Consider the following 218,930-nt stretch of genomic DNA (forward strand, 5'->3'; position numbering starts at 1 on the left):
AGAGAGAGAGAGAGAGAGAGAGAGAGAGAGAGAGAGAGAGAGAAGGTCGAAAACAGCAGGTCCAGGACAAGGTAGCACATCTGGTGAACAGGTCAGGGTTCCATAGTCGCAGGCAGAACAGTTGAAACTGGAGCAAACAGCATGACAAGGTAGCATGACGGTGAACAGGTCAGGGTTCCATAGCCACAGGCAAAACATTTGATTTCCCACAGTGGTAGCCAACGAAGGATAAACCAGGACAACATACCATGTCTTCCATTCCCACTTGCTTCAAAGCCTGGCGACCCCTATGAGACAGAGCTAGATTGATGCTTCTTCCCTTGACTGTTTTGGCTTGGCGGATATCTGGTCAGGATCAGAGATAGACAGAAATGTCAAACATTCAGGAATTATGAGACTCAAATCTAACGTACACAAGCACCTTCTAATCACAGTTTATTCGCACGTGCACAGGATGTAAATGGTACAGTGAAATTCTTACTTGCAAGCTCTCCTCAAAAGTACAGTACACTTTATCAAAAATATTCACAAATAAGTCATAAAAAGTCATAAAAAGAGTGGTTTTGGAAATATATATATAATAAAAATATACAGTATAATCTATGAATTGTGCTAAAGTGAATAGTGAATAGTGACCTGGTTGAGCTGCTTGTCAATCCAAATGTAGTATATCTGCATCTGGTGAATGCTTTTGAAACCAGTGTCATATATCATATGCCAATGGTAATAACTTATTTTGAAACTAAAATGTATGTTTAGATTGCTGTGTGATAGCTACCAAGACAAAGCCATTGTGCTTTGTTAGGAATATTGTAATGACCAATGACTGCACGCAGTGCACACTTCCCAAAATAAATGCAGACTGCTTTGTAGCTATTCAAAATCAGAGAAACCCCTTAATGTGGCATAATCAAGTGTTTACCTTCTCGAGATTCAAAGACCTCTACTTGAAAACCTCTTTTTGCAAAGTAGCAGGCATTCAAGGCGCCGACCTGAGAGAGAGAGTTGAATGAGTCTGTTAAAGGCTTGCATATTTTTGCATTAGTTTATGGTGGAGGCAGCATCAATTGTTATCGCTTGTGATAAAAATGGAAATGGATTAAAAATATACACGGTTACTGCAAAGCGATATCCGAGGAAGAGATCAATACAAGTGTCAATTACTGGTAGGCTTTACTCCTCTTTACAGGGTGTTTCTCTAAAGGCCTACTAGGAAAAGTATAACCAATGGTACTACTGGTTGTTTACAACCTCAATGCTGTTAGCTATGTTATTCAGTCATGCATTTTACACTATCTATTAGGAGTGAATCTGCAGTGTAGCAAATTGACAAAGTCAAAAGTTGTCCTATAACCCCAAGAAATGAACGGTTCTGAATGAGTATCACAAAATATAAATCAATAGATTTTAGAAATAGATACATAGTTTATGTTGTGCTAAGCTTTTCATACCAGCATATATCAGCAGACTGACAGTCCCTTTTAATTTACATTGACATTATCCACTTAAACGTTTACTTCTTACCAAACCACCTCCCACCACAGCCACCACTTTCTTCTTGCTGATTGATTTGTTGTCATTGGTTGAATAATCCATTGTAGTTTATGTCGTTGTGCTGGAGTCTCGCAGAGTCCGTTTTGTCTTTTAGTGTTCTGAAATTAATTTGTGCATTAGCCAATGAAATTCTGACGTTTTTTATCGGGGACGGCCAGGGTTTTGACGGAGGAGCGACCCCGGAACGCGTTGCGGCTTCTCTTTTCCTCACAATGCAAACAAAACAGAGAGATAGTTCAGAGTTGAGGAATTTCCCATAAACAGAGAAACAGCAAGATAACAAGAGCCGCCGGATTACATACATTTTACTAACGGCTGTGTGAATGATCTGATAGGGGATATTGTTGTCATATAAAATCACTTACATTTAAAAAAAAAAATGACTGTGCTCCAGAATCGCTAATCAAAGTTGTGCAACAAAATAACAGGTCCATAACAATGCCTATGGACATTGGGGGAAATTACACATTTACTCTGAAATTCAACAATTGGATGCTGGTTTACTTTAAATTGCTCATACTATACCACCGGGATTGATCAACATGGGTCTCTTGTTCCCTCGACTGGCCATGTAAGCATAAAGCACCCACCCACACATTTCAAGCACCCACACATTTCTTTAACCCAGTTGTATGGGTTAAAGAAAATTAATTATTTTACTTAGGGATAAAAAAAAAAGAAGATAAATTACAATAGGCCATTGGTTTTCAAACCTCTCCTCGGGGACCCTTAGAGCAGGGATGGGCAACTCCAGTCCTCAGGGGCCTGAATGTTGGACAACAACCACCCGAGCCACTGCCTGTTCACACCACTACCATCCAGAAGGCGAGGTCAGTACAGGTTCATCAAAGCTGGGACTGAGAGACTGAAAAACAGCAATCATTAACCCAGAGAGGCTGCTGCCTACATTGAGACCCAATCACTGACCACTTTAATAAATGGATCACTAGTCACTTTAAACAACGCCACTTTAAATAATGCCACTTTAATAATGTTTACACATATGTATTTTCATATGTATTTACTGTATTTTATACTATCTATTGCCGCTCGGCCATCGCTCATCCATATATTTATATGTACATATTCTCATTCACCCCTTTAGATTTGTGTGTATTAGGTAGTTGTAAGGGAAATTGCTAGACTACTTGTTAGATATTACTGCACTGTCTGAACTAGAAGCACAAGCATTTCGCTACACTCGCATTAACATCTGCTGACCATGTGTATGTGACAAATATCATTTGATTTGATTTGTGTCACACTTTRCCCCCAGCCCCAGCTAACACACCTGATTCCAATAATAAACTATTTATGATCTTCCGTTTACAATGCAATTACTGTAGTTTAATCAGCTGTGCTAGGAATGGGAAAAAAGTGTGACACCACTCCGGCCCCACAGAACGACGTAATTTAGCTTTATTCCACCGTAGGTTTTTCAGACCACTAAACTAGAGTGAGATTCCATTTCTAGGATTCAGACGTACAGTAGTAGCCTAGCCTACACACTTCACTGGAAAAGATGAACTGTCTGCTCTACTGTCAAATTCTACTATAGCCTATTTTTTAAACCTCACTCCGGGTTAAATCGCATAAACCAAAATACTTTAAATAGCTTTTCTATTTACTTAAAATAGCTTACATGAAATAGCTTATCAAAATACTTGAAATAGCTTATCTATTTACTAATGTGGTACAGTCTGCGGCCATTTAGTAAGATGGTTACCAATGCCCCCAGGGACCTAATCTAGCTGCCGCTTTCAAAGAGCGGGACACTAACCCGGACACTTATAATAAATCCCGCTATGCACTCAGGCGAAACACAAAACAGGCAAAACGTCAGTACAGGACTAAGACTGAATCCTACTACATTTGCTCTGACATTTGTTGGATGTGGCAGGGCTTTCAAACTATCACGGATTACAAAGGGAAACCCAGTCGTGAGCTTCCCAGTGACGCAAGCCTACCAGACGAGCTAAATGCCTTCTATGCTCGCTTCGAGGCAAGCAACACTGAACCATGCGTAAGAGCACCAGCTTTTCCAGATGACTGTGTGATCATGCTCTCCATAGCCGATGTGAGTAATGTCTTTAAGTAGGTTAACATTCACAAGGCCACAGTGCCAGACGGACTACCAGGACACGTACTTAGAGAATGCGCCGACCAGCTGGCAAGTGTCTTCACTGACATTTTCGACCTCCCTGACCCAGTCTGTAATACCTACATGCTTCAAGCAGACCACCATAGTCCCTGTGCCCAAGAACGCCAAGGTAACCTGTGTAAATGAGTAGGGCCCCGTAGCACTCACATCTGTAGCCATGAAATYCTTTGAAAGGCTGGTCATGGCTCACATCAACATCATCATCCCAGACACCGTTGGACCACTCCAATTCGCATGCCGCCCCAATAGATCCATAGATGACGCAATCCCTATTATTCCACACTACCCTTTCCCACTTGGACAAAAGGAACACCTACGTGAGAATGCTGTTCATTGACTACTTGTAAGGACCGACGCTGGAGAAGAGAAGCAGGTACGGGGAGTCAAACATTTAATTGGAACAGACATGGAACAAGACAGGAATAGCGTCAGCACACGGGTATACAAAGACATAAGACAATCAATGCTGAAGCGGGGAACAGAGCGGGGGGAACAGACAGATATAGGGGAGGTAATGACAGAGGTGATTGAGTCCAGGTGAGTCCAATAATCGCTGATACGCGTGACGGGGGAAGGCAGGTCTGCGTAATGATGGTGGCAGGAGTGCGTAATGCTGGGGACCATCATTACGCGCATCTGGCATTCATCATTACACGCACCTGCGCTTCATCATTAAGCACACCTGGACTCCATTACTTCACTCATTACCTCCCCTTTATCTGGCACTCCCTTAGGTTCTTTCCCCAGGCAGTACTGTTTCTGTTTGTCATGTCTAGACGCTACTCCTATGTTGTATTGTAATGGAATATTAATATTATAAACCAATGTCTGTGTTCGTGCAGCTGGCTGACCGTACAAATCCTCACAATCAGTAGCTGTAATTTGACAGTACACCCAGACCTTGTTTTGAGAACAAACAAAAGATATCTCAGTTTCAAGGTCTCAGTGTCACGCCCTGAACTTAGAGATCATTTTTATGTCTCTATTTTGGTTGGTCAGGGCGTGAGTTGGGGTGGGCATTCTATGTTGTGTTCTATGTTGTCTAGTTCTATGTGTTTGGCCGGGTGTGGTTCTCAATCAGAGGCAGCTGTCTGTCGTTGTCTCTGATTGAGAACCATACTTAGGTAGCCTTTTCCCACCTGTGGTTTGAGGGTGTTGTTTTCTGTGTTGTGTGTTTTCACCATACAGAACTGTTTCGTTTGTTCGTTCGTGCTCTTTGTTATTTTGTTCAGTGTTCAGTTGATTTGTTAAAATACAAATTATGGACACTTACCACGCTGCGTATTGATCCGATCCTTCCTCATCTTCCCAGGACGAGAATCGTTACACTCAGCTCAAGAGAAGAAGCCCTGTGACGTGTTGATCTGTCACATGTTTATGAAACAGTACTGGTCGGTCGTCACAATGAATGAAACAAAACGGTAATGATTAATGAATTATGCAAATATAACTTGCCTGTGTATAGCCATATATAAGACAACTGCTGGGTCTGCCCAGGCAGAGCTCCTGATTGACATGTGTACTATGGTGCCTTGAATTGGTTGGAACCTCTCGAGCGCGCTGACAATGAACAATGATTAATTTAAGATTGTCTTTGAGTGTCCCTGTGTAAGAATTTCCATGACAGTGTCGTTCCATGTTCTTTGTTATATTAACCTTTACAGCCCAGGGGTTCCGCCCCCCACATTCCACTGAAAAGGCAGCGCGCGAAATTCAAATTTTTTTTTTTTTGAAATATTTAACTTTCACACATTAAAAGTCAATACAGCAAATGAAAGATAAACATCTTGTGAATCCAGCCAACATGTCCGATTTTTAATGTTTTACAGCGAAAACACCACGTATATTTATGTTAGCTCACCACCAAATACAAAAAAGCACAGACATTTCTTTCACAGCACAGGTAGCTTGCACAAAACCCCCAAATAGAGATAGAATTAGTCACTAACCAAGAACAACTTCATCAGATGACAGTCTTATAACATGTTATACAATAAATCTATGTTTTGTTCGAAAAATTTGCATATTTCAGGTATAAATCATAGTTTTACATTGCAGCTACAATCACAAATATCACCAAAGCAGCTAGAACAATTACAGAGAGCAACGTGAAATACCTAAATACTCATCATAAAACATTTATGAAAAATACATGGTGTACAGCAAATGAAAAACAAACATCTTGTGAATCCAGCCAATATTCAGATTTTTTAAGTGTTTTACAGCACAAACACAATATAGCATTATATTAGCTTCTACAATAGCCAACCACACACCGCATTCATTCCACCGCAAAGGTAGCGTAGCGAAAAAACCAGCAAATATATAAATTTATTCACTAACCTTGACAAACTTCATCAGATGACAGTCCTATAACATCATATTACACAATACATATATGTTTTGTTCGAAAATGTGCATATTTAGCGGTACAAATCGTGGTTTACAATGTGAATACGTAGTCAAAATGCACAAAATTGTCCGGAGAAATCTTGGAGAGTCACCTAATCTAATCAAATAACTCATCATAAACTTTACTAAAAAATACATGTTGTACAGCAAATAAAAGATACACTAGTTCTTAATGCAACCGCTGTGTTAGATTTTTAAAAAAATAACTTTAGTACGACATACAGCTTACGTTATAGCGAGACAGCGCCCAAAATCAGGGCGGAAAATATTACTAAACATTTTCAACAGAAATACGAAATAACATCATAAATGGTTCTACTTTTGATGAGCTTCCATCAGAATGTTGTACAAGTTGTCCTTTGTCCAGAATAATCGTTGTTTGGTTGTAGAATGTCCTCTTCTCCTGTCGAATTAGCAACCAAAGCTAGCCATGTGGCGCAAACGTGCCCAACTTCACATAACGCAAGAAAAGAAAATGCCAAAATCGCAATAAACGCTCAATAAACTGATATAACTCGGTTTATAATAACTACTTTTATGATGTTTTTAACACATATATCAAATAAAATCAGAGCCGGAGATATCTAACATCTATACCGAAAGCTTTCAGAACGCAATCTGGGGTCCCTTCTCGCGCCTTCCAAGACAATGAAAATTCTGGTCACGTCATTCCAAAATTCTCTTGTTCGGCCTCAGATCAAGCTAGACACCCCATTCTACCTCTCACTGCCTATTGACATCTAGTGGAAGGTATGCAGTGCATGTAGAGCCATAGATTTCAGGCAAATTAATAGGAAGGCCCTGGAACAGATTTTTCACTTCCTGACAGGAAGTTTGCTGCAAATGAGTTCTGTTTCCTCACAAGATATAATTCAAACGGTTTTAGAAACTAGAGAGTGTTTTCTATCCAATAGTAATAATAATATGCATATTGTACTAGCAAGAATTGAGTACGAGGCCGTTTAAATTTGGCATGATTTTTTCCGAAAGTGAAAATAGCACCCCCCTATCACAAAGAAGTTTTAAACAAACCACCTGTTTCTCGACTCCCAGCGTCTACGTTATATGATTAATCATATTTAATTTAATTTTAAATCTGTGGGACTCCATATCTAAATCTTTTCAGGGTACCTAAATCAACCTCAATGCTAAATTTGGTGTGCTCATCTCAAAATAGGTCTTCTGAACTGTAAAATTGTATTCTTCTCYGGTCCAACTTTTCGGGTCCAAAAAGTTGGACCCTCAATGAGCCAGAGGGCAATCAGACCCGGCCCGAATGGCCCGGATCTTTACAAACAGTGGTTCCCACATTTTTTATAGTCCCATACCCTTTCAAACATTCAACCTCCAGCTGCGTACCCCCTCTAGCACCAGGGTCAGCGCACTCTCAAATATAGTTTTTTACCATCATTGTAAGCCTGCCACACACACACACACTATACAATACATTTATTAAACAGAAGGATGAGTGTGAGTTTTTGTCACAACCCGGCTCATGGTAAGTGACAAAGAGCTCTTATAGGACCAGGGCACAAATAATAACATAATAATAACCAATAACCACTTTTGCTCTTTATTTAGCCATCTTACATATAAACACTTCCCTCTGCAACTGGATCCTGGACTTCCTGACGGGCCGCCCCCAGGTGGTGAGGGTAGGTAGCAACACATCTGGAGCCCCCCAGGGGTGCGTGCTCAGTCCCCTCCTGTACTCCCTGTTCACCCACAACTGCATGGCCAGGCATGACTCCAACACCATCATTAAGTTTGCAGACGACACAACAGTGGTAGGCCTGATCACCGACAACGACGAGACAGCCTATAGGGAGGAAGTCAGAGACCTGGCCGTGTGGTGCCAGAATAACAACCTGTCCCCTCAACGTAACCAAGACAAAGGAGATGATTGTGGACTACAGGAAAAGGAGGACCAAGCACACCCCCATTCTGTTCCAAATTCTAAAGTGACAGTTCAGTGTGCTAAGGATATTGAAAATTCATCAATAACTGCATTGGGAATGACTTAGCTAGTCTCATTGCATACAAGCACCACTGCTCCACTGAATGGAGAGTCTTTATTCTAGCTACCACTGTATACAGGTATATGTAATATTTATTATTTGTTTTAGTGTCATTTATGTGCGATGAACTGATGCTAGATGGGCACATTAGGAAAGAAGTGGATTCATCCAAACAGGCTGATTAATCGACTTTCTGATCTAAACATGACACATCCATGAAAACCATACTTGTCCACATGTTGTATGTGTTGTACTTTAAATGAATAGTATTTTAGTAAATACCCCTGATATTAAATCAATTACACAATTCATTACCAATTACGTGAATCTCTGGCGTCGATGGCATTTGTCTATTACAACATGGTGCCGTGACGGCAAAGACAGTACAGTAGGAACACAGATAGAACAATGAGACAGATATTTCACCGGATTTATAAATGTGAAGCATCCACTTGGCGTTTCCTCTCACTACCAAATATGCCCGGCAGTGGGAGAAGATGGAACTAGATCGATTTTGGTCAACATTCTGCATTCTTTTCTCATCGATGAAACATTTTATCTCAAAACAGTTTTCTCTTCCCAAAACTAAAATCTGTTATGAACTGAGTGGATTAAGTTTTGTAGACTTTACCCTTTGCAAACGTTTAGAAATTTGCGTTGCTTAGGAGTGCAAAGGTGAATTGAGTTATTGCACACACGCACTTCACAGAGGAGGTGTTCCCTAACGGAAAAATGCAGACGCATGCTAGAACACACCAATAGGATCCCGCTAGCTCGTGCTTGGCTCTTCCCACCACCTTGCTTGTTCTGCCCACTATGACTCATTTGTTCCCATTGGCAACGACAGGCTGTGGTCTATCTTGGTTTAGTTATACAAATCTTTGGTAGGAAGACACTAAAACTGCTTCTCCAATAGAAATCCCCGATTACACCTGTAGGCAATGGCATGGCGATGTTGGCTAGCAAAGCTCATGCGTAGAAACCTGACAAAGTGATATTAGGATATATAAGTTATCCTGTACAAGCTTTGTGCCGAATACATTACATTGTTACAGGTGTCAAGCTTATGGGCATGTGGCAGCAGTGTGTAGGAGTGAGGTTCCTAGATGTGAGACGTGTGCAGAAGGGCATGAGACAAAGGAATGTGTAGCATTGGGGAAAGTTGTGGTATGTGTTAATTGTTGGGGTGCCCATGTGGCTGGGGATCAGAAATGTCCTGTGCGAGAGAGGCAGGTTGAGGTTTCCAGGGTTAGAGTAGTGCAGAAGTTCTCATGTGTTGAGTTAGTGAAGAAAGTAGAGGAAGATGGGTCAAGGGGGAGGGATCCTGAGAGGAGTGGTGTGAGTAGTAGATCTGTACCAGTACAGAGGGATAGGCCAACAAGTGATATATGCTTCAGTAAGATTGGATTTTTAGCATTTATAGCAATGGTTATAAACTGTACTGCAGGGAAGTAATGTAAGTAGGAGAAAATGTAGGTTGTGGTGGCAGCTGCAGAGAGGTATTTGGTTTTGCGAGACTTGACATCAGAAGGGTTACAGGGTGTCTTAAGTGGCAGTGTCCCTTCCTTTCAGGTTGTTGGCCTGAGGTAGGACTAAATAGATTTAAATAGTGGAGTAGGTTGCTGTTATTTCTATTTTTTTGTGAGTGTTAGAATATGGTAGGGTATTTGTTTATTTATGTGTTTTTTTCAAGCAAAGTACTCCAGTCTAGTAGGTGGCAGTAATGCAACATTTCTTGGATGCCAACCGCCGTTAAAACCTATCGAAGAAGAAGTTCTCCCTGATTTTGTCTATCTGAAGTATGCTGCAATGTTTTAGCCGACCGGCCCAGTTATTAACGAGACAGCTTCTGGTTGCGGGGAATAGTTTGTACTTTAATCAACATTTTAAGTGAGTGTTAAATGTCAGATACTATCCACTTTAAAATATCTAATGAAATTAGCAAATAATTAACCAGCTAACTGTAACGTTATTTAGCCACACAATGACAGCAGTAGCTAGCGCGTTCTGACTAAGCATTAGCAGAATAGCATTTATAGCTAGCTACGTAACACAAGGTAGCAAATAATCTTTAATAGTTAGCTAACCAAGGAAAGATCTATGCACTTAATTTATAACCAGCCAGTATAGCTACCTCACCTGGGTGTACCAGCTACGCACAAATCCTAGATAGCTAGCCTAGGAATCATGCTAGCCAGTTAATGAGATTAATCTCTTCTGGCGTCACCCGGCTATCCCAGTGCGGCTAATTTGCAAACTCAAACCAGCCTAAAAATACACTCGTGCTTTGAACAAATTAAAGCAGTTAGTTATATTGTAACAAAGTATCTTAGCTTGTATTAAACCAGTAGCTAGCTATTATAGCTAATATGATTTGTTTACATGGTGTACAGAGCCGTTTAACGGTAAATTGTTAATTTATTGAGGAGTGTGGTTAGTAACATTAATCCATGTGTTTGCTGTTTTCATAGTGGACTGGGTGATACACCCAGATATTTAAACCTTATTTCCAGGTCAACCTATTCAATTCTGCATATCTGCCTGTTCAATGTATTTGTAAAAACTGTTGACTGAATGCTGGCGTCTGCTCAGCCTATGAAGGGCAGTCAGTCCTCCACCTTGATTGAAGGCACTGTTTAAATATGACACTTCAGTTTGGGAAGTCCATCCACATTGCATCACTCAGAATGCTCGCCAATATACATTCCCCCCCATGTTAAAAAAAATAATAATTGTGACGTCCACCTGTCTGTAGATTGCTTGTCTAGTCAAATTCTAAATAGTGGGTAGAATAATAACAAGATTATTCCCTGTGCTGTACAGGCTTGTCGTCTCTGCCCCTCAGAATGACAGACCCTGCCATGAAGAGGGTGGTCAGTGAGATCGTCCGCTCTCCAGAGGACAAACGGGTCTACAGGGGTCTAGAGTTCACCAATGGCCTGAAGGCCGTGCTCATCAGTGACCCCACCACAGACAAGTCCTCAGCAGGGCTGGACGTCAACATAGGTGCAGTATTCACCACCTCTAGTCGAGGCTCCAGGCAGTCTCCCAGCCCTATTCTTAACACCAGGACCCCTGGTCTCCCTCTTTCATTATTTTTCCACAGGTGTCTCCACCCCTCTCTCCTCATCCCATAGCAAACCCTATCTCTCCTTAAATGTTACCTCTCTTTCTGTATCTTTATTTATTTGCTTCAACCCCCGTTCACATTTTACACGAATACCAGAGACAATGTTATGCTTCCATTTCTCTTTTTCACTCCTAGTTTATTTCCCACAGGTCCACATTGAAGATTATCCTTTTATGGCAGTCTCTTTCTGCCTCTGTTTTTGTCCCTTAATTTAAAAACATGCTCCGGGTACTATTTTTTATTAGTATTTTTTAAACCTCCCATACGTGCATAATCTATGAGCAGAATTACTGTTTTACCTCAATTAGCCACGAAATCCCTAGTTTGAAAGCGACTTTTCTTGAAGCTGTGCCGTACCATTTTCCCTAAATTTCCTGCAACATGGGCCAGCTCTCTACCAATTCAAGTTCTCGCCAACGAGCTTTAGCCCCTCGCATTTGAGTGACAGCTAGCAAGAGACCTGCCCAGCGTTAGCCAATGAGGTTGCAGTTCGGGCCCAATGGCTAAGTGMACACAGCAGAGAGAGCGCAATGACGTGCACATATGTGAGACAGTACACAATTTTCACGGACCACTTTTGGCTCGTGTGTGCTACTTTCAGAACTACTGGTTAAAAAGTAAACAAAAGTACCACAGAATCTCTTTAACAGGATTTGAACTATGCCAGCCTGAAAGCTTGAATCCTTTAGTGTCTTTGTGATTAAAAACAGCATCTCTCCAGTGTTATGGCTGCCAGCAGCTTCACATCAATTGACTTTGTTTTACTTTATGCGCAGCAGTGTGTGGAAGCAAATAAACATACTAATTATCTGTTCGACACTTATGTCTGCAACCTCAGGTTCTTTGTCGGACCCAGGGAACATATCAGGCATTGCCCACTTCTGCGAACACATGCTGTTCTTGGGCACAGAGAAGTACCCCAAGGAGAATGAGTACAGCCAGTTTCTCAGTGAGCATGCTGGCAGCTCCAATGCCTTCACCAGCGGAGAGCACACCAACTACTACTTTGACGTATCCCACGAGCACCTGGAGGGAGCACTGGACAGGTGGGTGAACCAACATGCTCGCCGTTCATTAGGGCACAATGTAGAATTTGTCTTTGCAACATGGACTTATTGGACAACAAGTGTTTCTTATTGGACAAGTTCAGCTAGCCCTTCCCCTTTTGTTTCCTTTCTTCCGTCAGGTGCTTTTTGAATATGACCCAGGTTATGTCATAGAAATTCTCCCATGACTCATTTTGACAGCTTGGATGTYCCACTGTAACCCGATTAGGCTGTGAAATATTATGTTTTTCCTCATGACTATCCAATTTATGTTGCTGTAAAATCCCTCCCAAACTGGACTGGCCTCTAGTTGGCAGAGAAGTGGTGTAAAATACGTTTTCTTTACATACTCAACTGAGCCGTCTGTTGTTTTTCGATGTTGAATAATGAACTACTCGGGTTCTATAGAGCCACATGATGTGTGTAGACTAAGTGGGTGTTCTCTAAATATTAATATGAGATCCATCCCCTGGGTCTACCTGAGGTGCGTTCAGTTTGCTTGAACTTGTGCAATGTTGCGCAACGGTTTGTACCGAACAACACGTTTCCCCAAAAACGTTCCTGTACGTTCTTGAACGGACTTTGAGGTATGTTTGCGCGGGTGTGGCGCGGTGTGGCTGTAGCAAAGAGTGACGACGTATTTAAACGGCCGTGGTAATGCTGTCAGCGTTCTACAACCCAACCCCCTCCCAGTTTTTCAATTGGTTGGTCAGTGCAGCACCGTTTCCGTTCAATTGAACGTTCCAGAACGTAAAAACGTACTGAACACAGCACAGGCGTTAATCCCAGAGAGCCACCAGGACACGAGTCTCCAGTTACCTGTCCCAGTGTCAATTTCACCCCTACCAGTACCTGAGACCTCAAGGATGGAATTGGTTTCTTTAGCTCTCACATCTTAACTAGGCGTGGGTAAGTTGGAAGGGTTACTGTTAGCATACAAACCATTGGATGGGGAAGCTTCAGGTTTAGTAAGGGTCCCCGTCTTGAATGATGAGGCCTTTTTAGAACACCCGCCTTTAATCAGTCCATAAAGACCACTGTGTGTTGCCTAAATGATGTGTTTTGGATGGAGTACGAGTGTATCCTCTAGCTGTCGATTTGGGTTAAGCTTACCCACTTTGTAATAATATTGCCTAGGAAGCACCTGTTCAAGCCTCATAGTTTCTCATCCTAATAGTTCCATAGTGCTGCTGGTAATGCATGAAAACCATCTGGACAGCAATTCATTTCATTATTTATTAGGCTTTCTCTTTTCAAACACTCATGAACGTAATGGAACACTGGAGTCTGTGATCTGGGTTTTGGAAGCCATTTTTAAATCCATATCATGAACCTTCATAGAATAGTGCTACAAATGAAGGATGGTTGTTGAAAATAGGTGTACGGGGCTACCATAATAGTTTTTACAGGTGTATAAGGCCGTTTGAATATATAATTGGACAACTTGCTTGTGTGACATCTCAGATTTCTGTTTCATCCAGCTACGTATGTTGACAATCTGTAGCTGCAGGCTGTGCAAAGCCTCGCTGCGGATGGCATTTACTTTGGCCAGTTCACTTAATTGCAGTCATTCTGCTCTGCATGGCAGTTGATCTTGCTCAGTGCCATTCAGATAGCTTTGCGTACAGGTCTGCCAAATGTCACTGCTGTCTATTGAGTCTGCAGACGAAAAGTATACATCTGAATTCAGACAGTGGGATTTTACTGTAGTCAAAAACTTCTGGTCTGGAACCATAAATAGCGCACACACACACACCTAATACACCTTTTGCACAGTCATCACCTGAAGGCCTTCACCAGAACAATCAAGTTAATTTTCAAAAGACATTCATCCAATGACCCCAGTGTTCTAATCTAAATAGCCTGTTCTGCTGTTTTTGCTTAGTATGCATGTTAACTTGTTAAATTAATGTCTTGTCTTGTATGTATCTAGGTTTGCTCAGTTCTTCCTGTGCCCGTTGTTTGACGAGAGCTGTAAGGACCGTGAGGTGAACGCTGTGGACTCCGAGCATGAGAAGAACCTGATGAATGATGCCTGGAGGCTGTTCCAGCTGGAGAAGGCCACTGGCAACCCCAACCACCCGTTCAGCAAATTTGGGACCGGTAAAAACCTCATGCCACCTTACATACTATAGATAGGGGGTCAACCCAACCCAGCATGTATCAACCCACGGTCATGTTCGTTAGGCACAAAACGGAATACAACAAAACTGAAACAGGACTGAAAATGGAGGGACTACCAGGACTTCCTTTTCCGTTGCAAAACATTTAGGTACAATTTTCCCGTTATGAACATGACCCAGCAGTCCTGTTTAAAACAACTAAATTCCTCTCAGCCTTTAATGTGCTGACTCTTTCTCTCACTCTAATTGTGTTCTCATATGATTAGACTTAGAGCTGTTCCCAGCCCAGAAGAGCCAGCTGGTGGCAGTGTTGAGTTATATAAGCTTTATTTTCTGCTAATAACGGAAACTGGATCAGCTCGGGCCAAAACACTCAATAATAAGCGAATGTCGGAGACAAACACGGTCATGACAGCCTTCACAAAAACATCAAATTCTTAGAAATGCTTAAAGGGACACTTCACCACAAATACATTTTCACATGTATACATTATGGTGCTGGAGATTATTAATCTTTTGGCTATAAAGTGGTGAAGGGCCCATTTAACAGTTTAAATCGCGTCAGATGTTCTAGATGTTGTGTGGCTCTGTTATTTGTTTTAGCATAGGGAAATGCCCACCAGCTAGCCTGCCACAGATGAAGTGCTAGATTTGGGCTGTGGTTGTGTAGGCTAATTAGTAAAGTGCTAGCCCATAGAGGACAGAATCAGCATCACTGTTGGGATTAATTTCGTTCGCCCATTGGTTTTCTTAGAACAAGCTTGTTTTCCTTATAAGTGGATGTATTCTCCCTCCCACTGTGGACTGTTTCATAAAGTCCTCTTTGATGATGACTATTCTGGCGTTTTATTGATTTGTTGCTTTGATGTCCTCATTTTTGCCACTGACAGTTATTTTTTTTTTTCAACACATCATATGACGATAAAGACCCTAGTCTTTTGTCCAGTTAGATCAAGCACTCACTGCATTGTACATATATTACAAAAACATTAATGGATGCGTTGACTAGCTGTTTAAAAATGAGATCTGGTTGATTTTTCAGGTAACAAGTTGACTCTGGAGACCAGGCCATCCAAGGATGGGATCAACATCCGCCAGGAGCTCCTGAAGTTCCATTCCACCTACTACTCCTCCAACCTCATGGGACTGTGTGTGCTGGGAAGAGGTAAGGGTGTGTGTGTGTGTGTATGGTGTTAGCCGGTGTGTGCGTGCACGCGCCAACGTCCACATATGTAACAATCAACAGTGGTGTAAAGTACTTCGGTGAAAATACTTGAAAGTACTACTTAAGTAATTTTTTGGGGTATCTGTACTTTACTTTACTATTTAACTTTTACTTTTACTTCACTACATTCCTAAAGAAAATTATGTACTTTTTACTCCATACTTTTCCCCTGACACCCAAAAGTACTCGTTACATTTTGAATGCTTAGCAGGACAGGAAAATTGTTCAATTCACACACTTATCAAGAGAACATCTCTAGTCATCCCTACTGTCTCTGATCTGGCGGACTCACTAAACACATGCTTCATTTGTAAATTATGTTTGCGTGTTGGAGCATACCCCTGGCTATCCGTAAATAGAAAATGGTTTGTTTAATATAAGGAATTTGAAATGATTTACACTTTTACTTTCGATACTTAAGTATATTTTTGAAATTATATTTACTTTTGATACTTAAGTATATTTAAAACCAAATACTTTTAGACTTTTACTCAAGTAGGATTTTACTGGGTGACTTTCACTTTTACTTGAGTCCTTTTCTATTAAGTTATCTTTACTTTTACTCAAGTATTACAATTGGATACTTTTTTCCACCACTGACAGAGTTGCTGCTTGGATCAGAGATCTTAATCTGGTTTAGATGGAGGAAATAACCTGTCAGCTATACAGAGCTAAAAGCTCTCACATCCTCTCGTAGGTCACACTAAAGGCTAGGAAGTGCTTTTCTAAACACTCCTCTCCTGTAACTGTCTGGGACTGAGCCCCCAAAACACTCAGCCAAGTGCTGCAGTCATCTGTTTGCTCAGCTGTCCAGAGGCATACGAAGTTTGAACTAAAACTTCCAACTAAAAGTATGGGTCTTATATCACTTATTATTGTGGGGGCTATAGTGCCTACCTAGCTCAAATTCTAGACGTTAAAATTAAAACGAGACTATAGCAAAGGCAGTGTAGTACGAAGATTATTTTATTTTTTATTTCACCTTTAATTAACCAGGTAGGCTAGTTGAGAACAAGTTCTCATTTACAACTGCGACCTGGCCAAGAATACACTTAACAGTATAGCTTCCGTCCCTCTCCTCGCCCCTACCTGGGCTCGAACCAGGGACCCTCTGCACACATCGACAACAGCCACCCTCGAAGCATCGTTACCCATCGCTCCACAAAAGCCGTGGCCCTTGCAGAGCAAGGGGAACAACTACTTCAAGGTCTCAGTGACGTCACCGATTTGAAACGCTATTAGCGCGTACACCGCCATCAAGCTAGCCATTTCACATCGGTTACATAAAGGAAAGCAGTTCGACACATACAACAACACAGAGTTACACATGGAATAAACAAACATGCAGTCAATAATACAGTAGAAAAAAATCTATATACAGTGTGTGCAAATGAGGTAAGATTAGGGGGGTTAAGGCAATAAATAGGCCACGGTGGCGAAGTAATTACAATATACCAATTAAACACTGGAGTGATTGATTGTGCAGAAGATGGGCAGAAACTGCTTCCCTAATGGAAATCCCAGATCCTGCTTGTAGGCAATGTCATGGTGACGTTGTCGCAGAAACAGATCATCGGATCTAACGGTCGTCTCGCAGCGAACTGTGCATGTGCCGCCGTCAAATCAAAAGCACTCCTTCGATATGAAGTTGTTTTTGTCGAAAATGAAAACGTCTCTTTCAGAAGGATGGAGAAATAACATGTTCATCTACTTAAGACATTGGCTCGACTCTAGGTTGTGCTTTTATATTTCAAGAAAATGAACAACTAAGGAAGAATGTTTCACTTCTCATTCAGGACCAGACCAAATCTGAACCACTTATAGGCGTCTATGATTGGAGAAAATATAGGCTGGACCGGAGTTAGCTGTTCTACGAGTGGTCTGAGGCAGTCGGTAAATCACTTTTTTTTTTTCAAGGTCAGCTTTAGTAACAATAGTTTTGGGAAACAGCTCTGAGATTTAACAAAGCGCCCATGAAGGTTCTAATGATGAACTTAGCCATAAGATGATTTTGGGAAACCAGGCCCTGGACAATAAATTGTGACAAAACACATCCATTTAAATATACACTGCTCAAAAAAATAAAGGGAACACTTAAACAACACAATGTAACTCCAAGTCAATCACACTTCTGTGAAATCAAACTGTCCACTTAGGAAGCAACACTGATTGACAATAAATTTCACATGCTGTTGTGCAAATGGAATAGACAAAAGGTGGAAATTATAGGCAATTAGCAAGACACCCCCAAAAAAGGAGTGATTCTGCAGGTGGTGACCACAGACAACTTCTCAGTTCCTATGCTTCCTGGCTGATGTTTGGTCACTTTTGAATGCTGGCGGTGCTCTCACTCTAGTGGTAGCATGAGACGGAGTCTACAACCCACACAAGTGGCTCAGGTAGTGCAGTTCATCCAGGATGGCACATCAATGCGAGCTGTGGCAAAAAGGTTGCTGTGTCTGTCAGCGTAGTGTCCAGAGCATGGAGGCGCTACCAGGAGACAGGCCAGTACATCAGGAGACGTGGAGGAGGCCGTAGGAGGGCAACAACCCAGCAGCAGGACCGCTACCTCCGCCTTGTGCAAGGAGGTGCACTGCCAGACCCTGCAAAATGACCTCCAGCAGGCCACAAATGTGCATGTGTCTGCTCAAACGGTCAGAAACAGACTCCATGAGGGTGGTATGAGGGCCCGACGTCCACAGGTGGGGTTGTGCTTACAGCCCAGCACCGTGCAGGACGTTTGGCATTTGCCAGAGAACACCAAGATTGGCAAATTCGCCACTGGCGCCCTGTGCTCTTCACAGATGAAAGCAGGTTCACACTGAGCACATGAGCACATGTGACAGACGTGACAGAGTCTGGAGACGCTGTGGAGAATGTTCTGCTGCCTCAACATCCTCCAGCATGACCGGTTTGGCGGTGGGTCAGTCATGGTGTGGGTGGCATTTCTTTGTGGGGCCGCACAGCCCTCCATATGCTCGCCAGAGGTAGACTGAATGCCATTAGGTACCGAGATGAGATCCTCAGACCCCTTGTGAGACCATATGCTGACATATGCACATTTGTGGCCTGCTGGAGGTCATTTTGCAGGGCTCTGGCAGTGCACCTCCTTGCACAAAGGCGGAGGTAGCGGTCCTGCTGCTGGGTTGTTGCCCTCCTACGGCCTCCTCCACGTCTCCTGATGTACTGGCCTGTCTCCTGGTAGCGCCCCATGCTCTGGACACTACGCTGACAGACACAGCAAACCTTTTTGCCACAGCTCGCATTAGTGTGCCATCCTGGATGAACTGCACTACCTGAGCCACTTGTGTGGGTTGTATACTCCCGTCTCATGCTACCACTAGAGTGAGAGCACCGCCAGCATTCAAAAGTGACCAAAACATCAGCCAGGAAGCATAGGAACTGAGAAGTTGTCTGTGGTCACCACCTGCAGAATCACTCCTTTTTTGGGGGTGTCTTGCTAATTGCCTATAATTTCCACCTTTTGTCTATTCCATTTGCACAACAGCATGTGAAATTTATTGTCAATCAGTGTTGCTTCCTAAGTGGACAGTTTGATTTCATAGAAGTGTGATTGACTTGGAGTTACATTGTGTTGTTTAAGTGTTCCCTTTATTTTTTTGAGCAGTGTATATATTTTTAAGTGAAAATGACATTTTTTGAGGACACTTTTTGCATGTGGATATGTTGTATAATCACCTTACGGTGAGAGGTAGGCATTGGTCTGAAGCCGGAAAGGATTCAAACCTTCTCAAACAGCCTAATTTATATTCTTTAGAGGAATAATGGACTTTACAGTGTCCTGCTATTAAAAATAATGTGTGTATGTATGTACATGTGTATATCTATGTACGTACGCACATATATGTGTATATCTATGTACGTACGTACGCACACATATGTACATATATGTGTATATGTATGTACGTACGTACATACGTACGTACGCACACGTATGTGTGTGTGTGTGTGTGTAGATATAGTATGTGTTTTTAGATATAGGCCAATTGTAAATGTGTATTGTAGCGTCACCTTTATTGCAAAAATATTTAGAAATATACAACTTTAAGCTACATTCATTTGACGGAGGTAATGAACTGCCCATTGATCAGCACAGCAATTGATTAAACAGGATCATGTTTGCAAAACAAGTGTTTCTGAGCTTATGTCAATATTATACAGGTAAGCTAACGATTACAGAAATGAGGAATGGAGGGAGACAGGCTCTATAGACCTCTATATATGTGTGACTGTCCAACACACCACCACCTGTTGTTATGTTGGGCACCTACTGACCCCAAAAATATGTTATGAAATATTTTTTTCTCAATGACATGTACTGCTAAAAAGATTTAAGGAAGTACAGGCAGGCACCACATTACCACAAGACAAACGCCTCAATCAATCATGTTGGTCTTATAAGTATAAAAGCAAAGCTTGCTTTCATATAATTTAAAAACAGCTTGAAAAAGGTAGAATGGAATTAGTGTGGCGTTTGTGCGAAGAATCCAATACTTGAACTTGTATGCTGTACAAATCACATTATTGTGGAAGCACCTCCTCTAAGAATATGAATTAGGCTGTTTGAGAAGGTTTAAATCCTAAGTAAACCTGCCTACACATTGTTTCAAGTACAATACCAACACAGCTACTGTAGTAGGTCAAAGCTGTGTGCTGGAAAACCTTGGTAGAGCATGGGTGGAGTAGGCGTTGTGGAGCTCGTGAATTTCCTTTKTTGTTCGGCATCAGACCACTGCCTACTTCTTCCAAACAAAAAACTTTGGTTCCCCCTAAGTGCACTTTTTGTTTTTTCCCCCCTAGCACTACACATCTGATTCAAATCATCAAAGCTTGGTTATTTGAATCAGCTGTGCTAGGCCAAAAAACCAAATGAGTTTGGGAAACCCTGCCTTCGAATGTAATACCGTACATTTCAGTCTAAGCAGGGATCAGGACCAAAGAGAATAATTGATATAAGGACGTCTACTTTTACAGTTGCAGTTAATTTCCCCTTTAATACTGTGTCCCCACCAGCCCCAGTAAAAAAAATCCCGAATAACCCTTGTTCACCTTTCCAATTCTGTGAGCCACAGACGAGCCATGATCCAACGAGTCACTGGGGATACAGTAGGCTGTGTCACTGGTGTGTTCATTACCAGTTGAAATGGTCCCATTTAGTGACACCATGTCCTCTATAGTGAAATGAAATGGGCTTGCACTTGGCAGCTGGGTTTACAATGGCATGACTTCATGAATGGCTTTCACAGCTACACGGTTGATACTGTCTGGGCACATTTTGCTAGCATTATTGACCGCTCTTGTTACTGTACAATATTCCAAACCTAACTTACAGGATGGAAACAGTGCTTCATGTACATGCAATTAAATGCTACATAACAGTTATAGTATACAGTTGAAGTCGGAAGTTTACATACACTTAGGTTGGAGTCATTCAAACTCGTTTTTCAACTACTACAAAATTGTCTTGTTAACAAACTATAGTTTTGGCAAGTTGGTTAGGACATCTACTTTGTGCATGACACAAGTAATCTTTCCAACAATTGTTTACAGACAGATAATTTCACTTATAATTCACTGTATCACAATTCCAGTGGGTCAGAAGTTTACATACACTACGTTGACTGTGCATTTAAACAGCTTGGAAAATTCCAGAAAATGTCATGGCTTTATAAACTTCTGATAGGCTAATTGACATAATTTCAGTCAATTTGAGGTTTACCTGTGGATGTATTTTAAGGCCTACCTTCAAACTCGGTGCCTCTTTGCTTGACATCATGGGAAAATCAAAAGAAATCAGCCAAGACCTCAGAAAAAAAACTGGAGACCTCCACAAGTCTGGTTCATCCTTGGGAGCGATTTCCAAACGCCTGAAGGTACCACCTTCATCTGTACAAACAATAGTACGCAAGTATAAACACCATAGGACCACGCAGCCGTCATACTGCTCAGGAAGGAGACGTGTTCTGTCTCCTAGAGATGAACGTACTTTGGTGCGAAAAGTGCAAATCAATCCCAAGACAACAGCAAAGGACCTGGTGAAGATGCTGGAGGAAACAGGTACAAAGTATCAATATCCACAGTAAAACGAGTCCTGTATCGACATAACCTGAAAGGCCGCTCAGCAAGGAAGAAGCCACTGCTCCAAAACCGCCATAAAAAAAGCCAGACTACGGTTTGCAACTGCACAGGTGGCCAAAAATCATATTTCTTAGAGAAATGTCCTCTGGTCTGATGAAACAAAAATAGAACTGTTTGGCCATAATGACCATCGTTATGTTTGGAGGAAAAAGGGGGAGCATTGCTAGCCGAAGAACACCATGCCAACCGTGAAGCACGGGCGTGGCAGCATCATGTTGTGGGGGTGCTTTGCTGCAGGATGGACTAGTGCACTTCACAAAATAGATGGCATCATGAGGCACGAAAATTATGTGGATATATTGAAGCAACTTCTCAAGACATCAGTCAGGAAGTTAAAGCTTGGTCGCAAATGGGTCTTCCAAATGGACAATGACCCCAAGCATACTTCCAAAGTTGTGGCAAAATGGCTTAAGGACAACAAAGTCAAGGTATTGGAGTTGCCATCACAAAGCCCTGGAAGAAAATTTGTGGGCAGAATTGAAAAAGCATGTGCGAGCAAAGAGGCCTACAAACCTGACTCAGTTACACCAGCTCTGTCAGGAGGAATGGGCCAAAATACACCCAACTTATTGTGGGAAGCTTGTGGAAGGCCACCTGAAACATTTGACCCAAGCTAAACAATTTAAAGGCAATGCTACCAAATACTAATTGAGTGTATGTAAACTTCTGACCCACTAGGAATGTGATGAAAGAAATAAAAGCTGTAATTAATCATTCTCTCTACTATTATTCTGACATTTCACATTATTAAAATAAAGTGGTGATCCTAACTGACCTAAAACGGGGAATTTTTACTAGGATTAAATGTCAGGAATTGTGAAACTGAGTTTTAATGTATTTGGCTAAGGTGTATGTAAACTTCCGACTGTAAGTGTATTTGAAGTGTTTTGTCATTTGAATGGTTTGAGTATGAATCCAGGAAGATTGAGTATCTTAATAAATGAAACTAATCTCGCCCTTTTTCTCATTCACACAGAGTCATTAGATGAGCTCACCACCATGGTGGTCAAGCTGTTTGGCGAAGTGGAGAACAAGAATGTGCCTATCCCCGAGTTCCCCAACCACCCCTTCCAGGAGGAGCACCTCAGGGTGAGCTCCTTAGTTTCTCCCTCCAAGACACAAATAAATATATGGATACACAATCAAATACATCATCCCATGGAAAAGTTGTGCTACTGAGGTACTTTTCGTTGTCTCAATTCAAATATCTCATCCCTAATTTTCCTTCATAGCAATTCTACAAAGTGGTGCCTATCAAGGACATTAGGAACCTGTATGTGACGTTCCCTATCCCAGACCTGCAGAAGTACTACAAGTCCAACCCAGGCCACTACCTGGGCCACCTGATAGGCCACGAGGGCCCAGGGAGCCTGCTGTCTGAGCTCAAATCCAAAGGGTAGCCAAAGGGGCTATTGATAAAGAGAATCTCCGTTTAAGATTTAGGGCTTGATAGAATGGTAGAAACCCGCCACCTCTGGTCTCTTGGACCTCCACACACTACGGGAGGGCAGCTCCTTCTCAGCCCAGTCAAAGCCCTTCTCGGTCCTGGCAACCCAATGTTGGAACCAGCTTCCTTCTGAAGCAAGGACAGAAGAGTCCTTGCCCATCTTCTGAAAATGGCTGAAACCCTACTTTTTCTTAAATAATCTCACAGAAAGTGGGACAACCTTTTTATGAACTATACTCACACTTGATTTAAAAAACACAATTGTTTCTTGTACTGACTTTGCTGAATGGTACTTTATTTGTTTTGTGTGTGGGGGGGGGGGGGGTGTACTTACATGACAGATATGTGGTTGTCCCACTTAGAGATCTTAAGATGAATGCAGTAACTATAAGTCGCTATGGATAAGACTCTCTGCTATATGAATAAAATGTAGAAATATGTAACAGTCTAATTAATCAAGGGTTTATACTGACCGTTCATGCTGTAGAAGTGTTTGTATTTGAATTGATCATGAGAGCTATGCCCTTTATTCTTGTGCAGGCTGGGTAAACACGCTGGTCGGAGGCCAGAAAGAGGGCGCTAAAGGCTTCATGTTCTTCATCATCAATGTGGACCTGACAGAGGAGGGACTCTGTAAGCATTAGGATCTCAGGGATTGTGTTTGGTTTTGTTCATGTGTATGTGCCCACACCCTCATGCTGTCTGTGTGTGGTGTACAGTGCATTCGGAAAGTATTCAGAACTCTGACTTTTTCCACATTTTGCTACATTCCAGCCTTGTTCTGAAATGGATTAAATAAATAAATACATCTACACACAATACCCCATAATGACGAAGCGAAAACAGGTATTTAGACATTTTCGCAAACCTTATTTACATATGTATTCAGCCCCTTTGCTATGAGACTCGAAATTGAGCTCAGGTGCATCCTTTTCTATTGATCATCCTTGAGATGTTTCTACAACTTGATTGGAGTCCACCTGTGGTAAATTCAATTGATTGGACATGATTTGGAAAGGCACACGCCTGTCTATATAAGGTCCCACAGTTGACAGTGCATATCAGAGCAGAAGAGATTGAAGGAATTGTCGGTAGAGATCTGAGACGACAGGATTGTCGAGACACAACTGTGTCCCCAAGAACACAGTTTGGAACCACCAAGACTCTTCCTAGAGCTYGCTGCTTGGCCAAACTGAGCAGTCGGGGGAGAAGGGTCTTGGTCACCATCTCTACGGTGAAGTATGGTGGTGGCAGCATCATGTTGTGGGGATGTTTTTCAGCGGCAGGTACTGGGAGACCTAGTCAGGATCGAGGGAAAGATGAACGGAGGAAAGTACGGAGATCCTCAAAGAAAACCTGCCCCAGAGCGCTCAGGACATCAGACTGGGGCATGGGTTCAACTTTCAACAGGACAATGACAGACAGCAGACAGCCAAGACAGCGCAGGAGTGGCTTCGGAACAAGTCTCAATGTCCTTGAGTGGCCCAGCCAGAGCATGGACTTGAACCCGATAGAACATTTCTGAAGAGACCTGAAAATAGCTGTACAGCAACACTCCCCATCCAACCTGACAGAGCTTGAGAGAATCTGCAGAGACGAATGAGAGAAACTCCCCAAATACAAGTATGTACCATCATACCCATGAAGACTCGGCTGTAGTCAGTGCCAAAGGCGCTTCAACAAAGTACTGAGTAAAGGGTCTGAATACTTATGTAAATGTGATATTTCATTTCTTTTTTTTTATATATATACATTTGCAAAAATTTCTAAAAACCTGTTTTTGCTTTGTCATTATGGGGTATTGTGTGTAGATTGATGAAGGGGAAAAACAATTTAGTAGGATGAATATGTATGAACTTTCCAATTTGTAAGTCGCTCTGGATAAGAGCGTCTGCTAAATGACTTAAATGTAAATGTAAATGTAGTACATTTTAGAATAAGTCTAATGTAACGATGTGGGAAAAGTCAAGGGGTCTGAATACTTTCCGTATGCACAACCGAATGCACTGTATGCACAACCACGTGCACTGAAGTGTCATTTTGTTTCTGTAGTGCACGTGGATGACATCATCTTCCACATGTTCCAGTACATCCAGAAGCTGCGCATGAAGGGGCCTCAGGAGTGGGTTTTCATGGAGTGCAAGGTAAGTGGATGGAGTGCACTGTAGTACCACTCACTTCTAGTCTCTGAGCTCTGGCTAGTTTCAGAGTGGCAGGTAGCCACTCTGAAACAATCAGTCAACTATTTATGTATAGTCCTTTTCACACAACCTTAAAGTCAGGACCAAGACCAAGAAACAGACTCAACTCGTCTTTTTGTTGGCCTCATAGTTAAACCTCTGGTGTATTTAACAGTACACATGGATTACATCTGAATTGTCTCATTGTGTTGCTCAATCCTCTGTTGTATGTAATATGCTTTATTTGCATGTGATTGACATGTGATTGACATGTGTCTCTCCTCCGCAGGACCTAAACACAGTGGCCTTCAGGTTCAAGGACAAGGAGCGGCCCCGTGGCTACACCTCCAAAGTGTCTGGATTACTGCACGTAGGTGGTGCTCTCTCCATTTCTTAAGGTCATCTCCACTGTGATGCACTGCAGCTCTGTTTGATGACGATGATGTCATCAGACTGCCTTGTCTACCAGTCTCTTATTTTGTGGGTAAAGATTCAGCAGACTCAGCCCCAGTCTAAATTAAACTGACATTCCTGCTAGAGTCAAAATATTACTATGTTATCAAGGCAGTCATAGAGGGTAGGATGTCCAGTGTATTTTGGTCTGTTGGTTTTCATTCCTGTGTGTGCTTATCTTTTTTTTGGTGTGAAATAAGCAGAGCACTAGTTCTGTATTACTGTGTTCCAGTGAACTGTGTTCCCCTGCAGGTGTTAGTCAAATGCCTCCCCCATTGTTAGCCCCTAAACGTTTTTTTTTTTTGTCCTTTGTTTTGCAGTACTACCCTCTGGAGGAGATCCTAGCAGCAGAGTACCTACTGGAGGACTTCAGGCCAGACCTGATAGAGATGGTGCTAGACAAGCTGAGGCCAGAATACGTCAGGTTAGTTCCAGCTCTTCCCCAGGCCACTAACAGTGTTTGCTCTGCTCTCCTATACCCTTTTCACACTATCATGCCGACCCGAACGACACTTTACTGGCTTGTTTTTATTCTATTTTCACATTCTTCTTTCCAGCATAGTTTSAGCGACTGTGGCGGATGTATAATCAAACCAGCGCAGTCCAGATTGGCTCAGCTCGGTCAGTTTGGCTCAGTAGTGTTGCAAGGGTACCAGCGCTCCACTCAACTAAGAATACACGCCTATGAGACTTCTGTTTTGAAGTGCATTTTGATAAACATATTTGTAATGTCCTTGAAAAAGACTACATCCAGAAACTATTACATTTTTTAAAAACATTTTAATTATTTAACTCGGCAGGTCAGTTAGGAACAAATTCGTATTTACAATGACGGCCTACACCGGCCAAACCCGGATGACGCTGGGCCAATTGTGCGCCACCCTATGGGCCGGTTGTGATACAGCCTGGAATCGAACCATGGTGTCTATAGTGACACCTATCGCAATGAGATGCAGTGCCTTAGGGTCTCCCGAGTGGCACAGCAGTCCAGCTACACTATATATACAAAAGTATGTGGACAACCCTTCAAATTATTGGATTAGGCTATTTCAGCCACACCCGTTGCTGACAGGTATATAAAATCGAGCACACAGCCATGCAACCTCCATAGCTAATCTGGGTTTGGTTACATGCCGAATGCACAGTGCCAACAGTGAAGTTTGGTGGAGGAGGTATAATGGTCTAGGGCTGTTTTTCATGGTTCGGTCTAGGCCCCTTAGTTCCAGTTAAGGGAAATCTTAATCGTACAGCATACAATGACATTCTAGACGATTCTGTGCTTCCAACTTTGTGGCAACAGTTTGGGGAAGGCCCTTTCCTGTTTCAGCATTACAATGCCCTCGTGCGCAAAGCGAGGTCCATACAGAAATGGTTTGTCGAGATCAGTATGGAAGAACTTGACTGGCCTGCACAGAGCCCTGACCTCGACCCCATCGAACACCTTTGGGATGAATTGGAACGCCGACTGCGAGTCAGGCCTAATTGCCCAAAATCAGTGCCAGACCTCACTAATGCTCATGTGGCTGAATGGATGCAAGTCCCCACAGCAATGTTCCAACATTGCATTCGGAAAGTATTCAGACCACTTGACTTTTTCCACATTTTGTTACGGTACAGCCTTATTTAAAAATGTATTTAAAAAAGTGTCTCAATCTACACACAATACCCCATAATGACAAAGGAAAAAAATATATAAAAAAATATCCCTACTCAGCCCACTCCCAGACAGTCCTAGCTAAATTCTTGCTTGAGAAATTGCTCTTTGCTAAGATTTMTTTTTTTTTTTGACCATTGTTAAAACAAAATCACAGTAAGGTACTTAATTGTTACCCTGAAATGATTTCATATTGAGATTGAAATCGCCGCATTGGACGTTTAACATTCACCTAAACCTCACACTGTTGAATTAAGAGAACTTTAAGAAACTGTTGAACCTGAATCAATGGGGTGCTCAATAACACATTCTGCAGTATTACTCCCACTACAGTCACTACTGCTCTACTTCAGTCACTACTATTGGCATCCTACAAATAGAACACTGATATAGAAAGGGCTATGGAAGGCACTCGAGTGATGTCATAAGGGCGATATACAAATCTTCCGTAGGCTGCTCAGGGAAAATGGAGTGTGTCTGACTCTAAAACGATCTGACAAGGGGGTTTATAAATGCTAATATTGAGACCTGTTTCTGTCCATCCTCTCACTGCAGAGTCGCGGTTGTCTCAAAGTCGTTTGAAGGGCAGACAGACAAGACTGAGGAATGGTATGGGACCCACTACAAACAGGAGCCCATCTCTGAGGAAGTCATCAAGGTGAGACTGAAATGATATATAATGATATAAAAAAATATATAAAAAAAGATCACTTTTACATAAGTATTCAGACCCTTTACTCGGTACTTTGTTGAGATTACAGCCTCGAGTATTCTTGGGTATGACACTACAAGCTTGGCACACCTGTATTTGGGGAGTTTCTCCCATTCCTCTCTGCAGATCCTCTCAAGCTCTGTCAGGTTTGATGGAGTGTTGCTGCACAGCTATTTGCAGATCTCTGCAGAGATGTTCGATCAGGTTCAAGTCCGGGCCCTGGCTGGGTCACTAAAGGACATTCAGAGACTTGTCGCCGAAGCCACTCCTGCATTGTCTTGGCCCCAGTCTGAGGTCCTGGGCACTCTGGAGCGGATTTTCATTATGATCTCTCTGTACTTTGCTCCATTCATCTTTCCCTTGATCCTGACTAGTCTCCCAGTCCTTGCTGCTGAAAAACATCCCCGCAGCATGATGCTGCCACCACCATTCTTCACCGTAGGGATGGTGCCAGGTTTCCTCCAGACGAGACGCTTGGCATTCAGGCCAAAGTGTTCAAATCTTGGTTTCACCATGGTCTGAGAGTCTTTAGGTACCTTTTGACAAACTCCAAGCAGGCTTTCATGTGCCTTTTATTGAGGAATGGTTTCTGTCTGGCCACTCTACCATGAAGGCCTGATTGTCTTTCTCGAAGGTTCTCCCAGCTCCACAGAGGCGCTCTAGAGCTCTGTCAGAGTGACCATCGGGTTCTTGGTCACCTCCCTGACCAAGGCCCTTCTCCTCCGATTGCTCAGTTTGGCCGGGCGGCCAGCTCTAGGAAGAGTCTTGGTGGTTCCAAACTTCTTCCATTTAAGAATGATGGAGACCTTCAATGCCACAAATGTTTTGATACCCTTCCCCAGATCTGTGCCTCAACACAATCCAGTCTCGGAGCTCTACGGACAATTCCTTCGACCTCATGGCTTGGTTTTTTCTCTGACATGCACTGTCATCTGTGGGACCTTATATAGACAGGTGTGTGAAATCGTGTCCAATCAATTGAATTTACCACAAGTGGACTCCAAGTTATASAAACATCTCAAGGATGATCAATGGAAACAGAATGCGCCTGAGCTCAATTTCAAGTCTCATAGCAAAGAGTCTGAATACTTATGTTGAGGTATTTGCAAACATTTCTAAACCTGTTTTTGCTTTGTCGTTATGGGGTATTGTGTGTAGATTGCTGAGGATCAGTTTCTTTAAATCAATATTAGAATAAGGCTGTAACGTAACAAAATGTGAAGAAAGTCAAAGGGTCTGAATACTTTCCGAGGGCACTGTATCTAACTACAGCCAACACAACAGTCTGGATGTTTAAAAAAAAATAATCTGGATGATTTTTTTATTTTTAAGAATCAGCCTTGTTATCCAGATTTTCATGCCTTTCAGGAGTTTTTTTTTTTTAAATCAAAAAGGAGCTTATGTGGTGGTTATGGTAGGGGTTGTGGCAATGGGTGTGGTCGTCCCTTCGGCGCGGCTGAATTTTAAAGGTGTCATCTTGACAGTGTGGACACACTTTTGCATTTTRCCGCTAATTTCCTTTAATTCTACAGTTTGCCATTGAGCTGAGATTTTGCCGTTTTAAAGCTAATTTCCTGCAATTTCCTGAATTTTTCCCACCCATGGCTAATGCAGTGTTTTTTTGTTCAAACATAATAACAAAATCAATACTGATAAATTCCAAAAACAATGAATTTTCAATTCTCCATGACTGTCTAGCTTTTATTTGTGATTGAGAAATAACAAAGATTATATTATAAAACAAATATAAAGGCCCATTGTCTCTTTACGTACTTTATATCTGGTTTTAGCCGTAAAGTTTACACTGAGTGTTTTTCCATCCTGGAATATGTATTAGATTTATATATATWTTTTTTTACACTGTTTGGACATGGGTGACCCGGAAAAATGCTTAGGTGGCCCGCCCAAGGATTTCAATGGCAGAAAAATCCCTGCTTTTATACCGCCCTTGTACCGTATCGCGGTAGACTGCATTACTTGCATAGCACACAGAGGGGCGCTATACTTTTTTTATACCCCTAAAAGCCCAATGTGCTTCTTACCAAAATGCTAACAAAGTACTAGAGAATTCCGATAGCGGATTCTAGCTAAATGCTGAAGAACAAACCAATTACAAAGACAGACAATCCAGCTCATTAAGTTAGTTATACAAGTATCTCAGAAGGCTACTCAGTTTGCTGCACATACGAAACAAATATTAGATATGAAATATTAGACATGCGCATAAAAAAATCTGATTCAGGAGAGAGTTAATGATTCAGGACAGATAATATTCTCTGCTGTTAAGAATCTATTGATCTTGCTAGCTAGCCACTTAGCTAAGTTAAACCAAATGCACAGCTGGAGAGTATGTAGCACYTTTTAGACCAGGGATAATCAACTAGATTCAGCCGAGGGATGAGTTCATTCTTGAACAGATGGTCAGGGGGACGGGACATAGTTACAAATCATTTGTAGACTGGAAATTGACCGCAAGAAGCCCGAACAGTTAAAATATTTGACAAAAATATAATCATTTCAAACCTTGCTTACATTTGTATGAGATCACAAACTGTACATCTTTCTATTGTACGTGGGAATAGTCTGGAACAGATTTCCAAAATGTAAATAACTTGGAGCTGATTTGTTGGTGTWRWWAYWRTWATGTACAAAAATTAATAAAACATTTTTGCTTAACATTTAGTAGTTAATTATATAACTTGATCACCTCATTGTACAACAGTGAATCATGAGACTTGCTCCATTTGTGCTCTTTGACCCAGTCACGTTTTGTTTACAATCAGATGCTTCGGGCAACTACAACAAGCTTTATAAATCCATTTTGAATTCAATCACTTTTTGAATGCACCCCTTTTGATTTGAACGAAACCTTCAATACATGTTTTTGCCCATTGTAGAAGTCCTCAGAAAGTGACTTTTTGGACCAGAATGCCAAAACATTCAAGATATAACATTTATAAAAGATTCTCAAAGTTGACCTGTATTTTGCACACTCCACCATACCATGAGACATCCGTGTCTTCATCACTGGTAAAGGTTGAGATATCATTTATCATTAAATGTATCATTTAAAAGCTTACAAACGGGTTGTCAAACTATATATTCTTTTACACCTTAAACGTAAATGATCAAAAATCGCGTCGAGACAGATTTTTTTTCATATTTGCATATGTTGTAGTTTAGACCCTATTCTACATCTGAGGTGTTTGTGTTGTACCCAACCATCAGTTGAGACATGCTCTTGAATACAGGGTTGGTGTCATGTTTTGGCTGATAAATGTACTCAAATTGAAATTTCAACTTTCAAATGGTACCACAAAGATGGTTGAAGGTCTACACATCAGTGAATGTTGACATGAATGGGATTATGTTTTAAATTAGTGTCAATCCTCCATAGGAATCCTATAATATAGATAATAAAATAGACATGAACACCATCTTTGTTAGTAATTAGAAGTTAAAAGGTCAATTTCAATGGTATACCAGCTAAACTGAAGTTGTCTGAAGGGATAGGTCCATTATATTTCTATGATTTGAATTGACACCCACCCTGTATTCAAGAGCATGTTGTTTCTCAACCGATAGCGGGCATAACACAAAAACCCGTAAGCTTTTAATGATATCAAACTCAACCTAACTATATTTTCAGGTGATGAGGACATCAATGTCTCATGGTATGGTGGGGTATACAAAATCTGTCAACTTTGAGTACCTTTATCACCTGAATGTTTTGGTATTCAGGTTAAAAAATATATAACTTTCTGACCACTTCTTCCATGGCCAGACATGTATGACATTTAAATCAAAAGGGATGCTGTCAAAAAGTGATTCAATTATAATGGATTTACCCTATAATGAAAAATAATGTGACTGTTTAAATGAAGAACGCAATCTGCTTTCTTGTAACCTGTAGCTATTCACTTAAAAGTAGCTAAGTAAAAAAAGTTTTAATAAATGGTTTTGACAGTATTGTGATTCATGCCATGGGTATTTCAAAATCTGGTATACTGCCAAACCCTAGTGTGTAGTTTGCCGCTGGACATAGTTGATCCTGTGTCATGTAGAATCTGCCATGGACAGTTCGTCTGAGTTGCGTCATCTATAGTTTATTGGCTGTAGTTGGATAGATGTGTAGAAGCCTTTAGTCATGTATCAATACATTCCCTACCCAACCCATAACTTAGCAAGGAGGACTAGCTAAATTGCCTGTGTTTCAGAAATGGGGAAACGCTGACCTCAATGGCAAGTTCAAGCTGCCCATGAAGAACGAGTTCATTCCCACCAGCTTTGAGATCTACCCTCTGGAGAAGGACTCTCCCTCCGCTCCCACTCTAATCAAGGTAAGCCTCGCTCTGGATAAGAGCATCTGCTAATTGACTCAAATGTAAAATGGCGGGGTGTTGCGTTAACAAACTATTTTTACTTCGTTCACCAAGCAGCTAGACAGAACTGAAAGCGTTAGCTGCATGTTTCAAGTGTCTGAATTTGTTCATAAGCTTTCATATGATAATGAGGAAACGGGTGTCAGGATTGAGATGTGAAGTATTTAGTACTGTTGTTGTCAAGGTGTTCTGATCAGAGGATGTACGTGGTAACTACTGCTGACAGGTTGGAATCTCTTTTGAGCTATTAGCTTCAGTATTATAGTACATTGTTGACTGCGGTTCACAACCCAACAAAGTTCATAAGCAATTGTAGAGATTTAATCTACCTCCTTCAAAACGAGTATATGAAGATATCAGGCTGTAGTACTTTTTGCATGCCCTTTCTCCTCATTGGAATCTGTTGCTAATGTAATCATGCATTTTTTTCCCTTCTAGGACACCGCTATGAGCAAGGTGTGGTTCAAGCAGGATGACAAGTTTTTCCTACCAAAGGCATGCCTGAACTTTGAGTTCTTCAGGTTGGTAGACAAACCACAGCCCATGTTCAAGTTTATGAGAGGATGATGTGATACATKTTTTGTATTATTTTCCTCATACTCATACTATTGTAGTTATAGGACTCAAGTACTGCTATTTGAAATCGTATTAGGAAGGACCACATGGGAACTCACTTGTCCTGCTGATCCTTTCCCTTGAATTAATCAATCAATGTATAAGCAACATTCCTACTTTTTGTTTTTCAAGGACAGTGATTTGGAGAGATGTCTAGCTGTGTTGTAGCTAACAGTTGATTCATCACTGCCATTTTTTCCCTACAGCCCGTTTGCTTATGTGGACCCAATACATTGTAACATGGCCTATTTGTACCTGGAGCTCCTCAAGGACTCCCTCAACGAGTATGCATATGCAGCCGAGCTCGCCGGCTTGAGCTATGACCTCCAAAATACCATCTATGGGATGTATGTAAGTATCCAAATTTCCCATCGCCCTCACGCTGCCACGATCCCAAACCCATCATCGGTTCCTCCCTCGTGCATTCTCAACCTGGGCCTTCGTATCAGCCCTGGCTGCATCATCCTCTTCATCTTTCCTTTCTCCCTCCGTCGAAACCGCCTCGTCGGAAAACGCTAGACTTGACAGTTGTTTGTTTCCCATTCATGGTGGCACTGTTTGGGTATGAACTTAAATAGCCATTTGGTACAGTCCTCTGTGAGACAGAGACAGACAGTATTTTTCTTTAAAAAAATTGTAGCTGTAGAATTACCTAGCATTTAGTGGCAAAGTACTCCATCCCTCCTTGGTGGACAGAAAAGCTGGTTGCGAGGCTGCATATACATACTCCTCTTAATCAATTTTCTCACCCTGCTCTGTCTTTTTGACAACGTTATCCCACCTCCCCTACCAAAAATGTTTATTAAATTTTTTTTTGTCACTACCTATACTCCGACCCCCTACACTGCAACATGACTTATCTGTTTCTCAGGTTATTGAAGGATGATTTAAGAGTATACATATGCAGCCAGCCTTGCCGGGCTGGTCTATGGCAGCCTCAGGGAAGAATGCTATCCTCGTAAGTTCAGCATCCGTCTGTCAGCACCCCTAACAGCTAGGGGAACGAGGGAGGGCCCATCTTTTAATTTTAACCTTTATTTAACTAGGCAAGTCCAGTTAAGAACAAATTCTTATTTACCCATCTTGAGGTTCTAAGTGTGGAAGACTGTCTTTTCCGTCTATCTACGTCATTTGTTTCTGTGTGTTAGTTTGTCTGTAGGAAGATGGGGAGGTCCTAGATGCCCCCTTCCTATGTTCTGTCCGTTTATGTAGCGACTTGTGGTTTCACTGCAAGGATGGCCAAATGTAGTCTTCAAGGAATGCCGTTTAAGTGATATGAAGTTGAAGATCAACTATGAATTTATCCAATACTTATCTGACAACAGGGTAAGTTCAACTGATCAGGTCTGGATTAAAATATGAACTATAATATCAGCAGACTGCCCGTCTTGGAGGACACGTTTAGCCCCGTTGATTTCACTGAATCACACCGAAAACACACCCCATCTAATACACCTAGATAGAACTTCATACATTCGCTCAAATTTAGTGTTAATTTATCTTTGGCATCGATTTTGAAATTCTCTGTGCGGTCAATGTCAGAACAGTATGTGTCTCCACAAGTCCTAAAGGAATAAAGCCGAAAACACTGCTTATCCTTTGAAAAATGTATAGGTACTGTAAATTCTGCTGACTCATGATTCCAATAGCAGGTTACAGACTGGAGCTGGCATTGTACGTATAGCTAATAGTGTTTGCAAGCTCCTTTGAATTTGTCCTGGAAAAACTTCATATCGCTTAGTATTGGAATTAGGTTTTGCTTAGTTTTTGTTTAATGGAGAATCGAGATGCCCAATGATGCTTGTCTTCTCTCTCACACACTCTGCTCCTTTTTAACTTTGGTTTGTGGTGGTTTGGTTTCACTCTTTAAATGGACCGCAAACATCCAAGCTAGGCCTACCTCTGTGAAACAGTGGCTTGTGTGCAGAAGGAAGCCTAGTACTAGTCATGAGGATATTTTGCCTGCTTGTTAAGTTATTTACCACTTATCTGATACCAAGGTCATAAATAAGAGACTACCTAAGACTTAGATTATACATTTTAAAGGCTAATCCCTCGTGGGTTGATGCTACATACTTTGGAAATTATGCTTTGAATTCTCCAGTCCGGCCAATCACACATACCTAGCTAATTTTATGACGTTTTTTCCCCCATTATATTAAGGTTTTAAGAGCTTTACCAGTAATAGAGTTGCGTCGGTACAAACTAACTGGGGACTCATCAAGGGTAATGATGTTGGAAGAGATTTACAGTTAACTGGTGTCAGTATGTGTGTGTCAGCGAGAACGAGAAAGGGGAGGTAGAGGGTGATTGCGAGAGCGAAACACTGTAGCCTGAGGGTATTTCCGATTCATGAAGGGGCCCGAATGTTTGGATGATATTGCAGAGCTTCATATAACCTTGACTGGGCTCTGCCTATGCACGGTGTGGTTGGTTTGGTAAATTTACACGCATACACACACTACTCACTGCATCACTTATTGTTAGTTGGTCACAGAACTCGATGAATAAGGGGTAATGCATTTGCAGTTGATGGTAATCAGCAATGCTTGCTTTGTAGAGTTGAGTAGTTGGCTACAGACCCATAATATGTCCATTGCAGTGGCAGCAATGCAGGGTTGGCATCCTGTGCTAACGGGCTAGTGTGATGTCACAGTCATTAGCGTGGATGCTAGCGCGGTCAGTGAAAGTCACAGCAGAGGAACCTTCGTGGCCCAGCCTGCCTCCCTCTGCTGTGTGTGGGTGACGGGTCATTTCACAGACTGTACTCAGGACTCAGCCAGCACTCCGTGTCCTCTTTGACAAGTAGTGGTTGACATTACGCTGAGTGGAGTCATTGTCCTAGAGGAAGGGCCAGGGCAGGAGGAGAGTTTTGGGGAGGTTGGTCTAAAACACTACTTCCTTTAGTTTCCCTAACCGATGGGGCTGTTTATTCATCTGCACACATTTTACTGTTCTTTCCTACAGGCTCTATGCCACATCAAGATATGCTCACCTTTTTTTCTCTCGCGCTCTTCCTTCCATCTGCTTCCCACAGCTCTCAGTGAAGGGCTACAATGACAAGCAGCACATCCTGCTGAAGAAGATCATTGAAAAGATGGCCGCYTTTGAGATTGATGAGAAACGCTTTGACATCATCAAGGAAGCGGTAAGTTGAGCCCCGCCGCCCAGTTTAAAACTACTCAGGCTATGAAATCAGAACGGATCGAAGCTGATGTTGGTTTTTGACTGTTTGATTCTGATATTGTGTTTGACCCCATGGCGCACACAAACTACCCTTGTATTGTGTTTGGCCCCTGATATGATTGGGCTGAACGTTGACCCCTTTATTGCCCTTTGACCGCTCCTCCAGTATATGAGGTCACTGAACAACTTRAGGGCGGAGCAACCCCATCAGCATGCCATGTACTACCTACGTCTGCTGATGACAGAGGTGGCCTGGACCAAAGACGAGCTCAAGGAGGCTCTGGACGGTGAGCCGTTCTCTCTCTATCTCCACACCACACACCCACCCACACACACACGGGAACGCGTACATACTCTTCTCTTCCTATCTCTCCTCCACTCTCATTTGAATGCTGAGCCAGTTTGAGCTCCTCCATGAGCTGCAGTCATTTCTCTGCAGTGAAAATCTCACCGTAGGAAGAGGAGCAGATGTACTGTCTGTACGTTCAGTACATTATGCGTTCGCAATGTCCTGTGTAACACTTCAGGCCGTGTTCACCTTGGGGAAAAGACTGCATTTCTGTCTTGTTTTCATTATTACCTCAAACTTGTCCCTATTTCACCTGCCTAGTGCTAGGGCTGTGACAATATCAGTATCGCAATATTTTTTTKCATGTCAAAAATAAAAACACGAAGCAGACCAAACTCTTTGTTTCTTGAAAAAAAACCTGCCCTAGGTAAAATATTGTGTGTGATGGATGGCTTGGAAAATAAATCATTGTGACTCTGGGTGACAAAATAACTGGTCACTTTAATAATGTTTACATACTGTTTTACAGTTTTACTGTATTGTAGCCAAGTCCATCCTACTCAACTATTGCTGTACATATACTATTCTATCCATGTATTCTTCAGATATACTATATATTCAATCCACATACTGTCCATGGTGTCTATACATCACATACAGTACCAGTCAAAAGTTAGGACAGACCTACTCTTCAAGGGTTTTTCTTTAGTTTGACTATTTTCTACATTGTAGAATAATAGTGAAGACATCGCAACTATGAAATAACACATATGGAATCATGTAGTAACCAAAAGAGAGTTAAACAAATCAAAATATATTTTATATTCTTGAAAGTAGCCACCCTTGATGACAGCTTTGCACACTCTTGGCATTCTCTCAACCAGCTTCATGAGGAATTATTTTGCAAAACAGTCTTGAAGGAGTTCCCACATATGCTGAGCACTTGTTGGCTGATTTTCCTTCACTCTGCGGTCCAACTCATCTCAAACCATCTCAATTGGGTTAAGGTCAGGTGATTGTGGAGGCCAGGTCATCTGATGCAGCACTCCATCACTCTCCTTGGTCAAATAGCCCTTACACAGCCTGGCGGTGTGTTGGGTCATTGTCCTGTTGAAAAACAAATGACAGTCCCACCAAGCGCAAACCAGATTATTTCTCTTTTGCCAAGATCATCCATCAAGTTGAGGGAGCGTGCAATTGGCATGCTGACTGCAGGAATGCCCACCAGAGCTGTTGCCAGAGAATTGAATGTTCATTTCTCTACCATAGAATTTGGTAGAGAATTTGGCAGTACGTCCAACCGGCCTCACAACCGCAGACCACGTGTAACCACACCAGACCAGGACCTCCATATCTGGCTTCTTCACCTGCGGGATTGTCTGAGACCAGCCACCTGGACAGCTGATGAAACTGAGGATTATTTCTGTCTGTAAGAAAGCCCTTTTGTGGGGGAAAACTCTCAGCCGTTCTGATTGGCTGGGCCTGGCTCCCCAGTGGGTGGGCCTATGCGCCCCTGCCCAGTCATGTGAAATCCATAGATTAGGGCCTAAAGCATTTATTTCAATTGACTGATTTCCTTATATGAACAATAACTCTGTAAATTATTGCATGTTGCGTTCATATTTTTGTTCAGTGTACATGTATTTATATTCTGGACTTGCCTATTATTTCTATATTTCGTAATTACATTTTTTTACTTTTTAAATTTGTGTGTGTTAGGTATTACTGCACTGTTGGAGCTAGGAACACAAGCACTTCGCTACACCCACAATAACATCTGCTAAACATGTGTATGCGACAAATAAAATCTGATGTTTGTTTCTAACATTAGGGCTGTTTTCCTAAAGAAGTTAAATCCGCGTAGTGTTTACTAACAAGTATCGCGATACTGGTATCTTCCCAGCTCTACCTAGTGCCTATGTTTTTAGTTAGTGTCCTTGTTGTCCTTCTCTGGGTCTCCAGACTTTCACAGATCCCTGTACCTGGTTTTTAGACCAGCTACTGCTGTGTGTGACCCCTTCCCTACTATCCTCCCACCCTTCCCCAGTCACTCTTCCCTGGCTGCTCATCCACCACCTCTCACCACTATCTGAATGAATCTGGGTCAGACACCTACGCGAAGAGGAAAGTGTGTTGTTTTTGTGTCTGCATGTCTCCACGTTTGGGTGAGTGTGTACTTACATTTCTGCTCGCGCTAGCTCTGTGATTGATTCCTCCAGTCTGAATCTGTCTTCCAGATGTCACTCTCCCCCGCCTCAAGGCCTTCATACCTCAACTATTGTCACGGTTACACATCGAGACCCTTCTCCATGGCAACATCACCAAGGAGGTGAGTTTGAAGTTACCTTCCAGTGGACAGACTTCGTTTGTAAATGGCAGCCACACACACACACACACACAGACACACACAGCAAGACGTTTGATGTATGGAATGTGGATATGTTCTATAATTGCTTATACGGTTAGCCTCTCCTCTCCCATATAGGTTTTAAGTGGAATGCTTTTATCTGTCCACTAGCAGTGTCACAGAAGGTGAACACACTGTCGAGGCCTGATAAGATCCTCCGATCAAATGACACTTTATAAAAGATCCCAGCCACCGACGAACAGTCTCCCTTATGTCTGGTAATGATGCCCAGTAGAGGGATGTCACAGTCTAGTGGAGAGGGAATTGGATGCACCAGCGGGGGCAATGGTCCATTTCATCACCATAGAGACTCACCGTGCACTGCAGGACTCCTATTACCTTAGATAGAGCTTTTACTGCGTGGACAGAATATTATAGCAGTGTTCCGATTCAGTCGAAGGACCTATAGATATGTATCTGCTATGGAAAGGAGGTATCTTGACACATTTAAAAGGTGGATTACAACACCGATTTGTCATTTGCACCTCTCACTTTGATCTCTCGATCTCTCTTTTCTCCAGTCTGCTCTAGACATGATGCAGATGGTCGAGGACACGCTTATGAATCAAGCCCACACCAAGCCCCTCCTACCAAGCCAGTTGATTCGCTACAGGGAGGTGCAGGTGCCAGATGGTAGGCCAAGTGCACTGCCCATCACTCCCTTCACCCTCATGTAACTTCCAGTCATGCCTGTCCCCATTGTGACCATGCTGAAGGTTTCTTACCCAACAGTCTGGCCTATGTCAGGACCTGTGCTTGTGTAACACCTCTGTGTTAATGCTCCTCCAATGTCCAAGGGAGAAAGTCTCACTTACAAAGGGGAAACAGACATCACTAGGCAATACAATACACACACTTTTTCTTAACCTCTTACACAAACGCACACAGAACCACAGCACAACAACACACACACACATTGCCTGTGCCACTCTTTTCTTAATGACATTAAGTAACTTGAGCACAGAGGAGAGGAAAATCATGGCTGTCTGGGCCTCCTGGAAACATCCTGGATCATTTTCTGGGCCTGGATCCAGTCGGCCAGCCAGCCTGGAACTGAAGCAGGAGTCGGACAGAGGGCTTGAAAACACAAACTGAACTAACCTTTGGACGGAGCAGGATTTGGAGATGGCGGCGCCGGAGGGTAGGGCTGCCGTCTTATCGGCTCTTAACCAACAATGCTATTTTGTTTGCTTTTTCACGTTGTTCGTAACTTGTTTTGTACATAATGTTGCTGCTATTGTCCCTTATGACTGAAAAGAGCTTCTGGACATCAGAACTGAGATTACTCACCTCAAACTGGACGAGTTCTTCTTCAATGAGTCGGACGCGAGGGATATACTATGGACACCCGACCAGGTCCAGATCCCCGTGATTCGTTGGGAAAGGAAACGTAGGTTTCGCGGAAAGAGATCAGGATGCCTTGCGAGGATCAGGCGATGAGTGGCTAATCTGCCCTTGCCTTCCGTTCTGCTAGCTAACGTTCAATCACTGGAAAATAAATGGGACGAACTGAAAGCACGTATATCCTACCAACGGGACATTAAAAACTGTAATATCTTATGTTTCACCGAGTCGTGGCAGAACGATGACATTAAGAACATACAGCTGGCGGGTTATACACTCTATCGGCAGGACAGAACAGCAGCCTCTGGTAAGGGCCTATGCATTTATGTAAACAACAGCTGGTGCACGATATCTAAGGAAGTCTCAAGGTTTAGCTCGCCTGAGGTAGAGTATCTCATGATAAGCTGAAGACCACACTATCTACTCAGAGTCTACATACCACCACAGACTGTTGCTGGCACTAAAACCGCACTCGATGAGCCGTATTCCAGGAAAACGCTCATCCAGAGGTGGCGCTCCTAGTGGCCGGTGACTCTAATGCAGGGAAACTTAAATCGGTTTCACCAAATTTCTATCAGCATGTTAAATGTGCAACCAAAGGGAAAACATTTCTAGACCACCTTTACTCCACACACAGAGGTGCGTACAAAGTTGTCCTTTGCCCTCCATTTGGCAAATCTGATTCCTGCTTATAAGAAAAAATYTATGCAGGAAGCACCAGTGACTCTGTCTATAAAAAAGTGGTCAGATAAAGCAGATGCTAAACTACAGGACTGTTTTGCTAGCACAGACTGGAATATGTTCCGGGATTCTTCCGATGGCATTGAGGAGTACACCACATCAGTCACTGGCTTTATCAATAAGTGCATCGAGGACGTCGTGCCCACAGTGACTGTATGTACATACCCCAACCAGAAGCCATGGATTACAGGCAACATACGCACTGAGCTAAAGGGTAGAGCTGCCGCTTTCAAGGAGTGGGACTCTAACCCGGAAGCTTATGAGAAATCCCGCTATGTCCTCCGACGAACCATCAAACAGGCAAAGCGTCAATACAAGATAGAATTGTACTACACCGGCTCCGATGCTTGTCGGATGTGGCAGGGCTTGCAAACTATTACAGACTACAAAGGGAAGCACAGCCGAGAGCTGCCCAGTGACACAAGCCTACCAGACAAGCTAAATAACTTCTATGCTGGCTTCGAGGCAAGTAACACTGAAACATGCATGAGAGCATCAGCTGTTCRGGACAACTGTGTGATCACTCTCTCCACAGCCGATGTGAGAACATGTAGGACGTGTACTCCGAGCATGCACTGACCAACTGGCAAGTGTCTTTACTGACATTTTCAACCTCTCCCTGTCTGAGTCTGTAATAGCAACATGTTTCAAGCAGAACACCATAGTCCCTGTGCCCAAGAACACTAAGGTATCCTGCCTAAATGACCACCAACCCATAGCACTCACGTCTGTAGCCATGAAGTGCTTTGAAAGGCTGGTCATGGCTCACATCAACACCATTATCCCAGAAACCCTAGACCCACTCCAATTTGCATACCACCCCAACAGATCCACAGACGATGCAATCTCTATTGCACTCTACTCTGCCCTTTCCCACCTGGACAAAAGGAACACCTATGTGAGAATGCTATTCATTGACTACAGCTCAGCGTTCAACACCATTGTGCCCTCAAAGCTCATCACTAAGCTCAGGACCCTGGGATTAAACACCTCTCTCTACAACTGGATCCTGGACGTCCTGATGGGCCGCCCCCAGGTGGTAAGGGTAGGCGACAACACATCTGCCACGCTAATCCTCACCAGGGGTGCGTGCTCAGTCCCCACTTGTACTCCCTGTTCACTCAGGACTGCACGGCCAGGCACGACTCCAACACCATCAAGTTTTCCGATGACACAACAGTGGTAGGCCTGATCACTGACAACCATGAGACAGCCTATAGGGAGGAGGTCGGAGACCTGACCGTGTGGTTCAAGGACAACAACCTCTCCCTCAACGTGATCAAGACAAAGGAGAGGAATGTGGACTACAGGAAAGGAGGACCGAGCACGCACCCATTCTCATCGACGGGGATGTAGTGGAGCACGTTGAGAGCTTCAAGTTCCTTGGCGTCCACATCACCAACAAACGAACATGGTCCAAGCACACCAAGACAGTCGTGAGGAGAGCAAGACAAAACCTATTCCCCCTCAGGAGACTGAAAAGATTTGGCATGAGTCCTCAGATCCTCAAAAGGTTCTACAGCTGCACCGTCGACAGCATCCTGACGGGTTGCATCACTGCCTGGTATGGAAACTACTCGGCCTCCGACCGCAAGGCACTACAGGGGGTAGTGCATATGGCCCAGTGCATCACCGGGGCCAAGCTTCCAGCCATCCAGGACCTCTATACCAGGCGGTGTCAGAGGAAGGCCCTAAAAAGAGTCCAGCCACCCTAGTCATAGACTTTTCTCTCTGCTACTGCACGGCATGCAGTACCGGAGCGCCAAGTCTAGGTCCAAGAGGCTTCTAAACAGCTTCTACCCCCAAGCCATAAGACTCCTGAACAGCTAGTCAAATGGCTACCCAGACTTTTGCATTGTTCCCCCGTCCCTTTTGCATTTCACTGTATTCGGCGCATGTGACAAATCAATTTGATTTGATTTATAGCTTCCCAACAAAAAAGCTTAACATACACTTTTACAGACACATACTTAAACTGCTTACTTCATCTTCACTCGCACACTTTTTGCATTCCGAGGAGAACTGTTGACACATCATTCATCATAGAAAAGGATATGCATAAGTAACCTGCTGCATCTTTCCTCATTCAAAATCTACTTGATCATTTAGGACTCAAATATAGGCGAGTCGATATCCAAATGAAATCAACACATCCCGGGGGGGTTTTTGCGCATCACTCCCCCCCCCCCCCCCAAAAAAAAAAAAAAAAGTGCCAAAGAAAAGCTTTTAACACGCCTGTTCACAGCCACTCAGCAAAAAGTGTGATGTTGGCTTAGTCTCTCCTGTCTGGAGACTGGAGAGTGTCACCACTGTCCTCTAGCTGAACTCTGTATATAACGTTCCTGTATTATGCTTTTTAAATCTATCTATTCAAACACGTTCTTTAGTAATTGTATATTTACAGTTAAGCCGGTGGTGCATCAACTGGCTAGGTTGTTTAGGGCTGGTTGCTTATTCCTAAATTCATTTTTTAAGTATCAATGTTTGCTGAGTTGCACCTCTGCAGCATTATACAGTATTTGGATAAGCTGTTTGAGGCCCATGCCTTCTGTATTGCATGGTTAGTAAATGTTTGTGTGTGTGTTGAAGATTGTGATGCCACAGTATGTGTATAAACCCTGGGTCATATACATTCAGTGGCCAATTTATTAGCTACATCAATCTGTACCCGGTCTGACCCCCCCTTTGCCTCCAGAACAGTCTGAATTCTTCTAGGAGTGGACACATTGCTCATTTGGCCTAATGTGTGCCAGGAAATCATTCCCTACACCATTACGCCACCAGGCAGGATGGGGCCATGGACTCATGCTGCTTATGCCAAATCCTGACTCTGCCATCAGCATGACTCGAGGAACTCGGATTTGTTGGCCCAGTCGACATTTTTCCACTCAATTGTGTTGGTGATTGCGTGCCTGCTGGACTCCCTTCCTCTTGTTTTTAGCTGATATGAGTGGAACCCGGTGTGGTCGTCTGCTGCAATAGCCCATCCGTGACAAGGACTGACTAGTTATGCATTCCGAGATGCCGTTCTGCACACCACTGTACTGCGTCGTTATTTGCCTGTTTGTGGCCGCTGACTGAATGTTTTTTGTTTGTCGCACCATTCTTGGTAAACCCTAGACTGTCATGTGTGAAAAGCCCAGGAGGCCGGTCGTTTCTGAGATACTGGACCCGGCGTGCCTGGCACCGTCAACCATACCACGCTCAAAGTCGCTTAGATCACACGTTTTGCCCATTCTAACATTCAATCATACAGTAACTGGATGCCTGTCTGCCTGCTTTATTTAGCAAGCCATGGCCACGTGACTTACTCTCTGCAGGAGAAAAACATTTTTGTGAACGGGGTGGTGTACCTAATAAACTGTCCACTGAGTGTATTTGTTAGGCACCAAATGGACTGAAACAGGGATGTACTACCTGGACTTGTCCAATAAGAAACTCTCTTGTCCCCCCCCCCCCTGCAAAACATTTTGAAACCTTTTCCATTATGTGCCCTAATGACTACGACCCTGCTGTCTGTGCCTTCCAGGTGGCTGGTATGTGTACCAGCAGAGGAATGAGGTGCACAACAACTGTGGCATAGAGATCTACTACCAGACAGACATGCAGACAACCCACGACAACATGCTGCTGGAGCTCTTCTGCCAGATCATCTCTGAGCCTTGCTTCAACACACTGCGCACCAAGGAACAGTTGGGTAAGACCACACACTCAAGTGGAGACTGGTACCTTGTAAAGTACTCAAACACAGTTGAACTCAAAACCCTGCAGTGAAAAGGGGACAGTAGACTGCGTGCAGTTAAACATAAACACTTTCCAGAATTTACAGTGAATTGTTTGACTTTCACTCTCCTCAGGGTACATAGTGTTTAGCGGTCCGCGGCGCGCTAACGGGGTCCAGGGCCTGCGCTTCATCATCCAGTCGGAGAAGGCCCCCCACTACCTGGAGAGCCGGGTGGAGGCGTTCCTAAAAGCCATGGAGATGTCTGTGGAGGAAATGAACGACGAGGCCTTCCAGAAACACATCCAGGCCCTGGCCATCCGCCGCCTGGACAAGCCCAAGAAGCTGGCCGCCGAGTGCGCCAAGTACTGGGGGGAGATCATCTCTCAGCAGTACAACTTCGACAGAGGTGAGCATGTGCAGACACAATGAGCAACACGCACATACACACCTCGTCCTTTACCTGGGCTGGAGGCCTAAGAGCTTTTTACAAGTGATATCTGTGGGGAGGTTGCGGAGTTAGTGTCAACTAAATGGGTATTCCTCCTGATCCTCATAACTGCTAGGAGACCTTGTTATATGAATAGGTGTTTTGAATGAAATATGCATGTATTTATATTTACATTTTTATATTGACATTCTGGAGGATCCCCGAGGGAAAGAAAGGTTGTTTTCGCTGCAGAAATTAGCAACGATTAGGCCCCAGAATAAACTCCTGGAGCACACCTCGCCCAAGCAGCGATCTCCTGAGTGCTGTTATGGATTGTAATGGGCTGATTTGCTGGTAATCTGCCGTAAACCTCGATCCAGAACTCTTAGTAGGGAGAAGTGATGAAAACCATGTTCTCATTGTTAGAGGGAAGCAGGAAGACAGGGCAGCAACCGTCAACACTAATGTCATGATAGAAAGTGGAGCATTGTACAGTAGGGGTGGCTGGTGACCCTGTAGGGCCTTGGTCACCAACCGGTCGATCACTGTCAATCTTCAAGGCATTGCTAGTCACAACATTCCTGTAGAAAAGCCCACGATAAATGCTTGCACTCCTTTTATTTAAAGAAAATTGTGTTGCGCAGTTGGCGGTAGGTGCACTTGATTCAGAAGCCCTGCGCACCGGTCGGTATTTTTGAACATTTTCACAGAGTTTGTCTCCGCCTACCCGGTAAATCGGAAGATCTGTGGCTAAATCGAGTGCTTCTACTGCTCAAATCACCGTGCCTACAGCGTCCAGCAAAGTTTGATACTAGCCTACATGAGATTTCTTAACTTTTAAAAACCATGATCGGAGAGAGACTGTCAAAGAATATAGCAAAGAGCTGCTGTTTTTTTGAGTGAGTACATGATTAAGTTTTAGTTTTTATTCCACACTATTCTAAAACACGCTTCTCCGTACTACCACTCGCGCTGCAGCCGCAAGTGTATCGATAGCCCTGCGTTTTTATTATTACTAGCAGCTCGTCGTGTCTATTTTAAAATGTAGGAATATTTCACTTTCTCTGGTCATAGGAACAACATGAATTTGTGCATGACTGCGGCAGATATTGTGCGACTCGAGTTTCGCCATCAGGTGGAAGACGGTCCACTCTCTCTGGTTAGTCTCAGTGGAAGAAAGGAAGGAGAGAGCAGGTACCGTGAGAGGCTGACCCTCTGCTGCTCTTTCCCTCCCTCGCCGAGACTAATGCCGTGTTCAAAACAACTGCTAACTTTAGACATCTCCAACTTCAGTGCGTTCAAGACAACTGGGAACTCTGTAAAAAAATGAGATCCGACTCTGGATTTTTTTGGGGAACGGTCATCCAACTCATGGTCATTTTAAGTCTGAAACTCATCTTTCGAGAGCTCTGACCTGAAGATCACTGACGTCATGATTTTACCTTGTTTTTTCCCCGAGTTCCCAGTTGTCTTGAAAGCACATGACCATCAGATGCAGGAACCATCAGTCCAGTAAAATAAAAAAGCAAATTATTAGCAAATTATTTAAATTTATGCTCAGCTGCGCCTCACAAGTGCTACACCAACTGATCGAGTTTGTCATCAAAGCTTGAGTTTTGAAATATACACTGAACAAAAATATGAACGCAACAATTTCAAAGATATTACTGAGTTAGTTCATATCAGGAAATCAGTCAACTGAAATAAATTCATTAGGCCCTAATCAATTGTTTCCACATGACTGGGAATACAGGTATGCATCTGTTGGTCACAGATAACTTTAAAAAAAAATGTGGGTGCGTGGATGAGAACCAGTCAGTATCTGGTGTGACCACCATTTGCATCATGACATCTCTTTTGCGTAGTTTGTTCAGTATAAAATGGTTTGAGAAGGTTTGAGAATATTGTCAGGCCAGGCATATAGCCAATATGCTGTGATAATGTATTAGGCCTACTGCACAAACATAATTTCTGCAGAACTGTTTTTATTTGGTTAAATTTAAGTAATGTTGAAAACAAATGAGCGGTAGATCCGGCTTTTTGACTACGAAAGTGAAATTACTAGGGACCTCATTATCACAATACTTAGGTGACGATACGATATGTATTGCAATTCGATACTGTGATTTTAGTGCGATTTCGATGTTCCAAACATATTGCTCACTATATGTCTGCTGCAGAGTGACGAGAGAGCCATGAGAAAAGAAAAGATGGAGAACAAGCTATGAAGGAAAAATACTGGAATTTTGGTGCAGGTACAGCCAACTAGCGCAAAAAATATTGCGGGATATCTCAAATCATCAACCGTTAGTCCAAAGTGTTTCCTGTTGTTTTCTAGATAACATTGAAGTGGCCTATCTGAAGACGTTGACGAAAGAAAACGTCATGCAGTTCTACCGGGTGAGTATAGTAGCTGCTCATCCATCTTCTGCATTCCGGTGTGTTCAATCTGTCCTCCCTGAAAGATGGCACCTTGTTTAATTTAGAACCCTCCACCACTCTTATCCACGTCCTGGTTCTATTCATAGCTGTGGAGGTTACACTGACACGGTATGCTGTGCTCACAGAATATCCACTCCTTAGAGGAGGAAGGGGAGGACCATCCTCAGTGAATTTCATACAAAAAAAAACAATTTGAAAAGTTATCCTTTTTAGATCAAACTATACTAAATATATTCACGCCACCAAATAATTGATTAAAAGGCACTGTTTTGCAATGAAGGTCTACAGTAGCCTCAACAGCACTCTGTAGGACAGCATCATGCCATGGTGTAGCCAGAGGACAGCTAGCTTCCGTCGTCCTCTGGGTACATTGACTTCATTATAAAACCTTGGAAGCTCATGGTTCTCACCCCCTTCTATAGACTTACACAGTAATTACGACAACTTCTGGAGGACGTCCTCCAACCTATCAGAGCTCTTGCAGCATGAACTGACATGTTGTCCACCCAATCAAAGAATCAGATAATGAATCTAGTACTGAACGCATAAGCTACAGCTAGCTAGCACTGCAGTGCATAAAATGTTAGTTGACTCAGAGAAAGACAATAGTAGAACTGTGGAACTAATTAATTTCCTCAAATGAATGAGAAGCAAGAGAGCTATATTTCTCTTTCACTTAGCTAGCAAATGCAGCTAGCTAGTTTAGTTAGCCTACTTAGTATCCCTCTGTTTGAGCAGGGTGTTTATGTTAGCTAGCTGGCTATGACTATCCAACACAACACTGGAACTCTTCCAAGTCAAGGTAAGCTTTTGGTTTTACTTATTTATTGCCACCGGGGCCCGCCGATGTAAGTTCTAAACTTCTTACTGACTCACTGTATCGGGGCGGCAGGTAGCCTAGTGGTTAGAGCGTTGGGCCAGTAACTGAAAGATTGCTGGATCAAATCGCCAAGCTGACAAGGTAAAAATCTGTCGTTCTGACCCAGAGCAAGTCACTTAACCCAATGCAACCTTGGCTGCTATGAAAGTGAACTGTGTTTACGTGTGATCAGTGGTGTATTCATTCTGCCGATTCTGTGGAAAACAGTTTCTTAAGCGGAAGCAAGCGGAACGAAACGGGGATAAACATACATGGATTTGTCCAATAGAAACTCTCGTTTGCAACTGTTAAACTAATGATTACACCCTAGATCAGCTAGATGCAGGCAAGAGTGTGCAAGACGGTATTGAATGTGTTACCTAAATTTTTTTCTCTCGACCTCTCGATATGTTGTAGCAACCTCATGATGGGTATAGGGAAATTGAGTATCATGTAGTAGCCTAAACCTATCACTTTTACATTGAACTGGGTGAATGTAATATGAATGACAGTCATCCAATACGCTGTAATAGAAATAAGGCCATGCTCTGACTGCCACTGATCCATAACAAGGGGGTGCGTCACCGTCAGGGTGGTGTTTCAAGAGGATAAGGGGACCAAGGATACCGAAGCAATGAAAGACTTCCCATATTTCTACCTCAGCAGAAGCAACACAGGCCCCATGCAGAATATTTTCATTGTGTAAAACATTTCACCATATCCCCCCCTTTCCACAGATTTATGACTGTGGAATCCACTTTGTTTCCGATGTAGAAGACTGGAAACTTTCTTCACCCCAATATAATAAATTTTTCGCAGACAGTGACCTTAACAGAGGCTTCAATTAAATTCTGTCTCTTCTCTCGGTGTCTCTATCTAACTCTTGTCTCTCTCTCTGTAGGATCTGTTGGCTGTGGATGCACCCAAGAGGCACAAAGTGTCTGTGCATGTCCTGTCTAGGGAGATGGACTCCTGTGAGTACTATACAAGTGATGGAGAGTTTTTGGCGGGATAGAAGTTTAGTTGTTTGTCAGTGTGAATGTGTTGCTTTGACTGTTTATAACAGTTGTTTAAATGTCTCTGTTCTTTGTTTAGGCCCAGTCGTGGGAGAGTTCCCTGCCCAGAATGACGTCAACCTGGTCCCTGCCCCCTCCTTGCCACAGGTAATGTAGTCACCCTTTTATAATACAGGAGGAGTGTGTGTCTGTGATAGAGAATTGGAAGAATTATGTGACTTTTTGGGTGATGTGTGTGTTAACGTCTGTAATATACTGACCTGTCCATCTGTGTACAGCCTACGTTGGTGCAGGACATGACTGAGTTCAAGAGGAGCCTTCCCCTCTTTCCCCTGGCCAAGCCCCACATCAACTTCATGGCTGCCAAACTGTGAGAACCGGGCAGAGCAGCCTGGGAGCACTGTGGTGGGGGGTGCCCTGCTCTGTCCCTCTACTCCCCCCCCCCCGAGGCGACAGGAGTCAGGAGAACACACTCATCTGACTAAGCCTGCATGTGTGTATGTTTGTGTATCTGTGTGTGTGGTAGTAGAGGTACTTGGAAATGTGTTTGATTCCCACAACTTGGCTGTGGATCTCATCATAGCTCCGTGTAAGAGTGGAGGTCACACAGTTTTAGTCTCATGGAAAACCCCACCAACACACATTCCCAACAATGTATAGAATGTTGAAGCAGGGCTCCTATTATAGAGGAATAGTAATAACTTAAAGAACCACAAGGCCGGGAACCCTGTAAACCAGTACAAGTACCCCTTGACACGTTATAATGGAAGTGTTTTTAGTTGATTTAGCCACAAGGACATGCTGCTGTGGTGAGAGTAAACTGTTGGTTAATGATGATTATGTGAAGCTTTTGAGGTTAGCTCTGCAAAGGGTGCACGTAATATCCTTTTATACACGCCGGACACGTACTTCTTTCTCTCTTATGTACTTGTGTGACGCATCAAGGCACAGTGACAACTCCCTGAATTGTTATCACAAAGACTGTGTTTAAGTAAGATGAATGTGCAACACACTATTTTGGACACCATTTCAGTTGATCAGCCTTATGGAAACGATTCTGTTTTAATCCATGATGTACAGGTTTTGAGATCTGACTCTATTTATTTTTTAAACTGGTAAAATGTCAGGGCCCATTTGGTGGAGAGGTGTCCATGAAGCTTTTCTTTTGAACTAGTGTTCTGTAGGGTTGTATTATCCAAGCATCATCTCAGGGTCCCTCTAATCTTTTGCTTTTTGCTTTTATTTGAGATTGAAGAAAAATAAACATATTTAAATGTCTGTCATTTATGTTAATTACTTGTTTGGAGTTATACATTTTTCTTTTTATAGCTTTTATGCTTGTTAATATTTTAATCTAAATTGTGTTTGACTAGTGATTTATTGCATAGGTCCCCCCCCCATCTTTCTCCATTTGAGACTAAGCTTGTACCTTTTAAACGGGGGGGGTGGTCTACTACCAATCTGGAGCAATAGAGATACAACTCTATGGCTGGATACACGTATCACAGCAGTGTCTGTGGACTTTGACAGTCAACCAACTGCACTTTGTCTCWGTGGGTCAGACTTGGATCAGGGGGGGTCATTGCAATTCTAAAGATGCTATCCTTCAGAAAAACAAAGGACTGTTAGAGAATGTCTGGTGGGGTAAACAGATTTTGTCTTTTCTCAGGACACCCTTTAACATAATCATATTTTGTCTGAAAGGTTTCAATAGAGGCCTATGTATGGAGGGTGAAGGTGTAGTCAGGCCTGTGTTTCTCAATATGCACTTCTCACTAAGCAATAAACTGGGGAACCTGAGAGTAGTGTGGCTTTAAACACACTAATGGCCTCTGTACTGTTATGTAGAAGTGGGGGACACTGCATTCTTGAGTCCTTGCTCTCATCCAGCCTAAAAATGGACACTGAAAGGTGGAACTGCCATGTGATGCATGGATAGTACTCATGTCAGTGCCTATACCATGGCTTAGTCTCTCAGGTGATAACAAGCCTTGTGAAGTCAAACCATCGCTGGCACCACAACCACTCTTTGATACAGCAAATGTCYTCTCCCATATCAACTAACGTTAATGTAATGTGTTTTACCACTAGGTAGAAACTGGCATTTCTTATGGATTTATGTTCAAACTGAACCCAAAGGTGTTTTTTCTACAGGAAGTACAGCTGTATACTGACATATACCGAACATTCCCTTGAATTCCACTGGTTTGGGTTCAGTGCTTAGCAGTGTTCACCCTACAATGGTAGGGACCAATAATTGACCTGCAGTCAGTGTTCCTTTGGTAGGAATAACAGTCTCTTGCAACTAGTAGTCATTGCTTGCTAATGTAATGTATTTAGGGAGTAACAAACCAGTTTATCCTCAATAGTTTCCATAAGTAATCCGTATCCACTCGAATGGGAATAACTGCACGTTCATTTTGCGAAACTGGGTTGCATTCATTAGGCACCAAACTGACAACCTGAACTTGTCTGATAAATGCTTGTTTTGATATGGTGTGCCCTACTGAATACCAGCCAGATCAAATGGAGGTTCAGTGAGACTGTCAGTGGACACTGCTGTAAATTGGCTGGTTGAGTTACTGCAGACATGTTCAGGGCTCAGTAATGCATGAGTTTATTTCCTCCTGTGTTTATCTAATAAATCACTGTATACTGGAACAAATAGTTGTCTGTTATTAAAAATGTTAACACAGGATTTGTATCCCAGATATAGCTGCCTCCGAAGAGCGCACACTACTAGTATTACAAAATTATATAATCAACRGAAAGTGTTATCTTTCAGCAATATACTATGAAATGTGGTTCCTTCAAGCTGTTTTACAGCCATAGTAGCTCCTTGTTCATGTCTATGGAATTTGGATTGAATCTGTCCTACAGTGTGCATCTGGACCTTAGAATAAACTCAACACATCCACTTCAAGGTTAGAAAAAATACATTTATAATTGACCATGAAACTATAAAATCTACTTCAAAGTCACCCTTTTGGCATAATACATTTTCTTTACAGTGAATTTAAAAGCTGAGATTACATCCATCTACCATGCTAAATTAATATTCTAGTGGTTGGTTTATGGCATGCCTTTTTCACACCATTAGATTTCTTAAGGAGTGGGGTAGTTCCACTCACATTTTTTGTTTATTAGACAAGATAGATGGCGAGTTGCTACAAATAGCAGTGGACCAGATTCAAACCCATGGTGTATGTGTTCCGGAGACAGCAGCTTACCCCACCTGTATACTGGTTCTATATAGTTGTAACCCATTCTGTGACTGCCTTGAGGCAAATGCAAGGAATTATTTGTGGCAAATCATGTGATTTGGGTTAAAAGATACGAGTCAATCACGCCTTCATTCAATAGACAGCTTGCACATCGAATTCGCTCTCATCCCATGAGTTGAAGACATCTGTGCATTTCATAAGAAAAATAATTGAAGTGAGCTGTAGGGTTATAGATGCATGAAAAAAAATCTCTTACAGAGTAACTAAATCTACCAACAGAATTAATGGGAACACTTCGAGGCATAAGAGTAAAAAACACCCTCAAAGGTTTCATCCGATGCAGAAGTGAAATATGTACAATCACACTTTCATGAGGTTTGTACTATGCTTCTAAAATAGATGAATGATGCCTATGCATTTTCACCAACGGAAACATGAGTGGCAACAATGTCTGAAGGGAGCATGTAAGATCTTCCTTCAAATAATCATCTCTTAGTGATAAAGATACTTTATTCTTATTTCTCTGAAAACACAGGAAAGCAATATTCCTCATTAAACCCTTCACATTGGCAAACAGAATTTCCAAAATTATTTATAAAACTTTCCTGCCTAATAATTACACCTGTCCCAGATTTCTTAAAATAAGCAAGCACTGGTTATGTAAAAAAAAATATACTGCAATGCGGCAGTCACAAAAACACAAGTCACATTCCTGTGTGCAATATGCATGAGTGTGTGTGTGCGCGCGCATGTCTGTATAAGTCTACGTGTTTTAAAAACGCAATAGGTCATACAGCACAAATGTCAGCAGCATAGGACAAGGACTCCGCTGAGAGCAGAAACAGAATGTGAGGTGAGGCGAGGCTGCTCGGAGGGGTACAAGAGGTAGGGGGCACCAATGATCCCTGTGTCTGTCAGACAGTATTCCTGCTCAGAGTTCACTGTTCCGCTCCATCCACTCCCCCTGTGTGTCAGTGTGTCTGTCTGTCTGTCCAGGCCTCCTCTGCCTCGGGGAAGTTGAGGATCTTGCGGTGGGCTTGCCTCTGGTACTGCTGCTGTTTGAAGTACACCTTAAACGCTCCCTTGACGGCCACAAATGCAATCCCACCCTGCAGACAGGACACAAAGAACAAAAGGTCAGGGTGGGGGATGATGGGAGTCTTGAGGCCCGTGGGCATCCTAGAGCAAAACAAGTATGTGTTTGTGAGTCTCTCACCATTCCACAAAGGGGTCGTATTAGTGTGTAGTCCAAACTGTTCGGACGCTACAGACAAGTCCCAAGATGCTTCGGAGAGTCGTAGAGCCAAACGGAGAACACAATCGTGTTCGTGAGGTGTCATAACAGTTTGAAGATTTTGTGAAGACCGATTTTCATGATGTCTCATGGTCTGACAAACACCGCTCTAGCTCTGTCACCTTTCACCACAGATGCGGAAGTGCGACACAGGCGGATGCAGTGGATTGAGATACATCTCTAGCTTAAACTGGCGGGGATTTTTATTTATTTATGCTAATTCGATTTCTGCAAGTGCACAGACATCAACCGTAGGAGGTTAAAGGGAACCTGATTGTGTGGGGCAGAGGAAACGGAATGTCCAGAAGGGGAAGCGCAGGTCAGATAACAGACAAGCCCTACCACTTTGGTTACTTGGCTGTAAGCGCACTCTCAGGTGTGTGTGTCTAAAACAAGGGTATTCAACTGGGGGTGCTGCAGGGGGTCCGTAAAAATATAAAACGCAACATTCAAAGATTTTACTGAGTTACATTTCATATAAGGAAATCAGTCAATTGAAATGAATTAATTAGGCCCTAATCCATGGATTTCACATGCATGGGCAGGGGAGCAGCCATGGGTGGGCCTGGGAAGGCATTGGCCCACCCACTGGGGAGCCAGGGCCAGTCAATCAGATTGAGTTTTTCCACACAAAAGGGCTTTATTACAGACAGAAATACTCCTCAGCACCCCCACCCCCCCAGACGATCCAACAAGGGGTAAAAGCCGGATGTGGAAGTCCTAGGCTGGCGTGGTTACACGTGGTCTGCGGTTGTGAGGCCGGTTGGACGTACTGCAAAATTCTCTAAAACGACGTTGGAGACAGCTTAGAGAAATTAACATTCAATTATCTGGCAACAGCTCTGGTGGTCATTCCTGCGGTCAGCATGCCAATTGCACACTCCCTCAAAACGTGGGACATCTGTGGCATTGTGTTGTGTGACAAAACTGAACATTTTAGAGTGGCCTGTTATTGTCCCCAGCACAAGGTGCACATATGTAATAATCATGCTGTTTAATCAGCTTCTTGATATGTCACACCTGTTAGGTGGATGGATTATTTTGGCAAAGAATAAATGCTCACTAACAGGGATGTAAAGAAATTTGTGCACAACATTTCGGGGATTTTTTTTATTTCAGCTCATGAAACATGGGACCAACTCTTTACATGTTGGACCCATTCATATATTTTTATTCAGTGTATATAAAAAGTTATTTTTGGTAAGAATATTGCTAGCAACAGAATAAACTAATTTTGAATTACATACCTACAGTAGAAGAGGAGAATATAATTTCTAATGATGTCAACTTCATTTCTAATATTGAGCAAATTACACTCATTGGACGCAAATCAACTTTGAGAAAGCACCCGTGGATAGSCTATCAGTATGGCAATTCCCGCTGGCTGCTGGTAAGCTTTCTTGACTTGGACACACATTTTTGCCAACACATGGCTAACCTTTGTTTAACAAGCTAAACAGCTGCTCTTAGCAAAAATGTGTTTGGAGTTCCCTTTCTAGTTAATAGGCTGTGTTACAGTTTACACTTCCTCTTCCAATTATAATGTGGGGACATCTGCCAAATCTATGCATTTTAAAATGTCCATTACTTCTCCTTGCCATTATCATTCACGTGATAAGATGTGGGAAAAACTTTTTTTGCTYACGTATGATGGGGGTCCCTGTCTCGCCGGTTTGCATTGGAGGGGGTCCCTCGGCAAGTAAAGGTTGAAGACCCCTGGTCTAAAATCATGAGTTCTAGAATAAAACTAGGGGAGTTCCCCTTGGCTGAGGAATAGTTACCTCTCAGAATGGGCCAGAAGGAGGGAGGAGATAGTATAGGTACAGTGCATTCGGAAAGTATTCAGACCCCTCGACTTTTTCCACATTTCGTTACGTTACAGCCTTATTAAAAAATTGATACACAACCCCCCCCTCATCAATCTACACACAATACCCCATAATAACAAAAACAGGTGTATTTTTTTTGGCAAATGTATTAAAAATAAAAAGCTGAAATATCACATTTACATAAGTGTTCAGACCCTTTACTCAGTACTTTGTTGAAGCACCTTTGGCAGCGATTACAGCCTCGAATCTTCTTGGGTATGACGCTACAAGCTAGGCATACCTGTATTTGGAAAGACTAGCAGAAACCCCAGAGATGTTCGATCGGGTTCAAGTCCGGGCTCTGGCTGGGCCACTCAAGGACATTGAGACTTGTCCCGAAGCCACTCCTGCGTTGTCTTGGCTTTGTGCTTAGGGCCCCAGTCTGAGGTCCTGAGTGCTCTGGAGCAGGTTTTCATCAAGGGTCTATCTGTACTTTGCTCCATTAATCTTTCCCTCGATCCTGACTAGTCTCCCAGTGCCTGCCGCTGAAAAACATCCTCCACAGCATGATGCTGCCACCACCATTCTTCACCGTAGGGATGGTGCCAGGTTTCCTTCAGACATGACGCTTGGCATTCAAGCCAAAGTGTTCAATCTTGATTTCATCAGACCTGAGAATTTTGTTTCTCATGGTATGGCCACTCTACCATAAAGCCCTGATTGGTGGAGTGCTGCAGAGATGGTTGTCCTTCTGGAAGGTTCTCCCATCTCCACGAGGAACTCTGGAGCTCTGTCAGAGTGACCATCGGGTTCTCTTGGTCACCTCCCTCACCAAGGCCCTTCTCCCCCGATTGCTCAGTTTGGCCAGCTCTAGGAAAAGTCTTGGGGGTTCCAAACTTCTTCCATTTAACAATGATAGAGGCCACTGTGTTCTTGGGGACCTTCAATGCTGCAGACAATTTTTGGTACCCTTCCCCAGATCTGTGCCTCGACACAATCCTGTCTCGGAGCTCTACGGACAATTCCTTCGACCTCATGGCTTGGTTTTTTCTCTGACATGCACGGTGGACAGGTGTGTATGCCTTTCCAAATCATGTAAGATCAATTGAATTTACCATAAGTGGACTCCAATCAAGTTGTAGAAACATCTCAAGGATGATCAATGGAAACAGAATGCACCTGAGCTCAATAGCAAAGTGTCTGAATACTTATGTAAATAAGATTCGTTTTTTTATAAATGTGAGAAAAACTATTTTAATAACCTCTTGTTTTCGTTTTGTCATTATGGGGTATTGTGTGTAGATTGATGAGGTCAATGTTTTATTTAATACATTTTAGAATAAGGCTGTAACGTAACAAAATGTGAAAAAAGCAAGGGGTCTGAATACTTTCCGAATGCACTGTATAGCCATTGCAAAAACCCTGCAACCACTAAATAGGGGGAATATGTGTTCAAGACTACAATGGCCCAAACCCAGGCCCACAGTCTGTCTTTGTGTATGACTGACATGACACAGAGGTTTGTTTTTGTTACCCACCAGGATGGTCCTCTGCAGGTTGGAGTTGACGCTGCTGAACATGAGCTTGCCTACGATGGTGGCGATGGTGGGAAAGACCAGGGCGCCACATAGGATTCTGGTGGCTGACACGTGGTCCGCCAAGGGGCTGGCCTCCGCCGGGATACGAGGCACTGGACACCCAATCCCTGAGAGAGACCAAGAGGGGGCAGGGTAAGGATGGGGTTTGGTGCATTGTGGGTGTTGATGTTGAGCCAATACATATTCACACAGCTAGATATGCCGCACAATACACACAAAAGCACATTCATCAATTGATGAGAAGGGGGAGGGGAAAGCATGCCAGCCAGTGAGTAATACAGTATATGCATCAGTCTGTACCAGTTTGAGTTGGTATCTTTAGTTCGGGCAGCCGACTGGGGTAGAGGAGTACACAAGCTTTTGCCCAGCAAGCTGAGCCTGGAGAGAGAAAAGGTTGTCGGTTTCTCCCCGCATCAATCACTACCTTCATGAGATCAGTGGGAACCCCCCCCCCTCTACTGGACCTACACACCACCACCACCAACGGACGGACCACCTCGTAGCGCTCTTTTATCCCCAACAAACACTGCGCACACCCTGGGAAAGCCACCGTGTTCACACTAAATAAATGAGCAGACATTTTTCATGCGCACAAAAAGCTTATTTCTCAATGTTGTGCACAAAATTGATTTACAGTCTATCACAGGTAGCATCATCTATCAAGATCTTTATCACCCACTCTTCATCACACACACACACACACACACACACACACACACACACACAATGAATAAGCTTAACTCCAGCCATTTTAGTATAACTGGTGTTGCGGAACGTTGGGCACCCCTACCAATGTGTCCTTTCTGACCTGGGAAGATGCTGTTGAGGATCTGCAGCTTGTTGGAATACTTCCTCCAGAAGCGCAGCACGTAGTCCTCCCAGCGGATCATCTTCCCCAGGATCAGCATGACGGGGATGGTGGGCAGGCCGATGAGCAGGAACAAGGGGTCTGCCCGCTCCATCACGTCCAGGCCCTCCTTATGGCCCACCACCTGGGCACAGGGACAGAGGGGACACCATGGTCAAGATTGATAGATTAACGATAAGAGTGCGTCCGAAATGGCAACCTTATGTAATGCACTGCCATTTCAAAAAGCAGCCGTAATCTGTAAATAAACACAGCCGTGTGTGTTTTTATTTTTGTTTCTTGTTATTGTCTCACCTGCATGACAGTGYCGGCCCCGTAGGTGACAGCAGTCCAGTAAATGGAGCCCACCATGATGCCAGCGGCGGTGAAGGGACAGGCCTTGGAGATTAGCCGGTCCGCCAGGTCTAGCACATACACCACCGGCCCTGGAGGGATACAGACAGATAGTGTCTGTTACCGATTGTAAAAACAGGGTTGGGAAGGGTGTTGTCCTCTCTGTGGCCTGGGTCATATTCATTAGGGCACACCGTAGTGTCGGTTTTCAATCACGGGCCATTTGTGTTATTTCGGTTCTGTTTTTACAGTGAAAAAGGGCAAAACAGAGCCTGTCTAGAACTCTACAAATAGCTCATGCTGAGGTGGAGTAAAGTAGAGTCCCTAACAGACGGCAGTTTGTGATTGTCTCTCCAGCAGGGGTCATAAGATGACTGCTCTCCTGGTGGTACTGTAGAATGCTTAGTGTACCAGGGGTGTCAGTCATTCCATGGATGCCCTAGTGTCTGCTGTTTTTTTCTTTCAATTAAGACCTAGACTAGGGAATCCCAAACGTTTACACTCCGGCCCCCCTTCAAGCATTGGGGAACATCCCGCTCCCCCCCTACACGCACGTCCATTTCTATGGGCACAAGCACTGTTCACACCCTTCTTGTTGGCAGAGAGAACATTTTGCAGGTTTAAAGCTTATTTCCTGCAATTCTACACATTTTGTCACGGGGAGCAGAGAACATTTGCCGTTTTAAAGCTAATTWTGTCGCAATTCTATACATTTTGCAATGTCTCATGTGTATTCGTGTGATATTTGATAGATTTTGTTGTAATGTTTGAAGCTATGGCCTCAATTTTTTTTTTTAGCTGACATGGGTTAGTTGATCTGAACATTTCTAACAAGTTATAATAGCTCTCTAAAAAGGTATGTAATGACTGACATGACAGGAGGAAAACTGATGCACTACCCAATTTTGAAATTGCGCGCCCCAGTTTGGCCGCCACTGACCGAGACAACCAGGTGAGGAGAGCGCCTTACTAAATCACTGACCTGAATTCATCAATCAAGTACCAGGGAGGAGTGCAAACACTCGACCCTCTGTGGAATGAATTTGACACCTGTGGCATACACCATCCACCCTACTCGCTGACCCTAACCCGTGTCCTAAATACAATGAACGTAGCCCTACTTGAAGTACAAATGAGAAAGTGATGTCTTCAGCAATGAGGAAAAACACATAATACACATACGCTACATGGTCAAAGGTATGTGGACGCCTGCTCGTCCAACATCTCATTCCAAATATCATTGGGCATTAATATGGAGTTTGCTGCCCTTTGCTGCTATAACAGCCTCCACCCTTCTGGGAAGGTTTCCACTAGATGTTGGAACATTGCTGCTGGGACTTGCTTCCATTCAGGCACAAGAGCATTAGTGGTGAGCTCGGGCACTGATGTTGGGCAATTAGGCCTGGCTGGCAGTTGGCGTTCCAATTTATTACAATGGTGTTCGATGGGGTTGAGGCCAGGGCTCTGTGCAGGCCAGTCAAGTTCTTCCACACCGATCTGAACAAACCATTTCTGTATGGACCTCGCTTTGTGCATGGGGGCATTGTCATGTTGAAACAGGAAAGGGCCTTCCCCGAACTGTTGCCACAAGGTGGGAAGCACAGAATAATCTAGAATGTATGCTGTACGATTAAGATTTCCCTTCACTGGAACTAAAGATGCCTAGCCTAAACCATGAAAAACAGCCTCACACCATTATTCCTCCTCCACTAAACTTCACAGTTGGCACTATGCATTCGGGCAGGTAGCATTCTCCTGGCATTCGCCAAATCCAGAWTTGTCCGTCGGACTGCCAGATGGTGAAGCGTGATTCATCACTCCGAGAATGCGAGTCCAATGGCGGTGAGCTTTACACCACTCCAGCCAACACTTGGCATTGCACATGGTGATCTTAGGCTTGTATGTGGCTGCTCAGCCATGGAAACCCATGAAATGAAGCTCCCGACGAACAGTTCTTGTGCTGACGTTGCTTCCAGAAGCAGTTAGGAACTCTGTAGTGAGTGTTGCAATCGAGGAAAGATGATTTTTTACACGCTTCAGCACTCAGTGGTCCCATTCTGTGTCCACTTCCCGACTGAGCCGGTGTTGCTCCAAGACATTTCCACTTCACAACAACAGCAGTTACAGTTGACCGGGGCAGCTCTAGCAAGGCAGACATTTGGAAAGGTGGCATCCTATGGACGATGCCACATTGAAAGTCACTGAGCTCTTGAGTAAGGCCATTATACTGCCAGTGTTTGTCTATGGAGATTGCATGGCTATGTGCTCGATTTTATACACCTGTAAGCAACGGGTGTGACTGAAATAGCCGATTCCACTAATGTGAAGGGGTACTTTTGACCATGTAGTGTAGATACATGTAGGCACGCACATAGGCCACAATCGTGAGATATTCAACGAGTAAGTTAACTTCAGCAGTGAGGAAAAGCACACAGAATAAACAAAAGAAAAAAACACACCGTTGTGAGACATTCTTAAAGTACAATGAGTAATGTGATTTCAGCAACGCGGAAACGCTCAAAAGAATGAGCTTCCTTTATTCAGCATTCCTGTTGTGCTCAGAGCAAAAGCATGTGAAGTATTGCGTTTGACTGGAAAACATTTGCGCTAGAATGTGTAGCGAAAGAGGATCAGGCAGAGGAGAGAAATGGATTGTTATTTAGATGAAGGCTGCCAATTTTAACATGGCTGTGGAACACCTTCACAATGTTAGAGGGAGACCATGTGTGTGAACCTGGATCTAATTAATCTCTCTGTCATAAGAACAGGCCTGTATCAATGCTATAAGAACAGGCCTGTGTCCAAGATCAGATTAGGCAGCCACTCTGTGTCATATATAGTAGCCTACCCCATATGACCCCTTATCAGACAGTCAAGTAATAGCTATGACCTCCATCTAACCTTTTTCTTCCTCCTCCTCCTCCTCCTCCTCCTCTCTCGCATTCCAGAGCAATCAGGGGAAATCATTCAATATTTACCGGAACGGGAGGCAACCTGCTTTACAGGAGACCAGTGGAGGACACTAAAGGGAGAGAGGGGTCCAGGACATCAGGTCTCTTTGATGTGAAGGATTGTCCTCATCGATGGCTATGCTGAGCTGTCTTTTTACATTTTTTTTTAAAAGTAGGCGACATGCCCGAAGTGTCACTTGGAAGACTTTAACGCTGCGTCATTGTTTGAGAAGGGTTGGATTCATTTCTATTGCAACATCATTTGAAAACCTAAAGTAGAAGTTAAATGATTATGTGTCTGAATTGCCCGGCCGAGGCAACAGCATCAGTTTGACGTTGAATGTGGAATGTTTTAGTGATCCTCAACGAGGCCAATGAGCTGATTATGTGGCACTACTTGGCACTGTTGCCATGGCACCTGTAGCAGAGCCCATCCCCCTCTGCTGGAGCAGAACCACTGGTCATATCCAACTCAGACTTGTCTCCCTAGGCAGACAGGTTGGCTCCCACATGAACAATGTTCACGTGCTGTTGCCCAAGGTCTGGGAATTCAGAGACACCAAATCAGTATACAGACACTGTCCACTACTCTTGCAGGGTTTCTTCTGCATAGAAAAGTCTTGGGCGGGCCACCTTAGTGTTTTTTCAGTGCCGCCTATGTCCAAAGAGTAAAAAATAAACATATATATATATATATATATATATATGGTCGTTTTAAGTTCACACTGTAAATGTCCATCCACCCAAAAAATACAAATAATTGTGTGTGATATATATATATATATATATAAAAAACTAAACAAAAAAAACTGAAATATTACATTTACATAATTATTCAGATTCTTTACTCAGTACTCATGTCTTCTTGGGTATGACACTACAAGCTTGGCACACCTTTATTTGMGGAGTTTCTCCAATTCTTCTCTGCAAATCCTCTCAAGCTCTGTCAGGATGTATGGGGAGRGTCGCTGCACAGCTATTATCATGTCTCTCCAAAGATGTTCGATCGGGTTCAAGTCCYGGCTCTGGCTGGGCCACAAAGACATTCAGAGACTTGTCCCGAAGCAATTACTGCATTGTCTTGGCTGTGTGCTTAGGGTCATTGTCCTGTTGGAAGGTGAACCTTCACCCCAGTCTGAGGTCCTGAGCACTCTGGAGCAGGTTTTGTACTTTTCTCCATTCATCTTTGCCTCGATCCTGACTAGTCTCGCCATCCTTGCTGCTGAAAAACATCCACACAGCATGTTGTTTCCACCACAATGCTTCACAGTAGGGTTTGGTGCCAGGTTTCGTAGGGTTTGGTGCTAGACGTGATGCTTGGCATTCAAGCCAAAGAGTTCAATCTTGGTTTCATCAGACCAGAGAATCTTGTTTCTTATGGTCTGAGAGTCTTTAGGTGTCTTTTGGCAAACTCCAAGCGGGTTTTCATGTGCCTTTTACTGAAGAGTGTTTTCCATCTGGCCACTCTACCATAAAGCCCTGATTGGTTTGAGTGCTGCAGAGATTGGAGAACCTTCCAGAAGGACAACCATCTCCACAGAGGAACTCTGGAGCTCTGTCAGAGACCATCGGGTTTTGGGTCATCTCCCTGACCAAGGCCCTTCTTCCCCCAATTGCTCAGTTTGGCCGGGCAGCTAGCTCTAGGAAGAGTCTTGGTGGTTCCAAACTTCTTCCATTTAACAATGATGGATGCCACTGTGTTCTTGGGGACCTTCAATGCTGCAGACATTTTTTGGTACCCTTCCCCAGATCTGAGCCTCGATAAAATCCTGTCTCAAAGCTCTACGGGCAATTCCTTCGGCCTCATGGCTTGGTTTCTGCTCTGACATGCACTGTCAACTGTGGGACCTTACATAGGCAGGGCCAAGAAACTCGACCAATGGACATTAGACCGGTGGAAATCTGTCCTTTGGTCTGATGAGTCCATATTTGAGATTTTTGGTTCCAACCGCCGTGTCTTTGTGAGACGCAGAGTAGGTGAACAGATGATCTCCGCATGTTTGGTTCCCACCATGAAGTATGGAGGAGGTGTGATGGTGCTTTGCTGGTGACACTGTCTGATTTATTTAGAATTCAAAGCACACAACCAGCATGGTTACCACTGAATTCTGTAGAGATACGCCATCCCATCTGGTTTGCGCTTAGTGGGACTATTATTTGTTTTTCAACAGGACAATGAACCAACACACCTCCAGGCTGTGTAAGGACTCTTTGACCAAGAAGGAGTGCTGCATCAGATAACCTGGCATCCACAATCACCTGACCTCAACCCAATTGAGATGGTTTTGGATGAGTTGGACAGCAGAGTGAAGGAAAAGCAGCCAACAAGTACTCAGCATATGTGGGAACTCCTTCAAGACTGTTGGAAAAGCATTCCAGGTGAAGCTGGTTGAGAGAATGCCAAGAGTGTGCAAAGCTGTCAAGGCAAAGGGCGGCTACTTTCAAGAATCTAAAATCTTTGTGCATGAGATAGAAATAATGCAGTGCTACTCGAGTTTCAGTGTCAGTGGAGGAAAGAGGAGGAAGAAATACCTTATTAACATAAGTATTCAGACACTTTGCTATGAGACTCAAAATGGAGCTCAGGTGCATCCTGTTTCCATTGATCATCCTTGAGATGTTTCTACAAGTTGGAGTCCACCTGTCGTAATTCAATTGATTGGAAATTATTTGGAAAGGCACACACCTGTCTATATAAAGGTCCCACAGTTGACAGTGCATGTCAGAGCAAAAACCAAGCCATGAGGTCAAAGGAATTGTCCGTAGAGCGCCGAGACAGGATTGTGTTGAGGCACAGATCTGGGGAAGGGTACCAAAAAATGTCTGCAGCATTGAAGGTCCCCAAGAACACAGTGGCCTCCATCCTTCTTAAATGGAGGAAGTTTGAAACCACCTTCCAGAAGTACAACCATCTCTGCAGCACTCTACCATTTTAGGCCTTTATAGTAGTGGCCAGACGAAAGCCACTCCTCAGTAAAAGGCATATGACAGCCCGCTTGGTGTTTGCCAAAAGGCACCTAAAGGACTCTCAGATTCTCTGGTCTGATGAAACCAAGATTGAACTCTTTGGCCTGAATGCCAAGTGTCACGTCTGGAGGAAACCTGTTGTTGTGGGGATGTTTTTCAGTGGCAAGGACTGGGAGACTAGGGAAAGATGAACGGAGCAAAGTACAGAGAGATCCTTGATGAAAACCTGCTCCAGTGCGCTCAGGACCTCAGACTGGGGAGAAGGTTCACCTTCTGACAGAACAATGACCCTAAGCACACAGCCAACGCAGGAGAGACCTGAAAATAACTGTGCAGCGATGCTGCCCATCCAACCTGACAGAGCTCGAGAGGATCTGCAGAGAATAAATGGGAGAAACTCCCCAAATACAGGTGTGCCAAGTTGGTAGCGTCATACCCAAGAAGAGACTCAAGGCTGTAAACGCTGCCAAAGGTGCTTCAACAAAGTACTGAGTAAAGGGCCTGAATACTTATGTAAATGTGATATGTTTTTATTTTTAATACATTTGCTTTGTCACTATGGGGTAGTGTGTGTAGATTGATGAGGGGAAAAAAATTTGAATACATTTTAAAAGGCTGTAAAGTAAGAAAATGTGGAAAAAGTCATGGGGTCTGAATACTTTCTGAATGCATGTTTAATAAAAAATAAAAAAATGTGCCGAACAACATTGCATTCACTGGCAGGACAATTCAAGCAAAGTCAATATGTGGCAATAATGTATTGGCCTATAGCTTACTGCACAAACATCATTGCAACAGTACTCCATTTCATTGGTTAACGTTGAATAGGCTTACGTTTTTCAAGTCATGTTACAGAAAAATKTGAGCGGTAGATCTCGGCTTGCATTTTGACTCCGTGATCTTAACTCAGAAAAGGTTGGTGACCACTGTTCTAGAGTTTTCCCTGTTAACACTATCAACGTTTCCCTTTACTGTGGCAATTGGGACGAATCAATGCAATACTAGCTYCTTTCAATGCAACATACAGAAACAAAACTAACTACGCAAGAGATTMTGTTGCAGGCAGAATGCTTTGGAGTAGGATTCTATTGCATTGACACGCACTACTCAGCCCATACTTTACAGACCGGTGTGGCATTAACAATCAGAGCTGCAGTTGGCCTGTATGCAAATATACCATAGCCATATATGGATCTGTGCCACTTACTTTTTACTGGACTGTGTTTACAGCATGAGCGGTCGTGAGTAGATGCGCTTGTTTTGAGATCAAAGCGAGAGCTGCATGTAGCCACATGTGCACCATTTGTTCACATCCTTTGCTAGTTAGTGAGTTATTAGCCCAGTTATAGATCATTTGTAGTCAGCAATAAGCAACAATTGGCCCAGCGTCGTCCAGGTTAAGGGAAGGTTTGGCCGGCCGGGATGTCCTTGTCCCGTCGCACTCTAGCGCATGCACGTTGACATGGTCGCCAGTTGGCCGGTGTTTCCTCCCGACACATTGGTGCGGCTGGCTTCCGGGTTAAGCGAGCAGTGTGTCAAGGAGCAGTGCGGCTTGGCAGTGTCGTATTTCGGAGGACGCATGGCTAACGACCTTGGCCTCTCCCGAGTCTGTACGGGAGTTGCAGCGATGGGACAAGACTGGATATCACAAAACTGAGGAGAAAAAGGGGTAATTTAAAAAATAAAATAATAATAAATGAAAAGTTAGTCAAGCCATGCATGTTTTTTTCTTTCTTTCAAAAGTCTCATTGAACACTACACAATGGCTGATACTGTAGGCTGAATGACAGAACAGCTATTTCCATGTTAAAATGTTTTCTCCATAGCCTACTTGGCCACTGTTTAAACTTAAAGCAGGTACAGCCTCCGTGTCCACAGCAAACGTTCGCTGGAAGTTGCACAGAATTTTCACAATGTTCAAGTTGGCGCTCAGCAGAGCTGAAACTTGCTCAGTGCCCCCCAAAATGTGAGATTACATTGGTGGTGACCACAACTGGTCAAATAATCCAGCAATGCCCACTGGCTAAAACGCCAGTGACTTAATATTTGCATTGAATGCCTATAGTGACGCTGCCATTTTTGGAGAAAGCCATGAAATCAGGTCTCAAATGTAGGAACAATGGTGCAGCAGACTTTTCAACTGGCTACAGAGACCTGAAGGAACAATGGAAGGGTGACGTGTCACCTCAAAGCTTCCAAAAGGCACAACGGGGAACAAACACTTCATTTCTTAAAGTAGTTAAACACATTGGCCTCCTGCATCCTGTCAGTTCAGCCACTTTCCAGGGTTGTGCTTTAGTGCACTTATGTTTGCCAACCAGATTGATCTCGTGCCTCTTCAACACATTAATCTGGGCATATTTTGATGACAGCGTCGGAATCCCTTCCGCTTTGTCCCTGCCTAAGCATTATGCCATCCACAGCCAGAGGGAACTGGGTCACACTTAATGGCTATTGGCAAAAAGGAAAGCGAAGCAATTCATTTCAGCGCTTGGTAGCAAATTCCTAATTAACATAATTAAAAGAGAGTGGATGGGATCGAGAGAAACTGCATCCCACTTTCTCACTGGCGGGCAGGCATGTTGGCACACTGTTCCAACCCACTTTTTTTTACCCTCTCACAGAAGAGCCAGCAAGGACACGCCGTCCCTCATTTTACACCACCGGCCAAATCAGATTGATAGCGTGGGTGGAAATCATCAGTTGCTGAGGTAAAAAAAATAAAAAATAAAAAACACTCTACCTAACTTACCATACGAGTGCCACGGCTAACTGCCCTTTCCTACTAGAAATCCCAGAGTTTACAGCCCAAAACTAGCAGAGAAAACCCTGACACAAGTGGTGTGCTACAGAACACATCCACCACGGTGTAAATCCAGCAATGTGATGCCGCACTAACCTGAGGCCCGGCCCTGAGAGTAGGAACATGAGTAATGCCCGTCAGGCTAACAAATGAGCTGGGATCAGTAGAGCGCAACGACAAAATAACTACACGCCAGCAGATTACCACCCAGCACCCATCTCTTCAGCTCGGCCTTTATTACGCCAATTGAAAGTTGTCCTCTAATGTCTGTGAGCTGCGAAAGTGCCATGTTTCTGAGGCTGATTAAAGTCACCGAAACACCCTTAAAAGCCATTCCCAACTGATGGAGAACACATTTTTTCCCCTTTCTAAAAGTTGACTTCTACTTTTAGCGCAGTCAGATGGGTGACTATAAATCCAGACACAGAAGCTGTTAAGTCCCGTGTCTGTCTGTTGGCCTATGCCACAGTGATCAAGCCCAGAACACAGACGAGCACTTTACATTAGAAGACTGTAGGAAGGAGCCAGCAACATAGCGCTGTTGTTTTTGTGTTCAATTGAGTGCAGCACTGTGCTTACTTCAAACTATAATGCACATGTTTATGTATCCTAAGCATACAAATGAAGACAACAGACATCCTATTAAACTAATCCTAAGTAATTCTATGAAGGCAGCCGTGTTCACCTAAAAAAAAAAGTAGGAGGAAGCCCCCGGGTGAGGTGCGGTGATGTAGCCTAGCACTTAAACGCACAGAGGAACCTAGGTAAAGCTCTACGGCACAAGTTGCGAAACAAGATGTGCTAAAATCGGACTTAACTAATCAATTAAACACTACTGACAATCCCAGAGAGACCCACTGAGGCACACTATCCTCGGGTGTCCATCGAGTCTGCCTGAGCAGAATACTGTGTTGAGTTCAGTTGGGAAAGACATTTGGTGACATCACGACCTCTGGAAGCCGTGTCATAATGTGGCTGCTGAAGTCTAATGATGCCACGGGTGAAGTTACATAAAATGTCAGAGTGTCGTGGAGCGCATGTCTATTGACTTGCAGACAATGAAACAAATTATCGGTTGAAAAAAGACTCTTTGTATCTCTTCAAGGTAAAGTCAAGAAACCTGAAATCAAAAGAGAATTTTGGATTGAGTAGTGCATTTTGTTTGCCAACAATACTTTGACATGAAGGCGCCAAAGTCGAGTGTTTGTCGCGCACGCCAGTTTCTAAAACAATTTAACTTGTTAACAGTGTTTCTACCGTGTTTAAAGCTGCCCATTTAAAAGTACATCCTCTAGTAATGTGAAATATATTAGAATGATCAAAGTTTTGGTAGAGTATAATCACAGCATTTAACCTATCTCACGCTGCTTCCTTGTTGAAGCGAGGCAAATTAGTCCACTTGTCATCAAGGAACATTTATTGGTTGACGGGAATAACCAAAGTGATTCATTATTGCAGGGGTGAATTACTTCATGAATGTGTATCGTGACTTAAAGTTGAAGTTATGGCACAAGTTATTGAAGTGTGCGTGTTTATGTAAAACCGTTGTTTATGATGTTATATTTATATATCTATGGGAAATTACACATTTATGGTAGAAATGTGTTTTGGGGCTATCGTGATGGAACATTCCTAGCTGAAGGGAGTTCCTGGGAAGAGTACGTAGGTACTCAGTTGGCTTTTGCCTGGGGGAGAGCAGGCTGGGCAGGTAACATGTTGGCTAGAGTAGAGTTATACCGGAGTTTTGTCATAGGCAATAGTTTATACTGAGAATATGTTTGATTTATTCAAGTCTTTGTCAATGTCCTGTTTGTTATTTTCTGTACAAAGTTTATTGGCTAATTAGTCCTGCACCTGTTAATATTGTAAATAAAAGCCTCTAAAGAGAGGTGAGCACCAGAACATTCTGTCTGTCAACTCACTGTCCGATCCGCTGCGTCGGGAACTGCTTTCACAAAGAGGAAAGCAATTTTTCGGAGCGTTTCCAGTCCCCAGGGCAGGCAGGGTATTACAGAGGAGAATGGGGAGTCGCCGGGCAGATGGCTGCTCCAGGTGGTAGGATGGCAGCGTCAGTGTGCTGCTGATTCATTGGGTGCTGTGGCGCTGTCTGTGCCGTCGGCTATTTCTCGGGCCTGGGTTTTTAGTGATTTATCAGCTGCAGTGGCGGGCAACCCCGGTCTCCTCTCCGGCCGTTGGTTGATGAGCTGCTCTCCTCATACCGTGGCCTAATTTCCTTCTCTCCCTCCCACTCTCTCTACACCTCTGTCTGAACACAGGGGTAGGCAAAGGAAGCATGCCTAGGGGAGCAGGCAGACTGGTACACTTCACTGACTGGGCCTCTCCTCTTTACTCGTGCCATCTCTCATCGTTTCCCCATCTACCAACCATCCCATCCCCATGTTGTCCCCGTTCTCTGCCTCCTACACAWCCCGGTGGGTGTCTACCTCAGTGACCTTCTCCAAGCACCAGAGACTGTCTCTTCCTCTCCCCGTCCCTCACACCTGGGTGATGACCAGTAGATTAGTCTGGGCCTTGGCAGATGGCGTAAATAAAAATGCCCATCTGTATGCTCCCCGGCCTTCTGCGGGAAGTTGTCATGCCCGTGTCGGGAAAGTCTCCGAAAGCTTTCAGAGGACGTTCACGCGCTGTTAAATCGAAGTTAACATAAGCCCCTATGAGCCGGTGTACACGACTCAATAAACGATGAGTGATCGAGGCCTAAGCCTACTACTTAATTCTACGAAGGACGTTATCGTCCAACAGATTAGGGCAAAATTGAAGGCCCTGTACAAATAACCCATTGCCTCATGACCCCTCATCTAATCACTGTTACTGCCTGGAAAAAACACTGGGGTATTCAAAAGAAAAAGGAACACAAACAAAACTTATGGAGGATGTGTGTGTAGGGGAACTGATGAACTTGATAAACATTTGGGCCACATTTCATGATGACTCATCTGGTGAAGACGCTGGCCAAAAAAAACAACCGACCACAAAGAAGTTCTACTGATCAGCCGGATAGCAAAGGGGGCGATGAAAACAAAGTGTCCAGAACAAGTCTTCAGTAGCTACTGAATGGGAATGAGAGATTAGTTCCTCTGTGTGTGTGTGTGTGTGTGTGTGTGTGTGTGGGGGGGACACGGGATTGGAAAGTGAACAGGAGACAACGAGCCCAACATCTCTTTTTCTTCTCCCTTCACCTGTTTTGAAGGTTAACCGGATAAATGTACCGGTGGGGGCAAGGGCAGAGAGTGACACAGACAGACTTATCCCAAAAATAACCAGGCAGGCAGCAGGCACGGTGGGCCTCAGGAGAGAAGACAGAGACAAGGTTATTTACTGAACATGCAAGGAGGCCCAGTGTCAGGCTAACACAGTTAGGCTACTCTATACACCCAATAACCATTAACATATTGGGAGAAAGAGAGAGAGCAATGCCCATCTGGAACAAAAATATTCACATTGAGATTTACTAGTCGCCTCATCTACTAATTATGCCGGCGAATCAGAGATGACATTCAAAAAGCCTGCCACCAACCCAAATCCCCAGTATGGATTCATGCTCCGTCAATGTTATCTGAAATACTAAAGAGTAGAAACGCTTCCATGATGGGACACGGGATAATTATGGTTTTCAGTGAGCCAGATACTTTCAAATGGGGGAGCGAAGTGAACGTGAACATGGAAATACAAAATGCCACTGATCTGATGTTCTAAGTCCACAGAGTACTGCTTGAGAATTCTCGGGTGCCGGTTTGTCACGTGCCATGGCTTTATCAATGACACATCATTAGTTCTGTCCTGTACTTGGCATACGACACTAGGAACTGTCCCGAGTCTTCCCATTGACCCGAAGCTCCAGAGACGAGTCCGAACTAAGTGCCCTGATCTCTATGCTCCAGTCCTGCAGGTTTAGCTAAGCCTGCTGCTTATAGCAACACAGGTGACTGACAGCACAGCCAGGCCTGCATCTAAAAATACAACATGGCCCTGCTTACCACCAGAGCTTGCCCTCCCGAATACATTGTCTTATGTCCAGGCCCTCCTTCTTAGGTTGTACCTAGTCCTAATTAGACATGTATGCAGAGTGATTTAACAGGTGCTATAAAATGTACAACAAGTGTTATTTCCCAAAGCAGTTTCCACTTACATAAAAGTTTCCTCTCTTACGGTGACTGACGTGGCTGAAAGTTCTGTAATCGCCGAACGAACAAATGCAGAGCCATGTTTGCTTGATGACTAAGTGCCAGTGTTGGGAACAATCAGTGCCCCCGTCACTCTGACGTGCTGGGGTTAATTACAGTGGGCACCTCTCCTCTCTACACCCCCTCTTCAAATTGGCATTTTCCAGTGAGGCTGAAGCTGGCCGGTAATGAGCGGGTAGCAGACCTGGGTTCAAATACTATTCGAAATGATTTCGCTGAGTTTTATTGAGCTTGCCTGGTGCAACGGAACTGACAGAATAGTCGCTCAAGTGAGAAGTCCACCTATCTGGCACTCCAGGCAAACTATTTGAAATATGTTTAATAACATTTGAACCCAGGTCTGGTAATTTGCATCTGGCGGGTGCCCTGCCCGCTCCCAATTCCTTGTGTTACTTCTCCCTCAAAGGGTATAATTACCAGACTCACCACAACCTACCCTGGTTTTGGGAATAAATAAATATGCAGTTAGTTGAGACAGGCTGGGTGGTTTTTACAGCTCTCAGTTCCCACTCCTAATTCACAGCACTGAGTCCCTGTGCTGCAACCGTTATTAAGGAGACAGCAACAACAGCCATTAGTTGTCCGTCCTCAAAGGACCAATTCAGAAGTCCATTTAGGTATGGAAATTGCCTTCTAATGCTACTTCCCCTTTCGAAAGGTAGGGAAGTTAAGTGTTGTCCTGACATTTTGACAGTGAAGTTCAAGTAAAGTGAGATACTACAAATTTGCCCGTGATTCAGCGGTTATTACATGACTGGGCTGACAGACGCAACAGATCTGTCTCCATCTGTTAGCTAAGCTGCCACGGAATTACAAAACGCTCAAATGACATCAATTTTTTTCACACGGGCCTGAATCATAACGGACTGAAATCATAAACACATCACATAAGCAGTTAATGCATGTTAATCTCTTTACTCCTGATGTGTGATAAGCATACAAGTGAAAATCAGGACAGACACCAGCTTGGACAGGGTGAGACCAATCCGATGATGTGGCCTTACAAACAGCGTGAAAGCATCAATTCAGTAACTATCTGTGACCCTAACTACCTCCAACTAATATTCCAGGGAAACTGCAGTCCAGCCCATAGTCCCCCCCCCCCAACCCCAGCCCTGTCATATCATACCCAGCTTGGGAAAGACGATGAGGTATTCGGCGTTGCACTGAGGACAGGCCACGCGGGCCGTGCTGTTGCCCCTCTGCTTCTCGTCCACCCAGCGCTGCAGACACACCTGGTGCACCCACTTGGTGGAGCCACGGCAGCGACACGGACGCACCCACTCCGCCGTGCGGTCATCCTCGTCCGTTGCGAAGCACACCCAGCAGCTCCTGAAACGCACACAAACACAGGAGAGGGGTGTTGTTCCACAGGCACATAAACACAGACGAGAAGGGCAGACGCACCCACAGTGGCTGAAACACTGGGGTCGTTGGTTTTTGTATCAACGTCTGTATACCAGCAAATTAAGTACTCTCAGTGCATTTGACAATTAATTCATGGTTGTGTATCAGGTAAAGGGTTTGCATCCATCCAGATTATGTGACCTTCACCCTGTAAACCTCAGAGTTACTCAACACACTGTCTGATTAAACAGGATGTTCAGAGGCAGGAAACACAACCAAAGCCCCGTTCCCTGGGCACTGAGTGGCAGGCAGGGAGAGAGAGAGGCAGCTCCTCTGGGACAGGATGAGAGAACAAACATGTACCCAAGACAAGACAGACTACATGTGACCTTGCATTCACCACGAAATGTAGGCTTAAAATGAAATAAGGTTAAAGACTACAAAATCCACAAACTATTGAGTAATATAATTATTCTGTGAAGGACATAAGTCTGTCCCTCTCTGTGTATATATACACACGCACACACACACACAGTACCAGTCAAAAGTTAGGATACAGATAAACCCTTGAATGAGTTTCTTTATTTTTTATATTTTCTACATTGTAGAATAATAGTGAAGACATCAAAACTATGAAATAACATATGGAATCATGTAGTATAATTTTTTWAATTAATTAATATAACTTGGTCTTTTACCAAATATAGCCATCTTCTATATACCAACCCTACCTTGTCACAGCACAACTGATTAGCTCAAACGCATTAAGGAAAGAAATTCCACAAATTAACAAGGCACACCTGTTAATTGAAATGCATTCCAGGTGACTACCTCATGAAGCTGGTTGAGAGAGCGCAAAGCTATAATCAAGGCAAAGGGAGGCTACTTTGAAGAATCTAAAATATATTTTGATTTGTTTAACACTGCTTTGGTTACTACATGGTTCCATGTGTTATTTCATAGTTTTGCTGTCTTCACTATTATTCTACAATGTAGAAAATAGTAAAATAAAGAAAAACCCTTGAACTGGTACTGTATATACATATACACAGTGCATTCGGAAAGTATTCAGACCCCTTGACTCCTATATTTTGTTACATTCCAGCCTTATTCAAAAATTCATGAAAATAATTTCCCCCCCTCAATCTACACACAATACCCCATAATGACAAAGTGAAAACAGGTTGAGAAATGTTTACAAAAAAACCCTGAAATACCATATTTACATAAGTATTCAGACCCTTTGCTATAAGACTCAAAATTGAGCGCAGGTGCATCCTGTTTCCATTGATCATCCTTGAGATGTTTCTACAACTTGGGAGTCCACCTGTGGTAAAATCAATTGATTGGACATGATTTAGAAAAAGACACACCTGTCTATATAAGGTCCCACAGTTGAAGTGCATGTCAGAGCAAAAACCAAGCCATGAGGTCAAAGGAATTGCCCGTAGAGCTCAGAGACAGGATTGTGTCGAGGCACAGATCTGGGGAAGGTAACCAAAACATTTCTGCAGGATTGAAGTTCCGCAAGAACACAGTGGCCTCAATCATTCTTAAATGGTAGAAGTTTGGAATCACCAAGACTTCCTAGAGCTGTCCGCCCAGCCAAACTGAGCAATCAGTGGAGAAGGGCCTTGGTCAGGGAAGTGACCAAGAACACGATGGTCACACTGACAGAGCTCCTCTGTGGACAACCATCTGTGCTGCACTCGACCAATCAGACCGTTATGGTAGAGCGGCCAGGCGGAAGCCACGCTTCAGTAAAAGGCACATGACAGCCCGCTTGGAGTTTGCCAAAAGGCACCCAAAGGTCTCAGACCATGATTAACACAATTATCTGGTCTGATGAAACCAAGACTGAAACCTTTGGCCTGAGTGCCAAGCGTCACGTCTGGAGGAAACCTGACACCATCCCTACGGTGATGTTTTTCAGCGGCAGGGACTGAGAGACAAGTCAGGATTGAGGGAAAGATGAACGGAGCAAAGTACAGAGAGATTTTTGATGAAAACCTGCTCCAAAGCACTCAGGACCTCAGACTGGGGCGAAGGTTCACCTTCCAACAGGGTGTTCACCTTCCTTAGGGTGAACAACCCTAAGCACACAGCCAAGACACCGCAGGAGTGGCTTCGGGACAAGTCTCTGCATGTCCTTGAGTATCCCAGCCAGTCGGACTTGAACCCAATCTAACATCTCTAGAGAGACCTGAAAATAGCTGTGGAGTGACGCTCCCCATCCAACATGACAGAGCTTGAGAGGATCTGCAGAGAATAAATGGGAGAAACTCCCCAAATACAGGTGTGCCAAGCTTGTAGCGTTATACCAAAGACGACTCGATGCTGTAATCCCTGCCAATGGTGCTTCAAAAAGTACTGAGTAAAGGTCCTGAATACTTCTGTAAATGTGTTTATTTTATCCGTTTATTTTTTAATACATTTGCAAATTGTGTAAAAACCCATTTTTGCTTTGTCATTATGGGGTATTGTGTGTAGATTGATGAGGGGAAAAAAACATTGTTTAATATTATTATTTTCAACCCCAATTTCGTGAAATCCAAATTGGTAGTTACAGTCTTGTCCCATCGCTGCAACTCCTGTACAGACTCGGGAGAGGCAAAGGTCGAGGCAAAATCCGCACTGCTTCTTGACACACTGCTCGTTGGCAACCGTGCCAGAGTGCATGCACCCAGCCCGCCACAGGAGTTGCTAGAGCGCGACGGGACAAGGACATCCCGGCTGGCCAAACCCTCCCCTAACCCGGACGATGCTGGGCCAATTGTGTGGGTCGGTCGTGGCCAGGTGCGGCACAGCCAGGGATCGAACCCGGGTCTTTAATAACACCTCAAGCCACTCGGGAGGCCAAAATAAAAACAATTTAATCAATTTTAGAATAAGGCTGTAACATAACAAAATGTGGAACATTTAAGGTGTATGAATACACTGCATGTATGTACACACACACAGTGTGCGCTGCAGCTGAAGATTCAAAAAATAAAATGCCCCTACATCTGAGATAAAGGTAAAAAGCTTGTGAGTACACTGTCGAAAGCCCCGGGCCAAGTAAAGTAATCTCAGCCATGGCCTCAGGGGGACAGCACTCGGTGAAAGTGGGCAGTCAGCAGAACAAAGTCACCTCCTTAAAACACAGGCTTTTATACTTGGGGTTGATTTTGGAAAAAATTATATTTTGTTAGGCTAGGCCTAGCTCTTGGGACCGATAACAGTGTAGTGTATTGATTAAAGATTGCTCTCAGACAGTAGACTGAATAAATGTACCCTGGAATACAGAGCAGAGACACTCTGGTGCAGTGACTGTGCACAACTCAAACAAGATCAATAACAAAGAATCTGCTAAGTGAGCAAAATTAACTGAAATGCTGTGTATGCCTACACACCTAGCAGCGTCAAAGGGTAGGCAGCCTACTCTTTTTTACAAGCATAGCCTACAAGGCCGACCGCATCAGAATGTCTAGGACCATTTGCAAAGGGAAGAGACCAGCAAGTCTTTTCGCAAACATGCGACCGTCACCTAATAGAAAACAATGGTCATCATGATTATTTGATCAATGCAGGAAGAACGTAACCAATAGCAGCACCCAGAGATAAGACCTGTTGATGTGTATGGAGACTGGATGACAAACTAGTCTGTCTCTTATAGCCTACAAGTATTTAGCCTACTGGTTTACAGTGCCTTCAGAAAGTGTTCATACCCCTTGACTTTTTCCACATTTTGTTACATTACAGCCTTATTCTAAAATGGATTAAATCACACACAATACCCCATAATGACAAAACAAAAAAACGTTTTTTTTTTTTTTTTATATAAAAAAACTGAAATATCACATTGACATATGTATTCACTGCACCGCTATTTTCAGGTCTCTCCAGAGATGTTCGATCGGGTTCAAGTGTGGGCTCTGGCTGGGCCACTCAAGGACATTGAGACAAGCCACTCCTGTGTCGTCTTGGCTGTGTGATTAGGGTTGTTGTTCTGTTGGAAGGTGAACCTTCGCGCCAGTCTGAGGGACTGAACCTGCTCCAGAGTGCTTTCATCAAGGATCTCTCTGTACTTTGCTCCGTTCATCTTTCCCTCGATACGTCCGTCTCCCAGTCCCTCCCACTGAAAAACATCCCCTCAGCATGTTGCTGCCACCACCATGCATCACCGTAGGGATGGTGCCAGGTTTCCTCCAGATGTGACGCTCGGCATTCAGGCCAAAGCGTTCAATCTTGGTTTCATTAGATCAGAGAATCTTGTTTTTCATGGTCTGAGAGTCTTTAGGTGCCTTTTGGCAAACTCCAAGCGGGCTGTCATGTGCCTTTTACTGAGGAGTGGCTTCAGTTTGGCCACTACCATAAAGGGCCTGATTGATGGAGTGCTGCAGAGATGGTTGTCCTTCTGGAAGGTTCTCCCATCGCCACAGAGGAACTCCGGAGCTCTGTCAGAGTGACCATCAGGTTCTTGGTCACCTCCCTCACCAAGGCCCTTCTAATCCGATTGTTCAGTTTGGCCGGGAAGCCAGCTCTAGGAAGTCTTGMMGATTCAAAACTTGTTCCATTTACGAATGATGATGGAGGCCACTGTGTTCTTGCAGACCTTCAATGCTGCAGAAATATTTTGGTAACCTTCCCCAGATCTGTGCCTCGACACAATCCTGTCCTGGAGCTCAATGGACAATTCCTTCAACCTCATGGCTTGGGTTTTGCTCTGACATGCATTGTCAACAGCGGGACCTTATATACAGGTGTGGGCCTTTCCAAATCATGTCCAATCAATTGAATTTACCACAGGTGGACTCCTATCAAGTTGTAGAAACATCAAGGATGATRAATGTAAACAGGATGCACCTGAGCTCAATACCTATGTAAATAAAGTATGTTTTTATTTTTTTCAAAAAAACTGTTTTTCCTTTATTATGGGGTAGTGTGTWGATTGATGGAAGAGAAAAAAACGATTTAATCCACTGATGAATAATGCTGTAACATAAWWWWWWTMTGGAAAAAGTCAAGGGGTCTGAATACTTTCCGAATGCACTGTAGCTCCATGCTTGATACGGTGTGTGTGCCTTTGTTACTCATACCACCAGTGGAGGCTGCTGACGGGTGGATGGCTCATAATAATGTCTGGAATGGAGTCAATGAAATGGTATCAGGCACATGGAAACCACGTGCTTGACACCAATTCAGCCATTATTATGAGCCGTCCTCCCCTCAGCAGCCTCCACTGCATTCCTCATATACCAGAGATCTTGTAGAGCAATATTATAACACCTGTGTTCTAGTCAGCAGAAGCAGAGAGGGTGGAGTCAGAGCAAGGAGACGGAGCATCATCGTCTCCCTCCGCCGTGACATTCAGACAGCTGTGTTCTGATCCGGAGCCAAGCCATAATTTAAATAGGCCATCTCCTCCTTATCCTTGTATTCAGCTCAGCCAGGGAGTAGGCCAAAACGGGCTTTTTGCAACCTATGAGCCTCCAACTAGTGTTGCACGGTATACCAAAACCATTTTTTTGCGTATAAAAAAAAGGTACACTTTAGGTACTACTGTCAAATGTGACTCACGTGATTGAGAGGATCAAGTCTATCAGAGCACCCATTTATAGCATGTAAAGCAAAGTGCCTGCTCCACTGCTCATTCATTGCTAGAGCTGTCTGGGCTGCATTGTTAGCTCCCCATTCATGCTGCACAGAAATTAACACAATTGAATAATTGCAGCACAGCATGTAGAAATGTTTCAACTTCATTACGGTTCGCAAAACAATGTCCTTACAGGCTAGAAGACTTTTACAATGCAAGACGATATTTACTAGCTTACAGGTGAATTCACTACCCTAGTACTTTATGATAATATGCAAACCATAATGCAAAATGATGATTTCAAAGCGGATTGTCACAAAAAACGTTATTAACTCACTTAGTCTCCCTCGCCACCAAAAACTCAATTGAAACTCGAAATTCAATTCGTCATCTCCCTCACCTCCCGTTTGGTTTCAAATAGACTCCGTAGAAACTGGGTCCCGAAGTKCTGACGGGCCATCCCCAAGTGGTGAAAGTAGGCAACAACACCTCTGCCATATTGATACTTAACACAGGGACAGCACAGAGGTGCATTCTCAACCCCCTCCTGTACTCCGTGTTCACCCATGACTGCACGGCCACYCACGTCTCCAACTCAATCACCAACAGGACCTAAAATGAACACCCTGCCACCTGCCAAATACGGGTAGATTTGGTCAGGGCTCCACAGTGGGAGCATTTCACCCGCATTTGTGAATAAAAAAGAATCAAGTATGATCACATTTACAAGTCAAAAGCTTGGACACACCTACTCATTCCAGAGTTTTTAATTTGTACTATTTTCTACAATGTAGAATATGCACAGTGCTGTTAATGACTTCAAGATCAACTCCCGAGATTAGGCTGGCAATACTATAGTGGCTATAAGAACATCCAATAGTCAAAGGTATATGAAATACAAATGGTATAGAGAGAAATACTCAACGCGTCATAATTCCTATAATAACTACAACCTAAAACTTCTTAGCTGGGAATATTGAAGACTCATGTTAAAAGGAACCACCAGCATTCACATGGTCTCATGTTCTGAGCATGGAACTTAGTTAGCTTTTTTTACATGGCACATATTGCACTTTCACTTTTCTCCAACACTGTGTTTCTGCATTATTTTAACCAAATTGAACATGTTTCATTATTTATTTGAGACTAAATTGAGTTTATGTATTATATTAAGTTAAAATAAGTGTTCATTGTTCATTCAGTATTGTTGTAACTGTCATTATTACAAATATTTATTTAAATAGGCCGATTAATCGGTATCAGCTTTTTTGGGTCCTCCAATAATCGGTATCGGCGTTGAAAAATCATAAATCGGTCGACCTCTACACCGTAGTGTGCGCACTGCCACTGCTAAATTATTGCCGCCACTCCAAAAAGGATATTTGTTTAGACGTTACACAGAGCAAGCAGTGGTGCGAATGAAAGCCACAACTTGCTCCACATCGTCTCCCTACAGTGCAGTGGTGTGCATCAGAGCTGGTAGCCCATAGAACGGTGTCACATCAAAACGGGTGTTATAGTAAGATACGGTATACCGCCCAGCCCTACAATCAATCAGTTCTTTGTCGTGGATGATGTTGCTTTCGCCGACTGGTTGAGCACCTCGAGCCCTGGTACACACTACCAAGTAGGAGATGTTTTTGTTGTTGCCCTTACCAGAGTTACACAGTATTGTTGAAACACACATCCCTGAGCGATTAGCTTCACGACTGACATTTGGACCATGAGCATGCGGAGTCTGACAGCACAGTGGGTCGACCAGGATTCATACTGAGGAAAGCAGGATTGCATGCTCAAGAATGTGCTGGTTCTCATACCGCTGCTGCCATTTCAATAGCATTTGAGAACATGTTTGAAACCTGGAAACATGAACACACTAGCTAGCTCCATTTGAACAACAAACTAGAGAAATAAGCTCATCAACGGAGTCTGCAGCAGACGTGATACCCTCTGTCATGGCATTGAAACGCCTGCTCAACAAAACCCCGCAGTCTGTGTCGGCAGTTAAAACTTGCAAAAGTACTCGAGGCTGTGAACAAGCGATTCGGTGGAATTCTCTCAGCCTCTTTACTGTGTCGCCACCATGCTCGATGCTAGGTACAAGGACCYCTACTTTGATGCAGACAAGAAACAGGGTTTACATGCGATGTTAGACACAGCTAGACGAGATGGAAACAGACAGTGACAGTGCGCACCAAGGAAGAGAGGCCACGGACAGACAGAGCTGAAACTTCACTGCTTGACATGCATGATGAAATCCTGGTTGAGACTGAACAAATGAACAACGAAACAGCACAGCAAGCAGGTGAAATAAATAGGTTTTGATTAGGTTTTACTMGTAATTGGATGTAAATGCCAACAAAATAACTTTTCGGTCAGTGTGTGTGTGTCAACTATTTTACTGTACTAGAATGCTTAAAAGGCCGCTAAAATGTTAAATATCGGTATCGTTTTTTTTGGCACTGAAAATATTGGATATTGGTATAGGCCAAAAAGTCATATCGGTGCACCCCTACATGAAATGTTTCTACAACTTGATTCAATTGATTAGCATGATTTGGAAAGGCACACACCTGTCTATATAAAAGGTCCCACAGTTGGCAGTGCATGTCAGTGCAAAAACCAAGCCATGAGATTGAAGGAATTGCCCGTAGAGCTCCGAGACAGGATTGCGTCGAGGCACAGATCTAGGGAAGGGTACGAAAATTTCTGCAGCCTCGAAGGTCCCCAAGAACACAGTGGACTCCATCCTTCTTAAATGGAAGAAGTTTGGAACCATCCCGACTCTTCCTAGAGCTGGCAGGCCAGCCAAACTGAGCAATCGGGGGAGAAGGGCCTTGGTCAGGGAGGTGACCAAGAACCTGATAGTCACTCTGACAGAGCTCCAGAGTTCCTCTGTGGAGATGGGAGAACCTTCCAGAAGGAAAGACAACCATCTCTGCAGCACTCCACCAATCAGACCTTTATGGTAGAGTGGCCAGACGGAAGCCACTCCTCAGTAAAAAGGCACATGACAGCCTGCTTCGAGTTTGCCAAAAAGGCATGTAGAGGACTCAGGTCTGATTAAACCAAGATTGAACTCTTTGGCCTGAATGCCAAGCGTCACATGTGGAGGAAACATGGCACCATCCATATGGTGAAACATGGTGGTGGCAGCATCATGCTGTGGGGATGTTTTTCAGTGGCAAGGACACTGGTCAGGATCGAGGGAAACATGAACGGAGTAAAGTACAGAGAGGTCCTTGATGAAGTCCTGAGAGCTCTGGAGCAGGTTAACAGACTGTGGCGAAGGTTCACCTTCCAACAGGACAATGACCCTAAGCACACAGCAAAGACAACGAAGGAGTGGCTCCGGGACAATTCTCTGAATGTCCCTGAGTGGCCCAGCCAGAGCCCGGACTTGAACCCAATCAAACATCTCTGGAGAGACCGGATAATAGCTGTACAGCAACGCTTCACATCCAACATGACAGAGCTTGAGAGAATCTGCAGATAAGAATGTGATAAACTCCCCAAATACAGGTGTGCCAAGCTTGTAGCGTCATACCTAAGAAGAGACTCAAGGCTGTAATCGCTGCCAAAGGTGCTTCAACAAAGTACTGAGTAAAAGGTCTGAATACTTATGTAAATATGATACAGTTTTTACCTTGTCATTATGGGGTCTAGTGGGTAGATTGACGGGGAAAAAAACTATTTATCCATTTTAGAAAAAGGGTGTAACGTAACAAAATGTGGAAGACAAGAGGTCTGAATACTTTCCTGAATGCAATGTAGACACCGAAACACATTTTACTGTAATAGAGAAGTTAACCTTTCTAAGTCTCAACTGCTCAAATTGTACACACAGCAATGTTCTTTGAGTATCAAAGAACATTGATTCTGGAAAATGAATGCTCAATTTGTCGCAAGTGGCATCGCAGTACCGCAACCAGCATTTTAGCCAAAGACTGATATACTAGCTGTATAGTCAAATCAAATTGTATTTGTCACATGCTCAGAATACAACAGGTGTAGACCTTACAGTGAAATGCTTACTGACAAGCCCTTAACCAACAATGCTTTAAGAAGTTAAGAAAAACGTGTTAAGTGAAAAAGATAAGTAKAAATAAATAAGAGTAACAAATAATTTAACAGCAGCATTAAAATAACAATAGCGAGGGTACCAGTACAGAGTCAATGTGCGGGGGCACCGGTTAGTTGAGGTAATATGTACATGTCGGTAGAGTTACCATGCATAGATAATAAACAAAGAGTAGCAGCAGCGTAAATAAGGTGCTTGGGTAGCCCTTTGATTAGCTGTTCAGGAGTCTTATGGCTTGGGGTTAGAAGCTGTTGAGAAGCCTTTGGACTTAGACTTGGTGCGCCGGTACAGCTTGCCATGCGTTAGCAGAGAGAACAGTCGATGACTAGGGTGGCTGGGGTCTTTGACAATTTTTAGGGCCTTCCTCTGACACCGCCTGGTATAAAGGTCCTGGATGGTGGAAAGTGTGGCCCCTGTGATGTACTGGGCCGTTCACACTACCCTCTGTAGCGCCTTGCGGTCGGAGGCCGAGCAGTTGCCATACCAGGCAGTGATGCAACCAGTCAGGATGCTCTCGATGGTGCGGCTGTAGAACCTTTTGAGGATCTGAGGACAAATGGCAAATATTTTCGGTGTCTTGAGGGGGCTTGTCGTGCCCTCTTTACGGCTGTCTTGGTGTGCTTGGACCATGATAGTTTGTTGGTGATGTGGACGCCAAGGAACTTGAAGCTCTCAACCTGCTCCGCTACAGCCCCGTCGATGAGAATGGGGGCGTGCTCGGTCCTCCTTTTCCTGTAGTCCACAATCATCGCCTTTGTCTTGATCACGTCGAGGGAGAGGTTGTTGTCCTGGCACCACGGTCAGGTCTCTGACCTCCTCCCTATAGGCCGTCTCATCGTTGTTGGTGATCAGGCCTACCACTGTTGTGTCTAGAGGTCGACTGATTATGATTTTTCAACGCCGATACCGATTATTGGAGGACCCAAAAAAGGGTTGATTTTTTAAAACGGCCATAAAAAATATATATATATATAATATAAATAATAATGACAATTACAACAATACTGAATTAACACTTATTTTAACTTGATATAATACYTAAATTAAATCAATTTAGTCTCAAATAAATAATGAAACATGTTCAATTTGGTTTAAATAATGCAAAATCAGTGTTGGAGAAGTAAAAGAGCAATATGTGCCATGTAAAAAAGCTAACATTTAAGTTCCTTGCTCAGAACATGAGAAAATATGAAAGCTGGTGGTTCCTTTTAACATGAGTCTTCAATATTCCCAGTTAAGAGGTTTTAGTTATTATAGGACTATTTCTCTCTAAACCATTTGTATTTCATATACGCAAGAAAGTGATGTTTGAATGTATGCTCACTAGCCTGCTGCTGCCTACCACAGCTCAGTCAGACTGCTCTATCAAATCATAGACTTAATTATAATACAATGAACACACAGAAATACGAGCCTTTGGTCATTAATATGGTCAAATCCAGAAACTATCAAACATTTATTCTTTCAGTGAAATACGGAACCGTTCCGTATTTTATCGAATGGGTGGCAACCATAAGTCTAAATATTGCTGTTACATTGCACAACCTTTAATGTTATGTCAAAATTATGTAAAATTCTGGCAAATTAATTAGGAAGAAATGGTCTTCACACAGTTCGCAACGAGCCAGGCGGCCCAAACTGCTGCATATACCCCGACTCTGCTTGCACTGAACGCAAGAGAAGCGACACAATTTCACCTGGTTAATATTGCCTGCTAACATTAAWTWAWTTAAACTAAATATGCAGGTTAAAAAAAATATACTTGTGTATTGATTTTAAGAAAGGCATTGATGTTATGGTTAGGTTCATTGGTGCAACGACAGTGCTTTTTTTGCGAATGCGCTTTTGTTAAATCATCACCCGTTTGGCGAAGTAGACTGTGATTCAATGATAAATTAACAGAAACCGCATTGATTATATGCAACGCAGGACAAGCTAGTTAGACTAGTAATATCATCAACTGTGTGTAGTTAACTAGTGACTATGTTAAGATTGATTGTTTTTTATAAGATAAGTTTAATGCTAGCTGGCAACTTTCCTTGGCTCCTTGCTTCACTCATGTAACAGGTGGTCAGCCTGCCATGAAGTCTCCTCGTGGATTGCAATGTAATCGGCCATAATCAGCATCCAAAAATGCAGATTACCGATTGTTATGAAAACTTGAAATCGGCCCTAAATAATCGGCCATGCCGATTAATGGGTCAACCTCTAGTTCTGTCATCAGGAAACTTAATGGTGGTGTTGGAGTCGTGCAGTCCTGAGTAAACAGGGAGTACAGGAGGGGACTGAGCACACACCCCTGAGGGGCCTCCGCATTGAGGATCAACGTGGCGGATGTGTTGATATCTACCCTTACCACCTGGGGGCAGCCTGTCAGGAAGTCCAGGATCTAGTTGCAGAGGGAGGTGTTTAGTCCCAGGGTCCTTAAGCTTTGTGATGAGCTTTGTGGGCACAATGGTGTTGAACGCTGAGCTGTAGTCAATGAATAGCATTCTCACATAGGTGTTCCTTTTGTCCAGGTGGGAAAGCACAGTGTGGAGTGCAATAGAGACTGCATCATCTGTGGATCTGTTGGGAAGGTATGCATATTGGAGTGGGTCTAGGGTTTCTGGGATAATGGTGTTGATGTGAGCCACGACGAGCCTTTCAAAGCACTTCATGGCTACAGACGTGAGTGCTACGGGTTGGTAGTCATAAAAGCAGGCTACCTTAGTGTTCTTGGGCACAGGGACTATGGTGGTCTGCTTGAAACATGTTGGTATTACAGACTCAGTCAGGTAAAGGTTGTAAATGTCAGTAAAGTCACTTGCCAGTTGGACAGCGCATGCATTGAGTACACGTCCTGCTAATCTGTCTGGCCTTGCGGCCTTGTGAGTAAGACCTCTAAACAGGTCAACATTCACATCAGCTACGAAGAGTGTGATCACGCAGTCYTCCGGGACAGCTGATGCTCTCATGCATGCTTCAGTGTTACTCGCCTCGAAGCAAGCATAGAAGTAATTACAAAGTGGAAAGGCTAGCATACTGTTCAAACAGTTGGTGACGGACAGAAGGGTGTGTTCATAACAATTCCACTGTTCTGCTTTGTTACCTAGCAAATAGATCCAAGTTGGATAAACTTTAAATAAAAAGACTCTGGCTACTCACTAGCAAGTGGGCTTGTGCTTGAGAGATTGTTCATGAGACCTGTGTTAATTTTCTATCATGCCCGCTACAAATAGTGAATGTGCATTATGCATGGTTCTAATTAAATTTGTAACAAAAAGCTAATTTTCATAGACCGACTTGAAAGCCAGATCAGTAATTACTGCAACAACAAAAAAATGCAGGTTAAACTTTTTTATAAAATAATTACATTATTAGTGAGTCTTATGGTTGTGGAAGGCTTATACTGTATTTAGCCTAGGTATAAGTTAACAAGAACTGAATTCATTAGATTATTGCTGACTTTTTGAAATAGTGTATTTCACCMTTAATTGTACAAAGATTAGAGAAATAACACCCCAAAAATCTAGATATCGTAAATATTCAGCCATAAATAAAAAATAAAAAATGTAGATATGATTTTCAGGCTGTATCGCCCAGCCCTAGTCTAACATGGCTGATCAAAATCCCATAATACCACCATGTATAATTAAACCTGCCTGGTACTAGGCTTGAATAATGGATGGCAAATCTTTGGCCATCGGTCATAATCCTCCAGCCCAGGGTGTGCTCTGTTACCAGGCTGCAGGGGGGGCCTGTCTCGGTCGCTTGCTCAGGTAACTAGGTAAGTACCTGGCTGATTTTCCATCCTCCAGGGGTGAACAAAACATGAGGGAGAGCTCAGTGGAGCCTAGGGGTCGGGTGCGTGGGCCTGCAGAGGAACAGGGGCCACGTGGCGAAACAGAGTCTGACCTTAACCCTCCTTCCTCTGCTCTACCATCCTCATATTAACCTCATCCATCCTCCCACTATGACTCTTTCCACTCATTTCCTCTCCACAATGTGAAACGACACACTGCTGGGTTGTCCACAACCTGCTGCACTACAAGTCCTCTTGTATTACCTGTAACTACGGTTACAGTACGGTTAGCTACGGTGGATATAATGGGTCAAATGCCTGTTTGTAGCTGGGTTCCCACCCTAAAATCAGGGGAGGTCAAAAAATAGCCCACCCCAGGGGAGGTTATTCCTAATCCAGATTCACAGAGCATCCAGTCACAGAGTAGCCATTTTCGGTTATAAAATCTACCTAGCTTTTGACTACATGAGTATATCGTTGTGACTGGCCGGGGGAAACAAAGGCCCAGCGGAAAGAGATTAGTAGAACCTAAGCTGAGAGGCAGCAGAGAGAGACAGAGGGATGAAACYGGAGGACGGGAAGCTGATTGGAAGGGTAGACAGATGTCTCCACAGGAGCACAGCCGRGGGGAACAAAGGCGAGCGTGGGTGCTCCCCCAGATACACTGGCTCCAGTTCCCGTAATGCTGCCCCTCCACATGACAAGCCACAACTGGAGAAACGCTATCCTCGTCACAAAACCCGAACCCCTGGCTCGCTTTCGCCTCGCTCGGTCCTGCTCAGCAAATAACACAAACACAGTCCTACAAACARTAGAACATACGACAAGACAAACACTACAAAACAGTCCCAATGCCCAATTTTACATCCTAAACATTCAAACAAAACAATGGCACTGYCCAAAAGCTCCAGTCAGGTCTCAACTCAAAAGAAATTAGGCCTGCGAACCAATAAAGGCTTGAAACAAGAGACTGGTTTGAATTAGACCACACTTGTCAAATAATGTCATCGCTGCTTTTTCATTGTATATGTCCATTAATCTGTGCGTCAATCTAAGTAACATAAATTAAAAATCCCCATACAAATCTGTCAATTTAAGATAGAGATATAATTTTGCATAGGCTCAATCCACAGCATCGATCATCCGCATCTGCGGTGGAAGGTGGCCCAGTTAGGTGTTTGTCAGACCATGAGACAAAAGTCTGTATCGTCTGACCGTTTTGCTCTATGACACCCACGAGACTCTTCTGTAGTTGGTACTGCAGATGTCAGTCTCGCAAAAAGACGCATTCTTGTGTTCTAACTACCCGCTATTCTAAGTGCTCTGAACAAATTKAGGGAATTGTTCACAAACATTGGCACATTCTAAAATCCGATGATAGTCTCGGTAATGTGTTTTCTGACCATCCCTTGGTCGTATTCTCCCSGGGCAGAAATCTCAGAGACCAATTGGTACACTCTGATTTACCACCCCAAGATATTCCTGAACAACCTCTATTTGCGCCCCTACTGGATGGAAATTATAAGTGTAATGGCTGTGCTCAATGCAATGGCACTTATAAATGTAGATCCTTCAAACACCCACAAACAGGGAAACAGATCCCAATCAAAGGTTGTTATGGGATTTTTATGAATAATGACGAAATGATGTATACATTTAACTAGAACTAGAACTAACAGAATTATACTCTGTCTGATGAAGAATGTTTGTCCATAAGAAAGAGGGACTGTTAGTAGGCAAGGAACTGTGGCAGACAACTTGTGACCACTGTGAAACTGATAACAGGGATGGAAGTCTCCCCGAGACCGTGGGCTTGTAGTAGATTGTATAACAGGTGGCAGACAATGTATGAGAAGAAGACTTGTGAACTATGTTGCCATTGTATCTGAGAGGAGGAGGGACGTTTATGACGAAATGTGAGGTATATAGACCAATGTACCGGAAATGATAAGCAGAGCTCTCTAAATAAACATTCCTGACAATTGTAGCTGGGCCTCCGCCTGATTCATTTCATCAGTTTCTTACAAATTCTGGGTTTCAGGCTGAGTAATTAATTCAATTGGGTATTATGAACAACTGAGAACAAAATTATTGTAACAATTGGTCCTTCGAGCCGGATCTCAATATCTGCCTCTGTCGTCCCAGGGAACTGCTGAAAACCGTGCACGGGCGGATCTAAGATCCGTAAGACAAAGACCTGACCTCTGAGTTGAGGGTTAATTTCAGGCCAGTGGCGAACTGGTACATGACAGAGCTGGTGACGAGATCCAACATACATTGCTTTTCCCAGTCTACAAGAGAAGGTCAGTAATCTTTATTTACGAATTTTGGGGAATTGACATTCAGACTGCATTTAGATAAATATTTATTATGATTCTTGTATGGTTTGGATATTGATCTTTGGAATTCTAGAAGTAGGAATCCTTACCTGGTGACCTATCTTTAGAATTTTGTGTAGAGAAAAGTTTTAAAGGCAACAAAGTATTCTATGCAAATGGAAGGTAGGAATTGGGTGTAGAGCCACCTAGGCAGCAGTAGAAGGGGGTCCGTAATGACACCGGATATCTGCAGTACCAAACTAAACTAAAGAATATTGGCAAGAATATAGTAGAGGATCCGTAATGACACGAGGTATCAGTGGCTACCACCAAGACTATCAGTGGACACTACCTATATAAACTAAAGAAGGAAGAAGGGTAACCTAATATAGCGGAGTGAGATACGAGATATTAACGTCAAAAGTCCCAAGGAACAAATATGCCGTTAACTAGGGCTTACGACCCTTGGAAAATAGCTTATAATTGTAAACGGGTGAGATCTAATGTCCAATTGAAAGACACCTCTAGATAAAGTTCCAGAAAGAAGAAATACATAAAGGAACCCATTCTAGAAGTATATAGAGTGAGGACACATAGAGATGTAGAAAGAGCGGTGGAAGGAATGATACATCCGAATACAGGCATGGAAGAATTTAGGAGATTTAGAAAGTTTAGTGGCGAGCTTTAAGTTGAATAAGAAAAAGTTGAGAGGAGCAGAATACTTGATGGCTACTCCAGGTGAGATAGCAGAGAGAAACAATGACAAAAAGGGATGGAAACCTTCCAGCAAGGGAGGAAAGGGGACAGATAGAAATAATGATAAATGTTATAATTGTAGCCAGAGTGGGCACTTTGCCAGGGATTGTGAGGCACAGTGTAAATATTGTAACAAAACAGGACATAATAACCGAGAGTGTCTAACCAAGAAGGATAGAAAAGGTTTTAATTGCGATGAGACAGGACATGGAGCCTTACACTCCCGGGCGACCTGTAAACATTATGACCGAGTAAAAAAAAAAAGTCAAGAGAGGAAAGGGAGAGAGAGAGTAAGGAGAATCATCGTTGGAGAAACGCTTGGACCTTAAAATTAGGGCAAGTTTCTGGGAATTGTCTCGGTAGAACGTGACTGATTTTACGACTAATTATACAATTATAAATAGGGTTATTCGCGAGGAGTTGTCGTCATTTCAATAGTGTTGGTGGTGCAGCGTTAGAACTCTTGCCTACAACGCGGGAGACTCAGGTTCGCATCTAAGACTATGCACCAACAGACAAAAATTCATTCGGATTGTAAATCAAATATTGATATGTTTTGCCTGGAAAAGATACGGTCGCTAGTGTTTGGATAGGATATAAATTGAACGTTTGAATAGCTTGTTTAGGTTAAATTGAAAGACTCATCCATTCTAAATAATAGCGAGTCGATTTCYATGGAATAAGMTGTCTTGCCTAAATGGTCCGCTGGAATAACGTATTGGGAATGGAATCGTATTTAAATACGACTGAATCATAGAAGAGACAGTTGCCTAAATCCAATGAATTCTAAAATATAAAACGGAGAAATAATTACGATAGAGTTGTGTCCATCGAAATGTTTTTATTCTTATGGATTGACTGACATACGTTATAAACTTAGCGAAGTACCTGGTACTTTTACATTTTGGAGTAGAAAGAGTTGGAACGTTTGGTTTTACTTTACGATACTTTACGATAGAACTAAAGCAGAACTCAGTTTGAGTAGGGGGTATATTTTTGCCTAGAGGCAGGAATAAGAGAGTTGGTTGCAGTGTTGCCGACTAATTTTCAGGGTAAGTGCTGGAGGCAGGTTGAGTTGTTGCTAAATGACGTTGTGATATCATTGCGTGATAACGTAAAACTGTGCCATTACGTAGAATACACAATAACGGTACTCAAATTGATTTGATAGTTATTCAGGGACAGACTCCCACTCTTTTCTGTACTTCTGGCAGTACAATTTTGATTGGGAGATGTTGATTGATGTTGTAAGTTCTGTTCAAGATCAAACATTCGTGACCAACGATATTAATTGGGTTTGGCTTGTCGAACCCGTAGAACTGCTGCTACAACGTCTGATCCCAATCAACACCTGCATGCAGCAGCATCAAGCACTAGTGTAAGTCACCTTTGCTAAATATTTCCATGACTCCATCATGAGCAACTAAATATACTGGAGCTTGGTCCGTGTCCTCCTGTCATAGTTGGTGTGTTTATCACTTCTAATGTAGTTCTCTATATTATGGAGGCTTAGTTGATCGTTTATGCAAAGTTAGGAGTCTAAATTGGAGGGGATGGTGTTGGTAACTGACTGGTATGGGGGGGGGGGTAATTGTGTGTGAAGGTTAGTATGCATGATCTCTTGACACGAGGGGGATGGGTAGATATAGCACCTTGTGTGTCTTGATGGAGACAAAGTAGTCAAACGTGGCTAATCCCGGACTAGTTAGTGTTTGTCCTACAGACTAATCSTGCCGCTGCTGACCTTGACACCAGCTTTACTAGTACAGATTCCTATAGACCCAWTGGATGAAAGCTTTCAGCAGGGAACAAGCTTAACATCAGACTSAGAAGAGGAAAAGACAGCACAGGGCTGGCAAYAGCCAAAGTGCAGAGTCTATGAGTCCAAGGTCATGGAGTATTGCCAGACCGGCTGCTATTGCCCAACACAAGATGAGGTTCACCAGCTGAAGAACATTCAGGACCCTGCCTGTAACATTCATACAACATCTATATTTAGAAGTAATGTGGTATATTGCTCAATAAAAACATTTGTGACCTTGGCCTTTTAACCAAAATATCAGACGAGACTAAATGTTCAGCTGCACCTTTAAGGGCGGGAGGTTACTGTGGTAACGGGGCCATTCAAGTCATGTCACGTGTCTGTGTGTGAGATTTGGGATGTGACTAGTAGTGGACAGCATTTAATCACTCCAAGCCCAACACTCCTTGCCAGGGCTGAAAGAATGTTGCTACTGCGACACAGCAACCTAAGCACTATTGGACAATTGTGTTCGTGTACAACCAGCAGGAAAATAACAAGAACGCAGCAACAACTCCCATGATTTAAGTTAACCTACAACCATTTTTTTTGCACCATTTCTCAATATAGGGTAAAGGGGGAGTGAAAAGGCACACTTGATTGAGAGATGGGGTGCACGATGGAGTGATTCACAGTCCGGTACAAAGACGAGGGTGATGGTACGATTAGTTTTACCTCATCATCTCACAAGTCATGCTTCTGTTTTTTAAGAAGGGCCAGAGCCACTCACACAAAGGCTCCTTTCACTCAGCGGCGGTCACGTGACTGTGGGAAAACTGGAGGTTCCGCAGCACAAAGGCAGGCGACCGGATCCTGGCCCACAAAAGGTCTTCAATGAAGGTTAAGGTCCGGGGGCAACCGCATGTCTGACAGCCTTAGTGCCTCCACCCCATAACAAATAGACTCAGTCTGCATCTAATACATTCTACACACAAAACATGCTTGGGCTACCTCTACTCCACAACAAACAAGTAACATCTAGCCTAGACCTACCTCAACTCCAAACAAATCCTTAGGTTGGGCCTACTCCAATCTGACAAATCAAAACACTTGTCTACTACTACTAACCTAACTCCATAACAACATTGTGTAGCCTACCTCTACTCAATCAAGCGCATACTCCATGACCCTTGTGTATTGTTGCCACCTGCATCGAACAGCAGGGAAAGTGTCAGGCTGGGACTTGCCATTTGGCATCTGTTTCCAGTCAGACTGGCCCAAGTTACACTGTGAATCCGCAGGAGTCTATATTTTACTGTTTGGCTTAGAGGTCGGACCCAGTTAACCCAAACCTATGAGTATGCCTTCAATGCTCGCTCCCCAGGGAAAGCCACAAGACTAGCCACAGCTCATATTTCACGACTCTCCCCCCCGAATCTCATCGTTCCAAACTCAAACAGGAGTCACAACAACCAAAAGCAAAGACTTTAGAACATTCTTAAAGTAGTGGGTCGCAACGTGTCAGAGTAAATGTATATAATTGATTACTCMAATTGATTTGGCCAAGTACAACTGCACTCACTGTTCAGTGCACTCTCTGCTTAGCAGTGGTCTCTGCTCAGTTTGGCAGGTGCGCAAGTGGGAGATTTGCTTCGCCGTTAACTGCAGAAACAAAGTTCCTGGTTTTCTTGAAGATCACTCCGCGACCCACACGCTGTAGCGCTGTCGTTCAGCAGCAGATGATGTGCTGTCAGCCACTGACTTGTCATTCCAACTCGCCAGCACTCACCACTGTCATCAATTGACTCAAGCTAGCCACAAGTTCTGACTGAGCGCCATTGTCATGAAACGCAAATTTAAAAAAACGCCCTCGGGACGGCAGGGTAGCCTAGTGGTTAGAGCGTTGGGCTAGTAACCGAAAGGTTGCAAGTTCGAATCCCCGAGCTGACAAGGTACAAATCTGCCYTTCTGCCCCTGAACAAGGCATTTAACCCACTGTTCCTAGGCCGTCATTGAAAATAAGAATTTGTTCTTAACTGACTTGCCTAGTTAAATAAAGGTAAAATAAATAAAAAATACAGCGTTGAGTTTCTCTCTTGGTTTCATACAAACTTTGAGAAATAACGAGGAGCGCCCACAATGTGTTTTGTGCGGGGAAGTGCTTAGTAATGAGTTTCTCAAAACGAACAAATTAATAAAATGACACGTCCTGTCCAAACATCCACAGCATGAGGGTAAACACAGGGAGTTCCTTCAGAACAGGGAAGAATGCTTCAGGAAACAGTGCTTCGACAGTGGAAAAGTCAGTCAGCTAGCAAGGCATTGTTGTCATAAAGGAGTACTCTCTCATACTAGCAGATGTGAGTTTCTCTTTCAAACAATCCCCTGGCCTTGTACACAGCTAATAGCTACAGTAACGTTAGCCAAAGCAAGCTACTGATAACCGTAAGTAACAGTAAATACAGATGAAGACAAAATGATCAGGCCTACTGTACATCTTACTGAAGAAATTGTTGTAAACAGATCTAAATTGCAACTATTGCTGTTGAAAAACAAGTATTTATTTTATTCTGAACTAGAATACACTGATTGAAGTAAAATGCTTTTAGAGGCAAACACACACAGTTCTGGGTTGGTAATCTACAGCAGGAAGTGGTCTCCTGCCTGACTGAGAAAACAGTCGATGTTCTGATCCAGTCCGGCACCACATACCTATGCGAGTCACGATTCTTAACTCTGACATACTTTTAAAAAAAGTACAAAAACAGACTCAACGCTGAGCATGACCTCCATGTTGCACTGTCAAAACCTGAGTCCAGAATAGACATGCTTGTTGAAAACTTCAACCGGTGTGATTTGATCAGTTTATTCCAGTTCAGAATAAACAAATAGTTACTGTACTTTAAAACAGAGAATGGAGAAAATAAACATGAATAGCTAATTATATGGGTATTTCATTTCATTGTTATTTGTTTTTGTCAATATTGCATTTGTTTTAGGCATAAGGGTAATGAAATGTACCAATATTTACGCATAGTTTCATATTTTCATAAGCTTGGGTCCCATGAAAACACAGAATTTCTCATTTGGGCCCCATGCTGAAAAAGTTTAAAGAACCCCTGCTTCAGAATATCAAAATCACATTTTGCTGTCCAGTGTCTACAAGATATGAATTGTATGACATAATTACAGAAAAAAAAGATGGAAACGGAAAACGATAACGTAGTATGGCTAATGCCCAACCAAAATAAAAGGGTAGAGAATCATGGAGGTCGTGTGTGCGAGTGTCTCCCTCCTCCGTTCGTGAAACACTGCATTGCAGGGGGAACCAGCTGCTAGTGTCAGGCCCAGACAAGAACATGTGGAGCCGTGTGTTTGTCACTGATAGAGCAACAAACACAACCGCCTAAAACGAGGGGAACGTGACATACATCTTCCTGCCATCGGTTTCTTCAAACAAACTCAGGGTTAATGCCTCTGCTCTGAGCTTATGCCCCCAAAATATTTAGCATGGAATTTTAATTTGGGAGCACCAGTGCACCTCTGACTGCCATAGAGAATACACCGGCTGCAGATTCATGACCGTCATGCTTGCACCATTACTACAGAGAAAACACAGGGCTCTACACTGACTTTTATTTATTTATTTATTATATATATATATTTTTTACAAAGAGCATGTTAGGCGCACAATGAAAAATTAGATAAAGCCAGAATCCTTAATATTTCTAAATACAAAATGCCAGGTGGCACAGAAAAATATTTAGGCGCATATGCAAGTAAAACGGCCACACTGTAGAGCCCAGAAACAGCTTGTTTCGAGCCCAAACCGTCCAAATGTTGACCCATAATACCGGTGCAACGTGTTTTTCTTTCTATCGCAGATTGGCAGCACCGCATTTTATACGCATAAACCAACGTCGCGGCCCGTTCTAAAATGACTTGCGAGCCGCTAACCTTGATCAGGCATGTTACACAGCATTAGCTAGCTAACTAACAACCTAGTAACCATAGATGATACGTATCATAATATTTGTGGTAACTTTACCAGTAGTACGCAAACACTTGGTAGCATAGAAAGGGAGATTCTTCAGGAGATGAGCCTGAAAAGTAGCGAGGGTTCATATAAGCCTAGACCCAATGTAGGTTAGGCTCAATCTTTAAAAAATATATATAATTCTGGTGCTTCTAAACCCTGTATTTTGTAATTGCTGGAAATTCTTAACATTCATTTCTCAAATATTTTTCTTTGTGTGCATTTATTTTTCTTCTTGAGAACAAGTGCTCCTTGTAACAAATGTCAGTGTAGAGCCCTGGCAAGGCAGCGGCATGCAGAGCTGTTACACATTTAGCAATCGCAGAGGCTTCCTTCCACTGCACAAAAGTTAGGCCTGTCATCTAAAAAAATATATGTTTTCACATTCCAAAAGATCAAATGATGAAATGTGCCATGTCACATGCTTTAGCACAGGGCTACTAATTATTATATATATATTTTTTTAACGAAAAACAACTCACCCGTGCACTTCACTTGTTGTGCCCAAAGCAGTTAACGAATTTGCTTTATGGCATGCAAGCAGGGACATTCTGGCAAATACAGCCCACAGCGGAAAATAAAACGCTGGCAAGGTCAGGAGACAAACAACAGGCCTGCTCTACAACCGGAGCAAATCAATAACTCCCTCTGGATCACCACCACAATCCATAGTCACGGCATTCATCACAGGTCTCTAAATTTTAGATGAGCTTCGATTGCAAGGTTTAGCRTAAAACCTCTATGGAAAGTAATCTACGTTATAGGCCCTTTTTTTCAACTGAAGGAACGTTGATCAAAGACAACAACGGAGTATTGATTGGCATGTACTGTAGGCCTAAAGTAATACAACAACTTTGGCAATAAGTTTGTTTTCCAGTCAATGTGAAAACATTGGTAACACAAGGATAGGACATAGGCTAAGGTCTAAAAGGGGATTGCCTGAGATAAACAGCGTTAACACCGACAAACCATAGAACCTGAAGGTTATCAGAACCTCTAGGTTATTAGAACATGGTAACATTACTTGTCTTTGATGACGTGAATGAATGACATCCCCCAAATAACAATTTGGGWAACGTTTGTTTGAGATGCAAAAAGAGGACAGAAAAGCATCCTCTTTAGGAATGAAGAGTAGCTGGCTGCTACAGATAGGTCCATTTCAATCTTCATAGCACCATGATGACTAACTCATAGTGAATACCAGATTCTCTCTGAAGGTCAAGCAAGCTTGTTGCCATGGCCTCTGAGGTGAGAATGATTAGCCACAGCATTGACAAACAATGGCCAGTATGGCTAAATTAACTTACTTGACCCAAGCCTACACAGGCCTATTAGACAAAACGTTTAAAAACTAGGCCTAACACACCTGTTTAGGCAGAGCAGAGTATAGAACAGTTTTGTTAACTTGACATACCAGATCAAAATGTTTGCTCGGTTAGGCCTATCTACACTCCGTGGCCAGTTTAAGTACACCACCCCATTCACAAAAATGGTTAGCTTCTACAGACAGCGAGTAACGTGGCAGTGGCTTGCTATATAGAGCAGGCATACAGGCATTGCAGTTTCTATTCGATTGAACGTTAGAATGGGCAAAACGTGTGACCTAAGCGACTGGGCGTGGCATGACCGTCGGTGCCAGGCGTGCCGGTTCCAGTATCCCAGAAAAGGCTGTCCTCCTGGGCTTTTCACGCACAACAGTGTTTAAGGTTTACCAAGAATAGTGGGACAAACAAAAAAAACATCCAGTTAGTGGCAGTCCTGTGGGAGAAAACAGTGCGATGAGAATTGTGCAAGCCACAAATAACAGCGCAGTACAACAGTGGTGTGCAGAACGGCATCTCGGAACACACACCTCATCTGTCCTTGTCACCGATGTGCGATTGCAGCAGAGGACCCCACAGAGTTCCACTCCTAATGTTTCCATGCCCCAAAGAATTCAGGATGTTCTGGATGCAAAGAGTGGCCCAACTCAGTACTAGATGGGTGTAGTACCTAATAAATTGGCCACTGAGTGAGTTAAAAATATAGCCTGACCTACCACTCAGTCTCAATTTTGGACATATATTCCACATCGTCCATTTCCTCTTTAGGACGTTCGATGCTGACCTAAAACAGTCTCTTTACTTGTGTGTTAAGGCCAGCATTACTAGCTACCTCAATATCCTGAAATGTGTTTATGGGAGGCACACAGTACTCTATTCCGCATCAAGTAACTTACGCAAGAAGTAAAATTTGATGAAAAAAAAAAAAGATACAAATAAATCTTATGGAATAGCGGGGACTGCGAAGCAACACAAACAGACACATAACATACACACACATGTATTTTGTGTTATAGATATGTGGTATAGAGTAGGGGCCTGAGGGAACACAGTAAATATGTTGTGAAATCTGTTATGAATGTATTGTAATGTTTTTTAAATATATAACTGCCTTAATTTTGCTGGACCCCATGAAGAGTAGSTGCTGCCTTGGGATCCCAGTTCATATTGAACTTTATAATGTAAAAGCACAATCTATTTTAAAACAGCATTTCCATTAGCGTTTCACATTGGGTTTAGTGATATTGTAGTAGACCAGCCATTATGGCAAACTTCAGATTTTAACTGGTTTACCTCTGTTCTGGGGTGGGTATGTTCTTTCCCAGGCTGTGTTTTATTGTGAGCCGAGGTGAGTAAGATGTTCAATGTACACATTGCACATGCAAAATAAATGTGCATCTTGTTATTAGACTCAGGACTGGAGCATACCCAGGTCTGGGCTGCGGCCCTGGCAATCCCTGACTAGTGTGAAAGGCAAAGCAGTAGTACAGGTCCACCACACCTTAATGAAAGGCTACATTTGAACAGGCAATTAATTTGTGTTTGTTTTCCACCACCTTGACACTACAAAATCCCAATCAGTCCCCTGAGTAGTCAATCAACGCCCAAAAAGGGAGGTTGCGTGATGATATGGCCATATATCTCGCGTGAACCCCCCACCAGCTCACATCTGATGATGGTCCAGCCCACTGATCCAAACACATGGTTTTAGTTACCTAGCTCCATGAAACAATGACTATAGCGTGCAACATATGACTAGCTGAACTACAATACTTGCCACAAGGTAAGAATTTGTAAAGTTATTAACCATGAATCCAAGGACCACCTAGCTAGCCAACTAACGTTACAATCTAGCTWCGCTACTGGTTAGGTAGCTAGCTAAAGGTAAACTCAACTCACCTGTCCAAATTCTGTTGCATTACCAATGCGCTCTCTTCCGACATGTGGCCAATAAATGTAAAACAACAGTACACTCAACGTGTTGAGTGTATTAATTACATATGTAGGTTAGGTAGCTAGCTAGCTAGGCCTTGTTGAAAGCGGCGAGGCTTTTTCTGTTGGCACGAAGACGAAGAGGTTAACGTTAGCTAGCCGGCTAACTTGTCTAACCGAAATGAACTAGCTAAAACTTGAACTATAATCCAGTTCCTTTGCAGTCATAACTAATGCATTACATCTCGATGCTTCATCTACGGTTTCAGTTTAATAGTTTGCTAAAAACTAGTTTTTGACGCTTCGGCGCGACCGCTTGACTCAAATGACTGGCTCTCTCTATGAGGTAACGCACGGGAACTTCTGATGCGTATTACGTCACCAACAATAACAAGCCCGTCAGAGGCTGAGAAATCACAGTTACAAGATGCCTGGGATATGTAGTCCGACCTGACTTTTACTCCTTCATGTTGCCAAATAAATATCTAATTAATGCTCTAACTTGTGCAGGCGGACCTACCTAAGAGGCACCAAGCCTACTTGGGAAGACGAGCATCATGAAGATACACATATGGCTACAGAATACTTCGTATTGCGGTAGGTTGCATTTATTATAGCGTTCTGTAGCGTTATTACGCCACAAGCTTCGGGCAGTGCATATGAGTGCYTCTCATTTCATGGCTCAGTTGTATCTTTATTCTCTAAATTTGCTTGGTTAAAATGACTGCAAAATGTTTCAACAGTTTTAGCAGCCATGGAAGATATTGGGCAAATGTGTTCTGGGATACATTTTTTTCCCCCTTAATTACATGGGTCTGTGGTAGGTGAAGAAAAGAAGCCTCGTCTAATGTAGCTATTAAAATATCGCCAAGTCAGACTACTCTATTCCAGCTGGCTGATAAGCGTTATTAGATATACCATTTGGTTTAGCACAGAATGTTTTACCAACTTGTCAATACTTCCTCAATTTCCTACTTGGAAGACAAGATATGTCTTCTACTTCCATGTCTAGTTGCAAGGACATTGTTTGAATTTAGAAATTGCTCAGTTAAATGTTTTGTTCCATGAAATAATCCAACAATGTGTACACTGCCATTTTATCTCATTCAAATATTCTCATTAATTGAGACAGGTGGGTGTCCACCCCAAAGTGCTGCATGTCTTGACACCCACCTGTCTCGATCAGTGAGAGAAAATTTGAAATAAACAATAGTGGCATACTATTTGCTGGATTACATAATGGAGCAAAAAAAATTGATCTCATTTTTAATGTAGCATTTTCTAAATTTAAATGACACCTTGCWACTAGACATGAACGTTTAGAAGACACTGGTTGAATTCCAAATCAGGAATTGAGGAGGTATTATAAACTGGGTGGTTCGAGCCCTGAATGCTGATTGGCTGACACCCGTGGTATATCAGACCATATACCACGTATGACAACATTACATTTTTTTTTACTGCTCTAATTACATTGGTAACCAGTTTATAATAGCAATAAGGTATAGCCGTGGTATATGGCCTCCTCGGGCCTTATTTCTTAAACGGCTAATGGAGCATCACATTAGCCATTACTATCCGCTAGCTACATCTAGCGCACGAAAACCTCCCTCTCTATGGTGTTTAGCAGTTAGCTTCGTCCACGGCTGTCTATGAACTACAATTCTGACGCTGTGTTTTACTGGTTTTAGAAACGTCAATTGCTTGCTTGCGAAATGGTTTGAAACGTATGGCCCTTATCTTTCATATCAGTGAGGAATAATCTTTCAAATAAAACAGATGCACTTACTGTAGCAGATTTGCACAGTTCCATATGCTGTGTTCGCCACAAGTTAATGAACTACACTTTCTCCCCATTTACGCTTACACACAGGTGTTTGTAGCACGCTAGATAGCTAATCAGCACAGGCCGCCGCCTCGTAAACAAGCGCCGTAACATTGAGATATGGCCTTGGGAACACTAACCCTATTTACCGGTTATGAATGGGTTAATGATGATAGTCAATAAAAGTCCTCTTTAAATACTAGCCTCATTTAATGCAAAAAATGCATGGGCCTACATGCAAAACAAAAGCTGACCAAAACAATTGTTTGTTTTTTACCAAACTTTGCATTCCGGACAAGTTACACGAATAAACTACATTTCCCTGAAGCCTCCTCATCCATGCGCCGCAGTCGATCAGCTGTTTAAGCAACTGCTGACTACCTCCGCACGAAGGGTAACTCATTTGTCATATCTTAACCCAGGCGAGGCAAACAGAAATAGCGATATTTACAGAGTCCCAAAGGGTGAACGATAAAGGTAAATTTTATTTAATGTGAAACAGTAAACCGACACGGGTGTGCATGCTGTTGCGGTGTTTGTTTGGTGATAACGTTACCTGTACAGTTGTAGATTAGGTGGGTCGGATACGAATTTTTAATAGCCCGCTTGTGAATGTATCTAATGTCTGGTATAACCAACGCGTAGGGAAAATACGATTTTTTTGTTTGTCGAAATTGGTGCATTGTTTTTCTTTTAGGCTGGTTAACTGCCCCCGTATTTGGTTACTTGATGACCATGAGCATGCAGCGTTTATGCATCGAGGAGAAAACATGGATTAAGCAGTGTACAAAATGCTGTGCAATATTTTACTTTCTACGAGAAGTCTACGTCACACCTGTTGGGAATAGGATATTCTAGAAACCTAATAATTAAAATGATGTGCTCAACATTTGACAGGCTACTGTGTGGGATTCGTTTTAGCCTATTCTGAATATTTTCTAAATACCACACTGTGGCTTTTTTAGGCCACAGTTATCTCGAATGGTTCATAATTAAAATGGACAATAAACCGTGCAGTATCCTGACTCATTCAAAGGTGACTGTGCACTTGCAAGCAGAATGATTTTAATATGAGTACATTTATGACCAGCGATAGGCCTAATTGTGTCTATAATTATGCTAACGGCCGGCCAGAAGAAACTTTTAGAAAGAGTTTATGATAGCCTTAAAATATGAAATTAACAAAATAATATAATTATTATTTTGATCAATGCAGGCAGGCATGAAAGAAGAAGCGCGACACTGCTCCTCTAGGCTTTTGTGAACATATATATGCACATAGGGTTGTCTCTGTTATAGCACCCATTTGCACTCTACTCAGAACATCTGCATATAAAAAAAGGTGACAGAAAAATGTACCAAGTTTAATGCAGTAATTGAAGCTACCTCTTATCGTAATCTCTAGAACATTCAGGCTTTTAGGGTGAAGCTATTAGCCTATGTAGCAATCTGCTTTATGAAGTCACTTAAACATGTAGCTCATGTCTTGGCTACTACTAGGCCATTGCCATACAAAAGTACAAGCAAAAAAAGCCTAAGTGCATCATCTCTTATAGCTACTGCAGCAATCATTGTCACAGAAACCTAAAAAAAAAAGTACATTTTGCTGTGGAGTAGGTAGGTCAAGGTGGTGTGTCTCTTTAACCTTGAAGGACGCAGCAGCTGTATTTTTTGCAAATTAATATAGGGGTGGTTCTAGGGAGAAAAAAAACAGGAACAAGAATCAGTTTCACATTGCAGTTCGGAGTTTCTGGGTAAAGGAAAACAAGACATGGTGAATATCGGTGTCCTCCAGGTGTATCTCCCGCACACACCTGAGTGGATCGCTGGCGTCAGAAAGGGTGAAACTATTTATTCTCTTGCTGAAGTGCACTTTATTGTAATACACCAGCAGTATTCGATTTGTTTTCTAAATGGGTGATCACTAATTCGCCTCCAGCAGCAGAAAAATTCCCCACGGAGCTCTCTCTAAAATATCACAACAGCACAGAGAGCCTAGTCTATGACATTCTCAATGGTAAATACATCTGTTTTTTCCCGTTTCAGCTCAGCAAACCATGCAGGATGATTTACTGATGGACAAAAACAAAGCCCAACCTCATCAGCAGCAAGATCCAGCAGTAGACCCTCCCTCCACCCCGACCCCCTCGGATCCCCCTACATTAGATGAGAGCCCGTCGAGTGTGAGCAACCAAGCATCTTCAGCGCTCAACAAAGAGAAAGTGCCGATGGAGTCTCCGATCCTGCCAGGCTTGAGTTTTCATCAGCTGCAGGAAACCGGTGGCACCCTGGCCCCCTCATTTGGTAGCACTTGGTCTACTGGAACTACGAACACCGTGGACGACAATTTTAATCAAGGAATACCTTCGGTGAACGGAACAATGCTTTTCCAGAACTTCCCCCACCACATAAATCCGGTATTTGGAGGCAATTTCTCACCTCAGCTTGGCTTGGCACAGTCTCAGCATCCACAGCAGCAAGCCCAGCACCAGCCAGCGCAGCAAAGGAGATCCCCTGTTAGCCCCAACCACGGTCCTTTTCCACAGAGAAACGCTTACAGTCACCCGTCTGTCATGAATAGCAAGGCTTCTTCACCTGCCTCATCTTCGGGTTGGAATAATCACCAAAATGCCACTTGGAGCACAGCCTCCAATCCATGGAGCGGTCTCCAGGCAGGCAGGGACCCGCGAAGAGCTGTGGGAGTCGGGGTTGGTGTGGGGGTCGGTGTAGGGGTGCCTTCTTCCATGAACCCCATCTCCCCGATGAAAAAGCCCTATTCTAGCAATGTTATAGCACCCCCAAAATTCCCGAGAGCTGGTCCCCTCACCCAGAAATCTTGGATGGAGGACAACGCCTTAAGGATGGACAACAGCAACAATATGCTGCCTTTTCAGGTATGTTTGGCCTAATAATAAGGAAACCTTTATCCTATTTGAAACATTCTCATAATATACAATATTGGTGTGAAAATTAAATGCAAGGGGCACACGTGTTAGAATATGATGATGATGACTTGTCCACATCATGAGATACCATCTGAAACTGTGTAGAAGTAGCCTATGTATGCTAATAGGTTGCATTTAAAAAAATGTTAAAGAAGTGTCATAATTGATTGTTTAGTATGTGATTAGGCTATTATAACCTTATAGTAAGGTTTCTATGCATAATTTCCTATTTTCCATCGGTGTCAGCACAGAAATAGAATGAATAGAACGGCCCTCCTCATTCAAGTCAGTGATGGCATAAGGGTTGACTGACAGCCATTTTGTGTGTACTCATTGGAGCAAAGCAGGAAGTGTGCCCATCAATCATTTGTGCTGTGATTTGTTGAAGCAACTCAACTGACGTTAAAGAAAAATACATTTAGAATCATTTGAATGAACATTCTGTTACCATGGAAATTATTGCATCACAATACCAGGCAGCCATTGCAAGTGTACCCATGAGTTTATTAGTCAAATAGCCAGGATTAGAGCTTCCTAGCCCGTTCTATTAATTATATTTCTATGGTCGGGAGACTGACTCCATTGAGAAATGGCTCTGGAGTTCACTTCCCACCCTTTGGTAGTGAAAATCATCGCGATTATTGAAGAAAATGATATCTTTAATAATAGCTCTTAAAGGGCTACATTTAGTCTAGTGGGTGGTAGGGCTTCGATACACTGCTCTCATATGATTATACTTTGTAACCAAATGATTATGTAAGTATCCGCTTCGCGATACGTTGTTAGTCATAATTGCATTGTAACAGTGACGTATGAAACATTGTTGCGACACCTTTATCAGTTCCCCCCCCCCCCCCCCCTCTTGTTTTACTGTGCAAACTTTTGACTTTGTCACTATAGCCTGATGTGCCGTAGACAGTATCACATGACGTCAAGTAGTTCAGTTTATTCAGGCCTACTTATTTTAAAAAGCTATAGACAGAAATAAAAGAATGCAGTAGGCTACAGTCACTTGACAACCAAGTAATGAACAGTGCCGGTTCAGTAAACTGTGATTCTATAGATCTTTTATTTTTTTGTAGTATTTTTTGTATTTTTTTAACTTTGTATGCCTTTTTATATAAGCCTAAAGGGAAAGAAAATGTCCCTTTCTGAGTCCTTAACTAAATACTTTTACACTAATTTTAAAGGAGAGTACGAGAATGCTGCCAATGTAAGTCACGTTTTCCATGCCTAGTTTGCCAGGACTGCAGTGGAGATAACCTAGGAGTTATGTGTGCTTTTAGTCAGTGATAGGTGCTGTCTCAGCGCAGCCTTCTCTGATGTCTACAGCTACGTCAGACACACCAATGAAATGCCATCCTATCTGCCCATTTCTATTTAGGCTACCACTGGGCCTGAGACATCTCCTTTTCCAAAAGCAGATACATAGGCATTGTTTAATGAAGATACAGCGACTTAAGAAACTATTCACACCCTTTCACTTTTTCCAAATTTTGTTGTTACAAAGTGGGATTAGAATGGATTTAATTGTCATTCATTGTCAGCAAACTACTCAAAATACTCGAATGTACAAGTGGAAGAACTATTTTAACATTTTTCGAAAATTTTWGAAAAATAAAACCCTAATATATTTTGATTAGATAAATATTCWATCCCCTCAGTCAGATACGGCKGATAGCCAAGCATTTAGGAGCATTGGGCCAGTAACCGAAAGGTCCCTGGTTCGAATACCTGAGCCGACTAGTTGAAAACAATCGGTCAGTGCCCTTGAGCAGGGCACTTGACTCTAATTGCTCCTGTAAGTCGCTCTGTATACTAGTGTCTGCTAAATGACTCCAATGTAAATGTTATAATCACCTTTGGCAGTGATTACAGCTGTGAGTCTTTCTGGGTAAGTCTCTAAGAGCTTAGCACATCTGGATTGTACAATATTTGCACCTTTTTTCCCCAAAATTCCTCAAGCTCTGTCAGTTTGGTTGTTGATCATTGCTAAACAGTAATTTCCAAGTCTTGCCATAGATTTTCAAGTAGATTTATGTCAGAACTGTAACTAGGCCACTCAGGGACATTCAATGTTGACATGAAGTTAATTTCTTTGCCACATTTTAGTGCCTTATTGCAAACAGGATGCATATTTTGGAAATGTTGTATTCTGTACAGGCTTCCGTCTTGTCACTCTGTCAATTAACTACAGTTGTGGTCYAAGTTTTGAGAATGACACAAATATAAATTTTCACAAATTCTGCTGCCTCAGTTTGTATGATGGCAATTTGCATATACCCCAGAATGTTATGAAGAGTGATCAGATGAATTGCAGTTAATTGCTAAAAGTCCCTCTTTGCCATGCAAATGAACTGAATCCCCAAAAAACATTTCCACTGCATTTCAGCCCTGCCACAATAGGACCAGCTGACATCATGTCAGTGATTCTCTCGTTAACACAGGTGTGAGTGTTGACGAGGACAAGGCTGGAGATCAGTCTGTCATGCTGATTGAGTTRGAATAACAGACTGGAAGCTTCAAAAGGAGGGTGGTGCTTGGAATCATTATTCTTTCCCTGTGAAATATGGTTACCTGCAAGGAAACATGTGCCGTCAACATTGCTTTCCACAAAAAGGGCTTCACAGGCAAGGATATTGCTGCCAGTCATCAAGAACTTCAAGGAGAGCGGTTCAATTGTTGTGAAGAAGGCTTCAGGGCGCCCAAGAAAGTCCAGCAAGCGACAGGAKCGTCTCCTAAAGTTGATTCAGCTGCAAAACAAAAACCCACAAATTCTGACAAACTCCAAGCATTGATTATGCAAGAATGGTCTGCCATCAGTCAGGATGTGGCCCAGAAGTTAATTGGCAGCATGCCAGTGTGGATTGCAGAGGTCTTGAAAAAGAAGGGTCAACACTGCAAATATTGACTCTTTGCAGCAACTTCATGTAATTGTCAATAAAAGCCTTTGACACTTGTGAAATGCTTGTAATTATACTTCAGTATTCCATAGTAACATCTGACTAAAATATCTAAAGACACTGAAGCAGCAAACTTTTTTTGAAATTAATATTTGTGTCATTCTCAACTTTTGGCCACGACTGTACAATGTTGTTGATCCATCCTCACTTTTCTCCTATCACAGCCATTAAACTCTGTAACTGTTTTAAGTCACCATTGGCCTCGTGGTGAAATCCCTGATCGGTTTCCTTCCTCTCCAGCAACTAAGTTAGGAAGTACGCCTGTATATTTTCTAGTGACGCGGTATATTGATATACCATCCAAAGTGTAATTAATAACTTTACCATGCTCAAAGGGATATTCAGTGTCTGATTTTGTTTTTACTTTTACCCATCTACCAATAGGTGCCCTTCTTTGTGAGGCATTGGAACACCTCCCTGGTCTTTGTGGTTGAATCTGTGTTTGAAATTCACTGCTCGACTGAGGGACCTTACAGATAATTGAATGTGTGGGGTACAGAGATTAGGTGGTCATTCAAAATRACGTTAAACACTATTATTGCACACAGAGTGAGTCCATGCAACTTATTATGTGACTTGTTAAGCACATTTCTACTCCTGAACTTATTTAGGCTTGCCATAACAAAGGGGTTGACATTTAATTAATTAGTAAACATTTTCTGAAAACATCATTCCACTTTTAACATTGTGGTGTTGTGTGTAGGCCAGTGACACAAAATCTAAATTTAAGTAAATTTWAATTCGGGCTGTAACACAACAAAATATGGAAAAAGTCAAGGGGTGTGAATACTTTCTGAAGCTTTCATTGATGGGACCATGGAGAGAATATAAATAAATTGTGCGACTGGCTACTTTTCTCACCGGTCTATAGGAGTTGGACTTTTCTCATTCCAATATGCCAGAGCCATTTACAGATAATCAATGCAGAGATCCTTTGATATTCTGCTCTATTATCATCGGAGGCAGTTGTGTCATTTCAAATCTGTGAATGCCCTTGAGTGACGAGAAAAAAATGTTGACACACAGTCCTCAAGGAGAGGACAATTAAAATTACATGGTAGTACGCTGCTACAAAAATAGTGTAGAGCAATTGTCAGGATTGGCGAATAGGAACTTTAGGGTCAACCACTGCACTACATTCTTGTGTGTTGAAAAACCGAATAGGAATGAGCAATTTGACTTTTTCTGAAATCCCATTATGAATTTTAGCTAATCATTGTGGCCTTAAGAGTTAGTTAACATATAGCACATAGTCCTATGTTATTAAAATGTGATAACATAGATTAGGTTAGTTGTGTAGTACTGTCGTTGCAACTACGGCTACATTTCTCTAGGCCGTTATTGTTCCCCTAGGCCTATACCATTGTTTTTTCCTGCGTGTTGTGACTGATGGTTTCTGAGAGGGGGTTGACGTTATCACGAGTTACAAGCAACGCAGCATTGCTGTCACTGCTGACAATGCTCACTTCATTTCTGTCATTTCTTTTAAACTCATTGCAGCACAGTTTTCCCTGATGGTACTTGTTGTTCTGTGAATAACTTTTGTCTCCCAAATCCTGAACAGCTAGTTACTAAATCATTGCAACTACAATGTCCAAAATAGGACTCACAGACAGCTATTGGAGAGTATTTTTCACTGAAAACATATGAATTTGTGACGTACCTTAGGGATTGCTAATTACTGATCCCCGTGTCTCTCATTTACAGATTCAGTGTCAGAAGAATGTTCACATTCTGTGTTCTCAAATATTGTCATAAATAGATAGATAGATATTTCTATATTAGTACCAGTCAAAAGTTTGAACACACCTACTCATTCAAGGGCTTTTCTTTATTTTTTACTATTTTCTACATTGTAGAATAATAGTGAAGACATCAAAACTATGAAATAACACATATGGAATCATGTAGTAAGCAACAAAAAAAAAGTTTAACAAATTAGAATATATTTGAGATTCTTCAAAGTAGTCACCCTTTGCCTTGATGACAGCTTTGCACACTCTTGGCATTCTCTCAACCAGCTCTCATGAGGAGTGCTTTTCCAACAGTCTTGAAGGAGTTCCCACATATGCTGAGCACTTGTTGGCTGATTTTCCTTCACTATGCAGTCCAACTCATCCCAAACCATCTCAATTGGGTTGATTGTGATTGTGGAGGCCAGGTTATCTGATGCCACTCTCCATCTTGGTCAAATAGCCCTTACACAGTCTGGAGGTATGTTTTGGGTCCTTGTCCTGTTGAAAACAAATGATACACTAAGCGCAAACCAGATGGGATGGTGTGGCATGGTGTATCACTGCAGAATGCTGTGGTATCCATGCTGGTTAAGTATGCCATTGAATTCTAAATAAATCACTGACAGTGTTTCTGGCAAAGCACCCCCACACCATCACACCGACTCCAAGCTACACGGTGGGAACCACACATGCGGAAATCATCCGTTCACCTACTCTGCGTCTCTCAAAGACACGGAGGTTGGAACCAAAAATCTCAAATTTGGACTCATCAGACCGGACAAATTTCCTCTAGTCAAATGCTCATGTGTCTTGCCCCAAGCACGTCTCTTCTTATTATTGGTGTCCTTTTTAGTTGTGGTTTCTTAGCAGCAATTCGACCATGAAGGCCTGATTTCACACAGTCCCCTCTGAACAGTTGATGTTGAGATGTGTCTGTTACTCTGAATTCTGTGACTCATTTATTTGGGCTTCAGTCTGAGGTGCAGTTAACTCTAATGAAYTCCTCTGTGGTAGAGGTAACTCTGGGTCTTCCTTTCCTGTGGCGGTCCTCAGAGTCAGGTTCATCATACCGCTTGGTTTTTGCGACTGCACTTGAAGCAACTTTCAAAGTTCTTGACCTTTTCTGGGTTGCCTAACCTTCATGATTCCATGTGTTATTTTATAGTTTTGATGTCTTCACTATTATTATACAATGTATAAAATAGTCAAAATAAAGAAAAACCCTTGAATGAGGTGTGTCCAAACTTTTGACTTGTGCTTATATACTAACCGTTCAAAAGATTGGGGTCCCTTAGAAACGTGCCTGTTTTTTTTTTAAAGAAACACCTTTTTTTCCCATAAAAATAATATAAAATTGATCAGAAATACAGTGTGGACATTGTTTAATGTTGTAAATGACTATTGTAACTTGAAACTGCTTTAAAATATATATATATATTTTATGGAATATCTGTATAGGCGTACAGAGGCACATTATCAGCAACCATCACTCCTGTGTTCCAATGGCACATTGCATTAGCTAATCCAAGTTTATCATTTTGAAAGGCTAATTGATCATTAGAAAACCCCTTTGCAATTATGTTAGCACAGCTGAAAACTGTTGTGCTGGTTTTAAAGAAGCAATAAAACTGGCCTTCTTTAGACTAGTTGAGTATCTGGAGTATCAGCATTTGTGGGTTTGATTACAGGCTCAAAATGGCCTGAGATGGCTGAGGTATTGATAAATCATAATCAGATTTTACATGTCTATTTAAATCCTTTGTAAATCCACTTCACAATGGGATATTAACTCAAACATTTTCCGGTCATCAAATACATTACCATTACAATGTTAAGTTTGGTATTGATATCTTAAAAATAAGGAAACTATTAACAATTCACTTTTTTGACTCTGTAACGCTAATTCTTAAAATAATCATAAAAAATCGTCTTCCAGTGGACTTAGTCAGATTCACCCAAAATGTAATCTTTGAACTCATCACAATAATCCCTCAAGAGTTTGATAATATAACGTTATTGCAGTCAAAGATGGCCACACTATACCAGTAGATCAGGGGTCTCCAACCTTTTCTAGCATGCGAGCTACTTACATTTTTTGAATCTCTTTTTTTTCTTCTAGCTTTCAAATAAGCACATTCTTCTCCTCTCCTCTGCAACACTTCCCTGGGTCCTTAGTGCACTACTTTCTCCTTCATGCTATGTAAAATAATGGTTAATTAACAACTCTTAGGGGGACCCTATAAAATCTCTGATTTTGTTTTCTCCCAAATTCTGTTTTTATTTTTCTGAGCCCAAAAAATGTTTCGCACTCAAATTTACAATTGTTCATAGAGAAACAACGGAATTGGCTGTTCTGAGTCCATGTTGATGCTTAAATCACATCAGAATACAAACATTTTTAGGTCTTGAAGATAAATAACACATTTTGATTTTTGTTGTGTATTAATTCCCCTTGAATTGCGCAACTGGACCGTTTTATTTCTGCATCTACGAGTAGGCTTGGGCGGTATCCAGTTTTCATACCAACCTTGTGCCATGCCGGGATATTTGGTAATACCGGCACTGAGCAGAAGGGGTGCATATTGTATTTAGAAGATTAGCAATGCTAACAAGTTCATGTCATATCCCATAGAGAATGCTAACTAAATGCTAATGAGTGCATTGCAAACATTTTATACTGTCTCTGACCTAATATATTTGCAGTACAGACGTGCCAGCTCAAAGGTATACAAGTAACTCAAAAATTATTTTTTACAGTTTGCTGCACACACAAAATGCATATTAGACTGCATTCTCTGCTGTTACCAAGTGAAACTTGATTTTGGAAGAAGCTAACCACTTTAGCTAAATTAGCAAACAAAAGGCACAACTTTTAGCATTGTTTTGGACAGTTAACTTAATAGTTGTAAGATATCTAGCTGATAAACATTTAGTTGTGAATTCCACACTCTTGATAGATCACCTGGCTGCACAACAGTGAGTGACTTAAGGCTCCAGTCTCTCGTTTTTGTGTGCTTGTAAACAAGGATCACGTGACTGGAGACTACCAGTCAGGTTCATAATGAAAAATTGTGACAGGTGAAATTAAGTATGCACTCTTTATCTCCCAACTTATTGCACAAGTTGACTAGATATTTACTTAAATGGAGCTACAAATATTCACATTCATAAAAACTTTAAAAAGTTTGTTTTTGTTTTTGAGGGTATTTAAAAACCATCCCGTGGCAATTTTGAAATACCCCGGTATACTACCCAAGCCTAGTAGCGAGTGAGAAATGTGTTGTCTAATGTGCCAGTCTAGCGATGGTTCTGTACTGCTGCTGCTCATTTCATGGCAAAGTTTGCAAATAACAAATAATAGATACAAATGATATACTTACTCATGATATAGTGTTGAAGTCGGAAGTTTACGTACACTTAGGTTGGTGTCATTAACTCGTTTTTCAACCACTCCACAAATTTCTTGTTGACTATAGTTTTGGCAAGTCAATTATCTACTTTGTGCATGACATGTAATTTTTCCAACAATTGTTTACAGACAGATTATTTCACTTATAATTCAATGTATCACAATTCCAGTGGGTCAGAAGTTTACATACACTAAGCTGACTGTGCCTTTGAACAGCTTTAAAAATTCCAGAAAATGATGTCATGGCTTTAGAAGCTTCTGATAGGCTAATTTACATAATTTGAGTCAATTGGAGGTATACCTGTGGATYTATTTCAAGGCCTACCTTCAGACTCAGTGGCTCTTTGCTTGACATTATGGGAAAATCAAAAGAAATCAGCCAAGACCTCAGAAAAAAAATTGTACACCTCCCCTAGTCTGGTTCATTTTTGGGAGCAATTTCCAAACGCCTGAAGGTACCACGTTCATCTGTACAAACAATAGTACGCAAGTATAAACACCATGGGACCATGCAGCCGGCATACCGCTCAGGAAGGAGATGCCTTCTGTCTCCTAGAGATGAACGTACTTTGGTGCGAAAAGTGCAAATCAATCCCAGAACAACAGCAAAGGACCTTGTGAAGATGCTGGAGGAAACAGGTACACAAGTATCTATATACACAGTAAAACGAGTCCTATATCGACATAACCTGAAGAAGGAAGAAGCCACTGCTCCAAAACCGCCATTAAAAAAAGCCAGACTATGGTTTGCAAATGCACATGGGGACAAAGATTGTACTTTCTGGAGAAATGTCCTCTGGTCTGATGAAACAAAAATAGAACTGTTTGGCCATAATGACCATCGTTTTGCTTTGAGGAAAAAGGGGGAGGCTTGAAAGCCGAAGAACACCATCCCAACTGAAGCACGGGGGTGGCAGCATCAAGTTGTGGGGGTGCTTTGCTGCCGGAGGGACTGGTGCACTTCATAAAATAGATGGCATCATGAGAAGGAAAATTATGTGGATATATTGGAGCAACATCTCAAGACATCAGTCAGGAAGCTCTTGGTTGCAAATGGGTCTTCAAAATGGACAATGTCCCCAAGCATACAACAAAGTTGTGGCAAAATGGCTTAAGGACAACAAAGTCAAGGTATTGGAGTGGCCATCACAAAGTCCTGACCTCAATCCTATAGAAAATGTGTGGGCACAACTGAAAAAGTGTGTGTGTGAGCAAGGAGGCCTACAAACCTGACTCAGTTACTCCTGCTCTGTCAGGAGGAATGGGCCAGAATTCACCCAACTTATTGTGGGAAGCTTGTGGAAGGCTACCTGTAACGTTACACCCAAGTTAAACAATTTAAAGGCAATGCTACCAAATACTAATTSAGTGTWTGTAAACTTCTGACCCACTAGGAATGTGATGTAAGAAATAAAAGCTGAAATAAATCATTCTCTACTATTATTCTGACATTTCACATTCTTAAAATAAAGTAGTGATCCTAACTGACCTAAGACAGGGAATTGTTACTAGGATTAAATGTCAGGAATTGTGAAAAAGGTTTAAATGTATTTGGCTAAGGTTTATGTAAACTTCCGACTTCAACTGTACTTCTACCAGGTAAACCTACTTTGTAGTTAACATTTTAATTGAGAAGGTTTTGGGGCAAGTATTTCTGTCAACCCACAAGATGGTTATCACATCAACTGGCTACACACGAAGTGATAGACAAATGTGCGCACCACACAGACCGATGGGCAATATTGCTGGAAACTAATTGTCAGATATTGTTTAATTTGGCTTTTTTAGCCAATAGTGGCTAACCAGGGGTGGGATAATGTTGCGTTGATAGTAGCTGGGAAATTGCAGTGTCTGATACTTTTTGAGATTTGTTTATGACACGTTAAAATTTCATGTACTTTCAGAGTTGTTTGGCGAGCTACGCATAGGTGGGCTGCTAGGTACTGGTAGCTCATGATTGACCTGTTGGAGACCCCATGCAGTAGAATATGCTAAAAATACTATTCATGAACCATATGACAAATGACACCAAATTTGGAATGTAGGCCCATGGTACATGTCTTAATGTAGTTTGAAAAGCTAAGGGATTGGTCAAAAGATGGCTGAGTTATTGACACACAATTTCTTTTTTTTACGTGTCAATCTAAACCACTGTAAATCTACTACACAGTGGCCTATCAACTTAACTTGTCATCGCGATCATGGATGTCCCTAAAACAAACCAAAAACAAGACAACTATTAACTCATTCTTTGCATATGTAACGCTAATGCTCAAAATCTGCGATCATCTTCTCATGAACCATAAATCAGATTCACTCCAGATTTTTTTTTAAACGTGTTAGTCTTTAATGGTTTTGAGAGAAATTGTTGCTTAAAAAAATATTGTGGCCGCTTTATACCAATAGATGCTAGAAATCACTATAGATGTCGGTGGTACTATAGGATACTAGTGCGAAAGCAATTGATCAAGTGGACTTTGTCTCATGCAAATGAATGTTAGGTTTATATTATGCAGATTACCAATGTAAAATAGCTCCAACATGAGAGTGCTTGTTTTGCTATCCAACTGTGTCCTTTCTTTCATCCCGTGAAGCCTGTTCATTGCTGCTCATAGCTATATTTTGCATTATTTTCCTGTGTTAAGAAAGGTTGTGCGTCGTGTAGGTGCGTGCTACTTTGCCTGTTCTTTTATTAGCCTAAGTTCAGTTTTCCTCCATGATGAAGTTGCTCTGTATTAAACTTTAGTTATGCATGAGGTTTGATTAACACACTGAAGCTTCGCCTGGCAACGCATGCAGTACAGTCGCTAGTGAAAGTCTACACACACCTTGCACAGTATTCACATTTTGCTAAAAAGGAATACATTGAGAATTTTTTCAAAGTGAAAGAAAAATTCTAGAACATTTTCCAAATAAATACAACATTTTGTGTATGTCTGCACACCCCAGAGTTAGTAGTTGGTGGAAGCACATTTGGCAGCCATTACAGTGATGAATCATTTTGAACCACAGGAGGTTGGTGGTAACTTAATTGGGGAGGATGGGCTTGTGGTAATGAGTGGAATGGTATCAAACACATGGTTTGATGCCATTTGCTCCGTTTCAGCCATTATTAGGAGCTGTCCTCCGCTCAGCATCCTCCACTGTTTTGAACAATTTTCTACCAACTTTGTGTGACTCTTAGGGCAACGTTTATCCATTGTTTTTGTTAACATTGCTTAAGCTTAGTAAATTTGGTGGGAATCATTGTTGGACAGCAATATTTAAGCCTTGTCTATGATTTTCAAGCAAATTTAAGTCAGGTCTGAGGCTGGACCACTCAGGAACACTCAACACTTCTTGGGAAGCCATTCTGGTGTGTCTTTGGAATTAAGATTTGTGTAATTGTCCCGCTGAAAAATAATACTCTGTTTTCTGAAAACCCTGGAATAGAGGTGGGTTTTCCTCAAAATTTTTAACTGGGCGTTGCTCCCTTCATAATTATTTCGATCCCAACAAACTCCTGAGTCCCTGCCAGTGACAAGTATACCCATAACATGGTGCTGCCACCACAATGATTCACAGCTGTGATGGCTGTCAAAGGTGCTCCTACCAAGTATTAACTACGGGGTGTGAAGACATACGCAATCAATAAGAATAACTTTCTTTGTATTGCTTTTTCATTACAAGTAACTATGTGCTTCACATCATAAAATAAAAGTACTAATGAAGAAACAAAGACCGGAGGGAGGAGAATGAAAAAAGATAATTGAAATCATACATTAAAAGCATCTTTATAAATGTATTCAGTAGGGTTTTAAAACTAGGTACTGAATCTGCAAGCCTGATTCTAGGGGCCCTAAGGGCATTTGCCATGTCTCCTTTCATTTTCAACCTAGACTTTGGCATGGTCAACAGTGCCAGAGGATCTCAGGCTGCTTCCTGGCTCGTAGGCTGCGCCCTGCACTTATTTTGTTATTTGGAAAATGTTATTTTTTAAATAATTTTCTTTCACTTTGAAAATGTGTAGTAGATTGTAGATCTGTATGAAAATAAATCTCTTATATACACAGTACCAGTCAAAAGTTTGGACACACCTACTCATTCAAGGGTTTTTCTTTATTTTTACTATTTTCTACGTTGTAGAATAATAGTGAAGACATCAACACTATGAAATAACACGTATGGAGAGACAAAATTGTTTAACAAATCTAAATATATTTGAGATTCCTCAAAGTAGCTACCCTTTGCTTTGATGCCAGTTTTGCACATTCTTGGCATTCTCTCAACCAGCTTCACCTGGAATGCTTTTCCAACCGTCTTGAACTAGTTCCCACACATGCTGAGCACTTGTTTCCTGATTTTCATTCACTCTGCGGTCTAACTCATCCCAAACCTTCTCAATTGGGTTGAGGTCGGGTGGTTGTGGAGGCCAGGTCATCTGATGCAGCACTCCATCACTCTCCTTCTTGGTCAAATGGCCCTTCTAACGGCCTTCCCCAGCCAAACCCGGACGACACTGGGGCAATTGTGCGCTGCCCTATGGGACTCCCAGTCACGGCCGGATGTGATGCAGCCTGGATTCGAACTAGGGACTGCAGTGATGCTTCTTGCACTGAGATGCAGTGCCTTATACCGCTCTGCCACTCGGGAGTGATATCCTGTTTATGGGTCAGATGTATAGAGACAATTTTGAGAATGGGGAGCAGGTACAATGGCAGGTAGTCTGTATCCCACATGCTGGATATCCTATGTGGTGTATTAACACAACACTAAAAACAGTAGTGGAGTGGTCTGATAGAGGAGATGCTGTGTGTGGGGGGGGTAATCTCCTCAGGTTTGTACTCATTAAGGCAGAACGTAGCAAAACGTTTTGCCATGGAAAAGTAAAATTAGCGTTTCTTATCGGCCTAATGAACCGCCCCCTGACTGTGAATGATGCCCCTCGCTCTCTGTGTTTAGGATCAGAAGAGTGCATGGTGGTGGAAAAAGAGGGGAGCGGAATGAAAAGCTCAGCATTTTAAGTGTTTACCGTTTGTACCAAGTGGGCAGATTTTTATCTGCTACGGCAGTGCCGGATCCAGAGAGGGGGGAATAACGCTATTGAATGCTCAGCCGAATGCACGACAATAGCACTGCTGTGCAAACAATGTGGCCCCACGGCTAGGGCAGTGGACTCACAGGACACAGCTGCCAAGGGCTAGGTCTAACCTGAACTCCTGTGTTGCTCGCACACTGTATGTCACTCCGTTACTTGCCTACACCCTGTCATTCCCTCACTTGCTGATTTACTCACTCGCCTACGACAAAAATCTTTTATGATAAAAATGATCTGCTAGAATGTCTCTGATTCTAAGGTCACTAGTATCGACACAGGCTCCGTATTGGAACAGTCTCTCCATCAATGAACCAGGAAGTGGGCCAGAATAAGCTCACTAAATCATCTCTGTAGTCTGGGCCAAAATATATACCAAATGGCCCTAAACTTTATCGGCTGAAATCCATACGGAGCGAACTCCTCAATGCCCCTTCCCTCCTCCAACTCACTAGGAACTTTGATTCAGATCAGATGAATGTAGGCTTTATAGCACCTATTGAGTAGAATATGATGGACTAATTCTACTGGGGCACCCGAGTGGCACAGTGGTCTAAGGCACTGCATACAGTTGAAGTCGGAAGTTTACATTCACTTAGGTTGGAGTCATTAAAACTCGTTTTTTAACCACTCCACACATTTCTTGTTAACTAACTATAGTTTTGGCAAGTCATACTTTGCATGACAAGTCATTTTTCCAACAATTGTTTACAGACAGATTATTTAACTTATAATTCATTGTAACACAATTCCGGTGGGTCAGAAGTTTACATACACTAAATTGACTGTGCCTTTAAACAGCTTGGAAAATTCCAGAATATGATGTCATGGCTTTAGAAGCTTCTGATAGGCTAATTGACATAATTTCAGTCAATTGGAAGTGTACCTGTAGATGTATTTCAAGGCCTACCTTCAAACTCAGTGCCTCTGCTTGACATCATGGGAAAATCAAAAGAAATCAGCCTAGACCTCCACAAAAAATTGCGGACCTCCACAAGGGGTTCATCCTTGGGAGCAATTTCCAAATGCTTGAAGGTACCACGTTCATCTGTACAAACAATATTACGCAAGCATAAACACCATGGGACACGCAGCCGGCATAACACTCAGGAAGGAGACACCTTCTGTCTCCTAGAGATGAACATAATTTGGTGCGAAAAGTGCAAATCAATCCCAGAACAACAGTAAAGGACCTTGGAAAGATGCTGGAGGAAACGGGTACAAAAGTATCTATATCCACAGTAAAACGAGTCCTATATCGACATAACCTGAAAGGCCGCTCAGCAAGGAAGAAGCCACTGCTGTAAAACCGGCATAAATAAGCCAGACTATGGTTTGCAACAGCACATGGGGACAAAGATCGTACTTTTTGGAGAAATGTCCTCTGGTCTGATGAAACAAAAATAGAACTGTTTGGCCATAATGACCATCGTTATGTTTTGAGGAAAAAGGGGGAGGCTTGCAAACTGAGGAACACCATCCCAACCGTGTGCACGGGGGTGGCAGCATCATGTTGTCGGGGTGCTTTGCTGCAGGTGGGACTGGTGCACTTCACAAAATAGATAGCATCATGTGGAAGGAAAATTATGTTGATATATTGAAGCAACATCTCAATACATCAGTCAGGAAGTTAAAACTTGGTCGCAAATGGGTCTTCCAAATGGACAATGACCCCAAGCATACAACAAAGTCAAGGTTTTGCAGTGGCCATCACAAAGCCCTGACCTCAATCCTATAGACAATTTGTGGGCAGAACTGAAAAAGTGTGTGTGAGCAAGGAGGCCTACAAACCTCGGTTACACCAGCTCTGTCAGTAGGAATGGGCCAGAATTCACCCAACTTGTTGTGGGAGGCTTGTGGAAGGCTACCCAAAACATTTGACCCAAGTTAAACAATTTAAACGCAATGTTACCAAATACTAATTGAGTGTTTGTAAACTTCTGACCCACTGGGAATGTGATGAAAGAAATGAAAGCTGAAATAAATCATTCTCTCTACTATTATTCTGACATTTCACATTCTTAAAATAAAGTGGTGATCCTAACTGACCTAAAACAGGGAATTTTTACTATGATTAAATGTCAGGAATTGTGAAAAACTGAGTTTAAATGTATTTGGCTAAGGTGTATGTAAACTTCTGACTTCAACTGTATCTACCTCCATCACTCCAGTATCCCTGCACATGTACATATGGTATTGGAAGTGACTTTATAAATATTTCCTGTAAATAGTATGGTTACTTACACAATAAAGTATTTCATATGTACTATTCTTATTTGTCATGTTTTTTTCTTCTTCTAGTAATAGATTGTTATTGTTGTGTTTTGAGTTTGCAAGAACTTTATTTCACTGTACTTGTGCATGTGACATTGAAAACATGTAACTTGAAAAGAAGGAATGAAAATTAACTATTTAGGGTATTATATTATTTTTATTATTACTATAACCTGCCGTTTTAAGAAATCAATTGTGAACCATCTGTGACATGCTACAGGCTGGCAAAAGCACTCAGAATACCCCCCCCCCCCCCCCCCCCCCTCCCCTAAAAGGAAAAACAAATAATAAAAAATAAAACACAAACAAAAAAAAAAACAAACATCCCATTTTGCTGGCTGTGTATCCATCTACCGGGTTGTTGTCCTTGTTCACAATGACTCCAAAATCCTTCTGAACCAAAATTGGGAATTTCACAATGGTGTTTTTCATATTTCTCCGGTTAGGCCTACGTGAGCCATTTTCGCGTGAGCTAGGCTAGCCAGGGAAAGTACACTTGGGAACTAATTATCACGTGGGGGGATGAAACATACATTTCAGCACCACACAAATAAAGGACAGTTCCCTGATCCACTGCATGTGTGGCTGGTAGCCTAGATGTCTGCCTCACCAGTCACAGAATGGAATTGGCAACACAACAAGCTTTTTAAGTTTGTAAAATAATACAATTTTCTAATGGTTTAAAACGTTTCCGACCCGCAACTTAATTGTTCTGAACCGTGAGCCGACCCACGGGTTGAAAGAATGTTTTCATTCCACACGCCAGCTGATTTTGTATGTATATTTTTTTGCTGGTTAACCGCAGGGAACCGTGGGTACCTGATCCAATGCAGGACTCTAGTTCAGAGGGTGGCCACATGGCAGGTCAGCTAGCCAGGAGAACTGAATCAACTGATTCGTCACACACACTCCTAACTTCAAAATAGCCCACTCTGGAAATGAAACATCTTGAGTGTTTTGAGGATAGAGCACACTCTCAAACCACGACATTCTTGGCACTAGTTTCATCTACTCTTGATTTTCTAGGTGTGTCCCTACTCTTGAAATCCTCTGCTGTTTACATTCCTATCAGACCAACACAAATCTGCGTATTTCCCATGGTTCATGCTGTGTAATATCAGGCAGTATGGTCTATGATTTGTCTTCTTTGACTTGGGCATGAGAGTTGTAAGAGGCCCTCATTTAGTTGAAACCCTGCTCTCTCCTTATCAGGGTCACTGCTGAACTTTCAACAAATGGATACGGTTGTATGTTTTTGTGCATCTGTGTGTATGATGAGTGTTCCTTATCCTCTCACAAGTCATCAACATAAAATCACTTATCTCCAAGCTCGTCTTAAATAACTTTCACAGTGTCCAATAGTAGGGATGCTCTACTTTGATAACCAACAGATAAGATGTCTAACCTCTGACCCCTCTCTTCTCTTGCAGGACCGGAATCGGCCCTTTGATGCATTTAGCTTGCACTCTTTGGAGAATTCCTTAATGGATATGATAAGGACTGATCATGACAAAGGTAAACCACACCTTGCTGGTGGCCCACCAATGAGTGTCGCTGATATTATATGGAGGAATCATTTTGCAGGTTAGGAATATTCATACATCCATGCCTATGTTTTTTATTTTAGGCTTCATGGGAATCATCTTTTGGTAGAACTTTATTGACATTTTTTGTTGTTGCACTATTTGCCTTTATCACCAATACAATCTAGTTTTTGCGATCGTATGTTTTATACGATAAATTAACCACTGGCCTAACCTGCAAAATCTGACACAATTTTCTTGCACTCTGTGTATGGTGTATGCTTTTTTTGATATTCCTTACAAGCTGCTTCTGCATTTTCTTCTGACTTTAATCAAATATTCATGATTACATTTTTGCTTCTGTTTCCCGGGTTTATATTGTGGTCGGTCAGATGTAAAAAAATATTTATATTGATGGCACTTGTGTCATGGTATATTGCGATGTTTTGAGTGACCGTGTGTGATTGATTGTTCACGTGTGTGTGTGTGTGTGCTCCTTTGCGTGCCTTTTTGAAGGTGTGTCTGTTTGCGTGTGAACCATTTATTTATTACTACCGGAATCATTGACAGACTTTTATTTGGTGCCGTTATGGCACAGTGACGGTTCTAGTCAGATTGTATTTGTTCCTGTTATTAAGTTGGGAGGAAGGATGTTGGAGAAAGTGAAATTGGTATGAACCCGAGCTAAAGTTACCCCTTATAGGCTTCTCCTCTGCCGGATGACCATAACATTTGAGTCAAACTCATTTGGGGTCAAAGAAATGGGTTCAAATGTGTCTGTTGGATTGCTGGGAACATACGAGTAAAATGCAACTCTAAAGGCTGGCATAGAGATTCTTTGATACAAAGAAATATCAAAGCAATTATTCCAATGCCCTATTTCTGGTATTATGAGTAGCGGCCTGCTGCTTTCTTATGCATAGATTAGGTTTTTCAATATTGTGTCAGGAGAGGATTGTTTTATCACCGCAAAGGTCGTCCCGGGCAGGCTCGACTTCACTGGAACTAGAGGGAGGAGATGGAGACTTCTCCTGAAAATGTTGCCCTGTGGGAGAGAGAGGAGGATGGTTCCACATTCCTGGCCCAGCACTGTTTACTCCCCTTCCTCATGTCATCAGCGTGTGGCTGCCTTCAGAGAGGCGTGCTGCCGCTTGGCCTGTCACAGAGCAGGTCTTCCCTGTTGGTGTCCTCCTCCCCTCCCTCGGCTCCACTGGCTTTGGCTGCCAGTGGAACCTAATACAGCAAGGCACAGGACAGCCGTCTATTTGTGCTGTCTTGCCAACGGTTATTGACAATGGCCATTGACTCTGAACATAGGAGTTAGCAAGACCGCACAAACAGATCTGGGACCAGGCTAAGGGACAGCTACCAAGATCAGTCACTTGCACTCAGGGGTAAAATTAAGTGCAGAAGATATGGTCCTGGCAGAAGAAATAGTGGGGGTACCCCATACCATTTAAAACTGAGACTATCACAATAATTAACACAAAATAGCAAGAAAGCTATAGGCTATTAGACCATTATTTAGCATTACCGCATGAAAAATGTGTGAATTGACTTAAAATCCAGTGATATACGCTCCAAATTGTGTTATGGTTAGAGGAGAACACTTACCTTTTGCCAAGGCGGAGATGAGTGGCAGAGACCGAGGCGCAGCATTGGACGCACCTATTCAGGCTTCAAATGTAGGCCTAATGACAGTCTCAGAATTTCATTACAATACATGTGAAGGTGTTTTATGACCGCTGTGTCTTTTTAATTCATCAAATTGCGGCTGCACAGTGCATTGTTTGGATGCTGGAATTATTTTGTGAGTGGACGACCGTTCATGGGTAGCATGGGAAGTGATTGACAATCAGATGAGAGCCTCATGACTGTTTCGTGTTTATGCCAATGCCACATTAAAAAGTAATAGGTGTTAAGTGGTATGACATCTTTACTAGGCCCGCAGTGATCATATGAAATGAATAGGGATTCTATATTCTATGATTACACCTAGGCTATGAAAAACAATTGTACGGGTTTCTTGTCCCGGGCAGAAATTACAACTATTTTCACCCCTGCTTGCACTTTGCTTATCCATTCCCTGTGTTATTATCTCAAAGTGATGCTGACTCAATGTTGCTGTTGCAGTCATTTAGCTGTGGCGCTACGCCACGGCAAAAATAATTGCAAAAGAATATGGAACATGAATGAAAAGAAAAAAATCTCCTCAGGCACATTTTGAAGATGCTAGAACAGTCCACATTTACTTTTCCTCAGCAAACAAAATGAGTAATGAATAGAAAAATAAGGCAAGCCTATAGTAGAATAGTTTATCTATTTACGTAGTCGGCTTCTTGTTTTTTTTCCTATGCAAGAAAAATGCTCCTCGAGGCGCGTTCAAGTTATGAGCGATAGGGAGGGAAACGTGCAAGACAGTCAATGCACAACAATTCTTGCAATCGCTGGGAAAACAGCAGTTTTAATTGTTAGTTTATTTATTTATTTCTCAACTCCTAAATATTAGCGAACTACACCATTTTAAACCCAGGTTTTTTAGAAGCAACATAGCCTCTGCAGAGTCCCCAAAAACCGGATGTTCTGGTTTTCGAGGGAAATGGAAAGAGAGCCTGTGACCCAACTTCCGCTTTTGGATGTTAGCAAGGCGACACTCCATCTTCACTCCTCCTCCACATTTACTAGATTGATTGAACAGTGCAGAAGAGAACCTTCTCGTCAAGACCAGAATGTAGGAGATCTAGTTCAGGCGTTTATTTTACGCCCGCTATGTTAGGCTGTCAGCAGTATGGTTAGCAGCAGCATGGTTAACACTTAGCAATTAGCTGTGAGTGCATAGGGGAAAGTGGGACTAAATGTAACAGGGTCAATTGTAGGGTAACTTGGGGGTGAAACGCCACCATACCTCAATCATTTTTCTTTTTACTTAAAAATTGTGAAACAGATTACATTTTTTGTAGAGCAAGAGTAGTGGCAACCAGGAAAAGTGTTGGGGGTGACATGAAGTGGTTTCTGTGAGAAGTACAGGAAGGGGTCTCATTACTCTGGGTGGCAGGTTACCCTAGCAGGTAGGCCTACATTATATTCACTGTGTTTATGCAAGTTTTTTGGGACTAAAATGAATCAATAGGATGCTAACCAGTTAACATATAATAATTGGGATCTAGCTAATGATTATCCCAATGAGGTAAACGCATATAGGCAACCCCATGCTTCAGCCTATTTATTTATAGTCGCTATGCTGCATCATTTGGGCTACAGATGATAATGCTTCTTGCTAATAGCATACCTGATAATATGGACCATGCAATCATTTCTGGATGTGGAAATGTATTTTTTAATTGTCTAAATATATATATTTTTTTTTCACCTTTATTTAACCAGGTAGGCCAGTTGAGAACAAGTTCTCATTTACAACCTCGACCTGGCCAAGATAAAGCAAAGCAGTGCGACACAAACAACAGAGTTACACATGGGATAAACAAATGTACAGTCAATAACACAAAGTGTGTGCAAATGTAGTAAGATTAGGCAGGTAAGGCAATAACTAGGCCATGGTGGCAAAATAATTACAATTTAGCCTTCACACTGGAGTGATAGATGTGCAGATGATGATGTGCAAGTAGAGATACTGGGGTGCAAAAAAATAACTATGGGGGTGGGCTATTTACAAATGGGTTGTGTACAGGTGCAGTGATCAGGAAGCTGCTCTGACAGCTGGTGCTTAAAGTTAGTGAGGGAGATATGAGTCTCCAGCTTAAGTGATTTTTGCAATTCGTTCCAGTCATTGGCAGCAGAGAACTGTAAGGAAAGGCGGCCAAAGCAGGTGTTGACCAGTGAAATATACCTGCTGGAGCGCGTGCTACGGGTGGGTGTTACTATGGTGACCAGTGAGCTGAGATAAGGCGGAGCTTTACCTAGCGAAGACTTATAGATATAACCTGGAGCCAGTGGGTTTGGCAACGAATATGTAGCGAGGGCCATTTGAATTCATTTTGGAGTAGAATGTCCTTTTAAAAACTCACCAGAACTGAGCTTCTCAGTCCTTCCAATGTTCTCGTTGACAAATTAATCGAACAGACCACCCCACTAAACTGTCATGCTTGCCGTCACTAATTGTTCTTTCAAAGACATTTCTGTAATACCTAGCATTTTAATCCTGATTCAAAAAAAAGGTTTATTAGTCACATGCGCCGAATTCAACAGGTTACACCTTACAGTGAAATGCTTGCTTACGAGCCCCTAACCAACAATGCAGTTTCAAAAAATACACATAAGAATAAGAGAAAAGTAACAAGTAATTAAAGAGCAGCAGTGAAATAACAATAGTGAGACTATATCTAGGGTGGTACCAATACAGAGTCAATGTGTGGAGCCACCGGTTATTTGAGGTAGTATGTACATGTAGGTAGAGTTATTAAATTGACTATGCATAGATGACAAGAGTGTAGCAGTGGCGTAAAGAGGGGATGAGGGGGGGTGGAGGGCACTGCAAATTTTCTGGGTAGCTATTTGACAAAATGTTCAGGAGTCTTATGGCTTATGGGGTTAGAAGCTCTTTCGAAGCATCTTGGACCTAGACTTGGCGCTCCGGTACTGTTTGCTGTGCAATAGCAGAGAGAACAGTCTATGACTAGGGTGGCTGGGGTCTTTGACAATTTTTAGGGCCTTCCTCTGACACCGCCTGGTATAGAGGTCCTGGGTGACGGGAAGCTTGGCCCCAGTGATGTACTGGGCCGTTCGCACTACCCTCTGTAGTGCCTTGTGGTCGGAGGCCGAGCAGTTGCCATACCAGGCAGTGATGCAACCAGCCAGGATGCTCTCGATGGTGCAGCTGTAGAACCTTTTTGAGGATCTGAGGACCCATGCCAAATATTTTCAATCTTCTGAGGGGGAATTGGCTTTGTCGTGCCCTCTTCATGACTGTCTTGGTGTGCTTGGACCATGTTAGTTTGTTGGTGATGTGGACACCTGAAGCTCTCAACCTGCTCCACTGCAGCACCACTCAATGAGAATGGGGGCGTGCTGCGAATGCTGCCTCTAATCCATTGCTTCTGGTTGGAGTATGTACTGTGGGGATGACATCATCGATGCACTTATTAATGAAGCCAATGACTGATGTGGTGTACTTCTCAATGCCATTGGAGGAATCGCGGAACATATTCCAGTCTGTGCTAGAAAAACAGTTCACCACTTTTTTTTATTGATCTCGTCACTGGTGCTTCCTGCTTAAATTTTTGCTTGTAAGCAGGAATCAGGAGGATAGAATTATGGTCAGATTTGCCAAATGGAGGGCGAGGGAGAGCTTTGTATGCGGAGTACAGGTGGTCCAGAGTTCTTTTTCCTCTGGTTGCACATTTAACATACTGATAGAAATTTGGTAAAATGGATTTAAGTTTCCCTGCATTAAAGTCCCCGGCTGCTAGAAGTGTCGCCTCTGGGTGAGCGTTTTGTTGTTTGCTTATTTCGGAATACAGCTCATTCAATGCTGTCTTAGTGCCAGCCTCTGACTGTGGTGAGTGTTGTTTGGGATTACGATCACATGCGTTGAGTGTGTGTGGAGGAGGAAACTGTGCGAGGAATGAGAGGGCATGCTGAGTGCTGAGTGTGTGATGAGAATGGGGGGTTACACAAGGGGAGTGAATGTGAACTACCCTCTGTCTGGCGGTGAGAAGGGCAAGCCTCTATAGAGTTGACTCTGTGTTTGCAGAGGAGTCAGTCCAGAGACTCAGTCCAGGGGGAGGGAAAGGGAGAGGAGCGGGTGCCACTGACTGCCACTCAATTCTTGTGATCCTCTCCAACTCCTGAATGCTGATTTTAATCCGATCGGAATGGCGTGCATGGGGAATTTACGCTCTGTTTTGAAAGGGAGCAGGCAGGTCTGGGATGGCCTGAACAAACAGGCCCGCTGAGCTCAAGTGTGTAGAGTAAGGGTTAGAGTTAGGCCTCCACCGCTCCATAGACTGACTGGCATATACCGCCACATGCAAATCAGCCTCTCTATTCAAAGCATTCATGTCCACACACATCTGCTGCTCAGCTGTTCTGCCTCACACGGCCTTTCACATGTGACTGTATGCCTCAGCTACGAATAGACTCCATTGTCAATTTGTGTGCGTTTTAATCAACTTGAGCTTTTGAAAATGGCATGTTATGGGTTTAAAAGGTATTTAGTGATGTTTGAATTACCATAAATGTCAGCAGTGCGTAGAAACATGTAGCCTCGTAATAACAAATAGGCCTGCTGTTTGTTTCGAAAAAGCTAAAGAGTTTAGCCATTATACGACTGACTTTCATAGAATAAAATAATCAACTCTTGATTGTGTGTGTGGGAGAGGGTCATTCTGGGTTAGGTGTGTGGGGTGATGTGGACATTTGCATTGGTTGGATGGAGACTTAAGCAAGTGTGTAGGCTTATTTGACAGATGGGATCAGTTGCTGTGTAGGACTACATGCTAAAAGAATGGCATCTATGCTGTGGTTGATTAATGAAATGAGTCTTCGAACTGTAAATACACATCTCAACTAGTTTAAACTCTCCCGTCTCTCTAACTTGAGTACAGATCTATTGAGCAACGCTGTTTGTCTTAGTGTGTTTGTTGATTACAAATCAATAGATAATAAAATGGGCGGCAAGAGTAAGGTTTTATCGAGAGGGAAGCTCGAACTTCAGAGTAGTCAGATGGAGACAGAGCAGTGAAGGCTTCTTTTGGGTCAAAGAGATGTCTCACAGCCTGACCCTGAGGTAAAAGGTCACCCAGACCTTCAGGCTCTCTTGGCCAGGCTGACCGATAACCTGAACTTTACCTAGTCCAGTCAAATGTAGGCTAGGCTACCTCAAATATGCACCTATAATCATTTGCTCTATCACTGACGACAATGGAGGATGTCTCTGCACTTTAAACAGTCTGCAATCATTGTTGGGAGATGAGATAACGTTTTTAGCTTTGTTGGAAGTGGTAAAGGTTAGACACACACACACACACACCATTAGCTTAGTTTAGCCTTTGTCCATCCAGCCTCTACTAGTACAGTAGTTGATGAGAGAATTTTTATTCTGTGGGCTTTTCGTTGAGGGTATTATGTTCTTTGTAGGGAAATAAGTCTCTTAACTCTCATTTCAAGAACATCTAGTGTAAATAAAGCTGTCATTTCCATCCTTTGAGCTTTTCAGACAGTTGGAGCCGTTGCATTTCATTGCCAGTAGCCTAAGTGTAAGACTCCGTCCTCGAGCCTGGAGGTGTTTTTGTCAGCAGGGTTAACACTTCCACACCTCCCCGTTGACTTGCCATTCCTCCGCATAACTGCTGCTTGGGCTTTTTCCAAAGGCAGTGGTTGAGGAGCTTTAATACATTATTTCATGTGGAGCAGGGGGTAAAAAAAACGTGGCTACGGCAGAGTCGGGGAGAACTGCAGGTGTAAGGCAGTCGCTGATGAGCTCCGCATGGAATCTAGAGGAAGGTTAACCCTTTAAGATCGTAATATGCCGTACAACCCTTCTCTAAATGCAGCCGCACGAAAACCAGTCAATTTAGGCTAAACCAAACAACCCTAGCCTTTCTTTAAAAAAAATAATGTTTTTTTAAATTAAGGGTTAGTCTTAATATAGAAAATGTGAAAATGTGTTATAATTTCACGCCGTCAAAATTAGGAGAAAAAACTGCCTTTTTGGAATTTCCGATTCTCCCTGATGGTCTAGCTTTAATTTCGGTGATTATTAATGAGCTGGACACAGTCAAGAAACTGAATGACTATAGGGCCTTTATCATTTCTCTCTCTTTTTTTATATATAGTTGTGTGTGTAATCTCCATAGACAAACATTGGCAGTAGAATGACCTTACTGAAGAGCTCAGTGACTTTCAACGTGGCATCGTCATAGGATGCCACCTTTCCAACAAGTCAGTTTATCAAATTTCTGCCCTGCTGGAGCTTCCCCGGTCAACTGTAAGTGATGTTATTGTGAAGTGGAAACTTCTAGGAGCAACAAAGGCTCAGCCATCAAGTGGTAGGCCACACAAGCTCACAGAACGGGACCGGTGACAGTTGAAGCGCCCATTGCGAAAAACTTATCTGTCCTAGGTTGCAACGCTCACTACCAAGTTCCTAACTGCCTCTGGAAGCAACGTCAGCACAAGAACTGTTCGTCGGGAGCTTCATGACATGGATTTCCATGGCCGAGCAGCCGCACACAAGCCTAAGATCACCATGCGCAATTCCAAGTGTCGGCTGGAGTGGTGTAAAGCTTGCCGCCATTGGACTCGCATTCTCTGGAGTGATGAATCGCGATTCACCATCTGGCAGTCCGTCGGACGAATCTGGGATTGGCGGATTGCCAGGAGTACGCTATCTGCCCCAATGCATAGTGCCAACTGTACATTTTGGTGTAGGAGGAATAATAGTCTGGGGCTGTTTTTTTATGGTTCAGGCCCCTTCGTTCCAGTGAAGGGAAATCTTAACGCTACAGCATACAATTACATTCTAGATGATTCTGTGATTCCAACTTTGTGGCAACAGTTTGGGGGAGGCCCTTTTCTGTTTCAGCATGACAATTCCCCCGTGCACAAAGTGAGGTCCATACAGAAATGGTTTGTTGAGATTGTTGTGGAATAACTTGACTGGCCTGCACAGAGTCCTGACCTCAACGCCATCCAACATCTTCGGGATGAATTGAAACGCCGAATGCAAACGAGGCCTAACTGCCCAACGTCAGTGCCCGACCTCACAAATGCTCTTGTGGCTGAATGGAAGCAAGTCCCTGCAGCATTCTTCCAGCATCTAGTGGAAAGCCTTCCCAGAAGAGTGGGGGCTGTTATTGCAGCAAAAGGGGGAGCAACTCCATTTTAATGCCCATGATTTTGGATTCAGAAGTTTGACGAGCAGGTGTCCACATACTTTTGGTCATGGTATTTTTATATATATATTTTAACTTTTTTTGGTTACTGCATGATTCCATGTGTGTTATTTCGTAGTTTTCATGTAGAAAATAGTAAACAATTTAATAATATATACACTACCGTTTAAAAAGTTTGGGGTCACTTAGAAATGTCCTTGTTTTTGAAAGAAAAGCAATTTTTTTTGTACATTAAAATAACATCAAATTGATAATTTTTTTGTAAATGATTATTGTAGCTGGAAATGGCAGATTTTTTTCAATATTAATATAATATATATATGAATATCTTCATAGGCGTACTGAGGCCCATTATCAGCAACCATCACTCCTGTGTTCCAATGGCACGTTGTGTTAGCTAATCCAAGTTTATAATTTTAAAATGCTAATTGATCATTAGAAAACCCTTTTGCAATTGTTAGCACAGCTGAAAACGGTTGTCCTGATTTAAAGAAGCAAGAAAACTGGCCTTCTTTAGACTAGTTGAGTATCTGGAGCATCAGCGTTTGTGGGTTCGATTACAGACTCAAAATGGCCAGAAACAAAGCACTTTCTTAAGAAACTCGTCAGTCTATTCTTGTTCTGAGTACATTAGTGTGTCTAGTTTGAGAAACAGACGCCTCACAAGTCCTCAACTAGCAGCTTCATTAAGTAGTACCTGCATACACCAGTCTCAACGTCAACAGTGAAGAGGCAACTCCGGGATGCTGGCCTTCTAGGCAGAGTTGCAAAGAAAAAGCCACATCTCAGACTGGCCAAAAAAAAAGAAGATTAAGATGGGCAAAAGAACACAGACACTGGACAGTGGAGCTCTGCCTAGAGACTGGTGTTTTAACTCTGGGTCTTCCCTTCCTGTGGCGGCCCTCATGAGAGCCAGTTTCATCATAGCGCTTGATGGATTTTGAGACTTTTGAAGAAACTTTCAAATGTCTTAAAGTAATGATAGACTGTTGTTTCTCTTTGCTTATTTGAGCTGTTCTTACCATAATATGGACTTGGTCTTTTACCAAATAGGGTTATCTTCTGTATACCCCCCCTACTTTGTCACAACACAACTGATTGGCTCAAACTCATTAAGAAGGAAAGAAATTCCACAAATTAACTTAACAAGGCACACCTGTTAATTGAAATGCATTCCAGGTGACTACCACATGAAGCTGGTTGAGAGAATGCCAAGAGTGTGCAAAGCTGTCAAGGCAAAGGGTGGCTATTTGAAGAATCTCAAATATGAACTATATTTTGATTTGTTTAACACTTTTTTTTTGTTGTTTACTACATGATTCCATATGTGTTATTTCATAGTCTTGATGTCTTCACTATTATTCTACAATGTAGAAAAGAGTACAAATAAACAAAAACCCTTGAATGAGTAGGTGTTCTAAAACTTTTGACCGGTACTGTATATTTAACAAATAGCGCCCGAGGAGGTGTGGTATATGGTCAATATACCACGACTAAGGGCTGTTCTTATGTGTGACGCAACGTGGAGTGCTTGTATACAGCCCTTAGCCGTGGTATATTGGTCATATACAACAAACCCTCGAGGTGCCTTATTGCTATTTTAAACTGGTTACCATTTTTGTCATACCAGTGGTATATGGTCTGATATACCATGGCTGTCAGCCAATCAGCATGCAGGGCTCAAACCACCGGATCCGTATGTTTGACACCCCTGCTCTAACCAGTATTTCCCACCTCATCCCTATGTTTTGTAATTGCAACAGTCTGCACTTCACCAGAAGTCTGGGGACGAGGGACTTACTGACTTTGTTCTGAAGGAGGCGGATGACATGCATTTCTAGAAATCCCACTGACTCATCACACACACAGTCTGAGAATAGCCCCAGGCCTCGCCCTGAGGTCATGCCACTGAATAGGGGACGCAGATGGCTCAGGGCTATTTTAGGGTTTTACAGGAGCAACTGTCCACTCTGTCGCCACTAGAATGCCTGGGTCTTAGTTATTAGGCAGGAAATGGAAGAAAACGGACTGCAACAGGGAGGGGACTACCTATACGTTTCCAATAAGAAGCCGTCGTTTTAATGTTCTGTTGCACAACGCTTTACTACGTAGTGCCCTAAAGAATACGACCCTGGTTTAGGTACCATGGACCAAGGCTATTTAATAGGCTAAATGGAGGCTTTCCTCCCATTGCAGCTAGAGCTAGAGGGCTGGATATATTTAGTGTTGGCTGTGTGACTTAACACTCGAGTAATGCTGTCAACATTGAGTGTGGCTCATGTCTATGTCTCGCCACAATTAAAATACAATATTTTTTTTTTTAAAGAGTGAGTTATGGATGTTATCTTCCATATCTTTTGACAGTTTACAGTTTCTGAGAAAGAATGGGGCTATTTCCTCTGGCGGCCGACTATCTATAGAATATCCTTTTGAAATCCTTTTAGAAAAATGACACAACATGCTCACTCGGGCATGTCACAATACAGTGAAGCTGGCACACACAGTGCGATTTCTACACTCAAGATGGCCACACTGTACTCTCATTCAGTCGGAATTGGCAGTAGGAGAGAGCGAGGGTGACAATCAACTGTGTGTGAGATTTGGAAGCCATTTTTTGGGGGGGAGTGTTTTTAATCATGTCAATCAAACAAGACATAGCAGTCACATGATTTGCACAGCAACAAAACAAAAGCAAGAAGGGGGGATAGATACGTGTCCATGCAATATTGCCATATAAGCCCCTCTGTTCTCGTGCTGGATTATGAATCATTGAGAACCTTGAGGAGATCCGCATCTGCTCTCATCTGTTGGATGCGGTAGCTGACTGGCTTCTATCCCCCTCTCTCGTTTTCACCCAAACTTCACTACTAGTTCCACTGATGTTTCCAGCTTAGGAGGGGGACTGGGTCGTATTCATTCAGCACCAAATGGAAGAACACGAACTGAAACCGAAAGGGACTATACTTGAAGTTGTCCAATAAGAAACATTTTTGTCATTTACCAGAAGCTCTTATCCTGAGCAACTTACAGGAGCAATTAGGGTTAAGAGCCTTAGATTTTTCACTGAGTCGGCTTGGGGATTCGAACCAGCAACCCTTTGGTTACTGACCCAACGCTCTTAAACGCTAGGCTACCTGCCGCCCTTAGCTTCATTCTGCGTTAATGAATTTGACCCTGGTCTAAACTGTTGAAATGCTTTTATCTGTGCTGCGGCTTAGTTTTGAAACTGTTTTTACACCTCGTCTTGTTTGGGCCATTCCAGCTTACACCACAGCCGCTCCGTCTCTCACAGGTTTCTCTCTCTCTCTATATATATATATATATATATATATATATGTGTGTGTGTGTGTGTGTGTGTGTGTGTGTGTGTGTGTGTGTGTGTGTGTGTGTGTGTAAAACAGATGTCTGCCCCTGCCATTCACCCTTGCTGTGTTAACATACTGGAGAGGCTAAGTGCAGATTTTGAGCACTGTGATGAAACTTGTTGCCCTGTTGGAGCCAACTAGTTAGTTGCACATTTTCTGTTGAGTAATTGATGTAGAAATATCTGCCATTTTAAAGGCAAGGATGACTTGCTCGACCATCTTTTCATTACGCGACCTCTTGAACCCTGTTTGTCCATGGTAGCATTTTGCTGCCCATATGTTTGCAAACCAGCCAGTAGTTTAGTGTTGTAGAAAGGAAGGATTGGAGAATTGAAAGTCTGTCACTGTGTGGTTGTTAATCATACACCTGGTTAGCAGATGTTAATGCGAGTGTAGCAAAATTCTTGTTCTTCTAATTCCGACCATGCAGTAATATCTAACAAGTAATCTATCAATTTCACAACTACCTTTTACACACAAGTGTAAAGGAATGACTAAGAATATGTACATATAAATATATGGATGAGCGATGGCCGAAAAGCATAGGCAAGATGCAGTAGCTGGTATAGAGTACAGTATATACATATGAGATGAGTAATGTAGGGTATGTTAACATATAAAGTGGCATTGTTTAAAGTGACTAGTGATACATTTATTACATCACATTTTGTATTATTAAAGTGGCTAGAGATTTGAGTCAGTATGTTGGCAGCAGCCACTCAATGTTAGTGATGGCTGTTTAACAGTCTGATGGCCTTGAAGCTGTTTTTCAGTCTCTCGGTCCCTGCTTTGATGCACCTGTACTAACCTCGCCTTCTGGATGATAGTGGGGTGAACAGGCAGTGGCTCGGGTTGTTGTTGTCCTTGATGATCTTTTTGGCCTTCCTGTGACATCGGGTGGTGTAGGTGTACTGGAGGGTAGGTAGTTTGCCCCCGGGTATGCGTTGTGCAGACCTCAATACCCTCTGGAGAGCCTTACGGTTGTGGGCGGAGCAGTTGCCGTACCAGGTGGTCATGCAGCCCAACAGGATGCTCTCGTTTGTGCATCTGTAAAAGTTTGTGTTTTTGGTGACAAGCCAAATTTCTTCAGCCTTCTGAGGTTGAAGAGGCGCTGCTGCGCCTTCTTCACAACGCTGTCTGTGTGGGTGGACCAATTCAGTTTGTCTGTGATGTGTACACCGAGGAACTTAAAACTTACTACCCTCTCCACTACTGTCCCGTCGATGTGGATAGGGGGGTGCTCCCTCTGCTGTTTCCTGAAGTCCACGATCAATTGTTTTGTTGACGCTGAGTGTGAGGTTATTTTCCTGACAGCACACTCCGAGGGGCCTCACCTCCCTGTAGGCCGTCTCGTCGTTGTTGGTAATCAAGCCTACCACTGTAGTGTCGTCTGCATACTTGATGATTGAGTTGGAGGCGTGCATGGCCACGTAGTCATGGGTGAACAAGGGAGTACAGGAGAGGGCTGAGAACGCACCCTCGTGGGTCCCCAGTGTTGAGGATCAGCGGGGTGGAGATGTTGTTTCCTACCCTCACCACCTGGGGGTGTCCTGTCAGAAAGCTCAGGACCCAGTTGCACAGGGCGGGGTCGAGACTTAGGGTCTCGAGCTTAATGACGAGTTTGAAGGGTACTATGGTGTTAAATACTGAGCTGTAGTCGATGTACAGCATTCTGACATAGGTATTACTCTTGTCCAGATGGGTTAGGGCAGTGTGATTGCGTCGTCTGTGGACCTATTGGGGCGGTAAGCAAATTGAAGTGGGTCTAGGGTGTCAGGTAGGGTGGAGGTGATATGATCCTTGACTAATCTCTCAAAGTACTTCATGATGACGGAAGTGAGTGCTACGGGGCGACAGTCGTTTTAGCTCAGTTACCTTAGCTTTCTTGCGAACAGGAACAATGGTGGCCCTCTTGAAGCATATGGGCACAGCAGACTGGGATAGGGATTGATTGAATATGTCTGTAAACACACCGGCCAGCTGGTCTGCGCATGCTCTGAGGATGCGGCTAGGGATGCCATCTGGGCCGGCAGCCTTGCGAGGGTTAACACATTTAACTGTTTTACTCACGTTGGCTGCGGTGAAGGAGTGCCTGCAGGTTTTGGTAGCGGGCCGTGTCGGTGGCACTGTATTGTCCTCAAAGCGAGCAAAGAAGTTGTTTAGTTTGTCTGGGAGCAAGACATCGGGCCCGCGACGAGGCTGGTATTATTTTTGTACTCCGTGAATGACTGTAGACCCTGCCACATACCTCTCGTGTCTGAGCCGTTAAATTGCGACTCTACTTTGTCTCTATACTGACGCTTAGCTTGTTTGATTGCCTTGCGGAGGGAATAGCTACACTGTTTGTATTCGCTCATGTTTCCGGTCGCCTTGCCCTGATTTAAAAACAGTGGTTCGCGCATTCAGTTTTGTGCGAATGCTGCCATCAATCCACGGTTTCTGGTTGGGGATTGATGCACTTGCTAATAAACTCGCTCATGATGCAGACAATTACATTGGAAGCAACATTATTTCCGCAATATTAAGCTGATCCACCCCTAGAAAGAAAAAAATAAAAAATAAAAAAATAAACTCGCTCACCGAATCAGCGGACACATCAATGTTGTTGTTCGACGCTATCCGGAACATATTCCAGTCCACATGATCAGAGCAATCTTGAAGCGTGGAATCAGATTGGTCGGACCAGCGTTGAACAGGCCTGAGCACGGACGTTTCCTGTTTTTAGTTTCTGTCTATAGGCTGGGAGCAACAAAATGGAGTCAACGATAGATGCTCATTTGTCTTTGGATACAGTGAGTCATAACTCAACTATTAACTATGAAACAGAGTGCTGGAGTGATTCCTCACGAAACTAGGACAACAAAATACCATAATTTTGAGGATATTCACAATATTCTATCAATAGAATGGTCTTTTGAAGGAAGGATTGGTGACATATTTGACATTTTGTATCTAAAAGCATAATTGAGAAATAATTAAAGTTGGATTATTTATGACATTTGGACCTGACCCAGGCCTCAAAGACTCTAATAAAGGTTCAGTAAGAAACTGCAGTATGAAAGAGATCGAGCCAGAAGGAGAGAGGGGTACTTTTGACAGTACTACGGTCTGTACCAGGAAGTCCTTTCACTGGTTGAGGTGGAGGATGCCTGGGCATGTCCACAACACACGGACAGCCAGGCCTTGTGACGCTTTCCCATTGTCGCTAAAGCATAATGCATGCTCTGTCAAATTCTTTGCATTGGAGTGTCCATTGTTTGTTTGTGTGTGTGAGAGCTGTGACGCATGAGAGAGAGAGAGAGAATTGAATGACTGTTTTCCATAGCCTAGCCTACATCTTTTTGTTGTTCATCACACACGTTTGCCCTGGTTTGGTTTCTCAGTGATACTAGTTTATTTTCTGTGGGTGTCTTTTACCAGGTTATGTCCACAGTATAACGTACGTAAAATATAACGTGTCGTATGCAACATCTTGTCCCCTCAGAACATTTGCATAAAAAATTCTGTTTCATGTTAGCATTTCTATGTTTTGTGTTGTTGGTTTGGAGCGTGATGAGTGTTTGTGTTTTAGACAGTTATGTAGGCCTACATGCAGGTTATAACCTGTCATCTCTTGTTTTTCTACAGGACGCATGGGTCTGAACTTTCACCACCCCGGAGCAGAGCACATTATGCCATTAAACAGTGAGTAGCATTTCAGAACATACAATAGGCTACGTTTCCCTTTGTAAATCCCTCTGTATGTTATTATGGATGTGCGTATTTGTGCTTTAACTGTGGCGTTCGGTTTGACAGGCAAAGTGTTGCTTCTCTGTTGTATGGAAACTGGCAAATAGAAACCTATTCAGAACTAGTGTCATCATGACACAGCTATGCAGGATGTCTCAGGATATGCCATAGGGTTGAGTCAGGGATCGCCACAGGGCCCAAGCCCATACACAGCAGGGCACAGATGCCCACCCTTGCTAATCCCACCTCGCACGCCAAGTGTTAAACCCAGCATGGAGCTACCTCTCAGCGCGGAGCTGGGGGGAACCACAGCGACGACCCCTGAATACCGGTTCTAAAAATATCCGACCTGTAACACTAGATTACCCCCCCCCTTTTCGGTCTCTGAGATACATTTTTTTCAGAATTCGTAAGTGTCACTTTGTATCCCTTCGTGCAGTTTTTTTTCTCTTTTCCCTCCGAGTTAGACAGTGAGTTGGCAAAAGGCTCTTCCTTTCAGCGTTGTCAAAACTTCAGTGAGAGGAGAGCGGATTGGGGTGTCCGTGGTGACTGGTGGAGCTCGGCTCAAGACATCTGGGAGTGTTAGTCGAGCCTTGGGTCATGATCATTAGGCACCTAAAGAGAGAGCTGTCTAAAACAGGGAGGGCTACATGGACTTGTCCAATGAGAAATGCTCATTTTTGTTTAACATTGCAAAAGGTTTTTAAACGTTTTCGGTTGCGTGGCCTTAGGAACACGACTGCGGTTTCTCCTCACTCGCCTGGTTGGGGATGCCAGCAGGGGAAGCAGTGAGGAAAGAGAGGAAATGATGATGAATGGAAAAGGAGAAGATATCCAACAAGGCTTATAGTAACTTGTTTTACAGCTTGACAACACTGTGCTGCATGTTTTCTCTTCAACTTATTTTCATCATCAGTCCTTTGGGAAACCCATTTCAAATAGATGTTAAACTGCTGTTCTGGAGGGTTTAACTTAAGCACAGATCTCAGATCTGCACGGAGCTCTGGCAACTGTCAAAATTGACCCTCGCAGCTGTAGTCTCCAATGTCAACACCGCTTTAGATGTGAGGAAAGCTGGTTAACGTTAGTCTACTCTTCGTCTCTCCATTGTCCCCTGCTGTAAGAAGCTTTGTAGCCAAGAATCTGTCTGACACATTCTCTCATTTGAGTCTTTCCTCTTGATTTTTGTGGCTGAGATGGAGGATGAACCGTAAGGCCTACAACGTGGATTTATGGTTGCAGATGAACTGATAGCTTTAGTAGAAGTGTAAGGGCCGAGCAGATCATTTTTCAGAACTGCTCGTCTCCGTACAACAGTGCTTTGAAGCCGTGCAGACATAACAAACATAACGCTCCTCAGGCCAGAAGATCTTCCAGTCATCCCTTCAAAAATCTCCTCTGACACTCGCGTGTTAGTATGTGCTTATTTCTGTTCCTCCCTCACTCTCATCCTCCTCGTCTTATTCTCCCACACCACAGTGACTGACAGTTTCCCAACAGCACTTTCTAGTCTACACTAGATCAGTGGGTTCCACCCTTCTACCATTGTCCCCCTTGTTGCTAGGTGCCTTTGTCTCTCCTAAGGCCCTGACGGTGGGAGAATAAAACGGAGAACGTTGGTCTTGAACAACTGTGCTCTGGTGAGACGAGCCAGAGTTTTAATGAAACCCAGTAAGAGAAAAGGCCATGGGTACAATGTCTCTGTCAAAGCTGGGGGGGGGGCAAAAGGGCACCAGCACAATGGATGTCCCCATATTGGTTTTTAGGAGAAGACTGTGTTCTCTGACACTTGACTGTAAAAAGGTCTGTTTAGGGATGTATTACCAGAAGCCCCTCCGCACTGTCTACTGGCATTAACGTTATAGACTCGAATATTTGCCTCTTGTAGGCCTTTTTCTCAGCCACAGCAAGGCTCCTATTCAGGCATGTTGGGTGCATTCAAGGAAGGTTTTTTAGACATTTAACGTGTGAAAACGCACCCACACCAAACAACACGCTTGTTGCGGGCGTTCACGTAAGTCCTTTGCTACTGTGTTTCCCGGACTCTAGATAACACGTCAAAGGTTTGTTCTGAAAGCCCACGAACACCGTAACTAATGAAATGGATAGAAAGGGCACACAGGCTTATCTCTGTCTGCCGTACCTTTTTATGGCATGTTCACTAAATTGAAATCTGCCAGCCAACCCTATCACATGGTAGGGCAGTCATCATCTAACAGTTTTTCTGTCTGGACCCTGAGACTCAGGCTGGCACTTCCATGGCTCTATCCACAGGGCAGCTAGGAGTGGAAATGTCCCACTGCATAGACTCTGTTTCACTGGTTCATGATAATGACATCTGTCTATGCATGTCGCTTTATCAACCATGTTCATACATGTTGACGCTGGGCAGAAATGAAAGTAAATGTGAGCTAGGAAGTAGTCCGTGTTTATTGCATAATATGATTCAGTCATTGCTCTGTTATTGCAGGTGAATATTTCTCTGTAGTAAGGCGTGTATTATAACATCGCTCATCCTACTCTAGTCTAGCCCAGGAGTAGCAGGTTTCCTGTGGGCTACTGCCAGCTAACCCATAATGAAGCCTTGTTTCCCTCCATCGCTGATGATTAGGTGTGGCCGTCTGTGGTTTCACTGTTGCCTTGGTGATGTTCTGCCTGGTTGTCTTCCCACAAAACCCATGTCTCTGTCCCTCTCCTTTCCATACCCCTCTGTCTCGCTCTCCCTCTATCTCTCCCTCCCTCTCCCACTGTTCACAAGCAGCCAGGAGCTATGGCCGCAGAAGAGGTAACTTGGAATTTTACTGTGTTTCTGCTTGCCAAAATGAATGGGATGCACGAGCACAATTGCTTGTCTGTCTGTACGGACGTGTCTCTTTCCAGGGCTGAGAGTTCTAGTGTGAAGTCACATGATCTGCCTTCGTCTGTGCCGTGATTGGATGAAATCATATTAATTTGCACACTTGTTTTGTTTTGACGTCATTGCATTTAATGAAGTTGGGGAGAGGTGGATTATCACATTACAGCACATCACTTATTGTTACGTTATAGCCTTATTATAAAATGGATTAAGAAAAATATACACACAGTACCCCATAATGACAAAGCATAAACAGGTTTTTATAAATTTTAGCATATGTATAAAAAAAAGTTTTTATCCCATTTACATAAGTATTCAGACCCTTTACTCAGTACTTTGTTGAAGCACCTTCGTCAGCGATTACATCCTCACTGTTAGGTTGGATGGCGAGCGTCGCTGCACAGATATTTTCAGGTCTCCAGAGATGTTCGATTGGGTTCAAGTCCGGGCTCTGGCTGGGCCGCTCAAGGACATTCAGAGACTTGTCCCAATGCCACTCCTGCATTGGCTGTGTGATTAGGGTCGTTGTCCTGTTGGAAGGTGAACCGTCGCCCCAGTCCTGAGCGCTCTGGAGCAGGTTTTCATCAAGAATCTCTCTGTACTTTGCTCCGTTCATCTTTCCCTCGTTCCTGACTGGTCTCCCAGTCCCTGCCACTGAAAAACATCCCCACAGCATGATTTTGCCACCACCATGCTTCACCGTAGGGATGGTGCCAGGTTTCCTCCAGACCTGATGAGAATCCTTCAGAGAATCTTGTTTCTCATGGTCTGAGAGTCTTTAGGTGCCTTTTGCAAACTCCAAGTGAGCTGTCATGTGCCTTTTACTGAGTGGCTTCCATCTGGCCACTCTACCATAAAGGCCTGATTGGTGGAGTGCTGCAGAGATGGTTGTCTTTCTGTAACTATCTCCACAGTGGAACTCTGGAGCTCTGTCAGTGACCTCCCTGACCAAGGCCCTTCTCCCCCGATTGCTCCGTGGTCCTAAGCTTCTTCCATTTAAGAATGAGGGAGACCACTGTGTTCTTGCGGAATTTCAATGCTGCAGACATTTTTTTGTACCCTTCCCCAGATCTGTGTTTCGACACAATCCTGTCTCGGAGCTCTACGGACAGTTCCTTCAACCTCATGACTTGGTTTTTGCTCTTACATGCACTGTCAACTGTGGGACTTTATATAGGCAGGTGTGTGCCTTTCCAAATCATGTCCACTCAATTGAATTTACCACAGGTGGACTCCATTCAAGTTGTAGAAACGTCTCAAGGATGATCAATGGAAACAGGATGCACCTGAGCTTAATTTTGAGTCCCATAGCAAAGTGTCTGAATACTTATGTAAATAAGGTATTTATAATTTTTTTATACATTTGCCAGAAATTGTCATTATGGGGTATTGTGTGTGTTTTTTTTTGTTGCCTAATGCAGCTTTGTTTTCTCTCTAGTATTCTGAGTCATTGTGCTAAGCCTGATTTGTATATGGTATAGGCATCTGTATTGGCTACTGCTTCTGTATTATTAATGAATTCACATTTGTAGAACCAAGTTCATTTGGAGCTGTTTAAAAATACATGTTTTTTTACAAGGTATCCTAAAAACATTGAAGTACACTGACCCAGAAACTAATTATGTCCTGAATAGAAGGAATGGGTGCTGCGGACATGCTCTTCTCTGATTTGGAGTGTTCGACTAATTCCTGTTTTCTCACTGAGGAAAACCCTGGTAACATTTGAAACTTTGTTGTTTCAATGCTTGCATTTGTTGTATCTAAGAATTATAGGACTTTTAAGTCTGGCTGTTGGCAGTTCATTAGTCCACTTGAAGATGGAGCGTATGACTCAGCGATCAAATTGGACGGTTACTATCTTTGTCAGCCCTCCTGTATTTGTCTATACCTGTGTGCCTGTTAGCATGGGAAGTAAAACTATATGTACAGTATTCTACGCCTAACAGAGGCCTCTAACATTGTCTACCTCCAGATCTTAGATACATGCAGCTCCATTCAGTCAGTACACAGTCCTCTTTGCTCTCACCTGTAAGAGGTAATCTACTGCTGTGGCAAATGGTCTGCCGTCTTGTCGTCATCCCTCCTGCACTCTCCACCCCTTGTTCCATTTGCCCGCAGGAACAAGGGTCTATCTGGTGTAAGAAGGCTTTGAAGGACTCAGGGTTTTTTTCTGGGTCAACGTGGGACTTAAATGGTGGGTGTGGGTGGCAGAGGTGCCGGATTGGCCGCATTGACAAAATTTTGCTGTTTGTTAAAACTAATTTCCTGCAATTCTACAAATGTTGCTATGGCTTATGTTATCTGAGTGACTCAAACATAACAACATTGGTGAGAGCCCCATGGCCATGCCAAAAATATTCCTCAATGCATCATTATTGGAATTTTAGTGTCACTCTGACTCTACTTTGGTGATTGTTAGTTCTCAGCAGATCTTATTTAAAGATATATAGGTCAATTATATTTTCTACACACTCTACCTGGTTTAGTTGTTTAAGATTACACAGCAAAAAATGGTTTTGATCCCGAAGATTTATTTTCAAAAACATAAATAACATTATTATTTATTGTTTACTTTTTGGACATATAGGTGACCTGGAAAAAAAAATATGAAAAAAAAAAGGTGTCTCGCCCGAGGACGGCAGGCAGGCCCACAATGTTTGAAGAATGCAGCAGCATGATGGTGATTTGACCTTCCTCTGTAAGGAGACTTCTATTGTTACCAGTTATAATAACACCATCTCTCTCTCTCTCTCTCTCTCTTTCATATCCTTCCTGTCTTCTCTTCTGTTCTGTGCCCTTCTCTTCTCCCTGTTATCCTTGCTTGTTCTCTCTCTTTCCCTCTCWATBCCCKCCCCCCCCCCCCCRCGCRCCCCACTCTCTCTTTCCAGGTCGTTCTTCACTCTTTCCCTTTGAGGACGGTTTCCTGGACGACGGGCACGGTGACCCCTCTCTGACCCCGGGGTTGGACTCGCCCACGCGCTGTCAGAACGAAGAGCGGATGGAGCGCTACTCCAGGAAGGTGTTTGTTGGAGGCCTGCCCCCTGACATAGATGAAGGTACAGACAGATGGCAGTGGTACTAGCCTGTGTCCCAAATCTGTTTGTGTTGTCTTGCCATCTCCTATGGTCATTGTCAGTGTTCGCCGTGGCAACGACCATAGAAGTTGACAAGACAGCACAAACAGGTCTTGGACCAGGCTAGCACCTTACTGTACATTCACTATACTATAGTTTTGTGCAGGCTAGGATAGTAAGGAGGGAGGAGGGATTTACAAGCTAGATGAGGGTCTACAGTAGAGGTCGACCGATTAATCGGAATGGCCGAATAATTAGGGCCGATTTCAAGTTTTCATAACAATCGGTAATCGGTATTTTTGGACACCGATTTGCAATTTTTTGTATTTTTTTAAATTTTATATATTTTTTAAATATATTTTTAAAAAGTATTTTATTTTTTTACACCTTTATTTAACTAGGCAAGTCAGTTAAGAACAAATTCTTATTTTCAATGACGCCTAGGAACAGTGGGTTAAACTGCCTTGTTCAGTGGCAGAACTACAGATTTTTACCTTGTCAGCTCGGGGATTCGTTTATGCAACCTTCCGGTTACTAGTCCAATGCTCTAACCATTGCACTCCAAAAGGAGCCTGTGTGGCAGGCTGACTACCTGTTACGAGGGCAGCAAGAAGCCAAGGTAAGTTGCTAGCTAGCATTAAACTTATCTTATAAATAACAATCAATCTTAACATAATCACTAGGTAACTACACATGGTTGATGATATTACTAGTTTATCTAGCGTGTCCTGCGTTACATATAGGAACAGTGGGTTAAACTGCCACATTGAAGTATGCGTATCGGTATCGGCGTTGAAAAATCATAATCGGTCGACCTCTAGTCTGCAGATGTATTTTGGTGGTCTGCTGGTTCAGTGGGCTAAATGGGTGGCAGGTAGCCTAGCGGTTAAGAGCATTGGACCAGTAATCGAAACGACACTGGTTCGAATCCCCGAACCGGCAAGGTGGACAAATCTGCCATTCTGCCCCTTGAGCAAGGCAGTTTTTTTATTTATTTATTTATTTATTTAACCTTTATTTAACCAGGTAGGCAAATTGAGAACACGTTCTCATTTACAATTGCGACCTGGCCAAGATAAAGCAAAGCAGTTCGACACATACAACAACACATAGTTACACATGGAGTAAAACAAACATATAGTCAATAATACAGTGAAAAAAAAAATAAGTCTATATACAATGTGAGCAAGTGAGGTGAGATAAGGGAGGTGAAGGCAAACAAATATATGTATAAATAAATAAAATATATAAAAGGCCATGGAGGTGAAGTGATACAACACAGCAAGTAAAATAAAACTAAAAAACCCTGGAATGGTTGGTTTGCAGCGGAAGAAAGTGCAAGTAGAGACAGAAAATAATGGGGTGCAAAGGAGCAAAATAATTAATAAAAAAATACAGTAGGTAAAGAGGAGTTGTTTGGGCTAAATTGTAGATGGGTTATGTACAGGTGCAGTAATCTATGAGCTGCTCTGACAGCTGGTGCTTAAGCTAGTGAGGGAGATAGGTGTTTCCAATTTCAGAGATTTTTGTAGTTCGTTCCAGTCATTGGCAGCAGAGAACTGGAAGGAGAGGCGTCCAAAGGAAGAATTGGTTTTGGGGGTGACTAGGAGATATACCTGCTGGAGCGCGTGCTACAGATAGGTGCTGCTATGGTGACCAGCGAGCAGAGATAAGGGGGGACTTTACCTAGCAGGGTCTTGTAGATGACTGGAACCAGTGGGTTTGGCGACGAGTATGAAGCGAGGGCCAGCCAACGAGAGTGTACAGGTCGCAGTGTGGGTAGTATATGGGGCTTTGGTGACAAAACGGATGGCACTGTGATAGACTGCATCCAATTTATTGAGTAGGGTTTTGGAGGCTATTTTGTAAATGACATCACCGAAGTCGAGGATTGGTAGGATGGTCAGTTTTACAAGGGTATGTTTGGCAGCATGAGTAAAGGATGCTTTGTTGCGGAATAGGAAGCCAATTCTAGATTTGACTTTGGATTGGAGATGTTTGATGTGAGTCTGGAAGGAGAGTTTACAGTCTAACCAGACACCTAGGTATTTGTAGTTGTCCACATATTCTAAGTCAGAACCGTCCAAAGTAGTGATGTTGGACAGGCGGGCAGGGGCAGGCAGGATCGGTTGAAGAGCATGCATTTGGTTTTACTTGTATTTAAGAGCATGGAGGCCACGGAAGGAGAGTTGTATGGCATTGAAGCTCGCCTGGAGAGTTGTTAACACAGTGTCAAAAGAAGGGCCAGAAGTATACCAGAATAGTGTCGTCTGCGTAGAGGTGGATCAGAGAATCACCAGCAGCAAGAGCGACATCATTGATGTATACAGAGAAGAGAGTCGGTCCAAGAATTGAACCTGTGGCACCCCATAGAGACTGCCAGAGGCCCGGACAACAGACCCTCCGATTTGACACACTGAACTCGATCAGAGAAGTAGTTGGTGAACCAGGCGAGGCAATCATTAAGAGAAACCAAGGCTGTCGAGTCTGCCAATGAGGATGTGGTGATTGACAGAGTCAAAAGCCTTGGCCAGGTCATGAATACGGCTGCACAGTATTGTTTCCTATCGATGGCGGTTACGATGTCGTTTATGACCTTGAGCGTGGCTGAGGTGCACCCATGACCAGCTCTGAAACCAGATGCATAGCGGAGAAGGTGTGGTGGGATTCGAAATGGTCGGTAATCTGTTTGTTGACTTGGCTTTCGAAGACCTTAGAAAGGCAGGGTAGGATAGATATAGGTCTGTAGCAGTTAGGGTCAAGGGTGTCCCCCCTTTGAAGAGGGGGATAACCGCAGCTGCTTTCCAATCTTGGGGATCTCGGACGACACGAAAGAGAGGTTGAAGAGGCTAGTAATAGGGGTGGCAAACAATTTCAGCAGATAGTTTTAGAAAGAAAGGGTCCAGATTATCTAGCCCGGCTGATTTGAGGGTCCAGATTTTGCAGCTCATTTAGGACATCAGCTGACTGTATTTGAGAAAGAGAAATGGGGGAAGCTTGGGCGAGTAGCAGAGGGAGGGCAGTGCTGTTGTCCGGGGTAGGGGCAGCCAGATGGAAAGCATGGCCAGCCGTGGAAAAATGCTTATTGAAATTCTCAATTATAGTGGATTTGTCGGTGGTGACAGTGTTCCTATCTTCAGAGCGGTTGAAAGCTGGGAGGAGGTGTTCTATCTCTCATGGACTTTACGGTGTCCCAGAACTTTTTTGAATTTGTGTTGCAGGAAGCAAATTTCTGCTTGAAAAAGCTAGCCTTGGCTGTCTAACTGCCTGTGTATATTGGTTTCTGGCTTCCCTGAAAAGTTGCATATCACGGGGGCTGTTCGATGCTAATGCAGAACCGCCATAGGATGTTTTTCTGTTGGTTAAGGGCAGTCAGGTCAGGAGAGAACCAAGGGCTATATCTGTTCCTGGTTCTAAATTTCTTGAATGGGCATGCTATTCAAGATGGTGAGGAAGGCATTTTTAAAAAATGACCAGGCATCCTCTACTGACGGGATGAGATCGATATCCTTCCAGGATACCCCGGCCAGGTCGATTAGAAAGGCCTGCTCGCTGAGTGTTTCAGGGAGCGTTTGACAGTGATGAGTGAGGTCGTTTGACCGCTGACCCATTACGGATACAGGCAATGAGGCAGTGATCGCTGAGATCTTTGGTTGAAAACAGCAGAGGTGTATTTGGAGGGCAAGTTTGTTAGGATGATATCTATGAGGTACCCGAGTTTACGGAATTGGGGTGGTACCTGGTAGGTTCATTGATAATTTGTGTGAGATTGAGGGCATCAAGCTAGATTGTAGGTGGCTGGGGTTTTGAGCATGTTCAAATTTAGGTCGCCTGCAGCACGAACTCTGAAGATAGATGGGGGCAATCAGTTCACATATAGTGTCCAAGCACAGCTGGGGGCAGAGGGTGGTCTATAGCAGGCGGCAACGGTGAGAAGACTTGTTTTTAAGAGGTGGATTTTTAAAAAGTAGAAGTTCAAATTGTTTGGGAACAGACCTGGATAGTAAGACAGAACTCTGCAGGCAGTCTTTGCAGTAGATTGCAACACCGCCCCTTTGGCCGTTCTATCTTGTCTGAAAATCTTGTAATTGGGGATGAAAATATCTGAGTTTTTGGGGTCTTTCTAAGCCAGGATTCAGACACGGCTAAAACATCCGGGTTGGCAGAGTGTGCTAAAGCAGTGAACAAAACAAACTTAGGGAGGAGGCTTCTAATGTTAACATGCATGAAGCCAAGGCTATTACGGTTACAGAAGTCCATCAAAAGAGAGCGCCTGGGAATAGGAGTGGAGCCAGGTACTATGCAGCCTGGATTCACCTCTACATCACCAGAGGAACAGAGGAGGAAGTAGAATAAGGGTACGGCTAAAAGCTATGAGAATTGGTCGCCAAAGCTACTGGAGCAGAGAGTAAGAGGAGGTTTCTGGGGGCGATAAAATAGTTTAAAGGAATAATGTACAGACAAAGGTATGGTAGGATGTGAATACAGTGGAGGTAGACCTAGGTATGGAGTTGATGATGAGAGAGATATTGTCTCTAGAAACATCATTGGAACCAGGTGATGTCATCGCATATGTGGGTGGTGGAACTGAGAGGTTGGATATGGTATAGTGAACAGGGCTAGAATCTCTACAGTGAAATAAGCCAATAAACATTAACCAGAACAGCAATGGACAAGGCATATTACATTAAGGAGAGGCATGCTTAATGGGTGATCAATAAGGGTCCAGTGAGTAGAGGTTGGTTGGGGTCGTGGCGATCCAGACAGCTGGCCGGGTATGTGGCTGTCGGTAGCAGCATGGAATGGAGGTCTGTTTGTAGATACCTCGTGCGTTTCCGTCGGTAAGTTAGTGGGGTTCCGTGTAGTGGGGTTCCGTGTGGAGAGGGGATCAATCCAAATTGGCAGAACAGATATAGTGACCCAAGGGAGAAAAAAAATAAATAAAAAATAAAAATAAAAATAAATAATAGTTGTCGGTATGCTTATTCAGGTAGCAGCCGATAAGACAGCTAACGATTAGCGGGCCTCAGGTGAGCGTTCAGGTAACGTCGGGACGGAGGTGCCAGTTGGATAAATCCCTCGGGCAGATAACGTCGGCAGTCAGACGTGAAGGCCCGGTGGGGTTCCGTATCTGCAGCAGCAACAAAAGAAACGTGTCCGGATGGTGATGGAACTCCTCAGCTGGCTAGCTCCAGGATGATTTTGAGTTTGCTCGGGGTCGACGTAAGCCAATCGTCACACGGTTTGCAGCTAGCTAGCTGCGAAGTCAGGTGCAAGTGACCAGAGCCTGCGGCTGGAATCGCGGGAAACTGAGAGAGAAGAAAAGTCCCGGAATGCTCCGGTCCGAGTCGCGTTGCACAAAAGTGCCGGATATTATCGAGCTAGAGGAATAGCTGATGACCACAACACGAGGCCAGCTGAAAACCAACGCTAGCCAGCAAACCGGCTAATTTCGGGGCAGCTACAGATTAGCTTCTGGCTAGCTATCGGAGTAGCTACTGGTTAGCTTTCAGGCTAGCTTCTGAATTAGCCCCTGGCTGGCTTCCACGATGGATTTTCAGTTTGAGGTAAATATTACTTTTTAGTAATTGGTGAAGCGGGTTGCAGGAAAGCTTTTGCAGGAAAGCTTTTGTAGTTGAGTTCTTGGATAATAAAATAAATAAAAGATAAGTGAAGAGAGGTGTAAATATATATACAGGACACAAACAATACGGAACAGAAAAAGACGTCTGAACTGCTAAGCAACCTTGGGGGAAGCCCTAACTGGGAAGCCCAGTTAACCCCTAACAACAACTTCTCCCTGGACACCGATGACGAGGATGTTGATTTTAAGGCAGCACCTCTCTGATTCGGAGGGCTTAAATACAGAAGACCCATTTCAGTTCAATGAATTAAGTTGTGCAACTGACTAGGTATCCCCTTTCCCTTCCACCCTAAAGGGCTGGTTTTGTCAGTCTGTATGCTGTCTATCAGTCATGGAGCTGGTTCTCTGGGCCTGTGGACTGACTGGTTATGCTCTGTGGGTTTGTGGCAGTGAGCTGGCAGTCAGTCTGGCAGCAGATGTGATAGTGTGGTATCTCAGAGTGTGAGTAGGGCCTGAGGGCATAGCAGGACAATGGGAATCTGGAATGGTGACACGGCTTAATGTGGCTCAGACGTGCACATGAGTAAACACGCTCACGAACACAGAACACAAAACACGCAAAAAAAACATAGAGAGAATTAGTGAACAATGCGTGCCCATGGCCTCTTGGAATATTCATGAGTTGCCACAATACAAGGGTTTAATAGGGCTCCCGAGTGGTCTATGGCAGCGGTCTAAGGCACTGCGTCTCAGTGCAAGAGGCGTCACTACAGTCCCTGGTTTGAATCCAGGCTGTATCACATCCGGCCGTGATTGGGTGTCCCGTAGGGCGGCGCACAATTTGCCCAGCGTTGTCCGGGTTTGGCCAGAGAAGGTCATCATTGTAAATAAGTTCTTAACTGACTTGCCGAGTTAAATTTAAGGTTAAATAAAACAAATGCATATATAAATGCAGTAAACTGGAAAGCATTTGGAAAACAGGCATTTTGGTATTGTCGATTGCATGCAGACAACATTTTTGATGGCTTGCTTGACATGCAATTGTGCATCATGTGGACAAATGTAGAGAACAAAAATATAAGCCAACATGCAACTATTTCACAGATTTTACTGCGTTACAGTTCATATGAGCAAATCAGTGAGATGAAATGAATGAATTAGGCCCCGATCAATGGATTTCATGACTAGGAATACAGATATGCGTCTGTTGGTCACATATACTTTAAAAGACATACATGGGCCTCCGATTGGACCTTAGAATCTCGTCACAGTATTTCTGTGCATTTGAATTACCATCGATTCAAATGAAGTTGTGTTCGTTGGCCATAGGTTATGCCTGCCCATACCGTAACCCCACCACCACTCTGTTCACAATGTTGACATCAGCAAACCGCTCGTCCACACCACGCCATAGACGTGGTCTGCGGTTGTGAGGCCTGTTGGACGTACTGACACATTCTCCCCCAAAAACATTGGAGTTGCCGTATGGTTGAGAAATGTTTATTAAATTCTCTGCCAACAACTCTGGTGAACATTCTTGCAGTCAGCATGCCAATTGCACCCTTCCTCAACACTTGTGACATCTGTGGCACTGTGTTGTGTGACACAACTGCACATTTTAGTGGCCTTTTATTGTCCCCAGCACAAGGTGCATCTGTGTAATGATCATGCTGTTTAATCCGTTTGTTGATGTGCCACACCTGTCAGGTGGATGGATTTTCTTGGCAAAGGAGAAATGCTCACTAACAGGGATGTAAAGAAATTTGTGAAAAACATTTGAGAGAAATACGTTTTTTCTGCTTATGGAACATTTCTGGGATCTTTTTTTTCAGCTCATGAAACATGCGACCAACACTTTACGTGTTGCGTTGAAATTTTTGTTCTGTTTTTCTATAGATGAGATCACCAACAGCTTCCGTCGCTATGGACACCTGGTTGTGGATTGGCCCCACAAAGCCGAGAGCAAGTCCTACTTTCCACCTAAAGGTAAGAACAGTTTGGCCACATCAGTCTGTAAAATAACCTTTTTCAATTAAGAAATATATGAATGTTTGTGGAAGACCAACTCCTAACCAGTGACATTAACCAATCAACATTTCCTTTACCAGTCCACAGTAACAGATGGTACTGTTCAGGCATTGTCTCAGAGAGATCATGCTGCGCTGCTAAGGCATGGGTTGTGTGTGAAGGTTTACGATACCCAGAATTCAAGGATCACCCAGGTCTCGAGTTGAGGCGTCTATTTATTTATATGGTTCCCTGCTGCTATTTCAGGGATAGAAAAACAAACACACACACACACCCTCTGTGGTGTCTCACTACAGGCTCCTGAAGGGCCCAGAGCACTCAGACCAGAGGGGAGAGAGAGTTTTTCTGTCAATACCGGGAGAGTGCAAAGGCTTTCTCCTGCCCCTGGCCACCGGCCCTCTTGGGTTTCATTTGGACAGGTGACCATAGCGTAGAGGGACCTTCCTTCCAGGCCCCTGTACCTGTATCACGTCACTCCGCCGCCCCTCCACACACACACACACACACACACACACACACACACACACACTTCAATGTGTCATTAAGGAAACTATTAAAGCAGAGGGTTGGGAATGGCTGACATTCCTCAGGCATATGGTAATATCTGGGTAATCTGGGGAAGCTGTGAAAATTGCCCGTTTCTTCTCGCGCTCATTTTGGATTTTTCTTTTTTTTTTGGGGGGGGGTACACTTTATCTTCAATAGGCCTTAGCTCGGGGCTCTCTAGTATTCCTAAGCTCGCGAGGGGAAAATGCAGCATCCTTTTAGGGGAATGAGTTAGGTTTGAACGTCAGAGAATTCCTTGTAAGGGAGGGAGGGAAGCCACAAGGAAACCACCTCCGCTTGTTGTAATTTCCCACATTTGTTGGTGTTGTAATGTAGTGTTGGGCCACCTATGTTTTTTAATAGGGGCCCCCTCTTCCTTTTCAAACATGAATGCCATGTGAGAGCGTCTGAAATCCCTTGTTTACACTGTCTTCGCAATTCTGCAGTTTGAACTCGGCACGTCAGCAATACTGAGGGAAAGAGCTTGGACAGTCGTCCTAAAGGCCAAAGTTCATAGCTGGAGTGCGAGTGTACATCCTTACGACTGTGTGTATGTGTCTGCGCATGTGTGCGCATCCTATCCTTTCACAGGCTGTAATGGGTGTTTCTCAGATGTGGGATTCCCATCAAGCGTTCATCAATCTCTCCCCCATATTAAAAATGGTTCCACGCTGACCTAATGGAACTTGGTAGTCACTTCTTTCAATCCTGTGTCACATTAAAATGAGCAGTTATGTGACTCTGTACAATTATGTAATAGTTTTTGGTTTGGGAGATTAGGATGAATCATGTTGTGGCTCCCAGGCCTGGGCAGGGTCCATCTAGGGTCTAAACTGGGATCAGTTGCAAGCCTGGGGCCAGATAGGCAGTTATCCCTGATGAACAGGCCTGAGGTCAGTTCACAGGGCCACTGCACTGTTCCTAAACTTCCTAGTACCTTTGTCCAATGGTGATCGTGTTGGGCTTAGGCAGGATGAGAGAATGGGGACTGTCTGTCTGCCTGCTGGCTGATGTCACCAACCGATGAGCTCACCATGACGGAGGTGCTGCTCACACCTGCTCAATGAGCCCTGGCCTGTAGTCCCAGGCGTCACCGTTGGAGACGAGCTCCAAACGCTGCTGAAGCTATTTCTGTCCGCTCCGTACGGCGGTAGAGCGGAACGAGGGAGGAGAAGAGGGGGCTCCTTTGTGGTTTTTCGAGTGGCTGCTTTTAGGATAATGTGTCTGTGTCAGAGCCTGGATGCCGGGAGCTTATCTACGCTGTTGTTGGATGAGGCAGGCATAGGCTGGCACAATAGGACAGAGCACCCCCTCTGGCTAGGGGGGCAAGACAGTCAGGCCACTCTGTAATGATGCCACTGAAGCTCCATTTGCAGTGCCCTCACCTCTAGGATGGGTTTAGCGATCTCGACTCATGGTACTGAGAAGATGTGTGGGTAAGGGGGATGATCGAGGATGCATTGAGGGATTTCTCACAAATTGAGATGATAAGTGAAGCTTCATTTCACCTCCCCTGGTCTCGGCTGCCTGTGCTCTCGTCACGCTCCCATGCCTGTTTGTTTGAGGAAAGCAGATGTTTGTCTCTCTCTTCCCCTCTCTACTCGCTCTCCTCCCTCCTTCCTCTCCACATGTAAGCTGCTGTCAGCGGGGCATTTACTTACTTTCAGTGACAGAGTTACAGCTCCCTGTGGGTTTGTCTGCTCTCTCTCCGCCCATCTTCTCCTCCATATCTCTCCCCCTCCCTCTTTCTCTCGTTGGATTATATAGGCCTACTTTCAGGGCAGCTTGGCTGTATGTCTCATGTCTGCTCTCTCTCTCCTCTTCCGCTCTTCTTCACCCCTCTTCACCTCCATGTCTCCCCCCCCTTCTTTCCTCCTTTCTGTTATGAGGATATATAATATCAGCAGGGCAGCTCGGCTGTATGTTTCAGTCATGATCAGTTGGGACAGCTTCCAGACTGGAAAAGAGCAGATTTTTTTTTGTGTGAAGATTTTTGCTGATGAGCTTTGCCAGAGTCTGCTCTCCATCCTTCACAGATAGTACTCACTGATTTTATTTTCTACTAGTCCTGGGCCTGTATCCATAAAGGGTCTCAGAGTAGGTGCTACTCTAGGATCAGTTTTGCCTTTCAGAGCATAATGAATAAGACCGCAGGGATCCGATCCTAGATCAGAACTCTTCCTCTAAGATGCTTTATTAATACAGGCCAGAACAGTCTGCAGGGTCAAGTTCTGCACTCCTCTCTTAGGGCTGAAAATCTCGGAAGTTTCACTAGTTCCTGAATCAGGACACATTAACCTTGATGAGGATGTCACCTTATTAAATCAACAGACAGAAACTTGAACTGTACTTTTGAAACAAGTCTCACAGCGAGTCTCATCGTTTAAACTGTGATTGTAGGAAACTGACTGTCAAAAAATGACTGTGTTTTATGAGGTAATGTTGATGTTGGCTATTGAGTTGTGAAGTAAGTTGACTTGGAGAGCCACGGTGGATGCCCTGTGCTCCCAAGAGGAGTTAGTCAATCAAGTGGAAAATTGGTCATTGTTTGTACAGCGGAGTCTTGGAACTTTTTGAGTCAAGGTGTGAAATTGCAGTGGCTTGTTTGTGAGGTCATGTGTTGGTGTTTGGCGAGTGCCTGGTGGAGACAGTGTTGGCCGTCGGCGAGGGAAAGAGTCAGGCGGTCCTGGTCGTGTGTCATTTTGTTAGCCGTAGGACCGTGAGGTAACCGGACCTGTCGTTTATCTTTAAAAGGAGTTCTTTACGGCCCAAAACTCTGCTTGGCCGTATGTTTTCCTTTCCTCCCCTCCCTTGGAGCGGTCGGGAGCTCAGCAGTTAAGCTCTATAAATCTCAGGCACGAGCCACTGCAGATCTGTGCTCTCCTCTCCTCCTCTTGTTTAAGTAAGCCTCTGCACTGCGGCTTGCCTGCCTGTCTGGCCCGAATTCCCCTTCCCCTGAAGTGTGTACACTTGCATACTTTCTCCCATGGATTTATTAAAAGACAAATATACTTGTTTTTAACCTCTAAGGGATCGGTGCCCACCCCCCATCCGCGGGATGGTTGAGCTAACGTAGGCTAATGTGATTAGCATGAGGTTGTAAGTAACAAAAAAAAATCCCAGGACATAGACATATCTGATAGGGGCAGAAAGCTTAAATTCTTCTTAATCTAACGGCACTGTCCAATTTACAGTAGCTATTACAGTGAAAGAATACCATGCTATTGTTTGAGGAGAGTGCACAATTCTGAATTTGAAAATATGTTAAACCAATTAGGGCATTCTTGATACAACATTTTGAACAGAAATGCAATGGTTCCTTGGATCAGTCTTAAATTTTGCATATACACTGCTGCCATCTAGTGGTCAATATTGCAATTGCGCCTGGGCTGGAATAATACATTGTCCTTTCTCTTGCATTTCAAAGATGATGGTACCCCAAAAAAACGCATGTTTTTTCTTTGTATTATCTTTTACCAGATCTAATGTATTATATTCTTCTACATTAATTTCACATTTCTGCAAACTTCAAAGTGTTTCCTTTCAAATGGTATCAAGAATATGCATATCCTTGCTTCAGGTCCTGAGCTACAGGCAGTTAGATTTGGGTCATTTTAGGGTCCCCATCCTTAACCAAATCTGTATTTTGGATGTACATGGCATGTGATAGAAGTGTTCAGACATTTTGTTTTTGCGATTTTGCTTGGTTTTAAGAAACTTAAACCACCAGATATAGGCTTCCTCATGCTCGTTCTGCAGTTGCAGGGGCACAGATGAAGCATGAAGAGGATTCAAACACTCCCAAATGAATGATTTTAAACTCTGTGTAGTGATGCAGGTCTTTGGGTGTTGTACACATGAAATTGTGTCATTCCTAACTTTATCAACTACATTATATTCCATTTTGTGAAATCGCTAAAAAGGTGTCTGGACATGCCATTTATAACATGCCATTTACATCAAAAATACAGATTTGGTTGAAAAAAAGATACCTTGTCCATTAACAATGGTGGAACCTCCCTCCAGACAATGTTTACACCAATCCTATGCTTTTAAATCCACAACAGTGAGAGTGTGTGTGACCGTGCGAGTTTGGATAAAATATATACAGTCGTGGCCAAAAGTTGAGAGTGACACACACTTTTTTTTTCACAGTCTGCTGCCTCAGTTTGTATGATGGCAATTTGCATATACTCCAGAATGTTATGAAGAGTGATCAGATGAGTTACAATTAATTGCAAAGTCCCTCTTTGCCATGCAAATGAACTGAATCCCCCAAAAAAGACATTTCCACTGCATTTCAGCCCTGCCACAAAAGAACCAGTTGACATGTCAGTGATTCACACACAGGTGTGAGTTTTGACAAGGACAAGGCTGGAGATCACTCTGTCATGCTGATTGAGTTCGAATAACAGACTGGAAGCTTCAAAAGGAGGGTGGTGCTTGGAATCATTGTTCTTCCTCTGTGAAATATGGTTACCTGCAAGGAAACAAGTGCCGTCATCATTGCTTTGCACAAAAAGGGCTTCACAGACAAGGATATTGCTGCCAGTCATCAAGAACTTCAAGGAGAGCGGTTCAATTGTTGTGATAAAGGCTTCAGGGCGCCCAAAAAAGTCCAGCAAGCGCCAGGACCGTCTCCTAAAGTTGATTCAGCTGCGGGATTGGGGCACCACCAGCAGAGAGCTTGCTCAGGAATGGCAGCAGGCAGGTGTGAGTGCATCTACACACAGTGAGGCGAAGACTTTTGGAGGATGGCCTGGTGTCAAGAAGGGCAGCAAAGAAGCCACTTTTCTCCAGGAAGAACGTCAAGGACTGACTGATATTCTGCAAAAGGTACAGGGATTGGACTGCTGAGGACTGGGGTAAAGTAATTTTCTCTGATGAATCCCCTTTCCGATTGTTTGGGGCATCTGGAAAAAAGCTTGTCCGGAGAAGACAAGGTGAGCGCTACCATCAGTCCTGTGTCATGCCAACAGTAAAGCATCCTGAGACCATTCATGTGTGGGGGTTGCTTCTCGGCCAAGGGAGTGGGCTCACTCACAATTTTGCCTAAGAACACAGCCATGAATAAAGAATGGAACCAACACATCCTCCGAGAGCAACTTCTCCCAACCATCCAGGAACAGTTTGGTGACGAACAATGCCGTTTCCAGCATGATGGAGCACCTTGCCATAAGGCAAAAGTGCTAACTATGTGGCACAGGGAACAAAACATCAATATTTTGGGTCCATCGCCAGGAAACTCCCCAGACCTTAATCCCATTGAGAACTTGTGGTCAATCCTCAAGAGGCGGGTGGACAAACAAAACCCCACAAATTCTGACAAACTCCAAGCATTGATTATGCAAGAATGGGCTGCCATCAGTCAGGATGTGGCCCAGAATTTAATTGACAACATTCCAGGGCGGATTCCAGAGGTCTTGAAAAAGAAGGGTCAACACTGCAAATATTGACTCTTTGCAGCAACTTCATGTAATTGTCAATAAAAGCCTTGACACTTGTGAAATGTTTGTAATTATACTTTAGTATTCCATAGTAACATCTGAAAAAAATATCTAAAGACACTGACGCAGCAAACTTAGTGGAAATTAATATTTGTGTATTTGTGTTCTCAACTTTTGGCCACGACTGTATACTACGCTTCAAAAGTTTGGGGTTACTTAGAAATGTACTTTTTTTTTAAGAAAAGCAAAAAAAATTGTCCAATAACATAAAATTGATCAGAAATGCAGTGTAGACATTGTTAATGTTGTAAATGACAATTGTAGCTGGAAACGGCAGAAAACAAATACTAATGGAATATCTACATACAGTTGAAGTCGGAAGTTTACATACACCTTAGCCAAATACATTTAAACTCAGTTTTTCACAATTCCTGACATTTAATCCTATTAACAATTCCCTCTCTTAGGTCAGTTAGGATCACCACTTTATTTTAAGAATGTGAAATGTCAGAATAATAGTAGAGAGAATGATTTATTTCAGCTTTTATTGCTTTCATCACATTCCTAGTGTGTCGGAAGTTTACATACACTCAATTAGTATTTGATAGCATTGCCTTTAAATTGTTTATCTTGCGCTAAACGTTTCGGGTAGCCTTCCACAAGCTTCCCACAATAAGTTGGGTGAATTTTGGCCCATTCCTCCTGACAGAGCTGGTGTTACTGAGTCAGGTTGGTAGGCCACCTTGCTCACACACACACTTTTTCAGTTGTGCCCACACATTTTCTATAGGATTGAGGTGTGTGAGCTTTGTGATGGCCACTCCAAAACCTTGACTTTGTTGTCCTTAAGCCATTTTGCCACAACTTTGGAAGTATGCTTGGGGTCCTTGTCCATTCGAAAGACTCATTTGCGACCAAGCTTTCACTTCCTGACTCATGTCTTGAGATGTTGCTTTAATATATCCACATACTTTTCCAGCCTCATGATGCCATCTATTTTGCGAAGTGCACCAGACCCTCCTGCAGCAAAGCACCACCACAACATGATGTCGTGCTTCACAGTTAGGATGGTGTTCTTCGGCTTGCAAGCCTCCCCCTTTTTCCTCCAAACATAACGATGGTCATTATGGCTAAACAGTTATTTTTTTGTTTCATCAAACCAGAGGACTTTTCTCCAAAAAGTACGATCTTTGTCCCCATGTGCAGTTGCAAACCGTAGTCTGGCTTTTTTATGGCGGTTTTGGACCAGTGTCTTCTTCCTTGCTGAGCGGCCTTTCAGGTTATGTCAATATAGGTACTTTTTTGCACCTATTTCCCCCAGCATCTTCACAAGGTCCTTTGCTGCTGTTCTGGGATTGATTTGCACTTTTCGCACCAAAGTACGTTCATCTCTAGGAGACGGGGCGCGTCTCCTTCCTGAGCGGTATGACTGCTGCGTGGTCCCATGGTGTTTATACTTGCGTACTATTGTTTGTACAGATGAACGTCGTACCTTCAGGCGTTTGGAAATTGCTCCCAAGGATGAACCAGACTTGTGGAGGTCTACAATGTTTTTTCTGTGGTCTTGGCTGATTTCTTTGGATTTTCCCATGATGTCAAGCAAAGAGGCGCTGAGTTTGAAGGTAGGCCTTGAAATACATCCACAGGTTCACCTCCAATTGACTCAAATGATATCAATTAGCCTATCAGAAGCTTCTAAAGCCATAACATTTTCTGTAATTCTTCAAGCTGTTTAAAGGCACAGCCAACTTAGTGTATGTAAACTTCTGACCCACTGGAATTGTGATACAGTGAATTATAAGTGAAATTATCTGTCTGTAAACAATTGTTGGGAAAATTACTTGTCATGCACTAAGTATATGTCCTAACCGAATTGCCAAAACTATAGTTTGTTAACAAGAAATTTGTGCAGTGGTTGAAACGAGTTTTAATGACTCCAACCTAAGTGTATATAAACTTCCGACTTCAACTGTAGGCGTACAGAGGCCCATTATCAGCAACTATCACTCCTGTGTTCCAGTGGCACGTTCTGTTAGCTAATCCAAGTTTATTATTTTAAAAGGCAAGAAAACTGGCCTTCTTTTAGACTTGTTGAGTATCTGGAGCATCAGCATTTGTGGGTTCGATTACAGGCTCAAAATGGCCATAAGCAAAGCACTTTCTTCTGAAACTCGTCAGTCTATTCTTGTTCTGAGAAATGAAGGCTATTCCATGTGAGAAATTGCAAAGAAGCAAGAAAACCTTCTCAGAACAAGAATCGACTGACGAGTTTCAGAAGAAAGTGCTTTGTTTATGGTCGGGGTCTGAACTTACTGTTGCAAGTTAGAATAGTAGAATACACAAGGTTCAATTTCAAAATGTGGTTGTGCATCAGCAGTCTTTCTCTTATTGTCAGTCACTCAATTATCCCACGTCAGCAATTGTTTGGGGGGGATTGGTAAATTAGTCTAGTGGGCAGCTTTCTAAACTTAGTAGTCATGTTCAAATTACCGGCCGAGGGCGGCCCCCATTTGATTTTGTTAGTCAGTCTCACTCAGATATCATATTAAAAACTCCAAACATTTCTCTCCCCCCTACGGCAGCTAATTTTATTTTCCGCTTCATGGCAAAATGAGTAGAATTGCATGAAAATGAGTCATGAAAGTGAAAATCTTCTTGCTGTCCCAATGACAAAATGTGTAGAATTGCAGTGGGGGGGGGGGGGGGGGGGTGCAAATGTGGGTGTGCAGGTTCACAAGCAACTGCGTCCCCACGTGACATTGTTTTGTGGCCCCCACCCCCATCAACGTTGCCCATCCCTGCTCTAATTCTTGTAGCTATACATTCTTTGATACACGCCTACATTTACACGTAGACTCTCTTTCTCTCTCACACACACTTTCGCGGTCCACTGAATCTGCTGAGTCAGGGTATTTTTATTTCCTCTTCCCCCCCATCTGTAGCAGCAGTCCCTTTTTGAGCAATGTAAAACACGACAGTTGCACATCCCTCTCTGTTCCCCCTTTCCACTACATTCCTCGGCCATGCGTTCTGCGTATATAGATTTAAAAGCCATAGCCCCCTCAGTCAGCCGACACCAGAAAACACACACACACACACACACACACACGGAGGCAGCCCCTCTGACAGTCTTCTGCGCCATACTGTATGTCCTGTCTACGTGTGGGCCCGGGCCTCCCTCCACCCTGCTGCCTGTTCTGCTGCTTCCCCCGGCATGTCCCTGGTGCCTCCACGGTTCTGCTCACATGACCACGGCCCCCTAATTTAGGGTATGTCAAATCATGTGCATCAGAGATGGCTATGTTTGCTGAATTTATGACTCTGGTGGGTGCTAGCCTATTAGTAGTTGCCGCAAATGTCTTTATTGGCGAGTGTACCTTATTCCACTGAATGGAATACCCCTGTGATACCTTGCCTACTGCAAATGTGTCATTATTTTCTTGTTTCGTTTACTTTTTATCATGATCTTTTGTTCACTCGGGTCACACAATATATATAATTTTCCTATCAACTGCTAATTCCTCTCTCGGTCTCTCTCTGTCTCTGTGTGCAGTCTCTCTCTCTCTTTCTCTCTCTGTGTCTTTCGCTCTCTCTCTCTCTCTGTGTGTGCATCTCTCTCTGTGTGCAGTCTCTCTGTGTGCAGTCTCTCGCTCTCTCTCTCTCTGTGTGCAGTCTCTCGCTCTCTCTCTCTCTGTGTCTCTCGCTCTCTCTCTGTGTGTCTCTCTCTGTCTCTCTCTCTCTGTGTGCAGTCTCTCGCTCTCTCTCTCTGTGTCTCTCTCTCTCTCTTTCTCTCTGTGTGCAGTCTCTCGCTCTCTCTCTCTCTCTGTCTCTGTGTGTATCTCTCTCTGCTGCAAAGCCAGACCTCATCATCCCACAGGAACAAATCTCTCTGTCCCCAAAATGTTCCATTTGGAAAGTATTAGGTTGATACATTTTGCATGGCGTCCTATTTTAGTAGTGGAACGGAACAGACTTGCATTTTAGCGGTGTCAGCTTTCAAGCAGAAAGGTACTGGGTGAGCAGTCCTGTCTTCTGAAACCTTGCTGAAGAGGATCAGACCTGAAGTAAATCAGATTTAAGAGGAGATACTCTGAGAATATGAATAGACTCGTGAAAAGAACAGGATATTTTCACTTTCTTAGACTACTTACCTCTTGTCACTTTCCCTAAAAGTAATCTATGGGGCCATTAGAGACTGTCGTCAACGGTTCAGATTAGTTTCAAAAGCCGCTACTAACTTGAGCTGGTCACTGAACTGGTCACTCACAAATTCATAACTATATAGACAGTACACAGTGTACTTACTGTGAATGGCGATTTTTTTTAAAAACACTTCCCCCTTTCTTTTCTCCCAGGCTATGCCTTCCTGCTGTTCCAAGAGGAGACCTCTGTCCAGGCCCTGATTGATGCCTGCATTGAGGAAGATGGCAAGCTTTACCTGTGTGTCTCCAGCCCAACTATCAAGGACAAGCCAGTAAGTGAATGCTACATTATTATACTGTGGTATAATACCTTTTTCACACTACTGAGCCAAACCAAGCCAAGCAGACCTGTACTATGCCATTCTGGTTACACATTCACCATAGTTGCTGCAACTGTGCTGGTACGGAAAATAACAAAGGTGGTACGGGTCAGGTTGCCACAATCATGTGAAAAAGGTTATGAGTGTGAATTCCTTGTCAGACACAGTCCTTCATGAATTACGTATCTCTCTTCTCCAGGTCCAGATCCGCCCCTGGAACCTAAGTGACAGTGACTTTGTGATGGACGGCTCCCAGCCGCTGGACCCCCGAAAGACCATCTTTGTGGGGGGCGTGCCCCGGCCTTTACGTGCAGGTAGGGGATTGGTCAAAGTGCCTGTTGATCAGTGGATAAGTTGGTGGGTTGTCTGTGTAAGGCTGACTAGCATAGACTGTCGCCGGCGGGCTGTAATCAAAAATAAAGTTGTTCCTGTGAGAAAGCAATCCACTTTGTTTCCAGGCGGTGAGCCAACTGGTGGTCATGTAAAGTATTCATGCAAGGCCCATTAGGTGGTATGCTTGGGCCAAACATCACTGACGGTCTGTCTGCTATGTGACCTATGCTAATTATAACAACAGTCCCAAGAATGTTACTGACTATTGGCGAAGAATGTTGTTTGAAGTTGAATGTCGCATCGGGTTGTCTCAACAAAAATGAATTTCAACTTTTTTCCTGTTTTCTTGAGACAAACTACACGCGTGCAATCATAACATTCTCTCGCTCTGTCTCCATCTTTCTCTCGCTCTCTCGCTTCATCTCTTTCTCTCCATCTTTATCTCTCCATCTCTATCTCTCTACCTCTAGTGGAACTAGCAATGATCATGGACAGGCTGTATGGCGGCGTGTGCTATGCCGGCATCGACACTGACCCGGAGCTCAAGTACCCCAAGGGGGCGGGCCGCGTGGCCTTCTCCAATCAGCAGAGCTACATCGCTGCCATCAGCGCCCGATTCGTTCAGCTGCAGCACAATGACATTGACAAACGGGTTAGTGAGACCAATCACTGTATTCAAAATGTCTCTGTATCAATAGTGAATCAGGAGTTGCCCTAAACGCTGGATAACGGGGAGATATATTTAGCAGATGAATAATGACTGGGTTGTGTTCATTCGGGCACGCAGCAGAAAACATTTTGCAACAAGAAACAAAAAGGAGCGTTTCTCATTGGACCAGCACAGCTAGTACCTTTCTGTTTCAGTCGGGGTTTTTTTCTCTCCATTTGGTGCCGAATAAACATGACCCTAGTTTTACCTCCCTGTAGGCTTTCCTATGGTGTGCTGCTGTGGATCTGAACCATTTAACTCAAATTCAGTCTCTCTATACATAAGAGCTGTCATTATACGCTGATTTCCAACCAACCGCTCAGCGAGCCTACAGTACAGGGAGCCCCGGTTAGGTCTGTGGAACTATGTAATCACCCTGGCCTTTGGCTGCTGGAGGGCTAACAGAAGTCCCAGACGCGGGGAGGGTTTAATTATAGGACTTCCCTATACATGTATATTAACTTCAGCTCTGCTGTGGACGGGTTATTCTGAGCCCGATCAAGTACGGCCGATCGTGACCAACCAAGACTGATCGTCTGCCAGCCCAGAGAGGTTTGGCTCATTGGGGGCTGCTCGGTCCACACTCACTATGGGCTGCCATCATCTAATATCCAACCCCAGTGGCTGGTTGAGCAGACAGTGTCTTCATTCTGATTGACCAGGGCCGAATTCACATAGTCCAAGAGTAGGAGTGCTGATCTAGGATCAGATCCTCCCATTCCATATACTTATATTGATTACTTCTTAAAAGTTAGGGACACTGATCTAGGATCTATCTCTGAGACACATTTTTAATGTGGGCCCAGATCACTAGACCACTAACAAGGCACGTGATGGGCTATAGATGAGATCTCTACACTGCAAACCCTCACTATCAGCCATAGAGATGGTATGAGAGAAATCTATTTTCCAGATCCCTGTATTTGTCTGAGGCCAAGGGAAGCTTGTAATGAATGAGGGGATACTGGCTGGGGGGGATACGTTTTTGGAGGCTCTACCCAGAAAGGCCCCTCTCTCCCTCCCGCCATACACACTATAGCCCCATTTGGTCAACCACCACTATGCCACACCCAAGTTCTCTCAGGGTAAAGTAATGTTCATGCTTGTGGTTGAGGCCTAAGGCCTCGTTCACTGGTGTCCAACCGCGCCACTTTTGTTTTCACGTTTCATTTCAGTTCCACCCCTAGCAACATAATCATTCCATTAACAGTAAATGTCCTCTTGGAATTGTCTTAATGATAGGCCAGAATAGTTCAATTACCTCAGACCATTGTGGTACTCACTAAGGTGATAATTGCATTTAATAGCCTGGGTGTCATTCTGTTTCTGGGTCATATTCATTAGTGCACACCCTGGAAAAACATATTGCAATGGAAAACAAAAAGAGCCTTTCTTATTGGGCACATTCAGGTAGTCTCTCCCTGTTTCAGTCCATTTTGGTGCCTAATGAATACCCAGCTTTGGCAGCTTGTCATGTCTTTCCAAAGCACTCATTGTGGACAGTTCTTGTTGAGCTCAGACAGACAGTGCTTTACAATATGTATCTCCAGGGCTGGGGGTTTAAAGAGGACCCTTAGTTACACTGTCCTGTGCCCAAGAACACTAAAAAGTATTCTGCCTAAATGACTACTGACCCGTAGCACTCACGTCTGTAGCCATGAAGTGCTTTGAAAGGCTGGTCATGGCTCACATCAACACCATCATCCCAGAAACCCTAGACCCACTCCAATTTGCAATACGCCCCAACAGATCTAGAGATGATGCAATCTCTATTGCACTCCACACTGCCCTTTCCCACCTGGACAAAAGGAACACCTATGTGAGAATGCTGTTCATTGACTACAGCTCAGCATTCAACACCATAGTGCCCTCAAAGCTCATCACTAAGCTAAGGACCCTGGGATTAAACACCTCCCTCTGCAACTGGATCCTGGACTTCCTGATGGGCTGCCCCCAGGTGGTAAGGGTAGGTAATAACACATCCGCTATGCTGATCCTCAAAACGGGGGCCCCTCAGGGGTGCGTGCTCAGTCCCCTCCTGTACTCCCTGTTCACTCATGACTGCACGGCCAGGCACGACTCCAACACCATCAAGTTTGCCGATGATACAACAGTGGTAGGCCTGATCACCGACAATGACGAGACAGCCTATAGGGAGGAGGTCAGAGACCTAGCCGTGTGGTGCCAGGATAACAACCTCTACCTCAACGTGATCAAGACAAAGGCGATGATTGTAGACTACGGGAAAAGGAGGACCGAGCATGCCCCCATTCTCATCGACGGGGCTGTAATGGAGCAGGTTGAGAGCTTCAAGTTCCTTGGCGTCCACATCACCAACAAACGAACATGGTCCAAGCACACCAAGGCAGTCGTGAAGAGGGTACGACGAAACCTATTCCCCCTGAGAAGACTAAAAAGATTTGGCATGGGTCCTCAGATCCTCAAAAGGTTCTATAGCTGCACCATCAAGAGCATCCTGACAGGTTGCATCACTGCCTGGTATGGCAACTGCTCGGCCTCTGACCGCAAGGCACTACAGAGGGTAGTGCGTATGGCCCAGTACATCACTGTGTCAGAGGAAGGCCCAAAAAATTGTCGAAGACCCCAGCCACCCTAGTCAAAGACTGTTCTCTCTGCTACGGCAAGCGGTGCCAGATTGCCAAGTCTAGGTCCAAGAGGCTACTAAACAGCTTCTACCCCAAGCCATAAGACTCCTGAACATCTAATCAAATGGCTACCCAGACTGTTTTTATTTCCCCCCCCAATCTATGCATAGTCACTTTAATAACTCTACCTACATGTACATATTACCTCGACTAACCGGTGCCCCCGCACATTGACTCTGTACCGGTACCCCCTGTATATAGTCTCGCTATTGTTATTTTACTGCTGCTCTTGAATTATTTCTTCCTTTTTTATTTTTAAAATTCTTAACTGCGTTGTTGATTAAGGGCTTGTACGTAAGCATTTCAATGTAAGGTTGTATTCGGCGCATGTGACAAATAAAATTTGATTTGGCTGTCAGGCTGTAGTGGAGGGACCTCCTGTATGTAACCAGGCCATGCTCACACACTGTGTCATCTCCATGGAGACACAGATTAGATAGTCTGTCCCTCAGCAATGGTCATCGGACTCGAATTCTCTCGTGTGTGTGTGTGTGTGTGTGTGTGTGTGTGTGTGTGTGTGTGTGTGACAGTGGTCTAAGAATGTTGTCTAACACTTGGACACATGGCAGCCATTTTGAATCTACAATATTTGACACAGTTTTTGCAGGGCTTTACCCATAGAGAGGAAAATAAGAACAGCCAGAGACAGAAACATATTTGAGAAGTTGATATTTTGAACCTTTAGGAAGTCACAGTGGTATTATAGGGGTAAATAATACATTAACGTTTCCGGTCACAGGAGCTAATGGCACTATCTTGCAATTGGTCAAACTTTTTGCATAAAGGGTATAGACTACCTTTGTTTACATTCTGACAATAGAGATTCAAGTTTGAGTTCAATCTACTCCTCAGGTCAAGAAGTTAATAAACCAAAGTGTCTCCTTTCTCTGACTTTTGACCTTCAGGTTGAGGTGAAGCCCTACGTCTTGGACGACCAGATGTGTGACGAGTGCCAGGGGGCGCGTTGCGGGGGGAAGTTTGCCCCCTTCTTCTGTGCCAACGTCACCTGCCTGCAGTACTACTGTGAGTACTGCTGGGCCAGTATCCACTCCCGGGCGGGCCGAGAGTTCCACAAGCCACTGGTGAAGGAGGGGGGAGACCGCCCTCGACAAGTGTCCTTCCGCTGGAGCTAAGGGGGTCGAGATGAGCCCTCGCGCCCCCCCCCCCTCCCACCACCTCGACATCAGTGAAGAGAACTACAAATACATGGTTCTTTCTCTTTCAAACTACAACACTTGACTACAAAACTCATTGTCCAGTGTACCCTTATGATAATAAGGTGAAGAAAAAAATAATGTATTGCGTGAGTCTATCTGCTTAGAATTTGCACTGTGGCACAATACTCACTAAACACACATGGGATGGTATGTTAGAAGAAACCTGATTTATGTTTGAGTCCTCTGTTCCATGGACCGGGTGGGTCAGTGTCTCCTATAGAACCCCACTGAGCTCTGGTAGAAGTGATACTATACAGTACATATATATTTAAAAGGTATATATTTTTTGGTTTTATATATCTATCTATACATATATAGATAATTACATTCTATGTGAAAGGAACATGCACTTATTATTATTATTTTTTAGGATATTTCCCCTTGTAAAAAATATTACAAAGGAAAAAATAGAATTAATGCATACAGAAAATGGAATAGGTGGCATAAGATGTAGCAAGATAAACAATTATCCAGTAGTGTGGGCACAGTAGCCCAGATAAAACTAACATGGCTATATTTTCTGTCTATTTTGACTTTGAAAATAGTAAAAATGAATACCTCAAGGCGAAATCCGATTTTGCTTTGCTATTGATTAGTAGGTCTTTGTTTTTTCTCAACATTATTTTCTAGCATTATGTTAATGTATTGCCAACAATAGCTTTTGCTGCTAAATCCATGGTATTAACAGATACCGTAGTAATTTATTCAGGCTAGGGTGTTATAGCCATTATGATCGCACCTGGTGACAAGGATGATGACAGGCTATCATTGTAGGTAGACTTGCGGTTGGGCCAGTAACCGAAAGGTCGCTGTTTTGAATCCCCGAGCCGACTGTGATAAATCTGTTGATCTGCCCTTGAGCAAGGCACTTAAACCCTAATTGCTCCTGTAAGTAGCTCTGGATGAGAGCATCTGCTATTTTTTTTTATAATGATGAGGGGGGGGGGGGGTTGTCCATTACTGAATTATGCCTAGTATGTTGCGGGGTAAATGGGGGGGGGTCGCCCCTTAATGCATGTATACAGTATTTCAATCAAGTTGCTGCATGCAATATAATTTCAGTATCATGTCTACTATTCAATTCTGCCCATGTTTGCACAACATGCTATAGATGTACGTACAACTAGCAAGGAACTGGACACAATAGGGAAGACAGACTGGTCAAAAATCCAACACCTTCAGTGAGATATAAGTTAATAGCCACAGGGGCAGTATGAACACTGCTTCTGCACAAGGTGGCTAACCTAACCAGATGACGAAAACGTAATATGAATCATGAATCCAGCGAGATGTAGGATATATCATTTAAGCTGTCTATGATAGGTGTAGTACTTTTTTGCAGTGATTTGTTAATATAATTGTGGAATTTTTTATACCATATGTAGTAAGGTCTGAGTATGCCTATAACTGTGATCTGCTTTAACTGTTGTTGATGTCCGACAAAAGTCATGTGAAACTTCATGAGCTAGTTTATGCACACGTATTTACGTTCTCTCGTACACACATTCACACAAATACAAACACCAGACCAGGGTTCAAATACATATGTATTTTAGTATTCTTTTTTTTATACTTATTTTCTGTGTATTTGAGTATTTTCTAATAATGTGGCCTGAATCAACTACTTCTATTATAAGTATTTGAAAGTATTTTCAAATAATTTCCTATAAAAGCCTACTATATTAAAGTATTTTCAAAAACCAGAATTAACTGCATGGGTGTGTATTTGAGTATTTTCAAATACTTTCCAAGTGTATTTCCAAATACATTCCAATATTCAACTGCTTGTATTTTCAAATCCAAAATATATTTTGAAAGTAATTAAAATAACCGAAATAGTATTTGAACCCAGGTCTGACACACACTCACTTTACACAGATTCTTGTTCTCTTACACACAAACACACACCTATGCACACAAAGTCTGACCCAAACACACAGAACATATGACACAGACTTAAGTGAGCTTGACTCTGAGAAACACAGAACCACTGTCTGTACCGTTGACAAAGTGTAGGATCATGTCCCCCAAAAACCAAAGAGCTCACATATGTTCAACTTAAACCACCAACACATACGGAGACCACAGATGATACTGCGCGAAGCATTAAGCCCCATGTCTGTGAGCTTCAAGGTGCAAGTTAGAAACATTTGTACTGACAAGGCATTAAAGACAGTGATGAGAAGACAGACCGAACATTGAAGTTACTGGAGACTTGTGGTTTAGTTAACAGAGCTTCTCAACCCGCACATAACGTTGTCTCGACATGGCTACGGGGTTGTAATAACATTGTGTGCTATCTGGGTTTACCGTATTTATCCAGATTTTCCTGCAAAGCTTGAAGTAGAATAATGACCTGCTAAAATGGTGGACATTTTATTTTTATCTGAAAAAACTACAAAAAAAAGAGACTAACCATGAGTAATAATAAGTATCCCTATGAAAGTGAATTCTGGGTGTTTTTGTGATATTTCTTTCCCCGCCCAGAAGGGTTTTCTATGTTTGTTCCTTCTCTATAATAGACATTTGTTATGCACTACTCTTTCTATTTGGACAGTTTTCAAGAGTCAGCTATTTTTTTGGTTGAGAAAAACGAAAAAGCGTGCTTTCTGACTGACATGATCTTTTTGCAATACCTCAATTTTGAAATATATTAGGAGGGAAATTAATATTTTCTAAGTTTATTCAAATTTAAAAAAGTAATTACATTTATTCGAGAGATGATTTAACAAGTGGTTGATTTTATTTTTTGTCATGCTTATTTGCTTAATTTTAAGTTGTATATTTTTTTTAAACAACTGAAGGAGCTTGAGCATTATAACTTTAATATAATGATGTTAGCTGAAGTAAAGACTCTACCTTATTACAGAGGCGCTTAGAGTGAGTTTCCCGCTGGTCTGATAACCCGTGAAAGCGCAGAGTCACTAAGACAAACATATGAGTGGTAGTCTTCCAAGGAAAACATTAGTCCACAAAAAAAGAAAAATCTACGGAATAAGTCTATTAGGTGCTTAGAAAGATAACGGAAGATTCTTCCCTTTTTTGTATATTTATAATCAATAATTTACTATGCTGACCAGAATTGTGAAAGAGATCTTCTGTTCATGTTATTTTTTAAGAACACTTTTTTTACGTTTCCTAAAAGTATGTGCTCCCTTTATTGTTTTGTAAAAGCAACATGCCTTGATTTGTTAGCCTGACATTGTTTAAAAAGAGACTGAGCAGATGGAGGTGGAAAGAAATATGTACTTTTTTTTAAATTAAGAGATACAAGTGTAACTTGATTTCAACTGTAACTTGATCGAAAGTCCCCAAGGTGCATCAATTGAGTGGTGGCCTTCTATTCGCGCAAGACTTGAATTAGTCAAAAAATTAAGGCTAAGAACCTGTTCTTTGTTGTAATGTGCAATACTGTTTGTACTGTTTGTAAAAAAAGAAGAAAATTTGAAAAAAAGAGGGTGGCATAAATCTTTATTTTCATTGCATTGTGATTCACTAAAATCATTTTCTACTGTTTATTTACCTACTCTACATGCTAGTACCTTCCAGTAGTAATGTAGCCTTTGTATTGAGAACATTTTCATTATTTTTTGAGATTTTTGCTAAAATGAAAAGACTTTAAACATATTTAAATATTTTTATTTTGTGTTTTCTTTACTTATTTCTCAACCATTAAGTTATTTCTGGGGGAGACTTTCATATCTGGTCAATGTCATTAATATTATTTAGCATTTTTATATGAAATAAATTCATTTTATGATGCTAATTCTTTAAAAAATATATTTTTGTTTTGTTTGACTATTTTATTTTTGGAAGTTGAAAAACCTTTGTAATATTGTTACTTAAGTGTCTAGATTTTGGAAATGTAAAGCCTATGTTAACTCGCTGATGTTGCTTACATTAGTGTGACGATAGTAGAAGAAATACAAAAAAGAACTCAATGACATTTGGTATTACGTGGTTGGTAATGTAAAACAAACTAATAGGCAATACAATAAAAAGGCAGAATGGAGCAGAATGTTGTGATATTGTGTAAAGCTGGACAATGATACTTACCTCTCCTACTGCTTCTGCTGCTACTACTATAACCCCACCTTGTATAGTCAATGATGTTACTTTCAAGAACGTTGTATGGCCATGTCGCACCACTTCCACTGATGTAAGACATCACGTTAACTCCTTAAAACGTAAATCATGTCACATGAGCCCCCATATCGTTTCAGATGGTGGGTAGGAGCCTGCTCCCTGTAGGAGCCTGAAAAGTGGCTATGTGGACCATTTGAGATGTGTATTTAAGTATGAATGTAAATGTTAAGTGGAGGGTGTGACTTGTTGGAATCCATTCATCTTAATAAGAGCAGTCGTACATCTAAATCTTTGGCATGTTTTCTTTCTGTCCCCAAACCAGCTAGATTGCTGTAGTGTATGAACTGGCCTTAGATTTGAAATACATTTGTCCCAAGAAACCCTTTAACATCCTCTTTTGATATTATGTGGTGTGTTTTTAGGGGATGACATTGACTTGATTTTTGCCCTCATTTACATAGACTAGTAGTCCATATGAAGTGTTGTGACATCACTTCCTGTACTACAGTATGGTCATCAATAAGATATAAAAACACCAATGCAAATGCTGGTCCAAAAATGTTACTTCTAGCTTGCCTTTTCTACCAGTTTGTACAGGTGGTGTTCTACTAATATCCTTCATCTCTTCTACTAACCCAATGGTTGCTTTCTCCCAAGGGTCAGTATTACACTCACACTACCAAGTATTTGTCTAGTATTTATCCCTTTTCATACCCTGACAATAATAAGCAATTGTATGTGCAACTGAAAGGCTAAGACTTGGTAGGAAGAAAATCATGTGTTTTGGTGGAGGCATTTTTATATAATCCTCTTTAATCATACCTATATATTTCATGTAACACTAGAGTTGGATAGTATGTACTTATGCTTCATGGATGTTCTCTCTGGGTAGTCATTAGGCCTCTTCATCATGTTGTGATCTCAAAAAAAAGAAAATGATTCCAAACCTGCTCAATAGTTGTTTTTCAGACAAAATCACTGTTCATTTATTTTTCAAAGTTATACTTTGTAATTGTGGTTTGATTACTGGTTCCATCTTGACGAGGCTTTGAAATGGTTGACTTGGATATATACTACAAATTCAGACAAGCATTACTGGTTTAAAAAACATGGGAGCTTCTATGCTGCTAATGCTTACTACTACTGCTTCAAGTGTGTAGTTTCCACCTTTTCCCTTTTCTGTACTAATAACTAAATCGTATTAAACATAGTTGTATGATGCTGTGAAACATTGTCGTCTTTTGCATGGCCTCCTTTTCCACCGCTTTCTCTCATCTTTTGCATTTGTGCTTGACTGTGTGTGACTGGAATGGAACGATGTGAAGCGAGAAAATAAACGTATCAAGAGAACTATACTGAACAAAAAGAAACGCAACATGCAACAATTTTTGAAGATTTTGAGTTACAGTTCATATAAGGAAATCCATTAGGCCCTAATCTATGGGTTTCACATGACTGGGCAGGGGTGCAGCCATGGGTAGGCATGGGCCCAGCCAATCAGAATGAGTTTTTCCCCACAAAAGGGCTTTATTACAGACAAATACTCCTAAGTTTCATCAGCTGTCCGGGTGGCTGGTCTCAAATGATTCCGCAGATGAAGAAGCCGGATGTGGAGGTCCTGGGCTGGCATGGTTACACGTGGTCTGCACGTGTGAGGCTGGTTGGCTTATGGTAGAGAAATAAACATTAAATTCTCAGGCAACAGCTCTGGTGGACATTCCTGTAATCATAATGCCTAATGCCTCAACTTGAGACATCTGTGGCGTTGTGTTGTCAAAACTACACATTTTAGTGCCCTTTTGTCCCCAGCACCTGTGTAATGCTCAAGGAGAGGGATTACATTTAGGTCATTAGGGGTTTAGCAGCATTTAGAAGGTGTACGCAAGTTAAACCGTAGTTGTGCTTTTGCCACAAGCATCTACTAATGTGACATGTCAAATCACAAGTCTTCAAAAGGGTTGACCAACTTGCGCCATTGTCCTTGACAACTCTTCTTCCAAAGCGCTCCCTTTTCCATGCTGTTTGTGCATGTTCAGTGATCCATAATCTATAACTGTCCCTCCGTGCAGCAGAACCCATCATATTACAGATAGTAGGTATCTGAGGAAAGGTACCACACCCAACCTGCTTCAACAGAACATAATTGAGAAGTCCAGCATTATTCCCTTGCAGGTAAGGGGCTGATGCAGCAACTGATTATACCTGGTGCCACATGTGTCCTTTGTCCACATTCTGATTGTGCCCACATTTTCTTTCTACAGGTGTAGACAATTAAAAGACATTGTGATCTGATCTTCCTGACCACCTCCGGAGGTAGTCGGGGGTGCATTGTCTGGATATCTTACAAGTGTAGACGGATCTGACCACCGATGACTGCAGAACGAAGTTGCCAATGTCCTTGCAATTGTTAAACAAGGGCTGAAGACGCTTGAAACGAAAACCGACTGCATTAACGAGTACTGTACGCTACATAGGCCGATACATTTCAATTCATTTGCTAAATTCGTTTCATGTGTTAGTGCACCGAGTAAGTATTAGAATAAGCGGACTTAATATTTTCAGCCAAAAGGTGATGAGAGATCTCTCTAGGAGCTGATCCGTCAACAGTATTGGCAGTTAATTGTAAAGTTAAAAGGTACGATTTGAATGAGGAAAGCTGATCTGACAGCTTTCGATCCTGTCAGTAACAACGCAAGCTCTGACGCACTTGCGAATGTTCTCTGCGTAGCGTTTTGGCCAACGCCTGTTGCATCTTCAGCCGTTGTAGGAACGATCCATCGTTATCGGATCATTGACAAATGGCACCATTGACTTACTACATCAATGTAAATAAATAATTGACATACAGGGAGGCACCAGGAAATCTGGGATGCACACATGACATTTTAATACAATGTGTTGATGCAACGGCTAAAATGAGGGCACAATCAGAATGTGAACAATATCAGGACAAAAGACATGAGCGCCATGTATAAGCGGGGCTTCCGATGACTCACACATTACCGTCATCCGTCGGACACTGATCGTTACAGCCTCTAGTAAAGTCTCTAAGGTTATGATGCAGATTATGACCTACGGTGCCTTGTTGAGAGTAAATGGAATCTGGATTCACAAAGTACCAGATGTGCAGCAGCAACGTGTCAGAAAGGTTTGGTAGTCAGTAGGCAATAACACTAGTTTGCCCATCACCTCAGACTAAAGCTCCAGTATTACTGACCTGGTTTGTTCATCTTTACTTTCTCTTGCTTTTCAACCTCAAATGGTCCCGATCAACGTTTCACTCAGAGCTAATCTCAGTGCCATCATTCCTAAATGCAAGGACACCCTCTACTGGCCGTGTTCAACATAGGAATGCAGTCTATTGGGGACAGTACTGTACGCACAGAACAGGACGCCTGCTGAAACCTCTAGAATTTATTAGAACTATCAGTTTAAACAAGCAGCAACAATTACAGAAATATTTACAGGTCTGCATTTTCTTCAAACTCGGACAAGTCCCCTTGTTTCAGGTTGGCCCCGCGGTGTAAGTCCCTGTGAGGCTGCACCATTTAGAGTGACATTTCACAAGGTCGGGGACGAGCAGCACCGGCCACGGCTCTTTCCAATCCTGTGCCTGGCCAGCCGTCTGATCCATACAGAGTTCTATGTGGGCGAGAAAGGTCAAGTGAATGTGCTTACACGGGATATGTGTGGGGAGACTAGCGCCACCTGGGGGTGGTATAAAAAACCCAAAACACCCCTTCTAGCCAGTAGTCACAGTGCAATCCAGTAACCAGCTATAAAGAGCCAGCACTCTGGTGTGTGCGCACATGTGTTCCTATAAGACGGCTCCCCCTCTTCTTTCTTCCAGTCAAACATCTTGTTTTTGCCTATACAGTCAATAGAACACTGGTAGTCCTCTAAAAGTGGGTGTGGGAGTGTTTTAAGACTTCAGTTTAGAAGGCGGGACCACCACAGGGCTGGAGTGGTCTCTGGAGCAGTCCCATCTTGCTGCTCCACTGTACACGCAGTCTCAAGGAGAGACTAGATGACCTTGCTCCTCTGTTCCCCTGGGACAAGAGGGTACACAGGACTAAAGGTGGGAAGGCTGTCTAGTTAAGTGGGCTTTGGGGTGGGAGAATACTGAGGGAGCCATGGGGATAACCAGAATCAGACTGGCAGATAGCACTGAACCCTGGCTGGGTAAGAGAGGCTAGGAGGCTAGTGGAGCGAGTGCATGAAGCTGTCCAGGTTGTATTCGGTTTCGTACTGCTGCTGGTCCCACAGGTCCCCCAGGCCGTCCAGCACGTTCTTAATGGAGGCTTTCCCTCCAGAGGACGACGACTCGCCCTTATCGTCCTTCCCATCCTAGACAGAGAGAGACAGGATAGAGAGATCGAAACACACACAGGACAGGCGACACTGGTTAAATAGATGTGTGTGAAAGAGTAGAATGACTAAGAAGACAGAGGGGGGGAGGGGGGAGAAACGATGCACGTGTATAAGTGTGTGTGTTTGTACCCAAGCGAGCGCTACTGACCTTGTCCAAGGTGAAGAGGTTGAGGAGCTGGTCGGTGCCCATACTCTGCAGACTGGCGTTCTCCTGGCTGATGACAGTGTTGGCGATGCTCATCTTGAACTTCTGCAGGCCCATGATCTTCTCCTCCAGGGTGCCACGCGTGATCAGACGATACACGTTGACCACGCGTTTCTGCAAGAGGAGACACACCGTTACAGCAATGTGTCACTACGTTGGGACTGCCAACCGGCCAAGCCTGTGCGCATGTCTGAGACGAACTACGTTGCAGTTGGACTGCACAGAATCAAGACGAGTGATTCTGAAGCCTCGGCTTACTCAAAATTGATCCACTCAAACATGCTTTTTGCCTGATTCACACCGTAAGGCCGAACCAAACCACACTGTGCTGGCCTGGATATTTTATTTGACATTGTGCGCGGTCCATGCAGAGGCAGTAGTTTACCTGTCCTATCCTGTGTGCGCGGTCCATGGCCTGTAGGTCTCTCATCGGGTTCCAGTCGTGTTCCACAAACACCACCGTGTCAGCGCCGGTCAGGTTCAGACCCAGACCGCCCACGTGGGTGGTGAGCAGCAGCACGTCTATGGAGGGGTCGTTGTTGAACCTGAGAGCGAGCGTGACAGAGCACCGTAGAGAGACAGCGAGAGAAGGACAGTGCCACTCAATTCAGATGAGGTTTGTGAGTGACACGTCAGCAAAGGCGGCAGGACTGTGCCTTAGTCTGGTGTAGCAGTCTAAAAGCTCCCGACTACACATACCCCCCCTGGCGCCGTGGGTTCCAGCCTCAGCTCAGCCTACTGTCTGAGCCCAATAACGGTCCCTCAAACTACTTCTAAAGGGTCCCGTCCTAAAAACAAATAACATGGAAGGAGATCGGAGCTCCCGATCTCCTTCAAAAATAAATCATAATAAACACGGACTGCTGGCAGCACTACTGATGATAGTGTTACAGGCTTGTTTGACACCAACGCCATGCATTTGTATTGTCACACACAGGACCCATAGACTCCCTCCATGCTCCTCCCTTCTCACCTGGAGACGATGGCGTGGCGCAGGCCAGTTGGGACGCTGCCGTCCAGTCGCAGGTAGGTGACGGCGGGCAGCTGGGGCTTGAGCAGGTCGTGCTCCACGATGTCCAGCATGCTCTTCAGCTGACAGAAGATCAGCACTCTGTGCGGGGCCACCACCGCCTCTGTGCCCTCTGCTGAGCCGCTGCTGCCCAGACCACAGTCCAACAACAACTGGAATGGGATGGATGGGGGGGGGGGAGCAGCTCAGTATAACAACTTACTCGCTGGGGTGTTTTTATCTGTAGGGGTTGAGTAGGAAGTATCTGCACCTCATTCCACTACTATCCCAATAACTGCCACTTCTGGAGCAGAGAAGTATTGGGGGACAGGAATAGGATGGTATGTGAAGGCAGATAGGGGAATAGGGGTGGTGCGTGGCTGAGATTGGGGTCAGCGTAAGGAATGGGGAATGAGTGGCACCTAGAGGTAGGGGTACCTGTTTGAGAGCTGAGAGTTTGGGCGAGTGCTGGATGTCTCGGAGGCTGGAGTGTTGTGCTGCCAGCTGGTCTGTGATGCGCTTGTACTCCGGGTGCTGTGGCAGCAGTACCAGGCCTGGGTGGTTACACAGCTTCCGCAAGTACTGCAGAGCCTGGAGAGGGAAGAGGATGAAAATAACAAATACCAAGTATGGTGTATACACACACATTTAAAAGATATAATAACAATTTGGTGGGTGATTCTATTGTGTCCTATTATACGCATGTGTGAAATGGAAATGTGCGCCGCGTGGCGCAGCAGTCTAAGGCAGGGTTTCCCAAACTCGGTCCTGGGGCCTGATTTTTGCCCTAGCACTACACAGCTGATTCCAATAAACCAACTCATCATCAAGCTTTGATTATTTGAATCAGCTGTGTAGTGCTAGGGCAAAAAACTAAATTGTGTGTCATAGGGCAGCGCACAATCAGCCCAGCGCCGTCCGGGTTAGGCGGGTCATGTTTCGGAGGACGCATGCCTCTCCCGAGCCCGTTGAGGAGTTGCAGCGATGAGACAATTATGGAGAAAAATGGGGCGAAAAAATGTAATAATGTTTTGCATATCCCCCCCCCCCCCCCCCCAGAGACACCCRCGGAGAGTGGGCTCACGGCCGGAGTCTGCCATTATCAACGGCGGCCCTGGAGAAATGACGGTTAAGTTCCTTGCTCAAGTGCACAGACAGGTTTTTCACCTTGTCGGCTCTGGAATTCGAACTATCAACCTGTCGGTTACTGACCCAACACTCTAAACGCTAGGCTACCTGCCACCTTCTACCATTTTCAATGCAGGTCACAAGTGGCAAAAAATGCCCCAGGCACAATCCACAAACTAAAAAGAAGGCAGTCACATACATTGACCTGTGTGTGTGTGTGTGTGTACCTGGAACACGTGGCCCGTGGCCTTCAGCTTGGGCTTCTCCTCTTCGTGGATGGAGGCTGTAGAGATGGTGTCCTCCACACTGACCTTGGCCCGGGACTTGGCAAAGTCCTCATACAGCTGAACCTGCAGACAGAGAGCGAGACGGCGTGTTTGAGGGGATCACTTTGAGCAAGGTGAGGCGTAGAATTGCTCATCTTAAATCATATAATGAGTAGTTATTTGGGATGAACTGTAGATCAGTGATTCTGCACAGTCTGTCTGCAATGTAGTCAATCTCAAAATCCCACACAGATCAGGCTTTAATTTAATGGATTGTACCATTAACATTTGTTGCAGAAGCCTCAGATTTACTTTATATGGGGACTAGAAATCGTAATAAAACACAGGGTAGGTCATCAGCTACTGCTGTTCTCTTCATATGAAGAGGCCGTCTATATGACGTTATAACAGTGTTTCAGAGGTTTCATAGTGTACCTGTAGAGGGCTGAGGTTGCAGTAGTAGTCCTGGATGATCTTGGGGGGCAGGTCCTGCAGCACGTCCTTCTTCATTCTCCTCAAGAGGAAGGGCAGCACCTGGCGATGCAGCGCCTCCATGGCCAGCACCCCTAGAGTGGAGGAGCGGAACAGTCACCACAAGAAACAAAAACACACCACCGTCGGTGTCAGATTCTTGGGGAAATCAAGTGTCGCAATATTGTCACAACCACGGTGCCAAATGAACGAGACCCAGCTTCCGTGCGCTCATTGTTAGGCATTCACAACTGGTGATTACACCAACATCAGAATAGAGAAAAAAACGGATCTTTACCGGCCTCTTGCTCGCGTGACGAGCTCTTGGCGTCACGGCTGGCCAGGATGGGCTTTCCATAGCGGGCAGCAAACTGCCGCTCTGTGCCCAGGAAGCCGGGCATGAGGAAGTCAAAGAGCGACCACAGCTCCAGAACATTATTCTGAGAGGCGGTAGAGGGAGAGAAAGAGTCCAAAAGTGAGAGAGTTGTATTAGAATGAAATAAACGCTGAGACTTGGAAGTAGTCCGACTGCTTGGACTGAACTTCTCTATAAAGGCTACAGCGGCAGACTGGCCAATAGGCATTCACTGAATCTAACGTACATCACCATTAATGTCACATAGGCTTGGCATAATGTCCTCATTTAATCCACTAATAGACCCATCAATATAAAGACAATACGGCCAACCGCCCCACAGAGTGGAGGAAGGAATCATTAGGCAAGTATAGAGAAATGATTAGGCAACATTGATCTGATGCAGTGAGCACAGAACATTAACAAGCTCAAGAGGATCATAGTCTAGTAAAAACAAAAGGTGCTAAAAACCAAAACAAACACACTGCAACAGATTCATTTCCACTGCAGACGCCTTTGCTTATTCTTTACTGACTTTTTTTTATTTTTAAAAGCTCCCGAGTGGCGCAGCGGTCTAAGGCACTGCATCTCAGTGCAAGAGGCGTCACTACAGTCCCTGGTTCGAATCCAGACTGTATCACATTCGGCCATGATTGGGAGTCCCATACAGTGGAGCACAATTGGCCCAGCGTACTTGCCTACTTAAATAAAGGTTAAATTCAAAAATATATATAATAATTGGCTGAAGTTTATGCGCCCACCTGGATGGGCGTTCCTGATAGGATGACTCGGAAGTTGGCCGCCAACTGCTTAATGGCCTTAGAGAGCTTGGTCTTCCCGTTCTTGATCACATGGCCCTCGTCGAGGATACAGTAATTGAATTTTATATTCCTGAAAATTAAAAATTGTATATATTATTTATAAAAATGACAGCCACCATTCCAGATATTTTTTAAAAATAAATAAATAAATAACCTAAAAAAGTCAATGTCGTTTCGTACAACATCGTAGGAGGCTACTACTAGGTTGTGCTTTTTCACTTGATGCTGTAACCTGCAATAGAAAAAAAAACAATTATTTTAACCTCGTAATAATTTAAACAAATGATGATGCCGTGTTCTCCTATGCAATCTCTGTGGTGGAATCGTGTGTATGTTTGGGTGGGTGAGGGTCGGTCTAGGGGTCTTACCGTGCTCGCTCGGTGGGGGGTCCTGTGTAGTGCAGGGGGTTCAGGTACTCGTCGGTGCAGAACTTGCCCACCTCGTCCACCCAGTGACCCGTCAGGGTGGGGGGGCACACCACCAGAGAGGGCAGGGGGGTGCAGTCTGCTGCCTTGGTCTTGGCATACTCCTGCGCCCTGCACACAATTAATAGAACTCTTAACAACAGAGGCGCCTCCAATGTGCTGACGGTGTATAGTTTAAAGTCAAACAGTGGACACGTTCCAGGACGAATACATTGCAGTTGTCTGCCAGATTTCACAACGCCTGGATAGGTATTCAATCCAATCAAGCTTTATTTATATAGCACATTTCAGGCATGGATGCAACGATGTGTTTCACAGAAAAACAATTAAGAAAAACAACTATTTACTACACACAAAAACAGATAGAAGAATCTTAATTTGTTCTAAAACTCACAGGCAGCCAGCACCCGTGCTGCAGCATTCTGTATGTTTTGCCCTTGACCAGTGGCTTTGTTGGGTTGACCAGACAGGAGAGCATTACAGTAGTCAAGCCTGCTTGTAAAAGCATGGATGAGTCTCTGTATCAGCCTGAGAGAGAAACAACCGCACCGTGGCAATGTTCCGCAGGTGGTAAAAATCTATTTTGGACGGACGGACGGACGGACGGACGCACGCACGCACGCACGCACGCACGCACGCACGCACGCACGCACGCACACACACACACACACGTGTGTGATCGGAGTTCAAAATCTAAAGTTACACTTAGGTTTTTTACCTTCACTGCCTGTGAATTAAAATGTGCAGTCAGATTCTCTCTCTATGCTGTGGCTCCAACAATATGTGCCTCGGTCTTGTCCGGATTTAGCTGGAGGAAGTTGTGAGCCATCCAAGTATTTAAAATCACCAATAGTCTAATTTCTGTGGAGCTAAAAATCCTCTGGTGACACAGAAACGTAAAGTTTTGTATCGTCTGAGTAGCAGTGGAAATCAATGCTGTGCTTGCCAAGGGGTAACATACAGTGCATTCGGAAAGTATTCAGAACCCCTGACTTTCACATTTTGTTACGTTAGTCTTATAAAAATAAACAAAAACAGGTTAAGAAATGTTTGCAAATGTATAAAACGAATACCTTATTTACATAAGTATTCAGACCCTTTGCTATGAGACTTGAAATTAAGCTCAGGTGCATCTTATTTCTATTCATCATCCTTGAGATGTTTCTACAACTTGATTGGAGTCCACCTGTGGTAAATTCAATTGATTGGACATGATTTGGAAAGGCACAAACCTGTCTATATAAGGTCCCACAGTTAATAATGCATGTCAGAGCAAAAACCAAACCATGAGGTCAAAGGAATTGTCCGTAGAGGTCCGAGACAGGATTGTGTCGAGGCACAGATCTGGGGAAGGGTACGAAAAAACTTTCTGCAGCACTGAAGGTTCCCAAGAACACAGTAGCCTCCATCATTCTTAAATGGAAGAAGTTTTGAACCACCAAGACTCTTCCTAGAGCTGGCCACCCGGCCAAACTGAGCAATCGGGGGAGAAGAACCGGGGCATTCGGGGGAGAAGGGTCAGGGAAGTGACCAAGAACCCGATGGTCACTGACAGAGCTCCAGAGTTCCTCTGTGGAAATGGGAGAACATTCCAGGAGGAGAAACCTCTCTGTAGCACTCCACCAAATCAGGCTTTTATGGTAGAGATGGAAGCCACTCCTCAGTAAAAGGCACATGACAGCCCGCTTGGAGTTTGCCAAAAGGCACAGTCTCTCAGACCATGAGATACAAGATTCTCTGGTCTGATGAAACCAAGACTGAACTCTTTGGCCTGAATGCCAAGCGTCACGTCTGAAGGAAACCTGGCACCATCCCTACGGTGAAGCATGGTGGTGGCAGCATCATGCTGTGGGGATGTTTTTCAGCGGCAGGGACTGGGAGACTAGTCAGGATCGAGGGAAAGATGAACAGAGCAAAGTACAGAGAAATCCTTGATGAAAACCTACTCCAGAGCACTCAGACTGGTTCACCTTCCAACAGGACAACAACCCTAAGCACACAGCTAAGACAATTGCAGGTGTAGTTCGGGACAAGTCTCGGAATGTCCTTGAGTGGCCCAGCCAGAACCCGATCGAACATCTCTGGAGGGACCGGAAAATAGCTGTGCAACAACGCTCCCCATCCAACCTGACAGAGCTTGAGAGGATCTGCAGAGAAAAATGGGAGAAACTCCCCAAATACAGGTGGCAAGCTTGTAGAGCCATAACCAAAGACTCGAGGTGGTCATCGCTGCCAAAGGTGCTTCAACAAAGTACTGAGTAAAGGGTCTGAATACTTATGTAAATGTGATATTTCAGTTTATCTTTCATAAATTTGCAAAAATGTATAAAAACTGTTTTTGTTTTGTCATTATGGGGTATTGTGTGCAGATTGAGACCAAAAAACGTATCAATTTTAGAATAAGGCTGTAACCTAACAAAATGTAAAAGAGGTCAAGGATCTGAATACTTTCGGAATGCACTGTATATCAAATCTCGCATCAGGTCTTGCTTGACTGATACCCAGCCTAATGATTGTGATCTTATCTTTGAAACGCATCACATTTAATATGTGGAGGAAAGTTCAGACTTGCGGGGGTAGGATTTATCAGGCCATCAATGGCAGAGAAGAACACTCGAATGATTCTGTCACGTACCTGACCTTATTTCCTTTGTTTAGTCTTTGTTTAGTTGGTCAGGACGTGAGCTGGGTGGGCATTCTATGTTTTGTGTTTCTATGTTGGGTTTGTTGTTTGGCCTAATATGGTTCTCAATCAGAGGCAGGTGTTTGTCTTTGTCTCTGATTGGGAACCATATTAAGGTAGCCTGTTTTCACTGTTTGTTTGTGGGTGATTGTTCCTGCATTCATGTGTTTTATTTTCTCAGGTTCAGGACTGTAGCTTCGTAGGTTTTCGTCTGTTTATTGTTTTTTGTTCGTATTGAAAAAAGTGTTCCAATAAATATGGAAACGTACCACGCTGCGCTTTGGTCCTCCTCTCCTTCTACTTACGAAAGCCCTTACAGATTCTGATTATTAGTGATCATGTCAGAAAAATTAACCCGTCTTGCATTTCTAATTGCCTTGTTATATATGCCAAGATGCCCTCTCAGAATATCATAATTGACCAGCAACTGACTTTCTCCACTTCCGCTCTGCCTTTCTGCAATTTCTTATTAATTGATTTGTTTTCTGACTCATCCAATTGGCTCTGTTTGGATGTGGCCTTTTTTTAACCTTACAGGAGCTATGGCGTCAATGGTTGCCCCTAGTTTGCTATTAAAGTTAACTAAATCATCACAAGAGGAAGGCAGAATAGGTGATGGTGTGTTGTTCATACACTCAAAATCTGTAGCAATTTCAGAGGTGAGATAGTGTTTCTTAATAAGGTGTTCAGTACTACCCTGTACAATGGGTAACAAGGTAGTAAAAAAATACAGTGGAGATCAGACAAAGCAACATCAACAAGAGGATGTGTCAATAGAAAGCCCTTTGGTAATAACCAGGTCCAGAGCATGGCGGCAGTTATGGGTGGGTCCAGTGACATGTTGGATGAAGTCCATAGAGCTCAAAAGATTCATAAATTCAATTGCCTTGGCGTCAATCCCTGTCAACATGAATATTTAAAAAATCGCCCAACAATGATTTTATCATAGTTCAAGGACAATAGTTTTTAAAAATCTGAAAATAAAATGGGGCAGTGCTTTGATGGCCAATGCAGGGTTATAACAATCTGGACCCCCTATTTCTGAAACTGTCCGCCGCCATTGTCGCACCCCCTATTACCAGCCTGTTCAACCTCTCCTTCGTATCATCTGAGATCCCCAAGGATTGGAAAGCTGCCGCGGTCATCCCCCTCTTCAAAGGGGGAGACACCCTGGACCCAAACTGTTACAGACCTATATCCATCCTGCCCTGCCTATCTAAGGTCTTCGAAAGCCAAGTCAACAAACAGATCACTGACCATCTCGAATCCCACCGTACCTTCTCCGCTGTGCAATCCGGTTTCCGAGCCGGTCACGGGTGCACCTCCAGCCACGCTCAAGGTACTAAAACGATATCATAACCGCCATCGATAAAAGAACATTACTGTGCAGCCGTCTTCATCGACCTGGCCAAGGCTTTCGACTCTGTCAATCACCATATTCTTATCGGCAGACTCAGTAGCCTCGGTTTTTCTAATGACTGCCTTGCCTGGTTCACCAACTACTGCAGACAGAGTTCAGTGTGTCAAATCGGAGGCATGTTGTCGGTCCTCTGGCAGTCTCTATGGGGGTACCACAGGGTTCAATTCTCGGGCCGACTCTTTTCTCTGTATACATCAATGATGTTGCTCTTGCTGCGGGCGATTCCCTGATCCACCTCTACGCAGACGACACCATTCTATATACTTTCGGCCCTTCCTTGGACACTGTGCTATCTAACCCCAAACGAGCTTCAATGCCATACAACACCCTTCCGTGGCCTCCAACTGCTCTTAAACGCTAGTAAAACCAAATGCATGCTTTTCAACCGTTCGCTGCCTGCACCCGCACGCCCGACTAGCATCACCACCCTGGACGGTTCCGAGCTAGAATATGTGGACATCTATAAGTACCTAGGTGTCTGGCTAGACTGCAAACTCTCCTTCCAGACTCATATCAAACATCTCCAATCCAAAATCAAATCAAGAATCGGCTTTCTATTCCGCAACAAAGCCTCCTTCACTCACGCCGCCAAACTTACCCTAGTAAAACTGACTATCCTACCGACCTCGACTTCGGCGATGTCATCTAACAAATAGCTTCCAATACTCTACTCAGCAAACTGGATGCAGTTTATCACAGTGCCATTCGTTTTGTTACTAAAGCACCTTATACGACCACCACTGCGACCTGTATGCCCTAGTCGGTTGGCCCTCGCTACATGTTCGTCGTCAGACCCACTGGCTCCAGGTCATCTACAAGGCTATGCTAGGTAAAGTGCCGCCTTATCTCAGTTCACTGGTCACGATGGCTACACCCACCCGCAGCACGCGCTCCAGCAGGTGTATCTCACTGATCATCCCTAAAGCCAAAACCTCATTTGGACGCCTTCCTTCCAGTTCTCTGCTGCCTGCGACTGGAACGAATTGCAAAAATCTCTGAAGTTGGAGACTTTTATCTCCCTCAACAACTTTAAAAATCTGCTATCCGAGCAGCTAACCGATCGCTGCAGCTGTACATAGTCCATCTGTAAACTACCCACCCAATTTACCTACCTCACCCCCATACTGCTTTTATTTATTTACTTTTCTGCTCTTTTGCACACCAGTATCTCTTCTTGCACATGATCATCTGATGATTTATCACTCCAGTGTAATCTGCTAAATGTAATTATCGATTTATTGCCTACCTCATGCCTTTTGCACACATTGTATATAGATTCTCTTTTTTTCTACCATGTTATTGACTTGTTTATTGTTTACTCCATGTGTAACTCTGTGTTGTCTGTCACACTGCTTAGTGCTTTATCTTGGCCAGGTCGCAGTTGCAAATGAGAACTTGTTCTCAACTAGCCTACCTGGTTAAATAAAGGTGAAATAATAAAAAAAATAACCAGCACTGGTGGCTGACATTTAAACAGTATAGCATATACCAAACTAAATGTCCTTACAGCTGAGAGTATTAATAGAGCCTGGGGGGGGGGGGGCTTCAATAACAGTAGAACTACAATCTGAAGACAGCCATGTTTCAGTGAGAAACATGCAATCCATTTGGCGCTCCGTAATGAGGTCATTCAACTAGTGATTTAACTAGTGATTGCGCTAACATTTAAAAGCTCCATATTCAATGAGTGTGGGCCACTCGAGGTAAACAATGGAAAAACGACCAAATGATTAACGTTACAACCAGATTTTCTGAAAGTCTCCAATTTACCAGAATGGTAGATGACAGTTTGTAGAAACTCACTAGAAGGCAGAGTTAGAGGAACATAAATTAGGTTACAATAACCACAGTGCCATTTCCATGGGAGTTGATATGGTTTCCAAGTCCTCCGTTGCTTATTCTGACAGGGAGGACTGGAGCACTACCAGACACTGTCCGTCAGTCTCTAAAACGGTTTGCCATTGTCCTGGAAATATTCCTAGAACCCTTGCAGTTAGGGTGAAATCCAGTCTCTTAAAAAGTGCCGTTGCTCCCACAGCAAATCAAAGTTGTCACAAAAGGAGACGTTCCTGTCCTTGCAAAGTTTCTTCAGGTACTCGTTGAGGGCAACGAGTCGGCTGAAACGTTCCGAACCCCTTCGATAGCACGGGAGGGGGCCAGAGAGAATTATTCTCTTCCCTGTGCTAGCGAAGGTGTTACCATTTTTTGTGTAGTACTCCCTCAGATCACCTAAAGCGAAGGTCGTTAAAACCTTTGTCAATAATGGAGTAGTTGGCCAGAATTGTTTGGCAGGAGGGAGTTGATGTCATGGAAACGGGCTCCTGTGTGACAGTGGTCTTTGGGTCGGTCCACAGAGGCGTCGTGCCAGGCTAGCCTGATTCTTCTCACCAGCAACAGTGGATGGCGTCGGAAAACCCCAGGAAGGTGGCGGCTGGCCCGAGATCCTTCTGTCTCAAGTCAGCGACCTGCTAAACTGTGGTGGCCATGTAGGAGGGTGCCACTGGCTGTTGGTATATTCCCAGGATCCGTGTTGACTCCCGGGCTGGGTGGTCTGTATCAAGCAGGGGAAAGCTGTTTGATAGCTGAATCGGATCTTCTCGGATATATGAAGGGTGGCCAGACTGCCTCCCCGATCTCCTACGGCTTGCGAGATCCAGTCGCCAATGGGCCGCAGAGTTGAGCTTAATATCTAGCCGTTGGATTGGGACAGATCAACGCCGCCTGACTCAGACAGCTTTGCTATAGGAGGCATTTAGAAACAGATTTGGTTTGCCTGGGCTACGGTAAGAAAATAGGTCATCCGCTTCTCATAGCCGAAGGATCTCTTTCCCTTAAGCTGCTTGGTGGTGGTGCATATAGGGCAGACTAATCCCAGTCCATTTGACAGTTCCACAATCTTGTGATTGCGTGGAAATCAAAACACCTAAAGCATTTGTGCCCAGCCGTGGGAAAAAAAAACTAAAAACACTGCTAGCGTTAGCCTGCTCTGTTTTCATGACGGCTAGCAGCTAACTGCTACTTAAGAGGATTCCGGGACACAAACCCGCAGTCCCAGCCGTAAAGGCTAACCGCGTCACGGAATTCAATAAAACGTTAAAAAAAAAAAAAAATTGAAAACGATTTCATAAAAAATAAACCAAATGTAGAAAGTACACTGTTCTGTTGCGTGCTCTGATGACGTCTGGTAACCACATATGATATAGCAATCTGATGCCCGACTGCACAGTCGATGACATGGCATGCAACCGTTGATTGATGCATGCAGTGCAACTGCAATATAGTCGGCCTGGAACACGACCCGTTTGTGTGGTCATGCAGTTAAGTACCTGAGGTAGTGGTCCCCAGCAAGGATGCAGATGGACTGCAGGGTCTTGCCCAGGCCCATGTCGTCACACAGGATACCATGCAGCTTGTACTTATTCAGGAAGGACAGCCAGTTCACTCCGTCCTGGAAAGATCAAAGTCATTGAAACGGTCCATCAAATTAGTCATTTTAATAACCTTATCAATCACATTCTGCATAGTAGCTATGGCAGGGTGGGACAATGATGTGACTCAATGAGCTGTTGCACTGCATTTCATGCCACACCGTGTGAAGTGACGAGTGAAAGAATTCATACAAACATTGTCACTGTGCTGACATTTTGCGTATGATTACATCACAGGCAGAATCACTGATCTACAAATCACTTTTCCATTAGAGAGATGGATGTTGGGCACAAAGCCCATCCATTCAACCACTTTAAAATGTGTGTTCTGTTCAAAAGCCATTTGTCAGCAGCAGCTGCCCTCCCTGCTACATTTAAAGCAAACCCTATTTGTAGAGGCTGGCAGAAAACGATGAGACGGAAGATAAAGTGGAAAGTGCTGAATTGCTTGCAGAGTTATTTAACTAGTTAGAGACAAGGCCATCCCTCATCTTTTAGTCCTGGAGCATATCTGAGGAGTAGTGGATATCACACACACACACACACACACACACACACACACACACACACACACACACACACACACACACACACACACACACACACACACACACTTTCCAACCCTGTTCCTTGAGAGCTACCGTTCTGTCGATTTTCACTCCAACCCTAATCTACAGCAGCTGAATGCTTCTTGATTAGAGTTGAATCAAGAGTTCATCGCATTGTAAACATTCTTGTTTAATGAGCTAGCTGCTAGTTAACGTTAGCATAACTAGCTAGCTACTTCTGTGCAAATTACGTTTTTGGCTGTTATCTAAAGAAATGCCCTTGGAATGCGTTTATGGTTGAACTTTCTGTAAATTTTCATTCGAAACTGCATGCATAATGGGTGTTTAAGCACCACAAGAGACAGCAGCAAGCAGTTGCTGTAGAGTAGTCTGAGACCGAGAGCACACTACGGTTGTCACTAGTTACCACAGCCAGTCAAAATTGGCTATACCGTAAAAATGAATGAAAACAAAAATGTGCTTTTTGGTCTTAATTTAAAGGTTAGGCATAAGGTTAGCTGTGTGGTTAAGATTAAAATCAGATTTAATAGCCACCAAAAAATATAACTAAACCAAAATATACCAGCGCCTGTCGTTTCCAATTGGAACAGACGAGTCATAGTGGGCAGAGCCAAGCACGAACTAGCGAGATCCTATTGGCGCGATCTGCATATTTGCGTTATGGAACACCTCCTGAAGTGCGCAATAACTCAATTCGCCTTTGCACTTCTAAACAACGTGATTTTTTGAAAGGGCAAAGTCTACAAACAAAATCTACAAAAATAAATATTAAAAAACAGTCCACTCCGTTCATAAACAGTTTTGGGAACAGAAAACTATTGAAATCAAAATGTTTCATTGATGAGAAAATGTGCTGAATGTCGGCCAAAATCAATCTCCTCCAACTGCCAGCCAGTGGGCTTCCTCTTCCTCTACCATATGTTTGGTAGTGAGTGGAAACGCCAAGCGGATGCTTCACATTTATACATCCGGCGAATTATCTGTCTCATTGTTCCATCTGTGGATTAGTCATAATTATTACTTTGTGCTTGTGGTAACTACTGACAACCGCACAGCAGAGCGTATTGTGCTTAACAGTTCAAAGGTTAACTGTGATTAACGCGTTAACTTTGATAGCCCTTACAATAATAATCAATTTTACTTTGTTGTATAGTAAATCTATTGATAAACTGGGTAAATCAAGATGTAGTTTAGGCCTACTTACAATACAGCGAAAAGCATATTCAATGAATGCATGTATTGAGTTACTGAGCTTGTTTTGGCAAATGTCAGTAGAGTGTTTGTCATCTGTAACATATGGAATTGTTTTAAGTTGTTCATACCATGGATTTAGCTATTGATTTTGAATTTTAGGACCCCTTTTGGAATAAAAAAATAGTGATAAAATATTGAATTTGGCCTACAACTATAGCCCATAGAAACACATGGAATAACACATTCCTAAAACGGCAAAGACAGTAAAAAAATTACACATAAGGAATACGATTTAAGTGTCTGTCCTATACCTAGGAGATATAAGAAAGCTCAGGAAATTTGTATTTTTTGGACATATTTAACCCCTTATTTTTGTTGGCACAAAACGACCTTAATTTGTTTGTGTGGGTTACCTTCAGACGAGTCCTGTGAAACGTGTGGGGGTCATAGAGCAAAACAGAGAACCCCATCATGTCCGTGAGAGTCTTCCCTTTCCATAGAGTCAAACCGTTCGGACGCTACAGATGTTTGTGAGAATAGCGATTTTCAGGATGTCTGACAAACACCGCTGTAGCTCTGCCACCTTCCACCGCACATGCTGAAGGCCAACATCCCTAGCTCAAATATACATCTAGCTTAAAATGTATGGATTTTGATTGGTATTTTTATTATAATGTTACTTAGATTGACGCACAGCTGCATCAATAGACTCAAGGATATATATATTTTTTTATATATATTTTTTTTTAAATCGGCCTATAGGTTCATTTGCATAATTTTGTGTCATTAAATTGGTGTCAGAATATAACAAAACCCGTCAGTCAAAAACGAAGTGTTGGATCCGACTGCAATTCTTATTTTGACGAAAATAGTAAAGTACAGTGAGTTTAGAGTTAGAAAGTAGCTTGAGTAACGTCAACTAATGGCTCAGTCTAGTCAGAGCGAGCTGTGAGCAAGCCAGAGCGGAGACTTACTGCTAGGCAACAAGCCAGAGCGGAGACTTACTGCTAGGCAACAAGCCAGAGCAGAGACTTACTGCTAGGCAACAAGCCAGAGCAGAGACTTACTGCTAGGCAACAAGCCAGAGCGGAGACTTACTGCTAGGCAACAAGCCAGAGCGGAGACTTGCTGCTAGGCAACAAGCCAGAGCAGAGACTTGCTGCTAGGCAACAAGCCGGAGCAGAGACTTGCTGCTAGGCAACAAGCCAGAGCGGACACTTGCTGCTAGGCAACTCAGACGCAGGCTGAAGCAGCGGAGCAGAGAGAGAAAGGAGACGCATGCAACAGCTAACAGCTAAGCTAGCGACCCAAAACGTGTCAGCATTTCTCTATTGGTTTTCATATCCACCTTCTTTCGTTGTCCAGAAGCCAAAGGCAAAATCCTAGTCATATTAACCCATCCTAGTTGTTGCATATTTACATTTCCCCTCTTTCTAAGTCAACGGAGATGTTTCTCTTAAACCACTCCATCAGGTGCATCTTTTAGATCAATGTTTTCCCGCAAATTGTACGCCTTCCTTCGTCTGCTTCATTACAGTAGTTGCACGTTCAATAATATGAGACGATCGGCTCGCTATTGTCGCATGTTTTTAAAGCTTTTAATGACACATTTCCATTCCTTGTACCCGTGCTAGGGTGTTAGGTCACGTGACAATCTTGACTGAGGATTCTGCTGTTTGACTCTGGTGCGCACTTTCTAAATCATAAAAATGTTGGCACATTCGTTAACATGTTGTGAATAATGTGTAAATGTCAATTTTGTCTGATAAACCACTCATGAGCATGTCTCTGATATCGGGGAGCGCACAATCAGTGGGGCCAGAGCGCTTTTACGCTTCTTCCAAAAACTTTTCGCTGGAAGTGAGAAAGCTAAAAAAAAAAACGCCTGAGTGAGATATACATCTGACGAAACGGCAAAAAAAAATGATATATATATATATATCACTACACAAGTCAAATTCTTGGGAACATTTTGCTATGCTGCTGTCAAGATTTCATGCAATCTTACAATCTCACCTTTGCTAGAGTAGCTATCAGGAAGGTTAGCCGCCACCGCAGACGGTTTTAGAGCAGGTGGGCACAAGAAAAATAAGAGAATGTTGAGTCAAATTACATAAGTGTCTGTTAGAAGCACACTAAAACCCTACAGTATTACCCCTGGTTAGTACTGTAGCATATGTGTGGGACTAATTGCATTAGTAGGCCAAAATAAATAACTTAAGTGGAAAAAGCCTAATTGGTCAATGATTTATTGCGTACAACAGAAAATGTATACAGTACAGGTGCATACCGTAAAACTTCAATTAATAGCCCAGGCTTTTATTTGCTTCAATCACTAGACACAACAGACAGACTATTTCCTTAATGCACACAGCTTTGTTCATTTGCATAGTTCATTGTTTATGTCCAGCTTTTTAATCAATTCCTTAATTTCCTGCACTAATGTGTTATCATTTACACCCTTTTTTAAATTAAAACAAACTTCCTTGACAGAATTATTATCCTCTGACTGTGCATTTTTCGGCAGATCTCACTTTCACCACTAGATGGCGATCTGCCCATTTCTTGTGGTCTGTATTGAATTTTTGTGCTTGCCAGTTAGCTATCATCCAATAGCTAGCAGTTACTTACTGGCGATAAAAACAGCTGATTGCCATAATTCAGTAATGACTTGGAAAAATTATATAATGTGACACATCAAACATAAAACCTCGTAAACAAGTCACGGTAACCTCGTAAACAATTCATTTAGACAGGGCGTTTATTTAAAACAGGCATTTATATTGCTGAAATGTGTGCTATTGCCCGGCTACTAAAAATAAAGTGGCTATTTGAGACTCAGTGTTTAATTGAAGTTTTACGGTATGTAAACATATTTAATTCTATTTCATTTTAACATGCTCATATTATTGTATAACCCTTGAAAATGTCATGTTGATAGGACTTTCCTATCTTGAGATATTTGAGTTTGTTTATTAATCCGAGTCCACTTGTGTCATTATGGAAAAGGCTCTGCCATTGACCGGTGCATTATCTCCTGTGACCTTTTGACCCAGAATTCGTACACACAAATTGTAATATCTCAGCAATGGTAAGACCTACAGACATGAAACAAAATGCACTGCGCTTCAGAGTTGTATTATGTGGTATGCTCAGTTCAGCAATGTTATTTTACACCCTACCCATGCATAGTACTTTCCTTCAACTAATTTTACTGTTTGGATGAAATTAATTGTTTGTTAACCGATTAATGGGGGTTTGTTAGTCGGCTGCAAAAATGACTGATATTTCATCCCTACTTTAGCTGTAAGCTAGCTAGCAAAGTTAGCTTTCTGTGAATGCTGAATGTTATCTTGCTAGCTAACTAGCGAGCCAACGGTATCAGTCTTTGTGCCGTAGCCTGTATGGACATTGTTTTTCCGAACAGGAAATTAATTTAGGGTTCAACATTTTTGCATTATACAAGTGTGATAAATGATGTGCAGCATGAGTGGGTAGCAAGATGCAGCCTATAGGTTCCTTGAGGAAAGATAGCTTGCAGCAGCTTGACACAACAGGCACAGTGCGCTCGCGCTATAAAGGAGATCTCAGCTGCACCTATAGTCAAGGGCTGTTAGCCGATAGATTATGAAAATGGCTAATATTGGCCCGACCAATTGATGGTAGAATTCTAACACCCACAAAATGTAAATGCACACATAAACACACGTTAAAAAAAATAAAAGGCCATGTAAACACACACCTGCTGATACTTGCGGAGCTCAGCCTTGATGGGCACGGGGATCTTGTAGTTCTCCAACTTCCTGCTGTCCAGCAGCTGTTCCATGAAATGACGCTCTCTGGCCTTCTGGCGAATCAGATCATCCGACATGGTGGGAGGATCCGGGATACCCGCCTACGTTAAAAAATAATAATAAAAGGGCAGACTCAAAACCCTTTTCACACCACTAACCTGAACCAAGCCCAGCTGTACTTTGCTGACCTGGTTTCACATCCACCATAGTTGCTGGAACCTTGCTGGAAATAATGAAAAAATTAAATACCTGAGCGCATTACAATTGTGGTCAGCATAGTGTGATAGTGTGAAAAGGGTGTAAGATATCCAAACAAACATTACCAGGTGCCAACATTTTTTATATGGGAGTCAACTGTGTCTGGGAGGTCATTCGGGTGACATTCAGCCGTCCCGATTCTCCAGTGCATCTGATTCATTACTCCCACTTAATCTCTCTGATTGAAGTCAACCAATGAACCAATGAACACTTAACCGCTGACAGATGTCAATGTCGCCATGAAAAAAAAAAAGCCCAACTTCATTAGAGCACACACACACACATCCTCCAAATGACAATCACATAAAATATTCAGCATAGGAAAATAGTGAGATACTGCCCTCTATTGGGCAAAAGGCAAATAACCATATTTGCACAGTAGGAAGTAACGCCGCAGATCTACTAGCGAGCGTTTGAAATCGACTACACTGCAGTCGGACTGCGCAGAATCACAGATCTACAAATTACCTGGCATCCCAAAAAAGACTAAATAACTACTCCCAAATAACTACTTGCTCAAACAAATCTCCTTAAAACATACTGCCTATGCTGTATTGTTCGGTGTGTGTGTTTACCTCCAGTGGTAGCAGGCGGATGAGGGTAGCGAAGCACTGCGTGGCCATGAAACGGACGCTGTCACTGGGGTCACTCATGCGGCCCAGCACCGGCACCACCAGCAGCACAATGTACGGCACAATGTCCACATCCAACTGCTCCATCACACCTGGGGGGCGGTGGCCAAGGGGTCAAGGACAACCAACCACAAGACACCAACTCCCCTGGTTTCAATATTACACCCATTCTTTCAGTTATGTCAGGTCTTGTGGGGTTTTGGGTTAAATTCATGCTGGGATCACATTTACAAAAAAATGTATGCATGCACTCAATATACTGTTGGATAAAGTGTCTGCTACATGACATGTCATTTTTCTATTTTATATAAAAACCATTGGTTGGTTGCCTATACACGGGAACATGTCTGACTGACACGTATGAAGGATACAGGCCATGGCCTCGATGGCCCCCTCCTGCTTAGTGCCATCCTCGATGCACCCCAGCCAGGGCAGCACACGTTCCAGGAACAGGTGCATGGTCTCCATGGTAGCGATCTTACTGAGCACACCAACGCAGCGCGCCGCCATGTGACGCACGGCCGTGTACGGGTGCTGCAGACAGGTGAACAGGTGGGGCAGGTGCTCCAGCAACTGAAACACAGAGGGGAAGAACTTATCAGACAGACAATACAGTAAATGCGCTATTCTGAGACATTACGCTCCAAAATCAAAGTTTGTCTGACAATAAGACAATACTGTGCAGAAGTCTTCATCGACATGGCCAAGGCTTTTGACTCTCAATCACCGCATTCTTATTGGCAGACTCAACAGCCTTGGTTTCTCAAATGACTACCTCGCCTGGTTCACCAACTACTTCTCAGTAAGAGTTCAGTATGTCAAATCGGAGGGCCTGTTGTCCGGACCTCTGGCAGTCTCTATGGGGGTGCCACAGGGTTAAATTCTCGAGCCGACTCTCTTCTCTGTATACATCAATGATGTCGCTCTTGCTGCTGGTGATTCTCTGATCCACCTCTACGCAGACGACACCATTCTGTATACTTCTGGCCCTTCTTTGGACACTGTGTTAACAAACCTCCAGATGAGCTTCAATGCCATACAACACTCCTTCCGTGGCCTCCAACTGCTCTTAAATGCAAGTGAAACTAAATGCATGCTCTTCAACCGATCGCTGCCCGCACCCGCCCGCCCATCTAGCATCACTACTCTGGACGGTTCTGACTTAGAATATGTGGATAACTACAAATACCTAGGTGTCTGGTTAGACTGTAAAGTCTCCTTCCAGACTCACATTAAGCATCTCCAATCCAAAATTAAATCTAGAATCGGCTTCCTATTTCGCAACAAAGCAACCTTTACTCATGCTGCCAAACATACCCTCGTAAAAATGACTATCCTACCGATCCTTGACTTCGGCGATGTCATTTACAAAATAGCCTCCAACACTCTACTTAGCAAATTGGATGTAGTCTATCACAGTGCCATCCGTTTTGTCACCAAAGCCCCATTTACTACCCACCACTGCGACCTGTGTGCTCTCATTGGCTGGCCCTCGCTTCATATTCGTCGCCAAACCCACTGGCTCCAGGTCATCTATAAGTCTTTGCTAGGTAAAGCCCCGCCTTGTCTCAGCTCACTGGTCACCATAGCGGCACCCACCCGTAGCACGCGCTCCAGAAGGTATATTTCACTGGTCATCCCCAAAGCCAACTCCTCCTTTGGCCAACTTTCCTTACAGTTCTCTGCTGTCAACGACTGGAACGAATTGCAAAAGTCACTGAATCTGGAGACTCATATCTCCCTCACTAACTTTAAGCACCAGCTTTCAGAGCAGCTTACCGATCATTGAACCTGTACACAGCCCATCTGTAAATAGCCCACACAACTACCTCATCCCCATATTGTTATTTATTTTTTTGCTCCTTTGCACCCCAGTATCTCTACTTGCACATCATCTTCTGCACATCTATCACTCCAGGGTTTAATTGCTAAATTGTAATTATTTCGCCACTATGGCCTATTTATTGCCATACCTCCCTAATCTTACTACATTTGCACTAACTGTATATAGATTTTTCTATTGTGTCATTGACTGTACGTTTGTTTATCCCATGTGATGTTTGTGTCGCACAGCTTTGCTTTATCTTGGCCAGGTCGCAGTTGTAAATGAGAACTTGTTCTCAACTGGCCAACCTGGTAGGACAGTTAAAGGTGAAATAAAGGTGAAATAAAAATAAATCAAAAAATACTTATGCAAATGTCATATCTGTTTTTTTATTTAAAAAATTAGCAAACATTTCTAAAAACCTGTTTTTGCTTTGTCATCTGTTATATTTCATCAGTTATAGAATCAGGCCTAACAAAATGTTGAAAGCCAATGGGTCTGAATACTTTCCTGGACCTACACAGCAGATGGCGAGGGATGTGAACTCATCTTGACAGACTACAACTGAGGTGTGAAAACATTGGAGACATTTCTGAGCTTTGAGAAGTCAATCTTTTACTGGAGTTTGGTAGATAGGATGGTGGTGTTTCTACTGGTGAGACTCCTGCATGTTGTCTTACCAGAGGTTTGAGCTCGGGGGCCATGGCTCCAGCCATGACCTCCAGCACCTGCAGAGAGTTGACCAGATCCTGGGCTGCAGCATCCCCCCTCTCCAACTGGAGCTTTGCATCTACAACACCATAGAGCAGAAATGCATCAATATCTCTTCATTGATGACAACACACACAAGAGGTATAGGAAGACGCCCATCTGGAAGTGGACAGTGGGTAGCAAATAGCAATACATCTTGCTCATGTTCATTAGGCACCAAATGGGACTGAAACAGGGAAGGGCTACCTTTACTTGTCCAATAAGAAACGTTTGCTTTCAGTTACGGTGATCCCTAATGAACATGACCCATATGATCTAATGAAGAGTGTAGCATACCGATGCCTTGGTTGTTCTCCACCACGGCCCTCAAAGGTCCCACCACAAACTCCCACAGGTAGGGCAGTGACCTCGTCAGCTCCTGGCCAAAGTGCCTGGCAACCGTCGTCAGAGAGAACTCGGCACCTCTTCTCTGAACGAGAAATGGCTTTTTATTCTGAAAAAATAAACGATAGTCATCAAGAACACAGTCAACACACAGGTAAATGTTTGCTCCCTCTGTCACCCACCTCATCAGTATCTGTGGTGATGGTGCTGCCGGGTGGCAGTTCAGTGGTGGGGGTCTTGGAGGTTTTGGGGGTGGGGCCCCTCTTGCTGGTGATGACAAATGCTGCCCTCTGGTGGCGGTAGAGGGTGATGATGCCCTTGGTCTTATTGACCATGTGGTGCATGCATTCTTTCTCCGACATGCCAGCTAGGGGTGAGAGAGAGAAAGGGTCAACAGAGTGAGTGTCAGAGGGTTCTATGTAATATCTGTTTCTGGCAGCCACAACCTCGTTAATGTTAATCTGGGTCATGTTCATCAGGCTGAAACACGGAGGGACCACAAGATCTTCTCCAGTTTTTGTCTACATTTCACTATGGTGTGCCCTAATGAACATGACCCAGATTAAAAATGTTGTGCATCCCATCCCATACCTTTGGCAGTCTGAGTGGGGGGCACGGGGCAGGCCGAGGAGGGCGTGAGCAGGGGGTCCATGCAGATCGACGAACACAGGTTCTTGACGATCTTGGAATTGGGACATGGCTGCCTAGTAGCACACTGCTGCAGCAGCTTGGCGATGAAGGAGGCGGCGTAACCCTGAACCAGGGTGTTCTCCTCCCGCTTAGCCGCCTCCATCAGCGGACGCACCACTGGGTTCAGCTTGTCTGGTAACGCCTGCAGGTTGGGATGAGAGAAAACAAAAATGAGCGTTTGTTATTGGTCAAGTCCAGATAGTCTGTTTCAGTCCGTTCGGTGCCTAATGAACACAACCCAGATTTAACGCTGTACATTTCAGTTTCCATATGATACCATGTACTTCTCTGGCTAATATTGCTGGTATCAATACTATGCATCTATACTGAAACAAAAATATAAAATACAACAATGTCAAAGATTTTACTGAGATACGAGGAGGAAATCAGAGGATATGAGGAAATCAGTTCAAATCAAATAAAGTCATTAGTCCCTAATCTATGGATTTCACATGACTGGGCAGGGGCGCAGTGAGCCTGGGAGGGCATAGGCCCACCCACTGGGGAGCCAGGCCCACCCACAGGGGGGACAAGGCAATCAGAATTAGTTTTCCCCCACAAAAGGGCTTTATTACAGACAGAAATACTCCTCAGAAACCCCCCACAGACGATCCCGCAGGTGAAGAAGCCGGATGTGGAGGTCCTGGGCTGGCGTGGTTGCACGTGGTCTGCAGTTGAGGCCGGTTGGACGTACTGCCAAATTCTCTAAAATGACGTTGGAGGCAGCTTATGGTAGAGAAATGAATGTGCAATTCTCTGGCAACAGCTGGTGGACATTCCTGCAGTCAGCATGCTAATTGCACGCTCCCTCAAAACTTGAGACATTTGTGGCATTGTGTAGTGTGACAAAACTGGACATTTTAAAGTGGCCTGTGTAATGATCATGCTGTTTAATCAGCTTCCTGATATGCCACACCTGTCAGGTGGATGGATTATCTTGGCAAAGGAGAAATGCTCACTAATAGGGATGTAAACAAATTTGTGCACAACATTTCTGGGATTTTTTATTTCAGCTCATGAAACATGGGGCCAACACCTTACACGTTGCATTTATATTTTTGTCCAGTGTAAATGGATTTTTAAAAATACGGAATAAAATGCAGCAGCAAATAGAGACAATGACCTACTTGGGAATGCCAAATAGGGCTTCAATTAAGAATATTATGCAAAACAATGCTTTGGCTAGAACCGTGAGCAGAGGGAAAATAATACTTACAAAACGGTAAATCTACACTGAGTACCAAACATTAGGAACACTTTCCTAATATAGAGTTGCGCATCCCCCCTTTTGCCCTCAGAACAGCCTCAATTCATCGAGGCATGGACTCGAGGCATTCAACACAAGGTGTTGAAAGGGTTCCACAGGGGTGCTGGCCCATGTTGACTCCAATGCCACCCTCAGTTATGTCAAGTTGGCTGGATGTCCTTTGGGTGGTAGACCATTCTTGATACACACGGGAAACTGTTAAGCGTGAAAAACCCAGCAGCGTTGCAGTTCTTGACATAACCTGGCACCTACTACCATACCCCGTTTACAAGGCACTAAAATATTTTGTCTTGACCATTCACTCTCTGAATGGCACACATCCACAATGTCTCAATTGTCTCAAGGCTTAAAAATCCTTTATCTGGTCTCCTCCTCTTCATCTACACTGATTGAAGTAGATTTAAGTGACATCCATAAGGGATCATAGCTTTCACCTGGTCAGTCCGTCATGGAAAGAACAGGTGTTCCTAATGTTTTGCACACTTAAGTGTATATTTTATGTAGAAATTATTCAAACAAAACAATTTGAATGGACATGGTATCGATATCAGGGAAAGCAAAGTGTCGATAAAGAAACCAAGTGTCCAGTATTAGATGACATATGTGTGGACACACCTACCTGCAGGTTGACCACGGCGCAGGCGGTGAACATGTGGACGCGCAGGTGCAGCTGCTGCCACTCCACACTGGTCTCGCCCACCGTGGACTGGGCCTGCTGGCGCTTGCTGTCCAGTGGATGAAACGGTTTGGACTTCATATCCAGACCCACGGTGGACTCGGCGAAGATGGTGGTCACCTATGTACGGAGGGAAGAGCAGAGGATGTAGAAGGTGATTCGTAACATTCCTGGGTTTGTCATCGTTCAATACAATGGCGTTCAGCCTCCATTAACCCCAATAGGGTCTATAGTTGAATTCCGTCGGAGTTAAGGGAAATGACCCAAAGTCTGATAGGGAATGACAGATTCAGGGCAAATCTCTTCACAAAACAATCATTGCATTACCAATGTTCAACAAAATAGATGAGAACCAGAGGTCGCAATAACACAGAATTCTGAGTTTCTCATGCAGATAAGATAAAACATAACGCTGCGTTCTGTTAACGCAGGCATTTTGTCTGTCGCAGTTCGCGCCAAATCCTTCAGTTCAGTTCGGTTCAGTTGCACTTTCCCACTCAGATGAAAAATCTTGCTCGTCTTCAAACCAATTAAATCCCCCGCGTTCACAAAGGTACCTTTGATCAGCAGACAGTGCTCTGACTGACGTTTACTTTTCTCCGGTAGTTTTAGCAAGTTAAAATGCAAACATTTTTAGCCGATGGCCATGTATCGTCTATGCAAAAGGTACCGCGCTCTTTCATGGTTAAGTCAATTTACTTATGCGTGGCTGCTAACCAAATGGCGCAGCACTTCGGTCGTCCTCTGAGGAAAACTAAGCTATTTCCTACCAAATGTTTGGCATTCATTTATTTTGTGTAATGAAAAACTATAGTTGCACACCCCTGATAACTCTACTGAAGCGACAACAAAAAAAACACCTGTCTTTCGAATTTCAATGCAGGTGAAATGGTTTGAAACATACGATGGTCTACGTTTTGAAAATGAAGGTTTCTGAAACCTAATGCGACCCCTGGAGAACATGGATTCAATATTTAAACATAAATGTAATGACTTCAGACAGCTCAAAATGTCTTCTGCTAAAAGCTGCATTTAATCTGTGTTGAACATGTAGGTTATGAATCTATGAAGACTTAACCAATGTGGCAAAAACATGGGAGTAGTACACTTAGTATAAGCAGCCACCTTCTCCTAAAGCCAATTGTGCGCCGCCCTACGGGACTCCCAATCACGGCGGGTTGTGATTCAGCCTGGATTCGAACCAGGGACTGTAAAGTCGCCTCTTGCACCGAGATGCAAGAGGCACTGCGCCACTCGGGAGCATAGGACCAGAGACGGTCAATATTAGTACACGACCATCAGTCTCTCTAACACGGCGTCATCACACCCCTGTGTCTCCGTGGCAGATGGGCACAGGGCCATGGCCTTCTTCCCAGACAAGCCAACACACCACAGAGACAGCACAAAGCACAATAGTAACCTAACGTTGCTAAATGAGCACATAAGATGTTGTTTTTTTTATCAAACATGTTGAATATTATAAGTTATTATAGTAACTTGATCCCCACTGAGCTTAGACTGAAACATGGAGATGGAAGGTGGCCAGGAGGTGGCCCAAAGGTTAGAGGCCGACCTGTAGCCGGAGGGTTCGATGACTCAAATCCCGGAACGGGCAATAAAGAAATGCGGTCTGAACTGGCAAGAGCCAAAAATGTCTGTTCTGACAAATAGACAATAGAAATCCACAATGTCATTGAAACACTGGATTTGGCTGCCATTTTATCTTTTAGGGATGTAACACAGATACAGTGTGAGTGTCGTCCTCACCAGTTCGTTGGCCTGGTCGATAGTGAACACGCTGCAGTTGAGGCGGTCGCGCACGTCGATCTGAGCGTCGGCCAGCAGGGCGATGAGCTGCTTACACTCGTTCTGCATGCGTGTGAAGGGAATGGCGATCTCATCGTAGTACAGCTGCTCTGACAGGATGGCTAACAGGCGAGGCTGGACCATGGCTGACACCACCTGAGTCAAGAGAGGGCGGGGGGCAAGGCGGACAAGGTTTCATTTGACATTGGCTGGGATTCAATGAAACTACAGTTTGCTGGCATCGTGTTGGCTATCTACGTTACACCCTTGACGTCGGCTCAAGCTGAAATTAAAGGTAAAAATCGCTCTGCACAGGTAGTTTGTGTTTGTTTGAATCCCGGCCATAAAAGCAGTTCTAAAATAAATCCTGATAGAATTGTGGTGAACAACTCCTATTCAGACAGCACCAAACAAAACAATCTGACGAACGAAAAAGAGACTCGGGCCCTACCTTCTGCACGGCGGCCCACTCACAGAGGACCAGTGCCACAACGATGCGCTGCAGGGCAGACTTGGAGTTGAGGTGGAAGAGGAGCAGCTGGCCCAGCGACTCAGCCGGCCGGATGTCCTGGGAGGATGAATTGAGCTGCGGGTCGCAAATACACCGACACAGGGCCCCCAACAGCCTGAAGTAGAGAAATAAAATGATTTTAGACATTCATCACTTATGCAAATGTTGTAACTGGATTCGTCGCAATTCCACCACAGTGTTCGTTTTTTCCTCGCCTTCTTTTGTCGTCAAGAGAACACAAGTTTTAGTTTGCATACTGGTTAGTTCAATGAGGAAAACAATAAGCTGGGGTGTGCGAAACGTTTGCGTCACGGCCGCTGCTAAATCAAATGAAATTGTATTGGTCACATACACATGGTTAGCAGATGTTACTGAGAGTGTAGCGACATGCTTATGCTTCTAGATCTGACAGTGCAGCAGTATCTAACAATTCCACAACAACTACCTAATACACACAAATCTAAGTAAAGGAATAAGAATATATAAATATATGGATGAGCAGTGACAGAGCGGCTAAGATGCAATAGATAGTGTAGTATATACATGAGATAAGAATGTTTACATATCTCGCATTACTTTAAGTGACTAGTGTTCCATTTATTAAAGTGGCCAATGATATCAAGTCTGTAGGTAGGCAGCCGCCTATGTGCTAATGATGGCTGTTTAACAATCTGATGGCCTTGAGATAGAAGCTGTTCTTCAATCTCTGTCCCAGCTTTGATGCACCTGTACTGACATCATCTTCTGGATGGAAGTGGGGTGAACAGGCAGTGGCTCGGGTGGTTATTGTCCGTTTTGGCCTTCTTGTGACATCGGGTGTGTAGGTGTCCTGGAGGGCAGGTAGTTTGCCCCCAGTGATGCGTTGTGCAGACCGCACCACCTTCTGCAGAGCCTTGCAGTTGAGGGCGGTGCAGTTGCCGTACCAGGCTGTGATATAGCCCGACATGATGCTCTCGATTGTGCGCCTGTAAAAGTTAGTGAGGGTTTTTGGTGACTAGTCACATTTTTTGAACCTCCTAAGGTAGAAGAGGCACTGTTGGACCATTTCAGTTTGTCGGTGATACATACACGGAGGAACTTAAAACTTTCCACCTTTTCCACTGCAGTCCCATCGATGTAGATAGGGGGGGGGGGTTCACCCTCTGCTGTTTCCTGAAGTCCACGATCATCTCTGATGTTTTGTTGACGTTGAGTGAAAGGTTATTGTCCTGACACCACACTCCGAGGGCCCTCACCTCCCTGTAGGAGGTCTCGTCGTTGTTGGTAATCAAGCCTACCACTGTTGTGTCGTCTGCAAACTTGATGATTGAGTTAGAGGCGTGCATGGCCACGCAGTCATGGGTGAACAGGGAGTACAGGAGAGGGCTCAGAACACACCCTTCTGGGGCCCCAGTGTTGAGGATCAGCGGAGTGCAGATGTTTCCTACCTTCACCACCTGGGGGGGGGGGCGGCCCTTCAGTAAGTCCAGGACCCAGTGGCACAGGGCGGGGTCAACACCCAGCGACTCAAGTTTAATGATGAATTTGGAGGGTACTATGGTGTTGAATGCTGAGCTGTAGTCAATGAACAGCATTCTCACATAGGTATTCCTCTTGTCCAGATGGGATAGGGTAGTGTGCAGTGTGATGGCGATTGCATTGTCTGTGGATCTATTGGGGCGGTAAGCAAATTGAAGTGGGTCTAGGGTGACAGGTAGGGTGGAGGTGATATGATCCTTGACTAGTCTCTCAAAGCACTTCAGGATGACAGGAGTGCTACGGGGCATTAGTAATTTAGTTCAGTTACCTTGGCTTTCTTGGGGAACAGGAACAATGGTGGCCATCTTGAAGCATATGGGGACAGTAGACTGGGATAGATTGATTGAATATGTCCGTAAACACACCAGCCAGCTGGTCTGCGCATACTCTGAGGACGCGGCTAGGGATGCCGTCTTGGCCAGCAGCCTTGCGAGGGTTAACCCATTTAAAATGTTTTACTCATGTCGGCCACGGAGAAGGTGCCCAAAGTTTTTGGTAGCGGTTCGCGTCGGGGGCACTGTACTGTCCTCAAAGCGTGCAAAGAAGTTGATTAATTTGTCTGGATGCAAGACGATGGTTTTCTTTTTGTAATCCGTGATTGTCTGTAGACCCCGTCACATACAATTGGTGTTTGAGCCGTTGAATTGCGACTCCACTTTGCCTCTATATTGACACTTTGCTTGTTTGATTGCCTTACGGAGGGAATAACTACACTGTTTGTATTCGGCCATATTCCCAGTTGCCTTGCCATGATAAAATGCGGTGGTACGTGCTTTCAGTTTTGTGCGAATGCTGCCATCAATCCACGGTTTCTGGTTAGGGAAGGTTTTAATATTCCCAGTGGGTACAACATCTCCTATACACTTCCTTATAAACTCGCTCACCGAGTCAGTGTTGTTATCTGAGGCTACCTGGAACATATCCCAGTCCACGTGATCGAAGCAATCTTGAAACGTGGAATCCGATAGGTCTATCCGACACTGGTCCGATCAAAGCACGGGCGCTTTTCGTTTTAGTTTCTGCCTATAGGAGGGGAGCAACAAGATGTCATGGTCATGGTCAGATTTGCCAAAAGGAGGGCGGGCGAGGGCCTTGTATGCATCGCGGAAGTTGGAGTAGCAATGGTTGAGCGTGTTACTCGCTTGTGTACTGCAATAGATATGCTGACAGCTAATTTGAGAACAAGGCTACCTAAATTATTTGTTAAAATCCCCAGCTACGCAGAGCCTGGGTTTGCGCCCAGGCTCTGTCGCAGCCGGCCGCGACTGGGAGGTCCGTGGGGCGACGCACAATTGGCATAGCGTCGTCCGGGTTAAGGAGGGTTTGGCCGGTAGGGATATCCTTGTCTCATCGCGCTCCAGCGACTCCTGTGACGGTGCGGCTGGCTTCCGGGTTGGAGGCGCGCTGTGTTAAGAAGCAGTGCGGCTTGGTTGGGTTGTGCTTTCGGAGGACGCATGGCTTTCGACCTTCGTCTCTCCCGAGCCCGTACGGGAGTTGTAGCGATGAGACAAGATAGTAATTACTAGCGATTGGATACCACGAAAATTGGGGAGAAAATGGGATAAAATAAATAAATAATAAATTTAAAAATCCCCAGCTACAATATATGCAGCCTCAGGATATGGTTTCCAGTTGCATAAAGTCCAGTGAAGTTCCTTGATGACCGTCTTGGTATCCGCTTGCAGGGGGATATACACGGCTGTGACAATAACGGAGGAGAGTTCTCTTGGGAGATAATACAGTCGCTATTTGATTGAGGAATTCTAGGTCAAGTGAACAAAAGGACTTGAGTTCCTGTATGTTGTTACAGTTACACCATGAGTCATTAATCATCGCTCTTCTTACCGGAGAGATGGTTATTCCGGTCGGCGCGATGCACTGAAAATCCAGTTAGCTGTACTGACTCTGACAGCATGTCCCAAGCTAGCCATGTTTCCGTGAAACAGAGTATGTTACAATCCCGGATATCTCTTTGGAAAGCAACTCTTACCCTAATTTCGTCAACTTTGTTTAACTAGGGACCGGACAATAGCGAGTAATATACTCAGAAGCAGTGGGTGGTGTGTGCGCATCCGAAGCCTCACTAGAAGACTGCTCCGGCACCCTCTCCTCCGGCTGCGTTGTTTTGAGTCGGCCTCTGGAATCAGTTCGGATGCCCTGGGAGGTGCAGACAAAGGATCCGCTTTGGGAAAGTCATATTCCTGCTCGTAGTGCTGGTTGAGCTGGTAAATTGATGTCTCTCTGATATCCAATAGTTCTTCCCGGCTATATGTAATAACACTTACGGTTCTCTGGGCTAACTATGTAAGATATACCGAAGCTGCCATCTCTTCGGCGCCATCTTTCATCAGCCACCACTCCCCCAAAAATATGATTTTTGAATAGTTTTCATGATAGTAATGTTTGAGTCACTCATGGCATAAGACCACGGCATAAACCATGGCAAAATGTGTAAAATTGCTTTAAAAACAGCAAAAGTTTGTCTCTGCGTCCACTATCAGTCAACATACAGTGCATTCGCGAAGTACTCCGACCCCTTGACTTTTTCCACATTGTTACGTTACAGCCATATTCAAAAATTGATTAAATAGGCCCCCCCCCCCCTCAATCCACACACAATACCCCATAATGACACAGCAAAAACAGGTATAGAAATTAATAGACATTTTAAACTGAAATATCACATTTACATTTGATAAGTATAAGTATTCAGACCCTTAACTCAGTACTTTGTTGAAACACCTTTGGCAGCGATTACTGCCTTGAGTCTTGGGTATGACCCTACAAGCTTGGCACACCTGTATTTGGAGAGTTTCTCCCTTCTCTGCCAGGTTGGATGGGGAGCATTGCTGCACAGCTATTTTCAGGTCTCTCCACAGAAGTTCGATAGGGTTCAAGTCCGGGCCACTCAAGGACATTCAGAGACTTGTCCCAAAGCCACTCCAGCGTTGTCTTGGCTGTGTGCTTAGGGTTGTTGTCCTGTAGGAAGGTGAACCGTCACCTCAGTCTGAGGTCCTTAGCACTCTGGAGCAGGTTTTCATCAAGAATCTCTCTGTACTTTGCTCCATTCATCTTTCCCCTCGATCCTGATTAGTCTCCCAGTCCCTTCCGCTGAAAAACATCCCCACAGCATGATGCTACCACCACCATGCTTCACCGTAGGGATGGTGCCAGGTTTCCTCCAGACGTGACGCTTGGCATTCAGGCCAAAGAGTTCAATCTTGGTTTCATCAGACCAGAGAATCTTGTATCTTATGGTCAGAGTCCTTTAGGTGCCTTTTGGCAAACTCCAAGGGGGCTGTTATGTGCCTTTTACTGAGGAGTAGCTTCCATCTCTAACATAAAGGCCTGATTGGTGGAGTGCTGCAGAGATGGTTGTCCTTCTGGAAGGTTCTCCCATCTCCACAGAGGAACTCTGGAGCTCTGTCAGAGTGACCATCGGGTTCTTGGTCACCTCCCTGACCAAGGCCCTTCTCCCCAGATTGCTCAGTTTGGCTGGGCGGCAAGCACTAGGAAGAGTCTTGGTGGTTCCAAACTTCTTTCAAGAGTGATGAAGGCCGCCTCCCGAGTGGAGCAGTGGGTTCAAACCCAGGCTGTGTCACAACTGGCCGTGACCGGGAGTTCCATAGGGCAGCGCACAATTGGCCCAGCATCGTCCGGGTTAGGGGAGGCTTTACTTGACTCATCGCGCTCTAGTGACTCCTTGTGGCTGTCCGGGCGCCTGCAGGCTGACTTCGGTCATCAGTTGAACAGTGTTTCCTCCGACACATTGGTGCACCTGGCTTCCGGGATAAGCGGTTAAGCGGGCAGGTGTTAAGAAGCGCGGTTTGGAATGACTTGACCTTTCCCTCTCTCTCGAGCATATTGGGGAGTTGCAGCGATGAGACAAGATCGACAATGGGGAGAAAAAGGGCTTAAAATACACAAAAAATAAAATGAGGCCACTGTGTTCTTGGGGACCTTCAATGCTGAAGACATTTTTGGTACCCTTCCCCAGATCTGTGCCTCGACACGGATCTCTACGGACAATGCCTTCGACCTCATGGCTTGGTTTTTGCTCTGACATGCACTGTCAACTGTGGGACCTTATATAGACTGGTGTGTGCCTTTCCAAATCATGTCCAATCAATTGAATTTACCACAGGTGAACTCCAATCAAATTGTAGAAACATCTCAAGGATGATCAATGGAAACAAATGTGCGAAAATGTATAAAAACCTGTTTTCACTTAGTCATTATGGGGTATTGTGTGTAGATTGATGAGGGAGAAAAACGTTTATCCATTTTAGAATAAGGATGTGTAACGTAACAAAATGTGGAAAAAGTCAAGGGGTCTGAATACTTTCCGAATGCACTGTATACCAGGACGGCCAGGCACTAAGAGGCCTGGAGACAAAACGATGTCAGATGACCGAGTTGCTTTTGCACCAAGTAATGAACAGGCCAACCCGGAGTAGCAGCTGGCTGCAGATACCATAAAGTGCTGCATTCAGTTCTTAATCTTAAGTCTCTCAGGATCCAACCGCTGCCTACTGTCCCAAATCTACCATTTAGTGATTTTTCTTAAATCTCTCTAGGGATAAAAATTAGATTGAGGAATAGAAACAGAGACTAACTTAGCGGCCATGAGTCGAGCCCGTGTCACCACATAGTCCCGCGTCACTGGGTCCTCGGTCACGGTTTCTGCCCCGGCGATGTACTCCTGAACAGTCTCCTTCACTTGAATCAAGGCTCCCTGGCGAGGCTTCCCACCAGCCTTCTCCTGTCAAATGATATTAGAGAACATCTGCATCAGAACCCTGGGTCGAGTTCAGTAGGCCTGAAATGTTTATTTTTTGCCCAAAACGGACTACCATCTGAGGTTGTCCAATAAGAACAGTCACTTTTGTTTTCCGTTGCAAAAAGTGTCTACAGTGTGCCCTTATGAATAGCGCCCTAGACTATTGCATCATACGAGGCAATATACAATCAGTGGCCAGTTTATTAGGTACACCATCTAGTACCGGGTCGTTGCCCCCCCCCCTTGCCTCCAGAACAACCTGAATTATTTGGGGCATGGAAACATTGCTCAATTGGTATCAAGGGACCTCACGTGTGCCAGGAAACATTCCCCACACCATTACACCACCAGCCTGTAACGTTGACACCAGGCAGGATGTGGCCATGGACTCATGCTGCTTACGCCAAATCCTGTGTCATCAGCATGACAACAGGAACCAGGATTCGTCTGACCAGGCAATGTTTTCCACTCCTCAATTGTTCAGTGTTGGTGATCGCGTGCCCATTATTGGTTTTAGCCGATAGGAGTGGAATCTGGTGTGGGCGCCTGTTGCAATATCCCATCCGTGACAAGGACAGACGAGTTATGCGTTCCGATATGCCGTTCTGCACAACGCTGTTGTACTACACCGTTATTTGTCTGTTTGTGGCCCGCCTGTTAGCTTGCACGATTTTTGCCATTCTCCTTTGACATCTCATCAACGAGCTGTTTTCGCCCACATGACTGCAGCTGACTGGATGTTTTGTTTGTCGCCCCATTATCTGTAAACCCGAGACAATGTCTTGCGTGAAAAGCCCCGGAGGCCGGCCGTTTGAGATACTGGAACCGGCGCGCCTGGCACCAACGATCATACCACGCTCAAAGTCACTTAGGTCACTAGTTTTGCCCATTCTAAAGTTCAATCGAACAGTAATTCAATGCCTTGATGCCTGTGCTTGCTTTATATAGCAATCCACGGCCATGTGACTCTCTGTCTGTAGGAGCGAACCACTTTTGTTAACGGGGTGGTGTACCTAATAAACTGGCCACTGAGTGTAAGGGAGCACTCTAATTTTGGAATAAGAGCACAATTGAGAATACAATCTGTAGCGGATGTAACGATCAGTCCTAACGGAGTAACCATCCTCTCACCTTGCAGCGAGACTTGACTTCCAGCAGTATGTTGATGTCTATGGGGATATGAGAGGCTTGCATCATCAGACAGAGCCAGGCGCCCATCCAGGGACAGCTGGCTGCTACTACGTACTGCTGAGGGGCCTGGCGCAGCAGCTCTGTCCACACCTACAAGAAGACAAAACTTGTTAAAAACAGCAGCCAGGATTTACGGTTGCAAAATTTCTGGAACTTAATTTAAATTCCCTGGTTTTCCCCAAATCCCAGAATCAGGAGGGAATAAGCAGGAAAATTTGAATCAATCAACCAGGACTTCTGGAAAACCTGAAAAATTACAGGAATGTAGCATTCCTGACGTTAGCCATGTTTCCATTAACTTGTCCAGTGATTTTTTTTGTTGACATTTAGAAAGTGTGTATCAAAAACAGATGCAACAATTGCCTGCTAGGGTGCGTTTCCATTTGACAAGCATGTCGATAAGAACAGCTGGACGTAATGACGTCACAAAAAATTAAATAAACATCTGCAAAAACCGAGTGTCATTTTTTGTTTTTAAGTGGTTGAAGTGTTTCCATTCCGCATTTAGGCAAATTGCGCATGAATAAATTGACGACAGCATGTATGCCCTCCCACCTCCCATCTGTTTCATGCCTCAGGTATCCTGTGAAAGCCAGCATGGGTAGAATGCAATAATTTAGTAATATTTGCCATATTCCAATAATGCTCATGTGCCAACATATTGCCACGGTCTATGCCATGGTGAAACTTGCACTCCTGTACATCTGAAATCATTTATTTTAGCAGGTAAGTTGACTGAGAACACATTCTCATTTACAGCAACGACCTGAGGAATAGTATCAGGGGAGAGGAAGGGGGATGAATGAGCCAATTGGAACCTGGGGATGATTAGGTGGCTATGATGGAGTGAGGGCCAGATTGGGAATTTAGCCAGGACACCAGGTTTAACACCCCTACTCTTACGATAAGTACCATTGTATCTTTAGTGACCACAGAGAGTCAGGACACCTGTTTAACGGCCCATCCAAAAGTACCTTACACAGGGCAATGTCCCCAATCACTGCCCTGGGACATTGGAAGACATATATTTATTTATTAGTACCTGTCAAAACTTTGGACACACCTACTCATTCAAGGCTTTTCTGGGCAGGTAGCCTAGTGGTTAGCACGTTGGGCCAGTGACCGGAAGGTTGCTGTATCGTAACCCCGAGCTTACAAGGTAAAAATCTGTCGTTCAGCCACAGAGCAAGGCAGTTAACCCACTGTTCCTGAAGACGTGGATGTCGATTAAGGCAGATCCCTGCACCCCTGATTCAGAGGGGTTAAGTTAAATTCCCTTTGTTTATTTTGACTATTTTCTACAATGTAGAATAATAGTGAACACATCAAAACTATGAAATAAAACATATGGAATCATGTCGTGTTAAAAAAAGTATTAAATAAATCAAAATCTATTTTATATTTGACATTCTACAAAGTAGCCACCCTTTGCCTTGACAGCTTTGCACACTTGGCATTCTCTCAACCAGCTTCATCAGGTAGTCACCTGGAATGCAGTTCAATTAACAGGTGTGCCTCGTTAAGTTAATTGGTGGAATTTCTTTCCTTCTTAATGCGTTTGACCCAATCAGTTGTGTTGTGACAAGGTAGGGGTGGCATACAGAATATAGCCCTATTTGGTAAGAGACCAAGTCCATATTAAGGCAAGAACAGCTCAATTAAGCAAAGAGAAACAACAGGACCGTCACAGGAAAGGAAGACCCAGAGTTACCTCTGCTGCAGAGGATGAGGTCATTATTTTATTTATTTTACCTTAAATTAACTAGGCAAGTCAGTTAAGAACAAATTCTTATTTACAATGACGGCCTACCCCGGCCAAACCCTAACAACGCTGGGCCAATTGTGTGCTGCCCTATGGGACTCCCAATCACGTCTGGATGTGATGCAGCCTGGATTTGAACCAGGGTCTGTAGGGACGCCTCTAGCACTGAGATGCAGTGTGCCACTCGGGAGCCCAGCCTCAGAAATTGCAGCCCAAATAAATGCATCAGAGTTCAAGTAAAAGACACATCTCAACATCAACTGTTCAGAGGAGACTGCGTGAATCAGGCGTTCATGGTTGAATTGCTGCAAAGAAACCACTACTATAGGACACAAATAAGAAGAGACTTACTTTGGCCAAGAAAACAAGCAATGGACATTAGACCGGTGGAAATCTGTCCTTTGGTCTGATGAGTCCAAATAGATTTTCAGTTCCAACCGCCATGTCTTTGTGAGACGCAGAGTAGGTGAACGGATGATCTTCGCATGTGTGGTTCCCACCGTGAAGCATGGAGGAGGAGGTGTGATGGTGCTTTGCTGGTGACACTGTCAGTGATTTATTTAGAATTCAAGACACACTTAACCAGCATTGCTACCACAGCATTATGCAGCGATACGCCATTCCATCTGGTTTGCGCTTAGTGGGACTGTAATTTGTTTTTCTACAGGACAATGACCCAACACACCTCCAGCCTATGTAAGGGGCTATTTGACAAAGAAGGAAAGTGATGGAGTGCTGCATCAGATGACGAGAACCCTCCGAAATCACCTAAACTCAAACCAAATTGAGATGGTTTGCAATGAGTTGGACCGCGGAGTAAAGGAAAAGCAGCCAACAAGTGCTCAGCATGTGGGAACTCCGGCAAGACTGTTGGAAAAGCATTGCAGGTGAAGCTGGTTGAGAGAATGCCAAGAGTGTGCAAAGCTGTCATCAAGGCAAAGGGTGGCTACTTTGAAGAATATATATATTTTTTAACACTTTTACTACATGATTCCATACATGTTATTTCATAGTTTATGTCTTCACTATTATTCTAGAATGTAGCAAAAATTTTAAATTAAGAAAAATCCTTGAATGAATTTTTTTTAATTTATTGACCTCATGAAAGAGTGCCTCCTACTGGCCCTCCAACACCACTTCCAGCAGCATCTGGTCTCCCATCCAGGACCAACCCTGCTTAGCTTCAGAGACAAGTCAGCAGTGGGATGCAGGGTGGTATGCTGCTGCCAAATTGAATGGAGAAACTTTACAGCTAACCTGAAAAAGCGAAGCTATTCAGGAATTCTTGAAAGCCAGGATAATCTTTGTCATCTCGCAAAGAAAACATTTTATAGTTGATTTAAATTTTTTGCAAGCAGTAGGCACTTAGAATTAAATGTGGAGAAAAGCTTATAGTTATGCGATGACATCACATGCACCGTAGCATCTAAATCATTTGGCAATCATTTATTCTAAAAACACTGTTTCCATCATTTGTCGCAATAAAAGTTAGACAAAAGACAACTCCACCCGTTGAACGGATAAAAATGTTGTCGATCTTTAGAAAATGTCTCCTGTCTGCCATTTTTTATTACACGTCACAATAATTTGTTTGCGAAATTGCTTTTGTCGAATAAACCTGGGTCAATGGAAACCTGCCTCGTGTGGTGTGTGTGTGTGTCTCAAACCTTTTGGATGAGGTCCAGGATCTCCTGATTGCTTTCCAGGATGCAGGACTGGAAGATGTGTCGGAGCATGTCTTGCAGGACCTGGTTGAGCCATAATGCACAGCTCTGGAACAACACAAAACAGACTTCAGTTATGACAACGAAGAGTTGTATTCATACATTAGCATTCCAAAAATTGGCCCAACCTCAAAAATCGATGACTAGACCGGGCGCTATGTTGATTTTGTCCACACACACACACACCAGACGCAATCAGGATACGCAGGTTGAAATATCAAAACTCTGAACCAACTACAGCTAATTTGTCCTGGGATATAAACATTGGGTTGTTGTTATTTTACCTGAAATGCACAAGGTCCTCTACTCCAACAATTAATCCACAGATAAAAGGATAACCCGAGTTTGTTTCTAGTAATCTCTTCTCCTTCAGGCTTCTTGTTCTTCTTTGGACTTTATATGGCGGTTTATATGGCGGTTGGCAACCAACTTTAAGGTGCATTACCACCACCTGGACTGGAGTGTGGACCTCAGTTCATCTTCCAAATCACCCACGTGGGTATATGCTCCTAAAAACCAATGAGGAGATTGGAGAGGCGGGACTAGCAGCACGTCAAGCTTCACAAATAGAACCAAGTTCTATTTCAGCGCCTGGCTACTGTGGTGTTTAATTTCTGTATTACAAAATGAGGAGAGACAAACTTCACACACCAGTTATACTTAAACTACACCTTTAATGATAAGAGCTTTGCAAAAGCAATGACTTTCAACGATTCCCTATTTCTAATGAACCGTTGAGAGTGACCACACAATGGCTACTGAGATCTTTTATAGCAAAGATCCACCCCCCTAGTCGACATAACAAACCACAGATATTAGGAACAGTTCACAAAGGAAGACTTTATAATGAGAAAGGAGTATCCCGTAGCCAGATAGGATTCGCTATAAATTATCGTTCAGTTTGGTCCCTAAGACGAGGTTCTAATCTCGTTCCTGGTACTTCATAGCACAAAACCACCAACTAAAAACCACCAACTCATCCAATGGCATAACTCAATTGTCAACCCTAGATACTCCCATCTCAAGTAAAACCCCTTCTTGACCCCTCTCCTGGACAAGCTCACTGAGGGGAGTGAGCCTCTAGGTCATACACTATCCCAGGATAAGTGCAACATCAGAGGGGACATACAATGGTTCCAGACACTGCCATACACCTCGCCCCAATGCCAAAGGAGGGAGTGACTTGCGCACAGACATTGTGGAGACAAGTAATTGGTTCCCCATTAATCACGCCATCCCTTCACATGGTTTAAGAATAGGTGAAGACACATTCACATATGAAAACCATGTTCCATCCTGTCCTCTTCCCTTTCTGATATTCTGCACCAGAGACATGTAAAAGACGTCGTTGACGTGCGCAAGCAGTGTGGATGCAATGACTGAATAACATGTATACATATATTTTGTAACGCTAGCGGTGTGGTCAGCATGTAAGGCCGTACGTGTGTGGAGACCGGAGAGGATTTGATTGGTACAAGCAATATGGTGAAACTTCTACCTAGCCTATCAGGGGGCAAGGCAGAGCTATCACCTTATTACTTACACCTGTCAAATCCTCTTAGATTTGACACTAGTGCATAGGGGTCTATTTAGGATTGGGCCATTGACATATTTCTCTTACAAACCCACCTGGTCAGCTTTGGATAGTAGGGTGAAAAGGGTCTCTAGTGCGGCCCGTCTAACTGACGATATGGTGTGTCTAAGGAATGGCCAGACCCGAGGAACGAGGACCGTTAGGGACTGCTGCATGCTGCAGGGACAAAAAGAGAGCATTGTTGGCCCTATCATCCCTTGAAAAAGTTGTCCTTAGTACATCCTAAGCACACTAGACGTTTCATTGACAAAGGGAACCACAACAACAAACACGTACCGGTTTGAATGTTCCTCAGCCATAAACACCATTGACTTTACAACACCTGCTTTTTACCACAACAATTGTTAGTGCAACTTTTTGACTGTAGATCATCAGAATGTTCCTTAAAGTACAAGATGTTCATGATTTCCATGATGAAGTGGGAGAAGAGGTTATATCTGTACAGACAAGAGAGGTGTCACTCACCTGCACTGTCGGACTTGAGGGTAGGTGAGCAGAGAGGACAGTAGGGTCATGATGCTGTTGGTGGAGGCTGTCAGATCATCCAGCTCCAGGAGAGCGTCCCACAGGGAGTTCACTATGAATGGGACCTGAACAATACCGGGAAAAAAACAGCAGTCATGATCTACATACAACTGAGACAACTGCTATAGTTAGCACAGTACTGGAAAAAAAACCCAGAGCAAATAAACATCAAACTGGGTTGTGTTCATCAGCAAACTCAATGGAAAACATTTTTGCAACGGAAAACGAAAATGTCCAGGTAGTCCCTCCCGATGTCAATCAATCAGTCCATTTGGTGCCAACTGAACACAACCCTATTGTGCCATAGACATGCCAAGGATTTTGAGCACCACTTCTGCGCGGTGGTGGCACCCACCCCGCAGACCCCACGACGGAGCAGGCAACACCCACACTGCTCAAATCATAGCCAAATTATTATTTTTTTTGCCTTATGTTGGCAGAAGACTGCGTCAGTAGGAATGGTAGGCTGTTCTTCAGTAATTAATTATACTGAATTAAAATATAAAAACGCAACAAGATTTTACTGAGTTACAATTTATATAAGGAAAATCTGTCAATTGAAATAAATTCATTTGGGCCTAATCTATGGATTTCACAACCGGAAATACAGATACGCATCGGTTGGTCACATATTTGCCAGCAGCATACCACCCTGCATACCACTGCTGGCTTGCTTCTGAAGCTAAGCAGGGTTGGRCCTGGTCAGTCCCTGGATGGGAGACCAGATGCTGCTGGAAGTGGTGTTGGAGGGCCAGTAGGAGGCACTCTTTCCTCTGGTCTTAAAAGAATATCACACTACCCTGTGTTGGGTGTGGTCTTTCAGATGGGACGTTAAACAGGTGTCCTGACTCTCTGAGGTCATTAATGATCCCATGGCACTTATTGTAAGATTAGGGGTGTTAACCCTGGTGTCCTGGCTAAATTCTCAATCTGGCCCTCAAACTGTCACCTAATAATCCCCAGTTTACAATTGGCTCATTCATCCCCCTCCTGTAACTATTCCCCAGGTTGTTGCTGAGAATGTGTTCTCAGTCAACTTACCTGGTAAAATAAAAATATATTTTTTATTAAATTGATTGTGGCCTGTCTAATGTTGTCACACTTATCTTCAAAGGCTGTGTGAAGTTGCTGGATATTGGAACATGGTGACCCAGAGCATCCCAAACATGCTCAATTGGTGACATGTCTGATGAGTATGTAGGCCATGGAAGAACTGGGACATTTTCAGCTTCCAGGAATTGTTTACAGATCCTTGTGATGGCGGTAGATGAATAGCACGACAATGGGCCATAGGATCTTATCACGGTATCTCTGTGCATTCAAATTGCCATCAATAAAATGCAATTGTGTTCGTAGCTTATGCCTGGCCTTTTATTGTCCCCAGCAGAAAGTGCACCTGTGTAATGATCGTGCTGTTTAATCAGCTTCTTGATAATCCATCCACCTGACAAGTGTGGCATATATTGGCAAAGGAGAAATGCTCACTAACAGGGATGTTAACAAATTTGTGCATCAAATTTGGGAGAAATAAGCTATTTGTGCATATTGAACATTTCTAGGATCTTATTTCAGCTCATGAAACATGGGACCAACACTTCATGTTGCGTTTATATTTTTAAAATGTACAATCAGGGCTCTCCCTAGGATATTCTGAAAAGGAGGGGTTGATGTAGGACTTAGGTTGGGAGGTTCAGAGGGGGGGGTCAGTCAATTTCCCCCTCAAGAAGTTGGAGCCTTTAGCAGTTTTTTTTTACCTGTAATTGCCATTTCCTGAAACTTAGTCTTAAATGATAAACAATGTAGCCAACATGGAAGTCTTATGTTTGATCCTTAAAATGTCACATTATTCCATTATTCTAGGTAAAATTTAGGGGTAAAGATTATTCTCATTATTAGGTGTCTATGTGGCTAGTCTAGTGAAAATGGCTTCTTACATTTTGTTTGGGGAGATAATTCAGAACAATTCAATTACTGGACGCAAAATAGCTAGTAGTCTAGCTCACTGTAGGCTATTTGGAATAGGAAACTGAACTAGGCCTATAGGAGCTTGTTTCAGATCTCCATCTCTGACCTAATCCATCAAGTTAAGTCTGACTACTAGGCTACCATTCATTCAACATGCCTCGTTGACATCGGTGAACTGACTATTATCATAATTAGCAGCCTACTGTTGACATACAGCTATTTAAAGAGGACCGATCAAGAACTGATTAATTAACATAGGCCTACTAATCTTTAAGAGTCTAACATTACGGTTTCTGTTTCCATCCACGCAGCAACACACACTGAACTACGATAAGTGCTTTCTGGGATCAGAGCAGACCGCTAGAGATGAGTCAAAAATCACAATGTGCCAACTAGAAGACAATTTTGGGGTCGTTTTTCGTACCAGCGAAGTGTAACCTCAAATTGTGTGCATGGTGGGCAAAATGTGTGCAGGTTGACAGGTCTGAAGAAGTTTACAATGACATCAAAGGCAAAGCCATGGGACAGGCATAACAGAGGAGTGAGGTTGGAGAGAGGCTAAGGAGCAGTTAAGGTGACCACATGTAAAGAGTGACTGTGGAGAGGAGCTCCTGTCTGACCTTGTTGGGGAGTAGCTGCACTAACCCGTCCACCACAGGGATGAGGGCCGCGGCCGCCACCGCTCTGACATCATCATCCAGGTCCTGCAGCCCCTCCGTGATGGCAGGGAGCACCCGTGGAAGCAGAGCGGATATCAGGTCCTGGGAGGAAAGCGAGGGAGCGAGAAAAAAAGGTTATAGAAAGACAATGAGTGCAGTCCAGGGATCATGAACTAGATTCAGACTTTTTTTTGCTCAGAAAACTTGGGGGGGGGGGGGCAAATAAATTCACCCACGGGCTAAATTCAGCCAGCTGGGTAACCCTGGTCTAGTCTACAGTATGCATGTATAAAACACTTGATTTACTGCCTTAAAATGTATAACACGCATCATGTATGTTGGGTGGCAGAGGCAAGCAGACAGGACAGGAGGTTATTGGTACCTGTCTGACTGCCAGGCCATACTTGATGCCCAGAAGACCCCCATGCCGGACCTCCCACTGGTCCTCCGTCAGCAGCTTCAGCAGGATGTCTACTGTCATGGTAACACCGCTGTCAGTCATGTGGCGCAAGGCCACGCCCAGTGTCTGGGCACAGGTCTCTCTAACCGGAGCCACCACCTGACCAGAGAGACAGCATGTTGGACATACAGCAAAGCCTGACTCGTAAATGCCAGTGAGTAGGGTTGCAAAATTCTGTAAACTCTTGCTTTTTTTATGTTCCTGGAATATTGTGACCTTACCCCAAAGGAGTAGTCACCAACCTTTTGAGTCAAGATCACTTGGAGTCAAAATGAAAACCGAAGACTACCGCTCAGATCATTATACATACATACAGTTGAAGTCAGAAGTTCACATACACCTTAGCCAATTACATTTAAAATCAGTTTTTCACATTCCTGACATTTAATCCTACACTCAATCCTACACTCTAGTATTTGGTAGCACTGCCTTTAAATTGTTTAACTTAAGCTAAACGTTTTGGGTAGGCTTCCACAAGCTTCCCACAATAAGTTGGGTAAATTTTGGCCCATTCCTCCTGACAGAGCTGGTGTAAATGAGTCAGGTTTGTAGGCCTCCTTGCTCACACAGGCTTTTTCAGTTGTGCCCACAAATGTTCTGTAGGATTTAGGTCAGGGCTTTGTGATGGCCACTCCAAACCTTGACTCTGTTGTCCTTAAGCCATTTTGCCACAACTTTGGAAGTATGCTTGGGGTCATTGTCCATTTGGAAGACCCATTTGCAACCAAGCTTTAACTTCCTGACTGATGTCTTGAGAAGTTGCTTCAATATATCCACATAATTTTCCTCCTCATGATGCCATCTATTTTGTGAAGTGCACCAGTCCCTCCTGCAGCAAAGCACCCCCACAACATGATGCTGCCACCCCCGTCCTTCACGGTTGGGATGGTGTTCTTTGGCTTGCAACCCTCCCCCTTTTTCCTCCAAACATAATGGTCATTATGGCCAAACAGTTCTATTTTTGTTTCATCAGACCAGAGGACATTTCTCCAAAAAGTACGATCTTTGTCCCCATGTGCAGTTGCAAACAGTAGTCTGGATTTTTTATGGCGGTTTTGGAGCAGTGGCTTCTTCCTTGCTGAGCGGCCTTACGGGTTATGTCGATATAGGACTCGTGGAACTGTGGATATAGATACTTTTGTACCTGTTTTCTCCAGCATCTTCACAAGGTCCTTTGCTGTTGTTCTGGGATTGATGTGCACTTTTTGCACCAAAGTACGTTCATCTCTAGGAGACAGAACGCGTCTCCTTCCTGAGCGGTAGGACGGCTGCGTGGTACCATGGTGTTTATACTTGTGTACTATTGTTTGTACAGATGAACGTTGTACCTTCAGGCGTTTGGAAATTGCTCCCAAGGATGAACCAGACTTGTGGAAGTCTACAATTGTTTTTCTGTGGTCTTGGCTGATTTATTTAGATTTGTCCATGATGTCGAGCAAAGAGATACTGAGTTTGAAGGTAGGCCTTGAAATCCATCGACAGGTACACCTCCAATTGACTCAAATCATGTCAATTAGCCTATCAGAAGCTTCTAAAGCATGACAATTTTCTGAAATTTTCCAAGCTGTTCAAAAGGTACAGTCAATTTAGTGTATGTAAATTTCTGACCCACTGGAATTGTGATACAGTGATTTATATGTGAAATAATCTGTCTCTAAACAATTGTTGGAAAATTACTTGTGTCATGCACAAAGTAGATGTCCTAACTGACTTGCCAAAACTATAGTTTGTTAACAAGAAATTTGTGGAGTGGTTGAAAAACGAGATTTAATGACTACAACCTAAGTGTATGTAAACTTGCGACTTCAACTGTACATACAGTGCCTTGCAAAAGTATTCATCCCCCTTGGCGTTTCTCCAATTTTTTGCATTTCAACCTGTAATTTACATGGATTTTTATTTGGATTTCATGTAATGGACAAAATAGTCCAAATTGGTGAAGTGAAATGGAAAAAAATTACTTGTTTCAAAACATTCAGAGAAATAAAAAACGTAAAAGTGGTGCGTGCATATGTATTCACCCCCTTTGCTATGAAGCCCCTAAATAAGAAGTTATGCAACCATTACCTTCAAAAGTTAAATAAAGTTCACCTGTGTGCAATCTGTCACATTATCTTAGTATGAACTCAGCAAAAAAAAAAAGTCCTCTCGCTGTCAGCGTTTATTTTCAGAAGAATTTGCATGTGTAAATATTTGTATGAACATAAGATTCAACAACTGAGACAAACTGAACAAGTTCCACAGACATGTGACTAACAGAAATTGAATAATGTATTGTGTGAACAGTAAATGCACACAACTGAGACAAACTGAACAAGTTCCACAGACAGTGACTAACAGAAATGAATAATTGTATCTTCTGAAACACAAGGGGGGGGGGTGGTGTGGTTTTGTTTCTCTTATCTTATGTATGGCTTGTGTTTATGTCGGGGGTGAGTTT

The 218,930-nt window shown here is 43.4% G+C and overlaps 5 protein-coding genes across 14 annotated transcripts in view; 2 read left to right on the forward strand and 3 right to left on the reverse strand.

Moving 5' to 3' along the window:
• Nucleotides 1-1,725, reverse strand: part of kmo (kynurenine 3-monooxygenase) — a 21,127-nt gene extending 19,402 nt beyond the window's left edge. The window contains exons 1-3 of the mRNA XM_070434879.1: nucleotides 1,525-1,725; nucleotides 923-992; nucleotides 248-345 (exon numbers count right to left, since the gene is read on the reverse strand). Of these exons, the coding sequence (XP_070290980.1) occupies nucleotides 248-345; nucleotides 923-992; nucleotides 1,525-1,596 (240 nt within the window). The 5' untranslated portion in view covers nucleotides 1,597-1,725. The remainder of the gene's footprint in view (nucleotides 1-247; nucleotides 346-922; nucleotides 993-1,524) is intronic.
• Nucleotides 1,726-9,885: 8,160 nt separating this feature from the next.
• Nucleotides 9,886-50,984, forward strand: LOC111951795 (insulin-degrading enzyme). Its single transcript, XM_070434880.1, has 25 exons — nucleotides 9,886-10,035; nucleotides 10,969-11,151; nucleotides 12,114-12,321; nucleotides 14,255-14,424; nucleotides 15,487-15,609; nucleotides 22,805-22,917; nucleotides 23,061-23,221; nucleotides 23,814-23,908; nucleotides 25,328-25,419; nucleotides 25,745-25,825; nucleotides 26,229-26,332; nucleotides 28,118-28,220; nucleotides 32,492-32,614; nucleotides 33,095-33,177; nucleotides 33,478-33,622; nucleotides 36,309-36,419; nucleotides 36,624-36,744; nucleotides 38,984-39,075; nucleotides 39,675-39,786; nucleotides 44,768-44,935; nucleotides 45,096-45,368; nucleotides 47,728-47,789; nucleotides 49,592-49,664; nucleotides 49,786-49,853; nucleotides 49,985-50,984. The coding sequence occupies exons 2-25, from the start codon at nucleotides 10,992-10,994 to the stop codon at nucleotides 50,078-50,080; spliced, it is 2,937 nt and encodes a 978-aa protein (XP_070290981.1). The 5' UTR covers nucleotides 9,886-10,035; nucleotides 10,969-10,991; the 3' UTR covers nucleotides 50,081-50,984.
• Nucleotides 50,985-52,624: 1,640 nt separating this feature from the next.
• marchf5 (membrane-associated ring finger (C3HC4) 5) lies at nucleotides 52,625-100,575 on the reverse strand. 6 transcript variants are annotated; one of them, XM_023970017.2, is made up of 7 exons: nucleotides 100,439-100,575; nucleotides 72,887-73,089; nucleotides 58,793-58,923; nucleotides 58,439-58,622; nucleotides 57,931-58,008; nucleotides 57,571-57,737; nucleotides 52,625-54,039 (listed from the first exon to the last, which is right to left on the reverse strand). In XM_023970017.2, the coding sequence occupies exons 1-7, from the start codon at nucleotides 100,504-100,506 to the stop codon at nucleotides 53,902-53,904; spliced, it is 969 nt and encodes a 322-aa protein (XP_023825785.1). In that variant the 5' UTR covers nucleotides 100,507-100,575; the 3' UTR covers nucleotides 52,625-53,901. The 6 variants fall into 6 exon arrangements, with proteins under 6 accessions (XP_023825785.1, XP_023825783.1, XP_023825786.1 ...); XM_023970015.2 differs by having other exon boundaries at nucleotides 58,421-58,622; XM_023970018.1 differs by lacking the exon at nucleotides 100,439-100,575 and adding an exon at nucleotides 98,617-99,010 and having other exon boundaries at nucleotides 58,421-58,622.
• Nucleotides 99,098-170,633, forward strand: LOC111951796 (cytoplasmic polyadenylation element-binding protein 3-like). 5 transcript variants are annotated; one of them, XM_023970010.3, is made up of 11 exons: nucleotides 99,098-99,246; nucleotides 102,521-103,368; nucleotides 120,306-120,459; nucleotides 136,243-136,299; nucleotides 139,106-139,129; nucleotides 142,090-142,257; nucleotides 149,756-149,845; nucleotides 160,236-160,354; nucleotides 160,602-160,716; nucleotides 161,206-161,387; nucleotides 165,016-170,633. In XM_023970010.3, the coding sequence occupies exons 1-11, from the start codon at nucleotides 99,207-99,209 to the stop codon at nucleotides 165,241-165,243; spliced, it is 2,025 nt and encodes a 674-aa protein (XP_023825778.1). In that variant the 5' UTR covers nucleotides 99,098-99,206; the 3' UTR covers nucleotides 165,244-170,633. The 5 variants fall into 5 exon arrangements, with proteins under 5 accessions (XP_023825778.1, XP_023825781.1, XP_023825779.1 ...); XM_023970013.3 differs by having other exon boundaries at nucleotides 120,306-120,390; XM_023970012.3 differs by lacking the exon at nucleotides 99,098-99,246 and adding an exon at nucleotides 100,751-100,951.
• Nucleotides 170,634-172,812: 2,179 nt separating this feature from the next.
• Nucleotides 172,813-218,930, reverse strand: part of LOC111951808 (TATA-binding protein-associated factor 172) — a 64,059-nt gene continuing 17,941 nt past the window's right edge. The window contains exons 11-39 of the mRNA XM_023970044.2: nucleotides 216,413-216,589; nucleotides 215,992-216,132; nucleotides 213,347-213,471; nucleotides 212,917-213,037; nucleotides 211,231-211,335; nucleotides 207,742-207,891; nucleotides 206,447-206,592; nucleotides 200,253-200,427; nucleotides 199,763-199,957; nucleotides 197,939-198,115; nucleotides 195,954-196,194; nucleotides 195,545-195,729; nucleotides 195,315-195,471; nucleotides 194,948-195,057; nucleotides 192,814-193,015; nucleotides 192,386-192,534; nucleotides 191,501-191,653; nucleotides 185,894-186,015; nucleotides 178,408-178,575; nucleotides 178,194-178,271; nucleotides 177,980-178,109; nucleotides 177,162-177,303; nucleotides 176,828-176,958; nucleotides 176,354-176,476; nucleotides 175,437-175,589; nucleotides 174,963-175,171; nucleotides 174,375-174,534; nucleotides 173,933-174,103; nucleotides 172,813-173,760 (exon numbers count right to left, since the gene is read on the reverse strand). Coding sequence (XP_023825812.1) covers nucleotides 173,614-173,760; nucleotides 173,933-174,103; nucleotides 174,375-174,534; nucleotides 174,963-175,171; nucleotides 175,437-175,589; nucleotides 176,354-176,476; nucleotides 176,828-176,958; nucleotides 177,162-177,303; nucleotides 177,980-178,109; nucleotides 178,194-178,271; nucleotides 178,408-178,575; nucleotides 185,894-186,015; nucleotides 191,501-191,653; nucleotides 192,386-192,534; nucleotides 192,814-193,015; nucleotides 194,948-195,057; nucleotides 195,315-195,471; nucleotides 195,545-195,729; nucleotides 195,954-196,194; nucleotides 197,939-198,115; nucleotides 199,763-199,957; nucleotides 200,253-200,427; nucleotides 206,447-206,592; nucleotides 207,742-207,891; nucleotides 211,231-211,335; nucleotides 212,917-213,037; nucleotides 213,347-213,471; nucleotides 215,992-216,132; nucleotides 216,413-216,589 — 4,443 coding nt within the window. The 3' untranslated portion in view covers nucleotides 172,813-173,613. The remainder of the gene's footprint in view (nucleotides 173,761-173,932; nucleotides 174,104-174,374; nucleotides 174,535-174,962; nucleotides 175,172-175,436; nucleotides 175,590-176,353; nucleotides 176,477-176,827; nucleotides 176,959-177,161; nucleotides 177,304-177,979; nucleotides 178,110-178,193; nucleotides 178,272-178,407; nucleotides 178,576-185,893; nucleotides 186,016-191,500; nucleotides 191,654-192,385; nucleotides 192,535-192,813; nucleotides 193,016-194,947; nucleotides 195,058-195,314; nucleotides 195,472-195,544; nucleotides 195,730-195,953; nucleotides 196,195-197,938; nucleotides 198,116-199,762; nucleotides 199,958-200,252; nucleotides 200,428-206,446; nucleotides 206,593-207,741; nucleotides 207,892-211,230; nucleotides 211,336-212,916; nucleotides 213,038-213,346; nucleotides 213,472-215,991; nucleotides 216,133-216,412; nucleotides 216,590-218,930) is intronic.

This window comes from Salvelinus sp. IW2-2015, linkage group LG25 (genome assembly GCF_002910315.2).
Source record: "Salvelinus sp. IW2-2015 linkage group LG25, ASM291031v2, whole genome shotgun sequence".
Lineage (NCBI taxonomy): Eukaryota > Metazoa > Chordata > Actinopteri > Salmoniformes > Salmonidae > Salvelinus > Salvelinus sp. IW2-2015.

Bases quoted from the DNA above. Each gene is read 5' to 3' on its own strand.
- LOC111951796 (XM_023970010.3), top strand. From the start codon at position 99,207: ATGAAGATACACATATGGCTACAGAATACTTCGTATTGCG. The intron at 139,130-142,089 runs GTAACTTGGAAT...CTCTCTTTCCAG, and splicing joins GAGCTATGGCCGCAGAAGAG to GTCGTTCTTCACTCTTTCCC. The intron at 161,388-165,015 runs GTTAGTGAGACC...TTTGACCTTCAG, and splicing joins ACAATGACATTGACAAACGG to GTTGAGGTGAAGCCCTACGT.